The sequence below is a fragment of the Sturnus vulgaris genome, chromosome 2 (assembly GCF_052056855.1).
Source record: "Sturnus vulgaris isolate bStuVul1 chromosome 2, bStuVul1.hap1, whole genome shotgun sequence".
Classification (NCBI taxonomy): Eukaryota; Metazoa; Chordata; class Aves; order Passeriformes; family Sturnidae; genus Sturnus; species Sturnus vulgaris.
Window position 1 is genome coordinate 69,541,523 of NC_142244.1, and position 288,358 is coordinate 69,829,880.

At 40.2% G+C, this 288,358-nt stretch overlaps 1 protein-coding gene and 1 long non-coding RNA gene across 5 annotated transcripts; both read right to left on the minus strand.

The window, feature by feature from the left end:
* Positions 1-790: 790 nt before the first annotated feature.
* On the minus strand, positions 791-235,291 carry KLF12 (KLF transcription factor 12). Of its 4 annotated transcripts, none has more exons than XM_014870953.2 (8): positions 235,206-235,289; positions 170,807-170,869; positions 146,656-146,745; positions 91,242-91,785; positions 76,362-76,497; positions 64,139-64,198; positions 25,333-25,490; positions 791-10,005 (listed from the first exon to the last, which is right to left on the minus strand). In XM_014870953.2, exons 2-8 carry the CDS (start codon positions 170,825-170,827, stop codon positions 9,824-9,826), a joined length of 1,191 nt encoding a protein of 396 aa, XP_014726439.1. In that variant the 5' UTR covers positions 170,828-170,869; positions 235,206-235,289; the 3' UTR covers positions 791-9,823. The 4 variants fall into 4 exon arrangements, with proteins under 4 accessions (XP_014726439.1, XP_014726444.2, XP_014726445.1 ...); XM_014870958.2 differs by lacking the exon at positions 235,206-235,289 and adding an exon at positions 101,335-101,411; XM_088159748.1 differs by lacking the exon at positions 791-10,005 and adding an exon at positions 16,517-17,102 and having other exon boundaries at positions 235,206-235,291.
* Positions 235,292-277,620: 42,329 nt separating this feature from the next.
* On the minus strand, positions 277,621-282,602 carry LOC148224837 (uncharacterized). Its single transcript, XR_015801536.1, has 2 exons — positions 282,037-282,602; positions 277,621-279,052 (listed from the first exon to the last, which is right to left on the minus strand). It is a non-coding gene; the product is annotated as an uncharacterized LOC148224837 (long non-coding RNA).
* Between the last annotated feature and the right edge of the window lie 5,756 nt (positions 282,603-288,358).

Genomic DNA, 288,358 nt, shown 5'->3' on the forward strand with positions numbered 1-288,358 from the left:
TGGAAGATCTGTTATAGCACAGACTTGGTTGAGAAACACAGCTCTTCATAAGGCTCAAAGGTCTCCAAATCACTTTGTTTACTTGTTTCTCTGCCTGTAACCATGTAACACTATGGCTTTTACTAGATAAATGATCATACTGGTTAAAAGTAAGCCGATGGGAATCCAGGGGAAAGGGAAAATTAATTTTAAGGAGAAATTTCACCAATAAAGGTGATGTGCAGCTCCAAGCCTCTGACTTTACATCCAGTTGTCCTAGACTGCTCAAACATAAAGGAAGCTTTTTCATGGAATGGTCAGACACAAGGGAGAAGTCCATAGGCCTCAGTGTCCCTAGGAGCAATCACAAACACTAATTCTCTCCAACCAGGTAAGAACTTGCCATTTCCAGTGTGCCACTGCCCTCCTCCAGCAGCTGTTCCTTCACTTCAGGGGCATGCAGTGAACAAACATTCCTCTGGCTGCACAGGTCCCTTAGAGATGCTGCACAGCAACTGCACCAGCCTCCTCACACACAGGGAAAGGAGAGGGGCAGAAGCAAAGAGTTCCCCTTTTAAAGTACTCGGGGAACTCGGATTATATAATAAGGCAAAATATTTTTATATCATCCTAGGACATTTTTTGTTTATACTGCTGAGAGCTATTTTATTTGTTTCAGCTTTGCCATAGATGCACAAATTCTGTGAAAGGAGAAAGAATGTCTAGTCTCTATTGTGGCTTTTAAAAAAATCAGAAAAGCAAGTAAAATGCATTTCTTAAGCAAACATTCCATTAAAAAAATCACTATATGTTTATAGAAAACAAAGATTTAATTTTAAAAAGTTAATAACTAGGTATTCCAGAAGGTTTGAGTCATTGACAGTAATAATTAGGGGATTTGTTCCATACAAAATGCTTTATTTAACCTTCATGCCTCCATTCAGATAATTGTACAAATGCATACATTTAAAGGTTTAAACTCTATTTCAATTCACAGCTCAATTCATAGGAAAGTTGAATACAGAAAAGCAATGCACCAACAAAATATGTCTGAGACACCATTTAAAACGATAACACTTGTTCATTTAAATCTTTGAGAATAGAGTGGAATAATCATCCTCTGACAGAATTTCATTAGGGGACTCCCTTTACATTATCATAGGGCAAAAATCACCTTTTTACAGTAAGAGGAAAAAAAGCTCTGAGTATATTTACAATACATACACTATACATAAATACAAGAACAACACTTACATAATATTAATAAACTTATAACATAGGCATTGCCTAAACACTACATAGTATATAAATGCAGAGGAAACTATTGGGAAATTAGATCTTCAGAAGTTTACTTTAAGTTTTGAAGAAAAGTAATTTTTGTATTTAAAAGCTTTTGAAAAGAAGGCAAAAGAAAGTCTAAAAAACTAATATGTTTGCCTGCTAGCACTTGTATTTTTATTCCTTTTAAATGTAGGAGCTCTATTGACACTACTATCTCTATGGGGTTACCAATAATGGCCCTCCCTTCTGCATCTTATCTAGGAAAAAGATTGAGGTGCTGTACATACTAATTCCATTGCTGTGAAGCTTCAGTCCCAAATGAATCGCTTGGTAAACTACGGGATGTTTTTGTATTTTTACACAGGAGGATCAAATGAACACTCATTGGTACATACAACAGTAATGACCCGATTAGAAGGAACAATTTGGGGCCAAATACAATCCCATCCTTAGGTTTTCATTCAAATAACACCATGGGGGAATTTGCTTTGTCCATAAGTAACTTGCCAATAATTTTATTTTTCAGTATTGTTGTTTTTTTCCTGAACACAGCTGAAAGAACTTTCTGATTTAATGGTATTTTTGACCCCACATGTTGATAGCAGTGTCCAAATTTCTCTTTCCCTTGATGTGTATGAATGCATGTGCCTGTGTATGGGTTGAAGGTCTTAAGGCTGATGGTGCATGAAACTTAAGCAATTCATTACTATCTCTGTGTATATTCCACAAATGTGCAAATGGGAAATACAACTTTGTAAGGACAGACAGAAGGTCAAGAGAGCATATTGTGTAGGTGTTCAGTGAAGAACTTACATTACCAAGGAAGCCATGTATAGGACAATCAGGAAAGAAACCATGCATTTTAAAGATGGAAATGAGCAGTGAAAAAGTCTGAAACCAGAAATGACAACAATTCTGAATCGTGAAAAATATTAGTTCAGCCATGAAGATTTGGCTCAAGTTGTCTTTCCAAAGCTCTTTTATATCTAGAAATGCAGGGAGAGGGAGAAAAGTGGTATCTGAACCTATTTGTGTATTTCATGGTCCATGCATATGACAATCCATCAAAGCCATTGCCTGTGGTCCCATATCAGACACTGAATAACTGTTTTTTAAATGCTGAGGTCACAGCACAGAGCAAGGTTTAACAATGCGTGAACCACCTCTTCTTTTGTAACTGAGAGCACCTTGGCTCACTGAAACTTTTGACTCTGAATTGGGAAAGATGTTGAAGGTCATTCATATGGACAATGGGATCTCAAGGAAATTTTTTTATTCTTATTTTTGTAATAGATGAAATTCATATGCCCAGTTTTGTTTCTCTGGAGGACTGAAAAACTCTCTATTGAATAATGTAAAAGTTACCACAAGGGTAATTATTTCATAATTCAAAGTCAGTGAGCATGAGCTGCTATAGAATAATGCTGGCAAAGCAAAAAAAACCCCAACAAAACCAAACCCAAATAAAACAAAAAACCCCAAAAAGTAAAACCAAAACAAGACAGACTAAAAAAAGAAAAAAAAAAGGAAAAAAAAAAAAGAACCCTTACTCAGAGTTTGCTTTTCAGAATGAAGGGGGAAAAAAACTGTCTCATTTTGGGATGGTGAAGACAAGGTGCCCTTTCCTACTGAAGAACTAACACATGCAGGGCTGGAATCGGCCAAACCTTCCAACGTGGCAACTTTCTAAAGGTGCCCCCTCATAGTGTTGTTGCTCCAGAACAAAGAACTGAACACTCTTCTCCAAGAAGGGCTCAGGTACTGGGTAAGAAACTAGATTCCTTTGTCCTTCTGACAACACAGTCCCTGATGTTCTCCTGAAATCCCCAGCATGAGTTGCATTCTTCTATGTGCTTAATACCTGGAACTAAGCTCGGGACAACAGAATAAGTATATGTATATTCTGATGGGATTATTTTCACCAGCGGTTAACATTTAAATTTGTTACTGAATGAGCAACCTTGTCAAGTAATTAACTCATGTGCATGAATATCTAATTGTTACATGTGTGTCCACATGCACTCTTTTTTTTTGGGAGGGGGTTGTTTTTGCACCTGCACTTTCATCTGTGTACAAGACTCCAGCGACAACCCACTGATGGCAGCAGAAGTCTAGACGAAATGCAGAATTTTTGAAATACCGCATTTTGTCTAGATAAATGACAGGTAAAAATTCAGAAGATGAAAAGCAATCTTCCTTGGCAGAGGCATCAGGACAACCAATTACATTTTGATTTCCAATAAATTAATTTTTAAAAATAGAAGAAGCATGAGGGCTGGCATTACACTGCTATTTTAAGAATCCATTAGCAGTAGTTAATATTTACAAAAAAACTGAGAAAAAACAAGAGTGCACGAGTCACAGCTGGCCATTTTCTGGTAAGATCAATTAGTCTACTGATGCAAATGTTTAGGCCGCTCAATATAAAAATCTCCACACTTCATTTTAGGAATACTGACTTCTTGTTTTCTATTCAAATAATCTCTAGACTGAGAGTCCCCAATTTTTCACTCATTTGTCCCCAAAAGAAAGAGAAGTGATATATTTTGTCCACTCATGAAGTCAACCAAGATGGTAGTAAATACTATGAGCATTACATGATGAAGAGAAAGGAGACATAAGGTGAACTCTTGTGTTTCCAGAGTTCAATGCAGAGGATTTCTCAAGAGAATCCCTGTTCTACTATATTCCCTAAAAAAAGCTCCATTGGGCTTATTGCTGGTTTTGGATTACTTCACTAGAGAATACCCTGGATATACAGGCATATCCAACATAAATTGGGAAGAAATTCCCTAAAACACTGCTTTGACAATGACCTCCAATCACACCTACTGAGAATCGGTACAGCTACAAGTCATTTGTAAACTAAGATTTATTTTCTTCTTACAAATATATGACAGATGTTATCTGATAAAATAACTAAAACCTCTAACACAGTATCTCAACATGTGAACATACAAATGGCACTTTGTGTTTGTTTCTGTGCTGCATTATTGTTCTCCAAGTAAAATTTCATTTTCACCTTATTGTTAACAGAATCCCATTAAGTTATTGCTGTGTAAAAGTATAGGAACATCCCATCAGTTCTAGTTACAGGCACTTTCAGTTTCTGTTTCACCTTTAAAATAGATTTCAGGCTATCTCACTGAAGTGTATGTGTACTTTAAATGTCAGAACTGTCCTATTACAATGGATATTCTTGACATGTTACTGCACCTAGAAGACTAAACTCCCCTGGAATCAGCAAAAAGCAGCTGCCTATTTCAGCTCTGCAACCTTTAATCAGGATGCACTGTAGTTGGGGAAATACAAGAAGAAATAAAATCATATGAGTGTTTGCCATTCCTGTATCTGCAGTTCATTGTAAAATGTCAGAAGGAAAAAAGAAATCACAAACCGCCAAATCTTTCATATGGTTTTCATTTTGTTTAAGTGTTTTCTTCCTTTATTCAGTCAAAGACATAGAGCATTGACTTATTTGACACTGAAGGACTCAGTATAACTTTGCTATATCACACACCATCTGCAAAACAGCAAAGAAGTGGCCACTCCATTTTGCAGAGAAAACACACTCTGATAAAACAGAACAATTTACTTCTTGTGTTTTGTGTTTAAGCTTTGCAAGGCATTATCCTAACAGTCTTCCCAATGAAAATTGAAGGTAAGGATTGCTTAAAAATATATTTCATTTAAGCTACTTAACACCCCACATAAAACTATCAGTTGGAAAATACTTCTCCATTATCATGAATATTACAGAATATTTTAACCGTTACAAGTATAGTAAAATTCTTTCAAGTTACTTTGATTTGTAAAGATGCAGTATCCTTACAGTTACATTTTTATGCCAAAACTTGATTTATTGTGGAGAATTTAAGCCTTTTCAGTGTTCCAGTGGGCATGACTTCATAAGCATGCATTACACAGCAACTGCTACGCTACAGCAAAACTGTGAAAATACAACAATTTCTTTGTGCAATTCTCCAGTCATGTATCACAGGCAAAGGCATAACACAATAACATGAGCTGGTTTCTTAAGGTAGTATTTTCCATAACAGTGTTTACTTTAAATTCTTATTTTCCTGGGGGTTTTTTTGAGTTTTTTTCCCCTAAATTTTAAGTAAACTTGTTTATTACCTGCACATGGGTAGAGACACTTGGAAATGCTGGGGTTCACATGCATGAGTGTAAGGATGAGCCTGTGGGAATAGCATGGATTTACTGAACGATCTTAAGACTTGACTGCTGTGGAAGATGTAGTTTCATACAGTGACCTTTCCAAACCCAAATTCAAACTAAAAAGTAAGTGAGATATTATTAGTCACACTTACTCTGATTTTGAGATACCCACCTTCAATAAAGGAGAAAGAGATTTTTTTACATTAAACAGCATTTATTATCAGAAGATAAATTTATAAATGGCAACTAGATACATTTTCAATGTGGCTAATGGAAAATGAGACTTATGATCACTGTTATTCTCATTATTAAAGGGGAGAAAGGCTGTCCAGCTATTTGTCCATGCTCTGCACTGCAAGTTTACCAAATGTCAACATCACTGACGTAATTTTCAACACTGTTAATTTTGTTATACATTACTCCAGCAAATAATTATATATACAAGTCAGTCTAAAACTATTTAATTAATTATGTAAGCATGAGAGAGAATAAGGAATACTGCATCTTCATCCCCAAGTAAAAACTGCTGTTGCAATGAGCCAATTTTACAGTGCTGAATATAAGGGGCACTCAAAAAATAGTGACACAATTAAAATTTTTAAAAGTTCTGTATCAAAGCTTTTTCCTAATTACATTTTCCTAAAAAGTTGGCTTCTGAGGTTTCCTGACAAATCCGTTTAGAACTTTTGAAAGTACATGAAATCTGACAATTCACGACATAATTTCCCTTGCAAGCCGTAAGGTGCAATATCATGACATGGTGGACTGAAATCTCTGTCTGGGACACTGTATATTTGTATATTTGTGTATCCTCACTGTTCAACTAAGATGGACCTACTGGATTGTGTCAGGAAGAGATCTGGTATTTCTGCATGCTACACATGATGTAAGCCTTTGCCACAGCCATGAAATGTCAGAGACCTGTGGCGGGGTACCAGGATTTTTGAGGAAGCTACCCTGGAGCAATTGCCCATGGTCTTTGCATGAGCACAGCAACTTGGCAGGTCTGAACCACAGCCAATAAAGGCAAAGACACACTGAGTATCTGGGGGACACCAGCTCCACATTCAAACACCCCCATCCTACCAAATAACTTCTCTTAAAATACTTCTGAAGGGGACAAAAACCAGAAAACAACCCCACAGAGTAACTGGGATCAAAGCCTGCAGGTGCTGGTATGAATGAGAACCTCATCAAGAACCATACTGTGTACTTGAAACCCAGTGGTGGACTACTGCTGGTTGTGCAAGTCACCTACAGGTGACAGCAGCATGAGAAGCCCTTGAGCATGTGCTGGAGGTTGAGGACGTCATTCCTACCTGTGAAATAACAAAATGTAGCACACGCTCCTTTACCTTTTGGCTTCATTCTCCTACCACTGCCACACTCTGTGCCTGTGACCCCTGGCATTAGTGCTGTTTTAACCCTCTATCACTTTGGGGTTCTTTCAATAAAACCAGACCCTCTTTCTGTTGCAGTGTTTCCAACGCATAAAATAACAGGCAACCAGCTGAAAAACCAGGGATTCACACAGACCAACCTCAGCCTTGGGAGATGAGCCTCTCCAGGGTCTGTCACACATATGCTTCTCCACAGGCATTTCAAAGCTGAATGCTAAAATTTAAGGCCTCTCCATTTCTCTTGTTGTTTTTCTGTCTTCATTGACTACAGGGGAAGCCTAAAGAGGAACACTCATCTCTCCCAGTTGCACCCTGCCTTTAAGAGTAACATCACATCCTCCTGTATGCCGACAGAATGCCCAGTAAGAGTTTCTGCTCAAGCAAACATGATTTTCTATGAGAAGAAAAAAAAAATCACAGATCCCCAAAGGAATTCTGTATGCTATTGGTTCTTCAACTGAATTACTGCTATTCAAATAATTAGTTGGCAAAATATGCTTGGGCAGGAAAAAATTTTATCAATGGAGTTCTACCTGACCTGACTTCTTTCCCCAAATGCTAACAATGACAGATGCATTTAAGGGGATGATATTCAAGTACACAAAAAACAGACCTCAGACATAATCCATGAAACACCTCACACACAATACTTTGACAACCAGTTTTTTAAATCCACAGTAGTAATGCTGCTGGTAAAGACACAGTTCTGCTGCCCTGCAATGCCTAAGAAGCCCTGCTCTGTCCCTGATTTGGAGATGGGTTCTAGAATGTCATCGAATTTGGTGGAAGTACATCACTGACATGGCCAATGGGAATGGATAGAGGCATTTTTCCCACAACAGCTGTGAATAATTTGTGTTGAGTTTCTCTGCTGGCCATTCAGCAGTGGGAAGCCTGACCTTTAACAGTAGTAAGTTCTTTCAGAGAGCTGATAAACTACCCATACTGGGGAATTTTAAGGATATTTAAAGACAATCAAACTCCAGGGTCTTGTGAATGCTATTATAAGGTATTATCCCAGTCATATTAATCCTCAATTAACTGTAATTGCTTTTGTATCTGTATGAGTCCTCTGTGTTGTTTTTTCTTAAAGATTACCTTGATTTCAGAATTCCCCCAACATTACTACATTTACTTCAGGAATCTGATATTAACTGAGATAGTCAAACATTTAAAAACAAACAAGTGGCATCACAAATTTAATCTGTGCAGTTCATGGAACAAAATATTCATAATTAAATGCATTGCAAAAGACCTTTATGTTTACATCTTTCATCTCTAAGCTATGAAAATCTCAACACTTGGAAAATATTGCCAAGCCTCCCCTTTGTCAAATTTAGCTGAATAGGCAGATCCTTGTGAGGAAAGAAAACAGAAAAACACTATTCTGTTTGCATGAATAACTGATGACTAAGAGTTTCTCTCTTTCCTACATAATTCAATTAATACAAATTGGTTTGCAATTATAGGGCTGTATGGGAATGATCAAGAATTTTCTTTTATTTAATCTGAAAAGGCTTGGATTGAAAATCCCAGCAGAGGCAGCCACTGGTACCCATACAGAGGGCCATTTATATCCTACTAGACAGCTGGCAAAATCTTGTTATTCCCTAACTCCCAGGGAGAAATATAATGTCTTGCAGAGCACCACTGCAGAAATAATTCTCTGGCCTACTTACAGTTCATCTACTACCTCCTCAACAATCAACTCTTTCCTTTATCTATCCTGCTTTTCAGACACAAGTATGATGTTAAAGGAAAAAGAAGTACTTAATTGTGGCACCTAGCAGGTCAGTGAAACCAGCAAAAAGATTAACTTAAATGCTTAAATTTTTTATGCTGTTTCTGCATACCCCTCACTTCTGTTGGTGTGGAGTAAATTATTGTCTCAAGAGCCATTTTATTCATTATTGCTTTTTTTCTCTGCAAGAGATGCAGCCGTTTCTTCTCTGTTTTGTTTTGATGATACATTCAATTCCATTTCATGAATGGCTATACCACTAACCTTGGTACCAGCAAGTACAAGATCTGACTACTTCCTTGGGTTCAAATAATGGCTGTGGGGAAGAGGATACCTGCATGAAAGAAAACGGCACATTGAGAATAGGGTAGTAGTTTTTAGGTGGGCTCTTTCTACACAAATCAGAAAATGGATCTAAATAAGTCCATGGTAAAATACAGATACTTAATATATTTCAGCAGAGATGCTGCTGCCCTTTGCTTATTTTACAGACTTCAACAACAACAATAATGAAAGAAAAGAAGGGGGAAAAAAAAGATAAAAGAAAAAGGTTAAATGGCTGGTGTCCTCTAGGGCATAATGACAAATTGTGGTATGATATTAAAAATGCCACCATCATTATTGCAAAAGTCTGATCAAGCAACCCTCCAGCTCCAGCAGTGGGACCTCTCCAGCAGAATCTTCTTGCCTACTCACACGCAGCTTGTCTGTAGCACAGCTCCGGTGCAGTGTGGACACCGGCCAGATGGTACTGGAAACAAGGGGAAAAGATGGCATAATACAGATATAGCGGTCTTGCTCTCATCATCATCATCATTGTCATCATCATCATCATCATCATCAGTTTGTGATATCTATCCTCCAATCAGCAGTGATTTTTTTCAGGAACAAAATGTCTGGCAGCTGAGAAAACATACAAGCTATAAACATTTTTTGTCAAAGGATGCAGCATGTAAAATAATGCCCATTCCTGTAGCATCTCGGCTGCTATTTCCCAGGTGATTGTGATGACACTTTCAGGGGGTAGCCATGCTGAGGGGCAGACAGGGTTAACTTCAGATGGCGAGGAGAAGAGTGGCACTTCTTTTCCTGCTTTTTTAAAATTTCTGCTATTATTTCTTGTTACAGACATCAGGGAAAGCCCTGCCTGTTAACACTGTAGAGGGGGATTCAGCCCTGCTGAATTCACTGTGGGTAGTTAAGAGACCCAGCTCTTAAACTCGGCTGGAACAGGTAGCGTTTCTCAAACCAGCATGTGCCTGCGGCGGTGGAGCGCCAAGTGATCCGAGCGGGAGAAGCTGCGGTCACAGTCTGCACACTTGAATGGCTTCACTCCCGTGTGCTTGCGGTAATGCCTCGTCAGTTCATCGGATCGAGCAAACTTCCAGGTGCAGCCTTCCCAGGTACATTTGTAGGGTTTTTCTCCTGGGAGAAACAAAAGAAAGAGGGGAAGGGGGAAAAACAGGTTGTGACTTTCCCCTTGTTGCTATTAATCCCCACAATCCCCTCTGCATGCTTCCCGTGAACACGCACTGCTTAGGAGTTGCTTTAGGCCAAATTACACAATTATGAGGTACTAGGATCTGCTGAATATAAGGAAAAGAGCCTTGAGATTTATCATCCCTGTGGCATTCACATGACTAAGAAAATCAACAGGATTAAGGCAATAATATAGATCCTACCTTGCAGGGGTAATGCGAGGATTAACACCAGGACACAGGGCTGTGTAATTATTCTCATGATTACCATACAGGTTTGCAACCCCTATCTGGTCAGGCTATACTTTCTCCTCATATGACCAGATTACCTGATATTTCTGCAATTTACCATGGGCTGACACAGACTTCTCATTATTCTACTATGTTTATGAAGGTTTCTGATTATTTGTGTAAACAGCACTCCAAGACATTTCTTAGTAGGCTGGTAAAAATCAACTACAATTTCCCAATGAAACATAAAAATTATATCTGCAAAACCTCCTCTTTACTTACTGCACTTACGTTCAGTAAAATTAATTTTGCATAAGATGGTACTAGGAATGGTGTACAATTTTTAAATGTACTTAGCCATGAGACTTGCACAACACTGTTCATAAATACCCATTTACTTTAGTGAGCTCGGACTTGAGCTAATGCAGATTTTTGGAAAATCTAACCATCTTGCTTTATATTTAAGGGTAAGAATGATGTTGTATCATGTCAGAGGAGAAGATTAATACAGCCAAACTGGATTTTGTGCTTGCATAAAGCAATCTATTTAAAATACCACTTTTGCCATGTTTTTAGGCTAGACTTCTTTGTGACTTCTATCACTCACCTTCAGTGTCTATAGAAATGCTCTTGGCAGTTACCTTGATCCCACAGTTCAGCATAAACCAAAACTGAGGAAAGGAAACAGTGTGAGGTCCGTATTTATCTTTCTTTTGTTGCATCTAAAATTTTACTTCCTCTTCTGAAACCAGCTAATCAAAACGTGGACAGCAAAAGAGCATCTCTGCAACAACTGTTTCCTTTGTTAGGCACAACCATTCTTCAGTTATTTATTATCTCTCATGAATCATGAGCAGCTTGCAAGAAACTATTTCAATTATATGAACCACTGATGTAACACTTGCTTTCTCTCGTGGGCAGAACCTCCCTCCTTGCGTCTCTTCAAAAGTCAATAAATGCTTTGCGGAGAGCCCTTGGTTTCAAAAGAAAATCCTCAAGTAAGAGTATCATCACAAAGTTACAACAACTCTGAAAAATCCAGCTGAAATGGCCTCTGTAAGGAAACTCAGTGCTGTACAGACATCAGCACGACATGTCAGTGAGGTTGTCAGCAACATTTGAGCTCCCTGGGTTGGTACCTTCTGTGCACCATCTGGGCTGTGCTGCAGTTTTGATGTCAGACGTGGGTGGGAAACAGTTGCTGTGAGGAGAACCCAGCAATCAGGGCTCTGACCACAACCTGTAGTTGCACCAGCAACAACTCACCCTAGATAATTTTGTACTCCCCAACCAAGCACAGAGCACCAAATAATGCTCATTGTCACCGGGTGACCACAGTGTTGGGTATCTCAAATCCAGCAGTTGCTGGACAGGCAGGCAGAAGCTACATGGCAGATGGTGGAATGCACACTCTTGCCAATGACACAGTGCTACGAAATGTGCTCAAATTCACCACCAAACTGTCTTACATAGATATTCTTGCCACAAGCAGTTGGTGCAGAGCACTGTACAAATATAGCAGTACCCCTATCCAAACTCGGCAGGTTGATTCCAATGCACTCATCACACCAGATCAACATTTTCCAAGTGCAGCCCTTGTCCTTGTCCATCTCTCAACACACTTTTAAACTCTTTTGCTCACCAGATACTACCTTGGTTTGCTTCTTTGGCCACAGACACTTTCAGACAACAGATATTTCTTAGGCTCTGGATTCTTTCTTAAAAGCATCTGAAATTTTAAACATCTTCAGGAATGGAGACTCAACTACTTCACTGGACAACCAGGGTGAGGAATTTTTTCCTAATATCCAGTCTAAACCTACCTTAGTGCAACCTTGGTGTAACTGGAGGCCATTTCCTTTCGTCCTATCGCTTATTATCGGGGAGAAGAGACTGACCTCCACTTTTCAACAACTTCCTTTCAGGTTATTTGTAGAAAGCAAAGAGGTTCCCCCTGGCCCTCTTTTCCTCCAGGCTGAGGAACCTCACTTCTCTCAGCCATTCCTCATAAGACTTTTGCTCCAGACCCTCCAACAGCTCCACTGCCCTTCTCTGGACACACTCCAGCAGCTCAATGCCCTTCTTGTAGTGAGAAGGACAAAATTCAACACAGGATTCAAGGTTGGGCTCATCAGTGCCAAGTGCAAGGGGACAATCATTGCCCTGGTCCTACTGGCCATACTATTTTTGATACAGGCCAGAGGCCATTGGCTTTCTCAGCCACCTGGGCACTCTGCTGGCTCATGTTCAGTTGCTGTTGACCAGCACCCCCAGGTCCTTTTCTGCTGGGCAACTTTCCAGCCTCTCTTCCCCCAGCCTGTGGTGCTGCATGGGGTTTGTTGTGACACAAATGCAGGATCCAGAACTTGGCCTTGTTGGCTCTTAAACAACTGGCCTTGGCCCATAAATCCAGCCTGTCCAGACCCCTCTGCAGAGCCTTCCTACCCTCCAGTAGATCAACACTCCCCAATTTGGCATCATCTGCAAACTTACTAAGGGTGCACTCAATCCCCTTGTCCAGATCAGTAATAATGATATTAAAGATATCCAAGAAATCCTTCCCCTTGGTGCACAGAATTCTAGATCTTCCTTCCCTCAACAGAAAACAGGGTACCCAGCAGAAGGGGATACTTTACATGAGAAGTACCAGAAACAGTTTTTTTAGTTCATCCATTAAAACAGTATCATTTCAGGTAAGAAACGAAATCAGCTGTGGGAAGGATGTGAGTACAGATCACTCAGCTGGAGTTCCCACGTGTTGCTTCCAGCGTCCCTCCTCAGTGAGTCTTGCCTACCCAGCCCTCACGGAGCTATGTGAAATAGACAGGACTGGCAACATTCCTTGCAAGGTATTCACTCCACTGAAGGAGAATCAGTCTTACAAGCTCAACCTAAGAGTACCTCTTGTTGTTTTCAATTAAATATATACGTTCAGTGAAAGAAAGAAAAAACCAGCAGCATTAATATGAAGATATTCACTCACATGCATCTTAAAAAGGCCACTGTAAAGACAACTGTAAAAAGTATCACTATGGTTAATCAACATTTTATGCAAGTCTAATTTTTAGGGAAAGAATAGTACTACTACTTTTCTCTTAAACAGCTATATTACCTGTGCATGCTCGAGGGCTAGAAAAAAAATTTCCTTCATATACTCTTAAACTTATGTTTGGTGTCATCCCAGACATGAAGACTAACCACTGAGTTTGTCAAAACCAGAAGACCCAGGAGTTTAAATGATGGAGAAAGGACCAGCAGAAGCAGAATTGCTACAAGCTGAGCAGCTGGTGTCAGCTATCTCACACCAGCTTTGTCTGACGAGAGCGTGAGCGCTCCTGGTAGAAATCCTCAGTGCGACTAACAGGGATGAGCTGGGCCTAAGCAGGGCAACCCAGAGAGCAGTGCATGAGGAGGTGGACAAAACTGGAAGAACTTAACCACGGTGCATACGTATTTCTGTCTATCTATCTATCTATCTATCTATCTATCTATCTATCTGCATTTCAAGACTGGATTGCAGTGGAGTCGAAGTCAGACACTCAGCCATTCTGACTCAGACACTTCTGTCTCTTCTGTGCGAGCACTTGACTTTAAGTGTTTAAGAAACTCTTGGGCTTAAAGTACGGGCACGTTTTGACTCCTCATGCACTCAGACACTCAAATTCTCCTTCAGCTTTCAGGAGCAAATGCAGGCTGTGTGAGTTTTGCCTGGGGTGGTGGAAACACAGGAATGAAGAAGTCAAAACAGTAGACAGTTTTGGGAAACTGGAAGCAAGAAGAGCTGCAGAAAGAGACTAAAAACATGTGGCAATTAGGAGGAGGAGAAAAGGAAAACCAGAAGAAGATAAAATCCTGTGAGTTCAATATTCTGAATTTGTGAAGTTTTAAAGAGCCTATCAATTTAAAAATAGGTGCCTGAAGCAGTGGACATTTGCTGACCCTCTATTTTTGCAAGTGCCTTTGAGAGCTCTATTGTTTAGTCCTGAAACCTGGTAAAAATATCCCAAAATAGAAAAAATCCGATACTGTTCTGCAGCTTTGCCCTGCAATACATGGATAGTGGACCGCACACCATAACAGCCATTTACATGGATCAAGCAGGACCCTGGAGCATGAAAAAGTATTTCTAGACAGTTCTCTGTAGAAAATGAGTATTTTCTATTATTTGGGGGAGTTAATTACAAAGTTTTGAAGGGATGAGTCAACACTCCAAATTGGAATAGTAATTTTTCAGTCTTCTATTAACACATCTATTTCTGAAGTCCTCCAAAACCATGCCTTTTGTACTTCAGATGCAACAAACCAAATTAGTTTAATTACCATTACCATATTATTTTTCCTAACCTACCATGACTCCTCTTACTTAGGCACTTAAAAACATGGTTACAATTGCTGCTCATTAAATCCTCGAAAACTCTTCAAATATTGAATTAATAATGCTGAATAATGACTACTGTTCAGCCATTTAAAAAATTTTCACCCTTCACACAGCCCAACATCTGTCTTCCCATATCTTTATTCATGTACCCTGACATCTGGAAGACCATTCACCCAGGGAAATAAATCTCTTGAACTTTTACTTTATAACTCGATGACATTCACATATTCCTTATTAGAAAATCTCTGTGTAGGTACAAGCCCAAGATATGCCACATAACAGATGAAGGGAGCAGGGTCTGTTCTGTGCCATGCAGAACTTCCCACGTGGGATGTTTTTCAGCAGTTATCCTCTGCCCATCAACTAGCTGGTATCAACAGTATTTGATGCCAGACCAGATGTTTCAAAGACAGACACCACAAAACCACCACATAAATAGTTATGGGTTATTCTGCCAGCAGGGAAACTGTTCTGGAACTCCAGGAAACAGATCTGGGCTTATATTCATTCCTTAAGTGAGGAACCTTATTTACTGCAACTGCAGATGCTCCATGTACTCCCTGTGCACTTGCAGCTCCTTTCATTTATGTATTATTTAACTTCCATTTATCCAGCAGTTTAGCAGGCTCTTGGCAACCATGAGGTAACACTGTCTACTACCAGGACAGAAAACACCCCAGAGCTCAAGCTGTAAACATTTCTCTTCCTCTGGCATCAACTCCCCTCTCTTTCTGATATTACAGAAAAGTGCCATGTTCCTTCTTATTACATCCTCTTCACACATCCCTATCTATCCATTTTTTTCTGCACATGGAATTGTCACCATGGCTCTTGAATTATTATGTCACTTCTTTGCAGCTCCTTCCCGCAGTGGCACACAGCATTTTGAAACGTTGCTAACACTTTTATTCCAAATAAGAGACAATGAGGAAATAAACATAGGGGACTGTTCAGGGGTAAAGGTTTAGCAATCTAGTCAGATTTTTTCTATGCTTAAAGCTTTCATCACTCTATGAAAGACAAAGTTAGAAAGTACATGGAAACAAAACCTGATGTATATAGGTTTGTGTAGTAATTCCAGACAGGGAGGATGGGGGCATAGAGGACGTGACACCGCTTACTCCATTCATGAAATACAATGGGTTTCAGGGAAATTTGCATTTTAATAGGTGGAACATGCCCAATTCTGCTACATACATCTTTATGCCCCAAGTTTCTACTGTCATTATTTTGGAGAAGTATTTCCCCAAAAAAACCCAGAGTGAGGTCATAGGATTTAGCCCGAAACAAATTGGAAGAAAATAAATAAGCCAGCGAGCATGTCTCTGCCTATGTTTGATATGCTACATTTTCTAGTCAAAGTGAACAGATCTGCAGTTTTGCAGGGTTGAGGACATCTCCTGGTAATTCCTGGTTTGTTTTCTGCTACAGGATGTTATGCAATATATGTAATGTGTAGTATTTATGTCAGCTGTTTTCAGCTCCCATGAAAACACCAGAATTGTTCTGAAGCATACGCGACATTCCTACTGCACCCTTATTGACAGGGCTCTAGGAGAAGAAATCATACACTGAAAACCACAAATGGCTAATTAGATTTTGCATTTCTACTAAAAATAAGAAATTTCAGACAGAAAAGAATCTTTTAACAGCAAAACCACTATCTGATAATGAACATCCTCAGGCACTCCCAGAGGAAGAGGGGAGCTTAGCTTTCAGACATGGGGGAAAGGGAAAAATGACAATTCTTACATTTTGTGTGATATTTTTATTAGTATAATTTTTTAATGAAAAAAATAGAGCACTTATCAAGCACTTTACAACTTTGAAGTACATTATAATGCTTTTTTGAAAATGTAATCTCTCATAAAAGTCTCTCTTCATAGTAGTACTGTGTAACAAATATCAAGTCTATTCTGCAGGTAAGAAAACCAAAACAGTGAGCATTAGCCTTCCCAAAACTGCCAAGAGTGAACAGCAAAGCTATGACTTACACATTAGGAACACCTTACTTTCTGTAATGGAAGAGCTAGATCTTAGCTTAAACTCTTTAAAACTTTGAAATCTTTTCAATCATTTTGATGCAAAAATCTAATCCAATTATTCACTTAATGCATTACTAATTCACTCTCTCTCTCTTTGATGAACGTATGCAATTTGACTTTTATGTTTCAGTATTGTCAAAATATGCAAATAAAAAATAAAATATCTTTCCGGGAAGAGATTAGTTTCGTATCAGTTAAGCAAGTCTGGCAAAACAATTTCTACTAGCAGAACAGGAACATACTGTGCTGCCTGGGACACGTCTTGAAGTTCAGGTTTTTATTTCTTGTTCTCGGGCTGACTTAGGCAAAGCACAGGGACATGGTTTCTTCATGTGGAAACCAGGAACAAAACAATTTCTTCAGTTCAAATATACAGTGACAACCTTCATTCTAGAAGAAGAGACAGAACTTCATTACACTCTGGCAGCCCTTGAACTCATTATTTACAAACTCCACTTGTGATAATTCAGGTGGGAGTCCTTTTCTCACATCAAAACACACAAACACGTTTTCATTTCACTGCACTGATGAGCTTTGGTCCTGTTTGCCATGCTGGCCCTTCTTCTCACTCCCTCTGCAAGACCAGTACTACTTCAGCAACTCTACTACTTTCCTTCTACTACTGTTGTCCCACATGCTACTCTAGGTATAGAGCTGCCCCAGTCTGATACTATTTAAATTCAAATCCCAGCAAAAAAGCCTTTGGGACTAAAATCACAAAATTCAATTAGCTGTAATTTAAGAAGGCAAACCCATTATATCAGTCTCTGGTCTGTTCTGTAACCACATGCACAGAAAAGAAAGAAAGATGGGGAATCCAAGCAATTTCCACATTTTCTCTTTTTGGGGCTTCTGCAGAGACTTTGCTCCAGAACAGAATGGGCTCTACCAAGTACTATGTGATATATGACTGAATTAATGCTCAGGGACAAGGATTAGTTAAGTACATTGCCACAGGCGCTGCTGATGCAGTATGAAAAATTTTAACTCCTGTAAAAAAAGTGAATGTGAAAAATTTGGAAAAGTACAAGGCATCTCCTCCTGTGCACCTGAATCCAGGAGCCAGACCAAATCCCAACAGTTCATGAAAAATATAGTTTTATTCATCCTCCTGAAATTTGTTTCCTGTATGACATGGTGTGTATATGTAAGTTTTTAAGTATATGTCAAGTGCATATATATGTATATACACACACACACACTTAACATATAGATGATGACATGAAGTTTTCTTCACAACTGCCAGTGCAAATATATGGGGCTACTGAATTTCCAGTGCTGTGGGAAAAGACTGAGGTTTTCCTTCTTATAGCAGCCTTCACTCACTATAGTATTTGGGAAAGGTAATGCAAGAGATCCATATTTCCATCAGTAGCCAAGTGTATGGAGGGTGCCAGCAGACCTGCACATTTACTCTCCTCAGCTGGGGTGCTTCAGGCTTGGGCTTCAGTCTGGCCTTCCCCAAATAAAACAACTTTCCTTCACTGTGGTCTACAACTGCAAGGGAAACACCAAACAAGTCACACTTCCCTACCCTTCTGCCTTCAGTGCTGCTACTGTCACTCCTCCTGGCACTGCTCCATTGTGTTCATCAAGAGAAATACTCATATTTCTCAGTATTTATTAAAAAAACCCAAAAAAACCAAAAAACCCCCCCCAAACCAACAACAAAAACCTGCCAAAGAAATAATTAGAAAGAAGAAGAAGAAGAAGAAATAATTAAAAACCCAACAAACAAAAAACGTCCAAAAGGCTCCAAGGGATGAGCTTTGTCAGTTTACAGTTAAACAGTTTTGCACAACTGATTATGTGGTGTTTGCACTGTGCTAGAAGTCAGGCTCAAGCAGAGGATGGGCACTGGTGTGCTGAGCTGTGTATAGAAACAGAGCATTAAAAAACTCACTTCCCATTTAAGTGAGCTGGAAATGGAATTAAACTTTCCAAAAGAAGATATACCAATTTTTATAACAATAAAAATCAGATTAAATATATATAATACTAAAGAAAAATATTAACGGACAAAAATATGCATGGCAAGGGACAAGGGGAAAGCTCATTAATGTGATCAAAATACCACTATTTCATATCCTATGTGAAGAAAACACTGAAGTGCAGAAAATAACTCCTCATCCTACACAGGTTTCATCAGATCTTTTTACTTTCCCATGAAACAAGAACTTTTTGTAGAATTTACCCACATTTCTAACTGCTTATTTTCAAAAAAGTTAAGAGTGAAAACACTAATTTTCAGGATTTACCTCTTGTATGCTTTTATGTGCAAAAAATAAAAGAAAGCAGGAAAGAAGAAAACCTGAATAAGACATTTCAAAACAAGCTTTTATGACTCTTACTTGCAGTTTTGAGCATGCTGCACTCTCCAAGACTGTTTCCGATCGAAGGTTGCCCTGACAAGGACAGGATGGGCACGAGCAACTTCAGACACACTTCCCAAAAGACATGGAGTACCATCAGCAACAAATCATTGTTCCCTCTGCTGGGGACTGAGTGGGCTGCAAGAGTTGGAAACCCTGTACTGTGTATTTATTCCTCCAGGTCTGGGTGCAACATCTGGGAAAGTGTTTTGGAAGCAGTGGGAGTAAAGACATCTTTCTTGCCTTCATGGCACTTCAGGGCTACACATGGTAGACCACAATCATGCCAGAGACCTTAGATGAACTGCAGTTCTTTGGAGGTAGAGCATTAAGTACTAAATGGTTGGCTTAGAGAAAATCTTATTCTGCATAATGAAATTATCATTATTCCCTCGTGCCACACACAGACAAAACACATATGCACCCCATATTTACAAAGTCAAGGGGCACTGTTGAAAATATTTTTCATAACCTTGAGACTGAAAGTAATCACAGATGCAATTAGACTTGCTTTCCCATCAAAGTGCCTGGAATAACCACACGGGCACTCTTCCATATCGGCACAGCATCAGACCTACAATGCAGAGGAATGACTCCCTGTGTGTAAGGTGAATTCAGAGCTTGCAATATGTGCCAAAAATGAAATCATGTAACTTTCCACAGAGCAGCTATTGGAAGAGAACTGGATGTACAAGCTCTTTCTGGTACGGACACCTGCCTGTAACTAGCTGGACTCAGACAACTATCTCACTACACCCAGAGGTTCCCACTTCTGCATCACCTTCCTAGGCTGTGGTGGCTTTGGTGAGCCTGCCCTTACACCCCTGTACATACTGCACCGGGAGACATCTGCTCTTAAATATATTTCTGTTCTGAAGTATGAAGCCAGCCACATCAATGGGAGTATGCTAAGGTTTCACTTATTAAATAATCTGTTTATCTTCTAAAGAGAACCTGCATGGAGAAACAGCAGAAAGGCTAGAAAGGAAAACTTCTGTGAAATATACTCGTTTTCACATTGGAAAGCTCTACTGTTTATTGAAACTGGCAGTAAATTTTAAACACTAAAAGCAAGTATTTCTTAAAAAATAAAAGCATCTCCCAACACAAACAGAACCTCCTATTTTACTTAAAGTAAATTAATTTTTAAATTGGCTATGTTTATTTAAATTCCCAGTTTCTGAAACAGCATATGAACCTGCTGTTGGAAGATTTTCACCTGACAGATTTTCACAGTACAGGAAAGGCTCAGGGACAAGGAGAACATAGGACATGAGAAAGAAAAGCTGGGGGTTTGAAGAGTGAGTCTGGCGGGTAGGTAGCAAAGAGGTGTTAGAGACCAAAAATCTACACAGTTCAAGTAAAAGTCAGACAGATTATTTTTAAAAATGTTGCTTCTTCCCAGTATTTGTCTAAAGAAGGGATTACAAATCTGTAAATATCTCTCTGGAACTTATAGCTAGCAAAAGGCATTAAACAGACCTTAAGAAAACAACAGGTAATGAATGGAGTTTTAAAACCTACAGAACAAAAATAGCTTTTTGGTGCCTCTGACTTTTTAAGTCCACTCTGAAAGCGCTCAAAGGAAAATGTGAACAAAGACTAATGACAGGGGGCCCTTTCATATTAAAATAATATATGGAGCAACAGTGAGTGAGAGGAATGCAATGTTTGAAAAAGCACAGACTAAATAAAACACCCATGTACTCACTAGTCCTCTCTCTTCTAGGGTGGTGTCTCAATCCAGCTACAAAGGAACATCCTGGGGAGGGAACACTGTCATTTTCTCAGGTACAAATCTGTACTTCTGAGATGTTTACTGTCTCCATGTAAAACTGCTGAAGACCCCTTGACACTGACAAATAGGCTTCATTACGTCTGTGGCAAAGGTATTCGGTCTCATCTCTCAGGAATGATATAGGCGTTGATCAAGGACAAAGCACCAAACACTAAAAAATTCATTTGGCCTGGGGGCTATATTCAGCCTGGCTCTGTAAGAGCCTGAGAGAGCAGCCCCTCTACTGCAGCAGCAGCAGCACTGAGAAGGGTGATTCATACCCAGTGCCAACTGGGGCTCATGGACAAAGAGCAGCAGTTGCAGCCCAGTATCTTTTTTGTCCCACAGAAGTGCTCTGGTTACAGACCTTGGCCTCCTCCACTCCTCCGAGGCAGGAGCAAAACCATGCCTGTGGATATATGGTGCTACACCCATGGATTAAATCCATTCCCACTTCATGCCACCTGGAAAGTCCCAGGCTTTTGCAGCTGTTGACCCCAGAAAGCCGCACTGTCACGTTCTTCCAGAAATTTTTAACCAACAACTGAAATAAGGTTGTACAGAAATACAGAATGCACATTACTACTATAGTAAATGAAAATCCTGTGGAGGTGAGAGACAGGGAACAAGTATCTTGTGTTTCAGACACTAAAATTATGTCCTGCATAACCTCACAGCAGGTCTTCTTTCTTTGTTGACTTCTTCAGGATGATTCACACCATGTTTTAAACTCCTTGGGCTTCTCCATGTGGTAAGGGGGTAGCCATGATGAACTAGAACTGGAACCACGAGCAACTTCAGATATTCAGATGTTCATACAGTGGAAAGAACCAGTATTATTCAGTCTGTAGGACTCAGCTGTCCTACTGGAAGTGTTAATGGCAACCTTAGTAATGCCTAAAAGGACTGAAATAGCCACTACAGATCATAAAATAGCATTCTGACGTGTTTCCTTCTCCATCTTCAAAGTAAAAGCAGCAAAGTGAAGAAGGTGAGTCCCACCAGGGCTGCACAGGTGCAAACCCCTTGGAAACAGCAATTACACTCTCCCCATTCCCGAGGCCAACACCAGCACCTGTGCCAAGTGCAACATAGATGAACACAAACTGGGAATGCAACCCATGGCTGCTGGTTTTCTCATTTTTAAAGATTATTCCTTTGTGGAGTCACACATTAGTAATTTTCTTTAAGTTCTCTGAAGCAGAAGCTAACTCAATGCAAATCCAGTGAGCCAATTTCTCACAGTTTCTCCTTGCAGAAAGAGTTGATAAACCTGAGCTGTGAGATTGACTGTGAGCCCCCAAGGCTCTCCATCACACCTGATACCTACTGATAGCTTTATTTGATGATCTGGCAAAACAACAAGAAGCTGATACTAGAAAGAGAAATTTAATACCAGTGGTTGTGATTTATGCAATGTTCTATCTATCAGAGGTTTCCCTTGCAGTTTTCCCAGTCAGAGAGACAATACGTAATTCAAGTCCGCCCCCCAGTGGACTCCGTGCCCACTCCAGCACACCAAGTTTTGAGGACACTGGTGGCAAGTATTGAGGAGCTAGCTGACTGCCAGCATACTTAAAAAACCTAGGAGTTACTCCAAAACAATTAGACTCAACTGTTACCATCTATAATGTTCTGTTTCCGTTCTTCATTAGGATGAAAAGAAGTATACCGGAACCAACAAATCTGTTCATCCTGTCATAATACCACATGTTTTTCCTCCTGTGTCTAAACTACTGTGAATGTTTCAGTGGCTGTACACAGAAAATCATGTAGGTTGGAAAAGATCTTTAAGATCATCAAGTAAACGAAAAAAAAAGTTCTCAAACACGTACTGCTTACGTAAACAATTGTAAGCAAGATCAGCCTGCCTAAAAAAAATAAGGTACAGATTATGCAATGCTGAGTTTCTGTGATCTTTTCTCAGAAAGTTTCCTATTGAAACTTGCTCACTCTTGCGTGCATAGCTGTCATACTTCATTTATACTTATCCAAAACTGCACTAATTACCGTGGGTCATATGTGAATAATTAACTTCTTTTGCCTGAAGCAAAAGTAAAGGCCAAGATAAAAAACACGAGATTAGTACAGGGAGTATGCTCATGGCCAATGCTACATGTAAGTCTGATTATACCAACTTCTTATCAAGAACTCTGAAGGGTCCCGTAAAACATTTAATTTCAACTGCACAATACAGGTTTTCTCACTGGATTCACTGGCTAAATTCAGCATTGACCATTTTTCTAGACTACACTTCTTTCATCATACCTGCTGCAATGTCAATATAAAGCAGTTATCAGCTGACTACTTAATTAAGGTTTTTGATCCAAAGTTGTTTTTCTTTTTCCCTGAAGTAATAAACCAACTTCCAGTATGACTACAAAAAAACAGTTCAGGCAGTTGTATTTTGATGTGGGAATTAATTTCAGCCAACTCACAGCCTGGCAGGTATCCGGGCTTCTTCTGTACTCAGCAGTGAAAGAGAAGCACCTTTGCAAGCCAATCCCTGGGTATACCTGAAGAGGGAACAACATGCCCCAGAGGTGCCAATCCCTCTACTCTGACTACCCAGAGATCCCAGACAGATAGCATAGCCTTGACACTCAGCTGCCAGGGAAACACGGCTAGGGATATGGATCCTACAATTACAGCAGGTAGATAAACTCGTTTTATGATGGTGGAGAGCTACATATAGGATTAAACTGGGATTTACCTACATCCTCTCAAGCCTTCAGTGCCTACTTCTAAGCACCCTAAGTGCACAGCCTGAGATTCAGCAGTGTTGACTATCTAACACTGATTTGGGTGCATTACCTGCAAGCACTGGTCTGCCCCATGAAATCACCGAAGAATTACAGACATCTGACAAATGTACTTCTCAGTGTTTTAAAATGTGACAGAAGAAAAGAGCCTCTTCTGTTTCTGGGCTGACTTGGGTGTGACATTTCTGAGGCTGTCCACATCTAGTTTGGTAACTCACACGATGATTGCTTATACTCCTGGGCTGCTCGCCAGTCTGGCAGAGAAGAGTGACTTCCCTGTGGTGTAAGCAGATAAATGGTATTTTTGTTTCCAACCAAACACTCTAAGACTCTTCTCTGCTAGGCTCTCTTCCTTTAAATCTGTTACAGCCATGCAATGCTCAAAGGGCGATATGGGCAAGAAAAGAAACAATGCGGAAATCCAGGCAGGAAGAAGGAAAGGAACAGAGTAGGGTTAGACTGAGATAGAAGAGATAAAACAAGAAAAAGGTGACAGGGTAAAGGTATATAAGATATTAGAAGAGCAGGGATGAAAGACCACATTTAAGATGGAAAAGAAGAGGGAAAAAGAAAAAATAATTGAGACAAGACATGACAAGTAATGAGAGAGCAGAAGGCCCTTTTTAAAGGGAAGATGTGAGGAAACCAGGAAAATCGGCCTGGAAGCAAATGTAATGGAAATTGCCTGATCACCAGAACATTTCTGTTGCTTAATGAAGGAACTCAAACCTTATAGAAATTTTTTTAGTAGGGCATATTAGGATGGAGCCGTGTTCAGAACTCCTCTCAACAAAAGTCCTACCAACCAAAAGACATATTGGAAAGAGTGATGGAGATGTGGCCTCACCTGAAATGGACAAGTCTTCACTTAATTTTCTAAAATAGTATCTCATACTCTTTAGAGTACAACAGATCACAGAAAGTGCCAGCAGATTCTCAGCAAAGAACAACATTGTCCTATGTGCTGGATAAATACCATCTTTCCTCCACGGAGTTGCAGGAATGCTGAAGTCCATTAAGAGCAGAGAGATCAATAAATTTAATTTAAGCAAATCAGCATCAGAGTAAGGAACAGCACTGAGGCTCAGAACGTTCTGTCCACTGCCTTTCCAGCCATCCAATCAATGCCCTTTCAGACTTGCTCTTGATAACTTCAAATTGCTGCTCCTGAATTTATCCACAATAAAATTACAACTATTACACATCACTACTTCAGCTACCTTTCCATGCCAGTCATACAGACTAGTAACAGCCCATAAAGTTAATGAGGACGCCAGGTATTGATTCTGTGTTAAGTATGGTCACCCCTGAATGGGGCCCAGCTCCTCCAGGCACCTCTCTCACATCTCTGCTGTAGGCATCTGACTGGTTCTCCAACAGTTCAGTGATGACTTCCCTCTCCAGTATGGGCTAGGTGCCTCTGAAAGCCTCCAGAAAGACTGAGGACTTGAGTTTACCCTTGAATTGAACTGAAGGATTTCAGGAGCTCCTGGCATCCAAAGGCTACATCCATAAAAGCAAGTGGTTTCAAAAGAAACATCTGTAGAGTAAAAAAATGCACTCACAGACATCTCTGCTATTGAAAGGCCTGTGAATAACAGTAGAGGTCTTTGGCTCTTAATGTAGGATGACAAGCTCATTATACCCTAAACTGGAGAGAAAGGCACCTGCTTTTCTTAACCATGGCACACAGTGCCAGCAAATCTTACCTGTGTGCGTTCTCCGGTGAGCCTTCAGGTGGGAGCTTTTCGTGTACACTTTGTTGCATCCCTCAAAGTCACACCGATGGATGCGCCGCTTCCTGGAGTCTGGAGACTCAGACCTCCTCTGACGCCTTGTGCTCTCAATACTGAACGGTGAAATTGAACTGAAAAACAGAACAGAAGCCAAAAAATGAAGCAAGAGAGTGGTGTGTATCCCAGTCCCCAAAAAAATCAGCTATAACAGAACTGACTGTGCTAGAAGTGACATAAACAATGAATTAACTATTTCCCTTTCCACATTTTGACACAATTAGTGCTTGAACTAGAGCATATTTTGGAGTATGAAATAACTGAAGTCTTGATTTAGAAGTGCTTATTGCCCAAAAACCCACTATGATCCTTGAAATACTGCTCCAATAATAAAGCAGCCTGACTTTATCTGAGCTCTGTTTCTATTCGATATGTGTCCAGGTACAAGCTCACTGAACTGTTTTCTAAACAAGTTTATATATAGCCTCCATAACTTCTCTTTGACAAGTTTAAATAGATAAAAAGCCTGAAACCTTTTATAAAAAAGTGTTTCCAGTACTCAGATCTGAACTATGGATCCTTGCATTAGGCCAAACACCTGTTGTTTGCTTGAATACAGACTGCTAACAGATCCAGATCACCCTGTAGCAGCGATTTTTCCATTTTCTCATTTAACAACTCTCAATCTATCACATGCAAGCCAATGAAATTTATTTTCTTTCAGACCACTGATAAATGAAGTTTATTTGAACAAGGCTAGAGAACAATCCCCACAGAAACACATAAATGCTTATCAAAGATACTCCATTTACAGCAGTGTCCTAAGGCCTATCAGTTACCCTAATTTTAAGCAATTAAAAATACAGCATTGAAGTAATCTTGCATGAGTTTCTAAGTACAGTGTGTGCTGGACCTAATACTTGAAGAAAGCCTTGCTACAGCAATACATTTGGCTTGGTTAGATAAATTATCATGTCAGAAGGCCAAGACTCAAACCCTCATTGACTGCCAGTAATTATACTACCCAGCCATAAATCATTATTAACTGTTCATCCTATCAACCTCACTATGATTACATTGCACAGCAATCATGGCCACCCACAGCTACACCAGCCTGTTCAGTTAAGTACTAGAACAACTCTGCCTTTCATCAGATTTCTGGGGCTTCCCAGGTTTATTGACCTTTAAGGGAAATGGGCTACAGATTCATTAGCCTGCTCTGTTAGATTCTTAAGATCAATCTGAACGAAAAACATGAACTTTTGGGGAAGCTACAGTACTAAGGCAGGCATTTGAAAGGAGCACTGACATCGATGCATCTGCTGGGAAGCACCTCTATTAAAACAGACCTGCAAGCTCCTGTTAGAGGAGTTCCTGTACAGCTGTAACTGCTATGGCATACATTGAACTTGTACAGTTTTGCAGAACTTGCTGAAGACTATTTATACGGGGTTAGAAGTCTGCATAAAGCATCTCATACCATTAGCATGTGATTTCACTGATGTTCTAATTCTCTGCATACAAATCTCTAAATCTTGAATTAGTGGTAGTCCAAATTACGCATTTTTATTTTTAAGAACTTTCACAGTACAACCCTAATTTGAAGCACTAATGGGGAAAAAAGTACTTTCTTTCTGAACAGTAATTTTTAAATACATATTCGTATTTCACTTGCAGCAAGAGATTCTCCAGATTAATTATTTTTGCCTATAATATGATGCATGTAAACAGATGCACAGAGAGCTCCTAAAATGAAGGAAGAAGTGGACAGAGAGCTGTAGTAACAACATTAGCTGGCAAAAAGTTGTCCCCAAGAGAGTAAGAAACATTAGCACTTTAACTATATGACTGGAATATAAATATGTCTAGCTCTCACAGAAATGGCTTAGGAATTGCATTTAAGCATCTGAATCTCAGAACAAATAGAAGTCTTGGGTTAGATGATTCACTGAGAATGGTTTCACTACTCCAGATGCGGGTTTTTTTAAACATCCCACCAGCTGAAATAAAAGCAAATGTGTAAATAAAATGTTAAAGCTCAATACTGAACATACAAAATCTAGTGCCAAAACCAGGAAACACTGAAAAAAAAAAAAAAAATATCTATCTGTGCATCCTTTTTGCTGCAAGTAACTTATGAGTAACTTATGAGCTGTCTCAGAACCCTATTTTGTAAGAGTGTTCAGATCTGTTCAGATGGTACAGCTCATTTAAATACGAGGAGGATCAAGTTTAAAATGCTGGTGCAATTTCCAGCCCCGAGACAAAATGAACCTTGAGAAGAGTCAGCACCTCATAAAAAGCTATTTGTCACACACGAGAAAGTGATCTCACTGCTGGGAACTGCTCTGTGCTTTCCCAGATATTTATACAGAAGAGGATGGCACAGAGCACTGCCATGAAGGTGGCACACGATCAATGCTGCAGCTTTTTAATTGGATTGCTCCCTCTTTCTACAAAGTGTAGGATCCTACTTTATCCCACAGGAGGGAAAATAACTGAGTAAGCCACAGAAGGTGACAAATATTGTCACCATCCCCTGAGAGCTTCACAGTCATCGCTTGCTCAGCACACCAAGGAGAAAATCTACTGTCAGCTAGACCCAGCAAATGTCACTTCATGCCTTCCCTTTGCAGTCATGCAGCATAAATGACAAACTAACCAGCAGAGGAGACCACATGGCAAGTGAGAGCATATGTCCAAGGTGGTTTTCCTCTGCCACTTCAACTCCTGTGGCACAGGAGGACCCCCCGTGCAGAGATGTTCACTGGTGGAAAAGCAGCCAGAATCCACCTGACACTACCAACTTAATTTTAGCCTTACAAAAGTTGTGTGACCTTAAATGGAGACATCACCAAAGACCCTAAAAATACTACAAAATGCTTTTTTGAGCTTCCTCAGGAGGTTAGTCCCTCTCACAGTAAGGTCCAGATGATTTGCTGATGTTCTTTCCCTTTGCCATGCAAACAGGAAAGGGACATCTTTCTCAAGCAATTTCTATAAAATACCCTCACTGTCCAGACAGACAGAAGTCCTCAAAACCACATTTTGTACCTTTTGAAGGCCACAGGGGCTGTGCCAGGTGTCTCTGATCAGCACAGGGTTCCCAAAACTACTGTTTGATGGCACCATGGTAGACAACAACGTTGAAGTGGATGGGTCAGGGAATTCACAGACATTTATTTTTTCAACTAACTAAATTTTCCTTTTTATTTAAAATACATTTTAAAATTCTATAAAATAAATAAAGAAAAAACACCACAAAAAAAAGACCACAGTGCACCCCCCCCCCCAACCAAAATCCAAACAAACATTATTGTAGCAGTCTCTTTCAAGTTTAAGTTCCCCCTTCAGCGACTGCACCGAGGGAAGACCCGGAAACCTGTCTCCAGCCAAGAGCTATCAGGGTACCCTGAGAAAGAGCTGCCAATTCTTCTGTTAATGGCCATGATCTCAGGCAGCCTTTAAGGCTCAAGGTGGGCTTTTGCAGTAGGACTTTTGTCATACTTAACAGCTCAGCAGGATGTATTAAATTACTGCTGAAACGTGAACTTAGAAAGATAAATTAACAAAGAAGAAAAGTGGGTTCTGACCTGTCAGCTTGATGTTTATTTATTTGCAGCTTGTTATTTCAAAAACCACTGTAATTTCTACATTAGTGTAGAAATTTTTACACCTAATGGGAATCCTGGGAGACTGCTGGCTGCATCCATGAGCAGCTGCAACACTTGTAGTCAGTACGGTTGGTAGGGTGAAATGAATAAAACTAATGCAATCGTTTAGGGTGGTTTATAAAAATTCACCTGTGTTATTTCCAGTTAGAAGTGAAAACTTGCATCTTTACAACTCACACACAGCCAAGTTCTTGCCTCCGTGATACAAAGTCTGCAAAACCTAACACCCGCTGGGTATTCACCACTAGATGGCCATCAAGTTCTGCTGAACGTGATCTGCACTGCATGAGATGTGGATTATAACAACCCTGGTTGCAGGATTATTTTTCCTTTCTATGAATGCCGCCCATGACCTCCTAGGTGTCTTGCCTCTGTTCTGTGCTGACTGTGAATAGCCCTTGGCACAAGCAGTAGCACTGTTAAAAACCACATGTAATGGGTGTCTTTACATTGATCCTGTGTCTTCCGAGCAATATGCTGAGCAGAGCTGCCTGGGGAACACAGTTTATTAAAGCCCTGAACTGTGCTCCGTCTCACGACACACCACAAGTCCCTGCACGCTGGCTGCTCCCCACTCACAGTGTGCTCACCCTGTGGCAAACACACAGGGTTACCTTCGGCCACCCAAGCACGAGCTCCTGGTGCTGCTGGCACCCCTGTGAGCTGGCCAAGGGCTCGCTGACATGGCCAACAAGGAACCACGGACGTGCCGTGAGCCACGTTTTGCTCTTTGCTCTACAAACCCAAACAGTGTCCCAGTGTTGCTTCATCCTTGTGACTGGCAGTTTTACTCTTCCCTGGTTTCTCCGCTAAGAGCTCAGACTCTTTGGCTACACATCCTGCCTGCCTCCAAAGACCTCATGGAAAACATGTTGATCCAGGGCTAACAGGTCACATCAGTTTGTGCCAACATCCCTGTCACCTTACCTAAGTCTCTCCTCTACAGCAATCAGGCTGCCTTACCTTCCTCTCTAGCAGGCCCTGTAGTTAACTGAGAGACTTGAGGCTGCACTCTAATAATAGTCCATGGCTGCTCAAAGCAGATGCTCTCTTCCCCCTGGGGTGAGACTCGGGCTGTATCAGCCATGTCCCTCCACTCTGGCTACTATGGGAAGGAAAGGCAGATGGGGCTCAGGCCCGTGAAGCATCTGCTCAGCCTGGATGAGGGGCTCAGTGGGCCAGACTGGACGAGTTGTGGTCCTCTTGTGCTTCTGACAGCCCCTGGGTGCTGGAGCACAGGATTTGGCTGAGATGGCACATCAGGGCAGTCCCACTCCACAACTGTTTTCTGTTGTGTTGGCACCAGCACTTGCCTGATTCTGCAGCAAGCCAGTGCAGGACCCACAATGATGAAAATAAAATTCTGCCGGAAAAAATCTGAGCTTTTGGTAGCTTGACTCCCAGTAGGAGAGTCTGCCAAGTACCTGACATATGGCAGAGGACAGGAACCTGTGGCCATGGGTTAGGGGAGTGTCATCACTCCTTTTAGAGGCAACCAGCTGTGATTACGACAGCTTCCATGTAAATTTAGAATATGTGTGGAGAAATCAAGAACATGGACATAAGCAATCAACATCAGGAACAACTGGAAAATCCAGCATATGTTCCACAGGAAAGTTGCTTCTTGTAATATTTGAGTATAAAACATACTGAAAAAAAACCCACATACATAGATAGGCCGAAAACAAAAATTTGGAGATATGACCATGTTGAATAACTATGAGCTGACGATGTGCTTTGGCAATACATGATAGAATGAGTCATATCTCACCCTCAGTTCAATTCTAGACATTCAGATATTTAGAGGTTTCACGTTTTTAAAGGGAAAAATATGTCACTATACAATACTCAAATGTTCAAACAGTGTATAAATTCAGCAATGTGAATCTTTACTTTATGAGACATGCAAAGCTTCTGGGTCAGCCTGTAAGTTATAGTAATTAAAAGTGCAGGCAAATTAAACAAAAGCATAAAACTAGAGTACAACATGCCTGCATTTACAGGGTAATGAGCAGTTAAGAAAATCCTTGGATCTCTAGCATTTGTTCAGTGCTCAAAGGGAACCAATGCTGCAGAAAGAAGCATCATGGGTTTTGGCTGCTTAACATTTATAGAAACTAGAGCTGTCAAGTGACTAACTATAGACCTAATTTTTTTAAATCCTAGCATTTGGATTCAGTGTGGGATGGTACCCCCTGAGCACACTGAACAGCATCCTCACACACCCCCACGGCAGCTGTCACTCCTCCTTTGGTTCTCAGAGCAGCTCCCCATCAAGGACCCTCAGAAGCAGGGATGACCACAGGCCCAACACCTTTGCTTGGCTCCTCTGGCACTTTTCGGAATGAACACATCCACAGCAGCACACCACTCATTCATGGAGCTGATGTGACTTAAAACAAAGTATCTTTTATTAGTTAACACCTTAAGTTTCACACGCTAATAGACATGCGGATACTCTGTGCCTTTTTGAAAAGCAGTTTTGAATCATATTTCCCAGACTCCAGCTCTCTACTTTATTTTGCAGCAGCTTTTCACATAATGTAATTTCATTTTCTGGTAGTAATGTAATGTTACCGTTCCACTCAGGATAGTGATAACACTACAGACTTCACCATGAAGAAATATGACATGGATTATTTCTCATTACAGTTTATAAAACTTCTTCTAGTAGTCAGATGCCAAAATCCTACGATATAAAAACATAGTAGGTTTTTTGCTATAAAATGCTTAAATATCAGTGCCATCTCCTGATAAAAATCTTCACTCACTCAAATACTGATTTTTCTTTTTTAAATACAAATTTGTTACTGTCCCTGTTCATAAACAGATGCACATGCGTATGTACACATGTATTTTTTTCCTCTTTGATTCTCGGATTCTAATTAATGTTTCATGAAAGGCAAACAGCTGCCTTAGGAATGTGAGACATTAAAACATATCAAGCAGTACTTAAAGCGACCATAAAAGGAAAATATGTGCTACTCTTTTATTAGCAGTAGCTACTTCAATCACTGTACTTTAAGGTGATGTTATACTGGAAATTATACTTTTTGTCAAGAAAGAAAGGAGGAATTTGGCAGCATACACAAACAGCACACATATTAAATGGGAAAACTACATGGATAAACGAGACAGAGACAAAAGATGGTTTGAATACATTTGGTTCAGAAAGTGCTTGAGCTGGAGCAAAGCTGCACTAGGAGCAGATGGGAGTAGGAGCACAGAAGTTTCTCCTGTTATGCTCTGAACTAGATGCCTGACGCTGGCTGCTGCCAGAAGCAGTGCCCTGGTAGAGAGGATCCTCTGCTCCAGCTCCATATGGCCATTCCCATGCTGTTATATCCCTGACCTGGGCAGTCAGCAAACAAAACATCCTGCACATCTTTAACCTTGACTTTATCCGCAGCATTTACTGCTGAGACCAGATAAAGGTACCTGAACTGCTGAGCTGCCCTACAAGACCTGAGTGTCTCACAGCATTGCTCTGGCTGGGGTGGAAGCACAAATACACATGGAATAAACTTCTGGCAAAAGGGAAGAACTTTGGGGCCTGCTATTAATCACTTCGTTATTAGCTGTGTTAAGTTGAGGCATGAGACATTTGTCTGATCATCCTGATCTATATTCATCCAGGAGCACTTTCCAGCTCTTAGAATTTTGTGTTCTGAGGTGTGTCTCAGCTCCACAGTGGGCTGAGACCCAAATACACACCCTATTCTCCTCTTTCACGCTGCTTCTCTCTTCTGGGTTTCTAAGGAAAGGAAGCTGGGCCAGCAAGCACCTATGACATGCTCCAGCATGCCCCTCAGATCTGGTGACTGGAGGACTGTAAAGCACTTTTGACAGAGAAAACCCATGAATCAAATCTATGATGAACTCTGAAATGTCACAGGAAAAAAACCCCACCAAAACCTTTCCATCTATTTTACCCTTATTAACCGACAAAGGTTTCACTTAGAGAGCTACTGTGCAAAACAGCAAAGGAATTACATGCTAACTACCTTGTACTTAGACATTGCCTACACTACTAAAATGCTTCTTCATGGTTTTGAGGAAGTTCATGGCTGTATGACAACTTGCACCACTACATCCAGCAGTACCCAAACCTGAACAACAGCAACTCCCAGACCAGCCCTACTGAATTACCGAGATGCTCCTCAACAAGAATAAATTTCATGTTTCTCCTAACATGCCAGGGCATACAGAGTTTTTTCTACCTGTAAAGGTTTTAGAAACATTTGAGAAGAAGGTTATCATGTTTTACACACAGACTTAACATTTTCAGTAATATTAAACATAATTCTGTTTTACTGTCCTGCCTTTCCCTTGGTTTGGACAGATGGACTCATATTAAGTGAGACAAGTGTCCTTAGATTTTGTCAGAGATTCTGAGGTGACATATGACAGCAGTTTACATATGTTTAGAAGTATTTTTTCTAACATGTGCATGTTACAGAGGATGCACAACTGCAATATTGACCCTTCCAGCTCATCAGGATGGCTGAACACAGTGCAAAGGCTGCTCCGGATGTTGAAGCTCATGTTAACACCTCTTTTTGTAACATGGTGTATTATCACAGAATAAACACTAACAGAAAAACTCATCTGTGGAGGGAACTATAAATTTTCTGCTCAGCAAGGTTTCTCAGAGGTAGACCAAACTGTTCATAGTATTGTTCTTTTTAAGACTGAAAATGTTCGAAGACAGGAAAAAAAACAAAAAAAAGCATTTATCTGGGCAATGAGTTCCAGTGCTTAAGCATACATTCTAAAGAGAGTTTCTAATGAATACTTGTTTTTCTAAATAGTTCCTACAAAGTGTTTATATTCATAAGTACATGTATCTACACGTTATAATGAAAGACTACTAAGTGACCATGAGCTAACATAAACCTTCACTTTTCTTAGAAAAACCTCCAAAATTAGCTTACTTTGCTTTGGCCTGATGTTTTTCTGAACTGGAGTGAAAATTAATGAGAAAAAGGAAACCTCAAGCAGTGAGGAAACGTATCTTCTCAATGAACTTGCAAGTGGGCTAAAGTGCATTGTATAATCTTCTTGAAATTAGGCATAATTCCTGAAATCCTGTATTCCACACATGTTTGATGCATCCTAGTTCACATTTGGGAGTTGAACCTGCTCCCAAGGTCTAGCAGAGAAAAAGCATCTTATTTCATCCCCTCCTTTCAGAGCTGGCAGAACAGCAGTGATCATTCACAGGGTCTCCAGCATCAGCCTCACTAACTCTCACTCTAGACAGAGCCTGCATCAATGCCATGTCTGTTCTTTCTTTTTGTTTCCTTCTAGACAGAGCAGAAAATTGGGTAACTGAGCACCTACAACTCAGCTTTGAGATCACAGGGCCCTGCTTTCTACCTCTCCTGTTTCTGATTCATACTTTTTCTTCATACTTTTCTGGCAACACATATTGCAAACAAGCCCTGACAATACTGGTAACCTCAGCAGAAAAATATTTAAAAAGAGAAATAAAAATGACTGTTGCAGACATAAGATGAGCTGAAATTTTCATCATGGAAATGAGTATGTACATATATGCATGTCTTTCACCATTGTTCTGGTTATTTGTTCAAAGAGCACAGACTCTCCACTTTCTTGTGCAGGACTCCCTGAATATTCTACCTTGCTCCCCAGATTTCACATTTTTCTATCTCTAATTCTGATTCTTCACAGTGTACAACACAGTAGTGAGTCCCAGTGACTGTACAACAATGATTCTTGACTGCACATCCACCTCCTCTTTTTAGAGTAACAAACGCGGAACAGATCACTAGAGCGGTGATTAAAAATTCTCTATTCTGTATCCTTAGCTGACAAAATTGCCACTAACATCTTGCCAAGTCAGTGATATTAAATGAGGACATTGTTTCCACTGGGACTGAAGCTCATGTGAATGACCTTTACTTTCTTCCTGTTCAGAAGGGTTATTATTGATAAGTTAAATATTTGATTACCCTTGATACCTATGTGTAATGCAATTATGGGTGGTCATCTGTCATACTGTATGTCATCAAGCAGATTTTGTTAACTACTAAATGGTTGACCACACTGAAGTGCACATTTTGGTGTTTATATATATGTAAAGACAGCCTGCCACTCAGAACAGAAAGTCATCTCAGAAGACCAGTTTTTTTATGCCCCACTGCCCTTTACAAGCTCCTATGTGAGAGTATATATTGCCAAGTATTCATCTATAACTGAGATTATGTAACCATCATACCTATTTGATCTGTCTAGGAAAAAACAGACTAAGTAATTTAATTCATTCGGGGGACAAAAAAGTTACTGAGTGCAAGATCATACTTCAGGAACTTGGGTTTCTTTTCCTATCACACTTTCTAATCAATAAATTCTGAGATTTATAATTTCGCTTGTTTTGTGCTTCCAGAGCACCCTCTCCCCTACTGAGAGGAATTTTTAATAAAAGAACAAGAGAAAAAAAAAGTCTTATAAATCTAAACTGTACCCTTCAGGGGCCATACAGATTGTGTTACTAAGCAGTTTTGCTGACGAGGAATCCTGATATATTTATTTTATAGAAGTCAGCTTTTGTGTTCAATGTGCTACCTTGGACCTGGCTTTACAGCCACACGTATCAATGATGTATTCCTTCATTTGGATTACGAGATCCTTGCCACATCTTTATGGCTGTTTTGTGTTTGCAAAACAAAGTACAGTGAGGTTCCAGTACATGAACAGAGTACTAATACACACTGCAGTATTAATGCCTCGAGGAGCTGAAGCAGAGGCTACACAGAGTTAAGGGGAATAAAATAGACATTTATTGAGAGGCCTCCAAAGGCCACACCCTGACAGTACCAGTGCCAGAGTTGTGGCCCCTGCCTGGATGGCTCTAAGGTGGAAGCAAAAGAGGGCTTGGTCACGAGATCTCACATCTTTATAGGTTTTAGTCCATTTGCATGCAGGAGTCAACTGTGCAATTAATAGTCTCAAATCATGAAGTTTCATCCTCCTTGCTTGCTTGCCCGCCCTCTACTTTTCCCGTTGTTTATTCTTAGGGTCTGAAGTCTGAAGAAATTGTCCTTGAGTCCCCATCTGGAATAGGACTGTTTTGTTTTCACCACCCAAGCACATCAGAAAAGCACACCCAAGAAGAACAGAAAAACTTAAGGCATCAATCCACTATGTCTCTTTGCATCTGTGGTTTTCCACACCTATTTATAGCAATAGTCTCACCTGAAGCAATGTTCTGGGCTTCACCAGGCCCAACTTCCAATAGTCCTTTCCCAAGGACTGCCACTTCTTTTCATTAATTTCTCCCCTCTTCCCCCAGACTTAGTTGTAGTTTCTGTATTTGCTAGTATTTGAAAGATTTCAGGTGGCTTCATCTGTACCCTGGGATGGAAAGCATCCATGAAAGCTGCAGAAACCACTGAGACATAGAACCTCTGAAAGAGGGGAACTCATGTCTACCATCTGTGAGCTGGAAGAGTTACTGCATTTTCTTACTAGCCTTGCACAGATTTGTTGCATCATGTGGGCAACATTCCTTTTCTTCTCTCTATTATTAAAATCAACCTGATTTTCACCCAGCAAACAGTCAGGCTGTGGTAAGTAGAGTTTTTCCACTTGTAATTAATTATGCAGCAGAGCACTAATGTACTTTTCACACATACCAAAAAGCCAAATTTCAACAATTCCTTGTTTATCATTACACCAGCTCAGCAGCCACGAAGATACCCAGCTTGGACACAGGCCTCATAAAGTCTGGCAAAGCTCCCATTCTCTTCAGTGGAGTCAAACACAGGATTTCCCAACAGAAGGAGGAAAATAGAGTACTCTTTTCATGAACTGGAGCTCTTAACACTTTCTCATCAAGGCAGAATTGCATTTAGACTCACAATTCTCATGAGCAACGCAAGGTTTGATTAAGATCAAAACTTCTTCTGTAAGCAGGCATATGGCCATAGGGTATATTTAGTACCAGGAAATAGATCTTCAACACACCTGCTTGTCACAGAAATTGTTCCAGTCACACTCAGAGTACAAAGTCTATTTTTTCCTGATAAATACACCGTAACACTTTTCCAAGAGCCTTGATTAGGCTGGTAGCCAAGCAGCTCCACTCCTCTGGGATTCACTGGGTCAAGGTGGCTTCATGGGCTTGCTCTCATGGTCATCCCCTTGAAAAACTAGGTGGTCCTCATTGTGGCTATTGCCTGGTAAGGGAAAACTGCAAATACCTTTAGGATGAGAATAATCTTTTTTAGAAAGGCAAGAACAAAATCCTAATGGTTTTTTGCCATCAAAATAAAGGTCAAGATTTCCCTCTAAGCATGCTCCACCTCTGCTAAAGCAAAAACTGAACTGGGGATTTGAGTGTTTATATTCACTATTACTTCGTATGTGAATTGATGCAGGGATTTAAACTGGGTAAGATTTAAATGAAGTTGCCTCTTCAGGTTTTTGGAAATGTAACATAATGGATACTGCTGGCAAGGAATGTTTTCCCACTGGTAAAAGGGCGTATGTATCCCCTTGGGACGTCAAGTGTTCAATTATTTAAGAGAAATTATTCTGCTATTTCCATCAGATATTTCATGTTCTGTTCAGGAAAGGATAAAAACACACAAAGTTGAACAAGCTTTCAGATTTTTTACCAGGCCTTCCCTATACCTTAGCAAAAGGGAAAAAATTCCATGCTTGCAGGCTTTCTGAAATCAATTTTATTTTGCTTCATCCCACAATAATTAGTTAGGTTACTCATTTGGAAACAATGCCGCCCAGCAAAAGACAGAGAGTTCATAGTCATAAAGTACAGCAGTTAAATGAACATTTTTTAACAGGAGGTTAAATAGCCACCTCTTTTCAGGTTAGCAAATCTTTTCCTTTGATTTGAAATTGTCTCAGGGATGAGGGAACGTTTCCATCTGTGCGAAAAAATCATCCTGTCACCAGCAGAATTTCTTGAAGACACCTCAGTAATGGACATCACATGTCCTTCATCCTCATTATGCCCCTTGTCCTATTCAGTGCTACATAAAATTCCATGGCTTTGTTATCAATACTTGATGTATTTATTATTTACATACCATCGTTATAATTTATTTTCACACTTGGAAGGACCCTCATGTTACAAAGGAAACCTTGCAAAGTAGCAAAGGGCATCTGCTCTCTCGAAGCTATCATATCCCTCCCAACTGCAGCTCCTACAGTGCTGAGAATCAAGGGATGGCAACAATGGGACACTCCATTCACCTCGCTAATTTATGCATGTTGCTCATTAGCACAGGTCAACAGATCTGAGTGGCTGGAAGACAGTGCTCTGAATTTCAAATATCTTAACTGTGCAGTCAGCAGCACTGGTCTAGGACCCAGTGGTCCCTTGTTTGTCACAGTTTTCCTGCATATATTAGCCCAAAGCCAGTTGTGCTGACCCAGGATCCAATTCATTCATCTCTGGAATTCCTATTACTTCCTTGAAAACACTGATTCCCCCAAATCTTCACTAATAGTATGTTTGGCTTAATAACTTAAGTCCACATCAGGATTTAAGCATTTAGTTCTACTTTTTAAATTTCCACTTTGGAGGAAAAAAAAACTAGAAAATTGCCACATCCACTTCTAAATATTTTCTCCTTCCTAATCTGCTAAAATCTCTGCCTGCTTACTATATGAGATTTTACAAACAGTATCAGTCACCAAATAAAGCGTCAGCTAGTGCTGCCAATATAGTAATTAAGAACAACTAGTGTGCTTACACTCAAGCTTTTATGGGAGAAATCGGAGTCTGTTAAAATCTAGCAAAACTCAACTCTGCACATATGTTGTTTTGCTTTGTTTTGTTAAATGGGATGGAACATACCAGAACTTTAAAGATCAAAAAACACCCATAATTTCCTAAAACATTTGGAGCCTTTGCATGCAGTAAAAAGAGATAATTATCAGCATTTTGCTGTCACAATTGTTCATTTGGAAGAGGCACAGGAAAAAAACAACCAAATCCAAATCCAAAACTCCTAGCATAACAGAATGGCATTGCTGTAACTGCAGTAAATAAGAGAAAGCATTAGACAGATGGAGGGAGGCATCAGAGTGGCATTCAGCACAGAATTAGATGAGACAACAATGGCCATCGCAAGCAACTGCCTCAATAAGACAAGGCAGACATCTCACCCTGGCAATGGGATCCCATATCCCATGTGCCCCATGAAGCCACCTCCACCCTGGGCAGGTGTCCCTGCTGACACTGCCTCAGAAGTGAGGGTGCCTGCTCAAGGCACCTTGTGACATGCACTCCTAGGTGAAGAAACACATTTCAAGGGGCAGAAAGAGCAGGGTGCTTTATTTCCATCCTGCTTCTCATTTCTTTGCCCCATTACATATTTTTATCCTCTACAGAAGGGATGGAGCAAGGAGGACTGTTGCTACAGACTGAAGTCGTGTTTGACACACGAGCACAATTTGGACACACAATTTGATGTGCTAAGCATTTTCTTCAGGAATATTGTTTTTGCGAAGCCATTCACTTCAATTACATCCCTAAATCCTCTTTGGAAGCTCCCATTTCCAAGGCCACATTCTCCCCCTTTTGCCTGGGTAGGAAAGTGGATGTCTGTAATGAGTTTCACGTTAGCTGTAACAGCAACCACAAAATCCGTTTGTCATTCACATCTCACACTTGGTCACTCAAATGCAACCACAGGAATTACACATACGTAGGTAGTCCTTAATACTGATAGAACGGATGTTTTAACAGTCATAATACTAATTAAGTGTGACCTAGAAGCATCTTGTGGCATGATAAAGTCCCTCTCCTGCCATGCACTCGCCACACAGCAGGCACAGAATGAAGCTGTAGCACTTCTGCCAATGCATTTACTTCAGGTAGTGTTAAACAGCTGTGCTTCCTGTCCAGTTATTTCTTGCTCTTGTTAGGGTCTTTCCTTCAAAAAAAAAAAAACCTGTCTGAATTTCATTGTTTTATGTTCAGTAAATTATAACCATTTTCAAAACTTTACAAAACATCTTTAACCTTTTCAGTGGCTGATGCCCTCGCAGGTGGGTCTCTTGCATCTTTTCATGCTAGAAGCCTGACAAATATCTTCTGGAAAAAGGAGGCAAGGAGAGGGTATGTAAAATCACAGAATATCAGCCAAACGAGTGGTGCATAGTGGGCTGCTTTCTGTTTCACATCAGGATGGTAAATCCTACTGTCTCATTTCTGTGACAAAAAATTGAGCAATAACAAAAAATTGTCCAGTGCTCATCTGGTTTTGTGACAGGCTGCTTTTATTTCAGCCTCTTGAGTTCAAAGAGCAGAGATGTGGTTTACACAGACGTCCCATGGGTGAGCTTGTATTTCTTAAGGGCTGAAGTCTAACCCTACCCATGTGAAATACTGCATTTAAAAGCCATTTTGAAAGGCAATTCTGCTATGAAGTCTCACATTATTCCAGTGCTCATCTTACTCAACAATACCCTTTGAAAATCTAGACAAATTAAATGCACAGTTTCTCATTAACCGATGTGTTACATTTTAATATAGCGAAGACAAGAACAGGAGGAAAACATGGCTTGGAGCCCCAGAGCACTGCAAATGATTTTTTCTGGGTATTCTTAGTCCTGCTCCATATAATTTTTGTGGGGATAATTGTGGGCATACTACCCCTTCCTCCTCTTCCTCCTGCCACCATAGTATCAAAGTTGTATCATCTCTTTGGGACCTGACTGAATCAGGTAGCTGTATGAATGCACAGGTTTTCCAGGCAAAAGAGTAAATGTTAGCACTAAACACAACCAGAAAATTCTGAAGTATGTAGCAGAAAAGATCAGAAAGTAACCTGTCCTCATTTCTGACTAGGGTGTAAGGGAGAAATGCTACTTACTGTTTGCAGTGGTAGAAGTTTCGTCCTTCAAGTAGGTGCACATTTTAGGTGGTTAGGAGAAATCCCTACTGACACTAATATGGTGATGGTGCCTATGGTGCTACTTCATGCTTTTCTACCATATACACACCACCAGACAAAATGCAAGCCAAATACTGGCATAGGATTTGTAAATGATCTCTTAGGAAAGTACTAGGTTTTCTTTTTCTAAAAAAATTATGAAGAAAAATAATTGAATAAAATAGTTGTGTGACCAGACTGCTTCTGCTCTGCTGGCAAACCTGCCAGAAACTACTGTTTCCCAAATCTATGACAAAAGAGCCATTATAGACCAAATATTCACAGGAACTCAAAGCTGCTACTTCATGTTCTGGCAGAAGTCCCTGAAAAAGGTGGTGCTGAGATTTGTGTGCCATTCAATGCTGTTTTCAAGACATTCACTGATCTGAAGAAGCACCATTTGAATATGTCAAGCACATATCAAAACTCATCTAAATCAACAGTGGGTGAAAATACACCATGTGCTTGACATACAGTAATTGACACGTCATATTTTATTTGACGTTTCAAGGACAGTAGTGCCTATTTAAATGGAAACACAGTAATATAAGTGATTTTTTTAACTTGAGCTAACCAAAATCTAACAGGACATCTTGATGAAGAGCTGTCCATTGAATATCAGAATAAAAAGAAGAATTAAAATAGTAAAATCTCTAATGACTCAAATTATGAAACAGAAAAGTTAACTCACAAGAAGATAACTCTACTAACACATTATTCTCAAGGGAAAACTCTGGCTAACAATCTCCTACTGATTGCCATGGAGCCATCATTTCAGCCACCCCTCTTCACTCCCTCTGCAGCTCTGCCTGGGTTTAGATCTACAACTAAAACTGCCATGACTATCAGCATGACAACTGATACAGAAACAGAGATTAACATGATGGGAGTACAGGGAGCCATGAACACAGCTCTTTTCTCTCAGTCATGCTCTTTTTCCCAGCAAAGACAGGACATTGCAAGGTAGCAGAATTTTGAATCACATATGCTTCACCTGACACCTCATCCTCTCTCCTGAAGGCAGCAGCATAGGGACTGCACCTGTAATAACAAAGGTCCTACAGGACATCTTGACAGAAGAAAGGGGGATGTAATATAAACCTTTCAAGAAGCAGCAGTCACACATGCTACTCTTTACAACAGGGCTAGGAGATTCCCTCAAATTTAACACCCAACACGTTGAGAGTTCATTGTCATACTTTCTTCTTTTCCACTTATAAAGATCACTCACAAAAGATCCTTTTATTATTTTGCTTCTCTTAAATAACCTAAAGGTGCTTTTTTTTCCCCACCATGTGTTGTGATGCAAAAGTAAGGTGCTGACAGTTTTTAAATTGAGGGCTAAATTGACTAAATTAATCTGCTGTCACTGCTTTCACCTAAGACTTTGCTGTACAGTCTTAATTTGTTCTTTCTTGTTCCATCTTCTGTCCATTTCCAAGACATGACGCTGCACTGCCCTGAAGTGCTGTTTAGTCAAGCCGAATGTATTTAACTCTTTTACTCTGCCCTCTCAGCTGTACCCTCCAGCAATCTAAGCACTTTGCTGCTCCTCTCTGTTTTATTCAGATTTGTACATGTACTGAATGCAGCACCCTTCCCTGAACTAATGCCATGTTCTCAGCGAATGCAGGACTGGAGCATTTGCAGGATGAGACCCACATGCTGTATGTGTAATCTAATGATATTACATTGTGTGGGTGCCATGTAGGAAAAGCCACTGTAAATGAGGATGGGTGGCCACCATAAAGAATGAAGCAAGCATGTAGAAACCTAAAATCCAGAAACCTAAAAACCTGCTATGAAGTATTCTTCCCCTCCATATTTTTTCCTTGTTAGCTCTTAATTCAAAGAATGCAATGAATTTATTAATGAATAAATATTCAATCTGTCAGAGAATACAAACAAACAAAGTTACCTATTTTTTAAACCAAGGTCCTGTTCATAAATTCTGAGATGTCTATGCCCAAACAAGAAAGTAAACAGAAATCTTGTGTTAGTGTAGAAATTTATTAAATCAGAAGCAGGAAAAGAGGATTGAGAAGGCAGTAATCATGTTAGGCTAGCAAGCAGAGAATTTTAATCCTCTCAAAACCCTCAAAAAGTTTTTGGTGAATCTTTTTAATTACAACAACTACAAAGAAAAATAGTATGAGTAATGTGTCTTATGTCTAATTCTCCTTTCAGAGCCGTGGAGAATTGAGCAAGGTAGAGAAAGATACAGTGCCAGAGTTTCATTTTAGACTTCAGAATTAAATACAGAGATCAAGTAGTTCAAAGGACATGAAAGAAAAAAACTTCATGTACTCTGTGAATTTAACTTCTTCTTAATAGTTGTGTCTACGCTGCCATAACAAGACAAGAGCATACTGGGGGAAAATGGAAAAAGACAAAACTACTAACAAATGTGAAGTCATTTTCAAGACTCAAAATAGGATAATTCAAAGAACTGAGAACAAAAAGGAAGACTAAAAGTATAAAGCGATTTTTGACAGCCCTCTTTTTAAAAAGTGGCTGAGCAGATTTATCAAAGTATGTGAAATGCTTGATCCTAAGCTGAACTTCCATGAAAACGGAATCATATTCCTTTCTGTTCGGAGGTCAAAGAAATGCTGCCAGCGTCAAAGGAAAGGACAAAGAGCACTCTCTGATTTTAAATTAGGGAGTGCTGCATGTACAGACACAAGTGCCTCTATATATCTAGCTAAAAAGTGGTCCCCGAGCACAGAGTGTGTTTACACATTTAATTGACTAAAACGGAGAGGTCAAAGTCTGAATAGCTGAAAATTAAAAGAGTATTCAATGACACAAGTGAAAAGGAGGCTAATTGAAATATATAGAGAATGGAAATATGTAAATTTACTCAAAATGCTTTTTCTAATTAACAGTTATATCAAGGCTATGGAAGTAGGATGCACCAGAGATGAAAAGACATAATGATCCTGTAATGCCAACAGGTATCTCTTCTGAAAGCATACGCAGAACCAAATGTTAGGGCACAGAATTTCAAGCCTGTACATGCCACGCTAAGCCCAGTCCTGCTCTGCTCTACCTGATGTTTGCCCTCTTTCCCCTGGTCCCATCTACAACCCACCAAGGAGAAGGAGGCCTGCGAGCCATACATTAGGGATGGGCCATTCTCATACATTCAAGTCAGGACAGTCTGCTTGAAATACCTTCTTCTATTCCTACACACATGCAACGGGATCCATCATTTCAGGAACTGAAAGGGATGTGCTGCTTTATGCAATGTCTGTGCTATGAGGCAGCGTGCCCCCCAGACCTCATGAAATCATGAGCTTCTGCTTGCCCCACAGCAGGAGAGCACAGGTACCTGGTCTCATCAACAGTGTTTGCTTGTTCCTGCAAGCTCAGATTGTGGTAGGGTGCTGCCTTGATAGCAGAGACTGGCCTTATGCAAGAGAGGTTCTCTCCCCAGAAGGACCCATCACTGGATCTTCCCTTGGGGCTCTTGGATGACGAGGAGCAGAGGGAGCAGCAAAGGAGACAGAGACAAGTGAAGGTATCAAAGGTGACACAGGAGAAAATGTGTCTGCTGTTGTCCCAGATCGAGGTGCAAGTCTTCAAGTTGTGCAGACTAAGGTAATTAATTCTAAGTGCAATTATGAGGGGGAAAAGTGTAAGACAACTAAACAAGCAGTTCCTCTTTTTGATTTTTGAGTCAAAAGTAACAGCATTACTCCAATCAGCTCCACAGTGGATCTTTTTTGTGCACCTGCACTGTTCCATCACCCCCATTGAGCTGCCTCCTATTGTGCATGCTAACTTCCCAATATGGTGTTACACAAAGGACTGAGAGGCTGGAGCTGGAGAAAAATCTGAGGGGGAGGGCACAAAGGAGATGAGAAAAGCCCTGCAACACCTCAGTGGGAACAGCCTCTCTGTATAAACTCTTTTACACACAGGTTGCCTTTCCATCCAAACTCCCAGGAGACTCTGCAAGCCGTTGTAAAGGATGCCATCAGCTTGGAAAGTACTGAGCAGATTTTTTAAATCAAGCAACAAGCAATAAGACACTTGTTGTGTTAACAAATCCTAATACAGACCACAATTCTCACAGCATTTTTACGTGTACTCTTCTAAATCTGATTTGCTTTCAGTGCAACTACTTACAGGAATACAGCCACAGAAGGGTTTAAAATTCAGGTTAAAATACGTTAAGTTGGCCAGAAAGAGGCCATGCCACCTTAGAAACTTACCTTCTAACCACCTTGCTTACCTGCTACATACATACTTTCAGGTCTATTGTCATGTTACACGGTTTGTGCTTCAAATTAAAATTTAAAGGAAACTCTACAACTCAACTCAGCTATTAGGTGAAGTTTGGAATTCAATATTGTATTATAAAATTAAGCATTTTAAAAGATGAAAAAAGTAAAATTTAGGTATTTTTGCGTATCCTAACAATATCGTACATAGGAATGAGAATTGCATCATGCTGAATACAATGAAGGGAATGTTTTTAGTTATCTCTGCCTAGATTAGCTGAGATTTTTTGTGGACTCCTCTAATCATGTAGTCACTGTATTTGTATTGTAGGAGCTCCTTTTAGCACTATGTTAAGTCTCAATTCTCACATGATGAGAACATTTTAACTGAAATTAATCTATTAGATTACATGTAAACAAAAAAGCACTTACTAAAAATAAAAAATACTTTTACAAATTCCCATTATTACTACCGAAATGAAAAGCAAAGAAAGCAGTTCCATTGCCCTAAGGGTTTTCCTCTACTATTGTTTTCACATACACATTACTTGAATGCTGCTCCTGAAAAGGCAAACAATATCAGGCCTCGACTCTAGATGGCAGCAGCCTCCTTTAGATTTTGTTTTTCTCCTTCCCTAGTGTCCTAGTCTTTGTTCCTTAACCCTCCAAACAATCCTAATCCAAACACTTCCTTCTCTTTCCCCAAAAGAAAGACTTCAGTGCTCCAAGCTGCACAGTTTGGGGAAGTTGACTGGAAGGCATTTTCAGTAAAAGAAATTAGGCCATGCCTGGAGCTAAGCTACAAGGTTCTTCAAAGCATACAGAATAATTGAGGCCTGAAATGGAAAAAAAAGAAGTATTTTTTCCCCCTCCCCCTTTCCTATCAATCACCTGGAGAAATATTGGAAAACACTGCTTTTTTTCAGCTAAAAACAGCCCCTCTGAAAGGAAGGGGAAAAGGTCAGAGAAAAAAGAAAAGAGATATCGAAGAAATGGAACAAAAAGGTGTCATTTCATAATGAATCTGAACTGGGGAAAACGTCTACCTAAACAATATGGCTTTAAAGCACTGAACAATTTTATAAATCTCTCTCTTTGGACACAGTATACTGACACTGTGCTGGTAGAGTATATTAGAGGAGCTGAGGCTACTTTACGTACCAGAAAACTTAATACATAAAGAAAGCTACTGTTCAAGGAAAAACACTTTGTCTGAATGCCTCTCCTTTTCTCCAAATATTTACTTTTAGCTTTGGCACTCAGCCACTAGTATTGGCCAGTATGCTCTTGCCCCATCCTGTTGCTAGTGTGTTTCCCCAACGGGCTTAGCTTGTATGCTGTACCTCCTCCAGCTCCCTTGTTTTTCTCACATGCCCTTTGACATGATCACAACTCCAATATTCACATGAATGAAACTGAAACAGAGGAATACCTTAAACAGAGATTTCCAGAAGTCCATGCATGCATAATTCCTTAACATCTGTAAACTGCTGCAATTAGAGTTGATTCTGTGAGCCCTTGAGCACACAAGACACTTCATTTGGGCAAACAATCCCAGTTCAGCTGGATCAGTCCCCTCTGTGCAGTTTCTCATAAATGTGTTCTAAAAACTGAGCTACTAGACTTTAAGTTTACAGACACTACCAGAATTTTGAGGATTCCCACATAAATGTGTGGCCATGGTTGGAACACACAGGGACATCAGAAAGCACTGAGGGAACAGCCTTTTGGAACAGTTACAGATGGAAGGCACTTACTGTGGTTCTCTAGAGCATCAACACGTTATGTTTGGGCTATTTTCAAAACTCTAACCCTAAGCCTCTCCACCCCAAGCCACAGACACCTCTAACCCTATGGAGAAGCAGGTTAGGGAGCTAACATGTGCCAGAGCCCTCCCTGACGTGATTCACCAGAACTCAGCAGAAGATGGGTACCCACACAAATCAAGTGGCGAATCCCCATGACTAGGGACAGGGAGTGGACTCTGCCCGTTCGATTTATCCATTCATCTGTGCAACCAAGTCACCCCCGCTACTTTTGGGAAAGGAACCAACATCACCAAGTTGTGTCACTGCTAAAGGGTTCAAATGTTAAATCAACACATGAAGACTTCCACTCACATATATTCCAAAACTTGACTTCCTTGTCACATCAGAACTGAAGCATCCCAGACACAGAGCATCTTCTAAAAGACCATGCTCACGCTGTCCCAATGCTTTTTAAGGAGCAAGCCCCAACTACCCAACACCAACAGAAATAGTTCTGTGTTGAGTGACAGTAAAAAAAACCCTGAAACTGGTGGATCTGAATGTTAAATCCTGCAACTGGATCCAAACGGTCAAACTTGTGTCAATGTGGGACCCCATGAAAATGAAAGGCATTCTCTGAAGGTGCAAGGCTTGTTTGCATGAGTGTACTTGCACCAATGGGATCAAAATCTTTGCTTTTGGGTCTAACACAATTCAACTCCGAAATGGCAACTGAACCATGGCCATTTTAAAAACTGCATCTCATGGGCCCAACACAATTTATAAGAGCAGCAGAAATCACCAGTGGTCTCACCCTTAAGACTACAGTAATAAACAATTCAATTTTGTGCTACCAGAGAGAGCAAAAAGAGAGCAAACAAAGCAGGAAACCTTCATCTTCCCTTTACTCTCAATTATTATCAGCTTTATCTATAATTCATTGGTTTTACTATGAGAATCAACATAAAATCTGAACAGAGTTCATATTTATGAATTTATTTTCTCTATACCCAAGTGAGGCAGATGGACAATGTTACTACTGTTTTTCAGAGAAAGGAATGACATATAGAATAATTAACTGCCCAACTTCCTTTTTCTATCTTCTCCTTTCTTTTTTTGTATTCTTTTTTACAAGAGAAATGGAATAGAAATATAGAATGGAATGAAAAATATGGGCGATTGGGGCATCCTTAAAAACCAGAAATCTATGATAACCAGGGTGGCATTTGGCAGGTAAGAAAATCCTTAGTCACAGTCCCACATACCTACTGAATGTAAAGGTGTGTGTGATTCAAGGTAACTCATCCTTCAAACTCCATTTTTCCGGCCTTCACTGGGTGCTCAGTTTAGGATTAGAACTCACATAATGCCATTTAGGATTAGAAATTACATCATAATTTTCAAAGAGGCATTTTTTTCTCCAGGCTATCTTTACATCTCCATTTGTTCTGTTCTCTTTAAAACTAATTCTTTTTTTTACTGTTCTAACTTAGTTAAGTGGTTTGCTTAGACTCCTTTGATGGCCAAAGGAGAAACTGACAATTCTTGGGATAATTCACCTCATTTGTCTTAGACATAAATGTTTTCAAATGGGATGGAGAAGTCCACCTCACTCCAGTAAATGCAGAATGAACTCTACTGATGAAAAGTCATACTAAGAGAAGCACCTAATATTTATTTATCCATGGCAGTATCTTTAGCTGCTATGCTGAAGGCAACAGGTGAAACTGGGAAATTATGGCAACTATTTCACACAGCAGATAAAAAAGGTGGTGATTTGCAAAATATTGTTAAGAACAGAGAAAATGGAATGAAAAAAAAAAGGAGACTTATTCGGTTTAGAAGTCGTCTGATTGCTCAACAAATTGTTAAGTCATTTGCCTACTCATATTTACACATGTGTGCATGAAAATGCAGTCTGAGTGAGGCATGGGAGAAGGTGTCTGGAGGCAACACAGGGCATGCTGATACACCCTTGACTTTAATGTATCAGACTTGTAATGGGAGACTAATTTGGTTCTAAGCACTAGCTTGGCAGAAACAAAATACTTATAGACTATTAATAGAGAAACTTCTCACAGAAGCTGTGACCTTTATGACTTAGCATGGTTTACAGCCCTACCTCTGTTACAATTAAGCAGAGCCTTACTGCAAAGCAACAGATTTCTGCCCCCTTTTTTTTTTGTCTCTCCCAATTATAAGGAAAGGACTGCTAAAGTAGAGATACTGTTTAGTACATATCCTGATGCAAATCCCTTCTGCAGTATGGAGATGTACTGAAACACAGTAGGTTTATGCTGCTCTGAACAATGTTCCCTTTGTCCTGCAAACATCTATCCTCAACAGCCATTCTTAGCTGAAGGCCTAAGGAGATTTGAAGACAATGATCCCTATAAAACTAATTCATAATGAAAAAATATTGCCAGTCACAATGTTATAGTGGAACTGGGGGAAGGGGAAGAAGTTTATTGAAGGGGTTACTTTTCTAACTCCCAAGTCAGACATATGTAAAAGGTTTCTAATGACTTTGAGTATAATTAAACATTTAAAATCAGTATTGCAAATGCCTGATGGAAAACAGTTATGAAACACATCAGAGAGGACAGTCCATTTGCTATTTCAGCCTTTATTTGCCAAACTATGTGTCAACAAAAATACTGGTTGTTAAGGTCACTGAGACTAGAAGAGCCAGGGAAAAAATATATCAGGATCACTTTTAACAGAAGTGGTGGAAGTCTATAACTCAGGGAAGTATGTAATGCAAAATACACATTTTATTTTTTAAACACATTAAATAAACCTTTTTTTAAAAATCGTAAAACATTCATCTGACTCCATCTGCTCACTGCTGTAGCTCACAGCAGCAAACAGCAACAGCAAAAGTATGCATAAAAGCACAGGTGCATGGAATTAAACAACAACAAAAAAGAAGACATAAAATAAAGTAAAAAGACAACAAATTAGTTCCAGAAATACAAGATAAAGAGATATTTGGAAATAATTATATCAACAGGCACTCTAATCCCAGTTCTTCCTGCACTGCAGAAATGAGGAGCTCTATAGGGATATGCCAACAGGTCAAGCAGCTGAACAAGCAATGAACGTAATTTTGCCATACCTAAAAATGAGAGTTGAACGAGAATGAGAGTTGAGTTCTCTTTAGAAGCAAATTGTGAGAGCAGCTAAATGACTGGCATTTCAGCAATTTCATTTTTTGTAACTATTTGTGCCAGAAGAAGTGACATTCTGAATGTTACAAGTGACAGAGGAGTCCATGGTAAGCATGTTTCTTTAATTTATCCTAGTCTTAGTAATACACTCAAACGATGGCAGATTTAGGATTAATTTAGTCTCAAGAAGAGAGTGCAGAGTGGAAAAAGCTCCCCAGGAAAATTATTTCAGTCACCTCTTTGACAGCTGGCCCACAACCATGTTACCCTGTGAATGCCAAATTTGTGAGATAACTGAGGGGAGACAGAATTTTACAAAGCCAAGAATGTAATGATAGGAAGTGATTATTCACTATTTTTTCAAAGAACTGGGGACTTAAATTGAACAGAGGGAAGAACTTTTTTTATTTTTTCACATAACACACACTTAGAGCTCAGTGCCACTGCATATTGCAAGGGCTAAGAATATAGATGAGTTCAAATGAGGACTAGACAAGTTCAGAAAGGGTAGGGCCATGTATGGATATTAAACATTAAGGTGAAGTAATAGCCTCAGAGGCTGAGGGACAGAAACTACTGATTTTTTTTTAAAGCTGTAAGGTAAAAGATGGATAGAGGGAGGGGATGCAGGTATTCCAGGGGAAGAATAGCTCTATTACAACCTTGCTTCTCTGCTCTTTTGGTAAACACTAGCCAGGTTACTGGGTTCACTTGGACCTAAGTGGGAAGGATTTTAGACTTTGGTCAGTTGTTTCTACACACACACTAGTGAAACTTGCCCTTTTGAAACCAGCTTTTGCATGCCAGCTTCAGTGAAGGACTCCTGTATCACAGGAGAAGACTTGCCAGTTCTTATGCCAACAGGACTAGGAAGATCTGCACATTACTTGGAGAGATTACAAACACATGGCAGCTTTAAAATGACAGCTTTAAAAACAGTAGACCAAAGGCAACACGCTCATGAGAAAGGAGAAGGTTCAATTTGCAATACCAGGCTGTCTTGCAGTCCAGCAAGGCAGAGCTCTTTGCTCCACACTGCCCATTGTTTTGTTCATGTCAAACCCAGATGACAGGCTGATGAGCATAGTACCACTTCCTATTCAAGCACATTTCACAGGCCACAAAGGACATGATGCCACGAATCTTCTAAGCATCATCTAATCAGGTGTAGGGAGCATGAAGAAACATCTAAGGGCATGGGAAAGTGGTGAGTGGGCTTCTCACTCTTGCTGAGAGAGGCTAGAGGAAGGGTGAGGAGCCACTGCCAAGGCAAAAGGGGAAGGGACAGTGGCAAAAAAAAAAAAAAAGAGGATATGATGAAGGCTGCTGAGGTTCCTGAAAACATACTGAAAGTAGCAACAGGAAATCTGAAAGGTTGAGGAGTGACAGAGATTTAAACAGCTGGCTCAACAGAACAAGTCTCCTTCATCTCACTGTTGGGACAAGTACCTCTAAAAACCCTCCTCAGAACAGGGCATCTTAGTTACTTTTGTTCATCAGGTCTGGTGGTAGAAGTAACCATAGCATGGAAACTACTTTAATTTTCTCCATTGAAATCACTGTAGCATTTAGTGCTCATACCAAGCTCAGACACAACAGTGTTTAATGCTATTACCATGACACAGTGATAGAGAGGGTGGATAAAAACCTAAAAAAGAACAACAAAAAAAAATCCAAAAATAATTAAAAAAAAAACAAAACCAAAAAAACTCTTCACAAAATTGCCTGACAAGTAATTCTTATGAAATGAAAATAATTTACACAGCAGTTTCACAGAAAAAGGGAATTATGCCATTAATCAGCACTGCTGGATAATTACACTGTACATGAGGCCTTGCTTTTAGGGAAAAAATATAAGCTAATAAAGACAGTCAGACGATCGGTAATGGCAGGGCTTTTGGGAGATACCAGAGACACGAAGCTTAATAATTTAACACTAAGGAGTATAATGACTGTGAAACAGAATTATTTTAAGTTTACATTAATTTTCCACCCAATTACGTATGTAACATTAAATCCAAAAGCTAGAGAATTCCCCTCAGCTGTGAACAACCACAGCAACAATGAGAAAGCCAAGGGGATGTGATCTCGAACATGACTGGACTCTGAATGTATCCTTCCAACTGCTGTGTACATCCTTAATATTCAGAGGTCTGCTCGAGAATTAAAGCCAGTTCACACTTCCCTCCAGTTACTGCCGGTTCAAATAAGGTCTCTCCCTAATACAGTCAACTGCAGTCAATCAATTTTCTTTGTGGTGTCTCTTTGCACCTCTCAAGCACCAGCAGCAGATGGCTCAGCCTGGCTGTCTCACCACAACATTTGTAAGGGAGAAACCAGTGAAAAGTTGAACAGCATTGAATTAACAATGAAAATGAGGACTGGAGTGTAATGAGAATGTTTCATTACCTTTGCGTTGTAAGCAATTTAGCCCTGATTATTATTGACCTCTGGCAATACTGCATCCAAGTAAAATGTGCTATCCTAAAAAGCATGGGTATACTGCAAGGCAGACATTGCTTCTGAGAGAGTGTACTCATAAATAAACCACAGCATTTCCCTTCCTGTGTTAGAGGCTTACCTTACAGCTGAGTTATCAGCATTCAGCAGCCCCCCCCACTTCGTGTCTGTGCAACAAACAACACAACTTGATATAGTACACCTAGAAAATTATTATTATTACTGTTATTATTATTATCATTACTTGTGTGGCACCCAAAAGAGCATTAGGTATTTCAAAAAGCAGTTAATAAGACAAACTATGTGCTACAAAGGGCTAATACTTGGTGAAACAGTAGAACTACACAGGGCGGAAAAACAGGAGGAGGTGGTGTAACAGGAGGAAGTATACAGGTTACAGGAATAACATTAAACAGTTACTAATCTGGGGGACATGAGGTTCTGTGCACACTGCCTCTTCTTATGCCACACTGAGTTCACAGGAATCCCTGTGACAGGACATTTTGTTAGCGTGCTTTCCAAATCCACTGTTTCTTTCCACCAGTGCTGGTTGCTTGCATGCTAATCTTAATCTGTTTGTGTGAAGGTGTTGCAGCCTGAAAGCAGATATATTTAAAAGTTTTGCAGTTCCAAAGTAAATATGCCTGTTCAGGGTTCAGCAGCAGCAGCCACAGATTTTGAAACTTTCACTGATTTTACAGTGATGGCCCAATGGAGTCCATGACTTCGGGACAGGACGCAGTAGGAAAAGACCAACAACCCACACTGAGGGGCTCTGCACGCTCAGGGAACCATGCAGGTCGCTAAGTGTAGCTGAATGTGTAGTCTGTTCCCACTGAAGTGCTGTGATGCTGCGTGAGCCTGCCCCTACCATGCACCTCGGTGTCCCAAGAGCTCTTCCCTCTCTTCTGCCAGAGGGATTACAGCATCCTTCACATGCTGAATGCACTGGGGACAGCTCACGGAGGAGGCAGAATAGAGGAAGGTGAATTAAGTAAAACTACCAGGAAAAACTACAGAGCTCATTACCAAATCCATCTACCAATACTAAAACAATGGCCACACAGCTCCCTGCACTCTGGGCAACCACATTCCATCCAGAACAAAGCATGCTGCTGGCGCCTCCAGAATATTAATAATAGTAAGGTATGTACTGCAGCAGGAGGGAGAACCACAAGGGGTAGTGCTCCACGGGGCTGGCATAAGGAATGGATCTGCTCCAGGCTGCCTGCCAAACGCATTGGAAAATTCGACTTTACAGAGGCTGCTCAAGGATGCTTTTCTCCTGCCTGCAGTATTCGTTGGAGAGCTTTTGCCCAGACCAGGCTGTACTGTAGCCAAATGCAGGTGGGATGTATCCCTGCTCACTCTCCAGCCTCTCCTATTGGTACTGCTGCTTTCTGATGGAACAGTCACTGCTTCTGCTTCCATGACATCCTGCCATGCCCATGGGGCTTTTTAGAGGTCACTAGAGTCACGGGTGAGCATCTTAGAAAGAAATAACTCTCCCTAGTTCTGTAACCCAAGGTAATAGTAACAATGGAGGCTGCCAGAGGGACTATTCATGTTTGCAAATGCAGGGATTACAATGGTCTCCCAAGACACAGAGGAGAGAAGAGAAAAATTCACAAAATGGTGACAGAAACACCTCACTTCCTGCTAAACAGCCTCTTATACCATATACTCTTATTCTGGTAGGGGGTAAAAGCAGTAAACTAGCATGGAGAAAGGAAGGGGCACAAGGGGGAAAAAATATTGACATGCCTGTGTCCATTGCACCATTGGAATAGTGCATCCTTAGCATGGGGGGACATGTCCAAGGGAAGTGTGTATTCATGAACAATATGCTGCCAGTTCAGATCTTGCAGCAGCCTTAGGTTTGCATACATGCAACATATCCCTGAGATTCAATGTATCCCCACTTCCTCCCCATCAGATGGCTGATAAAATGCAGAGCACAACACAAAGAAAAAACACTGCTGTTTTAGTCAAAAGAATTGCAGACAGATAGCTGCTAGAAGCATTACTAAATATGTTGATGTTTCGTAACAGTTTGATCTCATTGCTGTTTGTGTTTCTGGTTTGTGTACAGCAGGAACAGCCAGTCAAGGTGATGCTTTTTGCAGATCTGCTGCAGCACTTCAGTTTCACTGGTGAAACTGATTCAGGCTTCCCAGTTCCCTAATCCCCACAACTTCCCCTTGCTGTGGGAATGTGCTATGGTGCACTCAGAGAGCCCACCTCCTTAAGGAAGCGCACACAGAAAATGTAAACCTTGTCTACATGAAACCTTCAGTTTTCAAACTACTAGCAGTTAGTCCACAGGTTGAAGATGCAATTTGGCTTCTATACATACCGAGCAGAAAGACTTTGAGATACCATCTATTTTTCAAAGGATTAAAGCTAACATGTGTCTATCTCAAAACATCAGCCTGCTTCATAAATACAAACATGCAGTTAGGGTTTTCAGGAACACATTATCTCACATCATGGAATATGTCAAAGGGCTAACCTAAGCCTTGGAGGTATGATTTAAGACTGGTTTTGCTGAGCCACTGTCATCTACTAAATATAACTTTGTTTTTCATAGAAAAAGGAAAAAAAAAAAGTCCTTTAGGAGTTTCCTCTGAAAAAAAGTAGCTCTTTGAGGCCATCCTAAGGGTTCCTGGAATTTTTTCACATACTAAAAATCATCCTTGTGAAGCTTTGCACAGTCATGCCTCCCCATCAGTGCTGCCCAGAGAATGCAGAGCTTGTATGGCTCCTGCTCCAGGTGCCCCCAGTCCTGCAGGTTTGAGGTGACTCTTTCCAATCAGAATTAAATCTCTGCCCAAATAATTTCCATATAACTTTGCAAGCTATTCCTTGTAGAGAAAAGCTTAACTAAATTATCACCTCATTCTAAACTCGTTCCTATACAAATAAGAAGTCCCGTGAGCATAACACTGAAATTTATTGAAATGCTTACTTTCTTGCACTGGTTGATGGAGCGTATATTACTTTACAGAAGCTAATACAATTTTGTCCCTGTTCCTTACATGGGACCAGCCACAGTTTCTCCCCAAGAGGGAGCATATCTCTCTCATATAGGCACTTACACAGCCTTCTTCCAGGATTCTTTATTACCATTTTCCCTACAGCTGAGCTGTTCTGCACAGATTTTCTGCTCAGTATGACAGGGTGGGGAGTGGGGCATTAATTATACAGCAAGATGGAGCAGGGCCAGGCAGCCCCTCTGGTGCACTGTCTCCTCCATGCACAGCCTTCTTCCTGCTGCTCTGCAGCTACAAGGATCACCTGTTGGTCTTGGCACTTTCCCAAGCTGGGGCCTAGCGGAAATGACAGAATCAGCTAGAAATGAGAGCCAGCTCCTATTCCAGCAACTCAAATGAGGGAAATACAAAAACAGATGATGGCAACGTGATCTAGCTGCCACACGTGAGAGCCAAGAGGGGGTAGGGTAGAGGGGATAGATAAAGAAAGGGTGAATCTTGGACAAAAATGCCAAAACAAATGAAAAAAACAGAAAACGTCCAAAACCACTAAAAAGAAGCTTTTTTTCTGCTGTTGTTCTCTTTTTGTATTCATCACAGAAAAAACATTAGGAGAGCTTTTCTCCATCTGAACACCTGCTAGTAGGAAAAACTAGCTACCTTGTTCCTGCTCCTGCTGGAGTTGTCAGTTGTTTCCACCTCCCATATGAGAGATGTCAAAGGGATATTCAGGTACGCAGCAGAAACAGCCTTCCTTTTTCAGGCCAGCTCCTCTCTGTACCACACAGCAACACACAAGCTGTTCCAAGGGCTGTGTAAGGAATTCCCTTCTTCCACAACAGTGCTCAGCAAAACCTTTTACTTGATGTTTGGGTGAGATGCAATGTTGTGTAACAGAAAGATTAAACACTACCCGCCTCTCATTTTGGTCTTCTGGGCAGAAAAAGCAGATATGTAATCCAACAGAAAAGGCAATTGTCACTAACTATTTAAAACAGAGGAATTATGCCTTTCAAATTATATCAATACAAGCTAACTGCATACTGCATTTCCATATCCAACTAGTGTCATATAAGCCCTTGAAATCCATATTTACTCAAAGCAGCAACCATCCTAACACCCAAGATCTCTCATCAAAATTCTCTGAACCCTTGAGTTGAGTGACATCATAAATATTTACTGTCCCCAGTACCTTAACAGGTTTTAAATTAACTTTTCACATTTTTTTTACCCAATAATTTTTAGAAACCGTAACAATAAAAGCAGGAAAAACCTAATTCTTAAAAGGAAGCTTTTTTCCTCTCCAAGAGCAATGGAATGGGTCCCCAGAGCTTCCTTCTTCCTGAGAAAACACTCTATGAATAATCAATGTGGAGTCCAATTCCTCAACAAGCACCAAGCCTTCAAACACACCCAGCATTCAGCAGTCTCTGTGACTCTGGCCTTTAAACTGTAACACTCTGCCTTTCTCTCCCTGGTTTCCCAAGCATTCTTTATTCTGTTCTTTCCAGCAACTAGGTAGGTAAGCAGAAGCAAAATTCGAGCAGTGGGAGCAAGCTGGGGCTAATTTGCACCTTATGAATTATTCAGGCCCTCCTGATTCCTGCACCTGCACTGAGGCAGGAAGCTTGCGAGGAACAGTCATTACTCTTCTCTTGGGTTTGCACAAGCTTGGTTACTGCTCAGATACTTTGTTCTGTAACCAAGGGCTTCAGGTCTTGTATTAAGCAATAGAAATGGGAGGGAAAAAAAATAACTGCATGTTGTCAACCCCCCCTCTCCTGCCTCAAACCCAGGACAATCATTCAACCCTGTTCAGAGACAAATGAATTGTAGGGTGTATCAGACTGATGCTGAATTTATCTTACATATGCTAATCCAGATCAGAGCATCAGGAGAGAAAGAACGAATGGGTGTTGAGTTGGTCTTGTCAGACATTTACTCAGCTGCATTAAATTGCACATTTAAACTTCTCCCTAGCTCAGTAGGGAGTATTTCATGTGCATCAAGGATTTCACATGCTAACCTGATCATTAAGGTATCCTTCTCCCCAGATACACCACAAATAAACTCTCTGCCTGGCATTCTGGCTGACATAAGGGGTGCTAAAAGTTTAATACTATTGGAAAAGCCTATATTGTGCTTGCAACAGGGTGGATTTAACAAGCAAACGGGTATTTTTCACCTCTATCTACTATTATCTTGGTAAACAGAATGTGACACCTAACTGCAATTCCAGATACAACCCATGAATCTAGACAGCCATTAGGAACACTTGCAGAGAGCAGATACAACCCAATTAGCACTATGAACATTTTAATATAATGATATGTTTTTGAGCTAATATGCTAAGGCAAACAGATCTACAAGTATTATGCAAATTCAAAGCAGCAAACACCATCTTTACTGTATCTCATGTCCGCAGCTGCACTGAGTATCATTAGGTCTTGTCCTTTATTAACATTGCTGTTACCAACAAGTTCTCCAGTTAAAAGATCGTCTCATTAATCCCAAGCAGCTAAGCATCATGCTTTGATTGATTCAGTAAAACAGATCTGTGGTAACTGATAATGAAACCTCTTTAATCCCCTCTTCCAAAAAAAACCAAGTCAAACACAAGTATTCAGAAAGGTACAGCCAATCCTTATCAAATCTTTGGTTTTCTTCTTTCTATGCCTAAAGACGTTAATGCATTTTCCTACTGATGCAGGATGTGTGATTGGTCCTGTGCGTCTCTTATCGCATTCCTATCCAACAATAGGTACTCTGGCACTTTTTTAAAGGTATTTTAATCGAGCATGTAAACACGTTTTATTCTTTGATGCTCTTTCATTCAGCATCATTAATCCCCTGCATGAAATCAATAGACTTAAAACATTTAATCACGTCAAAACGCAACATACAAATCCACAAATGACTTCAGTTCATCACACACACTGAACAGCTTGCAAATTGGAAACTATGCCTTCTTTTTGCCTTGGGAATCAGCAAACCCTAAGCTAGTCTTCCATTGAAGTAAACAGATCCTTTCTCCAAGAATCTGCCATTAGGCAATAAAAAAAATAAAAAAGTTGATAAACAAAACATGGGATTTTCGGTTTGTGCTATCATCTTTTTTCACCCCTTGCAGTCTCACTGGCCTTATGAGAAACACTTGTTTTACTGCAATCTCTTGACAGCATGCATGTTTAAAGAAAGTTTAAAAACAATTACAGTAACTGGGTTACAGAATGTACTGATGGTGCAAAAGAAGGGAAAAACATATTTTTGGTTGCTTATTTTCCCTTTTTAACAGCACACATTGTTTCTCCGCTTGAATAGAATGCATAAGGGACAACAGTCATAGGCGCTTAAAAAAAAAAAAAAGGAAAAGAGAATAAGCTCAACCTTATATATGAATATGATTTCCAAAGCCCGTAAGACACAGAAAGTGACAAGAATCTCTTTGATGGGGCAAAAGTTGAAAAAAGGATGAAAATGAAGGATGAGATGAAAAAAAGGAAGAAACAGGTAAACAGGGAAAAGGAATAGTCTAGCTAATGGAATAACAGCTTTAATTCTACTACATTAAAAAGCACTGAAAGCTTGCTGAATTGAAAGAAGAAAATACAGTTTTCATTCGGAAAGGTTGGAAAGTGGTGAAGTGTGAAAATGGGCATGCTGAAACTCTGATTGGGCAGGTAGACACAAAAGCCTGTCTACGTTCATGACCCCATTCCCACCCACTGTTCCATGAAGAGTCCTACACAGCCTCCCCCCAAACCCACGAGGTCCTTCACTGTTAAGCTGGAGCTTCTTTAGGTACCAACCACTATGCACGTATTCACACATACTCATTCTGGCAGCTGCCCATTTTCCACCTACAGGAAAAGTCCTTCCTGAACTTTGCCTGTGCCTTGTGAAGAAGCCCCAAAAGGCAGGCAGAGTTCTGACGGTGGAGGCACTGGCAAGGTGTTGTATAGTAGGCCTGCAGCCAGGTAATTCACCCAGAGAAGGAGCATCACCGCAGGAATAATCTGGCTATAAGGATGCAGGGTTTCCTGCCTAAGTGTCCATGGAAGTGAGGCTACTCTGTGATCAGGAATGCAAGACCCACAAGGCTAAAAGGCTGGACAGAAACGGGGGATCCTAGCTCCACACTAGAAATCAGGACACCAAGCATTTAGAGGTGAACAGGGAAAGGTGTGTTTCAGTATCCACAGCTGTTTCTGGCTTGATGTTGCTTCAGGGAATGGAGCCTACAGCCTCAGTCCTGTCCATGCTCAGGTAAGGATACAGGCTCTTCTTACCCACTCTCCTTCTCCATCCCTTAACTTCTGTGTTCCTGTCTTACAACTGCCCATATTCAGTTGGGAGCTGACACTTCACTGCTCCCCTCATATCTTATCTGATTAGGCTTGTACCAAGGATCCCAATGAGACAAGCTTGTGCTCAGAACCTACACCTCAGGTCTCCCCTCTGTTGACGAGCTAGTTAATAAAGCTTATCTGCAAAAGTGGTAAAATTGTTGTTGTTGTTGCTGCCAGCTTGTTTGACGTAAGACTCATCTCTGCTCCATTACGATCCAGAAAGAGCCACAGAGACCACCTCTGAGGGAAAATTATGCTTTTATTTCCTACTGGCTCTCAACATCCATAATGATCGATCTGATGTAACTGGGCTGTATTCCCAGAGAAGCACGTACATTGCCTAGGACATCAGCAAAGTATACACCTAAACTAGATGGGTAAGGGCTTCTTTTTGGTTGTTCCTGGGACATGCAATTCACTCTAGTGACTATAATGAGGAATTCAAATACTTTTCCTCAGAGGTCAGACCAACCTTCAAAGCTTAACCTTAATATACAGGTAGAAGTTTCATTTCATAGTGAAGTACAAGTGCTACTCACTTAAGTATTAAAAGTTTTCTGAGAGCCTAACAGAGATGTCAGTGCCTCCAGTGTAGCACAACATAGTCCCACTCTAGCTGGGAGAGAGACTGAAAATTTCATAGTAGGTATGACTAATCTGAACTTTACTGTAAGTAGGCAGTGTCAGTGACCTCCTGATTTTGCAGTTTTTCCTATTGAAAGTCATGTTTATGCACTGAGCTGCATGAAGGAAAATATGTAGATTAGGGAATTGCTTCAAATGCTTTTGCTATCCTACATGCATTAATTTTTCATTACCTCATTTATGAAAAAAAAAAAACCAAAAATGAAAACAAACCAAAAAAACCCACAACAAAGTAGCAAAAAAGCCCAGTAAAAAAACTGAGGTAAAACTAGAATGTGAAATGAGGACATTCCAAATCCAGCAAAGAGAACATCAAGCATTTTCGGCTGGCAGTGCTTTTAATTATTACCAGTAACTTCCTATTTACTATCATCATCATTATTCTTTATCCTGTTCTTTAAAAAATAAACCAGATTATCTCTGCAAATATGTGGGGTTTTTTTCTGTTTGACAGATGCTAGATTCACTTTTGGCTGAAAGTAATCAAAGTTTAGACATAAGAAATATATCCTTTAAAGCCTGTACTATTCATTTAGCAATTTGGTCCTAGAGATGAATTGCAAGTACAGACCTGGGCCTTAACATTCTTACTAACTAATGGGAATGCTAACAAGTAAAGCAGTGTACTCTGCACTGCAATGCTTATTTTCATTTTGAACTGGTGACAAATGAGAAGGACTTCTTCGAATTAGTCTTACAAATGTCAGGAATACAATAGAACACTGCAAAGGTTTGTCTCTGAACAGTGGAGAGTCAAAGTGAACTAAGGTGAAAATGGTGTCCAGAAGAGCAATTCAGACCAGGAAAGCCATCCAACTCCAAAGCAGCTTGACCTGAACAAAGCCCCAGAGGCAGTACCACAGCTGCCAGCTAGACAGTAGCCAAGAAGTTAGCAGAGGTGCAAGCCAAGAAGCCAGCCATGAACTCACTTGCCAACGCAGTAAAGCTGTATTCCAGGATTTGGCATCTGGGTCCTCCAGCTGCCAAACATCTCCCATCTGGCTGAGCCAGTGGACGAGGTGTAAAAAGAAGACTGGGGGAGATGATACAAGAATATACAAGAAAGCAGTACCCTTTGTGAGACAGCAAAGATGAAGAGGCACATTGTGCCCCCAAACACGTGAAACTCAGACATTATCACTTTGTTCCCAGTGGATCAGAGGAGGACAAAAAGCTCCACATTTTAGAGGAAATGAACAGTTAGATGTGCATGAACTGAGGCAACCGTCCCAGCCTCTGGTCATCCACAGAGGTCGGCAGATGCAGATTTGTGAAGAATCGGTTTTAAGTAAAACTTACAACTTTTAGTAGATTTGATGCACCCAATAAGAAAAAATGGGAAAAAAAAAACTACAAAAAATGTTTATTCAAGACTATGTGATACACTCTGCTCCTCTGTCATCACAAAGAAATTGAAGTAGCAAAGAATGTTTCTGTATTTTCCCAACTGGAATACCATAATTTTGAGTGTAATTTTATGGAAGGATAACTTTCTTGCAATTTAGTGGGAAAAGGTAAGTTTAGTAGTACAGAGTTGAAAAATACCTTGTCCTGGGTAGGCATGAAATTTAATTCAAATGATATATATCCACTCATATAGCTGCATTTAATTGCAGCAGAATTCAGCTCTGACAAGGAGTTACTACTCACAACTCCAGCAGTGCTGTACCCCAAAAATTGGGATCAGCTGTGAGGAACTCCTAGCACTGTCAGCAGTTTCAAGTGCACCACAAGAATTCATACTTTCATATCATGCACTCATTCTAATGTTAATATCATTGATCTTATTTCCACCTTTCAACTGGCAAGTCCACATAGCCCAAATGAGGTTTGACAGATGTCTGTTAAATTTGGTTCTTTGTTTTAAAAAGACATTAAAACTCTACAGCTCTTTCCCAAATTTCTGTTTTATTACAAGCTATTTGTCCTGCCAAATATTACCTTTCAGTCTCATCTCACTCCAGTCAGAGCACACTAACTTTCAGCAGTTTAGATCTGCTGCAAGAGATGACTTCTGCCATCTTCATCTACATCTAACCATGCATGTTTTTCAGGGGCCATACCACGTAAATTCATGAGGGATTTTTAAAGCAAAATACTGACAACGTTAACAAAGAGCAAAAAATTAACAACCTAAGTTTCCTTCTTGAAAATGCTTCCGGCAGAATAGAAGACAATATGCAAAATATTATGGTTAATTTAAAGCAACCTAAAGAAGCCTGTATTAAAAATTATATCTGAAATATGCATACATTTTAGAAACACAATATTTTGACAGACTAGTAGATTCTTCAGAATAATTTCTGACATTGCACTGATAATACAATCAGATCAAAGAAAACTCTTAAGCATTTTAAAAAATAAATGTATAATTTCAATCTCATAGCCAAGGAAACCTTAAAAGATTTGTATTAGCTCTAATAAAGAAATTGCTCCTGCTGCTACTTTGAAAATGTTTGAATAATAAGATCCTGCAAATTTTTAATATAAATATAGCAGTTGTAGTGTAATTAACTGCAAATTGGAGATAGGAGTAGTCTTGAGGAATGACTTCTGTATTTGACTACTCATTAGCAATTTGAAAGTGTAATTGCTCTTAAACATGCCTTCTTCCTAATTTTATTATGAAGCTTAGCTGTACTTATAAATGTGAAGAATATGAATTATTCTGGAACATATTTGCTTATATTGAATATGTTTTTTCTTCTGTACTCCACAGACAAAGGGCACATAGGTGACTAAGAGCACATAAAGCAGTGAGCTGATGGGTTTACACTTGTCCCATAATAAACACCACTCCAAAGGAATCTTCTGAGGAGTGCACAAAACAAAAGAAGGGAGGAGGACAGGCAAGCAAGAAAGCACACTGAGAGTGGACATTTCACTGCATACTATTTTAAAACCCATTAAAGCAACAGCCATGAATCTCACAAAAACAGGAAAGAACCCTACAAACTTTGGTACATCCTTCTGCCCTGTGACATAATTTTTACCTGGACAAGTGGGGTGAACCTGAGGGCCCTTATGGCCTCAAAACCCTCGCTGAAGCCTCCCAGCCATCCCACTCTCCCCAGCTGGATTGGCATGTAAACCCTGCACCCAGAGCAAGGCATCTACTAGGCACATTACACAGTAAGGTTTTACAATTTTGTCCTCCTTGAAATAAAAGCAAAGAGATGTTTACAAAGAGCTCTTCCTACATTTTGCAGCTCTGCTTCACAGTAACTGGCAATGACTCATTATAACATGAGCTACACTGATGCACATTAATTTCATTACTCAATATCAGTAGACTACTTTGGACACTTTAAACTATATTATTCAACATCAGACAAGGTATTCTCTATTGTCATATTTTAAACATTGGGATTTGTAGAAAAAAAAAATTAAAAATTGCAGCTTTCCCACCACCCTCTGAGCCCCAAGATTAAAAAAAGTAATTGCAAAACTCAACTTCAGATCTTGCCTAGCCCCACATATCCCCCAATTATGACATAATGAGTGAAAGAAACCTGAAAAGCACTGTGACTAGACTTAATCAATAAAACAAAATATTATATAATACACAATAAAATGCTTCATACCTGGAGTTGAAAAAACGAAAAGGGTTAACAGCTGACCTGGCACAGCCCCACATGCTCTCTCTGGAAATTGAACACAGACAATTAGGAATTTTAAGTTACCCCAAATAATAGAAGGGGACTTAGATAAGCTTGAGGAACACTTACTGCAAAGTAAGTAAGGCACAAAGCCTCAGTGTGGAAGGCACTTTAGGATTTTCCCATTCACTCAAACCTCTTGTCAAACTGAATTTGTTATGCAGATGTCCCAGCTAATGATAAGTAAGTCATTAGGACCTCTGCGATCAATTTTCATGGGAGCAAAGTCAAAGTTAAAGGCCCATATGTCACTCAGTGGTAATTCTGGATCATGATGGATCGTATTTTCTTATTAAAAAATGATCAGCAACAAAGATGATGAACAACACAAAAACACAGTGCCACAGCTGTACAAACTCCTATGCGGGTTGAGATTTGGACTATGTGAAATGTTCCTTTTCACTGACAAATTCTGATCCACTGCATGTGCTCAAACAAGAAGCATCATGCAGATGGTTTTTGGAAAAAGTTCCACCAAATTAGGGGAAAAAAAAGAAAAATCTGTAGAAAGCCAAGAATAAGAATAAGCCCCTTTAGTCCTCTCTGTGATTCAGACCTCAAATGTACAGTGAAAGTAGTCTGAGGCCAATGCCCAAGAAACTAGCAAAAATATTAGAATAACAATATGAATCACAAAAAAGCTCTAGCACACTAGTAATTGAATGCATTTGCACTGAAAATGTTTTGGATCTTTTATAATGCTCAATTAAAATGTCTAGGTCAGCATAGGAATCGTTGAAAGTGAAAAGGAAATTTTCAGAACAACTTTGCTTGATTTATATAATTGCATTTTCCACTGGCCCTTGGAAACCTACAAATAATCTATTTTCTCTCAAAATTTGGCACTGCATGCTTTGATCCTGTCGCATTTCCCCACTTCAAGTGTATAGTAAATATTGGCTTTCTTTACTGTTTTTGCCATTTGCTAGATGCGAACTTTCTGATTATGACAGAAACATGCTATGCAGATGACAAAATGATGTAAAGAACGTTTGAAATATAAGTTATTAGCTCTATCATTGCCTAACACTATTTTTTTTCCACGCTCTTTTCCCACTCCCATGTAGTCTTTTCCTTCTCAGAAATATATATCAGGTACTTGTGCTACAGTATCAAAGAGGTACAGATTCTATTTTACAACTGTGTCAGTACCTAGTCAAAGAGCACTGTGACAAAATCTCCCTTGCCCCATCAGACCTCAATTGAAAGCAATATGCACTGGAAAAATCGTTACTGGAAACCATTAACACCAATGGTTCTCTTCTATGTCAATTAATTTGCAATCATCTCTGTGTCTTATTAGAAAATCATTTATTTGCACAGGTGATACAAACAACAATACTTTACCTAGAAGCTGTAACTCTAAATTTTGGACACTCCTTTTCGTGAAGTTCCCTTTTTAACAACTAAGCAGCAGGGCAGACCAAAATACAGTTGTTGAGGTTAAGTATTTGCATGCTGAATTTTTGACAGTGGTATATTTAGCAGACAACTAAAACTCTGTTTAGAACCTACAGTATCCAGGCACTGAAGCAAAAGACACTCAGGTATCATCCAACCAACCTCACTGACACCTAAAACTTATTATGCTCCTCTGTTCGGCATGAAAGCCAAACGGCTGTGGCCTCCCACCCAGCTTCTTCTCCAACCCAGAAACCATGGAGAGGAATACCTAACCTTTGCCTCTGGAACCTGAAGCTTATCTGTGCTATGAAAATGGTTAAAACACATCTCAGACCATGTAATCAGCATAAAAAGGATCTGTGACAGCCACTTCACAATCCAAATAGCAAGTGTAGAACAAAGAAGAGGAAAAGGACCACTCCTGGTGGAGTGGGTATCTACAAATGTAGATATCCAGCTTCCTGAGTTAGGGAGCTCTAACCACTAGGCTTTTGTACCATGCGTGGGTGGCTGCACTGCTGCTGGCTATCACATTTTTACACAGATATGGCCAATGAGAAGAGCACAGCACGCTCTGGGTGTTACCAAAGGCAGACTAGGTAAGCTCAGAATCTGATTTCCACAACGGAAAGTTGGGAATGTGAGCTGCTCCTTTTTTTCCCAAACCACTTTAATGAACTACTACAGTTCACAAGCCCAAGCTCCAAAGACAGTAGAGACAACTCACAGCCAAGTACCCACCCAGGATGTAAGTGGAGACAGCTCTAGGAAGCTGATTGCTTTGCCCCTAGATCTTCAAAGCCTTTAACTCTTCATTGACTATACTGTGGGAGTGTTAATGCCTTGAGCAGGAGCCCTGCAACACTGTGGGAGCCAATCACCTATTTCAGAACTTCACAACACCTTCACCAGACCTCCCACAAAGCAGAAAATCTGCATCTTGTCTCAAGTGCCTGTGCTGTTGTGGCTTATCTTGGCCTTGGGTACCTGCAATACTTCATGTGTGTTGCAAGCATTTGAGGATAGTGCAACCTTTATGTCGTGTGGTATATTGACAAGGATGTACTTGTTACAGAATTGCATGCACTTGTAGTTCCTCTCAAACAAAAGGAAAACCACATTCTATTATTCTGACTATGCTTTAGGAATGGCAAAGGACCTCAGAAATTATGTGGTGATACAGACAGCAAGCAGTTCTGAAGTGGAAAAATTGAGTGCAAAAGGAATTAACCTGTTCAGGTTGGTAATTTTCAGCAAACAATTTATTATACAACATTACCCTATTATTGTGCTTTGGAAACTTTTATGACTGAGATTTTGGTCGTTATTATAGTTCCTCCTGTGAACTTATCTGTCAGTGTTTTGACTCTTTGGCCCTGACAAGCAACTGATTACAGAAAGAGCAGTGCTCATCGGTTCTTAAGAGAAATACCACGGTGACTTATATGTCTGTTTGACAGCACTGTGTGTCCCCGATTTATCATGCATTATACCAGCACTATGCAAAATATTGTACTTTTCATGCAAATAATTGAGGGACATATTTTGACAAGACTGGGAATGCTGACTTTTAATGAGTATGTAAACCAAGTATTTCTTTTACTGCCTGATGTCACCTTCTGGTTATTCCCAGGTTAATTTATTTTTCAGGCTCTGTTGGCAATGCTGGGCTTTTCAGCCAGCAGCAGATCCAGTATATAGGCCTTAGGGTGAGCACTTTCTAGGGCAGCCTCTGGCCTCAGTGCCTGCCAGCCTGCTCCATGCCCCCCTGAGCTAGCAACACAGGCAAGACAAGAGAGCTCTGGCTGTTGCTGCCTCCTCTAATCCACTCTGGTCTCTTCCTTATTTTCTGCCTGCCTCAGCTTCTGTATTTCCTTGTACTACTTTATCCTGTGGAAATTCAGTATATCTCACAAGGATAAACAAAGAAAAATATGACCCAGAACCTCATGCTCGACACATCTTCTGTCACTGCTCTAATGATAGAGGTGCAGAGTTTGACTCTGAAACCTGAGACTGGAATTACTTCAGGATTAGATGCTATAATATCTAATAAGCAGCCACTGTGCTGCTTTACTCCTTGTTCTAGCCTTCAATTCCTTTATTTTGATTAGAGTAATTTCATGTGTGGTGGCTGTAAGGTCCAAGTATTCTTGCTGTGATATATTAAAAATAGTAAAGCTCATACACATGGACAGTGACACCTTCTTGGCATACAGGCTCAACAAAAAATAAATTCTCTTCATATCCATCATCCAAGGACTTCCATTCACTCCTCTTTTATCTCCAGCCTAAAAAGAACTTGCTATGAGAAATGAGGTTGTGGTGAAATCATTACTACTTAAAGAGGACTGAACTAATAGACAGGAAAACCTACCACAATCTTTTCCCATTATGCAGGAGAAAGGAAAATGGCAGGAAAAAAAAAAGTAGGTTAATTTTTTTTTATCCCTCTACTTTTATCTTCATTCAATTATGCCTTGCCAAACAGTGTTCCCCTTTTAACAGTTCCCTCCTTTACATGCAGTTTACATACCCATGACCTACACAACTTTTGTGGTTTTGCATGCATTGACATAAACACTCAGGACAGTATTTTCATAAATCAGTGCAAGCATTGCTATTTAGATTTAATTGTGCTGCACGTATGTCTGTCACGAAATCACAGGAACTGCCTTAAGGAAAAGGAAAGATAAAAACTTATCTAATCTATATAATGAAACAAGAAGTAATTTTGGCTCAAGTGACAGCAGATGACAATGCTCTTTCTTTTTCTTATCAGTTAAGTCAAAGTAGCAGTTCACTAAGGTAGTTTTATTGTGGCTTTTCCTGGCAGTGTTCTCCTGCCCAATCCACACCTATGAGTATTTATTTATAGCTCTACATTTCTTAAGGCACATGTCTCTGCCCCTGCTTTCTGTGCTGATTTAGAAAGAAGAAACATAAAAAGCTGAATAACAAAATCACTGGGGAAAGAGATGCCAAACAGGTGTACAAACTGCTAACTGGGTAGCAGTAATTCATAATGTTATTTATAATTCATTCTTTGGTGTCATGCTCTTCAAGCAATTACAGAATGCCTGCCTCACTATCCATAAAATGCATTTAACATTTCTAACAACTAATGACTCGAGCTTCAGTCTGGAGCAATACATTTTAGTGGATTAAGCACAGGAGTGAGAGGCTGATGTACCTGATCCCAACTCATTCTCTGCTTTGCTGCATGGCCTTGAGCAAGTCACTAACCTGTGGATAATTATAACATTTGAACACACAAGGGACCTGTACAATTTAATTAGTTAATGTTTGCAAAGCACTCCAAAGATAAAAAATGCTATGTGAATGATAATCACATGCTGTTGTTTCATGGCATTTTATTCCAAAGCATGTTTGTGTAAACATCTTAAGAAATGGAAAATTCCAGTAATGGCAAAGTTTGACAACTACCTTAAAATGATCAGCACTTCTTAGACTAAAGTTTAAATTAATTAACAAATTTAACTTATGTTTAAGAAGACATTTATATGTGAATTCAATACAGACACTAAACTGAAGCTGGGAAGCCAAGATCTTAGAGAGTTTTTGTATGATAGATAAAGGAAGTGAAAGAGACGTACAGAAGGTATCAATGAAACAATACTTATTACAAGTTAAATCTTTCACTGCAAGACAATGGTCCCCCAAATAGCCTAAGTGTTGAGTTACTTTTCTTTTTTCGGCATCCAGACTTCTATTAGTTTAAGGACTAATCATTAGACCATAGTTAATGGCAAATACAAAGAGGATTTTGGACTTTAACAGAACCAAGATTCCTTAGTTCTTCAAGCTTGTTATGCAATTAAATTACGTACTTCTCTCAAAAGGAAAATATTACTCCTAGCAATGGTGTGGTAAAAACTCTAGAATGACCTACTCAACAGTCAAGGAAACTTATTCTCACAGAGGAGACAGGAAGATATGATTTTGTGTAGACCAAGGTAAAAGCACTGTTATTTTCAAATTAGCTTTCTTCAGGGAACAATTTGACAATACCCCTATCTCCTGATACACTTCCATTTAAGCCCTTTCAAAGCAAGAAGTGATGCCAATTTCTCTACAGAAGCTGGTTTTGATTTATAGTTGCCATTCACCTTGCCCTTGCTTCTAATGATCATTGGCTGATGAGGAATCTTGTTATCCTGGCAAAACGCTTTGGGACATATAGCAGAAAATTTTCACACCAAGAAATCCTAGTGCATGCACAGGATGGCATCCTTTGATTTTACTGCCCAACTGTCAAGTTATTGAATTTTTCTTTTGTCAAACATCACGTATTTAAAAAAAAGAGAATCTTTTGAGAATAATACAGACTTATTGGATTATTGAAACCCCAGGTTCATACTTAGTGCTTAAAGAGCAATTCCCAAAGGTATATAGGTCTTTCAAGCTCTTGAAGTCCTTAATAAGGGCTTTACCCAATTCATTTTTATATACAAACAGATGTTTCTGAGAATTCAGATTCTGCTAGAAATAACTTTATAAAATGCCATATAAACACACTGTAGAAGTCAGTACTTCTTCAATAAGCTATCTGAACTGCATGTAGGAAGTGCATGTAGGTAGGAGAAAGCACACCTGTAGTAGTTGCCATAGGTCAAATTTAGATGTACTAGTTCAACTTCTTCTCAAGTCACAGACTTCCAGCATGGCCTTAGAAAACAACATGGAGGGAGCTTCCTCATATATAACTTCAGCAATGTAAAGTTTAATCACTCTCCCTAAAACACTTGTCCATGTTTCTTTACAGCTGCTGGGGAAGACAGATACCTTTTGAAAGGCAGACGATCATAACTGATAAGATGACTGCACCTAGAAATATCTCGCCACTAAAGAAATCCAAAATACTTGAGCCTAACTTTTAGATAGCTTGCATTGTGAGAGATGAACTTTGCTGCAAGGTTCTGTCCAGCACTGCCCAGAGGTTGCCAAAGGTAGCTGAGACACAGCACACTCTGCCAGCTCAGCAGTGCCCTTGGGTCAGTAGACAGTGTCCAACCCAGCAACACTTTCCACTGCAGAAACCTATTATTTTCTGCCACAGGATACTTACTTGAGACGATTGACAAAAAATAAAACAAGACTAGAACAGAAACATCCCTGAAATAATGACACAGTGGGGGCACCAACCATAACACAGATGCCTTGCAGGGCTCTATGCCACCACTGTCTTTCACTTAGGTATCTGCACAAATGCCTCTCAATGTTTTTAGCAAGTCAGTTCAGTTTGCAGAACAACTCTGGAGGAGGCCAAGGAGAAGCCTCACCATATTACAGCCCTTGGGGAGGTGAGAGGCCCACAGACAGTTCTGAGTGTGTGGTCCAATTTCCCTCCAATTGAAGCAACTATGCAACCTTCTGCTCTAAAGCAAAAGAATTTTCCATTGCTGCAATGGAAAAATGCATCCCAGACTTGGGTATTCTTCATGAGACAAGTAAAATTGAAATTGATATATTCCCACAATTTCACTTCAAACCAATTAGTGTTCTCCAGTGAAAAAAAATCCTTTACTGAGGAATTCTGGATGAGCACTAGCCAATTCTCCATCTGTAAAATCACCATTCAACTGTGTGTCAGTTTTAAAACAAGCATTTGTTCACGGCGGGCAGATGTACCACAGCAGAGGGAAGCAAAGTTCACACAAGCACTGCTGAAACACCCTTACTTATGTTTCTTGAAGACTTGGGACAAGTATTTTGTCTGCAAGAGGAAGAAAAAAATTGAGGTGGAAGTTTCCTATAATGAATAGCATAACAGTAGTAATGATTGCAACCAAAGCAGAAAAACAAACTATACCAGTGTAGAAAATGAATGGCTGATGGAAACAAAGACACAAACTTCAAAAGAAATAAAAATAAACCACAGAAGTTGATTTACACTGAAGAAGAAGAGGGAGAAAAAAAGAGATCTATAAAAAAAATCAGATTTGAAAAGCATGTGCTAATTTAAGAGAGTACATTGGTATGGTGGCTATGCTGTCTGTCTGTTGTGGAATCTCTTTTTTGCTAGTGCAGTATCCAAAACTAACTCCTACTGTATTGCAGTAATAGATGCCAGAGAATTTTAAAACAAAGTAAGATGATCACATTAGCATCAACGTATCAATCACATAAAGCAGCCAAAGAGAACAGGGGTAGGGTCCTGAATCTCATTTTCATACAAGCACTCCGAGGCACCCAGCTCAGTGCAAAGAGGAATTCATGTTAAAGGTCAGAACAGTCACATACAAATGACAAATCCTATCTCTGTGAATTAACTGCAGCTATAACTACAAGTAGACAGGATTTCCTCTCTGAAATTTCTGTCTCTCCCTTACTCCAGAAAAACAATACACTATCTCAAGCATCATCAGTTTATATGCACAGTTCCTCTTTTCCTTGACATTTGAAAGAAAAAATGCTTCCATCAAAGCAGTTTCCTTCACTTATAACACCTAAGGAGAAAAAAAAAGTTGGGAGAGAAAGAGGAGTTTCTGCATCTTTGGATTTTTACCAACATACTGATCAAAAATTGCTGCTAAAAATCACCCTCTGCCTCTCCTGCTTCTGCCCTCAGCTTCTGCAAATAGATCTTAAATTATGCATATTCAGGGAGGGAGAGCTGCATGCTGTAAAATAATGTATTGTACCACACAAGTGTGCAGGAAATAAGGAGGCGAATTCTCTGTTCAGGGTTAGCATTACTGTGTACCATGGAGATGGCTCCTGAGGCCATCCTGCATCAACTCTGCCTAGGGATGGAAAGGCTGCCAGGCTGAGGGAACAGCATGTTGCCTCTGTGAGGGACCCTAAGAAAGTTTTACTGGTCTTCTAGGGGTTGACTAATGCCTTCTCCTCCCTTGGCTTCATAAAGATTTCTGGAGTGTATCTGAGATTTCGCTCTGAATGTATAATGCTATTCTTCCTGTGTAATAAGCATCAGTGGTGTCAGACATACAGAAGCAAATCTGCTCTTTGTTAGATGTTATATGTCAAAATGAGTTTGTAAAACATGCCACAAAAAGGATGAAATGCTGCTTACAACGCAAAGCCCACTGAAATCTACATAATGCTGCAATATTTATTATCAGCCAGAGCATATTATCTGAGATTAATAAATTATTCTTAGTCTGTATTTTGTAAGGCAGAGCAACTTCCATAAAGCAGCACTGTCACAGGAAGAAATTTCACTAAAGTACCCTGCTTGAAATAAAGACTTTATTTATCTGTAACTTTGCATTATTGATTTGGTTTGTTGAACTGAAGAACTATGAGCTCATTCCAACAGAACTACTGAGAAAGAAGTCTGGAAGCTGAGCCAACATAAAGCTTGAAGCAAGAAGGCAATTTTCCTGAGAAAAAATAGTCATACTTGGTCACTTTACAAATATGCAAGCAAATTACATTCTGTTTGTGTAAATAAGAACTAATGCCAAACATGTTGCTCTTAGTGTTTCATTGTCACAATTTTTATTCCTAAGAATTTTGTTCCTGTAAGACTAGCGTGGACCTGAAGCAAAGCAGCAACATAGGTGGATGCCATCCAGTTTAAGAGGAGGGGAAAAGCAAAGCTTTCAAATAGGCATTCCAAACTGTCCTGTGACCCAGCTAGGTAAGCATCATTTCCAAAACAACATGCTTAAAAATGGCTGTATTGAAACAAGTTTCTCCCCAAAAACTGAGCCAATTTCCCTGTGGTAAAACCTGTCAGACTGAGATGCAAGGGAAGATGCGGGAGCACTCGGTACGATCCTGTCTCTCCCAGCTCCTGGCACAGCAGCTCCCCAGTCAGGCGCTGTGGATTGCCGTGGCTCACCTCGCACCAGGATCTGCAGTGTTGACGTGTGTCCCAGGCAGCTGTCTGCACTGCCCCTGGGCCATGGAGAGCAACGGCAGCTCACAGCCTGGAGCCTCTCTCTGTCCCAAATCAGACAGCTCCAATAGGGCAGAGGGATTGCTGCCTGAACGTGCCAAGCGCTACCTGGCCCGTGTGCAGGGAGTCAGGTAACTGCTGGGATGCAGACAGCCACACAGGCAAGATGAATGCTGAGCCCCACAGGCAGCACACAGGGAAAGGCAGGAGGCGAGGAAAGGCAAAGGGAAACGCAGGAGGCAGGGAAAGGCAAGGCACTGAAGCAATCCATCACAGTCCCATACAGTGTGTGAGGGGCTGTACAGGATCAACCCAAAGCAAATGCCCACCATCAGATACTGAAATCCTCACTGTCTGAACACCCTTACTGCTCTTAGAGAATGGGTGGCAGTAGGCAAATACATATATATATATATATATATATATATAATTCTTATGCAGAATAATTTAGAACATGTCTGAAAAACAAGCAGGAAAAGGTCAGCTGTTGTCTTGCACTTGCTACCAAGTACCTACAAATTGGTATTGTGTTTAACAAAGACAAGACCGTACAACACCAATTGGTACTGAAGTGAAGGATGCTGCCATTGCTTTGGAAGTACTGTGGGGTATTTCCCAGCCACTCTCTGCAAGAAGCTATTTTTTGGGCAACTATTCACCAGAAAGAGCTTACAAGCTCACCTAGAAAAGAACACACTCTGTGGGACAGTTGTCCAGACTTGAGGGCCAGTCTGCCTCCCTCAGGCACTAAGCTCTGACCTACACTTTATTGACTGCTGAAGAAGTCCTTCTATGCTTGTCCCTATGCTACCCAGTTATTCAGCAGAACAGTAGGTGCCTTTCCATGTCCTCAGAGGAAATTCCTGTCTGCTAAGTTTAGATGCTGAAATTGAGCACACAGGATCTCCCTTTGGAAAGCTTCAGAGGCACTTTCCTCTCTGCAACAAGGGTATGGAGAATGAGAGCTTCTTTTTCAGTGGATTCCTTTGCTAAACATCAAATGTTAAGGTACATATTAGATGCCTAAAATCAAAAGAGAGCCTGCCTGTAGGGCACAATATTGCAGACCAAGTAAGAAACAGATTGAGTGCAGTCCGCATGAAGTGCCAACATTCCTTTTCAACTCAGCAGCTGTATGTGTGGTGTCTGTGACTGAGAATGAAGTAAAGATGACAAATTGCAGATCACAGCCAAATTAGATTTTCCTAATGGGGCTTTTGAAATAAACTAACAGATTACTGTTTAAATAAAACCTGTAACAAGAACAAGTTGATGTTATATTATTAAATTTCTTAATTTAATTTTTAAGCTCCAGAGCCAGTCAAGTAATACTCAACATATTTACCTTCACAAACTGTGGAATGCATCATACAAAAGCTAAAAAAGCTTCCCATGGTTTGACCAATTTTCTAAGTGTTCAAGCAATATCCATCACAGAGAACAGTATTTGCCTGCCAGTCATATATAAAAATTATTTCCTAGTGCTCCATACTTCCTTTTATCAGTAATTAGACAGTGCAAAATCATTTAGTGCAAAATCATTACATACTGTTTTATTTTTGTGGCTTACTATGTGTGCTATAAATTGAGAAAAAATACTTAGCACTTCAGGGCCTGGTGTTGTGACTAGAAAATTGAAAATACATATGGGACCTGTCTATCAAGCAATAGCCTCACTGGCAAAGAAACCTTCCCCTCCTTTATCACTGTTAGAAAGGGAGCCTGCTAATCACAGAACCAACACCTTGTCTTGCCTTGCCCACAAACACCTCTCTGCTTAAGGAGAATATCAGTTTGAGATTCAGAGTGACAGTGTTTGGCTGGAAGATGAAGCAGTATATGTCTGGTGAAAATGCAAAAAAACCCAAACCAAACCCAAAAAACCCAAAGGCAGTCCCTCCCCAAATGTGTCTTAGAAATGTCAGCTCTTTTAGCTGTCGACATCCAGGAAAACAAAGCAAAACGTTTTTAGGTACCATATTAAGGCATTAAAAATGTATCTATAATTATTTATACAATAGCAATGTCTAATAGCCTTTATTATAAACATTTTTTATTTAATAATGTCCAGAATTTGAACATCTCAGATAAAGTAACATGTTTTGTGGGTCTAGCACAGGCTTCAGTGCCTGGAGGCTCTAGTTCTATTTCCAGCTCTGCTTCAGACCTACAGGGTGACCTTTATGCATAACCTCATTTTCCTCACCTATAAAATGGGGATATTAATACTTATTTACCTCACAGTTGGTTCCCTTCCAGCTGCTACAGTGACTGAACAAGCTCATGCATCTACAGAATTGCTAATGTTCGTGATAAACTGTTTTGTGTTTTTTTTTTTTTCAAACAAGCAGCGCAGGCACTAAATTAAGAAATTATCTGTCGATCCAGTTAGCAAAAGTACACAGAAAAAAAACAGCAGTGTAAAAACTGTTTGAAGTCCCTCAGTAATTTCCTTCCAATGACACTGTGCTCCAGGAGAAATGTTGCTAGCTGCTATCTGACAGCAACTAGAATCAACTTCCTGATGCTGTTTCAGCCAAGGAAAAAAAATACATGTTTTTTGAGTGGTAATCTAACCTGGTCTCTCTTTGGAGATGATATAAAACCACTGCAAGCTTTCCAAGTATATTAAGGGCAAGAAACAATTTCAATTTGAAACTCAACCTAATAATGAGGGCAGAGAGAAAGAAAGGAAAAGAGCATGAGAGAGACAAGAGATACAGTCATCTCTTCCAAAAAGGAATAAAGCTCCACGGAAAAGGTGCTGGCAGGGAGGACAGCCCTGCAGCACCAGTGCCTCTGTCGGCCTGGGAACACCTCAGCACCACTCATCTTGTCTGGGAATGTGATACTTACTCTTGTACTGCTCTGGCTATGGAGAGCGCTGTAGATCCAGTTTCATTAACGCTATCTAAGGTCACATTTGGCAGGTCGTCATCATCACTGTCACTTTTAATTTGTCTGGGAGATAGGCCTCGGGGGTCCATTTGTGCTGGAAAGAGACATATAATGGATTAATATGAGTGTGCTGAAATTAATCTTGTCCCAGAACAACATCAGGGCGCACAACACATCTGCCTGCTCTGGCTGGAGAGCACTGCTTGTGCTGAGCTTCCCAGATCAGCTCATAGGTGGGTAAAGCCACCCAGTGGTGCCACAGCTGGATGTGAGCACTTCTAGGGGCATGCAGGTCTGTGAATTCAAAGAGGCTACACCAATGCACTCAGCAGTACCAAAATATAACTGCACACACCACACCCAACAAAAACCCAGTTTATCCTCAAGTAACGTATGCTGCTTCAGAAAACGAAGGGAAAGGGTTACATCTGCTTTGTACAACACAGAACACTCGAGTACATTTGAAAGCAAAATTTCAGGAGCAATCTCTGATTCTGAGTGTTCATCTGAGGTGTCAAGATGGAACTCATATCACTCCACTCAATTAAAATTTAGGCATCTAAAACCCCAGTCATGCTGATTTCTGACACAATTCAACACCATTGTCAGCCTCTGAAGGATCCTTCACTCCACACTATGTGTAACCTCACACAGGCAACCAACGTTCAGGTGACCAGCATCAGTGGGGCTAACAAATTTTTTTGAAAAGTCATCCTGTTTCAGGTCCTACAAATACCTGAAGATCAGGAATTGCATTATTGTTTTACCTATCCACAGCTTACAGTAACCATACTGCATGGCAATGGAGTTAAGTGCACAGGTGCTGGCAGGGAGAGCTGCAGGGGCTTGTATGAGGAGCAGCCACAGTCACCCCGTGCTGGACACAGACGGTTCCATTTGCTCCAGCTGACCCACTGCTGGGCACAGCAGACAGTGGGGGTGTCTCAGGGAAAACAGGTATAAGAAAAGGCAAAACAACTGGTCAGGAGAGGGGCAAGGGAAAAAAGTGTGAGAAACACTTTATGCTGAGGGTGGCAGAACTCAGGAACAGGCTGCACAGGGAGATCGTGCAGCCTCCCTCTCTGGCGACATTCAAAATCAACCCTGGCTGTGTTCCTGTGTAACCTGCTCTAGGTGACCCTGGCTTGTCGTGGGTGTTGGACTGGCTGATCTCCAGAAGTCCCTTCCAATACTAACAGTTCTGGGATCACGCGAAACAAGTCTGCAGATACCAACGTGCAAGAGATGGATGAGAGAAGGCTCTCCATAATGGGACAGGTCCCTGGAGAAAACTGTCCTGATGGGAACTACTATCTACAGGGAGCCCACAGTAGAGCAAGGGAACAGTGTGATGAGAAAGAGCAGCAGAGAACAATTATGGACTAACCACAGCCCCCAGTCCCCATCCCCCTGGGACAGGGGAGGGAGAAGAGCTGCGACTCAAGGAGCAGGGTCCTGGTAAAGGGGGCTGGGGAAGGTGGTTCCCACCATCCTAATCTACTTCTAATTAGCAACAAATTACTTTTCCCCATGCTGAGTCCTGTTTGCCTGTAAAGGTAATTGGTAAGTGATCTCCCCACTTTTACCTCAAGCCTTGAGCTCTTGCACCTTATCTTCTCCCCTGTTCTGTGGAGGAGGTGTGAGAGCAGCTGGGTGTGCACCTGGCAGATAGCTACCAGAGTTAGCTTTTCTGCCAAAGAGAAATAGGAAAGGAGAGGAGAACAGAAAGGCAGGTGATCTGCCTTCTGCTGGTTGCTGCCTTTCCAAGGGGAAGAAAGCCCAACTTGGCAGGCTAGAGGGAAGGAACCAAGAGATGGGCATAGAGAGGAAATACGGGGCACAACTGTGACTTGGGATAGCACAGAGAGGAACTGGGGGTTCCTTGTGCCATAGTCATACTTCAGAGGTGATGTGGAGAAAGAGATATTTCTCCTTACTAATGAAATACCACATAGGATCAGAAAGTGCTGAGAGACACCGAAAGCAGTTGGAGAAGAGAGCAAAACCAGAGAGACGTCTGACCTGCAAGGGAGGCATAGGAAGGAGAAAGGCAGGCAGAGATTTGTGTAAAAATGTGTTTATTTTGTCTGCTCTGGTGAAATAGGGGAATTCATGGTTATTTATTTAAAGAGCTAACTGTTGCAGTTTGTTAGCTTGTGCTCTCCTGTATTGCAGTGTCAGACAGGACACTTTCTTCTGGGTCTTGTGACACGATTTTTGACAAAGGTATTCATTCCTACTCAACATTGGCTAACCACAGACTTGGCCAATAGGTATCACTGGCTCCCCTCAGACATCATGAACAGTTCAGTGGGCCCACAGCTAGAGAGCACCTCCAAAAGTTATATCTGCCATTATACCATCTTTCTTATGTTACAGTGTTTACTGACTCTACAAAAGGAACTGAATTACAATGAAAAATGGGAGGCCTGCAGATACTTCAGGAGCTGCGCAGCCATAACAGCAGGATTGATGAATAGCTGGGCTCTTGAAAAGAAAGCACTCCACAAATGAGTGATGAATCCAGGGAAAGTCAGTCTTAAATTTTAATTTATGTCTTAGCTGCAAACCACCTGTGAGTAAAAGAACACTGATTATAAACTAACCTTCAGCTGTGGTTTTTATGCTACAGAATTTCATAAGGAAGATACTATTAAATATGTTCAGTAAGCTGATGAAACAACCCCTTCTGGAACCACAGAGCATTTACAGTTGCACATTACTACTGCTGTTACCTTTCTACAGGCACAGGTTAGGTGCCTCAGTAATGCTGGCTATATTTGGACTGCTTATTATTGTGTCATGTATGGTAAGCACCTTTTGCTTATCAAAGCAAAGGCTGTTGACAGTGAACCATGACCTACATGAGACAAACACAACAACTTAGAAATTGTTCAAAACGTGTTTTAGGTAGAATGAGCACCATTCTGACTGTGCTTCTTAAAATCACAACTTAAACATGATGATGTTCAATGTGTAACCTCAACCTGAGCGCTAGGGATAATCTAGCCTTTTATTTAAAAGCAACTGAACCATCTAGTCAGCTGATTTAGCCCCAGAAAACTATCTGGAAAGAAGAGCTACTTCTGCCTTGCTCCCTAATGCTCCTTCTTAAAAGAATGGGGTTATTACTACGTATTTCATTAATTCTCCTGTTTTTTCATAGAATCGTAGAAAGGCTCAGGTTTGTAAGGACCTTAAAGATCATCTAGCTCCAGCCCCCGTGCCATGGGCAGGGATGCCATCCACTAGACACTAGTTGCTCAGAGCCACATCCAACCTGACCTTGAACCCTTTCAGGGATGAGGCATCCACAACTTCTCTGGGCAAGCTGTTCTAGTGCCTTACTACCCTCCAAGAAAAACTTTCCCCCTTCCCTTAAAGTGAATCTCATTTCAAAAAGTTATGCTTGTATCTGCCCAATATTTAAATATGCTACAGGTGATACAGTCATGAATGCTGGTTATTTACCCACAGAAATAAAAAATTTAAGAAAAAACTATATGTATTAGCTGAGGTTTAATCTGACTTGCACTACAGCAGAGGTTTTAAGTAGCTAGCTCAGAAGCTAAAGCTTACTTGAAATGATGAAAGTTGTTACATAACTTAGTCTGTAATACAGTTCTTATATGTGAATTCTGATCACTTAAGCATGAACACACCTACATAAGAAGAGATGGTATAAATGTGTATGAACAATCACGTACTTTCATTCTTTGTAAGACATGTTGTTTCATTTTTACTGCAGAATGCTTGCTCTTAAGATATTATTGAGCCTCCTATGACATTTGGTATTGATTTTAGATTACTACAGGAATGTGCCAGGATGAAAGCTCTCAATTACCTTCTCATTGTTTCTGCTTGGTGAGTAAGCCCTACTCTGTACATTTCTAGCACAGACATGAGGGTTGTACTTTTTTACCCAATTTACTGTACCCACTGGGTACAGTTTGCCCCATCAGACACCAGTGTTTGAGCGCATCATGAGGTGCTGCCAAAGGTAAGTATGGAGAGGACAAAAGTTGAAGGATGGAAACACATCAGTGGGTAAATTCAAACGCAGGTAGTTCAAGCGCTGTTATATATTTACAGAAAACCTAACTAAAGATTGTAAGTAAATAAAACAACGTTCTAGGGATTATTCCCTTACTTTTTATGTCAGCCCACATATACATTCTTTTTTTATCTCTCTCTTTGTTTGCCACTTCCTTTCAGCTTGTAGATTTGGGTGGCCGAGGCACTCGGGAGCTGAGGTGACTGACCAGGAGGCTGAGCTTTGCTGCTGCCAGCTGTAAACTGCCCTGTTTTCTCATCAGCACGGCTGCAGCTGCTAGGGAAAACAGCCTTTAAAGCTACTCTCCTCCCTGAAATGAGCCATGTGAATAACCAGCTGGCCAAAAGCCTAACAGATATCTCCTCCTCACGACTCTCTGCAGTGTGCAAACTGCAGCACAGGACTGTAACACATAGGAGTTCATGACTCCTACTGATGTCAACAGCTTTGACTTTCTCTTGGACATCTAAGAACAACTGTTCAACTCCTGGCACCATGGTTTTTATAAATACCAGCCTCAGTTCATAAGCACTGAATTAGAAATAATTACTGGCCTAATGAACATCAATCAGGAGAGGATGAAGAGACGTGGGCAAGAGATAGTTTAGCAAATGAGACTAAAAAGGTGGAGGACAAGTGAGTAACAGAATGCAACTGGCAAGCAACGTGGAGGAAAGCTATAAAACATGCCAATGCATTTTAACCTCCCTTCATGCTGTACCTTGCTCTAACAACCAATCTCTTCCTTGAACTCAGGACCATGGTCCAGAAATGATTTGTCTGGGTCACTGAATCGAGTCCTCCCAAACACAGGCAGACACATTAATTAATAAATCAAAACCCCCTAAACTTAACTGGTTTTCTTGCCCTTGCTACACCTCTTGAAAGGTAAGATTTGTCCAACAGAGTATCTGGTGGTTTTGTAAAGTGTGTGAATGAGGTTAAGGAGAGGCAAGCAAAAAGAAACCAGTCAGAGACTGCTGCATTCATGGAACAAAGGTGCTATTGAATGAGTGTACAGGAGCTACAGAAGCAAGCTGTTAGCTCTCCATGCTGAATAGACTGGTGAGCCAGGGGAGTTAAAAACGTCTGCAAGTGCTGAAGGCTGCAAGCAGCCATGTTGCTTCCCATCCTTGTTAGCCTCAAGAAACAAAGATCCTTTTTTTGCTACAGAAAATAGAGTGAATTGCTCACGATGCACACAAATACATGCAATCACTTCTCAATGCCCCTTTGCCAAAACTGTACCAAAAAGGAGTTTCCCTCTGGGCACTATGAGCAAATTCACTTCCTGCACTTGTTTTAAGAGAAGATGTGCAAATGGATCTCACATAAGGCACATAACAGCCAGTAAATACTACACAACTTAAGTCTATCATCATTAATATTCTATCTGCCAGCTGCCAGTTGCCAGTAGGAAAAAACCTGATCTGGATCAGATATAAGCTTGCTTCTATTTCTGTCAAACTGAACAGTTCGAGGCTTTAAAATTTATTCTGGCTGTGGGGTCAGACAATACCCGATCCTGCTTCTGAGGACAAAATTGCCTGTTCTACAATGCTGGAAGAGATTTAAACTTGCATAGGAGCTTTTTAATGAGCACCGCGTGAATTTGTGCTTTCTGGCACACGGCTGCATTGGTTTTGACATGGTCCGGGATTAGCCATGTCACGGAAGCACAATCTCTGGGAAGGATCCAGCTTGTCGGTTGCTAAGGGCAGATGAACCCTTGGAACAAGATCAAGCCTCCACCTTCCCAGGGGAATAACCTCAGCACACAGCCACACCATCAGGGGACTTTTTTTCTTCATCATTCTCTAAACTGGTGCTCCTGGCCCACATTCTGGAAACTCTTGGGAAGGAAGGGATTGTGGACTTAAATCTCTCCAGGATGATAAGAGCCAGCATCCCTCCTCCCACATGTGCTGCAGCTACGATGGTATGTAAATTTTCTCCCCATCTGTCATACTTGAGCTTCAGCCAGGTATGTCCTAACATCTTTGCTTCTTTTCCGTGATTGATCAGGGATACACACCTCAAGTGCTCTGATCTGGTCAGACAAAACCAAGCACTGTGAGAAGCCCTGCATCCGGATGCCTGCAGGTGGCATGAAAAGGGGCATACACCACAACACTGCTGTCACCACTGGCAGCTCTCAGTTACTGCAACCTGATTTACTTTCCCTAGTCAAATTTCCTGTGAATGAAAGGGATGAAAACTCATCCCATCATTAGGCTCATGAGCACCAACCAGAAATAATTTCATGTCTACATCCTATCTTTGATTTAAAGGCAAATATGAGCCCCTTGGGCTAAAGATGAATGAAATATTTAAGAGCAGGAGAAAACTAAGTAACCATTAGGAGTTTTGTCTTAATTTATAGCTAAGCCACATAGTAATTAACTGATGTTGAAACGACTCTTTGTGAGATGATGCTTGCTGGTGTGAAAGCAGAGAGAAAATTTTAGCATCCTGAAATACCTCTGTCTCATGTCAGCTTAAAAACTCGGTTTTCTGCATTTACTTAACTTCTCAGCTACTAACTTTGTAAACTTACCCACGTGTAGGTCTGCCAACATACCACACCACGATAAGAATCGCTGTTACTCTCTTAAAATAATTAAAAATCTCTTCCTGCTCTTTGAAAGCATTTCCAAATTCGGAGTTTGTTTGCTTTTGTTTCACATTTTTAACTCCCCAACCTGCTTTCTCTGAAGGATGCCTTATCAACGGGCTAATCAAAATGATTGTTCATGATGCGATTTCCAACTGGTCCTGCCAATTCACCCATTAGGACCTGCCTGTCAGAAGCAGGGTTACACAGCTCTGCAGTGGGCAGTGACACCAGCACCTGTGCTAGCTGAGACATCAGCCTGGATGGTGGGGAGACCCCTCCTGCCTCGCCAGTTCTCACACACGCCTGGATGATGGGTTCAGTCTTGGAAATACAGCCACATATTTTTATTGTGATGAAAATTTACATAAAGCAGAAACACGGGGTGCCCCAAATAAGCCAGGAAGGGTCACCTTAGCTGTTTCCAATAAGCTCCTCTTCAGTTGATTTCAGTCCCTGTTGGCATACAACAGGTTAAAGATTGTCTCCAGCTGCAAGCAATGTTGCTTTGCACTTACTTCCATTAGGAATGGAAAACCAAATACTACCTCACATGTCAAAATTAACATTTACAAGAATCTCATTAGGACTGCTGTTACACGTCTGTCCCTGTGTCTGCAAAGCATGAAGGATTGAACTAACAAACAGACATTTGCTGTCAAACTCCTAGAAGGATGAAAATGTAAAATACGGCTAAGAAGACTATATGGCACTCACGTTTTAGCACAACGCACAATTAATCTGCCAGCATCAGAAACACTGCTGTTATGAATACTGCAGTACCTAAACCATAACTTTGGACTCTTAATTGTGGCATACAGCATAGTTCAGAATCTGAAACATTGCAAGAAAGTTGCTGGCCAAGAGCAAGTCTTCTGCTCTTTTTTAAAAAGAACCTGTCTCAAATGTCTCTGATAATAAATGCATTTGGGTAGATCAAACACCAAGCAGAGGGAAAAACTCATCTCCATTCTTCTTGGTTACTCTTACAAAACGGGTTTTACAACTGTGGAAGTGTAGCCTCACACCCCAGTTTGATGTCTGAAACAAATGAACATCCCCCTTCTTGGAAATTTTTTTAGAGAACAGGACACCAGCATGGAATTGGTCAGCAGGAGAGCATCAAAAAAGATTGCAACAGACATCACTATGCATTTTTAACGGTGGAAGCAACACTTCCAGATGCAGATGTACAGGAGCTATTTAAAATTATGACCTCAGAGACTGTGTTATACTCAGGTTTATTTAAGGTGTTCTAAGAAACAAAATTGTATCTTTACAGACCTACCAAGTGCATGTGAATGATGCTATTCACGATTTCCTTCTCCTAAGCTGGTTCATACCATATAAAGCACATGTACAGCACTTTTCTTCCTATTTAAAGTTCATTATAAATGCTTTATGCATTGGAAAAATGCTCTGAGTGCACCTATCAGATTTTTTATCAAAACAGCTTGATGCCTGGTAGGGGCAGCAGAATTGGTCGATTTATTTCATAAAACTTTATGTACAAAGCAGCAGTATCCATGAACGTAATGGTCAGAATATAGCGTCTACAAGGGGTAATTTTTATTACAATTTATAGCAAGATTACCCATACTCCACAGTTTTCAGATTTTATTAAGATTTTATGGGACTATATGGCTTGAGCAGTTAACTGCACCTAGTGTAGTTATGGTTCACAGAGAATGGGAACTGGCACTGAATGTGCAGTATAACTAATCTAGCAGAGAATATTAATTGCTATGATTCAATCAAAGGCAATATTTAAAATAATTTCAACAGTCAAATAATTTGCCATAAACCTGTAAAAGAATAGCTATATGGAGAAATACAGAGGTAAGAGGGATTGCATGGATGTAATATATGCACATACTTAAGCATCTCTGTCATTGGGTTGTATACATAAACATACAAATCCATATTTTAAACAAAGGACTTTTCTCTAAGCTGTTTCAATGCCAAGAGACCTCATCTACACAAAAAAAAGAAACTTCTAAGACTATTGAGATTTATATCTCGCTGAGCATCCAGTATACAAATACTCTATCATCAAAAGTAAACAAGGAAAATAATAAGGACAGAATATATTTAAATTAAATAAAATACTGCAAAACTACTACACAATGGTAGCAGACTGCAACTTACACACTGCAACAGGCCGGAGATATTTTAGAAATCAGGAAGCTTTCAAGCAGGTTGGTCCAAGGCACAGTAAAACCCAAGGCAGAGATAAAATAAATGAGAAGTTTTAGGCATGTGTTTCAGCTGGATCCAAATTCATAGGATAAAAGCAAGCAGATCAAAGCTCAGCCCTGGTGAGAATATAGAACTGAAGGGCCAGAGGCATTCTTGGCATGGAAGACAAGGAACTAACAGCTTCCAAAAGGTGCAAGGACTCAGGATACGTCAGAATAGATTTACTCATCCCGCTTATGCTGAGCTTTCGCAAATCAAGTTGGAATACGCATCTACCTCAGTCCCTTCCTCAAATCCCTCCTGGTTGAAAACGAACAATGAACATCAACATGAACAAATCATATTGATGAATCTTAAAAGTGCATTTGCTTCTACAGTGAAAAAACCTAAGTATGTCACTAGTAAATCACTAGAAGTAGTACTTTTCTGGAAATTTAAGTAGAAGACTGTTTAGGGAAGTTCCTATAGTTAACCTAATCCATTTTGTCTTAAATCAACCTCCTTGGTTTCGAAGACCACAGGCTATGTTATATCTTAACTCTCCATTCTGGCAGAAACCACTGTTTACTCTAGCTCTTAAATAATGTGCACCTCTTCAGGAGCACAGGTCCCACCCTGAACACAAACCTCTCCTCTGCCTCGCTTCTCTTCCTGTCCAGCCATTGCCAACCTGTTCCTGCTTTCCCAGAGCCACTAGCATTTCTTCCAGTTGAACCAACAAAACAGGGGGAGAGAGATTCAGCATTCTGGGGGGCATTAGGGAGGAGGTGGCAGGCTGGAATATGCACAGCCACAAAAGATTTTTGTGCATAACAACAAAATAATTGTAGGTATGGAAACTCTCAGCCTCAATGCAATTCCAATCCAGAATAACCATCTACTAAAATGCAAAAAGGATAATCCCTCCACATGAAACCAAAAAGGCAATGCTACTTGTTTTAGTTAGAAGTCTCTTCCATAGCATAATTCATATAAACAGACACTGTAATCTGACCTTTAAACACATGGAACAGTTCTCTTAATTTCTATCTTTGTACTACAAATTGCGTTTACTTTTGCAGAATAAACTTTATAGAAAGCAGAAACAACAGCCTGTACTTAGAAAAAAAACCAACAAGGGCAGTGGATAACATAATCTAATGGTACTACTTGGTTTAAATCACAAAGAATCTGCAGCAAAAGGTACTGCATTTGCTACTTATTAATACATCCATAGTGAGGAATACAGAATGTGCAAACTGTGAAGAGACAAAACCAGTGTATTTTTGCCAGATCTATATACAGATATAACATAAAAATAGTCCAAGCCCATCGCATTACAGAAGACAAAGTTCAGTTGGCAAATTTTAAATTTATAATGCTCTGACTGCTGAATTTTGCAAGTGTTTGTGTCTTCTGAAAACATAAAAACCCATAAGAATGAGAATCCATAAATTTGATTCCAAAACCCCAGAAATATCAAAGTTGCATCAGCCCTTTGTGCACCATTATCAGGAATGAGCTTCTAAAAGGCTCTTCAATGAATACAGTAACTTCTCTGAACTACAGAAAACAATTTTTAAGGATATTGTATTTGGGAAAATCTGCTGCTAGAGGGACATGATTTGCCAATAGTATTCAAGGATATCTGCTGAAAGTAAAGAACAATGATCCAAAACCAAGCATGAGGTTCATGTCATTAAAAACACTGAGGTTCTACAGTTTCACACACACACAAAAAAAAGCTGAAATAAATTTTTCAACATGGAGAAAGCTACTTTTTTTCTCTATGCTTAGTCTCAGGAAGAGTGGAACAGTTTTTCTTCTTGAAAATTTCCTCTTAAAGGAAGGGAAAAAAAGGAGAAAACACAGAAATAGCTTGAGACAGACGTGCAATATGGAAAATGTTATTCTCAATGGTTAACATATAGACAGACTTGGAGCAACAGAAGACAGGGCCTTAAGGGAAACCATTAGGCAGTCTTATCTATAGGTGCTGCTACCTGCTGGGCCACTAATTGAACTTTTAGCAATGCTCACCACTGCTGAACAGGGAGAAAAAAAAAAGCAAGGAAAGACTTTTCCTGGGACTATAATACCTTTTCATGGAATATTTTAATGTGCAATAATGTCTAGTCACCACCACCTAATCCTCACAGAAAAAAACCTCCAAGCACTTTTTAAGGTTGTGACAAGAGCAGTGACCACTGAAGGAAGAGAACTTCGACTGTGCCATGTTGCAGGGGTGGCAGAGGGCACAGCCTGGACTTGTGCCTGCCTCCCTTCCCCTCTGTGCCTGACAGCCCTAATGCATTACTCTGCTTTGTGTGTATGAAATAATGAGGGGAGAAGGTTGTAGAGGGCAACTTGCACAGCCAGGCTGGTGCTGTGGGGGCTGCAGAGACCCCACTGCTCTGGGGGATCTCCCGTGAGTGTGTCTTCCCCAATGGGTGCACGGTCAGCAGGGGAGTCTGCATGCAACTGTGTGTGTTCATAGCTCAGTGTTGTGGTGCCAGCAGCTTGTAGGAATTTACTAAGATTTGTAAATGGTAAGTGTTGCATTACCGACACCGAAAATAGTGTTTGCTAATTACCTTCTAATTAAGCATTGTTAATAACTTCCTAAAAATGCACCAGTCCTGGGTTTGATTTAGGCTAGGTTTTTATCCTGCAAAAGCACATCACTCTGACATAAGGGTGCTTTTGCAACGTGACAGCCCCATGTCCCATTGCCCACCTTGGGGCATAGCACATGGCACAGGACCTGACGGATGCTGCTGGTATATACAAGGGCTACGTGTCTTCAAAACAACAAGAAACCTTGCAAGCAAGATTAAAAAAAATGGGAGTGAGGATGCAGGACAGACAGCAGAAATAAACAGCAAACTGGGAGGCAGAAAAGGAGATCTGAGACTCTTCTGAAGGATGGTGAGACAAAGAACGCCATGACGAATGACACCACAGAGAAGTATGCACAGAGGTGGAGGAGGAGATAACAGCCTTGGTTAGAAATATTAACAGAAAAGGAGGGGAAGATGAAGCAGAGCTGCTGAAAGTGGCACTCAAAGAGCAGTCAGCAAGAAAAAATAGAAAAATAGAAAAATAGAAAAAGAAAGGGAAACAGAAGACAAGGTAGCCATTTCTTGTGCTGGAGGAAAGAGAGAATTCAAGCAGAACATGAAAAAAACTATTTGCTTCAACTGCTTCAAAAAGCAGCCACCAGGAGAGTTTTGTCTAAGAGAGTGAGAGAGAGAGAAAGGAGGACTGGGGAGCATCAGGGGAAGCAGAAAGGCACCTGAGCAAAACACCTGGAGACAGTATTAGAGGGATGGTGACAGCGTGAGAAGGTTTTGCAAGAAAACTAAAATTAAATGGTTCTAGTCAAACCTGGAAGGAAGACGAAAATTCAGCATAAGAAAAATAAAATTTGGAATAACAAGGAAAAAGCTTTTCTCTATGCACTGTTTCTTGTATTTGTTCCCCTCAGCACCTGAAACCTAGAAAAACAGGAGAGTTCTGAACTCAGGTCTGATGTAATTTTCATTAATTTTCGCATTAAAAATATCTCTTTTCAGGAAAGTACCTTAGTCTCAATTGTGTGAAAAGGGCTTAGATAAAGGTTAATGTAAAACATAACTTTAAGTGCTTCCCAACTGGCATTCCTGGATCATCAACATGATTTCTGAATTAGCACCAATACAAGAATAACACTGGCATTATGCTGCTGATGCTTTCTGTGAAACAACTGTTTCAGTGTACATATTTTTCTATTTCTGAAAATTATCAGCATTCATGTAGAAGTTGAAAGCTGTGACTCTAGATGACTCCAAACCTGCATTTGTCTATCAGCTGGTAGAGGCTTAGGAACTAATTAAATTTGACAACAATGTCCTGTTAGGATCGATGTACATTTATTTTTTATTATCAGCACAAGAGCTGATCACTGAAGGGAATTTAGCCTGCACACATATGAAAATCATTTAACTGGTTAATTTGTGCGATATCACTGCATTTAATTATTTATATTGTTTTGCACTAAAGAATGAAAAACACTCCAGCAAAAGCTGATAAAAGATTACTACCTAGAGTGGATTGCTGTCCAATTTACTTCTATTGTATTTATTCAAATTAACCTGAACTTTTAAACCAAAAGAATTAACAACAACAAAATGCGTACAACTCGTGAGAGGAAAATTAATAAATTGAAGAACTGTTAATCCCTTCCTTTTCTTTAACTGTGCATTAATAGATGATGCAGGGGCTAATAGCTAATGACCTCTGCCAAGGCCATATTGTCAGGGCAGGTCAGAATGCATGGAGTTCATGGGCTGAAATCCCTATAGCACATTAAATTCTGGAATTTTGTTGATGAAACTGGGGTAGCAAAGTGCCAGTTTTGCAAGATCACAAGGTGCTTCCTATAGAGGAGACTACTACCACAGCCAACTAGCACCTTTGAAAAGAAAACAAACAGGAAAGTTTCTCGATGAGCTCATGGTTAGGTGCACCTTGAAACTTCAAAATCATAATAAAGACTAAAACTTTCCTTTTTCTATTTGTTTGGGGTTTTTTTCTTAGGCTACATGTCACGAAGTTCTGGTTTTATTCATAATTTCTTTACATAAAGGCACAAAGGGCTAAAATTACATCACTGTACGAAGTGTAATAAAACTTAAACCATCTTTTTGAGGTTTAAAACTACACTCAGACCAAGAGTGAGTTCATTTCCTGTGTCCAAGCCTATTGAGAGGGCACAGTCCCCTTGGGTACGAGGGAACAGTAGGAGAATCACAGACTAATAGACATAACAGGATGCCCCTAAACATCTGAATGCCCCATCACTGCAGTCCTCTGTCTTACTACACACAGTTGCCAGTTTATCAAAAACAGACAAAAGAGTTGAGAAACAAGTTGTTGAGACCTGTTCACTATGCAATAAGGAACACAAGAGATGCTAAATGTCCTGTAGTCTCATAAGCCCCAAAGGTTATCTGTCAATATCCTCCCTTTCTGCCTCAAGGAATACCTCATTTCAGGGGGAAATTACCGTATTTTATTCAGTCACATGCAATGAGCCTTGAAATGAGTATCTCATTCCTCTCCTCATATTCCCATCTCTGTCACTAATGCCCCCTTTATAAAGCTGCGCTTTCCAAGTTTCTGGACACATCTGTTTTTTCCTTTCTTCCTCCAACCATCATCTCACTATCCCTAACAAGTTTTTGCTCCCTCAGTAACTGTTGGGTTCTCACTCTCTCGCTTCCCAGCTTTCCTTTCTGTGTTCTTTGGACACCTCAAGTGTGTATCTGTCCTTCTGACATGTGCCTCTTCCTCCCTTCACGCCTCCATGTGCCTCTCTCGGGTCCTGTGTCTGCAGAACTCATTCCCAACATAAACACTCTGGGTGGCTTCCTTCCCTTCTGCTGTTTAATCTGGAAGAAGAAACCTAATTCAAAGTACTGCACTGCCACTCCTTAAGCTTAATAAAACCTACTTCTCTTCATCTGCTAATGCTCTTTGGTCCACAAGCCTTTCCTCCACACATTCCTAGAACCCAATGATTGCTTTCTCTTTGCTGAGGAACAATCCCTCTGACATTCCTCCCCTTGCTAAATCTGAAACACCTGGTGAGTTTTCCATGTTCATCTCTGATGTTTTATATACTGTCATAAATGTAATACACTGACATTTGTTCCATTCACCTACTTCTCCAGCTTCTGGGGAGGACTTATTTCTCTCAGGACAAAACCTGCCACAAGCTGTCCCAGCATCTAACACCACTGCTGAACTCAGTCTTCATCTAAAATCTTGCTTACTTTAAAGATCGTCTGGGATAAGACTTTTTAAAGGTTCCTCCCAAGGAAGTTGTATATCTTTTCAGCAACAACACAGCAAGTATGGAAACTAACAACTTTGCAATCATTGGCATGTTTTTCTCATACAAGACCAGGTTCAGAGATGGAACAGATGCACAAAACTGGCTCCACCTTACCTTTGACATGGCTTCTCCCATCCTCCAGCAATGGTACTACTATAGTGTTGTTCATATTCCCAGGTGATCTCACAGCTGTATAGACTACAGGTACCGACTGTACCACCACAGGGATACGGTGCACATGACTCATTTTGTTGGACTGCAAGTTCATGGGACTTGAAGGTGGTACTGGATGGATAATGTGCAAAAACTGCTGGCCTCCAACACCAGATGCAGAGGCCACAAGAGGACCTGGAGTTAATACTGATGGTACAGATGCTGCTGAGGAGACTGATGTTATTACTGTGGGGGATGAAGCTGGCCGACTGGAAGAAGAAGAAGTCGAAGTAGAAGAAGGGGAGGAGGCTGATGCTGTCATGGAAACTGGTGACGATGAAGCTGCTGTAGGGGACGACCTGGCTTTGTTTATTGACAAGTCCACTGGTTCAGTCTGTGTTTGGAAATGATCTGTAGATAATGAATCCTCCGTGGGGTCGGCCTTCATGTTGTTTAGTAACAAAGGTACAGCATCCATATCTGGGTAGTTGTGGACGTTTGGAGACTGTTGAGGAAGAACAAAGGGACACAGTTACACGTGTGGTTGAAGATGACTTGCACACCCAGTTGCTAATGCACACCACACAACTTGATCGTGAAATCCACAGGACTCGTTTTCTTTTCTTGGGTCAGCTCATAATTTTAAAGTACGAATCACATTAGAAAGCACAGATGTGTTCTGTTTGAACAGAATATTAAAAAAAAAATTCTACTCCCATTTCTTAGAAAGTGTCATGACTAACAGTACAAAATCACCCTGGTTCATTGCACTATGCAAAGTCACCAATGACCAAAATTTTCGTTTCTTCAGCAGTAGTAACTACTTGTATTGACAGAACATTTTTTTCCAACATCTAATTTTAAACCACAGCACTACTCTCTTGTGTCATCATCACTCAGACATGAAGAAAAAATGGTTACCACCACTCCTCAAACAACTTTCTGCATGCTCAAAGACCACAATTTCCCCCCAGTTGTGTACCTTCTTCTAGACTAGGCAGACGTGGCTGCTGCTTTCTGTCACATCTGCTTTAAAAGGACAAGCCTTAGTACTTGTTTTGTCTTTACAGTGATCTTTGAAGTTTTGTCCACAATACTTTTCAGAAGACTTATGCTACCCTCAGTCCTTCAGTTCTATATTTGACTTCTGCACTCTGAATGGCCATTGATAATGAACTTAAATGTCAGTACAGAGGCACGCATTTATATGATTGTCCTGTCAGAGCGAGGAATGGTTGCAGCAATTCATTATTCTGAACTTGCCCATTAGATAGCCTTCCCCATTGTTATTATTATTATTTCCATACTAATTCAGAACAATTGTCCTGACTTCACAAAATAATTTTATGCTTTAGATTAATTCTTTCAAAGCTGGTCGGCCTCAATTTATTCTAGAGTGGTGGTGCCATCTGCTATTTTTATAGTTTTCCCTTATTTCTGTCATCAAAGAGCTTAATAGAATTTTTGAATAATGCTAGACCAAAGACAGATCCCTAGAGAAGTTCATTTGATATATCTTTCAATTTTGACAGTACACCATTAATAACCAGTCTTTAACAACGTTTTTTCAAGTCATTTTCACCAGGCAGAGCAAGGATGGAAATGCCCATCGATAACCTGGTCATAAGACAAAGCACATCTCTCAGCTCCTTAGCTAAGGAACTCCATGGCACTGCACTGCAGAGCTTCTCTACAGACAGGCATTCACACAGTGCAGTACCAAACCCTAACCTCAACACAGAACACTGCTCCTTCAAACCTCACTTGACCCAAAACAATTACTCCCTATACAGACTTAAGCAGCTCTAAATGCATTAACTTCACCTCTAGATTATAGTATTTACTAAGCATCTAAAAATATTAAGTCAGAAATATTTAAGCTAGAAGTATTTTAATGCATCTACTGTCAATACACTAACAATCAACCAAGCTATGAATTCCCTCTGGGGTTTTTATAATCAACTATATTAAGTATCTTCAAGGAAAGTCCTCCTTGTTTTGAGTCGGAGTCAAGCTTCAACAGAGAATGAAATTCTATTGAAAAAGAAAAATACAAACACTTACATTGAAAACTGCAGTAATAAGGGCCTAACTGGATATTATTCCTGGCATGCTGAAAGATGAGATGTTCTAGTAGATCTCATCTATTTAGCCGATTTAGATGATTCTTGGATCTGACATTTCCCCACATTTGAAAGCAAGAACATCTCTGGAATGTTCTCTTCCTCTATTCATAGACAAATCTATTTAAAATAAAGAGACTACTATCTAAATAATGGATTCACTTGGACCCTGGATCCTGCTATTCTGTTGTAATATAAGTAACAAAAGCAAAATATCCCTTTTCATAAAGACAATGGGAAATTCTGCTAAAAAGAACACATAGTGAAGAACAGGTTACTTTTCAAAGCACATAACCAGCCGTGAGTGACAAGGCTATGTAAAGCCCTTCCTCAAGAAGGCAAACATGCCTGTAATAGCAGGAATCATCACCTGGCAAACTTCCTCTGAAACACCTTATCCTGGCTATTGTCCATAATGAGATCCCCACCATGCCATCATAAAGACAAAGCCATAAACATGCGTGGCACAAGAAGTTAATTTGTCAAATCTTGACAAGTCTCATCTATATGCACTTGGGCAGACAGACTGGTTCTGCTGACTGAACAGACAGGTACCAGAGTAAGGACAAAGTGGAGAGGGACACCCTGCACAGGCTACACCTGAACCCTCATAAGGCCAAAGGTAGCATCTCCTATCTTAAATGTTTGAGAGAAGTGGGATAAATGGCATCAGCTCACACAAGAGAGATGAGGGATCCCCTCATGCACATGGCCACACAAGTGCCATCTAGAAGCAGCATGAATTGCCAGCTCTATCCACAGTGTAGATAAACCCACCATGCAAGAAATCCTACTGCCTTACTTCCAGGTTTTCTCTGGGTGCCAGAGGCAGATATCAGGTTGACCCACTGCAACAAGGGACTGGACACAAGGGATCCACACAGACCTCAAAAGCAGTCTATTGCCAAACTGAGTGCATCTGCCCCCACCTGCCTTTGCAGCAAGCAGCACTAGGTCCCTCACAAGAAGAGTAAAGAACCCCAAAGCCTCCTGTAGCTGATACCACACAAAGTATTTGTTCCGTGGATAGAGCTAATGGTCTTTGAGACAAAGCACAGGTCACGACTTACAGATTTTTCTAGGTTGTTCTAAGAACAGGCCTTTGTTTCACTACAGTAATTACACCTACTCCTTTGGGAATTCAGAAAAAAAGTAACACATAACTTCAGACTATCATGCAAATCACTTTCTCTTTAAGCAGTTCTTCTACATTTACTTATGTTTGCACATTCCTTATATTCCATATATCTTTCCCTTGGTACACTCGTCTTGTCCAGAGCTGCTGGAGGGGCCACACAGACTCTGTGTACTACGGTAACACAGTTGATATTATTATTTTAGTCTTCAGTAGTGAAACTAAGCTCAAAACCATGACAATCCCTTCATTAATTTCTCCAAACAGGATGACAACTGGTATGCCCTTTCATGGCTGCCTTTCCTTGACAAACCTCTAAGACTAAGGATGCCTTTTTCTTTGGTAAATTCAGGATGTGACTGATGTCAGCTGACACTGCAAAAGACAGCAGGATCCTTATCAAAACAGGCTTGTATGTCTCATATTTAAGATAAAAATTGTAAGCAAGTGCTGTACTTTCTTCTGCAGGTGGTAAACAAAGAGATCTACCCTAACAACTCACATTCCCTTACAATGAGCGACAAGTGGTATACAGATGTTCCTCCATGACCTTAGATTTTATCTAAGCTGCCAAAACTCTACTTTATCAGTATGTGAATCAAAACTTTGAACACTAATTTTATCACTATTTTCTGAAAATGGATGGTATAAGTAAACTTTTCCCAATGATAACAGATATTCCAGAATGAGGAACTAAGGGAAGAAGAGCAGCAAGGAAGCCAAAAGGAATGGCTGAATTCTCAAAACACTACTTCTTAGCCCCTCCCACTAATGTTATTAACTAGAAATAACTGTTCATTTCCCTAGACAATGAATGTTGTTGTTAGTTTTATTTAATGGAAGTACATCTTTTCTAACTGAGAAGATAATAAAGCTATGGCTGTGATATTCAGTGTACCTTCAGCCATTCTGTCAGCTCAACTGGAAGAGAAACAAATAGTTCTGTGTTCATTTCTTCTGTCTCTCTAGTTCTGTCTTTCCATTCTCATCTAGTGAACTGGGTTTCTTGTGGTGGTGTGGGCTCAGAGGATTGCTAGTTTGGGCATCTGAAGCAGGCTTTTCCTGTCTGGCTCCCAAAAGCGTCTGTGTTGGTTTTGCAAACTTCATTTTGGTTTAGGAGTCTAAACTGTTGCTGAGAGTTTGGCAGCTTTCAGAACACTTGGTGGCTTAGAAAGGGTTCATCCTAAGGTCCCTGTAATTCAGTGGGCTGCCCTGGATGCCAGCCCAGACCATGGAAATAAAACACGAAGGGGTACATCTCCACGTGGCTTCCCTCGTCTGACTGCTCAGCCCACTGGTACAACGGAGAGGGACAGCTTCAGCCCTGCCACCAGCTGGGACTCGGAAGCCAATCTCAGCAACGCATGTCTCTGAAACTTTGCTATTGCATCCTTATGCTGTTTACCACTCAAATCCAGGCTGAGCCAGAACTGGAAGGCAGGTAAAGATGGCTCTCTGCTAGGAAAGCCTTTTTAATAAAGCTGCAGCCTCTATTAATCAATGCTTTCAGCTCATGCTTTTTGTGCCTTCCCTTTTAAATCTGTACACCAGTATTCTCTGCAGTGCTGTTTCATTAGCTTATCATTAATAAATACCGCCAGGAACATAACACGTGATTTCCCTATTCACAAAGCTTTTTTTTGGCTGAATAAAAAAGCATTCCTTACTCCTTATTCCCAGACCATTATGGAAAAACAACCAGTCTACGTTGCAACCAGCCACAATACCCAGAGTGAATAACAGTGATGCTGTGGCTGATAACATCCCATATGCTGGGCAGCCATCCTTTCCTGCACAGTTCTTCATCTTCTTTCCAGTCCTCTGAATTCCACCTCCTCTTAACTTACTTGTGAGGAAATTTTGCAGCAGCCCCTTTTGACTCTACTCATGGCAACTCCTGTGTGTATCAGCGTTGTCTCTCACCCTAAAGAAGCCATGAAGACCTCAGTTTCCACACAGCTGAGGTTAAAAACAGAGAAAAAGCAAGGATCATTTTGTTGTCAGCAACTTATCCAGACACATTACAGTTCACCAGCTTCACAGGGTACTAACCCAGAGTGAGTCTTTATGCCTTTGTGGACTTCTACTGAGCCCACACAACAGAGTTTACAAACCTCCAACAATCAGCTGTCAGCTTTTGAAGTGTCTTCCTTTCTGGCAGCAATCTCCCAAGGTCAAACATTTTGTAAGAAAGCATACCAAAAAAGCTGTCCTTGATGACGGAAACAGAACAGACTAAATTTAGCGTTTATAAAATAAGCTAGCTTTGAGGACAGGAAGTTAAAAAATAAATTGCTAAGTGTTTAACTCTTCGGTCAAATCACATAAAACCCCTTCTTGATTTTCATCATGCTGTCCCACCTCATTCTGCTCTGGCAGGAGTAATTTTAGACAAGATTGGTTTATTTTGTCAGTGTTAGAGAAGACTAAGATAAGAAAAATCATACTCTATCTGAAAAGCTACCCACAATTTTAACCACATCGTTGCCACTGCAGCACCAAAATGCCAAGGCTCGGCAGTGCAGGCATGCAAGCCTCTCCTGGGCAGGCAGTGCAGAACTTGTGCCCGGCTAGAGCAGCTTTCAGCTCTGGTCATTACACTGGAGGGTGAAACCTTAATAACCATAAATACTGTGCAGAGTTTCTAACACTTCACAGTAAACAAAAACCAATTTTGTCGTTTTAAATGACAAAACCCATGAGCTCTAGAAGGAGTCATTTTGCTTTTGCATGTAGCACACAGATGTGCTTACAACTCTAATCCATGAGATGAGCAGGTGGATTTGGTTTAGAACATGCTGTGCTCATCTTTTGCACACACTTTGCTTTTAAAATTAAAATGGAATATTTTTCGTGTCTTTCTCATGATAGGGTAGAAAGCTCATGCCCCTGAAAATGCAGTTCTGTAGGCGCTGCCCATGAAACATATCTGCCTATGTCAGGTTTTGTCCTGCCCCACCCCAAGTGGGCACTTGCCAAGCACAAAAGGCTGCAGCTAGCTTGGGTAAGTAGCAGCCTGAACACTTCAAAAAGCCCTGTAGGTTATGGCTGAAGTACCCAGCGCATTACTTAAGAGTCTTTTTAGGGCTTATTTTGCTAATCTAGGAGTGAATGCTCTTTAAAGTTACAGGAAGAGATGTTTTTCAAAACCCCTTCCCAGCATGAGAAATTTCCTTCACAGTATTCCCTTCTGCCTGAAAATTCCCACTTTAACCAAAGCAACAAAATACTCTCAGAAAAAGAAGTAATACAACCTCTACTTGAAACACTCTGCTATCCCTCTGAATAGATGACACATCCAAGACTCAACTATGCTCAATTTGAGATGAGGCTATTATTATTAATCTATACATGAAAGATGCACCAGTACAGTGGCGACAAACAGCGACGTAAAGGCAGAAGGACAAACATGTACATAGCTGAAAACTGAAACGGAGCAAAATACTTAAAATTTTGTTTCCACATGCTAAAGCACCAAGTGAACAGGCATTTCTGCCCTTCTGCTCAAGGCTGCTGCTTTAGCTCACAGAACTGCACAGCTTGGATGCACTGGAGAAACACAGGAGGTCATGCTGAAGAAGAGGGCAAAATGCAAGACAACTGGATCCTTCTGCTTCTTTTCTGGAAGCACAAATTAAAATGTGTCTTGCTGTCAGGTTGCAACAAATAGTTGCTCAGGGTCAAGGTGAAATTTGTGTTCCAGGGAGAAAAGAAATCCGCAAGATATATCACTCCCAAAAAAGGTTGAGTCAGATTCTGTCACAACACCTCCCATTGAAGCTTCTATAAAAAGCAGCAACTGGCGCTGAGAAAGACAGAGAGTCCAGGAATTATTAAAATTAAAAAAGGCTCAATGAAAATGCATTTAACCAAATCGGAATCTATTCAACAGGAGAGACTGAGAGATACCCACTTTAAAATACTCATGATTCATTCAATGTGTCATTATCTCTGCATAACACTTGGAAGTTTGATTTCAAAGTGGATGTTACCAACCCTCAAGGCCTAAAAATAGTATTTCTATTCTCTTTGTGAGTCTGAAGAGGCAAAAAAACCCTCCCCTAGTATATCCTATGAGGCACAGGTGGCCTTGTTAGCAGTGTTGCTAAATGTGTCCAATCTATAGAAGATGCCCCAAAATAAAAAGAGAATTAACTAAATAATGGGAGACCAGATGTAAATCAACCATTCATAAATACACAAGCAGAATTCAAGCTCCAAGGCTGCCAACACTATCTTCTAACTTTTTCTGATCAGTCACACTATGATTCTATTCCACAACTGCTTCAACATTAAAAAAGCAGCACGTGCTGCAACCTTTAGTAACAGTTCAAATTACGACTGGGGAAACATGCTTCAAAATGAAAGGAGATCCCTATGCAAACTGCATTAATTTTTAAATATGTTTAACAAAAAGTGCAAATACTTCTAATATGGAATGACTTATTTTTATATAATACATTTGTGAAAACAAGAGTAAGCGCTATCATTAGTTGGCATCCAACTCTCCTGTCCCAAAACTAACAGGTTTACCAAAGGCTTTCCATCACAGCACAGAACGAAAAAACAGTGATAACAGATTTCTACACCAAGCAAACTAATCAGCCCCTGTACTATCTAGTATGCTAAATGTAAAAAAGATACATATCTTGAAAATGAGGACAAATTCTCAGTACCTCAAATTCTACATGGGCCTGCTCTAATATTTTGATAAGCAACAAAACCTACCCCCTTGTTGCCTTAATCATGAGCACATTCAGAACACTAGATGTTCAGCTTAGATGTTTTATTTATATCTGAGCAGTGTTACTAGAATGCTCTGTGTCAAAGGAAGAATACATTAGAAGAAACAAATTTATGCTCATTACTGTGACACAGCTCTTGAACAGAAACAAGTCTAACAAAGGTGCAGTGTTTGGATTATTACGTGCTTAAGCATAAAAAGAATATTGGTAATATATTTGTATTCCTTGAACTAATCTATTTTAGCTGTGAAAATAATTTCTGAACAAATGGCAGATCCATAAACAATTGTTAAAGGAAAGGTAAAATGCTGGGAAAAAATATTATATTACCCCAATTCAAATTTGTGATTTAAAAAAAATGTTAGTTTATGAAATTCTAGACAACAAGAATTCACACAATCACACAGCAGCTCCCCTTTTAACCCTTCCTCCCATGGTTTTTGGGATTATTTGCGATTTTTGATTTCATTTGATTTTCTCTAGCCCAATCTTAAATGAGAATTTTACAATTCTGTTTATCCAAAACTTTGAGTTAATAAATTCGAGTTCTTGATGTTTACATTAAAAAATAATAAGAAAAAATCTACTAGACATATATTGTGATTTTAAAGTTAATTTTCTTTTGTCAATCTAGACTAGTCACTTTGTCTGACATGGAACACATGTCAGGAACCTTCCACAAGTACCTACCAAGCAAGATTGTTGATAGAGCGGTCCATCAAATTATCAGGCTTATTGAAAATAATTTCTATAAAAAGTACTCAGCAGCATTTACATTTCTGGGTGAAAATATTCAAACTATATTGTGGGTTTTTTCAAACTAACATAAAAGCATTCAATAAGACAACTTACACTGAAAAGCAGTGAAAGCCTGAAGAAAAATTTGCAGCCAACAGTTTTTTAAGTTAAAATTTTGATGCAAAGTTTTGATATACATTTTCTTACCCTACACATTACTCTGAAATATTCATAAATACATTAGCGAAAAGGACTATGAGAAATAATTCATGAAACTATAATTTATACCCTTTAACCACCTGCAAGCTGTCACCAAGTTCCAGATAAAACTCAGCCATGGCCAAACCAGCCTTTGAGCTCAGCACTCAAAAACTGGTCTTACACTTCCAAATAATTCCTCCTTGAGCAAGCAATGCCAGATACTGCAAGAGGACTCTGTACACCTGGTAAATAGAGCTGGAAAGGGCACAAAAGACTGGGCAGTACTTCTTTTCAATCATTCCTCAGTCTTGCTCTGAGGTATGAAAGTCTCCATTAACTGCTTCAGCACCTGTTCACCTACTGGGCACGTCCGTGGTGGTGATGGAGGTGCCAAGCCTAAAACTCAGATCCAGTGTGTTATCCATACTCTGCAACTGAGCTTCTCCATGTCTGTCCTCACTTATCTTTTGTTCATCTTAATTTCCACCAGAAGAATTCATTTTCCCCAATGAACCTCCTTCTGTTTGCTATCCTTCAAGCTGAAGTTTAAATTCATTTTGTTCTTCTGACTTCCCATCTGAGGCTGCACTCAATGTCGACATTTCTTCAGTAAAATAAATAGATGGCACAGAGATGGGTACAGTTAGGTCTGACTTTTCAGTGGCTTAAAAAAAAAAAAGTGTTCACTCTGGAGAGAAAACATTTAAATCAAGTTTCACTAAAACTAACACTTTCTGTGGTCTGTTCTTCAAACTTATTGTTGGTGCTAGTAAAACAAACCTGGCTGGTACTGTTCACTGGTAATGAGAGAGCATGGCCTGACTTTGTACATCCAAAACCTCTCAACCTCTAAGTGTGGGTAGCTCTACTCCAAGCTCATTAACCTGGGTGAAACCAGTCTGCCTCATTAACCTCCCTGAAATCCTTGCCTGCTTCCTACTGCTGCCCTTCCTGTGGGAGCAGGCAGCACCGAGGAGGACATGAGCTGACCTCAAGGAAGAAAAAAGAGCCAAATTTATGAAAAGATTAACACTGGCTAGGAAAAAAAATACCTACAGAGGCAGAAAAAATGCAGAGATTGGGTCTGGCACTGTCTGAAAGAGGAAACTTACATAGTAAGTCTTGGCTGCGAAGACTGGGATACTACCAGCAAAAAGACCAGGGCTCCAAGGGGTCATGTCAAATGAGTCTGCAAATTAAAGAAATCAGGCATTTTAAATTCTAAACAAAGCATTAAGTCACCTGATGTCACCTAAGATACAATAGGGAGGCCTACAAGATGAAGATGAGGGTGGGAAGGAGATAATGGTCATCCCTCTGGGTGTGGGGCTGGCTGGAAAGGCTAGATGTCATGGAATGTCCCAGCGTGGAGAAGAGGAGGAGGGTCAAGCTTGGAGTGACCACACAAAAGGGCTTGTGCCCACTAAAACACAATGCCCCACTGTACCTGGGATCTGAACCTGCTGAGGTTCACCATTCTTCTGCTGTCAGCAGACATCCCAGAAACTCGCTGCTGAAGCATCCTGTTCCTCTGTGATATTTGTCCACAAAAAATGAAGACAAGAAATTCATATTGCAGTAATGGCTCACTGAGGATCTGAGCAAAACTAGCACAGACAGCCTTCCTCCCAGCACTGCCCAAAGGCAGACTGCTGCATTGCTTAAGGCTCACCAATATTCTTTTAGCATGGCTTTTGAGAAGGCAGAATTGGAATGGTTATTTCTGACTTTTTACCCTTAAAGAGAACAGCCACATAAACTCTGAATATGTATATTTGGAAAATTAATTCCCAATGTCTCTGGAATGGATTTTGACTCAATTCACTGTCCTGGTATATCACAGTACATATTGTTACAGAAGACCAAGAATAAAAACCAAGCCCTCTCCAAGTACCTACTTTGAGTCTTTGTATAAAGTTTACAGTTAAAGACTAAATAGAACAAGATATGGATTATGAGATGGACAACCCACTGACACCACACATGGACCAGCACACAAACACTCCAGTACAGATCATTTAATACAATACTCTGGAGCTGACCATGAAGATTTCCTTGTTTCAGTTCTTACCCTATGACAATAATAATCACTTACTGATTACTGCAAAATAATTAGTCTTCAGAAATCTCCTTTAGATGTGGCTAACACAGACTACACTTCCACTTTACAGAAGGGGAAATGTAGGGAAGAATCTCAAGAGTTTTTCCCACACTACAATATCAAATTTAGACTTGTAACAGTAAAGCCAAAACATTGCAATAACCAGTATAAAAATTAAATGCATTATAACTATGAAACCCTCTTTATATTATTTTATTATTTCTGACTTTTAAGGGATTAATAAGAATAGCACAAGACAAAGTATCATTATTAGGAGTACTTCTCCTGGTCTAAAATAAAGCCTGCAATGTGTATCTGTAACAACTTCCATTATTTGAAAAGGCTCATATCTGAAATCTGAGACAACTGTACACACTCAATATTTCATTATACTTTTAATCTTAAAACAATAAACATCTTAGCAACTGAACTAAAATGAACTCAAACTGATTATTTTTTAATAGCCAACATTATTACAGTGACATTATTACACATCAGAAGCAACTAGGTATTTACTTGTTTTTCTCAGAACAGAGTTAATACAAAACTGTGATCACCATGTTATTAGTTAGGGATGACATCACTCCAAGTTTGTTCTGAACAACTAATTGCTTTTAAACAGAAGAACCAAAAACTTTCAAAGAAGGTGTTTGTAATAGCTACTTAATAAATTTCATTTCCTAAACTCAGATCAACTTCAGAATACACGACTATACCTAAAATTAAATTCTGTTAGAGACAAAACTACTGGGTTTTGACAACAAGTAATACATATAAAATGCCATATTAGACACCTAAAACTAAGATGTAGGCAAAATAATGCTCTTGAGCCCCCCTCAGAGACATACTTTTAACTTAAAGGAAACTCTTTATATGCTACTCATGGTGACGGGCAACTAGACACAAGCTATTTCTCTTTCTTGTGAAAAGAAAACATGGAAGAAATATAGAAGGAAAAAAGAAAGCTTTTATTTTGGTGCACAACTTATTTTTCAACAGAATAAGTAGTTTTACTTCCAAGTAGAAGTTTCTATTTAAAAATAAAGGAAGAGAGGGAGAAGTAAATATTGGAACGAACCACTGTTAATGATACACATTGACCCATTTAAACTTTAGGCAAAGAACAGATCAGGTATCTTCTGGTCTTTTTGTTATTTCTTTTACTGATTGTAACAAGCTAGTGCATTTGAAATCAATTTGGAAAGTTTTTGGTTGACTTAAATCCTCTTTCCTCTTCCTCACCCCTTTCGTCTGTTAACATAACAACATTCTGTACTAAGTTTTCTCTTGGCTCTTTCACTAAGCAGAATAATTTGCACTCAACTCAGATGTTCAGGTGTAGACACATGGTGGCACCTGAGACCTCCTGGAGCGTCCCTCAGCTCAGGGACAGGCTCTGGCACCCTTGTGAGGAGGAACTGGCAGTGGCTGGGGTAGACCAGAGTACCCCTGAGGGCACAGGTTGACAATGCTGGCAGTTGTGCAATTACCTACCTATGCAAACCCAGCAGAAGATGCACACAAGCACCTCTTGCAAGCACACAGAGGGATAGAAGAAAAAAAAAATCACATTTTGCTTTGTGTTGGTAAAAAAAAAAGGCTCTGTAATTCTTAATTTCCTTTTAAATACAGACATAAATGGACTGCCTACAAGGTGATGTTGTGTAACATCATAACAGTGACATCAGACTAAGCACTGTCACACTTCTCCACGTTAGACCGAACAGGACACAACACCTGCTACTGGTTATGGAGCTGATGTTTTGCCACAACTTTGATACCACAACTCATCTGAGTAGAAATTATTGTTACAGTCAAAGAAGGAAGGTGCTTAACTGCATGTGTCCATCGGCCCCAAGAATGTACTGCTGCATTTTCAGATGCATACACACACACACGGATTCACCCTTCTCAACAGTCAAGGCTCATGGGTAGGATGCAAAGGTACCAAGAATTCTGAAATACTGCAATACTCCTGTGTGAGGAGCACAATTGTTTAAAGTGCAAGAGCTGATCCCTACATGTGTGCTGCCTTGCTGCTCTGATTCAGGAGGCAGATTGCAAACCCAGTGTGCTTATTTACTTTGGGATAGGCGCATGAGGTAACCTAAAAAAAATTGTAAGTTCAATCACTCTCTTTTTCCAGTAACCATGCCCAGCCAAATGGAGATGAGCACACCAAATACATCTCTGAAAAGGCATACTCAAAATTCTGCTTCTTCTGAGACATAGTCACTATTACTCTTGTTGACTCGTGGGTCTTATGCTTAAGCTGTTTTACAACATTAATTAGTACTGACAGCTCTTAATATATTATAAATTAAATAAAGGAATTCACACTTTGATTTAGGGGCTCTTTTACCACTGAATTTAAAAGAGTATCTGTAGCTTCTGTATATGTAATTGCATGTTACAGGCATGAAAATCTAACAGGAGAAAACTATAAGCTGTAAAGTGCAGCTGTTTCATAAATGGCTTGGCATCTCACCACTTCAGAAATTCAGGACTTCTGCTTTCAAGCAACACAGAAGACAAATTCTGACACTGAACAACACCTGGAGAGAGAGAGAGCCATGGTTCCTCTGAGGGGCTGCTTGTGGCAGGGCCACAATGAAACTGTGCTGATTTGCTCAGGGACCTCCTTCAGAATGCCTGTACACTCAACACTTGGCTCTATTTCACCTCTACTCTACCATGCACACTTGCAACACAAATGCAGGGAATTGTAGGAAAGCTTGGGTTGGAAAATGGACCTTGAAAGACCATCCAGTCAACCTGCCTGCTGTGGGCAAGGACATATTTCTCTACATCAGGTTGTTCACAGCCCCATCCAATCTGGCCTTAAACATTTCCAAGGATGGAGAATACACAGCTTTTCTGAGCAACTGATTGAATCTCACCAACCTCATCATAAAACTTATGTCTCTTCCTTTATGTCCAGTGTAAATCTCTGCCCTTTCAGTTTAAAATCATTGTCCCTTGTGCTGTTGCCACAGGCCTTTATTCATTTTTCTTATAAGCCCTGTTTAAATACTGAAAGGCTTCAATATGTTCTCCCTGGAGTTTCTCCTGGTACTTTTCTTCTCCGGAGTGAGCAACTCCTCTCTCAGCCTTTCTTCATAGGAGAGCTGTTCCAGTCTACTGCTCAGTTTTGTATCCCTCCTCTGGACCAGGTCTAAATGTTATTCCACAACACAGAAATAATTGATACAGAGCCAACCACTTCCCCCACCCACCAAATTGGTTTTCTAGAGGCACAGTGATATAAATAAATGAAAATCATGCTCTGATAGTATATGTAATACCTTTTTGCAGTACTCTCCTTGCTGTTTCAACAGCTTGTCTACTCCAGGACTTGCAATCCACTACACAGGAGTAAGGCTGGCAGTTATTGTCCATCTTTACAGATATTTTGGCCATGGCAAAAAGCTCGTCTTCTGTCTACTTCCCAAGCAACAAACTTTACAGTAACTGCTGCACCAGCAAAGAACAGCAGGTCTACCAACTGTGAACAGGCCCATTTTCCCAAGAAAAACTGAAGCAGGTATGGAAAATTCTGATGGCAAGGAAGTTTTCCTACATGTTAGAGTTACATGCTTCAGATTAACTTTGCAAGAAAGAAAGAAAAAAAATAATAATCCTGACAGAAAAAGCCTTATCACACTGAATAAAAACCCTAACTTAGCTAGAAGGAAAGTGGTTTCTCAGGACAGCAGAACATCACACTGCCTGTTCAGCTGGTGCTGGGCTGAGCCACCCAGCACCCTCACCACCTGCCACTAGACCCCAGCAGTGAAGTCCCTCTGGAAAAAGGAAGATTTCGTTGGGAAACTGAGTCTCACACTGACCCTCACTTTGCATTTTATAGGAAAATAATGACACTGAGGAGGGAGTCTGGAGTTCTGATTCTACATTATTTAGATAATCATTGGATGAAATCAGTGAAGTGTATTTTGTATGTAATGTGCGAAGTGGTGTAAGCCTGTTTTCCTCTAGCACAGCTGTCAGCAGCCTCTGGCTTAAGTGCTAAATTGTGGCATGTGGGTAGACTGCGAGTAGCACACAGCAGGAATTAGATGCTAAAATCATCTGTCTTTCACAGACTCAAGATATCATGAATTACCTCTCTGGTAATACACAGCCAGTTAAGAGAAAAATCCTGCTGAGCACAATCCTTGAAAATTTGCCTAGCAAGTAAACTGATCAAAATATTCTCTTTCTCTCGCTGCTGTCCTGTAACTCTCAGAATCTGTAAAGCAGATCAGTTTGAAGAGGATGCATCAGAAGATCCCATCTCAGAACAACAGCCTCACAACTACATCTCATAAACCAGAAAAAGCCTCATAAATAGAGCTCTCCTTGTATGTGTGGGAGAAAGACTTGAATCCCTTCAGGCACTGGTGCAAACTGAACCCAGGTCTTCCACATCATTAGTGGCTAAGTGACCCATGCTTCTTAGTAAAAAAGAGAGAAGGAACATTACCTGCTATTTCTGTACTTTAAAATATGGGGTTTCAGGGCATCTAAAGCAGAGTCTGAGTCACAGCAGTGGAAGTTTTAACATTTCAACCACCAGGTCACATACCCTCAATGGGAGAGAAACACATCACCTCCCTTCCTAGTCCTTATTAGAGGCAAGCAGCACTGAGCTGCACAAACACAAAAACACAATTTTAGACTTTAAGAAATGTAATATATCATTACTAAAAATATTGACATTCCTCCAAATTTTTGTAGTCAAACAGATTTAATTTCAGTTTTGATTTCTGTCACTGAAACCTCCATTGATGGTCCACTTCAGGAAGGGATCAGGATAAACGCCCATTTATTTTGCTGTGTAGTGAATTAGAAGAAAAGATTGACACTTGCCTATGACTAGGTGTCCAAGTGGCTAGCTGACATGGGCATCATTCAACACAACAACAGTGCTGTGAAAAGGTTTTATAATCCCATTACAAGACTTTAATAGAAGGGCTCACAGCTCATATAAATGGAGGTAGTCTCCACAGACAGATGAGGTACTTTATCACATTTCATGGTAACAAGAACTTTTTATATACAAGGGATTACTCCTCAAGTGCACGAAGCATTTCTGAACATTGTTCGACTTCAAACCCCGTGACTTTACAGTTTAGACAGCTCTTTATATTTAAATACTAACTAATTGAGAGCCTGCATAGGATATAATCAATAGCTTTACTATCCTGGAATCTAATTACAAGATTGATCACCATTTTTTGCCCCTTCTCTCCTTTTAAAATGTAAGCTGTCTCATAGAGAATGAAAATAACAGTTTTATTTTACCATCTGTCATAGATAGTGCATTTTATTAAATTCAGAGGAAGTTCATTATCATACTGAAAGGTCTTCATTTGGTCTTTGTACAAAGTCAGCTGTACAAGCTGAAAGACCTTCCTACAGCGACTATACTACATGAAGTAATACAACAAAGCTGATATAGTTGTAGATTAAAGGAAGCTAATTTCATTTTATGATGTATGATGTGTTCAGCATAACATTAGATGCTGAAATCAGCTCAGTTACCAGTCCTGTGGGACACAGGCATTGCTTAGTGACCAGGGCTGCTGCTGAACCAACTAATGACTCCTGTTCTGAGGCAAGCACTTTCCAAATGGCCAAGAAAGCCAGCTTACTAACCAACCCACTCTATTAAAAATACACTCTAACATGGCTGATAGTTAAAACAGTAGAGCCGGCTACCTGCTAAATAAACCTCAAAAAACCTAATGTGTGAATCTCAGGTTATTTATTCATATTGAGGATCCCACAAGAGGAAGAACATTTGTTTAGGCCAGAATTTGTAGACTGTAACCTGCTTCAGGCATCAGTGCTCTTTCAAAATGCCGGTCATGATGTGCCTAAATATGAAAGATTTAGGAATGGCAGTAAGACAAAACAACCAATCTTTTTATAAATATGTAAACCTAAGAAAAGGAGAAGCTGGGCAAGTAAAACTTAATTCATGCTTTGCCTCCATCCTACCTCTCTCCAAAGACTTCTGTATACAGAACAATATTAACACATCTGATCTTGGAAATACTGATTACACACCACAATTATTATATTTCAAATCACATTCTCCTTACATCCTAAAGTAACAGATACTATCATGCAGGGATATGTTTATCACTGTGAGGCTAAACCAGTCACTTCTGGAAAATTAGTTTACTTTATAAGTCTTTCAAGATACCAAAATAAGTCTTAGGATGATAATGCAGCGCTTGCAGTAGCAATTGTGTACAACAAAGGCAACAAATACAGTAACTGGTGGTGCTTGGAAAGGTATCATTAAGTTTGTGTTGAGTTCAATAGGCCTTTCCTGCATGAAAGGTTGTGAATGATGTGAGGCATTTTTTCTAATATTTCCCTTACAGATTAGCTTTGTCCAGTATAGTCAGGCTATACTCAAATGAGCAGTCAAATCCTCCTAGGGAACAGATGTTTCTGGGTCTTGTCTTCAATATTTCAGATCTGTCAGAAAGGTCAAATCCATGGTATATAAATAGTAAGAAGTATGCCACTCATTTTCCTTCCATATACATTTTTGGTAATGACACAGAACACTGTAAAAACTAAGGGAGAGTAGAAAAATTTGAATAGATTAACTCATTTAGTTAATCTACCTCATAACTGGAGGAACTAAGAAAGAAAATTAGGAAAAGCAAGCATTCCTTTTAAAATTCCTGGTCTTGCATTTGCCCTATAGAGGAGTGTTCAATGTACAAACAGGGAAAGAGATCTCAGAGAAAGATGATCTTGAAACCACAGCTAACACTGAACTCTGTTTCTCAAGCAAAAGGATATATGCAAATAAAATTTTTAAAACCCTAGAATAAAATGGCTTAAACCCAGAATATATTATCTGTTTGAATTACCATAACATGGTATTTCTGGTATGTTACTGCTATTGAACTAATCCAGGCAAACCTCCTTCCTTAGCAGGTAAGTAGCTTATGAAAAGTTGAGTCACTTAGTATCAAATATAACTCTACTTATGGTATTCATGGGTCACCATGCCTCTTGGAATCTTGCTGTGAGTTTTAAGAGCTGGATTTTAGTTCACTTTAAGTTAACTTAACCAAATAAACTCAATAAAACACTACAGCTCAAGTCAATAAACCAATAACCTACATTACACAAGATAAAATCCAGAAAATTTACTAATAGCAAAAGCAGTGTGTCAAATTGATTTTATTATTACAATAACACGTGTTAGACCTAAGTATGAATATCTGGGGAGAGTGTACTTTGAATATTTTAAAAAATCCACTAGGACCTGCCATCATAATGGTGTACCACAAACAGGCTTCAGGCAGGTTAATACTCCCTGATCCTGTATTTCAATGTCTACAATGTAATTGTTCACCGGTGAGCTATGGGCAAGTAATCCTTGCCTATAATCTGCAGAGCCAGGAGAGGCCAGAGAGCTCCTGGGCTGAGCAGGGCTGCTGTCTCCCAAAAGCTTCTGGGCTTCCACCTAAAAAAGCTTCCCCTTATTACTAGGTCCAGCTACCAGCTTACATACATGCATTGAAATGGGCTAAAACTAAGGTAAGAAAACACATCCCCTGATGATTTTTCAAATATTCCACCTGTATGGTGAAAAAAGAGATCTCTCACCCTAATTCAAACATTTCAAAGGGTAAGCAAGATTTCATGTTGGGAGCTGCATAATCAGCCCCTTTCTAACTCTTAACTGTAGACTTCAAGCTGCAGGGCAGGTAGGTAATGAAGAAGGGAAGCAAATTATCTCTAGAAAAGGACAATCTCATTGAAAAAACCTGATTTCTTCCATCTACCAATATCCCTTTCATTTTGTCCAGATTAACTTTTGGCCAAAGGTACACATGGGTCAGGACAAAGCTGCAGTAAAAATATTAAAAGCACAGTAGGGAGCACAAATAGCTTAATGTTACTCATTCGAACTAAAACAGAGCTGACAATAGGATGCTTCAGAAAGACTTCTTTTCTTCTTCTTTAAATGAGGCAACATTTATTTATCTATAGGCTTTTAGAAGGGATTAGACCTCAAGGATGTTCAGAATCCTGAATTTTAACTTCAGCTTGGCTTTTCCATGAAGGGTATTAACACCTTTAGGGCAATCAAGAGAACTACAGTTATTAAGCATATTTAATACTAGAAACCAGTGAAGTGTTTCAATTTATTCTCAAGAGAAAACAATGAAGTGACCAGCACAATAAAAATATCTCTATAGTAATGCATTACTTTGATAAAATGGAGTAAAGTTCATTATTTGCAGTCATGAATGGAGACATCTTTGAAAAGGAAAATTTAAAATACAGGGGCAATTAGAAAAAATGAGCAGGGCACATGTGAATTGCTGTCTTTTCTAATTTACAGTGTATCATAAAACTACTGAAAATTAAAATACTGTCTGAGTTTATATTACTAAAGCCACAATGTAACCTGATACAATTTGTGATTTATATACTATTACTATAGATATGAAACAAATGGAAAGATAATACAACAATTGTGTGGTTACTAAATAGCACAGGAGCCTGAGACCAAGTTCAGTTTGGCACTGAAGTCGATGTATTGAATTGGTCCACCTTCTGGAATAATAATTTCTGATGAAGAAGACCACAAACATGAAAACCAAATTTAATTTCCATTAATAGCAACTAAATTTAACTCTTCTCCAACAACAGATAAAAAGCAAAAAGCTTGCTTAAACTACAGCAAGATTACTACCAAAAAAAGGCAAGGACTGCAGACCCGACCTCACATGTCCCAAAAGCTTTGGGGCAGCTACAAGACCACCACTGGCTCCAGCAATGACCAACTTCACCAATGGTTAACTCTTGCCGCCCTCCATCTGCTTACACCACAGTCAGAGAGGTGGCAAATGCTTAACGGGGAGGAAACTGATGACTGAGTATTTGGCAGCTATAATCAGCACAGCACTTATTTTTGGGTGATGAATCACTGCTTTCATCCCAGCCACACAGTGCTGGTACAGCCACTGCACAGAAAACCTCTTTTATGCAAGGAGCTGATGGCAGGACAATAAACACCTCTCCTAGTAGAGTCATGTCAAGAGACTGCTTTGGAGAGATCAGAAGATCTTATGGTCAAAGGCTGCTGTGTGCAATACTGCTCACTTTCATTTTACAGTCACACATCAAGCTCTGGGAATATGGGACTACTTGCCAGGAGATCTCCAAAAGTCTGTTTATAGTCAATAAGAATCACTTCTTCCTTCCTAGTGAAAACAAGACTGAGGATGTCATGAAGGCATGCAAGGTGTCAACAATGGCATCAAGGGAGTAAGCTAGGTCCCCTCCCGTGTGAACTACTTGAAACTGAAATCAAGTCACAAAGTAATGCTTCAAAGTTCTGTCAAAACCTTGAATAAATGTGCAAAAATTGAAAAAAGACTGAACAGCATTTTCATACGCTCAGCTAAAGCACGTCTCCAGAATCACACTCCCCACAAAGCCCTTGGCAGCCTCACCACAGGCTGCCTGGGACCAGGGCCAGGAGGCTTACCCGATGTCATCACGGGCCAGAAATGGCTCTGCAGCTACCTTCCACACCCACACTGGTGGCAGTGAGGTGCAGCATCTTTATTTGGCACTACAGTGCATGTGCTCTTCAGTTGTGCCGTGCATTGTCCAGATTTATTGCCCTCCTCCCCCTTTGCCTCTCAACTCAGAATCTGGCATTCGTTCAAGGACTGACCCAGGCTTTTGGTGCATCCTCCATGGTCTCTTGAACACAAATTTCCACCACAGCAGCGCTCTCAGTCACAGGATAATTACATATAGGTCAGCAACTATTTTCTGTGACATATCAGCTGTATCACAAATGACATCCTAATAAAATTATAACAGATCCACTGACATTTTGCCTCAGTGTTAAGAGATGTGACAAAGTCAATAAACACATCACATGCGCTTCAGGGTAGTGAGTGGGTGAGACCAGTGCTTTTGCTATGGTGGAATCCAGAATCCCTAACAAACGCAGCAGATTTCCTTTTGCCACCCCAAAATAGGCACTTCATAATTTAAACATCTGCCTTGCAATCACCTACCAAATTATTCCAGCCTTTTCATTCTTGCTTTAAACTGACATCAACAAGTGATAACACTTTTATATATGCTTAAGCCTGAGAATGCATCTGTTTGTATTAATGACCAACCCAATCCCTTTACTTTGGGATCTATCAAGAAGAATGGAACAACAATTTTTATTTACATAGAGATACTAATACAAAAACTATAAAATACAAATTAAACTATTTAAATATAATTGTAATACAGATAGATATGTGTGTTTATATTCATACGATATAATTTATCTATCTATCTACACATATAAAGATGTAAGTATAAAGACATGCATTATAAAGGCAAATCTTTTGAGGCCAGGTCTATTCTTTGACTCAAGAGTTTCTATTAGTGACCTGCAGAACAGCTGAAAAATCTCTATGAAACACAGACTTCACTTGAGTATCTAGTTTTCCTCTTTTTTTTTCACGTTTGCAAACCCTTTAGAAAAAAGCAACCAGACAAACATTGATGAGCACCACTTCTTCCTTTTTAGCCAGTTAAGTTTTTATTACTACTCCCCTCAATATTCCAAAAAATATTTTAGTTTGAGAATTTCCAACTCATTTCTGCTTATGACACCACCAAAAGCCTAATATTGTCCTAACACTGTCAAAGATCAAAAGAGAAAAGAGCGAGTTCGAGTAACATCAGCTCTAATCCCATTAGATTTCAAGCTGTGCTCATGAATCTGCTCCTTAGGGGCCAATCACTAAGATGCCTTTTTTCAGCTCTGGCTTCTTGTTTTTTGTATCTTCTTCAGAAATTCAGTAGTCACTCATGACATTCAGCGAGAAATACTTTTGTACTGAATATACAATATATTGTGGTGACTATTTCCCAGAAACAAATCCCTAACACACAATACAAACTTGTTGCTTCCAGCCCGCAACCCTTCAGCATGTAGAACAGACCTAATACCACAAGGCTATTGCTACTCCTCTTTTCCACTGTCATCACTGGTGCACAATTGTAATTGATCGCTTACAAATCACACATAATTCAAAGGATAACACAGAAACATGTCATACATCACTCTGTAAAGCAACGATGTCTACCTAAACACCCCTTCATCAGTTGTCCTGAATCTGCATGTAAGTTCTATCCTGAAATTATTATACACAGCAGTAGTAATTTTTTTTAAACCCACAAAATTCTGCATGATGCTATCAGATGCATCACTACTTTTCAGTAACCAAGAGTGAGGCGTTCTGCACCACAAACTATTCTTTCCATAATATAATATCACTTTCCAAAATAAGAATTTAAACAATCAATATTCTTTTAGTTTATTGTTAGTTCAAGGCAGTTACAATTAAGTTTCAGTACAGCCATGTATTAAGTGCCTGTAACAAGACTCAACAGTACTGCAAATAAATTAACCTATACATCAGGTTTCAGTAACATACATGAAGAACTAAAATAGGTAGAAATTATTTTGTAAGTTTACACATTAGGATAATCTTTTTAACAGGACACGTAGCCCAATATAGGTGATTTCAGGAAGGATTGTCCTTCTGCTATGGAATATTCTATTTCAAAATTTCCACAGAAACAGTAAAACCCATTCAAGCTGCTGTAAGGCTACCACTACTATTACTGTCTGAAACACCTGAGCCCACATCTATAAAACACTCATATTTTTTGGCACAATATTAGAGTGTGGGTGCCTGACATCTTGCATCCTGAGTTATAAGGGCTCTGAAAAAAGAGCAGGCCCAATGCTACAGCTGGAAAAATACAACATCTGTGACTATATACACATATTTAAGAGACAGAATTAAAGAGCTGATCTACATATCTAGATAGGTATGTAAATCCTCGTTGTTTAATGGAAATTGAAAATGTAAGTGCTGTGGTGGGTCTGGAGCATAGTCTGCTTACTATAGGGCAGAGATTTACCTTCAAGCCCTGTTCATCTGTCTTTCTGCTTTCTTCCCTCTCCTACTCTACCACGTACATGGCTGCCACCAGTCTAAACCCAAAGGTGTTCATTTCTCAACCAACCCATCACACAACCACTGCTGCGCCACAGCTGGTTAATCAAACGTGTCCCTTTTGAAACCTGCACAATGGCACCATATCTGCCACTTCAAATTAGTGGCTCCAGATATTCAGGTCCATTTGCAAACCACAGTCTGTCCCAGTCCATTATCACATGACACCTGGTCAGCAAGCAGATTGTAAATTAACATTTCCATCTTTTGCTGTAGCCTTTTAGTCATAGTAATTACAATAAAATCTCTTTAATCAGCAGACTCATAAAATAACCAAGATGGATGTCTTTTATTTGAGGAAGACCTTGTGATACACATTATGTCACCAGCTGCAGGGGGAGAATATCAGGCTTTGCTACGGCAGCAAAGCAGGAAGCTTTCTCACACTCAAGCCAGGAACAGCTATTCGAGTTCCTCAGTAATGCAACGCCTTCTGCTGTGATTAAAATGAAACAAATAACATATTTCTAGTTTCCTCTTTTACTCTCAGTGTACTTGCAATGTTCTTAATAAGACACTCCCATAAAATGCCTGCAGATCACCTAAGCAGAGACAGACGTGCTCTGTAATATCATTTCTTCAATGTTCAAGGCAGCCTTTTCAACAGGGCTTATAATTAAGAATGCTTTTGATGGCGAAATTGGGCCTCTGCTGTTAATCAAAGGACTAAAGACACCCCTCAGCATGCATAATTCCACACCTCTTTGTTTCAAGGAAATCTTGACAGGAAAATAATGGTTCCTTCCATTTCTTTCTTCTCTGTCAGTTAACCACGGAAGGTTATTCTGCTCCAGCCTCCCAACTGCTGCAGCACAGATTACTGAAAGGGGAAAGAGTCAGAGGCACATACTTCCCAAGAAACCCTTTGCATTATTTTTGCACTGGGGGTGAATGGACTGACTTGGATGAAATGGCCTCACCAGAACCTATGGGTATGTCCCAGGGCAAATTCAGCACTCATTTAAAACTGCAGTCAACTGAAACAGTCTGTCCTTCAAACCAACCCTATTTCTCAGATATCCCCAAATATGATCTCAGCTCAGGCACAGCTGAGACTCAGAAGTACTTCGAAGACTTAGAAGACCTGGAAACAAAACACAACATAGCTTTACAAAGCTTCTGTATTGAAATGTGCTCCATCTTCGAGAAATCTTCTCAAGGTTACCAAATGATTGCATTTCCAAGGAAAATTCTTAGGTTTGTAGGACACAGCTGAGTTTCCAACTTGTAAAGCTAGTCAGTACTCAAGGCACAAGAATTTCTGCTAAGAGAGAAATAAATCAATTAAAAGGTGAACAAAAAGTAACAGGAAAAATGTATGCAAGCAGAAGAAATCTAAGAAGTTTTGTTCTGTCTCAATCTTCAAGACAGGTCAAACAGTTCCTGATCCTGCTTTTCAGTGTTTTGACCCTGTCATTGATTTATCCACCAGAGAAAGTAAAGAAACTTAATCTTCAGACAGTTATTGAAATAATTGCAACTAAAGAGATAAAAAGCTCAGAAATAAACCATCCTCAATTCCAAAAGGTTTTTATACTTGCAAATTGCATTCATCATCCTTTTTACAGGGTGCAAGTTTAAAATAACAAATCTAAACACCTAAAAATTACCAAACTCACAAAGACAGGTGTTGTAGGGCAATCTCAAGCATGAGTTAAATACTTCCGTGCTGCTTCCTTAATGCTACTGGCCAAAGAGGCTTGTAAGAAATGTGGACATCCCTTCACCTCAGCTCTACTCCCTCTGTGCTACATCCATGCGCCTCCCCCATACACAGCATTCATTATTCACTGAATTTAGAGGGTTATTAGGAAAGGATCCATTTAAAGAAAACTCTGACATGAATTTTACATCAGTTTGTTCCTTTGGGTATTCCAGTAGTCTTCAAAGAGAATGTGTCAGTAACTAATGCAAGTTCATAAGTTTATTTCCTAGGAGTCAGCCCACATTTGTGATTTTGTCCAACAGAATACCTCCCTCTGCAAAGCCTGAGTTGCACTGGGAGCACTGTCAGCTCTCTAGTGAACCATCAGTCACTTTAATGTAGTCATCTACAAGTCCTCCTGAGAGAAGCATGGTATACATTTTTCTTTCTTCATACGTTTCTACACACATTTCTGATCATCTTGACATGATCTAAATATCTCCTTTCCTAACAGACCCTAATTTTACTGGCATTTTATTTCTTCTACACTACCCAACTCGGTATTAAAAGCCAAGAGAAGAAACTTCAGAAGTAACCGAAATATTTAATGTGTTTTGAGGAATGGAACGAAGTTTCTGGCAAGAACATTACTCCTATCTCCTCGCCAGAACTGGACAGAAGTAGTGGTAACTACAGCCAACTCCTTCTCGTTTGCATTTACAGAGGCACAAGAATTGCATTCACAGGAGATGCCTCAGAAAGACATCTGGGACACAAAGGCCAAAGAAGAAAGCAAACTTGAGGGAAATAATAGATATGGCATAGCCAGTTACAACAGCAGCTAAATCCATTTCTATCAAACATCATCATGTTGCTCTTGGAGCAGATGTGAGGGCACAGAATTACAAGGTATCTTAGAGGGCTGCAGCAAGCCATATTTTTAGCTTTAAATCAGATACCATTATAAAGACTATGTCCCTAAAGGCCATTCCCACACATTAAACATTATCTCTTGCCACCCACAGAGATCACACGGCACAGCCTCCCCTTGCTCTACCCTGCACTCCATACTTAAACCATAATAAAAGTGCAGTCTTCTCACTAGCTCCTCACTGCTGCCCCTGAAACCACCTTCTTGTCCAGAATTACTGATTCATGCTGTTGCACAACGTCTTCCAAAATTTACTTGGACTTTCTTCCCAGACATGCTAGTCGCCAAACACTGGAACAGCAGGAGCAGGAGAGAGATTAAATTTGATACCAGAAGTTCTGCATCAAGTAGAAGCCAATTTTTAAATCAGGAGCTGTTTTCAATCACTACCAACACTGTGTGAGCCAACAGGGTTTTGTTCTGATCTCAAAAAAAGTTTTGAGTCTGAAACTGAAAACTTCACAAAAATTAAAGTGACATTCTTGATGGGGCTTTTTTTGCATGTATAAACAAATGTTCTAACCACAGCCACAGACATGCAGCAAATATTATGAATTTCAGTATGTGAAGTCAGGAAATATACAATGTAAATACTGAAAATTCAACAGCAGATACCTTCAGATATTCCCCGTGCCCTGGTGAGTGGATTCAACCAAATATATGCACCAAGAATCCAGAAACTTGTCTGTAAAGGCAATCTAAACCCAAGACACTTCCATGGACTACATTTGTTTAGGGTCTCTCAACTTTTCCATATCAAAGGTGATGTTAGAAAACGAGGAGAAAGTGGTCCTCTAACACTCCATTCAATCTAGAAAGTTTGAAAAAATACAAGTAAGCAAGCAAAGAAAGAAACCAAACTCACAGACATATTTTTTTCTACTCAGTAGCGAGAAGAGTTTCTGTCTTGGGTTGCAATGCAAGATGTAACCAGAAGTATGGATTCTATCACCACAAACCAAGACAGTTTATTTTTAAAAAGAAAGCAATGTCATGACAGATACCCCAACTCAGACTACTTCTTTAGGGCTTTCCTCCTCCTTCACGCTCCTCCCCCCACTCCCAGCATACCAAGCTTGTAAGTGAAATATACTGGTTCAGTATTTTTCCAGTACCTTCCATTAGGCAACATTTGGGGTTATTTTTACTACTGTTAAGCCAAATTTTTACTGTAGTATAGCTAGAATCCTGCAAACAGATGTATCTTGAGTTTTGACATTTGAACCCCACTCACTGTAAAGTTGACATGCTTGCAAAAACTAGACTGTGAATTCAGACTCACATGGTACAGCAAAGCCCACTGACGTCTTATCTCCCTGCACCTCTAAAATTTGCGTATTTTTCAGAGTACCCTCATTGTTCAGGCACTTTCAACTCTGATCCCTTGCTGGCTAACTATCAATTTCCTTTCAAAGTCCTTTTCACTACTACTTTCCAGCAGTAATAAACACAGTTCTTTCAGGTAACAGCTGCCTTGTAGTTTGACACTATTCAGACATCTATTACAATGACTGCTACAGGAAGGTATCTTAAAAATCAAGCTTGTCTCCAACCAACTTTGAAATTATCTAAGCTTTTAAATGCAACTGTGTGAAGCTCATTTGCTTTGCAACTCTTGAAGTTAAGCAGTTACCTTAACTGACCCAGGGAAGAGTGAAATGCCAACTAGCAGTTCTGTGATTTAGACATGCACAGAGTGTGCAAAACAGCAGCACACAGCACTTGAAAGAAAAACATTGGGATTTCTTTCATTTGTGTTCTGAGTTGCAAGCAGTGACCACATTGCTTTAAGTATCTAAAATACAACAGCAGATCAGAATTGGGTGAAACACGATGCCTGTCATGGTATTTTTGTTTTCAAAGACTACATAAGAACAGACTTGAAAGTATCCACAAACCGAGTGTCCCAGATGCCCCAGTTCAATCCAGCACTGCTCTGACTGTAGCACCACTAGATGTTTCTAACTCCTAAAGAGCTGAAAATGCCAACTTCACACCGATGTTAACAGGCATACCAAATATACCACTGCCCCTTTTTTTATTATAATTATGATTGGGATATACAAACAGGGTATAAAAAACCGCGTACTTCTCCCACACCTGGGATGTACAAGCAAGCAAGCAATATAACATAGTGTCACATTCAAATGCCTTGGCTTTGGCCATGTACAACTTCAAGACAACAAAATCCTTCAGAAAAGCCCTCCTGGCACCCTTCTGTACCTGATGGAAGCTGTCGGGAGTTTAAATCAACACGGATTTAGCCACTCTTCTGCTGAAGAACACTTGAAAAATAAACTGAAATAGTATGTGTTCAAATACAGACACGTTTTTCCACTGATTAGTCTAGAGAATAAAGGAAAGCTTTTCTTTCAGGCTTAGGGAGCCAGAAACAGGACAAGCTCCTACAAGAAGGGGCTCCTGTCCTGTGACAAAATTTTCTACATCCCAAGGCAATACAAAATCCAAACTCCCACTGCAAATACCACTGAGGAAGGACTGTATTAATTGCATTATGTTACTCACCTCATTTACAGATGCCAGAGATTATAGCTGCACCAGTCACTTTATCTATTCTTGCATAAAAGCACAGGGGCTGAGGCAAGTGCCTCCTTCATTCCCCATTTGATTTACAAAGAACAGCTTTACAAATAAGTCTTGGGGGTTTTGTTTTCATTTTTATTAAAAACTAGTAGATGATTAAGCCCTTGCAACATTAAGAAAGTGTATTCAGCATGAGACATGGTTAAAAAGTAAATACGTCAGCTTATCATTCAACTCAGAGACTTACTAGCCTTGAGCAAGTACATCAGGATCTCTGCTTTCACACTTCTAGAACTGTGCAAATATCACTGTCTAATTCAAACAAAATAGACAACCCCCCAGGAATCTTCCTGCAATTAAGGCAAGCAGCAATTAAGCACAAAATAGTTGTAAGGTTCTGAGAAAATATGTGAAACAAAATGCTCTGGTTCACAAGGCTCAAGGAAGAGTCCTGTGTTTGAAAGACCACTGCATTTCTCTTCTCCCCACAGACACTAATCCAGATGTACTTTTTTATTAACTTAATAATCAATAAAATCAAATCAAATCATCTTCAGGAGATGCTAAAATGATGATCAAAAAGAAAAATAAGAGGAAGGGGAAAGTACTTGCTCAACTGTATGTAGCTTCTGTCTTCTATGCCTGAGTTACTTTGTTTTAACTGCTGTAGAAGCAGTCAGAATTTCTTTAATTTCTGGAAAGTTTCAGACATTAATTAGGCACTGGCAAAGCTCTGCTGAGACAGGCTAGCAGTAAGTCAAAGTTTGATATGCTCATCTTAAGGTACACAGAGACATCCCTCTCTTTTTAGCAGATTTTCTGTCGGGGTGGTGTATTCTTGCTCCCATCTCAGCTAAAATCATGTACCACGCAGTAATATGCAAAATGCTTCTCTATCAATATGAACAGAAGAGCACTGTACCATATTATTCATGCAAGATATTATTATTAAAAAATAATTTCACAAATCTCTTTGCTGCATTTCTCCACCCTTCTTACTCGCTGTTTACCTAGCTGCCAAAATCACTACATTTCAAATGCAGATGCAAACCTTACCATGAATATCAACTAACATCTTCTGACTGAGCTACAATTTTAAATGTCAGTTCTAGGCAAACAAATAAGCAAAACTCATGAGGGCATAATTTATTAACACTGTAAAATGGACCACTGCTAAATGTTTTCTTCTAGTAATGACAGAGTTGGCCCCTAATCAGACATGCACACACTACCGGGAGACACAGGATCACCCTAATTCTGGCAGCTGACTCCAGTTTTCACATTTGCTTCAGTTCCTAACTGAAAACCAGGCAACACATTTAAAAAAACAAATTCTAACCTAACAGTGACAGACCACATCCTAAAGCACCTTCAAAGGATACCCCACCCCTCACAACAATGAAAAATCCCTTTGGAGAAGATCACAGCAGCGGAGAAATGTAAGATTGCATATGGTAATAAGGTAGAAACTAATGACTTTTGCTGTCCTAGAGGCTGAATCAGATAAGTTTAGAAAGGTTTGTTGAACTTAATGTTAAAACTTTGAGAACTAGGTTTTACAACCTCAGAAGATGATGTGTTAAGAGTACTTAGCTATCATCAAAGTTACATGGTTTTTCCTGGGAAAATGAAACTTTCTCATACTCTCAGAGAATATGAAATATTTATTTTGCTGCCTATAAACAGCCTTTAAAAAATATGGATTCTGCCCTTTTTTCTCCTTTCTAGACTGAATGTTTATCTATCAAACTTCTTCTACCCAGTTAGTTTATTCTGTGCATTTACTGACTTCATTTCCAAGTCTAAATTATTTGTTATTTTTCTGTACTGATCTTCCTCTTAAATTATTCTGGATCTAACCTCCAGCTTACCAATTTTAAACTGGTCTTCTATAATGCTTGCAGTCCAGTTTGAAGTTTGCAGCCTTGTTGTCTTGGTTCTGGTGAAGACAGGGTTAATTTCTGCAGTAGCGGGGAAGGGGCATGGCCAGCACATGGAAGTTTATTCTACCACCTCATCTCATTGCCAAGGCCAAGGGGAGAAGGGAAGTCTCTTCTAGGGAGAAGGGGTTCCTTCCAGTCGAGTCAACATGGTGGCAGTTCCCAGCTGGACTGTATGGCTGGGAAAATATCAGCTCCAAGCCAGAGGGAGCAGCTGGGTAACTGGTTCTGAGCTGAAGGGAGCAGCTGGGTAACGCTGGTTCCATACTGGAGAGAGTGACTGGGTAACGCTGGTTCCACAGTGGAGGGAGCAGGTGGGTAACACCAGTTCTGTACTGAAGTGGGCAGGTGGGTAACTGATTCCAAGCTGGAGAGTGGCTGGATAATGGTGGTTCTGAGCTAGAAGGAGAGGCTGGATAATGCCACTTCCAAGCTGGAGGAAGTGGTTGTGGTGGTGTGACTGGGGTCAGGTTGAACTTCACAGTGAATATTTTTTGCATGTGAATCACTCTCTCTTTTGTACACTTCTGTTATTGATATTCTTGGTATTACTGTTCATTTTGTTATCTCGCTGCTGTTTCCTGACAACTGTTCTTACCTCAACCGATGATCTTTGCCTTTTGTGCCTCCAACTCCTCTCTCCAGTCCACCTTAGGGAGGAGAGGAAGGGGGAGCAAGCAGCACTCAGTTTTAGGTAGGGCACTAAACTAGACAATGCCACTCCTAAACCCTAACACTTGTATATCCACAAGGAGAGAGATTTCAGAATGATCTTAATGTTTGTAATGAATACCTATGAGAGGGAGTAGAGAAGACGGAACCAGACCTTTCCCAACGGTGTCCAGTAGGACAAGAAGCACAGAAAACTGGAACACAGAAAATTCCATTTAAACATAAGGAAAAAAACTTTTGTACTATCAGGATGATCAAACACTGGAACAAGTTGCCAGGAAACACTGTGGAGCCTCCATCCTTGGAGATATGCACACATGGACTGGACAGAGCCTTGAGCAACCTGTTCTGGGTGGTCCTGCTCCTGAAGTGCATTCCTGTCCCAAGTATCCTGTGATCCTGTGGTTATGTTCAACTGCATCCTACCATCCGTAATTTGATAATCCCATCAGATACATATCCCTGTTGGACAGACTACCACCACCATTTAATCTGTTTGCACTCATCCACATCACATGCTTATGTATGTTTGCAGTCATCCACATAGTAGTAGTTTATATACACTGTAAATCTTCCAGACAGTTTCTGAGATGTCGCATGTAACTCCAATTAGAGCCTTACTGAAGTCAAGAAGAAACACTTGGACTGTTCTTCCACCCCAGCTGAGCTACAGTGTCACCAAGTCATTCTATCTCAAGTAGAAATTTCATGAAGTCCATTTCACAAGTTCACTACATTCCACCCTTACATTATTGTCCTTAGTACTGCAACCAACTAGAAGACTTAAAGTCTATGTGTTTTATTATAAAACTGTCATACAACATAAGCTTACACTTATTCATGAGCACATGCTTTTGAAGAGTTATGTGTCTGACTATCTTTCATGGTGCCAAATTTGAATGGGCTGCAATCATAAGATCTTCCTTCTTTGTATCTTTTAAGAACATACTCTCTATATGCCTTCTTTAGTGATATCACCTGTCCTTTATGGTTTTTACAAGATAATTGTTCTTGGACTCAAAACTGCTTCAATTAGTTGTTTAGATAGAAAAGAATAAACTCCACCTTAAACTTACTACAAACCTGAATGCTTTTAACTCGAAAGTGTTCTTTAACCTGTTCTTTCCTTTTTCTTACCTGTGTTCCTTCCACCTTGCTGTTTGCTTCAACCATACTACTAAGTAGCTGATACAAATCAACCTTCTTTGTAAAGACAGAAGACAGGTAGATTACGAGTCCAACTTCTTCTGTCTTCAATTATTTTCTCAATTTTTCCTCCAGATAACAATATTATCCTTTGTCTCCCTTTACTTACAGAAGCTTTTTGCTATTTACAAAACAGCATTTTGTTGTGCACTACATCCCTTACTATCTGCAGCTCTGCATTTTTTAATTTGTCCAGCATGCTTCTCATGTTCTTTTATCTTTGATGATCATAGTGCCAAAAGGGTTTGTCAGCATTTCAAACTATCATCCTTGTACTGCTGTTCGGATTAGCCAACAGTCTCAAATGAAGTCTCAGCTTACCTGCAGAGAGAAACTGCTAAATGATCTCAGGTTTTTAATATTCTTTTGTAACTGTATTTCAAAGCTCTGCTAAACAAATCAGTCAGAGAGCATCAGCCAAGCAGTACACCCACGTTCACAACCTTTCTTTAGCTAATGATAATTACAGACTGTACTACAGACAGCCTTTAATAAACAGCATCAGGTTTAGAAAGAAGACATCTGTAGGGACCTTTCTGTTGCCATGGAAATATCTGCAGGCCAAGCTGTCTTTAGCTTCACACATTACCTCTGTATTAACCTATTATTATGCTTTTCTTTGAGTATTAGTACAAATTATGGACTAACTCACCCCAACAGGATTATTATAAATGATAATTTTGTCTGACTTTGAGAGATTCCAAAGGAATCACAACTGCTACATAAAAGAGTAAAATCCTGGACTTCCAGAAAACTGAATACTTGCCTGATGTTGCAAGGATTTTATTCCATGGAGTCTTGCATATCTGCAGCTCGTTTCACTCACAAGGATAAGTCAAGTCTCCCAGCAATCACTAATGCACTTTCTGAAGGCCAGAGAGCAAGTCACAGCTAAATTTTTTCACATCATTATAAAAGTCTGGATGAAACTTAAACCATGCCAGCTCAAAATATTAAACAGATTATTACTTTCTGAAACTATTTAATTAACATGGTAACCATCACGAATGCAATAAACCATGATGACAAATGGTGTGGAACACTACAGCAACAGGCACAATAAATGTGTGCAACAGACAGTCTCACGCAGAAGACTGCTCTGAAGGATCCCAAAACATTTTGCAACTATGTACACTTAACACTGCTGAAATGCAGTCATCTCAAAGGGCAGATGCATATCTTGACTTCAGTAAGTAACCTGCAAACAGCATATAGCATAACAGGGGCATCTTTAACACCCACACAGAATAAATAGGATCACAGTTTTTAAGATCTCATCCAAAACACACCCACACAGCCAAGTGCATAGTATTCAATTTACTTATTTCATATAAATGAAGAAAGAAACTGACCTCTGCTAAGGTATGACCCATTGGACTCCAGAAAAGTGAAAGATCCAAGCTCCAAAGTTATTGCTCGCAATTAACAACAGCATTGTGACTGCTTCTCCAAAACTACAGAGGACATAACTGAAAATTCTCCTTACTCTGATAATATCTCACACTGCCAATAACTTTTGTACAGAAGATCAGTCAGAAGTTCTCCCTACTGGCTTCTACTGCAACATTAATTTTTGTCATCAAGTATCTGATGACAGACTTTTGAAGAGAATCATTAAGATGGCTGCCCAAAGAAGCACAGGCAACCTCTTCAGCATGAACTAAACTTGAAACTCATAGAAAAAGAGACTTAAAAAGAATTTCAGGAAATACAAAGCTATTGCTGCTGGTGCTTACATAGTATGAACTGTATCTGTCAGTGGAAAGGTTCCAAGTAGAGTTTCTCAGATAAAGAAAATCATAACAAAAATATTTTCTATTTCTTTTTTCTGTATTTTTCTAATACCTTGTAACCTCAAAATAAAAAAGAAAGTAATTTAATCAGGCTGTCCAGAGTGTGAACAGTAATTTACGTTCTATTTCTGGAGTGCTGACTCACATAAATCTGTGGAAATCTCTCCACAGACCCTAGAAAATCTGTGATTGTTGCCCAGAAGTAACACTGCGTTCAGTCAACAATTAAAATCATCTATATTCAGAATGAAAGGCAACCTTTTCTCTTCTTCTTTACATCTTTGTTTCTTGACCTTATGCCCTCCAGTGAAAAGAACTCATTCTTAGTAAGCAAAGGGATATGCTTTTTATGCAAACTTTAAAATTATAAATACTGGAGAATAGGCCTTCAGGCTGAAGATCTTCCTATAAGAACAAGTGGCCCAGCTACCACCAGGTAAGGACTTAACTCATCACCTTGGTCTTTTTAACCAAGAGTAGCATTTGCACCACATTAGTACAAAATAATACTAAAACCTGATATTACAAGAGGCAGTAACTCCACTGCCCTCCTGCCCCCAACTTGCCTCCTCCCTCATGCTGCCATAGGGACTTGCACACCAGCACTAGGGAACTGGTGGACTGAAAATCACCTTTCTCCCAAAAAAGTAATCATTTAATCAATTAATCATTTTTTTTGTATGTCCATTCCTCAATCTGATGCACCAGGAATACTACTGTTGGTGATAAGGAAGGAGCCACGTGCAGCCAAGATGACAAGGTAGGAGGATACTGTGTGCTGGCAGCAGTACTGGCACGTACCATGGGATGGTGACAATGAAGTGAAGTGCGGGTCCAAGGGCAACACAAAAGGGGCACTGACATCTGCTTGAGCAGCCAGATTCCTGTATCATCAACTCACATTCAGTGGTGCCTTCTCTCAGTAATCCCACTGGGATCAACAGGACCACACACAGACGACTTCATTCTACCATTGTTCCTAAAACGTTTCCCCCATGTTTCATTTACATGATTGCACACTGTCACTTAGGCAAAGCTCTCTGTTCCTTCAGTGCTCATGACAAGCAACCATCAGTGAACAAGACAACAGACTGTACTCATTATTTTATTATCACTGGTGACTGCTCAATGCTCCACTTCCTCTGGAAGATGCACTCAAACACTTCAAGTAATACTAAAGGTTTCTTATTCATTTCATACAGGAAATAATCAATCCAAGTTCAAAGTTTATACTGAATTCCTCATTGCTATATACACCTACCAGCCAGGCCTCAACACCATGGAAAGCCATGATCATGGAATGTAGAGGAATCAATGCCTCCATAAGCTCCACTTCTATTCCCAGCAGGGTACAGGAAACGTGTTGCTTGTCCTGCCAGCCTACCTTTCCAGAAATCCTCCTTCATATGGAAGTGCAACAGGGAAGAGGCTCCATGGATGTGAAAACCACACCCACTAAACTAAATGGATCCTAAGATGGGGCAGCAAAGCCAAAGACAAACTTCATGTGGAAGAAAAGGATAATTAACTTCTTCAGCTTATGAAGTATAAAGACAAATAGCTGAACAAAAGTGGAAACTCAAAAGGTTTAATTTAAGCTGTATTACATCCAAATGATCCCTTAGGAACAGCAGGCGCAGGTAAGCAGGTCAAAAAAGTAGTATAATTGTTTAATTAAAAGACAAACTAAGATCTCTGCAGATCCTAAGTTCAATACAGCTCCAATTAAGAACAATGAGATAGCAATAAACAATCAAGCAGCATTTAAGCTGAACAGCAAATGGTCTCTGGTCATGTCACTGACTTTGCAAACAATGTACTTGCAAAGAACAGTGCATCTATTTAAAGAAATAACCAATAAACCTATTAGCAGTTTCTGGATAAATCCCGTGATTTTGGAAGGATTTTTTTTACATTTCAAAATAAACACAGAAAGGATTGTTTTTTTAAATATACTTTCCATCCACTCAAGCCCAGAATCAATGAAAAAGTGAAGTAACAGTCAAAGCACAATGTGCATAGTTACACTGCCTAGGCAAGAGGGCTTCACGCTCAGCAGCACCGTGCCGAGAAAGAACTTGCTACTTGACATACAGCAGTTGCTTAAGTGAGAAGACTGATGCTAATTGCATCAAGAGATTGGCACTAAAGGTCATGTTACTTAATATGCAGTATTCTTGGTCCTTTAAAGAACTCTTAACATATGGCATTTCTGGTTTTTAAGTCACATTTCAGAGACTTTCCTTATATTCGTTGTATCTGATATCCATCTACAAATACTTCAGAATGAACTTGCAAAACTGAGTGACAAGGTAAAGACACAAAACACATGTGAGAGAACTAACCCTTACCCTGCATATACAAGCATGACCCATAAACTAGACATATAAATGTAGCTGTCCTGCTGGCAATGGGTGATATTACAGCAGCTCTCTTGGGAAACGAAACATTTCCTTCAAGACAATGCCAGGTTATGGTATACAAAATGTAACCCATTCTTTCAAATGCTGCATGGAAGACAGACATGGGTAAAATGGTAATAACCTCCCATCTTTCAAGAATGAACTCCATTCGAGACTTTCCTGTTTTTGGCCAGGGGCTGGGGCATTTTTGGTAACATTTTTTCTTTAAGCCAACCAAAATCTAAAGCATGAAAACTCACTGGAAATCTGCAGTGGGTTGAGCCTGGCTGGATGCCAGGCACCCACCAAAGTAATTTTATCACTCCCCTCTACAACTGGACAGGGCAGAGAAAACACAAGGAAGGGTTCATGGGTTGAGATAAGGACACTCACCAAATACCATCATGGGCAAAACAGACTCAAACTGGGGATATTAAGTGAATTTACTGCTAAAAAAATCAGAGCAGGATAACGAGATGTAAAATAAATATAAAAAACACCTTTTCCCCACCCCTTCCTCAGCTCTACTTTCTCCCCCACAGCAGCACAGGGAGACTGAGAATGTGGGTTACAATCAGTTCATCATGTGTTTTTCCTGCTGCTGCTCAGAGAGAAGAGTCCTTCTCCTCCTCCAGCATGGGGTCCCTTCCAAAAGACACAGTCCTTCACGAACTTCTTCACTGGGTCCATCCCACAGGCAACAGTTCTCCACAGACTGCTCCAACATGAGTTACTCTTCCACAAGCTGCAGTCCTTCAGGCACAGTCTGCTCCAACACTGGTCCCCCAGAGGGTGCCAAGTCCTACCAGGAAACCTGCTCCAGCACGGGCTCCTCTCTCCATGGGTCCACAGGTCCCTGCTAGGATCCTGCTCCAGCATGGGCCTCCAATGCAGTCACAGCTGCCTTCTAGGCATCCACCTGCTCTGATGTTGATCTTCTCCACAGGCTGCAGGTGGATCTCTACATCTCCATGGATCTCCACGGGCTGCAGGGGGGCAGCTGCTTCACTATGGTCTGTACCATGGTCTGCAGGGAAATCTCAGCTCTGGCACCTGGAGCACCTCCTCCCCCTTCATTCTCCACTGACTCTAATGTCTGCAGAGCTGCTCCTCTCACATATTCTCACCCTACTCTTCACTGACTGCAAATATATCTGTGCAATAATTTTTTTCCCCTTCTTAAATCTTAACAGAAGCATTATCACCATTGGCCCTAGCTTGGGCAGGGGCACATCCATCCTGGAGCTATTGACGTGTTTGACACCTTCACCTGCACTGGTTACTGTACCCATTCTATCCAATGGTAAAAAATCAAGGGGCCAGAGGATTTTTGTCTTGCTGGTCCTAGAGATTAAGGATGATTAGCTCAGACATTGCTATTTAACATTTAAATACTTAACTGACTGAAGAAGAACATTGAACTTGATATTTAAAAATGCATGTTAGCATACATTTACAAGGTTGATGTGAGACATGAATGTTCAAGGATATATAAAGCAGATAATATGCTTCAGCTTTGCAAAATGATATCATAGGACTGAAGTCCTATGATAAACATCCAAATAGCAATTGACATGGAAACCATTCTTCACAACATAAAACCTAATGCAACTGGAGGAAAACAGCTGCAAAATAACTGAAACGAAGTAGCCTACATTTGCCATCACATTGCCACAGGTGTCCCAGAAATCAGAAGGATAAATAAATTAAAAGATAGATTAAACAGTTTTACTGGGGAGAGTTCAATTAGTGGCTATTAAACACAATGACTCAAGTATAGCAATGGGCTTAAAATTACTTTGAAATGGTCACTGATCAAAGCTATGCCCAAGGAAGGATCACACAACGTGGACCTTTTCCATCTTCCCTGTTTTCCTCACCTCTTGGGGGATCCTGCTGCTGTGTGTGGCCAAATGGACCTTTGGCATGACTCACCATGGTGGTTATGAGGATTCTAAATAAATCAGCCTGCTATTGTTACCACTTCACTCAACCAGACTGGAACCATAAACTGCTTTAATGCACAGTATGTTTCACCACATGCCCACATAACAAAGGTTAAGTGTCAGCTAAGCTCCTTTGTGGATATTACCACTCAATGTCATGCCGTGTACTCAGTCAGAGATACCATTTGGATACCAATGTAATGAAGAAGTTGTCGAGCATTTAAAAAAGAGCTGCACTTAGATTTGAGAGGAGTAATGAAACACACAGGTTGATGACCGTATTTTAACCATGATTTTTAGACTGAGGAAATGTGACACAGGGGTTAATGTAACATAGTAAAGATGAAGCCAGATATATTGGATGAAAAGTTGGTTTTTCCTATTAGAGATACAAAGTTCATTTGGACATCATCTAGAGCAGCATTCATCTCACTCCCCAAACAGAGCAACAAAACAAATACCTGGGTTTTGCAAAAGGCACAGACTTCTTGTTCTTATCAGGGTGCAATGGAAGCAGTTGTTTTTCATCTATTAATTCCTTTCTGACTTAGAGGCTGGTTAGCCCAGATAAACTCTCCTCCATACATTCTTCCCTGACAACTGAGCTCAGATAAGGTTCTCCATCTAACATCTGACCAGATTAAGACGTTCTGGGCATTCATGACAAGAGTGCTTCCCCTGGCCCAGCAGAATCCACCCTTGTTTTTCTTCCCCTTCCCAAGCTTTCTGAGAATGATGAGAAGTTCTTTGACTTCCTCAAGGTCAGACTTGAAGTGGTGGGTAGCTGTAAAGTACATGATTTACTTGGGAAGAGATGCACTCTGAATCCAAAATTAGACCAAGCCTTTAACTGAAACTCGACCAAAATGAATACATTTATCTGTATCTCAAACGAAGAGGGCTATTTTGAAAGCTTCAATTTAACCACTTTTTGCCTAGAGCAAACTGATAAGTGAATTTTAAGAAACATCTCTAGAAATACACAAAGGGCTATAGATAAACAAAATACTGAGAATAAGAAATGCATAATGAAAACAGTCTTAGGCACATACTAAAGACTCTGGTTGTAACTGCTTCAAAACCTTTATGCTGTATGCAACAGTAACAATGTACAACCAATAATAGTATTATCCACACTGATCACGAAATGTTAAATGCTGTTCTGAACAAGCACCTTCTGCTACTTGCCAGTGACCTTCATTTTTAAGACATTCCACTAGCAATAGACTCTAATAATGTTAAAACATTGAAATTTCGTGTTTGGTGCATCACTTTCAGATTATAAAGCTTGTCTCACAAAAATGGGGAGTTTATTAATTTCAAATTCCTTTCTTGGGATACATATTAAGATTACAGAATCCCATAGTGGGTCAGGTTGGAAGGACCAGTGGGTCATGTGGTCCAACCTTCTCACTCAAGCAGTGTCCAGACGGTTCTTGAGTTACAGCAGCACTCTATTATTACTCCTTAATACCAATCCCCAAGAAATAAACCTATGACTGTAGATGGAACAGCATTATATCATGGGCTGTATCTTGAGCTGTGTAGTCTCTAGGTTCTATGGAATTGCTGATTCATTACACTGAGAAGAGAGGGTATAAACTGTATGGAGCTGCTTCTTCCTCCAGGTCAATAAGGAAAGGAATCAGTCTTTATGTTTCTTCAGTGTAAACATCCAAGTTGACTGCTCAGAGGCTTATCTGTCAGGTTTATAGAAGTAAACAGAGGTCAGGAGAAGAAACCATACCCACTCTTACGGAGTCTCACTAACACAGAGATGAACGTCCCACCTATGGGACACACTGAAGAAGAAAATGTGATGTAGGTCCAGCTTCCCTCCTTGAAATGACTGTATTTTAAACTATGTAAAACAAAAGACCTCACTGCTGAGGATGCCTTTGCTTCGGGAAATGTCTAGGGATAATCAGCAGGTCAACAAAATAACTAATGATACTCTCACATTATTGCTTTTGTTCAGTCATGCCAGGACAATCTTAACTGTTTCATGTGAGATAATGATGCAAGAAATCTTAAGAGATCTCTGCCACTGCATTTTAATTTATTTTTTTCTTTGCATGACATGGTCCCAAGACTTCTAGCATACAGATACATCACCCTCATAAACTCCTTGATCCTTGTGTGGCTGAAAATGTTGATATACTCCATTACCAGCAACAACACAGGTTACACAGAGGTGCCATAAAGGATGAGCCTCAGACACAGATCCATGGTGTCTGAGAACTGCTGCTCTTTTACACGTGCAATCTCTCACGCTCAGAAAAACAGATTCAAAAACAAAACAAAAAAAAACAGTAGAAGATTTCATCAGAGAAAACAGAGTTGTAGGGAAATCTCCGTATCACCCTAACAAGTACAGGCTGTGCTGTCAGGCAGCTCCATTCTTTCACGCCATGTCACTTAGCTGTCTTTTACTGAAGTCAAAATGCCTTCCTTGTTCAGTCACTTAGCACCTGCAAACTGCAAAAGCAAAGCCCAAACAGCATTTCATCCACACGGCATGACTAAGAGCACGAGCTATGAATTAGGGTAGCACATACCCAAGCATGTGTTATCACTCTTCCTCTTCCCTGAACACTCCTGCTTTGAGACTACTTCAGCATTTGCCTGACTCCTAAAAAAGCCAAAATTTTGTTGGGCTTTTTTACCCCTTCTCTCCAAACTACTTTTATGTCAGACTGTCAGGCTGAACTGGCTCACTAAGCAATCCTGGGGTTACTAGCAACAGTTCAGGGATGGCAGTTGAAGAGTTGGGGAAGGAATGAGGTAGGAAGAACAAAGGAATGGGACAACCTCTACAAATGTATGACTTACCATTCACGACAACTGAGTAAGAGTAAGGCTACTACTACAAGGAGCATTAAATCTTGTTAAGGCTGGTAAGCACTCCTTGCACTCTGCCAAAAAAGCAGAGGGCATCATTTAAAACAAAAGCACAGAAAGCAGAGGTTTGCATGTAAACAGTAGAAGGAAAAGGGAATTGAGAGGAGGCAGCAGAGGAGCACAGGCCATCCACACCAGGTGGACAGAACACCTATTTGTTCCAGGCCAAGTTGCACAGGGCTTTGAGGAACCTGATCTAGTGGAAGGTATCCCTGCCCATGCCAGGGGGCATGATTCCATGATACCTGGCCATGCCAGGGAGCAGCAGCAGCCTAACTACAGCAGCTCAGAACTCAGCAGGGGAAAATTTACCCAGAGGTACTCCCTTCTGATATGTCTGGCTTCTTCTGACCCCAGAGATGGCTCATACCACCCTATGTGCACAAACCCTCGTAGTGGAGTACTCATCTAAACACAGATCACAGCATAAGCTGAACACTGCTTTAAGGGCACTGGTAAGCAACTGGTAAAGCAACACAAGTGCCTTGCACTATTAAATCCCCCTGCAATAACTCTAGACAAACAAAAAGAAAAATCAATATTTTAGATAAAGTTTCAATGTCTTTTTTTGTTCCATTTTATAAAATCAGAAGGCTAAAAAGAGCTACAAACAAAACATGAACAACACACGTCCAAGTCCCAGAACACATGGCTTATCAGAGTTTAGAAAGAATTATTTTTTAAAGATGCTAGCTCTCTGCCGAGTTTTCACATTGTGCTAGAAGAAATAGAGAAGACAAGAAGTAAATATGCTAGTCAATGATTTAAGGGAACACCCAAAACAGCTACTAAGGGAGACAGACTGGTGAAACCCACATCTGGCTTTCACAGCTGCTTGAGAAACGATTCACAAAGGGCTTAGGTCAGCCTGCAGCACGGGCTCAGGACTGGTACCCATCACCACACCACAGGCAGACACTTCCCAGATCAGCAGATGGGCACAGCAGGGTCTGGTACAGGACAGCAGGAAGCTCCGACAGACAGATTGCCACCGCAGAATTTCATAGGGGGAATGGTGAAGGTCGATTATCAAAAATGTAACCTTTTGGTTTTGCACAGAGCATGTTTTTCTCTTAAAGTTCCCACTCAGCAGTTATTCATTACCAGTTTCCTCCTGTTAGAAAAATTACTTGGTTGGCATGGCAACATATTTCCACCATGAATTTCTATCCCTCTGTCTACTTTCAGTTCCCGTGGACTGAGAGTTTCACTGATCCCTCTTCACCCTTTCATGCCACTACTGCCTCTACCATACTCCTTCACATGGGCTTTTATTTAAATTGCATCTGGCACGCACGGGCGTGCACAATCATTGTGTTCTCTGGCAATGACATTAAGCAGAGGAGCTGCAGTTCAGTCACACACTCAATGTAAACAGCAACTCCTGAACACACCACGGAAATGGTGAGGGCTTAGCTACTGACCTACATCATTCCTCTTTTAGACGGTAAAAGGTATTTTCCTTTATTTTAAAATGAGTAAGGAAAATTAATTTAATGTTATTATGGATTTTTTAAATAGAAAGTTAGCTTAACAGAAGATGCATTCCAAATACATTTGCTGATGTAATTTGTACTCACCACTAACTGATGAATAACAACAAAAAATTTATCTTTTTAGAGAGTATATGGTTTTAGAAATCATTTGAGTGAAAGTAAGGAACATATTAAAAAATTAGGGTATATAATCAACAATAAACCCTCTCATACACTTCATCTCAGCATTTGATACAAATAAAATTAGTCCATAAAGAATATTTAAAGTTCACTACTTCACAAAAACTTTCCTTATTGTAGATGTACTGCATATTAGCTTAACAGCAGGGTTTAAACAAAACTAAGAACAAGCATCTTTTAGTAATGTATTACCCAACATGTAATAGATTACTCTGCCTTAAAATCCAAGGACATTTAATCCAACTGATTTCTTCCAATTATTTTAAAGACTGTAAAAGACTTCTAGCAATTATGGCAGTAGTTTTTATAGATTTAAGGTTCCTGCATGGTACACCCCGGCCCTGAGTCAGTGCCATGAGTAAGTAACAGAACTCCTTTAGTTCTTAAAAGCCAAGCAGATACTTCTGTTCTCTGCTGAATGCTTAATATTCAGTAACTTTCAAAAACAAGGCCACAGCATGCTTTCTGCTGTGGACCAGGTATTTCATACTCTGCATATGTGATTCAGATTTACTTTATCAGGTTGGATATTAGGACAAACTTTTTCACTGAAACTGGTTAAGCATTGGGACAGGATCCTCAGGGAAGCGGTGGAGTCACAATCCCTGGAATTGTTCAAGAAACAAGTAAACATGCCACCTTAACAAACGGTTTAGTGCACTTATTAGGTCAAAGACCGGACTTGATCATGGAAGTCTTTTCCAACTTTAATGATTCTATGACACCTTGACACTGTTTTGTTTCTTTTGAGCTTGGGGTTTGCAGACAAACTTGCAAACAACAATTCAACAGAAGCTGCAAGTGTCTCTTCATAACCCATTTAAAGCTACCAAATTCCTAGAGCAGGCAGGTATTTTATTGTTTAGCCTTTAAGAAATACTTGTTCTTTCTGACAACAGTAAGATCACAATCTACACAGTAAAATCGTTATGAAACTCAAGGCAATCTCTTTTTAGACTGGAAGTATTTATGGAATTTTAACATAAGAATAAATTAATATTTGAGTATTCAATACTAACAACTTAAGACACTTATTTTATATTAACAGTTGTCTTAAACTGACTCTTTATCCCATCAATACTATGAACGGTATTCATAGTATTCATGGTATTCAGCAGAAAAACTTAAGCATATTTCAAGTCATTCAGTCTAAATCAATTCATGAAAACTAACATGTACAACAACAAAGGAAAGAAACTCAAGCTTCAATAAACCAAACTATAAACTCTTTTCTAAGACCAGACATAAGTAATACTTACTTTTCACTTTAGATTTTTAACTTATTCTGTAAAATTAATACTATTCAGAAGCCAACGAGACTGTTTTGGCTTCTATTCTATTTTACAAGTTTTCTATTATGAAAATCAATAATGTTTTCTGTGCCCTCGTTGCACAGCATGTTTTAACCTGCAGATCACACAGAACTCTGGATGTTGCAGATCTAACACTTTAACCAGTTTACACCTACACCTTAACTTGGATTTGTAAAATAACGTGAATTTAGAGAGGAAAAACTCTTAAAGGTGTTTCCGTTTTTTCCTTTTTTTTTTCCTTCTAGCTTAGATTACATCTCTGCCCTGGCACAATCTCAGATGAGTTAACAGTGGACAGGAGCTTCCAAACTGCTGTTCTGCCATACAAATCATGGCCCAGACCACTACTACTTCCACAGGGGACACTTTTTTTGTTAACAGCTGTCAATAACATTACTACTTTTTACTCAACAACAGAACAGCATATTAAAGCCCTAAGTACTCTATTAAACATAAGGTTTATACTACCATGAAGTTCCACAATACTCAGCAGCTGAAGGAAGAAAAACAGAAGTCTTTTGTTCTCAACACCATAGCTTCTGCCCTCCCCAGACACTTCATCATATGGACTCCCAAGAAATCCACAACTCTATTCTACTATAAGTACTGGAAAAATAAATCAAGAGTCTGTCATAGGAAATACTCTCACTGCCACCACCGTTTATACCACTACATTTTAAGGTCCTACTGCAGTCTCAGGGTGGCAGTAGGCAGGTGCAAGACAGGGTTTTACAGGTCAAAACCTACACCACAGCCTCTGGTTACCAGGAAAATCTCCATGGAGCTCAAAGAGCAGTGAAAACTTGCAGTACTAAACATTACCTTCTGCTCATGTGGTCCCCAGCTGCACACTGACAGGTACAGGCAGGTGTACCAGGGCACTGCTGCTGTATGCTTGCTTTTTGCCTGTGCTTTCTGGAGGTTGGTAACAGCTGCCATTGTTCGCATAAAAGAGCCTCTCATCAGGTTCACTGTGATCATTCCTGCAGTCGCGTAACATTCCATATGGACAAAAACAAAATGACTACTGTTTGTGTGGAAAAAAGAACAGCTGGAGCTGTGGTAATCAATGGGTGTGATGACCTCTCAGCAATGGAGTTTTAGAGGAGATTGAAGAAAGAATGGTACTAACAAACACCTAGTACAGGTTAATCTAGACTCTCATTTAGAAGAGAGCAGAAGTTGTCAAGGAGCTAAGTGGGATCTCATGGGAGATACGTCTAAAAGGTTCAAACAGCACAGGAGAACTGGAAGGTCTTTAAGGAGATCAAAATACAACACTAGTACATGCAACCATTCAGAAAATCAAGAAGCATTAGGAGACCAATTTGGGAGACATTAAACACGAGAAGGAACTCCAGTTCAAAAAGGCAGTATAGGAGGACGAGCAAGAAAAGGATGGACACACAAATATCACACAGGATCACATGGGTGGTACTGGGAAAGCCAAAGCCCAGCTGGAGTTCAGACTTGCAGGGAATATCAAAGGCAACAAGAACTTCTACCACTACATCAGCTATATAAAGAAGAACATGGAAAAAGTGGGCTCATGGCTGCAATGGGGGACAACTCACTGATATCCTTGCAGCAGCACTTTCCTCTACCATGTGTGAAAGGTGCTAGAAACTAGCAAAAAGCTATCACAGAAAGTGGAAAATGTCATGGAGGGGGACCTACAATATTAAAAACATAATCAAGCATATATCTGTAACCCAGACAGGAGAGGGTGATGTTGCTGTTTTTCAAGGATAAACTGATATGACTGCTACAGAATTTCCACTAACTCCCTCACTGCAATGACATAAGCTTCATACACAGCATTGGAGAGGAAGACCAAAGTCAGTGTCTCAGCATCAGTATTAATCTCTAGCGTATATTATGAAAGTAGGAAACAAGCTACAAACATCAGCAGAGCCAAAGGAGGCAGGATGCATCTGACATCTGCATTGTTGGTGCTCCCTCCAGGAACCAGGAGAATGGAAGCAATTTGGAGGAGACAGGGCTGAGGGGGCTGATCTGACATGATCTTTTCCATGAACGAGCCTTGCTTGGGAGGATCACCTGTCCTCCCTCCACTGCATCCTCAGCACCTCTGCTCCTCCTCTTCCTTACTCCCCGCCCACCTCAGTGAGCTGGGTCTTACCACACTTGTCTGCTTGGATTCCATCCTTGGGCAATGGGAAGCATGAGCAGCGACCTGTGTCAGCAGGGGAGGACAAACACCACCTTCGGTTGCTGCTAGCTTCTTCTGCCTGTGGGTCCTATGGTTTTCTGGTATGTTTAAGTGATGCAACCTAGCAATAACAACATCTTTAAAAGGATGTCTGAAAGCAGATGCTCCCCCTAAATAACAGTTTATTAATACTCATCCACACAATGTGAAACAAGGTGGAGGTGGGGAGAGGAGGAGGAGAATGAGGAGATTGTGAAGGAAATATAAAAACAAATCTAAAAAACCCCAAACCAACCAAACAAAAAAAAATTCAAGAAAACATAAACCTCAAAGTAATTTATGTAAGGACTCATCTCCACAGAGAGAAATAAGGAAAAAAGCCAATGATGCTAAAAAATATATACAGCTCTTTCAGTACTTCCCCAGCAGGACACAGAACAAGAGTAAAATATACATTAAAAAGACTATTTATAAGACAACCTCCAACAGAAAGAAAAGCTAACAGAACATCAATGAACAAGAGAAAGGTAAAAGTAATCCTTTCTCATAATGAACAGTAAGGATTCAAAAAAATTTGGTACTTTCATAACATAATGGCATTTGTCTCATGATGCTGAAGTGTTTGCGATATTATAAATTATTGAATTACACTGGCTTATTCTTATTTTTCTGAGGCTAGCCACACATAATAAAAATATAGTAACAATGCACACTTACACAATACTTCTCACTTTCAAGAATCCTTAAAGAAATAAAGTATAGCAATTACCGAACTGAGAGCCAGAGATTTCACTTTACTCAAGTCAAAACAAAGGGAAAGGACAAGAGCCCAGTCACTTCCATCTAATTTCTAATTTGAACATACCAATGTGACCTGGTGAACACAATACAGACTGTCATAATGAACTGTCTACTCTAATGAGCATTAAAACAAACAAAAAAAATCCATTAAACTCATCTGTGAGTAGAACAAAATGAAAGCTAATGCCTAACTTTTCCACTAGATAAATAACTTAAAGATTTTGTGATTAACAATTATTTCACAGAGAAGTTTCAATGGAAAACACTTTCAATCAAGAGCTCTGGACCACAAAAGTTACCATGCATCAGAAGGCCTGCACTACCCATGCATATATATAATCATAGATGGAGGCAAACGAGAAGTAATTCAAGGTAGCTTTATTTTAAGAAAAGCAGGATTACCTAACTCACCTTCCTCAGTTTCTTAATAGGAACAGAGGGGTTATGTACACTTGTAACCTATTGAATTTCACTGCCATTGTAACCTCAATTAAACTTCAGATGCACTATCAGAGGAGTTACCAGACGAGAAGAGTAATGGTTTTTTATACGCCAATAACAGTTTCACACATGAAGTCTAAAATGCTCATTGCTGTATCTCAGAATTCACTGCATTGTGACATGAAACATCACAGACCTGTAACAGTTTTGAGGCAGAGGTGCAATAGGACTTTAGATTACAGTGCTGTATACCAGCTGATATATGGCATGTTCTGAGCTCCCATGACTAGTGTTAATACCCTTCTGGCATGATGCATAAAAGCAAAAATCTGTACCTCACTGGTTCCTCAATTAGGATTGCAAACTCAATCAAAATTACAGCTAAACTGTCAATATTGGATTCCCCAACGAGAAGGAAATGGAACAAACACGAGTGTCATTGGCAACTTGGGTTATCAGGGAGAGTTACATTAATTGTAGATATTTGAATGGTTAAAATCTTTCTTGCCATTTTTTTAAAACCATTTTCAACAACTTCTTTAGTGCAGTAATGGAAATCTTGACCCTTCACATCTTGAAAAAAGAAATCTATTTTCAACTCACAATGTAGATTTAGGAATCCACAGTAACTGACAAATACACAGCTTGTACGTATCATACTTGTTTTTCTTTATGCGCAGTTTCTCAGCTGAATAAATCTTCCAGGAGATTCTCATCATAAGCTCTGGTAGCAGAGCAAGCTGAGAGGGCATACGTCATCAAAAAAGCAAACTGGCTTGAAGGTGAGCTCACAAAATAGTTGACCGAGGATACAAGGCAACCAAACAATAATCTTGCAATGAACTTCAGAAGTACACTTCAATCAAAGCGTCAACTTTTCTTCTTCCAAAGGCAACATTATTTTGCTAACCCATTTAAGCATATAAACCTTATAAATTCATGTATCTAACATATGATATATTCTGTATTTTTGCTATGGAACTGTAACAATATTAAGCTATGTTCTTTTCTGGGTAACATCCCACATGCTCCATGAAACTTTCTCCAGTTTCAGCAGATAAAGTATTATCCTTTTCCTCTACTATATAGCTCTTCACAAAAATCTAAATTTCTTGTAATTGAAATAATCTTATTGCTGCCCTTCAATTATTATAGACATAGGAAATCTCTTTTGGGCATGGCACTGTTAGCTAAACACAAGCTGTTTGGAGCAGAGATCTTCCTCTGCTTCACTCCTTTACACTTGTTGCTGATTCTTAAAAAGCACAATCACTAATATCTGAAGAATACCGTTAAAAGATGTCTAAAGACTGTCTAAACTTCGGAGTAATTAAACCTAGATAGATGCTCTGGGACCACCCTTTATTTGTACAATGCCCCACACAACTAAGTTTTCACCCACAAGCAAAAATCCCCCTGTTCCTACCATACATACAACAAAAAATACCAGACAGAATAAGGAGCACATTCCCTGCTGTTCTCTGTAACAGTCAACTTAGCTGCCTAGGAAAGGAAAGCAATGGCAGACAGTGGTCAGTAAATTAAGTCTCAGAGGATCTGGGATACTTCACTTGGTGTGAATTTCAGACAGCATCATACATTTTACAATCCCACCTGCATTTTTAGTCTGCAGTTTTGGTTAACTTGGCAAAAAGACTGCCTGACAAGTGTGCTGAGCTGGTTAAGCTATCATTTACTGTTAGTCTTAAATCTATTACCTTTCTATTGCATTTTTGGGTCTGATCCCTGAAGAGGAAAAAAAACCCAAAACATAAAAAAACAAACAAGGGAACCACACCTACATCCATGATAAAACCCCTTGACTCTCTACACAGGAGCTGACTTCAAAAGGAATAAGGAACATGAAACACAGAAAAGATTTAGTGTTTGATAACACTGCAGTGCAGAGACATGCCAGAAGTGGGCAGCTGGTGTCCCAGAAGTAGTAAAGATGTCTCAGGATGTAGTTCCAGATACAGGTCACCAGCTCTAATCAAAAGTAGCAACCATGATCTCTTTCCCACTCCCCCCATCTTCATATAATAGAGGATATCGATTACTTCACATGCAAGTATGACTTACAGGACATACACAACCATTCCCTTTCTCTCTTTGAGTAGGTTTTTCTTGGACCAGTGATCAGCTGACCCTACACTCCCCAACGTCATTGAGTCACTGGCAATGGATTGAGCAAGAATGCCAGGATGACAGCAAAGATGTAGGAGTTGGACACCTCTTTTCCTTATGCCAGCTTTCACTCAATATGAAACGGCACCCACAGTACTCATCAGCTTGATTTGACTTAATTACTCCATCTGACATAACCCTTCTGGGATGTGCCTTGCACCCTTCAGGGCTGCAAGCACAACCTTCAGCAGTGCTCAGGAAACACAGTGTATCCCCTTAGGTACATCTCACAAGGCTTTGCATCGTGCTCTGTAGGTTCGGTCCTTACTGGATCTGGAGTCAGATCCTGACCTCTTTCTGAAGATTATTCTACATTTATGGCACTGTGGAGTAACCAATGTATTGTATCAGCTGTGATTCTAGCACCTCATAACTCCCTGAGTGATGCCAATTGCAAGATGAAGAAAACCAACAGAAAGCAAGAAGGGCATTCTTTGCAGAAGAGACTGATGCATGTCAGTCAGATGACTGTCCATTCACAACTTGTTTCCCCAAATCAGTCATGCTAAACATTAAGTAATTCAGAAAACAAATAAGTAATTGAATGAAGCAGAAACTCACAAACGACAATAGCAAATATCAGAAGTGCTCTTTCTTCTACTAATACAAAGAATGTACCCAAGCTGAATGAATCACCGCAAAACAGCTCCCCATATAGTCATGGAGCAAGCTTTGTTACTGAACTCACATCTGAATAGGTATTTTTGGAAATCTTGAAAAATAAAAGATTTCAGTGTTACCCAGGCTGAGGTAAAACATGTTTCTGTATACAACAACAAAAGGATGGATGGCATTCTTCAGATATGAGGCAAGAAGATAATTTGGCTGGCTATGAAAGACACAGAACAATATTGGCTTGTTAAAGGGTTTTGTCATTTTAATAATTTCTTTTCATAACTCAGTCATGGTAAGTGGTTTGAATGGAGACAGATCAAGAAGAATCAGGAGGAGAATTCAGAGTAAGATATATAATTCTTCAGTGATTATTTGAGAGGACAAAATGCAGGCAAAGGAACAGATGAGACTGTAGATCTGGAAACAAAAAGACTGATGAAAATTAGCAGTTCATCATTCTCTGTATTTGAAGATTGGTAGGGGGACGTTAAGTCTCACATTTATATCTCCTTTTAACAGCTTACAGCCTAACTCAGCAAATACTTGAAAAAGTGGAACTGAACACTAAGTTGCACACATTTACCAATTTTTAGAAACTGGGCCACATTCTGCAATGACTAGCAGGTCTTTCAAACTCCACACTGAAAGCGGTCAACACTGCTCATCCTAACTTCTTAACAGTAGCCACGAGCTAATAAATTCTCCACCCAGTCTCCATTACCAATACATTAATCCAGCTTCCATGCATTTTTACAATAGAAGTATTACTTCCAGAATAGTTTTTGGCACAAAGAATGAAGATTTTTTTTTTCCTGCTGAAGTACCCCACCTTCAGCCTCATGGGGAAGGACCACCTTCTTCATGTCCTTTTTTAAAGCTGGTAACTGAGAAAGATTTCACTGCAGCCCAAAAGATCTAAAGTTGTAGGTCACTGGAGGATATTAAATGATAAGCAAATTCATATTTCTAAAGTAATTCTCCCAATTTATTAGCAATGCTAGTTCCCGTTCCACAGTAGGGGAGATAATAATGAAGCCTTGTTAAAGGGCGATGCGATATCTTCTATGTAATGTCTTTTTTTCATTTGTGATAAAGTCATTAAAGCAGCACTGTGTCTTCCTGAAGCCTCAAACAATAGACTGCATTAAATCTCCTGTGCAAAATTAAGGACAGTAGTTCACTGGAAAAATAAGCATGTGTTCTTGCTAATGCTGATGGCCTTAAAATCATTAAACTTCTCTAAACTGGCAACAATAAAACAACGCAGAACAGTTTTAACTTTTTCCAAAGCAAAGAGAAAATCCATTTCCCTTGTAAATACCTCTTTGTTCCAAATCTGACTAGAAACCTCTATCTCATAAGGTGTATCTTCCTTATGGACTGCCTAAATCCTATTCTCCCACAATCATCTAACTTGAACTCAGTGTCTTAAATCTGGGTTGCTAAAGGTTTGTCTTCACTGCACCAACACAGGCTGCAGTTCCAGAGTGCTGCTCACCTCTTCTCCAGTCATAGACCCCAAAGATCTAGTGCAGGGGGCATAGCTGAAATGTCAGCTCCAATTTCCTTTCAGACTAAGCTAGAGACGGGGCTGCTTTGCGCTGGGAGTATTTCACAGTTTCATTCTCCCAGGGCTACCCTAAAAATCTCAGCTGGACTACACTTTCTTTGCTTACCGCTCACTTGCTCTAGATCAGTAACAGTTGTGCAGTGTAAGGACTGAGATATTACTACTTAAGAAAACCTCTTACAAACTTTTCAGCAGTATCAGACCAGGCTTGGACTGAGCACGCAAATATGGCAAAAGATACTGAGGAGTCATGAAACAAAACAAAACATGTAACACAAAAGTTATAGATCTTGAAGCTCATGCACAAATGGTAGAGAAGAACCTTACATTATACTTAGCCTCTTTTGCAACAAGACTGAAGTCTGCAAATTAAAACAAGAAACAAGGGAATATAAAGGACTGGTTGCCTAACTTGGTATCCAAACATAGCAGGAAATGCTAGTATCTGCTCTGTCCTGGTTCTCGTCTACATCATGCACGACTTCTACTACCACCATACATAGTCAAGAGACAACCTGGTGAAGACCAAGTTGCCCAGAGCAGTACAGGGAAGGTGAATTTCTCATGAATTAAATGGACATGGTCACATGGTGCATTTTTTCACCACAACTGTAGGTCACAAAAAGTAAGTGAAAAAGTAACTCAAGGTTAAAAGCTGGTGTTGTTTGTATAAAAACCTCTTTCTCCAATTGTACTTTCATTTTGGTGCTGTAGACGGGAATATTCCTTCAGGGTTTTTTTACTTCTATGTTGTCAAGTTATTGGAATGATCATTGTTCACTTTACCAAGAATGGTAAGCTGGTGATTTTTTATTTCTTTAGTCAATAGGTCAAGGGAAGCACCAGCTGGGTGTGCAACCATTCATAAATGTGTGACCATTCATAAATGGTCAGACAATACCCAAACTCCCCCAGCAATGTCTGCAAAGCCCACCTTGGAGGCCATAAATCACAGGAAGAGTTAAGCAAGGCACATCTACAGAGAAAATACCTTTTTAGATGACATATTCATGTGTCCTACAGAAAAGCACTCAATATTCCTACAAGGAACAGGCACATATCCTTAAAAAATTCTTTAAAATGAAGAAGATGTTTATTTGAAATATGGGCTTAGACTTAAATAGGAGACAACTCAAAGTGGTGCTGTAGCCCTTCTATGACAATAGCACCCTAAAGCCTCATAGCCAAAGCATGACAACTCAGTGTCCTCTGGTCTGATAGAGCAATGCTCACCATCCTGGTCAAGGGCTACTGGTGCTCCAGACCTGTTGGTTTCACTCCTCCACAATTGATACTGCCTTCATGATGCTCCAATCACAGATGAAATCTTTTTTCAGAACCCTTAACCCTTAAACATGTCTCACTTTTGCCCTTGCAAACCTAGAGCCTGCAGCTGATGCCAAGCCAGAACAGCAAAAAACCCAAATGTCTTCCCTGGGTTTTGGAAGTTTGTCTGGTGCTCAGCTCCTAAGTGACGAAGCCTTGGACATTATGCTCAAAATGCCATCTTAGCTCCCAAAGTTTCAAGCAGAAGTCACATCTCCCAGTACACACATATGCTGTGATGGAGGTAGAACTCTAGGGACTTTGAGCACTATAACAACACAGACAGACACCAAAATTTCAAACTCCTACTACTTGGATCACACTTCAGTTCCCACTCCATGCTTCCCAGTTATGATATTCATCTTCCTAAATAGCTCTGCGTGCTGATTTTGGTAATCACATCCTTCAAACACTTGTCCCTGTTATGTATACCAACACCTACAAATTCAAAGCAGTCTCCAAAAGACATGCCAAACATCTGTTTCAACCAGCTCTCTTTAGAGTTTAAGCTGTTTGCTGGAAAACTGCCATCCTAATGGCCAGCTCTTCTGTTAGTGAACTGGAGAATTCATTTTGTATTTATTGATTGTTCCCTAATGAAGAATCATAAAGGTGCCAGAGACTCTTGACCAGACACTACTTAATTAGTACCAAAGTGCATAAAATTCCAAATCAAACAAGCTCTTCATCCAGTGGCTCAGCCAGTAGGGAAAAAATGACATCATTTTCTGCTTATACAGAAGTCCATAAAATTTTATTTAAAAACTCTAAGGAAATTAAAAAATTATATAGATCATTCATTTCCTTCCAGTTCCTAAGACACCAAGTAGGTCTTCCAGAATCAACCCATGCTTTTGCTATAGAAAGTACTCTTCATAAAGGACCCAGCAATTTGTATCATGCACAGAATTTATTTTAAACTGAACAAAGGCAAATGTCAATGGAACCTTTGTCTTCTGAACACTATAGAGAAACATTTCTGTAACATACAAAGACATAATGCAAAGCATCCAGGAGGTATTAAAAATGAATGGATCTGTCTTTCCATCATTGCGGCTCATATAATAATTCAATTTCTACATTCCCACAAACTATGTTGTATTGGAGTAATTTCTGAGGGTACTTGCTCTCAAGAAGGCAGAGGTGAGCAAGAAAGCGATTAAATGCCATCCTTTTTCTTTCTCTCAAACTTAAAGTCTCAAAAACACCCTGAGTAACCGGTATTTTCTTGCAAGTATTTCAAATGAAGTCATCCTGAAAGTTAATTCCCTCTCTTCCATATCATTTAAATTCTCAATTAAATAACCGAGAAAATAGCAGAAAGACAAAAAAGCCAAGTCACAGAATTAGGCAAAAGCCCATGCCTACAAGGCAATAGCACTGCTGTTTCTATTAGGCTGCTTGTTGAAGACATCTGTCCTCAGATGAGTAAAGTGGCTTGGATTCATTGGAATAACATGATATACACAAGGAAACAAAGCTTCATGATAACAAAAAATCCATTAAATACAGATACACTTGCTGTAATCTACAATCATTGATACCACATATGCAAGAAAATACCCTCCCATCTTCCAAACACTATCACTCCAACACCAAGTTCTGCAAAAAAATTCAAAATCCAATTCATGCTCTGTCCTGTATTCAGCAGTTGACATGGTACCAGCTTCAGTCCTGTTATCTTAATGATAAACAAGTACATTTCACCAGAGAGAGTAAGTTTCCACAAACAGAAAATGAAGTAGGATGAGCATATAAATGATGAAACAATCACAGTATGGCAAATACCCCCAGAAGGGGGGTACATACATACATACATACATACATAGACTTCCTAGATATACAAATTTGGCTTCCTTTACTGAAATCTATTCCTTTTCCCTTTTTTTTTAAATTGAACTGCACCTTTTTTTAACAGGTGTAAAATTACACTAACAGCATCTCAGCTATTCTAGATGATTTCAGTAACTCTTCTGCAGAGTTTTGTTCTGTGCTCCCAGCAGATCAGACCAAATGCTCACTAGTACAAGTCCCAAGAAAATATGATCCAGAACAGCAGAAATAAAGAAAAACATAGAAAAGGAAATAGGAGGGACAGCTAACCACAGAGAAGCTGGGGAAGGGTTACCAGAGTGAGGTCACACAAACCTCTGCTTACCCCTTGCTCGGATTCCAGCAGCTCTGTTTTGACTCTGACTGCCGGCATCCCATCAAGCATTAACATTCTGTTCTCAAAGGCGCTGATGTCCTAAGGCAGAAAAGGACAAGGTTAATCAAATTATGAAAAAAACACTTGTTTCAATTCACTAGTTTAAGTTCTATGATATTGTAGAAGTATGTTTCTTTCAGCGGAAATGAAGTTAACGAGGAGGATGTAAGAGTAATTTCAAGGAGTAGCTGCCAAGTTACTTCTGCTAAAACAATAAATCATACTTTCAGTTATCCTTAAAAAAGAACTAAGTCTTTGTAAGCAACAAGCGAAAATCATCTCCAATTGCTATTTTGTAATTTGAAATTAATTACACAGGTACACGTATATTAATTCCTTGCTTTAGAATTGAAAAGGAAAGCAGTGGTGTCAAATAGTTTGAAAGTTTCAGCAGTATGCTTAGGTATAGCTGATTTCAGTCAAAACATTTGTACTTCTGGTAGACAAAGCGGAGAGACGTTACAGTGAAGGCCTGTAACTACACACATTATAAATTAACATACAGTTGTTCAAATATCTTATCCTTGTCCTATAAAGTTATCAGCACTTGTCAATGAAAATCTCCACACGCCTCTGAGACGAGAGGTAAAAAAGCAAGTTAAAAACATGCACTGTCCATGTAGTTATGGGCACTGTATGCTGAGAGCTTCAAGCCGAAGAAGTATTTGCAGAACTGCTTCCCTGAACCAACATTCTTACAGTTACTGGAGCAGTTTATGAGGACATTGAAAACAACCTCTAGTGCCTCAACCTGAATCAATTTTCTACTCCAGCCAAGGCTCAAAGGTGATGTCTGAAAGCATGTGTCTTCAGCTGCCATTTAGTTTGGACAACATGGAGGGAATAAAAAACATTTTATTCTTCAAGCTAGGATGTGACCTTACAGATTTAGACACCTTGATCAGTACAACAGAAATGCAGAGACATCACACTTATTTTTCAAATAACGTAACTGGAGCACACATCACTTACAAGTGACTCATTCATAGTCAGTTATTAATCTACAATCCTGTTTGGAAGGTTCTACACTGGAAACTCACCTCTGCTCTGGTACCTTATAGTCCTCAGTAACTGCATGTGAATGGAAAAAAACATTTTCCCTGTGTTTCACACGCAGCAGATCCATTCAGCACTGCGTGATGCCATTATTCATAAGGAATGCATTCATAGCCCTGTTTCTTATCATGGTTGCTTCGGTGGAATTTTAAGGAAAATGGTCCATCTGAATGGAGCTTCCAAAATACATTCTAAAAACTTAAACTACTTTTAAAATTTTCTTTTTTTCCAATTGATATACCTCATCCCAGGATCTCCACTTTCCAGGATATAAATACTGCAGAAACTGTTTATTTTTGTATACTCCTTTATTGTAATTTGAAGAACATGTTGAAAAGCAGGGAAACTGATATGGCCATGCTCCAACATGGTGCCAAAAGCAGAGCAAATGATCTGCTTAAAATCCCTGTCACCCTCACTTTGAGCCCTGTGTATTTCAGCAGCCAGAGCTGTGGTTACTTACTACAGGACAGGAAGAAACTTGACAGTGAAACAGATAAGCAAGTGCAATCTCTATTTCTTTCATTTAAAAGCAGATCTAGATCATTCATAAAAAGATCTAGAAGCTTAGAGTTATAAAATTTCAGATTGAACAAGTAATTTTCAGCAGGATACCTCTGCATTCAAATATGTGAGAATGAAAACCAGTCAAGCTATTGAGATGTCTCAGTCCATGCTATGCTACTGCTGTGCATCTACTGTACTTTCAAAGCTTGACACAACAGGAAGAGGAAAAAAACCAAGTTCCTCCTATATTTGCTGAGCAAATTATTCTGTGCACCTTGATGTTTATTCAGTGTTTGAAGAATGAGCTAGAAAAAATGCAGGAAGGGTCTCTAATGCCACAAAGAAGCTGGATGAAATCCTACATGGTTTTACATCTTTCTCCCCAACAAGAACAGCACACTGTTTACTTATTAGCAGCAGACCTCAGGTGTCACTGAGACCCCATGAGTTTGGATGTGGTTTGAGGTGGAGAAAGAGCAGGAGCCAGCGTGGCATTCCTGGCTCCCCAATGCTTATTTTGCAAGTTGAGAGGTCCCTCTGCTTTCCTCTGCTTTCTTGATTTATAGGCAGCACAGTTGAATTTTACAGCAAGATCAGGAATACACCATCATCAAACACCCCTTAGGCTGTTTAGCTCATAGACAAAGAAGGATGAATTGATGCTACATCGTGTCCCTGAGGAAGTTTTACCCAGCCTGAGCGAAGGGACAAGGCTGGCTTACACAGGAGGCACAGGCAGAAGGAGGGGGGAAGACAAAGCGCCATGGAGGAAAGGCAGGTTTAATGAACTGTTAGAATCTGATTAGAGGCTAATGTCCCTTTTAGTGCTTTGTACCAATTTACAGCTGATATACTTGAACCATTTTTCCCCACTGGCTGTGATAAACTCATTAGTTTTAAAAATGCAAGCTAAACAGAGCCTTTGAAGTTTAAAACTGATAAATCATGAAAACCTGACTAGTTCATGTACCATTTAACACATTTACATTTAACTAAATTTTCGTAGTGTACACTTCCCCTTTTGTTCTCCAAAAATCTTATTTCTTAAAAGCAGCCTTTCAAGTGCTGGTCTGAAGAGCAAATACTCTGCCTGTGAACAGCTCTGGTTTTTGTATAATTTATAATTCACAGGAGCAATAATCACAGGAGCAAATTATTTCCAAAGTATTTGATCTCTTCTGCATTGATAACTTGAAGTACGTTGTGTTACACATCCTGAGGGGCCACTGCCGAGTACATCCAGTCTGTGTGTGATCACAGGGATGACACATTCAGCCCAAAGTCACCCAGAGAGCTCATCCTTCCAAACGGAGCCCTCCTGCCATAACCAGTGCTTGCACTACAGTAAGTGCAAAGCCACGCAGCAAACCAGGTATAATTGTTGAGGTTTGCATACAGTGGGCTGTCACCCTAAGGCAAAGGGGCCTGAGCTACTCCCACTGGGGGTCAGACAAGCAGATGGAGCATCCACACCAGAGTGAGGCCAGCCTGCTCCAGTGCCTGCATTAACTGATGAGACTCATGAGACACACCGGCAGAGATGGGTGATGTGATGTATTGAGTCAATGCATTATTCAGGCCACTCAATTGTCTTCATTACTGTGGTAGCTAACTTCCAGCTCCCAAAACTGCTCAGGTGAAGGGTACCTTAATTTGTGTGACAATCCTTTCCTTTTATAGTCTCCTACCTCAGTTCTCCTGGTGGACTCCTTTCCCACCTTGGTAAAACGCACAGCAGATGTAGGTCCTAAACTGGGCATACAGTCAAGCCAAACACTGCATGACCTTACCAAAACATCTGTTCTCTTGGATGAGTAACTCATCCTAAAAGAGATAATGCTCTCTTTCTCAGTGTCATCCACTGGAACCTGCCACTAATCACTTTTGGACATTTATTCCCTTGAAATATTAATTAAAAACACAAATCATACCCAGATCCGTATAGGCAACTGCTATTAGAGCAGTTGTTACACAGGACAGATAAGCTTTCAAGCTTACAAGCTCTTCTGAGAAGCTGTGGCAGTCAGTTAATATTCACTCTCCCCACTCCTAAAAGGCCCACACTTTCAGCATAGCACCTCTACAACCATCACTGGCATTTTTTCATGAGGATGGCTTTCCATTGCAACTTTTAATCAAATTATCTTTCGCCACTTCAGAGGAAGAAAAAAAATCCCAAATCTCATTATCTCATCCTGATATAAACCCCCTCAGCACCTGGTAGTGTTTATTTAATTATGAATTACACTATTATGACATTTGCTATCCACGAGAAGTGCTAAGGTTTTGTAGCCAAGTTTTTCATTTGGCAAAGTCATACATTTTGAGAATCACACTGCAAACTTTTAACAATCAGAGAGGATCTGATGCCACAACTGACCTCCTGTTCTGAGACACTACCAAAGACACCCCTAAACCCCCTTCATAATTTCTTCTACGCATAAGATGACAGAAAGCAGATATCCCCCACCCCACGTGGCAGTTGTCTTTCCCATCCTCCCAAGATTTTCACATCTAGCTGCTCAGTACTAAAGCCCTACCCCTCAGGCGCTACCCCAGGCAGCCTCAGGAACAAAGCAGTGAGCTCAGGCTTCTGAGTAGCCAGAACTCAGACCTCACATTTCCTCCATGGATTGACAAACATTTATTTACATTGCTGTGAAAGGAAGTCTCCTCCTCTTGTTTCACACGTGAACACACAAGCGATACAGAGGCAAGGCAGATGATGCTTGCTACTGCTCCCACTAATGAAAGGCTTCATGTCACTGAAGAGCTGCACACTGCTAAGACACAGACACTGATGCTCTGCTTTTTTACATGGTGACCTCAAAGATTCAGTTAACAATTCAGTCTTCAAACCTCTGGTGGACCTGACTATAGCCATCTAGCATATGCTCATCCAAGCCACTGCTGCATTCCTCCTCTCTCTCAACAGCAAAGGGGAAGAAGAGAATATAGGAAAGCTTGGGAGATGAGATAAAGACAAGAAAATCACTTATGGGATAAGATGGATTTGATTTGGGGAAAGTAATTTATTGCCAGTAGAGTTGGATGGTGAGAAACAAAGACTAAAACTAAGCACTTGAACTCCCAGCTTCCTTCTGCACAGGCCCAGCTTAATTCGAAACCTTCCTTTATTTTTCTGTACAAACTTAACTTCTAACATAACACACTTTGATTTTGAGAAATGAAGTATCAGCTGGGGAAAAAGCAGTCTCAAATTCACCATTCAAACTAGAGTAGAAAGTTTCAAGCTTAAGGAGAGTTGAACAGCTAAGAGCCGTGAACAACCTTTAGGAAGTCCTTCTGTCCCAAAGCTATGACAGAAAACTTACCCTGCCTCATCTTCTAGTTCTTTTTACATAAGTTTTCAGTACCTGTAATAATTTCTTAATTCATGATTATATTCTTGGGGTAATTTTTGTTATAACAATGTTCTTGATTGTTGATAAATAGAGTTTTAAGTCTTGCTTTTTTATAAAGACATCTTAGAAACATCACTGAACTAACTATGAAGTAACCTATGTCAGTTATACGCCCTATAAATAAGATTACCTTGTAGATTTTTCTGAACACTTATACCTAAATTCATATTATTCTCTTTGCTTACATTACTACACTGAAGTTATTCATCAGTCAAAGCAAGAGTCAGCATAACACAGTAAGACAAAAAATGTGAAGTGATCCACTCAAAGTAAAGCAGAACCTTTTAATGGTATGGCTAGGTATGTTTTTTAAAATGTGAAATTGGTTTTTTTCTCTTAGTTTCAAGGGATAATAGAAGAATGAAGGATTACCACCTCTTATCAAATAAAACAATCTTCACAGGGAGAGGAAGCCAAGGAAATCTGTCAACTAATTCAGTTTTCTGAAGACCTTTATACACCATACAATGAGATTTGTTATTCACTTAAATGCAGTTCTCTCTAGGATGAAACATACCAGTTAAAGAAAGTACATTCATGTGGCTAGAAGAGAATCACTTAACTGGGAGTTCTGCCAGGGAACTGGGGGTAACAGCCCAGGTCTTGCCATAAGATCTTCATCATATGTAATTACATCTATAGCTGTGTGAAATGTTCATAAAGAAAGCAGAGACTCTGGTAGTTCTGTATTTTACTCCAAACTTTAATTTTCAGTCAAATTCACCAGAAAACTACAGTTTGGCTTTACTGATGCTTCAAGGAAAGCCGAAACAATTTGTGTGAAAAAAGGTTAAGTAAAGCCTTAGACTTCTCACTGTTTTCATATGAAACTGGGTGGGGTTGACTCTAGCCCATTTCAATTCAAAATTAAATTTCTTTGGTGACAAGGCACACAGACATTCAACTGCATGGCATCCAGTGAACAGGGAGGCATCACAGCTCTAAGCTTTCTAGGAAGGCTTCTGAGTGTGCTCTCTTATTACAATTGTGCCTGCCAGGTAGAGCCCAGACCTCAACAGCAGCTGTTACTTGATGCTGTCAGTGCCTGAGGCACATGCAAGGGCTGGCCTTCAGCTCATGCTCCCCAGCTCAGCTAGAACTACCAAACCCTGCCCAGCTGTATCCCACTCATACCAGTACAAAGATGTGCACATGCTACACAAGATTTCAAATTCCTAGTCCATTACCTAGATCTCTTGAAGAAAATAACAGTAATTTTGAAAACAGCAGACTTCCAAAGTTATGAACTACTCAAATCCCTAAGGATGTAGCCATGCTGTAATTTGCAACGTATTTTTAAAGATCTGTCTCCAGGAAAAGACTTCAAGTTGAGACAATATTCAGTGAAGATAACAGATCTCAAATTTTGCTGCTAAAATATTTTTTATTAGTTTGGGTTTAAGTTAGTTTTAGGGAATATAAATAGAACTGAAGACATGTGGTCAGCTTCCAGGTGACAGGATCATCAAGTGCCTTGGCAACTAGAGGTCAATCTGCTATTTCTCAAACTCAGCAGGCAACCCTGTCAGCTTTGATGGCTTAACATCCCTTTACATCAGCTTTGCTGTCCCGCCAGTTTTAGTGCTTCTACAAAGAATTATGGATCCTTCCAATGGTACAGAATTCAGATACAATAGATTACAACCAGCAGTACTTAACACCAAAGCCTCACATTTAACTTTCATGAACATTAATAGCTTCACTGTTTTCCTTCTAATACAACATTCACAGAATATTTGATTTTTGTGACTATCAATGGATTCATTAAGTATCTGTAGATTTTCTTAACCTTACACTTAAAAGTTCCACATAATGAAAAAAGCCCAACCTCTCCACCAAAAAGAGACCTGGAAAAGAGCCATCATTTTGGCACGACACATATTTAAGAAAAGGTACATGTGCAAAAAGCATGTACTACATTTATCCTTACACCATAATAATTTTAAAAGACATCTTTTCAGAACACTTGATGATAAGTAACAGTAAAATAAACTCTTAGTAAGTTCTCCTTTGGTTTTTTAAGTACGGACAAGCAGTAAATACTACTATCAAGCCAAAACTCATTACTTTTTCCCAAACCTCCACCCCCTAAAACCCCAAGTAATTGATTTAAATTGCCACTTCTCCTTGACCGCTATTATAAGACAAGTGTTTTTTAAAAACTCTTGCTCAATTTCCAAAGCAGTGTTCTACTATCTTATGTCAACTGTCCTCAAGACTGGAGAAACCTTAAAGAAGAGTTCAAACATGAATAAGGCTTAAAATTAAAAACAAACCTCACCACCTGGCAAAAAAAATTGTAACAGGAAACATAAAAGAATTTTTCTAGTGTTGCATTGACCAAATTTGCACATATTACTTAAAGGTTACCTTCACTGTTGTCTAAACTGTGACTATTCTGTACTTGCTGAGCAAATGAATATTAAATAGTATTGCCCAGGAGCTTGCCAGCAGACACAGTGACTACAATTTTTCTCTGAATTCTGACTGTATCTGCTCTGGTCAGAAAATCAGCTGCTGAAAGCACAGGGAGCTTGGCTGGCACAGCTCCCCCATCTGCCACTGTGCAAAGTCTGCTTCCATATAGACAGATACAACATGGACTCTGAGTGCTAGAGAATAAAAGTAACATTTAGCATGTAGCAGTAGCCCCAGTTTAGTCCAAAATTCGTGCACAAGATGCTACGTGGCAGGCCAAACATCATTGCTCTGTGCCAAGAAGAGAAGATGCTCTCTACAGGATCTGCTTGGCACCATCATTCCAAGCAGCCCAGAGTGACCATCACCTCAAAGCAACAGCACCTTCAGCTCTACGACTGCAAAGCTCTAGAGGGAGCAGTGAAACAACTGCATAAGCACTTTCATAGGCCTAGGCATCATCACTTGCTCCAGAAATTACACTGGCCCTTGCCATTTGTGTTTCAAAGTAAACAAACACTACCAATAATACTGTCTGTCTCACTGCTGCATGGGATCATACCCAACCCTTCAGCTCAGCAACAAAACTGCTGCTTCTCCAGGTGCCATGTTCACTCCTCTAGAATAAAATATAGAAACAAAATGAAGGTCAGGGCCAATATCTGGCTTTTTATAAACCACAGACTATATCCTCTGAACAAGAGCAACATAAGGTTATGCCGACATTAAATACACCTAATGCCTTCTAGCAGCTGAGCCACAGAAATGTTAGGCAACTGACACTTCTACACATCAGGTAAGTAAGGGTAATTCCTTGTTTCCCACTGATCTGGGAGCTCCAACATAGAGGCAGAACTAAAAGGGAAACAAGGAAAGCCAGCTTTCGTAACAACTAAAATTCAGGAATTTCAGCTAAGACGTACTTTTTATTTCAGATTTACTTTGTTTACATGCAATTTTTAATAGCTCTGGGGTTTTTTACTATTAAGACAGAGCAGTGTATGACATCCGTGAGAGAACAACTCGTTCCCAGAAGTCAGTGGCTCATTTCCAGCTCAGCCTGTCATGCCTGCCCATGACAGGAAGAGCAGCCTTGAGGAGGAGGACACCTTGTGTGCAGTTGCACCTTCCAACACCAGGTATCGTAGGACACACCCACGAAGCACACAGACGGTTCACACAGAACCTGAGAAACCATCTGTCACAGCTCATGTACAAAGTCACAGATACCACAGGCAGTAAGTGGTGAAACCAAGTGTTCTTTCAATGGCCCTGCTCCAGCTGCCAGTTAGAGCTGTGACCACAGTCTCAGCCTCAGAAGCACAGTCAGTTAGCAAAAGCATATCTAAAGCTCATTTGATTCACAGACAGGCCAAAATAACACATGAATAATTAAACAAAACTGAATGATTGCACGCTCAGATAAAAAAGTCAGACTACATGCCAGAAACCAAGCATTACTCCATGACCTTTCCCCGCACCTTACATGCACATGGAGGAACAGCAATTGCTGTACATGCTTCTCATCACGGAGCAAACTCACTGCTTATTCTGACATGTTTAAAGAAAGGGTGTATGCTGTGATGAAACTCCCAAACTACAAATGTTTAACACCCTGCCCCAACCCAATCTCTGTTTTACTTAACAACAGTTTGAGGTTTCCTGCTCCCCGCACGCTTTAGTGGAAACTCCTGAGAAAATATTAATATTAAAGCTGGTGAATAGTAGAAAGCTCAAAAAAAGAGAAAACTCTTGACTTCTAATCACTTAGTGAATGAAATACAAAGCACCTCAATTCATTAAAAAGAATTTGTAAGTATCCACCAAATATTTTTTTAACGGTATAAAATAACATTTTGCTCTCAGACTGGTTGCATCAACTGCTAGATCAAGCCAATACCTAACTATTTATGAGGTACTTTCTTACTCAAGACAGAATGACCAAAATGCTTATGTACAAAACTGCCAAAATAGATTCCACAAGCAATAGATTATAATAGAATTAGGGCCCATTTTAAAAGCAATTCTAATTAAATGTTAAGAATTACTAATTAACGAGTTTTAAATGTTGCCAACATGCATTTCTCGTAGATTCTCAAAGAAATTGTGATTCCTCAAACACATTTAAAAATCAAGTGCTCTGCACAAAATTACTGCCAATTATTAAAATAATGGCAAACTTCAAGACTAAAGAATAGTTTAAGTAACAATAGACAGAGCCATAAAAAACACAGGAAAACATCAGAAAGAGATATACACATATACATACAGCAGTACATCAACAGACACTTTGAACTTCCATTAAAACTTCTTTAAAAGGCAGAGATACCAAATTTGCTATATAAAGCCAATCAAACTCGGCAGTTATATTAAATTAGAGGTTATAAACAAAATATATGAGTTTGTGTCTAGCCAAAAGACAAGTAAATGCATAATTCATTTATACCATATCATTTTACAGCATGAAATATCACGGAAAAACTGAGGGAACAATGAATGTTATCGCCAAGTTGTTTTTTTCTTAGGATTGTCAGATAATTTAGTGGGAAAACATTTCAGAACGTCTCCAGTCCAACCTCGTAGCCAAAGCAGGTGCTAACTGGAAACCATGGGATGTGCACTGGATGCCATAACTCACACAGAGAGAAGCTGGTCTCATAACAAGTCTGCTTGTCTGATGAGCTGGATATTGGTTGAAAAACAATTGGACTTTTCTACAGATTTGTTTACCAAGAGCTATAATCAAGCACAAAAATATAGAAACAACCTCTGGCTATGTAAGTATCTGTGTCCTGGATTCTTTGCAAACTTGGAAGAGGTTCTAGGGCAGTACCATTACTCACACAACTGCCTTGCTACATCCTTTGCCCAAGCATCCATTATTGACTACTGAAAGCCGAAGCAGGTAAGGTAGATGGACATTTGCTCTAACAGAAAACACATTGCTATTTTTATGTCTTTTCTTTATGTATAATAAATGCCAAAAACAAAGGTAAATCAGCTCTAAACCATGGTATTCTGGTCTCAAGAGCTGCACTCCAGAATGAATTGACATTCTTCTGCCAAGTACCTGGTACAGATCACTTCCAAAAGGCACCTTAAGCTAGGCAGGCCACCGTCTGCTCTTCTGCAGGATTTCACTACCTGGCATTCACTGCAGAGGTAAATGAGGTGGTCAGAACATGGTATATACAGCTTAGTATGGACTTGAAATAATAACTTCAGAGCCCTCTCCCCTTGTTCCTCTCAGTGACTATTCAATCACTGAAAATGCAGTGATATGGTCTGCCCACGTGTACTGCTGCTCCTGGCTGGTTTCATCACTGGTAAAAATCACAAACAACAGCACCTGGCAGAGCACAGGACACTGCAACCTATTGCTACGCTCACTGAAACACTGAGAAGTATTACACCAAATATACTATACAACAAAACTATTCATTCCTACCTGCTTTTGCACTGTACCTTGCATCAGAGCTGCCCTTTGCAAAAGCATTTGACAGAATCATGTGTGTCTGCTAAATGTGCACCACTGGGTCTTTAAATCCTCATTAGTGTTCTTGAAGTCAGAGCACCTGATTATACATTGTGCAGCAGGAAGATCTAACACAGTATTGTTATTTGTATCATCCTTTCATCCTGTATCAACCTAGCATCGTGCTCCCTTTAAAAATGTATAGTGACCTTACCCGTGTCAAGGCTTTCAAGAAATAATGGACTGAGATAATTGGTTGCTTGGCATCATACACAGCCTTTAGAGCATGTGTCAAGCCCCAAGTCATACTAATATATTTAACATTTCTCATTAGGACATAAAAAGAAATTGTGCCTGTATAAATCACATATTTATTCCCAACACGTGGCTTAGTTACACTGTGTAAAATGATGAAAATGATTTCCTGTCCACATTAGCTATGTCTCACACAGACTAAAATGCTTTTATTAGATTTACTTTGCACCACAAGAACTAGATGGGTTAAGCTGCTCATATTTTTAAACAACGATCTCTGTATAGACATTGAGTGTTATGCATACTGCATCATTCTGAAGATACCCAGACCTCTAACATTAATAACATGACAAACTACCTCCATCATTATTGTGGATGCTGAAATTCAATAAATATTACTAAAATATTCTCACCGCTAAAATCATAGCCACAGTCGTTTCAAGAGCAGTGTTTATCAGACATTGAATGATGCTGGACACAAATCTGGTGAGTGATTCCCTCAATCTATGTAGCTGATTCACAAGAATGTTTTCTATGCTGAAAGCTCATGCCAAGTCACCACTTCACTTGTAAAGTAAAAAAAACATTTAGCAATTTTTTCATTAAAATACACCCTTTCTTAAAATCACTCCTCATAGGACCCAGATAAAAGAATATGGGTTTCATGATGAAAAGCACCAAAGTTACATCACTGTTAGTGCTGTTTCTGAGAATGTTCATTCCCTGGCTGAGCACCATCAAGACAGAGCTTCTGAAGACATCAATGAATTCATCATTTCAATCATTTTAGAAAAAAAAGCTTGGTAAATTTATCACCTGTTTGGTGCCAAGGAGAATTATCCACTCTTAAATGAAAAATATTAAATGCCACCATTATTTATTTTTAAGTTTAAAATAGTCTCAAAAACATTCAGGGGTGGTGGTTCATGTTTGTATTTTGTCATTTGTTTGGAAGTTTATAGTAGTTTTGTTCTAGTTATTTTTTTGGTTTTGGAGTTTGGTTTGGTTCTGGTTAGGTTTTTTTAAGTAATGACAACTCTCAGTTGCTCACATCCCTGAAAAATAACAGAACTCTAAATTTATTTGCAACATGAAAGAATACTTGCAAAATCAATGGATTGATTACTTCAAAACATTAAATTAAGCATTAACCAGAATATACCACAACTGTGAAGAAAAAAAAGTAGTATCAGCATTCAACTGGGAGGAACTATTAGATTAATTCAAGACATCACGTTAATATTGTTATATCTAATTAACATATTCTGTAGACTCTCACTCAGGCAAAGCAAGCATTTTAAAATGGGTTCCCAAAAAATCCTTCCCATTCTTGCGATACAACTGCTCTAGGGTCAGACGTAAGTTTATACTTGGATTGGATAATTTTTGTTAAAATTTTGCAGATGTATACCAGTAAGTACTTCACATCACTCATCACTCTGAAATGCCTATGAAGAGGTTAGTAGTAACATGCACCCGTGCAGGGCAAAATCATGGCTGACTATCTGGAATGCTCCCCAGGGTTCAAAGCAGTACAAGCCAATACAGGATGGAAATGCCCAGCTTCACTCCCCACCAGGAAGGGGATCTACTGTTCAACAAAGTACAACAAGCATTTCTGAATTCCTACCACAGAAAAAGGTGAAAGGCAGCAGACATTTCACATTACAGCAACAGAACAAGCAGTAAATGCTTACTCTAAGATCTGTACAACTTGCAAACTTTTGCAACTGAAACCTTCAGGATATTTAACAAATGAACAACAGTTTAACAAAACCACCAGGCATGCTAGAGCAGATGGAGACCAGCCCTGTTGAGAAGGGCTTGGGGTGCTGGTGGATGAGAGGCTGGGCATGACCCAGCCATGGGCACTCCCAGCCCAGAAACCAAACGTGTCCTGGGCTGCATCCAAAGCAGCGTGGGCAGCAGGGCAGGGAGGGGATTCTGCCCCTCTGCTCTGTCTGTGAGACCCCACCTGCAGGGCTGCATCAGCTCTGGGGTCCCAGCACAGGAAGGACATGGACCTGCTGGAGTGAGTCCAGGGGAGATGTTTAGAGGGATGGAGCACCTGTCCTATGAGGAAAGGCTGGGAGTATTTGAATTTCTCAGCCTGGACAAGAGAAGGTTTCAGGGAGAACTTAGAGCAGCCTTTCAGTACCTGTAGTGGGCCTACAAGAAAGACGGACAGAGTTTATAAGTGCATGTAGTGAAAGGACAAAGAGGAATAGTGTCAAGCTGAAAGAGGGTAGGGTTAGATTAGATATGAGGAAAAAATTATTTACTGTGAGAGTGGTGAGGCAATGAAAAAGGTTTCCCGGAGAAGCTGTGGATGCCCCATCCCTGATGTGTTCAAGGCCTCCTTGAATGGTGCTCTGAGCAACCTGGTCTAATGCAAAGTGTGATGCCCACAGCAGGGGGGGTGTATCTTTAAGGTTCTGTCCAGCTCAAACCATTTAATATTTCTGTCTCTGTGCAGGCAAATACTAGTAGGTCACTTAGGTCTGGATTAGAAATAAGAGACTTCTCTGATACAAATGCATACACATCCCAAAGAAGGGCAAGCTGTGGAGAAGTAGGGCATGAGGAAGCTGTCCTAACCCAGGGGGGATACCTCTGGACACTAGGACTCTTCAGAATCCTCTCCATGTCCACTGGGTCTGGTACTGCATAGCTACACAGTCCAGATAGAAAGTCTAGAGGCTGAACTTTTCCCCTTGTTTGCCTTCCTCATATCATATTTAGGATTTTACTGCTGTTTGGGGAACAGTTACAAACACTTTAAATCACATTTGCCTGGTGTGATCTTTTATTTATTTACTCTAAAGATCCCCACGTGGGAGATTTCAGAGCCAACAGGGTGGAAGAATTTCAGTGTTTTAAAACACTTTTCTGATGAAAACAACTCCGTTCTTATAAAAGATTCCTCGGTCTCTGATCCCACCAGGCTGGCACTGTGGAAAGACACTAGCAAATATAAGCAGATGGGTTATCACTTTGGTGCCCTTCCTTCCACACTGCAGTAACTGTTACTGATACAGACTTGTGACTTGACAGAAATAACACATTTACTAGAAACACAGGGAAAGAAAAACAAACCAAACTGGCAAAAAGAAAAATCTAACTTTGTACATCAATTGATAAACAATAAATTCTATCCAGTATCCAGAGAAAATCTGGCAGAACTAATCCCAGCCTGCATCTGGGAATTAAGAGTGGAGCACAGCATACCTAGTAGATTGGCTGGGTATTGTCCATCACTGCTGAAATCACTCAAAATATGTTTTTTCATTAACAGAAGTAGAAACTCACATAATACTACATTCAATAAATTATTACTTTTTTCTGATAACCTGGTTTCACATAAGGTAAATAAATACCTTTTTTGTGTGTGTAACACTTTATAATGAGTTACTAGCCCATGCTCTTCTAGAAAAACTAGAAGAAACTAGAAAAACAATTGACATAATATTAATACAAAAGAATTCTTAAGCTGCATACAGCTCACAAAAACCAGAACCTAAAGACATCATTAACTCTTCTGGAAACTTGCTATGCCCAAAAGTAAATCTTTTCCTTCAAGCAAAAGTGCTAAGTAGCCTTGATCGTTAGGAAGTTTTACTACAGATCAAAGAGGAATGGCACATTTATATTCCAAATAACATAGGAGTCTGACTCTTGCTTGAAGCTAAATACACATCTGAAAAGCATACAACAGGACTTGGGTGTTATTACCACCTACACTTAACTATTTTACTTTTACAGTGTTTCTTTGTCCATTTTCCATGCTGAAAAGATATCAGCTGAAGTAGAAAAACAGAAACTTCCATGCCAACCAAAGTGGGTAAATTGATTTGATAAAAAATTAAATCCTGCAACCTTTTAATATTAACGCTTCTTTCCAAAATGCACCCACTTTGAAATGACAAAGGGTCTAAAACTTTTGAAATTATCATTACCACTATAGAACTACACAGCACGTATATTTGGTTTATAAATGCTTTCCATATATTTAAATATATATATTTAAAGTAGTTATAACAATTACCCAACCTGCTATGAGTATTTTATATCAAGCCATGAATTATCATTACATATTACTACATAAAAGACATATTTTCAGAGATATAAGTTGCTTGTCCTTCCTGAAGAGCTTTGAAAATCCTCAATAAGAAAGCATGATGGCTGAATGGATTCAGGTCATTCTAAAGATACGTTTGGTTCCTTGTACATGAACAGCCAGGATATTATGAACTCTCTGGCATTCTTTCTTCATATAAAAGAAAAGATTACCCTTACTTTCTGTAGAGATTATTAAGGCAATTCACTTGTTTTATATCCTGTGATAAACTCCACTGTCATGCTGCCTGGAGCTCCTGTATCTCATCCATTATGTAAATCTCCAAAGAGTAGTTCAGCAAACATCATCTCAGTTCCACTGCACTTAAGACAACCTACACATCTAAGTTAATTTTCATCTTCCTAAAACCAACAGACACTCCTTACTTCTTAATCTGCAAGAGAGATTCTCACTGTAATCTCACTTCAGAAACATATAAGCCCAAGCTTGTGTGATTTTAAATGAAACTCAGAGCGAACTCCAAATGTTTAGGTTTTGAGGGTTGTACCATCCTCTTAGGGGAAAAAAAAAAAAAAAAAAAAAAAAAAGGAAAAATAAAGCCAAGGAGAAAAGAATGCTTTTTACCTTGCTATTTCTCAGACACCTTTTATCATGTGTTTAGGCTTTAGTGGTTGGGGTTTTGGTTTTTTTTTCTAATACAAATACTGAAATACTTGTACATTACTTATAAATTAAGGTGGAAACTCATCATATTTACCTATAATGTCTGAAAGCCTAGGCTTTTCTTTTCACTTGAGCTATGCCCACATGTCCATCACAGCTGACTGCAATCACAGTTGCAGCTGACTACTATCAAACTGAACAACAAAAACCTCCAGTAAATAGCAAAGTTCAAAAAAGGTGACAGCCTCAAAGCAGAGAACTTGCCCTTTCCTGATTCATCACCAGACCTCTGCACAAGAAAGACTCAATGAATCACCACGTGGGAAGCACAAGAGTGAGTTGAGATTTAGATTAATACCTGGAACTTGTTTTCTCTTTTAGACACATGTCCTTGGGTACAGAAAATACCATATGTAGTGGAATCATTATTCAGGTCTGTTAGCAGTGAATATCAGTATTAAACTGTCTTCTCCTTATGTGCTAGCTATGGAATTCTAACACATTCTTCTACATCATCATATGAGAAGTGACAAATTGCCATTGTTTGACATCATGCTCTCCACAGGATGTCAAAAACACTAAAATCCAAATGCATTTATTTCTACCACTAAATTCTTATTGTCAGATATGTAGGAAAAGGAAAACAAGAACATGTAGTATTTCAGTATCTGGTTCAATGTATCTTAATCAGTACCACTGTTCAGATGGAGAAGATTCTTCCCCTCCTAATTACAAAGAAAAGACTAACTCCAAAATGCAATTAGTTGTGATGCTTCATGATATTGAGAATTAATACCTCCACACAAGAGAAGTATCTTTTTTTTCTATGCAAACTTACATGCTTATAAATAAGGACCAGAAAGAGGTCATTATTAAATAAGCTGAAGTAGCAAGTCCTGTATATTGGTTTTTAAATTGTTTTCTTTGATGGATAATGCTTAACAGAAATGAAGATAATTTTGTTTCTTGGAAACTGAAAACCTGAGAGTATGAATTTAAACATTTTTCTCCCCATTAGGCACTTTGGAAACTTGTGTCATACTTCTGAAAATACACACATAAAAATGGTCTTGTCAAACAGCTTTGAAATTAAATGCTTTGTGCTTCTCTCTCTGGAGTAGTATAAATTTAATCATTACTAGAATTAGTGTAATTGTTCACTAAGTGCACTAGGATTAAAAGGTGAAATGAGCGTGGTGACTGCTCTTTCATTCCCAAGAGAACACATGGCAGCAGAGAAGTCAGGCTGCAAGAGCAGGGGTGCTCAGGGGTGTTCTGGAAACCAAAATGAGTCCAAGAGAGTGGAGTCTCATGTACTCATAGTGTCTGTATTGTCACATCTTACAGGCAGAAGAGATGTCCTTCCAGGGAGGATAGAGAAATCCCACGGGAAGAACTGCGCTCCAGAGATGCTTACTGCTCTCTGCTGACTAGAAGAAGACAGGAGCCTTCAGCAAAATGACTGAAACTGAAAAGAACAAATCCAGGCATTTGTGACTTAGTTCTCTGTGGATTATGTCCCATCAGTTAGAAACAGTCCCCAGAAGAGATGTCAAGGCTGAAAAAGGAACCAAACAAAGTAGTTTGAAACAGCAGTTTGGAAACACCAAACCAGGTTTCTTCCAAGTCGCATAGCTTGTGCAGCCTCGGGCAATGCCATGAGGTGAATCAAAGCCTGCTGGGCCAGGACATGCATGGAAGCATTTGCTGATCTAAGCCAAACCAGTCACACTCTTGACTCGCTTCCCAGTATAGACAGAACTAAGGAAAATTTCTCACCTACGTCTTTAGGCTGTTTCCATCATTTTACTTCATATATAGCCTACAAGATAAATTTTGGCGACAAGAAGCCACTGCATCAGTTTCTGCTCCACCTGAGATGCAGGAACTCTGTTTTTAACACGTCTCTGCTTCCCAGTAGGGGAACACCAACACATACCACACATTTTCAACACCAGAAATGGGAACCAAGGGTACCTTTGCCCATATTATAAAGCTATTTGTTATTTTATACTCACAGGCTAGTTTTTGCTAACTGCTCTCAGCTCTTGCTGATCTTTTCAAGATGAAGTTTTTAGGATTTTTTTCAGTCTTGACATAAAAAAAACCTAACAAAGAAAACCCTCAACCCAACAAAAAATCCTCGAACTTTAAAAAACAAAGCAACATTTATAAGAGGACTGTGATCACAGGATGCATTTAAAAGCTCCCTATGACCTTAAATAATCAGATGAAGTTACCACAACCCAAGTCTTATGATCAAGAGCAGTAAGTAATACAAATTATAGATGCCAACATATTTACTAAATAAGATCATAAAGGGTTAACTATTACAAATTTCAGAAGAAGTTGAAAAGGCACTCTACAGAACTGAGTTATGTCAGTAGGTGCTGAAGCAAGCTCTTAAACAGCTTTCACCTACATCCACAATTTACTACCCACAGCCCATTTTCACCACTTATCTCTTTATGGAGAAGTGATCCAGGCAACACCAGCAAGATCTACCTTTGCTTTACAATGACATTTAGTAATTTTAATGACTTGAACTGTGAAAAGAACATTTTAAATATTCCACATTTTTATCACATTTTATCAATTCTAGACAAACTACTCTGCTGTGAACTGCACTACAATGTGGGCTGCCTTACTCCCCCACATATCACCTCACATGAAAATTGCTGCCATCCTCTTTTATGCAATTCTCCATTCTTCCTATTTCAAAAAACTGTTTAATAAAAAGGATTTTAATTCAAAACCCAATGCACCTGAAATATTCCATAGCGGCTCCAAGCAGAGCAGAAGTCTGTGCAGACACTGGATTCAAACTCCACACACCACTACTGAGCCAAAGACCTTTCTCCCAATTATGAACCCAAAGCCTTTTGGGCAACTTTGCTCTGACTATTTGAGAATACATCTTATTTATAACATATGAAGATCTATGTATTGATTTTAGAGCAAAGCTTGAGATTTTGCAGAAGACCAGGCTTTGACAGGGCAAGTCTAACACACCCTAGACCTACTTTCTATGCCTTTCTGAACAGTGAGAGTACAAAAAGACCACAGCTATCTTCAATTAGCAAAATAACACGTCTGAAATGTATTCTATTTTTTTTATGTATAAAACTTAAAAGCCATGGTTAGGATACCCCACGGATGTTTTACCCCCAATCCACACTGGCAGAAATGAAATACAAAAACAAAATCCTCAAAAATCATAAACCAGTTTTATTTAAACAAGGTCAGATCACAAGCCAACGACTAAATATGATTTGTTCACAATCTACATGTATGTGTGTCACCAAAAGAGTTAGGAAATGAATGGAATATAGCCAAGACCCAGGATCCATAAACAAGAAACCATTTAGATTATGAAAGCATCTGTCTGGCAGAAATGAAGAAATGAGCCGTGTAGACACAAATTTTTTACTGTTGTTCGTAAGGAAAGACTAATAAGAACACCAGGGTCTTTTGAGAAATCATTCCACAATTTTGCAAATGCAAGGGGAACAGGAAAGAGCTCATATGCAAACTCACAAAGCTGAAGTGGTTTGTTGCAAGCCATCTTAAATGCCTTTTTCTCCTTGGAAAGTATCAGTGTTGGAAATGACCCCAACAATATTTCAGCCATGAGCATCAGCTCCAAATTCACCTCATCCCACTTGCAGCAGGGCTGAGCCTACAGTAGCAAACTACGGCATCCACCATGTACAGCCTTGCAGCATCCAGTGGGAAAAGACAGGAGCAAGAGACAGCACAGTATGTGGCTGCTGATGTAAGGAACAGGAAAAGAAAGAAAATCACTGCTGCTCCTCCCTTTCCGCAATATAAGATTTGGGGGAAAGCTTTCCTCCCACTCTACAGTTTCAGCGTAACTTTTACATTTTTCAGTGACAGCAAGTAAAAGCAGATCTGTCCTATGAATATGACTGAGCTCCAGACAACTGCCTGCTATCTACTTACATTGTGAAATATTCATTAAAAATCAACCACCAATCGACTGTTAAGGGGTCCATCTTGATAAATGCTAGACAACAGATGAAACCAAAAGAACTTCACAGTCCCCCTGCCTTGCTGAATGGGGTCATCAGTCACTTTTAAGTAGTCATTTGTTACATTGTTTTATCCAACTAATTTATAATCATAATGAATTAAGACAAAACATTAAACTACAGCGTCTGTGCCTGAGAGTAATCTAAACTGAAAAGCACATGACAGAAAGATAGACTGATGGTCAGTGCAAAGTAATTCCCTTGAGATTAATATTGACGATTCTAGTCAGAATTATATTCCAAGAATCAACTGAATGATGCTAGATGAGAATAACCCCTTAAGAGCAGCCACTTTCTTTCTAGAAAAACTGCATTTGTTTGCAATACAGAGGGGACAGCTGACAAGAAAAACCAAACATATCACCACACTGTTACCACTATCCTGACTATGCAAATAAAACCAAAAAACTTCCTTGAAACATTCTCAAATACATTAAAAAAAATGTTGTTTTTTTTTATCATGACCAAACTTTTAAAAGCATGAAAAGCAAAAAGATGAAGTCCAATGAATCCAAACTCCACACAAAACTTAGAGTAGATCCTGAGTCAGATGAAATGACCCAGGGGCTTGCCCAGCATGCAGTAGAGCATGGGGTACAGCCCCAGGCCCTGCCTGGCCAGCAGCTAGCAGCTTCTGCACCCTCCCATGCCACCTGCTCCACGCAGGAGCCAGAGGAGGTAAGGCAAGGGCACATAAGAGGTTGGGAGACTTCTCAAACGGCGTTGGCATTTGACAGTTCAAGAAATACTTCCTTGAGTCCCTTCCTCTAAATAACTGAGCTAAAGTTTGCTCTTGGTTGGTATGGTTTTGTTTTTTTAAAGACATGACACACTGAAAATTAGGAGTCCTCTTTACACCATTAAACTCAGTGCTGTTCATCACTTTTCCAGCATTAAATAACTCAGAACATCATTAAACCTGATCAACCAGACTGCCTGGTGTTATTTCTAGAAGCCGTTCATGAAACTACAGTGTGAGTGGTGTGATTGCACCCATGGCCACTCATTAAGTTCAACCCAAATCTATACAACCTCTTTTTCCCTTTAGTTTTGCTCTCTGACCTTCTTTCAGTCCTCTTCACTTGGTTTTGAAGTCTTGATTTTTACTTTGCCCAGAACCTTTGAGCTATAGTTTTTCTCTGTCAATTACCCATTTGCTTGCCAACTCCTACCCAAGTCTCACCCCCCCACACCCCCATTCAGCCACTGTACACTGAAAAACAAACTTTAAATATCTGATTCAACAGACGAATGAACCTCTGGAGGCAGCTGTCAGTATCACAGGAAATGAAGAAGCATCATAAGCTGCATGCATTCAAAATGCATGCATTTGCTGTCAAATTTATTTCTTTTTTCTGCTAGGTATCCATCTAACCTCATTTTATGAGGCAGAAAGAATTATGTTCATTTTTCCTTCATCAGTTGCATATATGCTTAGATGTCACTTATTTATACAACACCATGTTTACATACATTTTGAGGCAGACGAAGGAAGACCTTAAATATACCAATATTATATATAGATAGTGCAATGCAAGTTGTTTATACTCCCAACAATACACCAACATTTTCCTGGTAGCAGTGAAAAATCTTTCTAAACTAGATGAGTAGAAGAGCAATAAAAACAAAAAGCTAAGGCAGGGTGCTGGCTGAAATCCAATCTCTTCCCTATTGGAGCCAGAACTTTATCAGCAGATCTTAACAGTGACCACAGAGAAGCCTTCTCCACCTCTATTGCTTAAGCTTTCTGGAATCATTTCTTCCCAGAAAAGCAATTTTTAGCCTCAAATTTTGAATTCCTCCATGTAACCACATTTTTTTTTCTTATTCAGTGATATGATTTACTCACGGTACTTTCCTAGTATAAAAGACTACCAGCAGGATTCAGAGCCCTACATTTGCAAAGGCTGCCAAACAGAAAACATGCAAAGAAATAACTCAGTACCCCCTTCCTTATCTGTACATGTTTTGAGCAGTTTCCCCACAGTTACTGTGGGATGTTATCAGAAGGGCATGAGAGAGTGGAACTACGGCTTGACACGAAAGAGGTCACCCTGTTCTCCAGTCCTTCCTTCCTCATTCCACCACTCTTGTGTTAAAACAGAACAGCAAGAGCAGAGAGCAGAACAGCGGTACTGAGCTAACAGAGATACAGCTCTCATGCAATTACAGAAACCTGCAAAAAGGTCACATTCTTTCAAGAGTCTTTTGCTTTTGCTTGATCTGGAAGCCATCCCTCCTCTGCACAGTCTCTGGGCACAACAGCCACTCTCAAGAAATAAATCCTTAACTTTTTCTGCCCTGGTGTCACTTCCCAAACCAAATACCTAAGACATAGCCTGTCCCAGTTACTTCTCAATCCCATACAAAACATTACCACACAGTAGTACTGCTCTGTGCTGTCTCCTGGACAGCAAGAGTAGTCCATTGCAACAAAATTATATCCAGAGATGCCTTACAGATAATTACTTTAGCATCTTTACCCTCTCACACTTTTTGTCAGTGAACTGCCTCCCCGAGTTCATAGATACAGGATTTTATCACTGCATTTCTGAGACATGGAAGTAAGGTTTGGACAGTATCAGTTTTTCACTCTGCTATTCATAGCCAAGAGATCTGAGCAGGGAAGCGTTTGCTCTGCCACAATGCTGGCCCATCCCAAGCTATTAGACATTGGTATGGGCAGCAGCCACTGACTTGTCAGCAATCAAACCGAAGGGAAATTCCTCAACATTTTGTGCTCTTGTTTTAGCAGGCAACAACTGCTGTCTCATGTGGGCATATGGGCCCCTGACCCCATGGAAAAAAACTGTGTACATTACTGCACAGCTACTAATACCACTTTGTCTCTATCAGGGTTTAAATTTGGCTCTAAGAGGCTGGAGGTGTTGTCTGGGACCTGCAGCATACAAAGCAGGATGGATGTTTCTGAAGGTTGTTTTGCTGGTTGTTATTTCAGGAGACAAAATTCAAAGACACAGATGATTGCCTCAAATTTCATGCTGCTTGTGAATTTGGAGGTAGCTGGAATCAGTATGTCCACTACCTGTTGTGAACACTCCAGAAGTTCACCCAAGAATGAATTACACTTCTGTATCCAGGTCAGTAGTTAATAAACTGTAAAACTTCTGAACCACTAAAAGCTTGATAAAACCATTGAGAAAAATAAGACACTGTCTTCTTGAACTACTTTGCTAAGTTAAAAGAACTGTAGGTTTACATTTCTTGTACCGAACTAATACTGTGCTTTTGAAAAAAAAACCAAAACCTGGGGTTTTTGCTGTTTTTTAGATTGTTTCCACCCCTGACAGGGATTCAGGAGTTGAAAGAAGCTCTCAAAGAAACAGGCTTCTCACAATAGCATGCCTCCTTGACTATTAGAGTCTTCAGAATGCTTTATTTAGCCAAGCTGCTGCACAGCATCCCCCTGGGCTGTGCCCTGTACCCCACTATACCACACCCTGCATCTGTCAATACAGCTCATTTGCTCTGGTGTAAATCCACAGGCAGTGCCAGCTGTGTTTAAGCAGTCTTGGTGGGAATTGGTTATCGTAGCATGCCAGAAAAAAATTATCCTTTATAATCACCAATAACTTAAGATTGGCAGAGGTCAAGGCTTAGTGTATTAAAACTGTAACCAGTCATGGAGGTCCTCCAATAGCTTCTTCCTTTTTAACTATCACAGAAAATGCACAGTGTAAAACAACCTTCTCTCTTATCACAAGAAAACAAAGCACCAAGAAAACTTTCAAAGAGATCATCTCCTGTTTGACTTCTTAAACAATGTGCCATCTGAGTGTCACTCCACAACATATCAAGTGTCATAGTCAGTGGCTGTAATGGAAGACAACACCCTTCTAACTCTCCCTTCATCCTTGCATGGAAGAATGATGAATATCACTGTGTGTGAGCCCATTCAAACACCTGGCTTCAAAGGAATTGCCCATTTCCTTAACATACTCCTGGCTTTTCTGCTGAACATTCGGGTATTGGTAGCAAACACTGCACTAAGCCACAGCTATTAAGCTACAGTATTCCCCTGCCTAAAAGACAATACAGCATACAAAGCTCATGCCAGTTATTTAAGCTCTTCTGTTTTGTAACACAGCATAAATTTTTGATAACAGCATTAATACATATAATGCATATGGCTGTAAAAATGTCAACCAACTTTTATGGCTTTCCTCTTCATATGAATATTCAGTCATCCATTTGTCCTAGATCCACTTCAATCCTGAAAAAGAAAATATTAAATAATTTAGTTAGTGTATTTTCTGAGAAGTTCAGTAATTTCTCAAATATGTTGAATATGTAAATACAGAAAAATCTAACCACAGATATCTATTCCATAGTAATACAGAGGTCAGAAGAACAGTAAGTTTATAAGCACCTAAAACAAAAATGGACAAATATGACAAAATAGGATATTGAAGAGAGTCTTATGTTTCCTCTTAACTAATGATTTTAGTCAAAGCTCTGTGTTTATAACTTCTGAGCTGTTATTTCAGCTCACTATATGCTTTAATTAGTCTTCTGAGTCCATTATGTACCAGTACTCTGTGTTCACAGGTAAACCTTCCAGCAGCTACAGAGGGCAAATATTCTTTACCAGTATTTCCTACTGTATTTCCCAGAAATACTATGCACAGTCCCAACAGTAATACATAAAAAACTGTCCAAGACCACTACAAAATTTGAATATGTATTTCTTTCAGGGTTTCCTATAGATATATGATTAGTTTAGTTATGAGGGCCACAAAGACAAACAGAGGGCTGGAGCATCTCTCCTGTGAAGAGGAACTGAGAGTTAGGGCTGTCCAGCCTGGAGAAGAGAAGGCTCTGGGGAGACCTTACAGCTCCTGCCAGCACCTAAAGGGGCTACAAGAGAGCTGGAGAAGGGCTTTTTACATGGGCACATACCATAAGACAAGGTTTCAAACTAAATGAGGAGAAATGTAGATGAGATGTTAGAAATAAATCTTTTACTGTGAAGGTGGCGAGGCATTGGCACAGATTGCCCAGTGAAGCTGTGGATGCTCAGTCCCCAAAAGTGTTCAAGGCCACGTTGGATGAGGTTTTGAGCAACCTGACCTAGGGGGTGGAATCTCTGTCCATGGCAGGGAGGTTGGAACTAGATGAACATTAAGTCCCTTCCTACTCCAAACATCTGATTCCATGTTAATCTATAAAAGAAAAAAGCATGCAGAGATTCTTTGTGAATTCCTTGTTGACTCTTTTTTTCTATGTTTTGTGAGGCTCCTTCAGGATTAAGAAAATAAACAAACCCGGTAGTCCAACTTCTTTAAAAAGCCTTGGGGGAGAAAATCTTCAGATGTCCAAAATTTAAATAATAGACAGGATGTCTTAAACCCCTTGACAGAATATGTGCATGTATCTGGGAGCAAACACTACTTACATATGTCTCTCTTAATAATGGAAATGGTGTGAAGTCAAGAATCTAAATCTGCTGTCAGAGTTATTATAAACAATCTGCTGTTATTTTTCTACCATTCAAAACAAGGTCATCCTTCAAATACCAGCAGAACATCAGATGCCTGATTTTAAACCACATTCCAGTATTTCATTACTGCTGTATATATGACAACATGACAGGTTTCCAGATACTACACAAACTTTTAAGTGAAAAGAAGACAAGAAGCTCCCTTAAGAAAATATAAATAGTCCATTCATATAGTGTGCTACTATCATACTGACTAAACATCATGCATTCAGGTTTTATTTCTAAGAAAATATTAAGTTTGATAGAAGAAAGCAAGTTTCAAATATTTGTATGAATTATAGAAAGCTGCAAAATCACCACAAACACTGCCTTAACTAAATGTAACTAAATACCATAGCCTGTAAGCATGCTAACTGTTGTAGACCATTTGTGCTCTCTCATGCATCTTGTAGACTCTCTTTCCCTTCTGTTAATCTTCTTTGGCATTATTTGCATTACTTCAAAATTTCATGTAGTAGATTCCTTTTTTTCCTTTTAAAACTGCACACTTGAAGAAACACCTTTGAGTTTCTCTCTGCTCTTTCCTCCATGCTCTTGTCCAAAAATGGGAAAATTGGACCACATTTTCCATATCTTGGACTTACATGATGTGGTCATCTAACCTGAACAGGAAATGACTTACTCATTTCCTTTTTTTAAATTAAATGCAATGTATCTAAAAGCTTTTTGGAGTCTCCATGAGAGGAAGACAGAGTTTGACCCGTAATTGTTTCCAGTTCTCCAGGTTTTCTCATCATTACTCCTCTCTACATGCACACAGACACACATATTCCTACAACACAACTTAGCTTCAAGTTACACACCAGCGCTGGAGTCCTATTATGTTACGGTGGCTATGGTGACACAGCAAACACGGGTCTGTGTTTCAGAACTAACAAACCACTATCCAAACCAGCCACAGCTGTAGCTGGTCTTGCCTTATTAAATCATGTCCAAGCTACCAAGAAAAGCTACTTCTTTAGCAATGACAAATAACTGGGTTTGCTTTTTAATTCTCTTCAGGTCTGCACAACTAACAAGCACTAAACTGCCCACATCCTTGCACCATTGGGGTGTTCTCCTCTACGGAAGGGCTTCTATTTTAGGCTGCTTTTGAGGAGATTTTTCCTCTGAAAATTACATTTAACTAGTAACTTTGGAAAATCAGGCAAAACATTTGCAAAGTGCTGAAAAGCTTTGACTTCTTACAAAAGGACTTTGAAATGCATATGAAAAAAGGGACCATCCATTCTGCCACACGTGTCACCATCATGACTTTGATTTTCAGTCCCTTACAGTGAAATGGTACTTTCTACTATCAGGAATATGAAATCCAACATTGAAGTCCAAGTAGAAACATCTTCCATTTGCATCAAGCAGGTTTTATAGCAGAAGAAAATCTACCCAATTAGACACCTGGACAATATTTCCGATTTGAAACCTTTAAGTCCAAAAGGCTCTAAGTAATCACAGAGTAAAGCACAAACCATCATTTTCAAACAAAAGAAAGAAATTTAAATAGCAAGCACAGAATGATGTCCTCTTCTACCCAAAGTAGGAAACACTTCTGTGTCCTCTTCTATCCAAAGCCTATCACCTTAAAATAGTGGTTTCAGACCCCAGGAGTTTATAAAGCTTGTGAATACCATAAAAGATCAGATTCCTTTTTCTAAAGCAAGAAAAAACCAAATAAATTTGGTTGCACCTAGTCCATTTTGAAAACTTGTCTTGATCAGATTAGATGTCCTGGTAGTCTCACCGTGACTAGTATTGGCCACCACCTGGTGGAGGTGAGCAAGACTCCTGGACCACATTAAGGAGCATGAGAAGAGTTTCACAATCATGCTGAGCATATTTCACGAAAAACAGAAGTCCCTAAGAGTGCAGAGGAAGCCATACCTTTACAAACAGAACACTTTTGAACCCACATTAGTTCATATAAAATCACCAATATAAACCCACATTAGTTCATTAAAAAAAAAAGTTTGCATTGGTATAATTTCTACTTATCTTTTACACACTGGTAGATTTAAAGGACACTCACATTGATACAGAAAAAATTACTCATTGTGCTGTTTTTACTCTTTTCTAATTCAGATAGGTATAGGAAAATGTATTTGGAAAACACCAACTTATTTCCAAAGTTAAGTCATTTGCTGAATCAGGATTTATTAACTTTTCTCTCTACAAAACAAACTCCTTATTTGGGCATAAGGGGGCTAGTCACCTTCTTACATCATCTATTTTATTTTTAAAGTATGCATTTTTCTTATTGAAAGCCCTTAGATCTGTATTTTGACTTCTGCAACCCCTTTCAAAAGGCCTGAGTCACACCAAACTTCCCCAAAAACACCATGACTTCTCCCAGACTCACCTAGACTACCCTGGCCATCAGATAAGGCAGGATCACTGAAAGCTCAGTTTCAGCACTATTCAGAGATGAAGGAACACAGGTTATCTTCAAACCAGTGTTAAGGATAGCTACCCTCGTAATAACTGTAGCCACACACTTGTCCTTTTTCCCTAAGTTTCTGACTCTTGCAGGGACATTCATAAACTCCATAAAGTGACATTTTGCACAAGCTACAGATAAAACATACATTAACCACAAGCTACAGAGCTGATCCACAACAGTCCTTAACATTTAAAACTGGTAAGGGATATGGGATGTTGGCATACAGTCCAGTACTGTACTGAGCATATCCCGACACCTTCAAGTGTCTCCCTTTCCTGACTTGGTCTGGTCCCCAGGACCTTTGTAAACTGAGCGCTGTAGATGAAACTAGCCAATACACCTGAGTGCTGTACCACTGCAACTGCAACTAGCCAATATGCTTTACCACAAAGCTGTCTGCAAAAAAAATTATTTTAAATTCCAACATAAGACACTGTCCCACCAGCAGTCACTACAAGCTGCATGACGAGCCACATAGTACAGCCTAAAAACTCACTCAGTTTAGGTTAAGTGTAACTGCAGACCTCACAAGACCGAAGGATCACTTGCTATGCATCCTAACAACTGTGATCATAAGGGTTATTCTGTTTCCAGCTGAAGTTTAATGCGATTGCTGTTCAAACAACATACAGTTACTTACTTTCAGATGCCAGCCCCCATGCCAACATCTTTGTTGCTCTGCTCTAACGTCCTAACAAAATACCTAAAGTTGCTCAAAATATTTCTGAAAATTACCTTAATGCTTCAACTTCTGGTTTTCAGATACTTTTAATAAAAGTAAAGAGAAGCAGGATGTATAGAGTGAGATGCTTGTTGCTAGGTGATACCTAGATCTCTTGAACTCCTAAAGACTGAAATACTTATCCAGACTCCCACAAAGAATGACATCTAGCACTGAGAAGAGACACACACATGTACTAAAGTACATTAGGATTCAAAGTAAGAAGCAGCAACTCTGTCACCTGCTTGGTCCCTAGGGCACCTAACATGAGGAGTCTGGGATGGGGGTGATGCACCTCCTCCTAAATACCTATCCCAATATTTGCTGAACCTTTATGGGACAATGCCTCCAATATATTCATGCCAAACCAGAATGATCTCAATGCCACTGCAATCATGGCAGCACAAGTAAATACAACCTTAGCTACCTGACCATATAGTAATGGTTTTCCTGATGCTTGGGGTACTTTTCCCCCAACCACTATATATGACAAGAGGTTTCCACAGATAGAAGCATATAGTAGGCCAAATGTGCATGAACAATTAATCAAACACACAACCATCATGCCATGTTCCTCCCACTCTTCACTTTAAAAGGTTTATACTAAACATTCAAGAAGTGCTTACACAGTCCTTCAGCAGAGGCTTAGAGGAATAAACATTATTCTTTACAGGGTCTTTTATTTGACATTAATGAATTATTCCGGACTGAACAGCTTCAAGGGTAAATCCCAGACCTGAGTCTTCAAGATGAATTCCAAGAACAATTTGTTCTCCCTAGAACTTAAGCGTCTGGTCTGACAACTATTAAAGTTTCAGGAAGAGACGGTCTTTCAGTAACACTTTAAAAGCCTTGCTACTGCATCAATGTACACAAATGAAATTAGAAAGTGTATGTGCACACTGATAATATCATAAATGTAGAATAGACTTAAACTCCGGAAAAGTAGTGGAGTCCTCAAAAGACTGGATTTAGGTAATAATCAGTGGTCAACCTAGAAGTGTGTAATAAATTGCAGGGAGCAGAGAAAAACACAGTCAAATACTACTCCTTGACTTCTTATTCTTAAAGTAGTCAACTTCAACACACAGAGTTGAATGGCTAGCTCTGAAACCTTGATACTCCCTTCACAATTCTAGCTTAAACAGAATGACATTGTTTTTAATTAGCTCCAAATTAAACAAATAGTGATAAACACACCTATCACTTTGGGCAGCTTCTCTGACATATGGAAATGCTCATGTTACAGTGCAGGACAAGGTCTGTCAGTTCACCACCTTATCCTTGCACACAGTTCAAACTCAGAGTTAAAATTTTATTTACTAGACTGTGCACAATGTCAAAGGACTTGACATTGAGGAGCCTTTTCTTGTTACAAAAATTGTAGCTTAAAAAATACATATATATACACACACATATATATAATGCATATGTATATATTAATATAAAAATATGCACACGGCCAGTCCACAAATTTTTGGTGAATTAAGTTTTTTTTGTAAATAATTTTCTGAAGGAATGTGCAGAAAGTTTCAAGTATATCATTCAAACAACACACATTTTGAAGTCTGGATGAAAAGCCTAACTCCATTTCTGAATTCACAAAGAACTGCAATTAATATAAAAGTCATCTTTTTCCCTTCAGACTTTGTTTTTCCCCTTTTTTCAGCAAACAGTATATATTACTCTCCATATAAGAATTATTCAATATTTGTACTCGTAAGGGCTTATGAGCATCTGAAAGAAGTATTTAAAATAACATTTAAATATTTTGATGTAGTTATTCCTAATTTCAGATTGGGATTATGTATGTTCTGTTTCTACATTTTGTTTGGACTTCAGATGAAACAAATGCAATTAAGTGTACTAAAAATGAAGTCAAACTTCAAATGAAAAGGAAGGCAAACCACAGGAAAACTGCTTATACCTCAAGGAGGATAAGAAGGAAGAGACCTGGTAGTGATTTTTCCATATCTCTGCAGTGGGGGAAGAGAAAAAGACCAACCTGTCCAGCAGGAGAGTTCCATCAAGACTGGATTGACACAATAGATGCTGCACAGGTAAGATCCTAACTTAATAGGTTTCCTACTCTTATTTTGCACTGATTATACAGACTAGCATTACCAGATACTACCACCCATTATCCCACTTCTGGTTAAATGCTTTTACTCAAACTAGGTCTATGCTTAGTCCAGAATTGAGCAAGCTTTACTTGAGGTACAGGCAGCAGTACTTACTCGCTCTTCTCAAAGTTGCAATATAATATTTTATATTCTAACTCATTCAAAAAATAAAACAAGGATTTTCTTTATCTTCTGTTAGGATGCTGCTGAATCCCAGAGACCACCAGAAGAACAATCCTCACACTTGTATGCAATTATAAATGAAATGACCAGACCTTAAGAACCAGTTTACTTAGGGATACACCCTGGGATGTCTTCCCTTTTCACAATGTGCAAGATGCCGTAAAAAAAGTTAGAAAACAGCAGTAACCACCATCCTACCATGGACAAAATATCATGCAGATCACCACAATGTCAAGCACTCTGAGCCAAATTTCACAGCAAAGCCACTTAAAGAATAAGCAAAAACGGAGAAGTTGTGGCCCTTAAAATTCCTTTAAAAGAAGGAATAAAACTGTTCCCACAAGCAACAGAAAAAAGCTAAACAAGCTTCAAGTTTATACATCACCAAACACGCAACTTCTACCTCACTGTGTCAATAAATGCAAGGTAAGTTAGCAAAAACCCAAACTGCTTAAACAAATCTGTTTTAATCCTCCAAAGCAGAGGTGGCACTAGTTATGAGGTGGCCTTGACCTCTCTAGCTACAGCCACAGCATCTAAGAGAGGACAGGCTTCCACAATTTACCCTAAAGGGAAAAAAGAACAAAGAAAACCAAGAAAATGCTATTCCAAGTTGTGATACACACTGAAGAAAGCCAACTACCAGGCTCAAAGTTACGCTTTCAAGAAATAAAGTCATAAGCTGAATGCATACTGCTCTGCATAGTGGATAATGATGTTCAGGTCCTATTCCTGCCTTTGCACAACCCACAACAAATTCCAACACTGCATTTTTGACAACTTGGGCCCCCTTCTTTTGCTTTCCATTAGAACTATATCAATAAAATCCTTTTTCATGAAAACAGCATGGTATCTACAGCATCATATCTATGTGACTGTGTAGTTACATAATCAGGCTCTAAATGAGGGGCACTACATGACACCAGTGATGCTATTAATCAATATAAGGAGCCTATTTGGCTGGCATCCTACAAATGTGGGTGATGAGTGTCTATTTTAATAGGAAAGTACACTCTCTAAAATTGATCAATTGACCACAAGTGTTTCAATTAATAATTTTTAATGTCTTTTCTCCTAGCCTGCCCTTCTTTTAAAAATGCAGACTGGCATTATTACTAATAATCATCTCTCAGCATATTAGAGGTTAAAGGTACAGAAAACGGAGAAATCCCAAAATCTGTCAATACAACATTTCCATCAGGCACTGACCAGCTTGCAGCAGCTTCACTACCAGATTCAGCAGCTACTGATCTTTCAGTAGCAATCTGAAACCCAGAGAAAATCACTGAAGCATACTCATGCTCTTGATGCCTTTGGAAGGAATGAGAAGAACAAAATGTATCTCTGTACTGATCCTAGAGAATTTCCACTGAAAACTCTCCATCCCAGCTTTTCAAGCTTCCCAATACATGGTAAAGCTCAGAAAAAGCCATCATTAACCTTAAGAAATAGTACATCTGTCTGGAGATCCACCCAATACATACCTGTATTATATCCCATCACCCTCCCTAGGCCTTGCCATTTTTCTCCTTTTTCCAACAGCCCTCATATTTTTGACAGGACATACAAATGCCCTGACTAGTTACCTGACCTTGCTTAGACATAAATATATTTGCTTCTCCCCTTTGGAGAAGGAGATGGTTGGGAAATAATTTCACACCGTATTCCAAGGGAATATTAATCTGCAAATCTGAATACGTACTTGAGTCCAAAATCCAGAAGTAGCCTGATTTCCAAAGGTAATTTGTACTTTCCAGTCTCCTACTGAGATGACTGCAGCAGCCTGCAGGACTCACCATCTGCATGGAGCAAGCCAGTGACATTTCGTTCTGCAGACCAACAAAGGCAAACAACCCCCTTAATTGTGGCTTGGCAATTGTTCACATTCACAGCCCAGAAACCATAACCTGAAGAGCCACTTTAGCAGCTCAAGTCCTTGCCAAGTGACAGGTTCATCTCACCTACTGACAGACACCCACACCTGCGCTAGCTGCCCTTCATGGCTCTGCAGCTAAAGGACAGAAAGAGGCAGTGTAAGGGCCTGAGTCACTGTCACTGCAGCCAGTCCAGCAACTGCTTTTGACCAAAAAGCATTTTAGATAAAACAGTACTTAGTTGCAAAGTGAAGGGGACTCTAAGTTTTAAGAGCTTTGGTTTTTTAAACCAGCCTTGGCTTCCTTTGTTTTCCTGATCAAACACTCTAAATTTAAAGACTTAAGGAGACACCATTCCCATGGAGCCAGGAGGACCTGGAAAAGCATACCATTTTTACAAAAGCTTATAGGGAAGAAAGGAAAAGAAAAGTAACTTGAGCTGGTTAAATACTTCTGTCAAGCAGAAATTGATGAAACAAGCCATGCTAAGTTTCCCATACACCAAAGATCATCAGTTGTATAGACACCACCATAAAAATCTATTACAAAAATCAGAAACTGAGAATGCTAAGAAAGTCACACTGCCTGATTTACTAAATGAGAGACAAAAACACTGCAATGAAAAAGTCCTGTATTTCACGGGGAAACACAGAATTGCAAAGACCAAGGTTTTTCCCAAACTTGGCCAGGCTGCTGATCCCATACTCTGTGTCACCCCAGTGAAAACAATCAACCCCCGACTTCATGCTCCCAATATTACCACTACTATAGTGGAAAGTGGACTCATTGTAGTTAATTATCTTTCAGGGAAGAGAATGCAACAAATAAATTAATAAACATAATTAATCACAAGAGACATGAAAACCAGAGGCAATACTACTGAGGAGAAACATTTTCTTTTTCTTCCTCCTAAATACTCCCCATATGTAACAAAAACAATGTGACAATATGGATGCTGTTTTGAATTAAGCTGCCTTCTTACCAAAAAAAACCTATCTTTTCCTAACCACCATGATCCACAACCCCAAGAAAATATCCTGACTCAGAATACCATGAATGGCATGAACAACTAGACTCACCACTTCCCCGAGGATTAAATTCAGCAACTCCTTGACAATCAAAGCTTTTGTTTTTCTATCAGTTCCCTTTGATTACTTTTTAGATTTGCAGGTAACACCTGCCATGATACATGACTTCAAGGGCTTAAAGCAGTTCAACTGGCAACAGGAGACACGTTAGCCGAAGATGCACTGGGGTATAGCCATCCTCAGCTTATTGCCAGGGATACACCTATCTGGTATTTTGCCATTATGAGTAAGCCCTAAATTAGATTAACTATTGAAAAATATTTCTGTAAGTCGACTATATAAGAGACAGCCAACACAGCTTCTGCTATTTTACCAATTTCAAACAGCTGCCCATCATCCACTGTCAGTGTCTTGAAGTTAGCCCTGCCTTTTCTACCAACTACCCACTTTGGTGACACAGTTTCTTCTTTCCATGTTACTCCAACACAGAAACATTGCACTTGTCCATCTCAAGCCTTAAGGATCCTCCCATCTCTCTCAGGTTCATGAACCCTTTAGTCACCCTTGAGACACAGAGTCCTGGCCCAGGAGGGAAGTGCTCCCCTCTCAACCACTGGACATCCCTTTCCACCTCCCCTGCTTCCAGAATAGGCTTCTGGTAGGTGAGTTGGCAGCTTCTGCAGCTCAAATGCAGTTGCCTCCATGCACACCCCAGCATCGGTGCCATAACTGGCACCTCCACAGCCCCACCCTTCAGGGGTGTGAGTCTGGTAACCAAACCACCCTGCCCTCACCCCATGGAGTGAGCAGTCTCGTGTTACACTGCCTGACATTCAGTGGCTTCAAAAGAACTTAAAATTATAATCTGAAACATAGTAACGTAGAATTTGTGAGCCCAACACTCCTCTGTGACTTGTCCCACCTACCCTCAGCACTACTCTTACCATAGCTCTCCCTTCAACCTCTTAGCTGAGCTTCATTCTTGGGCAGACCACTCATCCAGTGGCACTAATCCAACAAGAACCCTCTCAGTTTCACTGAAAGTGACTTTATTCCCACTAGAAAGCCAAATCCTGACTCCATCCTGCTGTTTAATCCATTACTATGAAAGATTTCAAGGCCGGGTTTCTTTTTTAATACAAAAGCTAATTATTTATTCTATATCCTAAGCTGTGCTCCTGATTATTCATTAGGTACAAATACTCCCTGTTCTTCACATTCTGAGTTTTCAATATTCTGAATTCACTGCTAGCTGTAGAGGTGGCTGGTGCTACATACTCCAAGTCACCATGAAACAGAACCTGTCTCACAATGTTCTCCTGCTGGAAAGGTTTTGTTACCTAAGATGAAGCAATTATGAGCCTCACCACAAGAGCAAACTCCAGTTACTAACACCACCACACACAATCAAAGTACTAACTGCTGTCCAGAAGCGAACAGCAAATTTTGCTGCATGTTGGAATGTTAAGACATTCTGAGAAGAGTTTTATTAAAAGCAGAGATAGCTGCAATAGTCTTTGTAATAAACATAAGGAATATTGCAAGCAACTTACACTCCCACAAGTGGCAAATGTCATCATCCTAATGATAACCCCTACTGAGTTGCATCCTGTAGAGTTACCACAATTAAGATTCTGTTAAAATACCCATTACAAATATCTATTTTTAATTAACTGTAATTCAGACTTATATTATGCAGCAGGTTGTGACTTGATGATTTTCATAAGGCAATGAATTAAAGATTAGAAAAACCAAATAAAGGTTAGCCTCTTGGGAGGGGAAAGGAAATCAAACGAATTTCAATATATATGGGAAAAAGTAATATAAGTCAATAAAAATAAAAATCATAAATTTTGGTTACACAGACCAAGTTTTATAGATAATAAAAAAGTAAACCACTGAAAATAAGAATCCCCTAAGTGTGCATTTGCAGTTTCAAAAGAACACAACAAAAATCAGTGTTATAGGCTTGAAGTTCATATGGGAGAAAATATGGAGGTTAAAACAATGTCTGTGCTCTACTAGACCCTTCACAGCTTGGTCTTAAAAAAAAAAGGAAAAAAGTAAATTAAAAAAATGCATGCAGGTATTTCTACAAACCCACACAGGGAATGCACATATAGGGTTAAAACTCAAACTGCTCCCAACAGGGCCATATTTAGCACAGGCAGATTTACTATCCCTCCCTGGCCCATCAGGCCTTGGTACCAAATCAAAGCTTACAGCTGGGGTGGGCTAACAGAGAAAGGCTTCTTACATTTAAGGCCCATTTTCACCAGCTCCACCACTTTTATTCTTAATCCCATTCACGCATTAGTCAGATTATTTTGCTTTTCCAACCTGATACACAGAGAAAGCCCACTTTTCTCATCTCTGTTTCCTTTACCAATTGACCAAGTGACAACAACGTGAGATGAGTCCAGTGATCCTTCCTCCGTTCTGCTTCCACATCCTGCTGCGCACAGCCGGCACACTAAAATACAAGTGTCAAGCAGTCAACAAATCTCGACAAGCCCTTAATCTTAAGGGCATCAAATATAGTTAAGTCATCCTCTTTTATGGAAAAAAATCTCATGGAATGGAGCCAGTAGTTGAAAGGGCTTTGACAAGCGGAGAAGGATTAGAACAAGCCAGCATCATTTCAAAATGAAAAGTAGAGAGGTCTGGCTTCCTAATAAGCAAATTCACCAAAAAGCCACAAGCTTAACTGAAAACATCTTAACCTGCAGTATGTCAGCAAATACAAGTAAGCTCTTACAAACATGTACTGAAAGAAATAATGCCATATTTTCTTTATTGCTGTTTTTCTTATCTGCATTTGAAAAGAGCCCACAAGGAAACACTCTATTGAATGAGTTCAGGAGGAGCATATTATCTAAATACAGAAGCACATTTGTATTAATACCACAGGGATGACATTCACAAACATCCTCCTACTATCCTGTAAATGCCCACAAAACAAGTATCTCTATATTGTATCAGTGATGCAGAAGTTTCACAGAAGCTGCTCTTGAGAAGCTTCCTGAGGACCAGCGTGCCATAAAGGGCAACCACAGTACCTGCTCTCTCTCTTATGAGCTTCTTCATACCCTGCACCCACTGCACTCAGACTAGCACTGTTTCTGGATTCGGGAAAGAGAAGAAAAATAAATTCTCAAGACAGAAGACTTAGTATCTAGTCTTAACATGCCTCCTTTGGAGGGATGGGCAGCAAGAACAAGATGTAGCTGTGTTGAGTTCTACCACTCCAGAACTCAGCTTCCCACTGACGTCATCTCCCATCTCCCAAGCTAGACCAAGACTAAACTAGCCTTTCAGAAAAGTGAGGGGCATTTACACTCTATTAAGCAAACCTTAAGCTTCAAGCAGCTGGTGTACATTAACTTGAGCTGAAGCTGCAACCACTCTGGAGGCAAAATCCCACAAGACCATGGCATTTTCCAAGCTGCTCCCAAACCGAAATAATTGAGCAGGAAGGGGTTGCACAGCTAGAAGAGCATCTGAATTTTTCCTCCACTCCTGCCAGCAGCATGCCAGATCAGGATCTTCATCACCTGGCCCTCTCTTGCTTTCACAATTTCATTTTCTCTGTTGCCACCTAAAGAGCCATCAATGGAAAATTCACACAAATTGTAAAAAATAGGATAGAGGAAACCTCAAAAGATCATCTAGTCTCTCCCTAGCAATTCACACTACTGTGATTACCTCAAAAAAATATTCCATTTTTATTATATCTATTACAGACAAGCTTCAGGAAAATAATCACTGGACTTGAAAATAAAATCTGCATGTAGCACCAAGGTTTCATCCTGATTCATTCTAAAGACAGAATATCTGCTTTACCATTCATACCACTAGGAGACCATAAATAGAACAATACTCAGGGTATGGAGCTGACAGCTTGCCAGAGCTCTGATATTTACTTCAATTGCTCATAAAGACAAACATTTTTCAACACAAAATTAGGATTAAACCACCCCACAACATATGACTAATTAAAAAATATGACTAATGTCTTTTAAGGATGTTTTCCGGATCAAGTATCATAGATGGATGTCTGCAAAAATATTTGAAGATGGAAAGCAATATGAACTTCAATGATAGTTTTAGCTGTCAAGAATAAGACGGAATGTAAGAAAAATAAATTTTCATTCCTCAGTATAATATTCTTTTAAATTGAAAAAAAAAATCCATACATAATAGCAATCATTCCTCCAGCTTCTTTAAAACTGACTTCGTACACAAGTTTTGTGATCTATACCCCCCAAAAACAACAGGAGTGACAAAGGGCAGTTCCTTCATGCAGAAGTCCATGCTCCCCTGGCTAAATTTATTTTCCCAGAGAGGTAAGGCTATTGCTAACCCTAGTCAGATGAAGTTTCGAGATACCACTGAACTCTAATACTGGCACATCTAGGTCATTACGAAGTCTGCAGAACTGATGATCTAATTGGTTTTGATCCCTAGTGAAATATGAATCAGTACTTGGTTCACGTTCTGTTTTTTGGGGGTTTTTTGGTTTATTGGGTTGGATTTTTTTGTTTTTGTTTTGTTTTTTTTGTTTTGTTTTGTTGTTTAATTTCAATGCATCTCAACTCAAGGTACAAAAAGACATATGTAAATCTGCGAGTGTAAATCTACACCCAAGTCTCTATGTCAGCAATGTCAGTAGTGAATGCGCTCAACACTAGTTTCACAATTACAATGAAGATCTTTTTAGTGCAGTAAAAAGACACAAAATGTAGACACTCTTAAGGTGACCACATGCAGAAGCTATATCTACAGATACTTCTAAATACCTCTGATCTCTTGGGATTTAGTTATATCTGATTAGTCACACCCAGAGAGTCACCACAAATAATACCAGGATTTTTTTTCTATTGCATAACAAGACCTTATAAGCTAATTTATTTAATATTACTATAATTTGATCACACAATGTTAAGATAGTTTTGGCTCTTAGGATATTTAGATGGGTAATGGTCAGACAGAATGCTTCACTGCTGTACTGCGGCATAGGGATGCACTGTCTTAAAAGGGTATTAGTAAATCCATTATCATAAGCTTTCACTGATACAACTTCACTGGAGCAATTATGTAACTTTTAATTATCTTCTCTTATATGTTACAGTCACATGAGACAACAATGCTGTTAAAAGCAGTAAGAAATATCAATACACACTTGCAAAAGAGACGGCAAGACTAACAGGAATGGAAAGGAAAGAGTAAGAAGGGGAAAAAAATTACTGGAATACAGCTGAGAAGTGAAGAAGGAAAACAAATATATTTGCTGCAACTCATTCTCCTGCATTTGCGTTTTCTTCACTCCTCAGAAATGGAAACATTGGTGTGTTAATCATAGGGAAGACTATCAAGCTTACTGGCACCATGGAAGAAATCTCCAAACCCTGGAGCATAAAACTGGGGTTCTAAACAAAATTTCTTTTAAAGGATTAAACGGATATGCAAAGTACAGCTAACAGAAAAATACACTTTATATTTATTTTGCTTTGTTAGTTTTTTTCAGGGAAGTAGCAGATGAGTCCAGCAACTGACTGCTCTTTTGTGACTGTGCCCACCTACTGCCTTTAAAACAGGTGTATCTCTAAATTTTTGCTCTCTTGCTCACACTCCAGTGCCCCAGTTTTGTCATTTTTAGCGATTCCTTCCTGTGTGAACAAGCCTGAGCTTAAGTGTTTTCTTTCACACGCCAACAGGAAACCCTGCCTCCAAAGTTGCAAACCGTACAGGGAGAGGTGCAAGGAAGAAGCATGGCCAAGACAAATTTTCACGTAAAACCAGAGAAATCAGATAACAGATAAGCAGTCTAGAAGAGGAAGGGTTAAAATTGCTATCTAGAGCAAAGCAAAAAAAGCCACTATGCTTTATCACGGACACCAGATAAATTGTCTTTCACCTCCAATTACTGGTCTGCACAGCATAGCTAAATCACGTGGCCTCATGATATATTCACCAGCTAGTCAAAGTGCCACTAGCAGCCAATTTCTGGGTGCCAACACTGTACAACAGCTTCATTAAAACTGGTACGACAGGACAAAGTTTCAGCAAGTTTACAGGTAACAAAATTTGGGGAGGCAGAGTACACTCAAGGGCAGTGCCGCCATTCAAAGTGATCTCAGCAAGTTAGAGAAATGTTTTGTCAGGAACATTGTGAAATTCAGCAAAGGCAAATGGCAGGTCCTGCACTTAAGGAGGAATAACCCCAAGCCCCAGTACACGTTGGGGGCCAACAAGACACTTGGCAGAAAAGGAGCTGTGGTCCCAGTGGATGAACAGTTGACCATCAGTCAGATATGGGCAAAGAAGGCCAACAGCCTTATGGCGACATCAGGAAGTTGAGAGAGATGATCCTTCCTCTCTGCTCTGCTGAGACATCTGGTCCAGTGCTGAGCTTCCCAGTACAAGACACACATGAATACAACAGCATCCAGGACAGGTCACCAAGCTGAAACACGTGGTGGACTTGAGGCCAGGCAGTGAGAGCTGGAGCTGCTGAGCCTCAGGAAGGAGAAGAATTTTTGGGGAACTCAGTGATCTCTGCAACTACTTAATACAGTGCAAAGACAACTGAGTCCAACTCCTCTCTGAAGCGGGCAGAAACACAACCCAAGGTCAAGGCCACAATTGCAGCAAGTGGAATTTTGATTAAGGAAATTAGAAAATGAAGGTTTTATGATAAAGGTTATCAAAGACTGCAACAGATTGACTAAAAGGTGACTGAATCTTCATTTTTGGAGATACTCAACACTTGACTACCCAAGGGTTGGAGCAATCTCAATGAACTTGGCCTGCTTTGAGTAGAGACTAAACCAAATGAATGGTCTACAGATACACTCTTCAACCTATGTCATTCTGCCATTCAGAGGGTCTTTTCCTGTGTATATTAGGCTTTTCCAAGCATTAAGACTTCGACAATAGCTTTTGAGAGGACAAAAATATTCCATTCCTATGACACAATTTTTTAAGACCCAGAGTTCAGGGAAGCTTCACCCAAATTTTAGCATTCCTACAGCTGGAATGAAAAAAGCCCCTCCAAATTCTATTTTCCTTATAAGCTGCTCAAAAAGAAATGCAATTTTTCTTCAGAACACCTAATCATAAATAGTGTGTATGTTAAAATATACATTGTCTATTTATATGTATTCGCTAACATACCTTGAAGCCTCCCAATACCCATAGCTCTAAAGAGGTAAAAAAAGGCAGCAGCTTCATATTTAAGCACTATACCACAGAAATAATAATCACATTGTTAATTCTCACTGTTTATTATTTATTTATCTCACTGAATTTATCTCAGTTCAGCTTTCCCATAACACAAATCAGTTCCTGTGTCACGGGGTTCGTATACTCGTGACGCCAACTAGCGTAACAAGAGCTATAGCCACAACTAGTACAGACACCAGAAAAGTAACAGAATGTTTTCAACTGAAAATAGAGACCTGCATTACTTCAGTGGTAAATCATGTGCCACCACTAGTACATACTATTAGACTACATCTAAGGGACTTCAATAGCTCAAATCAACTGTTCTGTCAAAGACTTTGTAAACTTTCAAGATGTGAAAAGCAAAGTAAAAATAATTCCACCAGTTTGGATTGATTTCTTCTATGCACACGTTTATGTAAGCATGTATAATCCATCTGAGACATAAAATATATGCCAAAAGGAAACAAAGTTTCATATTTTTATGTACAAACAAAGAATACAGATCACAGGACAAAACAGAAGGAGCAACAGATTTCTGTAGTCTCCCATCAGCTGTGAACAAAGTACCAGGACACATACATGATACTAATCACCCAAGACTCCACAGATTGCATCAGCAGAATTACATATGGAATCCATAACTATTATTATACTTTGATGCTGAAGTTAGATTCTACACAGCACTGAGAGGACACATTCAGTTATCTTTTAATTTCAAAAGTGGTACAGCCTCAGATGGTATTCCTTCTCCCTTCTAGAAAGATAACAGTGTCCAGATTGTATGTCAGTTCCAAAATACTTAATTCCACATTAAAACTGTGGTTTTCAGCAACATCAGTAATTTTAATTTTTTTTCAGTGGTATAACTGATTCTATAGAGAAACAGCAAGAATAAACACGAATCAGATTGTAGAAAATTCTGCCTGCATTTCAACTGTAAATCATGAAGGTCATGCTTGGTTTTGGGTCGGGGGACAGATCTATCCTTGGGAAATATCTCAAAGAAAGCAAAGTAGCTCTGCCTTGGTCCAGCTCACTATATGCACAGCACCTTTGGGCATCTCTCCAGAGCAGCCACCACCCTCAGCAATGAATGCTCACCAGCACGGCTCTCCATGGACTGCAGCATCAGGTGCCCAAGGGCAAGCAACCATACCTTCCCCTCCCATGTAGCATCACACCAGGGGTAATCAGCATTCAACATTTCTGTATAAGCCAGCAGCAACTGAGAAACTGGCAGCAGTACTCAGTGCAAAACAAAAAAAACCAGAATGAAACAACAAACCCCAGAGCTGACACCAACTATCCAGCTCTCTGTCCCATAACAATCTGTGCATTGCAACAGTAATTTCAAAGAGAAACACCACAATTTTTAAATTATCAAATCATATGCTAACAAAAATATACAGTTCTGGAGACAAAAGAGGGAAGAAAAAAAAACAACAAAAAACCCTATACCACCAAGAAAGAAAAAAAACACAAACCAACCACAAAAGCAAAGAATCCTCTTTCTCAAAATATAGTCACAAGACTCGGCTGTTTTAACTTTTAACCCATACTCTCCAGGGAAGGGATGGAAGGTGGGAGGATAAATACATGTTGCCAAAAACATCCTAACAATCTGTTAATTGACACATTCATTGTCATACTACTATTCATGAAACACAAAGCCAGTTTCACGCTCATGGATTTTGAAGAGGAAAAACACAGGTGATTTAAGTTAATTATTATATTGGTGAGTAATGAAAGTATTAAGGGAAGTACAGCAAACACCTTTTTACATATTAGCTCTCACTGAAAATCAGAGGAAAAAAAGCATTTATAATAATTATTACAACTGTAAAAATAAAAGCCAGGGCAGAGGAAAAAAACCCACATTGGCCTAGTTCAAGTTTTTAGTATCAGAAATTTTTAATTAATCCTTCAAGATAATGTACCAGTAATGCTACAGGCCTAGTGTTTCCTTTATCCACACACAAAAACAGTGCCTTGATTGTGTGAGGTGCCAGATGGAGCACAAGGTAGTCCCCAACTCCAGCAACATTTTTCATGTTGTGCCACCTAGGAAATCTCCTTTGTTCACCCCAGCCACTGCCTCCTCAGCTGTAAAACAGAGCAGCAACTCTACCAGAAGACAGTCACATTTCTTGGTGGGGGGCACAGTTCATCAAAACAGAGGGACACATCTAAAAGCAATGCTGCCACCAGCTCCTTCTTTCCCCCCAGTCTCAGCTGACATCACTGACTCTTGGTCCCCTAGAGGTTTCCCACCTCTGATGCTGAACTGAATGCTTTGGAGAACTAAGGTCACCAAACGGGCAAATCTAGAATTGACTTTTAAAAATAATTAGTTTTCAGCCAGATTAGTGAACTCTGATTGCCCAGAGGCCAAATCACTGCTGGAACCAACACACAAGAAGGGAGTATGAATAGCAGGAGAAGGGCAGATGGAGACCACTGCTTCTGGCACAACAAGGTGTGGGGTTTGCTAGGAGTCTTATCAAAACCATAACTGGTGGACAAATCAGAGAACATGCAAACTGCTGCTACTGCAGAACTGAAAAACTTCCCAGAACTTTTTACTTTCTTCATTAGTGGCATGAATTTTTAAAATCATGTAAGACAAAACTTTATACTGGTGTATCAAGATAGAGATGTCAAAAATTCATCAGCAAGAGCTGGCAGAAGGATGTTCTCTGGCTCTGTAATCACTTCATTTTTTCTGTAATGCTGAAATTGTCTCAGGACTCGTCTACTGTTGACAGAGATATCTATACATTTTCTCATTAAACTTCACTGGGATCAATCCTTAATGTAACTGTACTCCCAAAACAGTAAGTGAAACATAAAAAGAACTCCTCAGAAAAAGGATATTAAGGGTACACAGGAGTATTTTTATTTCTTAACACTCTCTTTACTTTACAGATATACTTCAGAAGCAAACTGAATCAACCCACGAGTGCTATTTATCTGTCAGATACAATGCCAACAGGCACTTTAACAAAGACCAGACAATCAGAGACCAGGTAGAATATGCTGTGATGATTTTCAGGACTTGGCTCCCATACAAGTGAGCATGTTCAAATCTATACATGCATGGCCTCTGAGAGCAGGCAGCACAAAAGTTGTAGTTAAATTACATGTTTCTTTATTGAGGAAAAGAAAATAAAATTACAATGAAACCTCCAAGATTTGCCTGTAGGTCGAGCAAAAGAGAAGCAGTGTTGTGGACCCAACTGCTAAGCCAGTAGAGAGCACACACTCCTACATACATCTAGGAATAGCTTGGAATAGTCTGTACAGGTAACATTTTCTTTAAGAAAGATGATCCCTCCAAGGTAATTCAAAGCTACCAGTATTAGTGAGCAACACCTTACCTCCACTCACATCCAGACTATTAGCTTCCTTTTCTGGACAATACATCATTTCTGTTATACAGAGGACTTCCTCACAGTACATCACAATGGATCTTCTCCAGTCCTGTTAATTTGTTTTCTACAGGCAGCCAGTAATTTATACCGAACGTGACTATTTCTCGAGTTATCCTATGCTAAGTGTCTGCTCAGAACAAGCTTTTACAGCTGAGACTTATCAGTCCCTGAAGACAAGGATTTCCAGACATATTTAACTTGAGAAGGTAAAAGAAATACGGGCTTTCAGCTACCTAAATTATCAAAAACTTTTATGGTAACAATATAAAAAGAAATGGACAGTTCAAGGTAAACCATTATCTACAATTGCTTCCATACATGTACTATCTTTATGACTGCAAGCTGCAACGTTTTTAAAGTCCTTTCACTGATAGTGCTTATCTCAGCCTTCATTTTAAAAGCTTTTTTCTTTCTTTTTTATGACTTCTTGCAATGAAGTATCCTTCAAACTACAGATCAAACTGCTTCATTTTGACTTTTTCCCAATGATTTTTCACTACCAGCTAGCTATTCATAATCCCAACTACCTTCTAGTATCAGAACCACAAGCAAGAAGATCCTATAAACTATGATGCTTAGAAGGTAAGGCTAAAGGAACTTCCTCATTTTTTGGAGTTATCTGGCACCTACAAACAGACCTGAAGATCAGATCCAGTACACAGCAGTGTCCACACATCCCCCACTACAGCTCCAAGCTCACAGGCACCCAGCTCTGGCACACAAAGCCCATGATGGGGATTTTGCACATGGGAAGAGAGAGGCGCTTCACAACAAGATCAAAGACTTCACCCAAACTTTTAAGAGTTGACCAGAATTAGCAAACTGCTAATGCACCAAAAAGATGCTGATCTTAAATCCAAATCCTCTGCAAAAGGTACTAGTTCCATGGTTCCCACAACCAAAGAACAAATATTATTCACTTGCGAAGAGCTGACAATGTTCCATTCTTTTAGGTTAAAATACAGCAGCAGCAACAGGGGGTCAGCATCACTACACACCCATCAGAAGCCACAGAGAGGACTAAGGTGCTCCTCTTGGCTCAGGAGGGTCAAAGCTCAGCTTCTCCCAGCCAGGAACAGGAGATTCACTCTTCCAGAAGGCACCAAGAGGCATGGGACAGCACAACCAGTCATGCAGCAAAGGCAGATCCACCATTCTAGTGCTGTTTCATGCATTTGGATAGTCACTGGAAAAAGTTGCTAAATCCCTCACTGAGGTCCAGCCTCATGCATACCTTGGATGACCATCCTTGGTGGACACCAAGTTGCCTTGCCTTGCTCGGTAATTAGACCAGATTCTTCTCTGAAGCTCCTAGAACAGCCACTGAGGCAGTAATTTCATCAGTACATAAGGATATGCTGATTTTTCAATAGGATTTAGGCACTCACAACTTTTACCCTGAAGGAAGAAGATGAACAGACAAAGCACATCAGCCATGCAACAAAGAACGCAGCTGCACAAGAGCAGAGGAGTGTCCTCCAAGTCTCTCACTAACAGAGGAAACAAAAAGAGAGGGAGATAGCAAGCAGGAGTACTTACCTTTAGGGACAGGAAGAACAGCAGCTGTATAACCTCCACTCTAAAAAGAAAAATGACAGACAAACGAAGGGAAGAGAGCACTAGATGGATAAACATGAGGACAAGAACAGAATATACGAAGTAAAGAAGCATGGATAAAAGGAAGAAGAACAGGCTAAGAGATGGAGAGACAAAATACAAAAGAAATGGTGTACACTTCAATTGCTCTTCCAATATGGAAAATTTTGAAGTACATTAAGAAGCTCCAGAATATTCCTCCAATGAAAAAACGACCTTTCAGTTGCTGCTGTTTCATTAAGTGTAGTGGAGGATTTTTTCCTTGCTTCTGCTTATATAGAAATTGTTAGATCAGAAAATGGAGTGAGTTAACCACTATCCAGAAGTAAAATAAAGTCATTGAGACAAGCTGGACCCATTGATTTTACAAGTTTTTAAATATCAAGAGCATCCTGCATATGATGAACAGGAGACTAAAATGAGCAGGAGACTAGAATGAAAATAGACTGGAAAAGGTGAATGAATCATGAAAAGGAACCACTGATGCCTTAAGTTTTAGCTTTCATATTTTCCAGATTCTGTACTGCATTAGCATATAACTCTGACTTTCATATGAAGTGTTAGCAAGTTCTCCTCACAGTTCAGTTAGACAGAACAATCCTTTCCCAGCCTGAGAACCAAGGACACCATTACAGCTCCAGGCCCAAATAGCATAAACAAGAGTGAATTGAAGAGAGCAGTCTGGGAGATGGGACTTCATGGCCTGGAGCTGTAATTGGACAATTAACACCCAAATATGTAAATAGACCAAAACATAGAAGTGTGAAAATGTGTGATCCATCATCCATCTTGGGTGAAGCCACAGCCAGGCTCTTGTACTGCCCAAGGTATATCCTTTAAAGGCTTTTTTAATACCTACTTCATTCCTTTAACACTATCTAGCCTCTGTTCCAGGTAGCCTCTCAAAGCATCAACATCAGACAAATAAAAGACACTAGTATGAAGATGAGCCAATGCAGAAAAAGGTAAAAAAATGCATTCAAAGAAACGAGAAGACAAAAAAATTCAGAAAAAATGCAGAATATCAAATTTCACAGCTAGAATGTTTGTGCTCCTACAATAGACCTATCTGGCCATATATTTACAAGCATTTATCCTATATCTACAAGCATAATAGAATGGTGACAGGAATGGTGGGAATATTTTCATTATACCAGTATTTCTGGCTATTCTGGGTTTTAATAAACCAGTAGCAAGACAGAAAAGGGAAGTAACATCTACTATATTCATGCTCCAGCTCTGCAGGAGCATGGGAGCTCTCCCTCCAAACAGGTTGCTCCTTTACTTGAAGAACAATTTCTTGAAGTATTTTCACTTGCTGGTTATTACAGCAACCTCCGTGGAAGGGATAAAACCCCACAGCAAGAGAGATCTGTACTATCCTAGAGAAGTTCCTGCTTTTTCCAACCCCTACCTGACAGTAGCCAGTTAAAGCAGAGGATTGCTTTTAAAGAACTGAGCTATTTTTATTCCCTCTGCCATTAACCTCACCTAGAACGGGAACAGCACTCTGGGTCCAGCACACTTCTGTATTTTCTGCTCTCTGGTTAGTAAACATCTTGTTTTCTTCCAACTTCCTTGGCTGTCTTCCCACCAGGTGCATACACATATAATAATTTTAAGAATTCCCTAAAAATGTTAGTCTGAATATTCATGAAGAGTAACAGTTGGACTCAATGATCTTAAAGATCTTTTCCAACGTTTTTTCCCCTCCATTTGTCTCTCATATCTTCATTCAGTTCCAGCCAAAAAAAATTCAGAACGATAACACCACCTTTCCTCAAAACACTTGGCAAGGATTCTTCCTGCAACAACTCTCCCTCATTAGATGCACCAGCTTCACTTCACATCAGAAGTTGCAGGGACAAAAAGCTGCACAGCCTCAAGAAACTACCAAGGAAGGGAGAGCAACACAGGACTGAGCTGTGATTTCCCACCACTCTCCACACAGCAACACAATGTGCCAGAGGGTTCAGGCACATCTGTCACAGCCAGTGGGCACCCCTCATTCAGACCCAGTATTTCCCGTTAGGGAACAATAACACACTCAAATACCCCAAACACTTGAGTATGTAGCAGCTTATGATGGGGTGGGGTTGGGGTATCAGGTTTACGATGCACCTCCTAGAATATGGGAATGTGGTCTCAGACGGCAATTAGTTTCCCATCTGTATGCTTCTTATGGTTTAGTCTCAAAGTCTTTATGTATTAGCTTAAGAGGCATCTTTAAGAGCATCTCAGCCATTCAGACATGCCCCACTGCAAGCCAGAGTCACATTTAGTTGCCTCATTCAATTTGAAAATTCCTACCTTTCACATTACTTTTGGCATCATAGTCTGTCTCTTTCCCCCAGGCATCTAATCAAAGTAATCAGATGGGGACCCAAGGTGTCCTAGACTCTCACTACAGACAATTTACATTGGAAGAGGCATCTCTGGAGGTTGTCACAGTCCACACAAGATCTACAAGGGCTTTTTAGCTCTCCCTTGATCATACCATTGTGCTGGTTACACATTTACCTGAGCACAGGACCTCCACCAGGTGTCAAAATGAAATAAGCCCAGGTCATCTTCCCTTATTGATGCATTTCATATCCATCTACACACAATATACATCCTCATGAATGAGTACATACAAATACATACATATACAAGCACTTACACATTCCTCAGCAAAACTGTTCTTGATATTCTTGCACTCAAGCAGTAAACTGCTTTAGCAAATAAATTAACTGATATAAGCCAGAACAGACTTATTTCTTCCACCCATTTTTACAGAACCTCAAAGCCTTTAGTATGTGAGGGTGCTTCTCCCAAAAGACTTTTACACTGGCATAGCTGGAGTCATACACAGCAGAGAAATAATCCAATTAAGTTAAAAAATACATTCTAGAAAAAGTAGTTACCATAGATTAAATAGAGTGGCAGATGTGTAGTTTTTCAGATCACTCATTAATTTGGCAGTACCTTCCTAATGATCTCTTCTGTTTGCTTTCCTGAGTTGCCAGTGGAGCCAAGACTTAGCAAGCACCTGCTTCCAAGCAGGCAGAGCTTTAGTAAAGAAAGAGTCAGAAGAATCAGTAGACACTTTTGCCTACTACCTCCTGGACAAGGGGATTTGAAAGGTACCATGAGTCTCACAAGGTTACTGATCACAGACATGCATTTGGCAACGTGGAATCTAGCGATTAGGAATCAGCCAAAAAGAATGCTTTGCTTCTGTTTTTCACTTCAAAAACTGGCACTCTGCCCTGCTATTACAGCAGGCTGCACCAAGATGAGACAAAAGGGTCCTCTGCATTCCACCTGGTTCTGTCCACTCATGCTGTATTTACCAGACCTCATGCAGATTATAATGCAAAGTTGAGTTCTGTATTTCTATTTAAAATATTGGTCATGTTTTTGTGGGGCACTCACACACCATCAGGTAGACAGATGGAATCACAGTCTGTTGAAAAGAAACAAACACAGATCAATAACTGCAGTCTGATTTGTGTGCTTTAAATATTGTCAAAACATGCAGGAGGAAAAGGCTGGTGGACTTCACAGCACAGAAATCTCAATGCACTCCAATACTCCATACAGGGAGGTAGCATCCACAAGAGTTAACTACACTGTGAGAAGTGTCTGCAGGCAGATGAATAAATAAATAAATAAGGACAGAGAATTTCACATTCTTTCAAACATTTATATTTAATGATCTCTATACAACATAGTCTACAGTTCTCCCAATAAAAGAGCCATGCAACATGTGAATGAGAACAGGAATGCATAAACTCTGAGATCAAACCCTAACTCCTCTGGCTTTAAATTGAAAGTAACAGTCCTTTCCCTATTGATTTTTTCCCTCCTCTTTCATTTGTGAAAAATTGATTTTTTTCGGCTGTGTTTGCTGAAGTGTCCACACCTGCAGCTCACTGCTTGCTTTAATCTTTGTATTTGTTCATCCATACTTCCAAGTAAGCCATGTCAAATAAGCACCTGAGAGCCCCAGTCCCACACTCACCAGTGGTCTTAACAAGCCTCAGAAATCCTATCCCTCACACATTACGACTGAAAGATAAGAAAAGCTGGTCCTGCCTTCCAGAAGGATGCTCAGAGGACATTCCTGTAGATGGAAACCCTCAGGACAAAGCCCGTGTCACATATTTTTGCAGGACATCTCGGGGCATGACAGACACCAGAAAAAAATGCAACAGAACCTCATGCTGCTCCCCCAGCAGCTCCTGAGAAGACAGAAGAGTAGTAACTTGCCATGTCTGAACATCATCAGAAAACCTGGCACAAAAAAAGGGAAGCTTGGAAGAAGAGAGAATTTTAGGAGACCAAGATGAAAAGACAAAGTACTCATACAATAAAGCCCTCACCACAGCTACTGCCTGTTTCTCTTACTCTCTGATGCACTTAACAAAGGAGCTCAAACCACACTTTGCCAACCTACTCAGCTCCTCTGAAGACAGCTGGACTAGCTGGAAAAATGCCAGACAATGCAAGTCCTTCAAATCCTGTGGCTATACGACTTCAAAATTGTAGCATACATTTAAATTTCTTTTTTAAAAAGGAAAAAAGCTTGACTGAAATTTTCCAATAAGAATGATTTGGAGATTAATCCAAATAATAATTAAAAAACAGAAACAATTCAGGTTAAATCTGTTCTGCTTATGAAACACTTGGATTTTAGCATGAATCCTTCCTACAGAAAAAAGAAGTTCTTAACTCTGAAACCAGGCCAGTCTGTGCAGCATTTGTGATGTATGCACATCTCCACTCTGAACATGTATGGCTTATTTCACTTTTGGCCTGAACTAAGACTTGCAGATGTGAGAGGCATTAATCCACTTGGGCAGTCAATCTCTTCGTGCTACAAAAAACAGCATGAAGCACAAAAAAACAGCAATTTGCATGCAATAGGTGACTGAATTTTTAGGTATTTGAAAGGAAATTTAAGGTAATTCGCCATGCTGCAAGTCTGTGCATTTGAAGTCCTCAAACACATTCCTATTCCAATATTCTCTCAGCATTAACTTTTTGGAGGTTTGACCTAAGTCCCATTATTTTAAACCCTTCATGACTGTTAGTGCCTTTCCCTTGCCTCTTGGTCCAAGGCACAAATAAAACACAAATTTTGGTGCAAGCCAACAATTATACAATTCTACAGCTCATTTATCAGATGGGCAAGAAAGTCCAAATGATGACACATTAAGCAAGATACACAAATTATAAAACACACCTAAAGCTCCAATTATCTACTTACTATAAGGCAACACATCCTGCTTGTAGGAAATACAGGAATACTAAAGAACAAAATTAACTGACTCTACGGTGCCAAAAGGGACAGTGATTCCAAGTGAGGGGACGTGGGAGAATGGTCTTCTATAAGGTTACATCCTAAATGGACAGCATGCTCATGGCATGTTGTACTGTGACCCCCAGAGACATCCTCCAGTACACAGCAAGGCAAGGGGCGAATTGTTTTTGTATAGCTACATCCTATTTGGATGATCTTCTATGCAGCAGCAATTCCCAAGGAAAAAAAAACCAAAGCACAAGTTCTGCCACAGTATTGTTCATTAAAAAACTGAAGTGTCTCACCCTGTGCAGAGACAAATGACTCATCCGTGTGCCCTGAGGAATATCTAGGCCAAATAAAGATGCCAGATAAAGAAACGATCCCTCCACAAACCAAATTCAGAGTAAATAAATGAAGTGAGACCTCTTACCTGTCTAAGAAGGGGAAGAAGCATTTTAAAGTAAATTTGTGTCTGCTCTAAATTTCAGAAAATTTAGAGTGCAAGAAATCTTTCATCAAAACAAATAAGTGAGAACAAGAGTTATATCACAGGACCACAAACTCTGCAGCAAAAGGAGCAATTTTTTACCGATCCTCCAGTAGCTGAGGTTCACTACATGTAGGCTCTAAATGCCAAACCATCCTAATTAGTCTAGTGACCCTAAGTTTCAAATACACTCAAGAGAGACAGAAGAGCTGAATTTGCCCTGCAGATGTGTCCATCTCTGGAGATGCCTTCCAACACAGACCACCTCTGTACCATCACGGTGGCCTGGACTATCAGCTCACCCTGGTTCCCAGGAGAACCATAGTGCACATAACCCAGGTTGCTTCTGGAGGAAGCTAAACCACAAGCCCCTCTCCAGCAGCACAAAAATGTACTTCGAACTCCTACAAGGTAATAAGGGCCTGCAATAACAACTACTCCCCTCTTTTCCATCTGCTGATGCACATCACCTGCTCATGCAGACATGGCCTCCAGCACACAGTTAGGAAAAACAAGTCTAAATCTGGTAATTTCAAGGTTCTGCAACCACTTCAAATCCCTTTTAAAAAGAAGTCATGCTGCATGACATAAGACATACGGTTCTTTAATATAAGTAGATCAGTATTTGTTGGATGTTTTACGGTTCCCTTTACTCTGCTTGGCTCCTGCTGCTTCCTTGAACCACCCTCCCTTATTTTCCAGTTCTTACTCATCACCACCCAGCTCTGAAGTATTTATCACATCCCTCAATAATGGCTGAGAAGAAGAATCACAACTATCCTCTGTTGAATTCTGAAAGCCAAAACATAAGATATATATCATGAGAAAATGGTAAGCTGCTGTCAAAAGAATAATTTTGAATTTTAAAGATTAGAAACCCATCTCTTCTAGATAGTGCCATTTATTGCTAAGATATTTACCTTTAAGTATAAAGCATTAAGTATATATAATTTATATAAATTATTTATTTATATAACAAAGATATCAACTCTGCATGAGATCACCTTCATGCAATGATCTCCAAATTTAGTTAAATTACCAAAGTAATAATTTCCAGAGCATTAACATTTCAAATTACTAAAGCACACAGTAAAGTGCAGAAGAGCTGAGCAGTTCAGCAGCTTTCTATAGGAAGCCTGCCACAGAAGGAAGAATGCATTGCTAGTCTTCCAGCTTCTTGTCTGGAATCAAAAATACAGCTTCAGACTTCATCCAGCTGAAAACCGAGCTGCTTTGAAATCAAAACAAATGCCACTGTCTTGACAAATACTAGGTAAAAACCAAATCCAGGAAATGCTTTGGCATTAAGAAGCCAAATCTTTGTCACAGAAATTTTCAATGATTATCCTGTAAGGGGTTTCACAACTGCACAGATCAATGTACTAAGAGGAAAGCCTCTCCTACAACATACTGGTATTTTTTTTAGTGTAGGAGTAGTTCTAAATAAAAAAAAGTGAGAGTTTCAAAAAGGGTTTCATGCGTTGTTAGTACATTTAAAATGTTTGCCTCAGGCAGGAAAAAAGATCAAGCAGTTATAGAACAATCTCAAGTCTGCTGACCATAAAGAAAGCAAAATGTAAAAAGTCAAGTATATTTAAACAAATAAAATGAATTATTTTGCTCTGTAGCGTCTGAGCATCTTCTGAAAGGATGCAAAGAAACGTAATTAACATGCGTCATCTTAGGCTCAGTCTATCAAATCTCTCCTGGGAAAAACCACATATGCACTGCAGTGTTTGGGAGATTTGGAGGTTTTTTCTTCTTTTTGTCCCTCACATGCATCTGCACATTTGTTTATCCTTAGTCATGAGAACATGGATGATTTGATAATGGCCTCAGGGAAGATGGATGAAGCAGCAAGATCTAGATGAGTCTAAGCATCATTAAGGAAATAGATGGTCTGTAGCAAGAAGCTGAGAAAAGTCAAAAAGGAGAAAAGATAAGCGCTAACTCACTTTATCCAAGATGCCTTGCTGTACAAAAATTAACACACACTATGTGCATCTTCAATTTTCTAAATGACTAGGGAAAAAAAAAGATTATATTGGGGAAGATCAAGTTTTTCAGGGTTTTCTAACTCTCGTAAGGTACAGACCCTGAACATGCTCATTTCATTTCAATCACTTCTCACCATAAAAGCAGTTTCCCTTTTTTTTTTCCTTAATATTTTAAGGCAATTACAACTTGAGTATCTGGAAATGTAGCTCCAAGCTTCTAAATTGCTTTCCATATATTGCACAAGGAATACTCTGCCTCCCTCCTGTGTTCTTGCCATTCCCAAAAGCACCCGAAGTTCCCACTCTTTGAGATCTATAAATGTACAAAACAGCACCTAAGTCTCTTGCTGTAACCCCATCACATTCGAACAGGAAACAGCCCCAAAGAGGAAGACAAAACTGCAATGTACTTGATAACAACCACCAGGCAACACCTGAGAAGGTCACGTAAGCTTCATTTCATCTCTCAGGCACTGTAGGTAATTTCAAAATAACACAACTGTTAACTGGTTACCGCATCACAGACCCAAACACAACGAGGTATTTACAGTCACCAAGCAATATGAAGTTTAATGTCCCTCTCTTCAGAACAGAAGACACTCAAAAAGTAAAGTGAGTAATATGATTAATGACAAGGTGTTAAATTGGACACTCTAATCCTGGAGAGCCCTGGAGTCACACAAGCATTGCCACCCTAACTCTCTTGCAGCCACTTCAGCAGGAAGCTCCAACCACTCATCGTTGGAGTTCCCACACTTACACTGTGCCTGGAAAGCAGAATTTGGTTTGGAAAAGACAAAGATTACAGCTTTCTGCCCAATTCTGAAGCACAGAAGAGGCAAAAACGTAACCATGTCCACAACTGAATTAATTCTACTCAATCACGACTTGCACCATCACCACCAAAACATCTTCAAAGATCTTCCCTTCTTCATCTCCTCCCCTCTAAAAAAGAAACTCACATTTTAGTTAAACATCTATGCTGGGAAACTTTCTTGAATCACTATGATTACTTTCCAGGGCTTCCCGTACTGATATTTCTGTCATCAGACCACCTCCTCTTTGATTTGACAAATGGATTGTACCTTTCTCATTCATGTACAGGTTCTTAAGATATAGCACATTTCTGCCTTTAGACTTCAGGGGAAGCAACAAAACTCACTTTGAACTTCCAAAAATCAAATCTTGGTCTACCAGCCCGTTTTTAACTTCTAGATCTCTGAGGCCCAACACAAGTAGGTCTTCAAGATCTTTCAAAGCTAAGTACCTAGATGGAAAGCTCTGGACAGGTAGGGGGGAGCAGCTAAAACCGTAAGTTTATCATAGAACCTGACAAATTTATCGTAGATGGGAAAACCCCTCCCACTGGCTCATGCTCTCACAGGCAGCTCTCAATTGCTCAGGTCAGCAGCACACAGGAACTGCAAACCCCTTCCTTCCCCCTGGAAGACAGTGTTTAGAGATGTGACAGGGTGCAAGACTCCTCACACCACGTGTCATGCCTGCCCCTCACCACCACCATTCCCCAGACCCACCCGCACTCCCCCATCTCTCAGACAGATCAGTCCTCTGGGCCTGCTGCTTTCTCATCTTCCCTGATCCAAACACCCTCAGGTCTTGGCATTCAGTTACACATCCCTTGACTTGTGCCACAGCAACCAGAAAGTAAACTCAGGCTTCTTTCACCAGATGAAGTGCTCCACCAAAACCATGGCACTGGGAACAGACATGGGCATGGAAGAGAAAGGGTGTCCAACCTCCAGTGTATCCCTGACTCCCTCACAGGGCTCTTTCAGGCTGCTGCAAACCCTATGGTCTCAACTTTGCCAGCTCTGGAGTCTACAGACAAAAATCCAAACCCCAAGAACATTAAAAAATGTAACAAAAGCTGCATTGTCAGCCAGGATTTTCAGAGGAGGCTGGTCTTCCCAGAGCTTATGTATCCAACTGCAGAGGTCCTAAAGTGGTTAGCTTTTATGTTTGCTATTCCTTTCAAAGCTAGTCTTTAAGGCTGGAAGCAAATAGTCAAAAAATCTAAGATTCTTGTGGCTTTCAGAAAGTTTGGGAGTCAATGCAAAACAGCACTCTGAACTTCAGTTTTTCCATGCAGACATTACATGACTAATTTGTTGTAACAGATTTAATGACATCACAGCACCCACATATTTACACTGCTCTGCAATATTGAAGTTTTCCAACACAGCAGCTTCAGATCTATATCACAGGGGAGAAAAGAGGGGAAAAACAAACAAAAACACCAAACCAAAACAAAAAACTCAAACAAAACAAACAAAAAACCCCTCTACACAGCTTAGGTACTTCCTGAGTCTGGTAAATTTACAAACACAAGAAAGCAGCAAGGAACTGTTCACTGAAATTCAAAGGCAAAACGCAAGCCAGCTGCAAAATTCATTCCTTAGCACACATATTACAATGATCCCTGCTCTTCAGAAGACATCCAGGCATGAGTGGTTTGCACTGTGCTCTACAGTAAACAGCGATCTGGGCAAATTCATTAAGTCCAAAGTCCATAGCTCCCACAGAAAATGTCTGTTAATAATAGTCTCGAAGTGGCAAGGACTCCAGTTTGAGTAATTTTTCTCATCACAAGAGCAGAAGGTATCAGAGAGGAAGAGAAAGGGGTTCTTACACATGGTACTCCCTAGAGATTTACTACACAGTAAGTCAAACAAAAAGTCATGCAAACAACCTATATAAGAAAATTTCACATTCTCTACAAAGACATCACAAAACAGGGGACTGGCATCATCACCTCTGCAACCCATCACGACATTTTATCAATAACACTACATTTAACCAAGTTATCAGGAATCTAGACCACCCACAACTGCAGGTTATTTATGAATGCTGGGCAGGAGCAAGGTACCAGGTAAAAAGACTCGAATTTAATTACTCAGTTACAAAATGAGGTACAGACCAGTCAAATTCCATCTCTTTGTTCCGTCCTTCCCAGCTGGAGGGTTCCTCATATGCCCAACCCACATGCCACACTAGTAATTCAAACCCAGCAGTGACCAAACCAAGCTCAGGTTTTGTTTTTACTGACTCCTGAAGAAGCAGGTAACACCAGAGAAGTTCAAAACTAACTACGTTTTGTCAAATTTCCCTCTGATGCAGAACGCCAAGAAGCACTAATTAAGAAAAGAACTATAAGTGTGCAGCAACTTTCCCTACACTCCTCCCACCCCTTCCTTTCTGCACTGATTTCATGCACTGTGCTTATGCAATTCATCACAAATAACCTTGTGGCAGGTTAGCAAAGGGTGGCAGGGGCAGGCTGCCCTTGTCCTGACTCCCTGGGAGGAGCAAGCAAAGCCAGGAGAGATGCCCCAGGCACAGCAGAAGCAGCACAAGGCGCTGAGTTTTGGCAACTAGGTACCCACCCCTACAAGGATCAAGGTATGCCCAGCTCAGAGCTACAAAAGAGGAGGAGTCTCATAGAAGTTGATACTTACATAGAAAAAACAAGAGTCGGGACTGAACCTGGTGCTACAAAGGCTCAGCATCCTTTTAAGCATTCACAGTAACACACCAGAGAAAGATACCCAAGACTTGAAAGAGTAAAGAGATTAATAGGCTGCAGAATGAAAAGCCAACAAAGAAAACAAAACTTCTTTTGAAAGTTGATTTATATCACCTCTCATGTGGAATAATATAGCAGGTTAAAAGCAAAATCCATGTCTCCTTCATGGTAGAGAAATAGATTTGCAGTGGAAAAGCTTGGCCAAAAATTCTCAATTTATCTTTGGCAATTTAAACCATTTCCACATAAATGATGTTGAGAAGGCAAAACTGACTGACACTTTGTTTCACAACACATCAGCCAAAAATCCTGGCTCTTATGCTTCAGTTGTTATCACAGCCACAGACTACGAAGTTCACATCTGATGCTTTATACATAAATATAATCTACCTACACCGCAAAACACAGTGGGATAGAGCCAGTCTTAACTGAGGTGTGTAACTTCCAGGGATTTCCCTTTCCTTAAGACAGAAAAGCACATCTCTTGTATAAAATAAAAACTCCTGCAGAACTTGGAGTTCGTTTAACAGTTTTGATCTAAATTTCAAGTCAGGCTGCAAGTGAGATGTATTTCTGTGGCAGTCAAATGATTAAGACATTATTTCTACAGCTGGGCTAATGCAGCCTATCATTTTCAGACAGCACTTTAAAATAAAAACAAACCCATCTGATTTCTGCAACAGAGCAAAACCACTGATACGAGATGTCTTTTAATGCAATAAAGTGAGCTGAAGACTGTAAGGAGTTCATCTTGCCCAAGTCTACTGAAACAAACCAGAACTATGGTGCCTCTCCTCTTTCCCCACTCCTCCCACACATCAGCATAATCGGCGTTTTGGAATTATTTGATCTTCAATCCTTTTCTGTCTTACAACAACCATGACAGGTGCGGAACCACAAATTTTTATTGTTATTGGGAGACAGAACCCATGTCTTCTTCACACGGTGTCTCCTGCTGGTATCTACTTTTTTTTTTTTTTTAACCTGAGCTTTCAGCAGCCGAGCCTGCTATTCATAGCGAAAGCCACAGCGGAATCTTTCAAGGCCGCTGGCAGTTGTGGTTACTCCGCTTCTTATAAACACAGCGGCTTCCTGCCAAGGCTCCCTTGCTACATCAGGTTGAATCATGGCATCCCTCACCGCCGTGACCCCTGAACGCAGTCATGCCACAACTCTGTCTAGTTCCATTAGCTACACTGCAGTGAGATAGCACTTCTGTGCCTACCTCCAAAACATCCTGCCTCTCCTCTAAGCCAGCCGAGAGGCTGCCAGCACACTCCTTCAGCCTGCCTTCAGTTCATCGCATTTTCATGTTTCAGAATTAACAGTTTTCATTAATTGCCCGCAATATGAACTTCATGGTACACCTTTAAATATGCTGTGGTGGCAAATATGTAATCCTCAAGGCAGGCTCCTATTCATAATTCACTCCTCTAACCCCACAGATACAAGCACAGGAAATAAAGCTCTTAGATTAAGTGGACAATAAAGGACAAAAGCAACTTCTTTTTAACTAGGTGAAAAAAAAGGTGAATTAAAAGAACAACCAGAGCATCTTATCGCTCTTTGGTGATCCTGTAGCAGATACATTTATTGCACAGCAGGACATTAAATGTGTTTTCCTATACTGATAAATTATAAATTATGTGTGTCCTACTTCTCATAGTACCACTTTTCTTATCTCTTCCAGGATTAAGCCAGCTAATAGCAGTCTTAGCATTTTTGACCTTTACTTAATAAAAAAAAAATTACCATTCTGCTGTTTAAATTAAGGATTCTACCTACAGTCCTTAATGGTCACTGTTTCACCTATCCTCAGCAACCCTGTCAGTAACAGCAGCTTGGCACTAAAACAAATGCATGTGAGGCTGAGACCAGCTTCTTTAGATGACAAATGTTGAGGCACCCCTTCAACACTTGTAGCTGAGAAGATTCCATCCCCTTCAGATCACTTCATCTACCAAAGTCTTGACAGGGTTGAAACAGTGATGCTGTCAGCAAGCAAGAAAAGATTTCTGCTGCTCAGGGAGCAAAGGAAGGAAAAATAAACCCCACCCTCTCTCCCTAGCTTGTTGTGTGTCTGCTGCCTTGGTGCACCGTGTCAGTGGATGAAAACAGATGGGCTTGACAACTTCACAGGCTCTCTCAGAGAGGCCAGTTGGCAGAAACAGCAGCCCCGTTCCGGGTAGAAAAGGATAGTTTATTATTTCCTGCTCCCCAAGTCTGAATGTTCACTTTCATTTTGACTACATGGGAAAAAAAAGAAAATATTTCTCTTTTGAACACATAATCTGAAAAATTCACACATCTACCTACTCCTAGTGAGTAGGAAAACTTCACCAGTGTAATCCGGTTCTGCAAAAATTAATCTTCAATTCAAAAATTAAGACAACCTAAAAATTATGACTGCACTGGTAACCTGTCAAACATGAGCAAGTTTATAGCAAAGCAACGAGCTACAGAAATGCTCCTAGTTTTGCTGATCTAATTCTTTGCACCACTTCAGAGCAAAACCATTCCTGTCCAGAAAGCCTGGGGACAACCCCAAAACTGACAAGAAAGCCCAAATTTCACAGTTCTGCTTCAAGTTCTGCTGTAACTTCAGGGCACTCTGGAGAGGCCGACTAGAAAGAGATGGGAAGAGCTACAGGTCACACCAAACAGGACAGTTAAGAAAAGCATGCAAGAACGAAAGCATTCAAAACACCTCCAGTGCAATCAGGAGCGGGAGGAAATGATGTTCAGCCTGCTAAACAGTACAAGATAATCCAGAAGATGATCTAAGTTCAGTACACTTTCTTAAACTTAAATGCGTGTCAGCAAGTTCACCACAAGGACATTTGTAAGCTTTGCTCCAACAAGATCGTAAATGAGTGGGCAATATTTTACAATCAATGCTGTACATTTCAATGCACAAATTGATGCAGAGTGCAAGTGCCTGTGATGCATCACAACTTCACGGCCCTGCCTCCAGACAGAGCCTGAAGAACAATGCTGCCACAGCTGCCTCTACCTCAACCACCAAGCTTGCAGAGCTGTGTTTCAGGAGACTTCAGCATCTCCCTTGTGCACCTCAAGATGCAGAGGAGCAACCTCAAATTGCGTTTACAGGTGAGGTGGCATGGTCAACACGTGTTTTTTGGCCCACGACCACTCCACATCTTTTCAGGATCAGATTACCAAAGATGTGAATTGCCCATGTAAGATATTAACCCGAACCCAGGTATGGTCCTGATGCTCTGGCAGTTGTCATAGGTGTCAATATTACAGGAGGTTTTGTAAAACCATTTGAAGTGAGTATATGTGAGAAATCTGTGCTAACTGTTTCACTACCACCCAGGTCATTTTCCCAATCATCTCTCCACTTCAGATGCTTCAGAAACATTGTTAAAGCTACAAGGTCTTGGAGCCTATTCTCATTCAAAGTCAAAATTACCAAGAAGCTTTTTGAGACTTTAACTCACCATTTATATCCAGAAATAAACTAAAATATGAATGGTTTCAATAGAAAAATTTGCTATGAGAAACCATGAAATGGGAAAGAACTGGACATGGAACTGTTTTTAAGAGCAGCTGTGACATTCAAGCCAGAAAGTCATCATGATGGCAGCAAGGCAGGGTGTCCTGGTCACCTGCCTCATGGCTGCACAGGCCTTCACCTCCTCCCTACTAAAAAGGACCCTTTGCAAGAAGGTGCTCCTAAGGAGACATTTCTCTGTTAACAAAACAACCACTGTTTACCCTAATGCTTTAGGGCTAGCTTGTGAGAGCAGTCTTCTGTACAACTGCTAGCTGACTTCTGTGAACACTGTCACAGATTGTACCTCTGCTGTAAATACTTCTGAGTGTTTTGTACTTCAAAAGAAACTAATCCCAGGTGACAGCCCAACAGCATTGGTAGAGTTTTCAACAGCAATTACTTGGCAGGTTATTGCAGGTGAGAGCTCCTCAGAGTCAGGATGACCAGAGCCCAGAACACAACAGAACTGCTCAGTTGTCTCCAGCCACGCAGCAGGATCACTTGCAAGCCCAAGGTGAAGCAAACTTTTTACAACACCTAGAAAATACTACTAAAAAGACACTGGAAAGTGGCTGGGAACTGCCCACTAAGGAGTAGTTTCACTCCTGTCAGCCCCATAAGCCTCTGAAAGGGGTCATTGGCACAAATTCAACCCCAGCATGACACTGCAACTGGTCCAGTGACTACTCGAGCTGCTGGCCAGGGAAAGCAAGCAACACTTCTTCCCAGGACAGAGAGAGACTGTGCTGGAGATGCACCAACCTTCTAGCAAAGGAGAGGGGTCAACAGCAAGGTTCACAAGCCTCTCGCAGCAGGGAAGAGAGGCAGAAGCAGCAGCCAGGGCGCAGCCCAGCTGCACTGAGTGAGAGCGCAGGAGACGGGAAGAAGTTCCCCAGAGAGGCAGCAAGGCCAGAATGGCCAAGCCCACATACCAAACTGCCCTGTGCTCTGAGGAACACAAAACATGCACATCAGCCTTGAAGGAGCTGGGGGGAGGTGACAGTAGATCTCAAGGGGTGTTATTCTCAAGAGCAGGACACACTGCTCTGTGTGAGAAAGTCCAGAAACATCAGGCTCGGGAGAGGCTGTTGGCTCACCTCCTCCTACAGCTGTGCACTCCAGTCATCCAAAAGCTCTGTGCCAGAGCAGCCCTGCTGCTGGACACTTCTGCTTACATGTGAACTGTGAGTACTGATCCAGCCACTTTACCATGGTAATCTATCTTCTCCTTGCCACCTCAAATAGCCCAGCTGAATACTGGCGACATTGCACAGCGGAATGGATGGGCTAAGGGATCCCTGAACCCTCCCGGGAAAACTTGGGTTACATTTTCCGTCTGATCTTCACTGAATGAATTTGCTCAAGTTCCACCTAGAATACCAAACCCACAGGCGAATCAGCATTAGCTTACTAGGTACTTCAAGGAAGCCTAAACACAAATTATCACTTGATCAGTACTCTAAAAATAGTTGGGGGGAGGGTCCAGCCACGGAGAAAAATAAACTATTTAGAAGAACAATGCTCTGGCAATCACCTCACATTCACTGCCCTAGGGAGAAGAAATCTCCCCTTTATGAGCTGCTCTTGGGAATAAAGGAAATTCATTAACTTGCCAAATAAACTTTTCGGAGGGAAGAGAGGAAGATGACAATTTCATGCTTCTTCCCCAGCCAAGACTGAATACTTACCGGTGAGTGAGGGCAGTGAGAGAATAAACTCGATCTGCTAAGAGATAGATCAGAAGCGGGGAGGAAATTCCGAGGGAAAAAAAGAAGAAAAAAAGCAAGTATTTTGTTTTGATTTTTTAATAGCTCCACTAAATCATGGTACAGAAGGACAAGAATTCAGAGTTAAAGGAAAGAGTGACTAATGAGAAAATTCACACATGCATGTTCACCTCAGTGCCTGACTGATCTGATAACCATCCCTTACACCCCTTATGTAAATCAAGTTTCCAAGAAACTTTACCTTTTACTCAGGCCTTGTTGTGTGGATACATCAAACACCAAAACTATTGCACCCTCTTCGGGTTTTGTTACTCAATATTTTCTGTATCAGCCTCCTCAGCTTTCACCCTCACAGCCTGCAAGGTGACAGAACTACTGGGTACTTGGAAGAAAACAACCTAGAGAAAACATACAAAATACGTAGAATTTTAATTTCTTAGGGGTCAAAGAGAGGGGTGAAGACACAGGTCAAGAACCACTAGTGGAAGGATCTTTCGTACTTACATCTAAGGCTCATTCTTCAAGTCAAAATTAAGTAAACACCTAAGAGGTTAGATATTTCCCTGCCGCATGCCACTTAACATCTCTTCCAATGTTTACTACCACAGAGCATGGTGAGGGACACCAGCCACCACGAGCACACCTTGCAGTCTGCAGAGGAAAAACTGTGGGATTTGGCTCTGACTGATCAAAGCAGAAGGCTGCCAAAAACTCAAGGACGATGAAGGCTGATGACGGTGGAAACTATAAAGAGGAAGGTAAAGGAGAAATATGTACCACTGGACTTCAGTATTTCCACTTCTCTACAGCAGAGGTACTTTTGAGTAGAAGAAGGAGGAACCAGGCTGATGAGCAACACTCAAAGTACTGTGAACTACTGCAGTACTATTAACAAACTGCACTCAATTCATCTCTGGCTTATTTCCATCATGTTTTATCAACTTGTTCAAAGTGAGCATTAAAAACTCTTTAGTACCTTGCTACATTTGTTACTGCTGTACAGACAATTGCCAAGTAAGAATCTATCTGGCACAGCCTGCTCATGCCCCTAACAGTAGAGGTCATGATCTGGAAAGGTTTGACCTTGAACTTATCTGAGTTTCTAACTTCTAACTGAAGTTACACACGTGTGTAAGACAACTCAATGGCAAAGAAAAATTGAGGTGAAAATCAGAGATGTAGAAGAGCCCCACCTAGTCCAGAATCACTTTTACTTCTGAAACTATACAAGAAATATTAGGAATTTATTTGCCCTATTTTTAAATAATGTATTCGAAAAACAAAGTTACCATTAGTGAAAATATAAGTGATCCCTGAAATACATGCTGGCCCTAGTATGGCCAATGCTGCCTCCTCTCTCTAACCATTCCTTCCCACAAAGATGCATGGAAGTACCAAATCCTGTTCTGGGCTCCTTGAGGAAATTCTTTGTAAAGTTTTCTCTAAAAACATTCCACGACCGACTTTCTTTTTCACTTCCAACATACCAGGATTCAATGTAGTGCCCCAGCTGCTGCATGAATCAGAGGTGAAGGAGCAAGCTTTGAAGCCTGGCTGTGCAAAGGACGTCCCACAGGATGCCAGAAGCTCCGGTACACAAAGCACCAACACCACAGAACCACAGGGACCAAACCATTAGAGCACATCACAGAAAATGTCCCGTCTGAGGACCCAGTCCTGGGCAAGTCACTCTTGCCTGAAGATCTTTCTATACATGTAGTAATGCACAAAAAAAAGAAAAAAAAGACAAACACTCAACCTGTGATGGCATTTTCAGCCAGAAATGACATGAAGTAACCTCATTTTTACATTTCTTGTTCAGCTATACATGTTAAGGCATAAGAGTTAAGCACCATGTCAGTAGCAAGCGTCACTTGATAGCTGGCTAAAGCTTTGTTAAGCATAAGGATTTGCATGCTATTATCAACAACTGTCATAAACTTCCCAGACTTCTGCAAAAACCTCCCAGCTGCCATTAAACTGTTAGCACCATCTTTGCCTCCCCTTTGTTTTTTTCATTGAAGTTGCCTGACCACACAGCATCACGTTTCACCTTTCTTACTCTCACAGCTCACACAGCAGTGCTGTGCTGGTAACCCTCTTTTCCACCCCAAACCCTCTTTTCCTGTGCACAGGGCTACAAACCCACAATGCTGCCTGCAACCACTCTCCCCATGCACAGAGCAGGTTAGAGCACCAAAATGAAAGGTGTGCCAAGAACACAGCAGGCCTAGGCAGAGGCGCACTCCACTTCCAGTGGCAGCAAAGCCCTTAACTCTGTGCCTACTGTCTCCTCTAACCAGACTCTGGCAGTCTTAAGTCTTTCTTTCAACCTCTACTGATGGGCGTGGGTTAACAGGTTGCTGGAGAAGGGAGTGGTTTTGAGCACTCATCATGAAGCCCAATTTCAGATTAAGTCTGTATCCAGGAGGACTCAAAGTCTCCAAAAGGAGGCACAGTAAAGACACAGACCAGAAGATACTCAATACACAGTAAGGGACAAAGTTGTCTTCTTCATAAAAAAAATATTTGAGCAAATATGATTGATGAGAATGCATGTATCCTTTGGTCTGAACTGGCCTGAATGTCAACCAGTTAGGTAAAACTGGAGGAAAATGAATGGCAACAAGGACAAGACATGGCAGGATTGCAGGGATGGGAGTAACCAAACCAACCGATCATCCCCAAACATAAAGGGTCGCAAATGGTTTTGAAAGCTAAGGGAAAAGTAATTTTGATGTATCTTGGGTTGAGATTTGATGCAGGGAACTGTTTGCTAAGTAGAGAGGAAAAACAAGAGGAGGTCAAGAAGAGCAAAGAGCCAGTGAGAGCAGTGAACCAACACTGCTATGAACAAGCTCCTTTGCTGCACAAGCACAAGTTGTACTGAGACGACACACTCAGAAAAAAGGGCAAGGCCATTCATATACAACACAGCAACAATCAAATAAAGAAAGTTGAAACACACAGAAAAGACCATCTTTACATACCAAGTGTAATATCTACAGAACACATTTTTATATATATACACAAACACTACATAGTGCATTTTGTAGCCACAAGAAGGATTTGTCCACATTCAAACTTTCAGCATGATTTGGATGTGCAAAGACCTGGGGTGTTTTTCCACTTATTTGTGGCTTTTTTTTGGTGTTAAGTATTACCTCATTGCTCTCCTGTGTATCTGCTTGTGTCCATCTATTCCTTGGTGTCTTACCCCAAAGACTCATAAAAATTCCTTTGCGAAATGCTTATCATAAGTGGATCCTGATCTATGACCTGTCTTGTACAAATAAATAAATTATTTGAAAATGGAACATTTATTACACATTTATAGGAAAAATTCTCTGACAGAACAAGAAAAGCACAGCTCAACTCTGTGATGATGCAGAACTGCTGATTAACATAACTGAATAGCTTTTGTGCTCTCAAAGCAAATGACAATTTACAGTCACTGAGTCTTTGGATAGACCCAAATGAGGAGATCTGCTTCTCTTCAAAGGGACCAACCATTTACTCTATGTTATTCGTCATGGCCTTCTGATCAGGCACTACTGTTAGCAAAATTGAAGTGTGCTTTGAGTACTGATTTAATTACAAAAAATCCATTACTAAAGATCTTGGCAAACAGGTTGATTATAGTATTCATACACCTTCTCAACGACTTCCTGAAGACGAATAATCCATTTGGATGTAACTCTAATATAACTCAGTATGAAGACAGAAAAAATAGTTTTAAAATGTTACTTTTCTGATTTCAGTTTGAGTTCTGATGCACTAAGCACAAATAGGGTTGTGTGTTCATATAGTTGCCATCTAAAGAGAAAGATCAAAATTGTTCTTCCTCCCTTCATTCTAGTAGAAACACTGACAGAAATCCCATACTATCCAAAGCCAGGCTCTCCAAGATTTCAGCTCCTTGTCACTGCTATGCAACAATTCGTAAGAGCTAAAACCTGAATAATGTGTTCATCTGTCTGAAACCATTATCTTGGTAAAATCTGTAAACTTTTCAAGTGACACAAGGTGACGACCATCTCATTCCATTCACAATTTGTACTGGTGAAAATGACAGCAACACTTCTTGAGAAAAGGGTAGTCACTATCTCCTTTGTGTTGATACTAAAACAAATTTTATGCCTGTAACACAAAGGCAAATGATGCAAAGGCAGTAACTTCTTTGGTTGCCTCTCAGTACCTCCCAAATGAGGAAGGGTAATAACTGTCTCCAGTTAATTACTCATGCAAGAACTTTTAAGGAGAGCCATCTATAAAGAATACTTCTCACTAACATCCTATGCTTATTTATAAATACATACCCCCCCTTTTTTCAAAGTCTCAATATGAAGACTAATACGTGATTCTGCTCTGTTTCAAAAGCAGATGCACTTTTTCAGTACCCAACTACAGAAACCTATGGGTAAATTTTCAGGCTAATTTTACTACATCAGTAAATGCGCCGAAACTTTGCACTTGTAGTCTGCACCCAGACTGTCTCAATCCAGTTTAACAACCACCAGTTTTAGTAGCTTTACAACAACACTCACCTCCCTCAAGTATTATCATAAATATTTAAGTAAGAGAAAAATGTAGACTGATACCATTTCCAGATTCACACAGACAACCTGTACCAGGGATTGAACAGGAAAGCCCTTGCCTACACTCTCACATTCCCCAGTCTTTATCTTCCTCTGTACCCAACTGCTAGAGAAGTTAGCCACTGGGAAGTGAATGTGGGGAAGGCTGTTGCCCAATTACCTGGTTAGATTTCAAAGCCCAAACAATTAAGGATAGCACAACAACACCACAAAAAAAAGGGGGAAAGGAAATTATACACACGGAGATTAATTAAGAGGGAACAGCTGGCAACTAGACTGGAGGAATTTTTAAGTGCTATGAAGAATATAAATGCAAGCTTGAATTAATAGTTTCTTCTATGTATTATGCTTGGACAAGATGAACAATGCTGAGTTCCTGTATTTTCCCAATGAATTTAGCTATTTTCTTAGACAGGGAAATGAAAGTAGACAATGCAGCAGTCAGTATTTAATTCCTTTGGTATCACCTGCATGTGAATGGAGGCCTCTATTTATCTGCTGTGCTTTTATTACGAAAAGGAAGCAAACAGCAGCCCAAATTGTCAAATATTAAAAAGAAAAAAAAATTAACCTTTTTTTTTTTTTAAACTTGAAGCTCAAACAAAATGATAAAATATGAAAATCTGCATGAAGGACAGTTAGCTTAAGTACCTATGAAAAGTTAGCAAAGAAGGCCCCAGAGTATCTACAAACTAGATGATTTTTCACTATTGGATATCCAAACACTACAATGAAACTATGAAGGAATACCTCAATCTAGCTGTAGTGACATTCAGGACACAGCAAAGAAACACCCCAAGCAAAAAGCTGCTGGTGATAGAACTGAAAGTGAAACTCCACTGTGCAATGTGCCTGCTGCTTGCACATTAAAAAAACTTGACTTTTCAAAAGCACAGTTGTTTCAAAAAAATCCGTCAGTAGCCATTTTAGATTTTGACATGAAGTGGTTTATTTCCCTGAATAGATACTCTTCTATCTACTGTGTAAACAGTGAAAACTTCACTCTTTAAACTTTCAGTAAATCCAAGGTTAACACACTTTTTTACCCCTATGCCACAGTCTTTGTATATTTGTAGAGCATCTCAGCTCCAGCTGAGATGAACCTGTGGTTCAGAGAGGTGTGCTCTCCAGTCCCCAGAAAGGATGCAGCTTCTGCTAATGAGTGGAAAGTGAGACAGAGTCAGAGGGACATACTGTGCAGGTGCACAACTCTGGGCAAAGAGCTGCTCTTCAAACCAAACAACCTGGATATACCCCTGCAGAGGCACCAGCTCTTCAGCTGGGAATTACAAAGCCCACCAATGCATATTTTCAATATTCCCTGTTCACCAATGCAGGTGGCACCCTAGCACGTTCAGCACAGCACTTCCAGTAGTTTAACACTTCTGAGCAGCACAACTTTATTCCTTCATTCCGTGCTATTTGGTGAGTCAATCTGTGTCTTGCTGCCCCTGCTCTGTTATTCTCCCAAACAGACTATTGGCAAGTGGGAATCCAACCAGTTCTCAGATTCACTAGGAAGATATGAGATGCTGTGGGGTCCACTCTACCTCCCACTGCTCCCTCACCAAAAGCGCTTTGGTCCTCCAGCAGCTCCCCTCTCAATTGCTCACCTTGATCCCCAACTCTTCCCTGCTTTAATTCAATTACTGATTAATTTCAGAAAAACCAAACACCTTTAACTCAGTAAGAAGCAGATTCTCTTCCTCCCTCCTCTCCATTCCCACCTCTACCTCACCCCACCACACAGAAAATACTGATAATTCTCCAATTAAGAGTAGATTCTTAAGTCTTGTCCACAAAATCTCAACATTCATTAGTTTGGGACCACCACCATGACTAAGTGAGATGACTACGTTCACAGTGTATGAACAGTGTATGTGTTGCAATGTGATTTTCTGGACAATATGCTCATTTGTACATTCTACAGTATTTCACAACATCTACAATGTTTCAATTCAAAAATGCTAGCCAAGTAAACACATTTCCCATTTTGCACAGACATGCTTCTGCAGTTTGCTAACTAAAGAGGGTGTCTGGCAGTATCTCAGATTTGGGGTTGGTTTTTTTAAGAGTACATTAAAACAAGGCTGCTTTAACTTACCATTTGACAATTGAATCATTCTCTCTTAAACCTAGTAATTTTTATTCTCCCAGTAACTTTACTATTTACTTATGCCCAGTCCAGTATGTTGTTGTTTGGTGAATGTATTTTCAAGTCATACAGATCTGAGCCCAGAAACACAAGTCCAAAATAATTAGTTCCTTTCAGTTAGTGAGAATTACTCTTTGGGCTTTGCCAATTCTAGCATAACTTCTCTTCCTTGTCCTTTCCTCTTCTCAGAGGAAGCCATCTGCCACTGGCTCAAACCTCACACTCAGCAATGACAGCTTGGTGACAGACACAGAATGGCAGACATGAAACGGCCTTTTCTGATTCAAGGACTTGGCATCTGCAATTTACCTCCACACTAGCTTCTCTCATGTAGATTCACAGAATGGCTCGGATTGGAAGGGTCTTTGAAGATCAATTAGTTCCAAACACCCCTGCCATGGGCAGGGACACTTTTCACTAAACCAGGCTGCTCAAAGCCCCATCCAACCTGGCCTTGAACACTTCAAATGGTGATTTCAGCTTCAACAGTGAAAAACATCTTATCATGGAGCTGAAAACAATAGTCTCCATGTTCCTCTAGCAAAAAATAGCTCTCTTTCTTTTCTTTATAATCGGGTTACAGATAACACAAGTGCTCTGTCCAGAAAGCTTTAACACCTTGTAGCTCTCATGCCTGGTAAGATAACTAGCTGATTGTCAGAGATTCACACAGCTTACAGGCTGAAGGAAGCCAGAATGACATACTTTTTACTTTAATTGGTATTCCTCTTTATCTGTGCTTGATGTCATCTCTCACTTCTTTCATCACCTTACTCAAAAAAGTCAATACAACCTGAGTAAGAGCCATGTATCTGAGGACACTGATGCTGGGTTGGAGTTGCTTTACGGACACCACAAAGATGAGAGGCGCTCAGCGCCTCCAGTATTATACAGCACTGAATATAAATATTTCTATTACAGATTATTATACTAATAAATATTTATTTAGCGACAGCTAAATAAACAGGTAGATTTAGAAACAGTTATGTATGTGCTAAAGCCAGCAAAGATTCTAAAACTAAAATTAGTATCAATATTCTGCCAGAAAAACAGTGAATATATGAAGTTCCATTGATGTTTCTAAAGGAGTGAGTTTTTGCAACTACCAATTTAGTGGTGACGCCCTAGAAAAATCAGTAAAAAGCAAGAGGTCTAAGGCTGTGTTTTTCCCAGCTTCTCCCTTAGAGGCTGCATACCTTATATGGCCACTATCCTAATCACTTAAAGTGTGTGATACTCAGAAGACACTCATCATATTATGAAATAAAAAATCCCAGAATAATGAAAGCAATATCACACTGCCATCTCATACATTTTTATCGTCTACTTTTGTATTCTAAGAATTCTCTGTACATCTTCACTGCAGTTATTCCTTCGCCCTTCAAAGTTTAAGTTAGTGTCTTGTCTCCAGATTGCTCTGGAGGTATTTATCTTATATTCAATCCTGAAATATGAAGTTCAGTTTGTATTGGCACAACGGCTTCACATGAAAACAATCCTAATTTTAGCAGAACTCTTATGCTATAAAACCTTGTTCCCATCTTGACTTACTTTGCACTAATCCATGTAGTTTATTTGGTTACACAAAGACCTAGAGTTCATTTGATATCATTATTTTCCTATGTTTGCCATCCTAAGCCTTCATACTCAATTTTTGAGGCATGGTTACAATCCTCAATGAACAATTCTGTACACCTGTTCTGACTTCAGCCACATACAACCCTACCTTATGCTTTGATTAATCTGTGGACTATAAATATAACCAAACAAAAAAACACCCACCCTAAGACTCAAGCACTGCCCTGTCTTCCTTCTGTAAACACCAAAGAAGACTTTTTTGCAGTTTACTGACCTCCCCTTCAGCTTAAAGCTTCATCACACTGAGTTGCCAACAAGAGTCTCCATTATTTTCTGGGATTTTGCAACATTGCCATCTTCCACTTCTCTGTATTTTTTCTGCATACGAACTTTCTTTCCACACGTCCCTAATTCCCTCCTCCTGTTCATTAATCTTTCTGCCTCCTCACAGTCTCTTCCACTGTAATCCATAGCCATTGCATGGGGTAAGTCAAGAGCAAGTTTCCCTCACCAGCCAGAACCAGCCACTGAAACACAATACAGATGAATCCCTCCTTAGCATCCAGAGAGATAAACAGCTTTGTAGCCTTCAGGATGTCAAGACACTATCTACAGAACTACTGGAGGCAAAGCATTTCACCTTAGTTCAAGTGGCTTGATGAGAAAAAGAGCACTGCTTGGCCCATGCAGGGAGGTCTCTGTGGTGTCCCTAGTTGCTCTCAGTCCTTTGTCTCACAAGACATACATCTTACAGACACAACCATCTTATCTGACACATTGACCTACAGCTTACAGCAGTCCTTGTCTGCCTACACCACCAATGCCTCTGCGTATTGAGGTCCTGATCCTTACAAGCACCTGGGCAGCCACCTACCTGCATCCCACCTCCTACTTCCAGGATAAAACTCCTGCAACCTCAGATGAAGGCTCATCCTGCCTTCATTAGCATAGCTACATAACTACATAAGGCCACGTTAGGACACCCACCATAAACACCTTTATAATCTCCAAGAAAAGCATAGTTCATAAGGAGTAATGATATTTTGTATAAAACGTGAAAGATATCTTGAGGGAAAAGAATCCAATGTCTTGAGACACAAAGCCTTACCCCAGTCAAAAACAGAAGCACAGGACTTGCATGTTCATATTCTTTCAAAGTGTATTACCTTTTCAACCTAATACATCATAGCTTCTTAAAAATTGTGCCTTGTCACCTCCTCATGGCCATGAAGCTACTAGCACTACAACCAGCAGACTAATACATGGCTTTTCTGCAGGAAAACCCAAGATCTCACCTCATCTCTGCTCTGGAGGTGTTCTCCTCTAGATTTAAGAGCATAGGGAATACAAGGCTTTCCCACTCTTAACTTTGGGAATGGCTAGAGGTGCTTTTATGCCTCCAACCACCTGGTTGCTCCTGCACAGCCACAGTGTTTTGGGAGATGAACTGGGAAAATAACACAAATTAAGAATAACTCAGTGAAACTGAAGAAATTTGGGCCATTTCTTGATCCAATCCAGTCTGCTGACAGCAGAAGCTGTCTGAGTGACAGAGGGACACACACCATAGGAGAAGGGTGGTAACTGGAACCACATAAGCCAGTACTGGCACATGAAGTTCAAATTAAACCACAGCCAGCAGCACCTCAGTTAGATTGGCTGAACCAAGACCTGCTCCTCACTAATGAGTGCACAGATGTAATCTTTACTCAGCAGTCAGCACTCACGACAGGTATGCAATACCTGCTGTACGTGTCTTCTCTCATATTGGTGACCCTTTCCATCCCCCCAGCATGAATCAAACACCAATTTCAAGATAAACTAACACTGTGTTCCAGAGATAAAGCAGCTTTCATTTCAAAAAATTTAATGAGGCCAGCAAGACCAAATTATGACCAGCAGTCTTTAAAAATAAGTGTATATGAAAATTCCTATACAATAAAAGTAAGTTATGCAGTAAATGTAATTTACTTTAGTTTATCACATGATCTCTTGCATGAACATAACAAGGAGCAGTCAAACTACCCTCCACTGAGTTTTAAAACATTTACAAGACATGAATGATAATTTACAGTGTCTAAATCTCACCATGAACAAAGTATTCCAGGTTGCCCTCCATCAGTGGTAAGGCACTCATTATCTGACTTTTAAGAGCATACATTTTTTTTATTTTGTCCAGAGTTGAGATATTTAACACAGGCGAAACTGGAGCCAAGGTTCCCAGTTCAGTATCCCTTTTCCAGTAAAACGCAGATTCTTTCCAGTCCTCCAGCATTCAGATTTGGCTATTACACCAAGTAACACAGAATTATTATAAATGTCATTTAGTGGACATGCAGTGACTTTCAACATAGTCAGAACTCTTTAGCGATATTAATTTAAAAGCCTGAACTAATAGTTTAGGATTTCCTCTAAGCTGCAGCTTTCTGAAGTCAATATTTGTAAATCATGTTTCATGTTTCCAAGGAAACCAAACGGGCAATACTTCTTGCAAACAGGCTCCTTCAATACACTTTTCATGGCTACAAGGCTCACAGAAGATATTCTCAGTCTGACAAAGAAGTTACACTTTTCCTTGTATCTTCCTATCTTCCAAAAAAAAAAAAAAAAAAAAAAATCAGCACACAGAAGCAACTAAAGTACTGCACACAGAAAGTATGTACAGAAATCTCTGTGGACCCTGTCCTCTGAAGCACACATTTTATAACCACTGTATTACTCAGCTTTTGTATGTGTTTTTCCCAATGGTAGACACCTAAAGCGTCCTGAGTAAACAGCATTACATCCATTTTGCACATGTAAAAGAGGCACTTCTTAAATTACTTCCAAATTACCAGCCATCACTTACAGTATGTAACTCGCCACCCTCTCTAAAAACATTATTATGCATCTCATAGTAAAGTTCAAATATTAATGAAGATAGAAATATCAAATCTAGGAACAGAGTAGCATGTTGTAACAGAATGCTGCTTACTTGATCTTCTTTCTACTATTTCTATTATTTGACAGATATTTACAATAATTTAAGGCATGACTGCTCACTGCATCCTCCAGACATAAAATAAATGGTGAGGAGCATAAAATATACTCAAATTTTGTAGATGGGATCTTTGGAAGAAGCAAGATTATAAGCTAAGTAGCAACAAAATAATATCTCTACCTGAAGAAGAGAGGAGGAAAATAAGTAAACTCTTAATAAATAAATAACAAATTTATGAATTCTACTTTGATAAATGTGAAGACTTAAAACTTTAAAACAAGATGCCTATGACAGTATTTTTGTGCTCTTGCACACTGAAGGCAGATCAAAGCAACATAAATTCATTTTCCTGTCTGTTAGTAGTTCTGTGAGACTTCTGTTTCAAAAAGCCAGGTAATGTGTTTTTCAATGATATATTTAGAGAGCATTTTGTGTCCAAACATTCTTGCTGAAAAATAAAGATTCTGAAGCTTCACCAAAAGAATACAGCCTAGAAAAATAGATATCACACTCTCTCATCTGCTCACATCTACCTACAAAACACCTACAAAACATAACCAGAGCTCAAGATGCTGCATTTTGCTTACTCAGCGAAACTCAACACAGGTTAAGACACGGATGCTTTTTGGTGGCTCAGGATAACCAATGAAACACCAGCCCTTTGAGAACCTCCTCCAGATGAAATACACATCGAGGTAAACTCATGGACTTCAGCTGTGGCAATTCACTGCATCCAGCTCGAATCCGCAGCTTACAAAGACACATTCAAGAACAGCACACAAAACCAAACCCAAAACCTGGAAGGAGCAGCCAGAAGACTTCTGACATTACAGAGGATTGTTCTAACAACAAAAATGAATCCATTGCTACAGAATCACTCAATGCAACATACCAGGCATCACACTAGGTATGTCAACTTCTTCGGCGAGCAGTGAAAACCAGTTTCTGTCCTGCAGCAAGTCTCAAAGTTGTTGTAAAAAATGTCATTTCACAGCTCATGACTGAGATTACAGTAATGGGCAAGATGTTCAGGGGATAATAACCAGTGCTGCAATAAGAGAAACCCATGTTGCATGGTAAGTATACTCAGCAGCAAGTAGTTTTCAAAAGACCTTAAGTGAACATTGAGCAACAAAGGGCTTTCTTTTGCCACCATTTACTCATGAAACACACACCTTCAGTTTTCTTGGATCATTTATGTCCTCCCCACACCCTTTAATTCAGTAGTTTTTCTCCCCTGCATCCTGCCTTCATCCCAGAGAAGGACAACGTACACAGAGTCCAAGAGCACAACTGGGAAACAGATGGAAAGAACAGAAATACTTTCCCAAGATCTTGGAGGCAGAACAAACACAAGAACACAAAGAACAGGCAGACCACACCCAGATTGCAACGAGAGGAAAGGACCCTCGGGACCCTCCTGCCAGATTGCAAGTGAAGTCATAGTCACCTCAAACCTCAGCTGTCCCAGATACAGAAGAGCAGGACACACAAAGCATCTGACAGTCGGACCTAAATTAAAGAAATGGAGTCACTTTCCATGTAGCAACTTGTAAGGTGCTACAAGTTTTTCCAAAGGTCATACAAGATACCAGCACTGAGCCACCATGTGCAGTTCCAGCTGCCTACGCACCAACCCAGAAACCAAGGGGTTACTGCTTCACCACGCTGTTTTCAGGAACTGCTGCAATAAATCCTCAGCAGAAATTCAGGGCTCCAGGGACCTATAACATGCTATGTCATCTATAACATGAAAATGTAAATTAAGGTATGAGTGGTTTTTACATTTAGAATTGTGCAACAAAAACTAATTTTGCATTTAAAAAAACCCTAAAAACTCAAAAATAAAAATAGATAAAAGGGCTAACAGTCACTGCATGGAGAAAGCAAGAGCAACATTTCCGGTAAAGAACACGAAACAACACTTGAACATTCCACTTGAACAAAAAAGTGAAATCAGTATTAGCCTTTGCAGGGAAAAGATTTAAAGCTAATGACCACAAATGCTTTAGGCTCACATTTCTCCTTTGCCATACAAAGCACTGTATTTAAACGACAAAGTTCAAAAGTTCCGTGTCAAGACATTTGTGAGCTTCATTGAGGAGCCTTGCCCATCATTGTCCGATGGCACAGGGCTATTTCTTAATAAACTGGTGGTTCCTAAAGAACATAAAGATAATAAACAGCAGCAAGCCCAACAGAGGAAAGTGAAAGCATCCCACTGCAAGTCTCAACAGATACTGCACTGAAGAACAGACTGTCAAGGAGGAGGAACTGGAGCAAATGCTGGGACTAACAAATCACCAAAAGTCAACTGGATCTTATACAGGTGGTATCTTTCCTCACAGGCCAATTTGTTTTGCAGCAGCAATGCATGAGGTGAATTGTAAAATTAGCTTTGTAATGTATTTCATTTTCCTTTTTTAAAACACAGATAAGTAAACACCCATTTGGACTTTTCTCAAGAGCATAAAGAGATATTCTTTCATCAGAGAATATCGATCATGCCGAGATATATTTCTAGTGCTCTTTACCTGGTTCGTTTTGCTCTCAGGCAGCTTGAAGTATTAATAAAACCTTTCCTCTGACCACCACTTTCCAGTGCTGCACAAGGCTAGGCTGTACAATGGTCCTTGTTTCCAGCCCTGATCCCTCTCACAGGATCTGCACTAGTTACGTCAATTTGCAAAAAGAAAGCAAAACAGCCAACAAGCTTCCTTCTCCCTCTCTGAGGAAGAAGCAAATTACCTTTCCAATTGTACTACTTTTTGATAGCTCTGTGTCCTACATCATTTTGCCTGGCTCCATCCATGACAAATACAAGAAGAAAGGAAGTTATCACACTGAATAAAACTACACAATGAAAAAACTGGCAAGCAAAAAAATCTTGCTTTGGTCTTCAGTTGCTATTTTGAGAAGTTAGGAGAAAGGCAGAAAAAAAAGGAAAAAGGCACACCTTTAGCTTTAGTAAAATAAGGTTACTTATAATAGTTTTGAAGTCAGAATATGAAGAAATTAAGTTTTATTTAGATAATTGTATCTCTTTGAAAAGACTGAGGAAATAGAGTAGTGTATACCTAAGCATTGAAAAGTTTCTCTAAAAAGATGAAATAATTAAAGTGAAAACGTCTGGTTTGTTTGGGTACCGGCAGGACTTCAAAGATAAGATTAGTGTTAAAGAGCAAAACTTCCCCAAGTTGAGCAGAGCTCAGCAAATTCACCAGGTATTCTTAGTAACTCTTTTAAAACTGGTATGACTAATGAAAAGCAGTTGCAGGGGAAAGGGAGCAGACTACCCAAATAACAGCATTATTAAAATTGAAATCATCCTGAAAAATCATAGGAAAAAACCACAACAAAACAGAGTACGAGACTTAAAGGTCTGAGAAGTGCAGCACAAGGTAAGCACACCAAACACTGAAGCATGGGTGCTTCTGCTCAGTTTTGGCACTTTTGGTATCTTTGGCCAATGAGCATCCTATTTCATACTTTAGGTAATAGACATGCCCAGAAAGGACCTGAGAACTGGGGTGTCAGTGTCACCAGCTTAAATTAAATACTTGAAAAAAATTCTTTTCATATGCAGTTTCACAAAACAAGAGCAGTTGGCCAATCCTACCTTTAGACAATGTTTAGAAGGAGCAGGTTAACCAAGGCTGCTCCAAAACCTGTCTGGTAGAGAAAAGCTTTTTCCTGTAACATTATTATACGTTCCAATGAAAAATTCTGACTCTCATTTAAGTTTTTCACCAGAATAACATTTGAATTTATGAAACCAATTTACATTCCTTCTTTCATCAATGCCCAAGCAGTACTCATTTGCTGTTGAAGTTTTAAAGAAACTACTTACCCTATAAAAAACACAGGCTAAACAAAACTGAAACACAAACTAATCAATAAGCAGGTGCAGAACACAGTATCTTATTTCTCACAGCTTATTCAACCACCACAAATTACTGGATCATTTAGAAGACCATAAGCAAAATAAACTAGGTAAATATGTTTCTCTTACAGTCTTTTAATATAAACAATATGCTGAAGGGTGATAGCTACTAGTACTAAAACTCCCCAGGGTGTTTTTAACAGAAATTGAGAGTTTCTCTTAATAACTAAGTACTATTTTTTCTTTATTCACTATAAAAGTTAATTATAACATTCATACATTTTATTAAGATATTTAAACTAACCTGGCATATCAAAAAGAAATCAAGATATTATTAAAAATTATTTTAATTATATTTTCCACAGTTTACGAGTTCCAATTTCTAAATATAGTTGACAAAGTCAACTGTAAAACTAAACTACCTAGTAAATCAGAAACACATCAGCCATACTGTAACATTAAACGTCTAAAAATTCAAACACAGCAAATGAACATTAACTCCACGAACTTTAAAAATTTAAGGGTATGCAAAGAATGCATTCTCTCAAATAAAAAATTGAGTATACTCTGTGTAAGACTATTTCATCTGCTGTGTATCAGCACACTAAGCATCGCTTACCCAAAAGAAAGCACTGGGAATGGAAAATGAGTAAGAACTGCAGAAACCAAACAAGATTTAAACTGATTGTTTAAATCAAGTTTTCCTGCCCACTACTTTGAAGTCAAAATGATTTAAATCAATTCACTGTCTTTAACAGCCACAAAGTAAAACACTGTTCAATTATGCACATTCTGAAAATGAAGACAGAAAAGGAATTGACAGGAGACTGGTTGACCACTCATTTAAGAGACAGAAGTATAACAAGGTTAAGTGGCTGGAAGCCAAATATATGGATAAATTCAGGGAAGAAATAATGCATAGAGATTAGAGCAATTATAACCACTGGAACAGCTGAGCAAAGATGACAGTTGATTGCCCACGCCATAAAGTTTTTTACATTACAAACATCTACTCACAGAATGTTCCAATTCCATGCATAGTTTGTGCAGGACCAGGTGATACTCGACTGATGGCATTATTTAAATTGAATTAGATGACCACAGTGGTCTCTCCTGATATACAAATCATTGAAACTACAATTTGATCCCATAAGAAATATTACAATATATATAATATTTCTTTGCACTTCACTAAGTCCTGTCTCCAGTGAGTATACTGTATTCAACTTGTACACTTCCTGTGCTATCTGCTTAAATGCCAACCTATCACCAACTAAGACTGAACTCTGAACATCTGTGGCTAAATTCAAACTTGTTTATCCAGGCAGAAATCCTTAAAAGTCTTTGCAACTTATATGTTGGTTTAATGTGGCTTTGTGGCTTCACTTCTTCTATGGCATTTCAGCACTGTCAAGACGTTTTTAGGACACAATTTCTGTACTTGACACAGCTGCCAAACTTCAAGCTTCAAAAGAGCTGCAGTCTAGTAATTCAACTTTTAAACTGAAAACTTTAATGTCTGTCAAATACTGACTGGAATTACTGTTTTAGATCATACCAAATGATTGCCATAGCATGTGTCTCATTTCTGTTCTCTCCTTTAAAAATTATTGTTACAGATTCTTTGAGAGATTAGAATTTTTGCGTTTTCTGAAGTAGTTCTAACACTAACACAAAGAGAATATTTCCGCTGATAATTTTTGTATTTCTAACACATTAGCAATATGAAAAGACTTTTCACACTAACCTCATGTTTCTATTTTTGATATCACAGTAATATGCCAGGAGTCAGCTTGGGTATGGGAGTAACCCTGGCCTGCTTTGGTCTGCTCAAAGACACTACAGCACTCAGAACCAAATGCAGGGGAGCACCTTCACCCCACCTTTCCTTCTCTCTGCCACAGAAAGCTGTGCTTTCAGGAGGGCAGACCTGCTCCAAGGGCTTGCCAGTTAGGCACTGAACTACTGAGAAAATAACCCTTATGCAAAGCAAGTAGCAATTTCAGCAAATACACACACACACACACACATATCTAAATGTAGCCTATAAATGCCTTTAGATGTCTTAAAAACACAACCGTACAAGTAGAAATGTTAAGAAAAAACAGGGGTGGGGAGTAGTTAAAGTGGCTATGGTTTTTGTTAAAGTCACTTTCAAATAATCCAGGATCCAGAAAATGTGGCTGCTTATAAGAATTCAGAAGCTTTTTAATGACGAAGTTATCAACAGAAGGGTTACAGCAAAAGGAAGACAGCAGCATTCCTCACCCAAAGAGAGGCCAGGCAGTGCTGCTGGCAAGAGGCAGAAAGCAGCGCAATAACTAAACACACAGAGATGAGAATTGATGGATGGGAACATGCAGCATAAACTGCACACAGAATACATCACAAGAAGAAACTTCCTTCTTTTACTTTAATTCCTCTTTTTTATTTCCTTTTTGTTTACATTAAGAAAAAAAAAGATGTGTCCATGAAAGCAATACAAGTGGAACTTCAGCAGTATTTGGGGGGGAACGGGATCTGAAGGTACAAATACCTTTCATTTCTGTCAATGGACTTCAGGCTATGGCCTCAAAAGGACTTGGGTAACAACCACTAAGCTCCTCACGCTGTCCCTACTGCAGAAAACCTCAGCCTTCCTGTGTCTACCTGCTCTTACAATATATGGGATAAGTTAAACACAAAAAAACTAAAGCCACAAGAATAGCCCACAGAAACTGCTATTCCTTCCTCACCACCACCAAACCCTTCAGGGCCTCCAGGGCTTCTCCAGGATTTGTGCACTGCAAGTGCTCTCTCACTTACTTTCTAACAAGTACAATGTACTCATTTACGTGTGAACCAAACATCTGAGACTTCCTGTACTGTCAGCCAACAGAGAGGTTTTCTGAAGGTCTTTTGACCGTAAGAATTATTCTGGTGTCGTGATTTAAGCACACACTTCTGGATGAGCTAAGCTCTTCTTTTTTGGAAAAGGACGGTATTTCATTGAAACTCTCCACCAGAACTGACTTAGGCAGGTGTCTGTGACTGCTATGCAGAGAGTTCAGTTCCTTCCATCCCTGCCTTCCCAGATACTTCTTTAGCATTGCAATGCAAAGGAAATGCTGTGTTCCTGAATCCAGCATATGTGAAACCCAAAGGACAGCACATCTCCAGCACGCACAAAATAAATCTGTCTCAGATACTGGATGGGATGTAAAGCAGAGAAAGTGCACTTAATCTCATTATTTTTTCAGTTTATTATGTTTAATTGTTTGATGTTACTATTGTAAACTTTATCCCACTAAAGTCACAATCAAAAATTACAAATCTATCACCTCAAAACAGAAGGTCTCCAAGTATTAAGATATACTCTTTCAACATAGACACTTTAGCCAAATGTTGATTTAGCTGAACATAGATCTCGAAAATGGCAATGCTATCAGAAACAGCAGCTTCCAAATCTGCTTCCTAACTAGACCAACTTTGCATGTTCTCTTTCAAAAGCTCATTTTTTCCTTTCAAAATGGTGTAGGGCACTGTCTACACAAACGATTTCCTTGGCTAGTTAAACAAGCAAAAAATTAAGTTGCTTTGTAACTGTTACCGATTTATAGAAAGTGGAAAGGGATGTTTACCTTTCTTTTTTTAAGAAAAATCTTTTCATTTCCCACTTGCAATTTTCTTGCAACTGAAAGATTCCCTGAAAAAGGAACTGGAAGAGCTCCAACTACTGTCCAATACTTTAAAAGATTTTAAAATGTCATCAATCACAGCTCTTTACATGCTCTTCTAGAGTACTGCCAACCCGTATTTGAAGACTAACTCAAAACTGTTTCATGCCAGCATTAAACACTCAAAATAAAGACAGATACAAAAAAAAACCCCAAACATTTCTATATTATTCTGATTTTAAGTTAAGCCCTACTCAGATTCCTGTCAAATGTTACTACATAATATTCATAGTCATTATATTTCTTTTTTTTCCTAGGAGGAACTGGCAATTGATATCGCTAATCTTAAATATCTCAGTGGCTACCTCAGATGACAACTTATTATTATGTCTGCTATAAAATATCCCCTCAGTTTCTTGCAGACCATCTGAAAATGCTGGTACCTTGAGGGGAAAAAAAGAAAGAAAGAACATCCATGGTATATAACAAGTCCCAGGTATTCTTTGAAACTGATGTAACAAATTCCTAATACTGCATATTCCAGTTAACAAACTTCAATCATTTCAACAGATTGAAGTGACTGATTCTTCAAAGTCTGATTTGAAAGTATCTAAGAACACACCAGCCACTTCTGACAATTTTGGTAGTGAAAAGAAAAAGCAAAAAAAAAAATTCAGTACTTTTTCTGTAAAGAATACTTTTTTTGAAAGATTTTTCCTCCGATGTCCACAGAGAGAAAATGCTGGGTTACTGATCGTTGCCTTTACCCTGTCAATGGCAGCCTGTCAAAACTTGAACTCAGTATATGAGAATCACAGTTCACTCAGGAAGGCTTCCAGAGCTCACTGATAGCATCTCCAGCTCTGGGAATGGACCTGACCTTATTTCCAGCTGGCCTGAGCTCTGTGCACACACCCCCTGCACCCACGCAGCCTGCCAGCATCCCTGTGCTGCCCGTGCTGCTGTCAGCGACCTGCAAGGCTCCACAACAGAGATGCAACACCACCACCAGAAAAACTCTTCTTGGACAAGGCAGAGAAAAGGAAATTATTTAAGCAGCCAGCAGGAGGATCAGCATTAGCACGCAAAACCTTGTGCCATTTGCTGCTCTGACCACTGGACAACACCCCGCATTAATAGGGAATTAGGGTCACTGCTTACCACCTTACAGAGAGTGTAACAAAGTGCTTGTCCCAGGTGACACATGACAAAAACAGGACTAGAACTCGGGTCTCCCGGCATGATACATCATCTGATTAATTATCCCCTTCACAGCGCTGATGTCCAAGGTCATGCATTTGATTGTTCTATGTTTAAACAACGAGAACACACTCGCCCCACAGCCAGGCCAGGAACAAAGCTCGGGATTTTTGAGTCCCATCATTACTCTGCTATGTAGCAAATACCGTGCCAGCCATTAGCAAAGAGCACGCCTCATTCCCGTCCTGAAGGCTGGTTCACAGAGAGGACAAAAGCTCGCTACTGCTAACCAGACATTCCTTAACTCAAGTGGTGCTGGTCTGCACTGCAATTCCAAAGGCTGTCAATGCCAGCACTGCCAGCCACCCACAAAAGGATAAACACCACTGCACATGAGGGCGTTTGTTACAAGAAACAAACAAACAAAAATTTTAAAAACAAATCTATGCACAAATAAACAAACCAGATTTTTTTAAAAAGCACAGACATTACTAGGATCACATTCAGAGGGTCAGAAATGCCAGTGTGTGACAGTCTTGGCCGACTTCATTTAGTATCAATTTTAACAGTATTTATTAATAGCATCTCTCTTGATCCTGACACAGTTTTAGTTCCAATAAACCTTAGCTTTTGCATCCTTGTGATTTTACAGAACTTAAAAAAAAAAAAAAAAATCAGCAATCCAACACCGAGGTAAGTCCTACCCTTGTATCTGTGGCTGAAGGGACTATTCTGCAACAGGAGTTGATGAGTTAGTTGATGTGTACAGATGTTGAGTGCATGAAGAAACAGACAGTATAAAGCATACAGTCTCTGAATATATATCACATGACTTCACATATTCACTTCCAAGTTTTACCATGCATTTGAGAAACGCTTGGATGGTTCATGCCACCATGCCACCCCAAAAATCCAGGAAATTACAGAAATAGCTACAGAACCAAGACATGGCATGATTTAATTAGTCTTCTTTCGATCAAAACACACAATTCTGCAGTAGACATAGATGCAAAAAAAAAAAAAAAGTATGTAATAATTCAATTTTGGTTTTGTCCCAAGTTTAGATAAGGCTTTCTAATTAATATGAAGAGCTATTACACTGAACTCAAGAAAGCCCACACAAGCTCACTTATATACAGCACAGATACACTTTCTGGCAAAGCTACATTCATTTTCCCTCTTCTTTCTATCTCTCGGTATTATTCTAAGAGTTCTCTGCAGTCAAAAGGTAAATAGAACTAATTAAAGAAGAGACTACATTTTTCATATTGTAGAATCACAGAATATTCAAGGACCTGCAAGATCATTTAGTCCAACTCTTAAATGAATGGCCCACACAGGGACAGAACCCATAGCCTTGGCACTATTAGCACTATGGTCTGGCCAACTGAGCTGATCTCCTGTAGTCGTTGCTTGGGAGCAAATAAGAGCACAGATTTCATATAAGCTTCAAACCTATCAGTTACATCAAACTCTGCAGAAGTATGAAAAAATTCACATATATCAACGCACAAAATCTAAGCGAACTTTCTGCACAGAAGAGAGATTCAAAATGCAAACACAGCATGATTGAGGCTGGGGTTTAGATATATATTTACATATATAAATTCACATATACACATATATAAAAACCAAAACTGACTCCACAACTTTGATCAGATTGGTCCAATTTTACCCACTTTTGCAACAGTGCCACAAGGTCTGATCAACACTTCAATCAAGTTTGTCAACATACATCTGTCTAGCTATAATTTAATGCAATCATTTTGACACTGAATCATCAAATATAATTTTTGCTGTTGTTTGGGGGGGTTTTTGCATTTAGTAGCAACTTTGAAAAAAAATTATACAGTTGAAGCAGGAGAGCTGTCTAAAGTTCAGTTGTTGAACACAGGCTAAGATTACATGGAACTTTTTCCAATGATGAACAATGTTGACAGTGTCCTCAGTAGTGCAGTGCAAATGCATTTCTCCTTTTTAGTATAAGCATGACTTTAATTTTTTTTTAATTCTTTTTCACTGCATAGGAAACATAGTCATTTCATCCCTTCACGTTCTGCACTTGCAAGACTCAAAACTTGTCTTACAGATACAGCACAGCCCAATTTGCATGAAAGAAAGGAAAAGCCACAACCTGACTGCTCAAAACATAACATCTCACTTTGAAACAGCATGTTTATTACATGTTTTCCTCTTAGCAGGAAAAGTGAGCATGCTTGTGTTTGCAGCTCCTCCTCTTTCAAAGATGCACAGCTGCAGCTGTAGTAAACAACTACTAGTCAGGAGCTGAGAAGGTCAAAGTCTGGGTACTACATCCGTTTCAGCTTTTCTAAAAACAAAATTTTTATTTTGGGAAATTAATTTTTTGGCTGATTTTGTAGTTATGTCAAGGAAAGGCAAACCACAATCATTCTCCAACAAAAGAAATCACGATACAGTATTTCAAAAGGCACAAGTAAGACACTTCAGTAACTGTTTTCGTATCTCCATCTTTATTAATGAACAAACATCATTCACACTCTCCTATTTTACTTGATGCAAACTAAGACTTGGTCAAAACCAACTTTCTGCTAATGAGACCTGTTCCACAAAGCAAACAACACTTACTGAAGAGCAAGGTTGGCCATGCAGAGAAGTGGTGCTAGCAGCTACACAAGGTTCACATAGGTCATCCAGCAGCCTGAAGCAAGGAGGCTACAGCACTCTATCTCTGGGAATGCTTGCATAAGTGGACATCATGCACCCAGCCATGAGAAAAGGCACACAACTTCCCATTATTTTACAGACTATCCAATCTAAATCTAAACAATGAGATACCCTAGCAGCACTGAAAACTCCACCAAATTACACAGATGTTCTGCAATTCCCTTGAGCAGCAGAGAGCTCCCCAAGCACTCAGAAAAGGCATTGCCCACGTTCCTCAAATACATGGTCTGTATTTCTATTTAACTGTGGTGGTTACCATCACACACCACCTTGGTCTAAGCAAAGAGGAAAACAGCCACTGTCACAGGGTTCTGCAGCCCAAGCCCTTTGCTGACCCCATTCTAACATCTCCCAGGTGAAAAGCTATTTCAGCCCCACATTTCTGCCTCCTCTCATCTGGAGAGAAACTCTGCTCATGCATGTTCAGGTCTGGCTGATCCTGACAGAAACAGCTGGCAGAGGACTCCACGATTAGCCTGTCCTGGAATCTTAAAAGTTTATTTTTAAAAGTTGTTACACAGAGTCTTCTTGGACTGTCGGGGGCCTTTCCAGAAAAGGTTTTTCTAGAAGAAAGCAAAGAAAGGCCTGGAAATATTATCATGAACTATTGCTAGGGGGAAAAGACAGCATTAAAAATATATCATTTCCCATTCCCTCTATTTACACATCTGCTATTGCCTCACTATCAGAAGAAAAAACAAACAGTATCTCCCATGTCCTAAACTCCTTCCCAGCCCATCCAGCATAGGTGCACCCACTCATCAAATTACCTACGGCATACATCTTTGTGAAAAAGCTTTTTTCCCCACAAAAAACGCGCTCGTCAGAGTGCCCCCCTCCTCCCAGTTCCAGGTACCACACACAGTTTAAAAAAAAAATTAAAAAGATGGAAAAAAATACTAAAAGGGGAAAGAAAAAGAAATAAGAAGAGGAAAATGCAAATGCCACCACTGCTGTTCTGGAGGCAGTGGGGGGGTGCGGGCGGGGGTGCTGGCCCGGGGAGGGGCGCGCATGGGTGTCACCAAGGGGGTGATGTCATCCACCAGCCTCCAGCCCGGGCACCTGCCAGCAGCAGCGTAGCACGGCTGCCAAAGCCTCTGGCAGCACGGGGAGGGGAAAAAAAAATAAAAAGACATTAAAAAAAAAAAATCCGCAATGTTTTCTTTCGCTATGCGCGGTTGGTTTGTGACGATAGGTGACATGCCAGCTTGCAGAGAGCGTTTTCAAGTTGATTACGTCCCATTAGAAAGATATTCAAGACACTCCCCCTCCCACAGCACGAATAATATATTAAAAAAAAAAAAGCAGACTTGGTTTATGCAGCCTTACGTCACTAATAAAATGCTCCTATCGCCCCATCTGTGACCTATTCAGCACAGTTACTAATCCCACGCTGCGACCACTTTGCTGTTCCTGTGCATTTCAGAGTTGTAGACCAACCAGAGAGCAGAAAATGGAGCCCATATGCCAGCGCTATATAAAGCAGCCGCGCAAAGTTGCCGCGAATCATCTACCTGCCGTGGCGAGACGAAAAGTGAAAAGCAAAAAAAAAACAAAAACAAAAAAGGGCTGATGGAGGGAGGGATAAGAGTATCATTTACTTCACGATGGAAAATTTTAAAAATAAATTAGTTTACTGTCTTACTCAGGGGAAAGGGGGCTCTGCCAAGAGCTAGCAGGATTTTACAAGCGCTATACAGACCCCGATCAAGTGAACTTCTCTTCAGTGCTTCCTACCGAAAGGGCTCGTACCTCCCCCCTAAGCGCATGAAATATCGGATTTCCCACGCAAGCCCGTTTGCGGGACTTAATGCCACGCCAAGATCCGAAAAAAAAAAAAAAAAAAAAAAAAAGCCCAAAAAACCGCTGTCTGGACCGGAGCATCGCATCCCTGCAAACCACGGGGAGGGGAATACAAAATAACCCGTCTAGGAGCTCCTATCCGCCTCCCCCAACATCCAACCGCCAGCGGTGGTGCAGGATTTTGGGGGAGGCGGACAGGAGCCCACATCTCATCCCAGAGGAAATGTCATCCCAGCAGCGGAAAGCTTTCGGAGGGCTTCACAGGGTGACGCTGATGCCATGGGGTAACCCATCTCCCGCAGCGGCTCTGGGCTCACGCGTTAAATGTAAATACCAGCGGTTTGCTCCCCAAGCTCCCGACTTCTGCAAGAGCGAGCATTTATTCCGTAGAAGCTAATTATTTCTGTAGAAGGTAATACAGCACGACGCTCTTGCTTTTTTATTTTCCCCCCCCATAGCGTTTTATAGTCCAATTTTTCCCCCCATAGAGCGTTACACTCCGATTTTCCCCTCCACAGAGCGCTACACTTCATACTTTTTTGTTATTTGTTTTTTATATATTAATTGCCCAGCCCCGAACGCGCACGGGGGCCGCCCGCCCCCACCCGCACCCCCCCCGGGGACGGCAGCACAAAGGGCTGGGCGCTCCCAGCTCGCTGCTCATCACTCCCTGCTTATCGCTTTTTATTTTTGCCCCCTGCTTTTTTCACCGCCACCCCCACCCCTTTTTCCCCCCTCCTAAAGCCTCAGCGGGAAAGTTGACGGAAAAGTTCGGGCCGGCCCCTAGCACCCTACCCCGGTATCGCTGCCGCCGGGGCACCGGCAGGGATGGAGGCAGGCGGGAGGAGGGGATGGATGGAGCGGGGGAGGGAGCGGGGGAGGGAGGGCACCGCCGTTAACCCCCGGCTCGCCCCGGCGGCGCCGGGGGAAGCGGGGTGGGCGCCCTGCCCCCCTCCTGTTCTTTAAAATTATTTAACTTCAGCACAGGAGCGCTTTCTTGTTTGTTTGTTTTTTAAATAGCGGGCTGGCTGGGACAGCAGCGGCAAAACCCACACACGTTAGCCGTTTATCCTGCTAAGAAAGGGAATCGGCACAGACCTGAGCAGAAGCGGCAGAGCAGGAGAAGAAACTGTTTCCTTCCCTGACACAGGGTCCCCGCTCTGTGTCTGTCTGTCCGCCCGCCCCGCGCTCCCCGGGCAGTGCCCCGCGCACTCGCACCCCGCACCGGCGGAGGCAGCCGGCGGCCGTCCCCGGGAAATGAATGGGGGCAGCCCGGGGAGCCGCGGCGCTCGCTCGCCGCCGACTTACCCGCGTCACATGATGAGCCCGGGCAGGGTGGGCCGGGGGTGGAGGCTCCCGGCGCCGCCTGGCCGCGCCTCGCCTGGGGCCGCCGCGACACCCCGCCGGCCGCTCAGACAAAGGGTCCGGACCGGTGTCCCCCTCCCCAGCTCCCGGCCCCTGCTCCGGCCACGGCGGGCGCCGGTGGCGTCGCTGGCATGCGGCGCGTCCCCGCCCCCACCGGCAGCCGGGCGGAGGGAGGGGAGGGAGGGAGGGGCCGCGCCCCCGCCCCGCGGCCGCCCCGGTGCGCCGCCCGCCCCGCCCCGGGGGGTGGGGACGGGAACGCCCGGCCGCGCCTCCCCCTCCCCGGCCCCAGCCCCGGCCCCGGCCCTGGCCCCGGCCCGGCCGCGGGGAGGGGCAGGGCAGCGGGGCGCCGCGGGGAGGGGCCGGGCGGGGCCGGCAGCGGGGGCGCGGGGGCGCCGAGGGGAGGCCCGGGGCGGGGGAGCGCCTAGGGCGGGGCGGGGTGAGGAGGCGCCGAGGGAGGCTCAGCGGGGTGCGGGGCGTGGGGGAACCCGGGGCCATGGGAGCGCCGAAGGGATACTGAGGGGGCGAGGCGGTGGGGGAGCCCCGGGAGTACAAGAAGGAGGGGAGCCCCGAGGGGTCGGCATGGGGCGGCAGCAGCGCTGAAGGGGTCCCAGGGGGGACACGGGTCACCGAGGGGTGTCCCGGGGGAAAGGACACACTAGGCGATGTGTCCGCCCCAGGGACGCGCCGCTGGAGCGTCCGGCCGGGCCCGGCCCCCGCTGTTACCTGGAGCTGGGCGCTGCAAGCCATTCGCTTCTCTTTTATTTTGTTTTCTTCGTACAGCCAGGCTGCAGCTCGTGAGAAGTAGTCGAGGCGTGGGGTTGTGGTTTTATTTCTTTTTTTTTTTTTTTTTTTTGGTCAGCGCTTGTAAGCCCGAGTCGCGCCCCTGCAAACTCAGAACTTCCTTCATGGGGAAGAATTTTCTCATGTAAGGTCTGCAGATACCAGCTTGTAAAGGTTTAAATAACAACAGAGGAACAGATTCCGTGGTCTTAAAGTTTGGGTTTTTTTAGATAAAGTCTTTGTTACATTAATGTTTTAAAAGAAGAACTTTCAGAACCTTGAGAAACAAAAATATAAACCCTAAGAGTCAGTTAAACCTTAAGAAGCAAATCTCTATTTCTTTTCAAAAGCATTCTTACACGTGTTTACGTGTTTACGCAGTGAAATGGTGTGAACACGTGGTGGAAAGATCCTGCTCCGTGCCTGGGCAGTATTGAAGCTATTAATCTGGCCGGACAGGTTACCTAAGGATTCTCTTGCCTTGGAGAGCCTTTTGTTAATGTGAAGCTGAGGTGGGTGTTTTCTGCCTCCTCCCCTGTGGTTCGTGTTGCATAAAGTAAACACGGTGTGGTCAGAGCACAGGTGAGCTTTGACCAGCGCTGCCTGCTCAGGTGGTTTCTGGGCAATGGTCGGGGGCCATTCAATTTAAGGAAGCTTAAAGGCCTTTTGAATAATCAAGGTGCTGTGCTGGCCCCTGGCAGAAGCAGGTAGAAAACGGCAAGTTCTTTATGAGTCCCACCCTTTATTCTCAAATTCACGGTCAGCTCAACAGTTCCTGAGAGTCCCAGTCATAACAACTATTGGGTAAATAAAAAGCAAAAAGAGGGATGGATCTCGTGTCTAGGAGGTTGGCCTGTCGTGTGAGGGTGTTTGTAAATGCCCATACAGTTTGTGTATTTACACAGAAAGCTAGGCGGAGCACAGGTAAATAATTACTGCTAAACTGCTATTACTTTCAGTTAATACAAACTAATATTTGCTGCTCATCACAATATTTACTGAGGAAGCCAGAAGAACCAGAACCAATGTTTGTTCCCTAAGAGGATTTCATGCCAGCTGCCAGAAATATATCTACTCATCTCTTTCCCTGTAATGGTCCTCTGCCGCCTCTTGGCATAAATGGCTTGGATAATATAACCCTTCACTATTTGTCTCTGCATCTTACCTCTATTTCCACAAGGAGAGAAGGGGGAAAAAAGGCAGAATAATAAATAAGAAATGTTAAAATAGCTATAAACAGAAATATTTTTCTCCACAAGCCATGAAGGGGATTAGGCATGATTTGCTATTGTAATGTTGCCTCTGGTCTAATCGTTTCCTTTGGAGGAAAGTGAGCACAGAGTTAAAATACAGTCTAATGACCCAAGCAACATATTTCCTTATGCCAGTAGTTTAGATTAGAACAAGCTCTAGCTACTCCCGGTAAATTACATATGTGATTCATTAGATTTCACTCAAGTCAAAAGTTAACGTTGTAACACTTGTTTTTAAAGATAAAAGTATGCAATCCCTTAGGAAACGGGCTACTACAGAAGACAGCTGGAAACAATCCCTGGACAGATGTATAGCTTATATTCAGATTTATCAATTAAAAAAAGTTAATATTAACAACAGTCATCCTTCTTATACGACTTGGAACAGGGAGCGCTGAGTGTTCTGCAGAAAAAAACTGGTTTCTACCTACCGAGGTGAAAGGATTAATGAATACTTGGCACATGAAAAATGAATAGTGATAGCAAGAAGAAGATTGCACGTAGACAGTGTGATAAGGTGCATAACAGGAAAACATCACATTACACACATTGCTGTGCCCTAAAAAAAAGACAAAGCTCATTTCCATTGAATTTCAGATAAAATATTTTAAAACATCAATATTCATTTTGTCATACTTAGGAATATTTTATTCATTTATATAAAATATCTAAAGAAATCATCTAGAAGAGGGGTTGGCTGACTGACATTGGGTGATAAAATTTGTTCTTCGTGAGTTTCATTATGTGCTATGTTGACTGTTTACATGGTCTATTGCCTGCTACTAAAAACTGTTACCCATATACATGAATTTGCAGGGCAGTATCTAAAGCAAAAAAAATATGTGGCTACATTTGCAAGAGGAATGTATTACATGATTATATATCAATAGATTGGTACAGAAATAGGGATATTACACATTAGTATTTGATATATAACACAGATTTATAGAGAAATGTAGTTCTCAATCACATACTTTTATGGAAAACCTGTCCTACTAAATCACTATCTTGGCTCACTCCATACACCTGACCCCTCTGTTTCCAGTCTCATCTAGCTTAACAAAGCTGAGCGTACTTCGTCTGTTTGAAAATATTCTGGCTTACATTTTAACACAGAAATACTTTGAAAGCACTTAGTATTTCTTAAGATTTAGAAAGTTCTTTTTTCTTCTTTTTCTTTCCCTTGAAAGAAGCAACTTTGATTATATTTCCTCTGAATCAACAGGACTTTTCAGCATTTTTTCAGAAACACAGTCCTAAATTTTGAAACAGGAACTTTAACAGTGTACTGCCATATATAATTCTAAAATTAGAAAATCATACTTTTGAAGCCAAGAGAACAAATCAGCCCACTGACCATTTTTGGTTGCTTGTTTTTTCTAAAGCCTGACAAGTGTGTTTATGTGTGATTTTAGATTTTTTTCTGTAGTTCTTCTCCAATTCTGCCCTGTTATCTACAGAGCTGTTCTACTGTATCATTTTTATTGAGTCCCACTGCTTACAATGTCAGATGGCTCTTTCCAGTCTTCCTGTAGCTGTTCTTCCCCTAATGGAGTTTCCTAAAACTTACCAAAAATAAGGTACTACAAAATTTCCCCTTAATGTTCCTCAGCCTCTCATCTCCCATTTTTGTCCTCCACTTATACAAAATTTTCTTCGTTGTCTTCTTTGTTTTATAATTTTGTCTTAGATCCTAATCCATGTGCAAATAAATAACACTCTTCAATGCAATTTAGTAACTTCTACCTTTAGGCATGCATTAAGGTTATTTTTTTTTTAATAACCAATCATTTTTCAAAATGGAAAATGGCACCACCAGCAGAGAGTACACTGGAACCTCGGAACAAAAGAAAATGGGAAATCAATAGCATATTTTAACAATGTCTGCCCAAAACACATAAAAATACTTCTGAAATACATCAGTAATGTGTTGGATATTGAGAGATTTTGTAATTTAAATTAACATCAGCTATTAAAAAAATAATTTGTTAATTTTGTTCATTCCACTTCAGTTATATTCAATTTTCTAATTCAAATAAATAACGCAAAAAAAAAAATCAACCTTACTACTCAAAACAAAACCTAAATGCATTTTTATTTGGGATGCATGGTTAGACAAAAGCTTTAACAAAGTACATGGTGCATTTTAGAAGACAGATTGTGTTCATTTGCTGAACTCAGAGAAACCTTTGGGTTGACAGATAATCAATTCAAATACCTACAGTTGAGGGATTGTATTACTAATTCCTTTCACAAGCCTTCCCTTTTGTATACAGGCAAATAAACGTGTTTTCTTTGTCAAGGAGTTGACCACACCAGCAGATACAGCCTTTCAGGTATGGTTGTTGTCTTGCAATCCAGCCTGTGATCATCTGCCAAGTGCTCCCTCCACTCTTTCTCCTTTCAAAGTGGTGTTAAGCTCAACATGAGTATGTGGACCTTGCCCGTTTATCTAACAGCTGTTATCAAGCGTGAGAGTACAGATTCTTTTGGGCCAGGACATCAATTTCTGTTTCTTTGAATCTACTTAGGAAGTGTTTCAACATGCATGGCACTCTGCCATCAAATGCTAAGCTTTGTAGTCAACTTCTAGGTGGCCATTAATCAAAACAGTCAGTCTAAAACGTGGAAGTACAACTATCAAGCATCAGGGTTGTATTGCATGGGCCTTGTTCAAACATCAGCAGTAGTACTCCTTGGGTATGAACGTTGGAGCTTTTGGACACCATATCTGGGGTTTTTTTTCTGTATTTCATAGAAACTAATTGTTTGTTCTTAAACAGGCTATCAGGAAATCTTTCCTTCAGCCCACTGTCATTAAACGCCCCCCTAAAAATACACAACCTAGCTCATTGCATAAATGGCAGTGTTAGTATACACAATGCAGCCTCTAATGATACAATAAAGTATGTAACAGAGAGTAGTTCAGTTACACCACACAAGAGAGGAAAATTATAATCTGATATAATTAATAGGTGTGTGTTTTTCTCCAGGGACAGAGATCAAAATATTCAATTTGCCAGATTTAGACTAGCAATGTTGCCAAGACACAAATTCTAGGAAAGTGGGGCCACAAAGTATTAATGCTTCACTACCTTGATCCAAAAGCTCTGTGCCCTTTTTATAACCTTGGACTGAGATCATGCTTTTTTTTTTTTATTTTAAACTTGCCTTCTTTTACAAAAAGCCCTTAAAGGCTTATGATCTTATTCAAGATCCAGAAAAACAGAAGGAACAGTTCCTTATTTAGTATAATCTGAGACTGGCAAAATTTAATAGGGAGTAAGAAATCATCAAAGGACATGTTCTGGGGAAAGGTTTGATATGTGCATGTCTTTAATGTTACGTTAACATTTTTGAAAAAAAAAAAACAAACAAAAAATGGAGATGAGCACTTTTGGATCTGAATATCATGTCAATGCAACATCCATGAATGGAATGGATTGCTCTAGATTTTCATTTCAAAACTCTCTAGTTTGTAGCTGAATTTATAAACCTAAATATCACCCTAATAAAATTTATTGCGTCATTTTAAGTTCTGTGTTCAATTCCATTATCTCAGCTCCTTGCATTAAACACTATGTTGTTTGGTTGTTTTGGAGACAAAAAAAAAGCAAGAGTCATCCCCTAAACGGTTTTATCAGGAGAGGCACACAGTAGTCTCACATGAGTATTAGAACTACTACATTTCTTATGTTAAGATAGAGACTTAGTATAGGGCAATCTTTCCCAATTTTCTCTGTAGCTCCCACTGTCTTGTGTTCTATGACTCCTGGTAATTTTGCGTTCCACTGCATCTTTGTGAAACTGATGATATCTAATTTGTTCCCTGTGCATGGGTTCCATAGGCTCCAAAAGAAGTCCTGCATGTTAAAGACCTACAGGAGAAGATTCAAAGCCAGAAGAAATGTTTCAGAAATAGCTGGGGGTAGTGCACAGGAATAAGGAGCAGTCTGCCGTCAGGTTAGGAAAGGAGCATGTTCAGCTGGGCATGGATTTTGCATCTAGTAGGCAGCCAAAAATATCTGGGATCTCTTCTTTGCAGGTATTATCATAACAATCTTTCATGCTTTTCCTGAAAAATTTTAGGTATAACAAACATTTTGAAAAACTTATTGTTTTTATCTCAGTTTTAGCAAAGTTCTTTGTTCTCCATGGAGGTGTTAAATAAATTACAACAGAATAAATCTCCCAGTACATAAGCACTTAGATGTTTTTTCTTTACGCTTACATAATTCCTCCTCCCCATCTTACAGATGCTTTCTGGTGTTACTAAAGCATTCATGTTGATAACTTTTGATTTCAAGGCCATGCAACTTGGCTTTTCCAGTACCAGAAACTCTTGGATTCAGGAAGCATTTACCCAGTATCAAGAATGGAAGAAATTAAAAATCAGATTAGAAATGTTTAGAAATTAGAAATGGGACAGAGCTCTGTGGAAAGGGACCTGCAGGTCCTGGTCAGTGGCAAATTGAGCAGGAGTCAGCAGTGCCCTGGAGCCAGCAGGGCCAGCCCTGTCCTGGGGGCATCAGGCACAGCATCACAGCCAGGCAAGGGAGGGGATTGTCCTGCTCTGCTCTGAGCTGGGGCAGCCTCACCTCCAGTGCTGGGGGCAGGTTTAATATAAGCAATATTCAATATAAGCTATTAGAGAGTGTTCAAAGGAAGGAAACAAGAATAGGTCTGGCAGGGGGAGCCATATGAGAAATGGCTGAGGCCATTGGTGTGTTCAGCCTGGAGAAGAGGGGACTGAGAGGAGACCTCATTGCAGTCTACAACTTCCTCCTGAGGGGAAGCAGAGGGACAGGTACTGCTCTTGTGACCGGTGATAGGGCTCCAGAAAATAACATTAGCTAAGTCAAGGGAGGTTTAGGTTGAACATCAGGGAAAAGATTTATCTCTCAGAGGGCAGTTGAGCACCGGAACAGGCTCTCCAGGAAAGTGGTCACAGCACCAAACCTGTCTGAGTTCAGTAAGTGTTTGGACAACACTCTTGGGCACATGATGTGACTCTTGGGGTTTCCTGTGCCGAGCCAGGAGTTGGACTTGATTAATCTGATGGGTCTCTTTCCACTCAGCATATTCTGTTTCTGTGACTGAAAATGAAAAATGGTTCTTTTCAACTCTTCTCTTATGTAATTAGGCTGGCTTGAAATGCCTGGGTTTGCATCTGAGCATCACAGACATATCCATGATCATGGTGATTTCTGGATAGTATGCTTTCTTGATAAGGAATGTTGATGACTCATAAGCATTAAGAGGCTTTATATGGACTCAGTTGTACATATCACATTACAGATGAGTAAATTGAGTAAATTATTTTTTTAAATGAGTTATAGGGGTTTTTAAATGCTGAATTTCACAGATAATTAACCACAGTTGTACCACTGGGCATCAACATAACAGTTGAAAGAATTTAAGCATTGTATTGTAGCAATTTCTTATTTAGTGTCTGGTCTTGTTTCTGTGATTTTTGTTTTTTGAACTAAGAGAATGAATTTGTTTGAGTGACTGCAAAGCTCAGTAAGTACCAGTTATCAATTCTCTTTCTAATGACAACTGATGACATGATTTTTACAAATGGTTGAGCATTTGGCAAATGCTAACCATAGAAATCGAATGAGCTGAAAGAAACTCCAGTCTGCCCTATTGTCACTACTGAGCTGACAGATGGGAAAAAGAGGAGGAGGTTGTGATGCTCTCTCAGAAGCCCAGGGGCACACTGCAAAATGACTGCTGAAGTGTCTTGACAGACCATAAGTGAGAGGAGCAGATTTCTGAAGAGCAGACATCACCTGTGTTTTGCTTTGCTACAAAAGTTACCCTGTCTACCCAGCCTTCCCGAATGGGCTGGTCAAATTCTCTGTGGAGCACTTAGCACCAGAACCCACTTGAACCTCAGCAGTGGAGGTAAAATTGAATTTCCCTGACAGAAGGAGGAGCTGGAGCCAGGCTACCTACTCCAGCAGCTGCTGGAATAGTGAGAGGGCAGGACTGTCCTTACAGCTGCCCCAGGCAGGTGGCCCAAATGCCAGCATCTGCTGCTGCCCTGGACCCTGTCACCTGCCTGGGCCCTATCAGCAAGGCCAGGGAGCTTTGCTATCCTGGCTGTCTGCTGCTGGGAACATCTGCTTGCTCTGCTGGTGCCTAAGCAGCAGGGAAAATTACCCAGTATGCAGAAAAGCCTGTAAACCCCAGAATAAATTTGAGAAATGGGCAGTGGAAGTCTGTTGGGATCATGTCGCTTGGCTTTGCCTTTCCTTACCTTTTTTATTTTTTTTCAGTCTCCACAATTAGTCTAATGCATCTCCTTTGGTTTTGTAAAAAGTGACTCGAGAAGTTAAAAGTACCAAACTTCAGTAGCTTTATCCATATGTGCTGCATGCCTCAGGCTAGACAGCACATATTGGTAGCCAGACTGAGAAGAACATTTACCACATTACCTCTTCAAAACTCACTTTATTTTTCTTGTTGAGCTGGCCCCCATCCAATGTGACACTCCAGCGTGAGCAGTGTAGTGACAGCAACAGCCTCCATGGAAACACACCAGAGCATGAGGCCAGCCGTGGGGTAGACAGAAAAGGCAGCTCTGTCCCTTTCCTTAGTCTGTGTGGTTTTGCTCTGAACAAGCTTTCTTTTCATTTCTAAAGCATTTTTATGAGTGCCTCTCCTGTGCCATTGCATCTTTGCTATGTCTCTTGTAGCAGTGAAAATTTAGGCTGAACCTAGAAAACCTGGGGCTGATTGCAAGGCATCACCATTCCTCAGCTTCGGAAACCTTCACTCCTCTCTTACATGCTGGAGCCAGGAGGGAACCTGGCTTTCCAACTGAGACACAAGTACATGCTGGCTGCTGTGGGTGGAGGTTTGAATGCGCCCTATGGAGTGACTGGCTCTTGTGGACAGTGCCCTGCTGGCAGCCTGGGTGCTGCTGTGCCAAAGATCCTGCTAACTGAATGCCTCTTTTTGGCAAGATGGAGAGAGCAAAGGGAAACAGCATCTCAGAAATTTCCTTGATGTCTCAGAATTTGACATAGCCCCTGTCTCACCCAGGAACAAGTGTATTGGGAAGAGGGTGGGTGGAAGGGAGGTGTTAAGCACGTTGCTTTACCAGTAGAGTACTGGGGAGACTTTGATGATGAGGATACCCTGAGGACAAAGCACCTCATCATCAGGGCTATCACCACACCTTTCTCTCCATCATACTGAAAATTCATTCCCCAGGTAATAGCAGCATGAAAGATTTTCTAATGCCATTATAATATAATTCATTATATAATTTCCCCTTAATATTTCCTTGAGATTGTCCTTTTTATACCCTAGACTATCCTGAAGTAAATCTCTCAGTCTGACCATCCACTGTTTGATGCACACAGCGAACCAGGTAGCTGTTTGGCATTGTTCCAAGTCTTTGAGCATTTCACAGTGTAAATCCAGCAAAATTTGTGCACCTACAGGGTAGCTGCAACTGAGCTAAACTTTCAGACACCTGGCTTTACATCCACAGACAACATGACAATACTAAGTTTCACTGCACATCACTTGTAGCCTCTCAGCTCTGAATTCATACTGTGCAGTGGGAAATACCTATTCTGGATGTGTCATGGGGAGAATCAGGTGCCTGGGATTCACCAAAGCCAGAGTACTGAGCAGAGAGTGTCTTAAACTAAGCAAGAAGAATGACTGAAAACAGTTGTATAGTAAAATTTCCCATCTCAGCAAGTAAGGAACCTACACATGGGTTGCAAGGCAGTAATTTTTGGCAGTCGGGAGTCATGGTGTGGTTCTATTTCGAGCTGAGCACCTCAACCATCTTTCCAAGGAGCTGAATTAGCTCTTTTTAAAATGTAAATGTTACATCAGTACCCTAACCAGATATGACATGTAATACAACATGAGACAAGCACATTTCAGTGTCTAATGCTTTAACACCTGTTATTAATAACAATAATAATAATAATAACAGATTCATCAGACATCTTTGTCATATCAAACACTTCAGTGGACATCACTTGGCTTCCACATGGACTCCAGTACTTCTGACATTGTTTTGGTTGCTCCTCATATCTTTGCTATCCCAAGTGCTTTGGGTAGTTATACATAACACCAGGTCACCTAGACTAAGTCTGGTTGTGAAATCTTTCAGGTATAACAAATCTGGGCACTGTTTCCTTAGTTAAATTTCTTCACAAGACTCTTTGTTTCCTCATTTCTCAGACACACAAGAAAACTAATCGTACATCATAAGGGAACCACTCACCTGGCTTCCTAAGTGATACTTCTCATCTACTGAAATTACTTCTCCAAAATCACCACAGGTTCTAGAACCACGGTTTACACCCTTAATATCAATTTCCAGTGTATGAGCCTAGGTCCTGAGATTATATTAATTTGAACATCTACGTTGAGTTAGTCCTCCTCAGCATGTTTATCAAGTTGTTGATGTGGCCCATGAATGTGTGAACTTCCCAGGATCTTTCACATCACTTTTCAACTTTTCTCTTCCTCATCTATCTGTCCTTCTCACCTACGTCTCATTCCAAGACAGCCTGATCATTCCGGCGTCTTTAGAGTGTAATACATTAAAAAGAAACTTTGTTGACTATCTGTAAAGTACTTTATATTGCTTTATACCACTTACACTACCATAGCAATGCAGCAAAGAATGCCATCTAATTTACATAAAGTCACACAGAGGTTAATTAGTATATGGAGGTTAATTTCAAAAAGAGTGCACTAGGAAAAAAGCAGCAAAAAGCAATTCTTTCCTTAATTGGTTTTGTATGCACACCTCCTTCTATGTTTTACAAATGTACTCAGGAATTTCTGTCTTCATTTTCTGGGAAGATTGCATGTCAGGTAGAAAGGAAGTCTGACACGGTGTCTGTCTGAGTGGTTACTTGCTGACCTTTTGTTGTGGGATATACTATTTGGAAATATTGCTATCACATGCTATCACAATTGCATGGTGAGCACTATAATGCTACGCTTGCATGCATCCTCTACAGTGGAATAAAAATCATCCCCAGTTGTCTCTCTACTAGCATACTTTGATAAAAACATTGCATTAGAAATAATACATATTGATACAAAGCTCACATTAAAAATATGTTCCCAGCTCTGTCCACAAGGAAGGGAGGAAAAGTGTTAACTTGATGAGCCCACATGCTGGAGGAAAAGCACAGCATTTAATGTTAGTAGGGAGGGGCAAAGGTGATCACTTTTCTGTTTGAGAAGAAACATTCTGGGGGCTCTCAGAAACTGCTCCCAGGTGACAAAGCAAGAAGGCAATCTCCGAGCCTTGCTGAATTTATCCCTAAATTTCAACACTCAGATCTGTGTATTGGTTCCATATCCATCTCTAGATCCTGTGACTTCAGTGGAAGTGGTTATGTTTTTCAACAAGAACTTTGATGGACACAGTACAGTTTAATTTGAAGACACAAGATTCTCTCTCAACAATAATAAGATACATTTCTACTATCAAGACTCAAAAATCATGATGGGTTATACTACAGTGTTTTTAATGAGTCATTAGTATTATCATTTGTTGCAACTAAATGTCTGCTTGAGCTCAGATTAGACAACCTAGAACTACTTAACAGTGTTGAGTTTGGCTTTTGAAATACGTTATATTCCTTGTGTTCAGAGAGGCTTTGGAGTTATTCTAATCTCAAAATGTTTCTTTCTCAGGAGTAAGTAGAAGAAATCCCTGTGACAGTTGTTGAACAACATTAGCAGACTATAGAATTCAGTGCTATTTCTGTCTCTCCATCAAGGTGGTTAGACACCTAACAAAGCAATTCTAGTGGTGGAGCCAAGGATCTACTCAAGCTCCTAGTAGAAACTGAGCACCTCCTGCCCCTGGATGCAGTGTCAAACCCATGGGCACACTGCACTGCCTTCCTTGACCATTCCTCCCCTCCTGCTGCAGCATCAGGGTGGTGGCTTCACTGCTCCTTTGAAGGATGAAGTGGGTTTGCAATTCTGTAAATTATTTACAGAATTATTATTATTATTCTGTTATTTCTGGTGAACATGTGTACAGAGGCTGCATGGAAACCAGACCTGATGCAAGCCTTTCCATGATGAGTGGATATATAGTGGTACAGCCTCTCCTAGGTCACACAAAACTGGATGCTACATTTGGCAGGGGTAACAAGGTAGTCAGCACCCTTCCATTTTCCTTAGTCATGAATAAATCCATCCTTAACAAGAAACATCTCTGTGTTCATTCAGAAGATGAAATATAATAAGAATACCAACAATCAACATTGAACTTATTCTATCTACAGATCCATTATTCCTTATTATTCTTGGTGCCTAGGAAAACATTCTTTCTCTTCCTTTAAACAACTCTTGTCCATTGTTGCTGTTTACAATCTCCTTATTGTTGCTGAGGGTTGTCCTATTCCCTCCCTGTCATCATTTAGCAAAGCTAAATGCATTTCATTATTTTAATCTTCCTTGAAAAGTCAATCCCTTAATTAGAATCTATGGCTGTGGAGCTCCACTGGTGTCCGCAGGCTAAACACCACTAAGGCTGTTTTCTTACTAATTGTGTTCACAGGCAGGACATTTGTTACTGTTGTTGATGGCATTAATTTGTTTGGGGGTTTTGTTTTTGTTTGGTTTTTTTGTTTTATTTTGTTTTGTTTTTAAAGACTTTTTATCTAGGTGAGAAGCAAAAGGCAAAATTCGTTAAGTCAGATTTTCAAAGGATCAAAGCCTACAAGGCATAGAAAATGATTCTTTTCTTCGTTGGGATTTTAAACTGAAACATGCAAAAGTCTGGGGTTTGTAGACTGAGCACATCAAAATCTCTCAGTAAAACATGGAGATTTTAAGAACATGCTTTTGAAAGAAGGCTATCAAATGCTGATCTGCTCTCTTCTACCAATTCCTAATGAGCATCAAAAATGTGGACAGAATCCTTCATTCCTAAACTATCAAACCCATTTTGCTAAAGAGGCATTTGGAAATTCAGTGGGAAAAACAGTAATGCAAAAAAGAAAATTGCTTGCCTTGTCCTTTCTCACTTTTGTCTCCAGTTTTGGTCACTTATCACCCTACATGCATGTTTTTAGGAAGGATTTTATTCTTCTAGCATGGAATTGAAGAAGAATCAAAGAACCTTTACAAAGACACTGCAGCAACTTTTTGAAATTAGTTTTGATGAGCTTCTTAGTTTGCAATTTCTTTTCTATGTACTTAGGGACATAGATTACATAGACATTAATTTCTATGTAAATTTTTTTACATATGCCATTGCTCTCCACAGCACCACACATACTAGTTTAGAAAGTAAATGTAACAACTGCTACCTGAGGGATGTGTCTTTCACCCTGCACATAAATATACTGAAGTTTGAATGTTTCTTGTGCTGCGATATGTCCCATTTGATTCAGCTCTATTTAAATCAATTTTTTCATTACACATAAGTTAAAATTGCATTGTTTGGACATACAAAGTGGTGGTATTCCATCGAGATGTGTTCAGAGTGTGTTTCTATCTCCTCTGGCCACAGAGATTATTAGGTTCATCTAGGTTCAGCTATGTAGTGTAGCTTCCTCTACCATGCTCAGGATGAATACTGCTCCATCTATCCACTACCTTAGGCAGTCAATTCTCCTGTGTCCCGCATTGTAATCTGCTATCTACTTCCAATCTAAAAAGTAGCCTTTAAAAGGCATTTCTCCTTTACTTGGGAGATGAATCTTAGCAGTTGGGATTTCCTACGCCTTGCCATGGCCACAACTGACTTTTCACATGGGTCCTAGACTTGATGCGGCCTTACCCCTCATGACAAGTGCCAAAATAGCACCAGATCACACTAATGATTTAGCTGTGTGACTAATAGCATGCTAATGTTTGGACCTCTGCCCTGGTTGCTCACACAGATGTGACTTGAGAAAAACTCTTTGTTGGGCCATACCATCACCATGCCTTTGGGGATGCTCCTGTCACTGTATATGAGCTTCTCAGCATTCAGTAGCACCTGCAGCATCTGTACCTCCCCTAAGGTGCACAGCTGCTGAGGCAAACAGGCTTTCTCTTCCCTGTTCTCCTTCTGCCCATGCAGCCTTTCCTGCACCACCACTTAACTTGAGCAGCAGAGTTTACTCCCACTATCAATTTCTGCAACATTGTGATTTAAGCATTCTTGAGGTTTTTAAGAGCTGCAGCCTAAAAACCTGATAGTTCAAAAACCTTCCCATTTCCAAGGTGAGGTGGTAAACACTGAAGACCCTGAAAGCTGAACTCAGAGCCCAGTAGGTTAAGGCTCCTCTGGGAATTTCAGAACAGGTTGGGCATCTGCTCTGGTCAGTCTGGAGTATGACAGATCTTAGGTGAAAGACATGGGGCATTTCCGACACTGGGCTGCATCTCAGCTGGTTGAAAACTTTTCTTTGAAGGATTTTATAGTGAACCAGGATGTTTCTGGGGAGTAAACATCTAATAAGTTAGACAGTGCTAAAGGGTCGGCAGACTGGATCCCTGGGATTTAGGCATGTGGATTTTGTCCAAGTCCTAGTATAATTTTGAAAGGTGTATGTGTTGCTATTAATGCCTGCTTCTCAAAAAAACATCTGGCAAAAATTTCATGTGCTAACACCTATATACATATAGCCATATATCTACTGACTTTGATTTTCAATGAAACCCACATTTAGACAACTAAATGATGTGTCTGCATCAAAAGGTCCTTGGCATCCAGCTCGCCACTGTGCATTGTACACCACTGCTCTGTCCCAAACCAAGGGTGAAACTCTCTGACATTCAGCCATCCCGCTATTGTAAATGGAGAGATTCATTCCTCCTGTATAAACAGGAGACAAACTAGCTTTCAGGTAGCACAGAAAAACAGCCAGTGAACGCTTTACTGCTTAAAAGAGTAAAAAGCATCTGTACAAGGAAGATCCATCCTTTAAAAACATAAAAAATCCTTACATTTGGCAGAGGGCTAAATATTTTGAAATTATGCAACACAAAACAGTCACTGACACTCCTACTGAAACATGACACTGGTTCCAGGATGTTCAGGCACTCCTGCTGGGATAGATAATCTGCATTTAAATTACAAGATTCAGCCATATGTCTGGCTGGGAAATGAAAAGGGTGGAATGATAGATACTACCTTGTGCTTCTGCTCTTGGAGTCTTTTTCATCCTGCACACACTCTCATGCACTGAGGTCTGTTCCAGGATAAACCCTCTTTCTATTAGATAATATCCAAATGTCTCCAGGGCCTGTTTCAGAATCCAGCAGTCTCTTTTTTTTTTTTTCTTTAGAAACTATATATCAAATCTTTGGTGGGAGCAAGCTTTTGACTAATACTCCCCTCTGGTTATTTAACTTGTAATAACGTATCAATTTAACCCATGCAACTTTTATTTGAGATTTAGGCTATGACATATGGTTGGGGATTCATACTGTTCAATTTAGGAAAAGACAGATCTTCTTCATTTACCACAAGGGTAGTACCACCCCACCTCCCCAGTCTTGTGTGTGTATGTGTGTATGTATGTGCACGAGTTTTAGAATAGGAGTCAGTATTTCTCTAATATACAAGTGATTTTTTTTCCTCAGCTCATGTTGACTATCTTTTCCTATTATCTTTCAGGGAGAAAAACATATTTTTGTGAGACCTTCAAGTTAAACCAGCATCTTCTTTGTAGCTGCTGAATATATTCTGTAATAGCTTGGGTTTTACTTTGTTTACACTCTGAGAAGTTGCTGTTATAATACTTCCAGTAATTTAGTTGCACTTTCTGAACCAAAACAGAATTAATTGGTGAGAAGAAAAAAATCTCAGTTCTAGTATTATGAAGAAGAAAAACTAAAACAGCTTAAGAAAAAAAGATGTTTGAAATATAGGGACTTTTCCCACATTTTCAGTGTCTTACTATTATTGGACTGTTTTTTTTACTTGCCATTGCAAATGGCCTGAATTCAAGAAATAAAGAACAATGCAGGCTTAATGATTTGTTCGTGGTACCAGTGAGTGGTGAAGGCACAATCTGGGTTTAGAAATCTGGTTGCAGAAACACTCCCGTAATTTATAGTAGTCATGCAAACCATGCAGGTAGCCAGGGAGGACATTTCACAGCATCAACCCATTGTCATGCTTGTAAATGTCTCCTGGAGTTTGATGAGGACATTTTTAAGGTATACTTGCAAGGAGCTGAGCTGAAAACTGGTGCTCATCTGAGGGAGAATCTGCTTTTCCGGAAAAGACCATTTTGCAGGTGAGCAACAGAGCAGTCAAAAGAAGCCTTACTGTGGTTTGCTTTCTGTCCATCCAACCTTGCTCTGGTTTGCCCACCCTGCTTTTGAGACCTGAGCTCCTGACTGACCCCAGCCAAACCAGTGTGGCATGAGGAGTGTCAGTGTCACTGGGAATGACAAAGAAACTGCATATGGTCCCAGGCTGCTACCTGGGTTCTGCTATCTCCAGCCAGCAAGGCAGAGCTTTGAACTCAGCTCTCACTGCAGATCTCAGTGCTTTCATCATCACTTTGAAAAAAAAGTGGAAGGACCATTAGTTTAGACCAAGAGTGAACTGATAAGAATGAATGTCCTTGTGAATTGCTCTTAGAATTGTCACTGGTTTCTAGTAAGAGCAAAGAAATACAAGAATTAGCATAATTACACTGAAGGCACTTATTTTCATATACTCTTTGTTGTTGTTTTGTTTCGAGACAGGTTTAATTAGAAGTAAGCACCGGCAGTAATCATAAGGTATATGCTTCCTTTTGGAGCTTTGAATGATCTTACCTTGTAAGGATGATAAATCATCTAAATGAGCATGCATGAAAACTTGTAAAATGTAATTTGGTACAGAATTTTTCCACACATGGCACATATCCTAGGCAAGTGTTTTATAAGAGAGACCTGATAGTTTTATGGAGCTTGATTTGGTGTATAGCATAAATAAACTGAACTTTGCATGTAGGCCATACACAAAATACTATAGATATCCACTTAAAGGAAGACAGCATGACAAACCTCTAGGAGCCACAAAGTCTACCTGGTACTTATTATGCATCTCAAAAACAATTGCCTAATGGATGTGCTGATGCCAAAAGAACCCTTTGGGTCTTTCAGAGAAGAATACATACATCAGCTTCCATGAAATATGTCATCCCCTTCACTCATTTTACTAAGGAAATACCAACAAAACACTGTTTTAAAATAGCTTTAAGGATCTGATATAAATCAACAATAGCCAGGAAATTTAAGAAAGCCAAAGACTGACACTCCCTCTTCAGCACATTACACCCTGTTTTTCCAAAAAAAAAGCTCGAAACCTTGGGTATCCCATCTCACTTTCAGTTCTTGTTATATCAGACCCTATGGAAAAAGTATCAGCAACAACAGAAGCTTCCACCTCAGAGCTTGCATAGCAAGGGTGAAATCACGAGAAGTCACATGTGCTTCACATAAAATATCAGTACCTTTTTCCCCGAGAGGTGACCATTCAGCAGCTGAGACTGAGTCCCTGCTCTCACCCCGAGCTGCTGCTGGTGCAGACGCAGCAGCCTGAGGAAGGGAGAGACACTGCACACATGCCAGAGGAGCTGCTCCCCAAACAAAGCCTGTGTGGAGGACATTTTCCATTCTGACTTTGGTTCAGGGGCTGAGGTGATCCTGGGGCAGTAACACTGCCAGTGCTGCCAAGCCTCCAGAACTGCAGCACAGCCCCCTCTGCTCAGTCACAGCTACCTGGAAGGAGGCTGTAGCCAGCAAGGGCTCAACTCTTCTCCCACGTAACAAACAATGGGACAATAGGAAATGGTCTCAAGTTGCCTGAGGGGAGATTTAGATTGGATATTATGGAAAATTTTGTCACTAAAAGTTGCCCAGAGAAGTGGTTACCTCCATCCCTGGCATCATTTAAAAGATGTGTAGATGTGATCCTCAGGGATATGGTGGACTGGTTGTGGTGGACTTGCCAGTGGTTGGATTCAGGGATCTTAGGGTATTTCCCAACTGAAGTGATCCAATGATTCTTTGAAAATATTTAATTCCAGTGCAGTGTTAGATGATAAAGGAGGATTAATAAAAGCTTTTTTAGACAGGTACTGTTTTTCTTCCAGTCTCCTCTGTTCCAGTGATATATGCAAGTTATTAAGTGCCAATGTCTATTTTGGACCCATGGAAAAGGAAGGAGGCATCCTCTCCAAAGACTTCTGGGCATCTCTAGCCCCAGCAGCCTTGTCCTACAGCAGCTACTCTGGTCCTATAACTTTTGTCCCAGGACCCTCCTCTTGTCATGCCTGGGCCTAGGGGATTCCTCCCAGACAGAGGCAGAGATGTCACCACCTCTGCAGCAGCAGGAATGTCCCAGAACACAGGGTAGTAAGCCAGAACTAAGGTCAAAATAGGCCTGAATGAAATTCCCATCTCCTTTTGCTGCTTTGTAATCCTTGTTACAACCTTGATTCATAGTGAAACAATTTGGTGAAGTGAAAAAACACAAGACTTCCCTGTAAGAAGATTCCTTTTTATTGTCAACTTTCACACAGTCAGAGGATGAAATTCCCTAGGCAATTAGAGCTTCTAACATTACAGGCACAAGGTTTGTTTTGAGAAAAGAATGTCAGCATTTTTAAAGTAATTTTTTCAACCTTTGGGTACATTGGCAAGACATCGATTCAGTGGGTTTTTTACTTGAAGGCATATAGACAGGAAAGCACAGCACCAGGTGGGAGTGCAATATGCCACTTGTCTGTAAATGATAAAGAGCAAAAATGCAAAGGAGCCATAAGCCAGACAAAGCAAAGGAGGAGACAGGCATCCACAGAAGTGGGTGTGTGGCAGTTACCCAAGGACTAGAGATTTCCCTAGTACTAATTTCTAAAGTCACTAATGTGACATTGGTTAGGGATATCTGCATAGCTGTGAGTAGCTGAGGGCTTTTGGTTTGGTATTTGCTTGTTTGGTTGGGTTTTTGTACCAAGTCCTGCTTTCCATAGTGGCAGTGGTATAAAAATAAACTAAAATTGGTTTACAGGGAACTCAATAAACACACTGTAATAATGACCACTCATGCAGCTTGCACCCTTTGTCTATTAAATGTTAGCCTTGAATTTTTGTAATACAACTTAACAAAGATTACAGCATTTAAAAGGAAATGTGATCATTCTATGCTTTTTATCTCAAAGTGCTAAGTAACCCCTCTGACACAGACTTGTTTATTACTGTAAGGTGGGCTGTAATTGTAGCCATCAGTGGCACACGTGAGATAGTTCATATCTAAACAAAAAATTCAGTGTTCCTGAACAATAAATATGAACGGTGTGAAAGGTCCAGCACATAAAATACTTTTTTTCAGTCTGCTTGGTGAATCTGTGTTGAACAGGTAAAACGTGAAACCAAGAAAGTAGCAATCAAACAGGAGAGGAGAATTTAACAAATAGTGCTAGAGACAAGAGCTATCAGCTTCATATCTTTTTCCTGAAGTGAATCTGTGACACGCAGAGTCAACAGCAGAGGTATTTCCCAAATCTGAGCTCCTGCTGACCTTGCAGCTGGACCCTGCCCCGGCACAGCCTCCCAGTGTCCGCAGCACACCTGCAGCCAAGCCCAGATGGTTGCGCATACAGATGTGATAACTTGACCAGTGACCTACATAAAACTCATTTCCTAACCCAGAGGGCAGACAGTTTTAAGAGCACATTACTGCCTCCCCTCCATAGGACAAACTTGCCCCAAAAGGATATCTCTGTGTGGGACAGCTGTGGTTTCAGACCATGGCAGGGGCTGTCATCCAGAGGCAGAGATTGTGCATGGCAGCTCTGTGAGCATAGCAAAGAACTAGAGGGAAAATATGAAAAGAAGATGAATCTGTTCAGCACTAAACATGTTTATTTTAACTTCTCTGCAGCTTCTGAAAAATCACTGAGCAAAACTCCAGGGTATAAATCAAAGTGAGAGAGAGAAAGAAAAACGGCAAGCAAAAGAAAGTCATTACTTTGATTGGCAATGAAGGATTACTCCGGATCCATAACTGTGTTTACCTAGCTCAGCTTAAAGTTCACCATTCTAAACTCCTCTAAAGAGTCTCATCTTAAAAACAAAAACTAAATTAAAAAAAGACTGTGTTCACAGAAAATGACTTTTGTAATAACAAATGGAAGTTTGGGGCTTGCCACCTATGCTTACAAGACTATGTTTTCTTTACTATTAAATGCATATTTTATGTAATTTCAAGCTTTGTCTACTAAGAATTTAAATTACAGAATAAAGCCTAAAATTATGAACATAGATAGCTATCTGATATTATTTTTATCCTTTCAATTTCATGTTCTTCAGCTATACCTTAGCACAGCTCAATTTACAGTCTAAGGCCAGAAAGTTAATAGTACTAGGCACACAGTTACACTAAGTACTGTTCTCACTTGTTCACTATAAGCTCCCTATTTCCTTCTTAAAAGTTGTTTTCAAAAGGATCTGCTTGCATAATTGTGCAGCAACAAGCTCTGGTAGCCTCAATCCCCAAGAATGTTTTCAATGACCTCTTCCTGCCCAGTTTTTCCATGAGAGAGAGAACTGTTGGGAAAGGGGGAGCCAACAGTGTTACCAGAGGGTAAACGAGTAGACAGATGCAGAATAGAGATTAGTGTTTTAGGAAAAAAAAATCCCCCCTCCCTGGTGTTACAATTGCTTTTAAAACACACCCTCTCCTTCTATTAATTTCATGTCCTTTTTGTAGGCACTTCCAGCAACAAAGTAGACCATAATTTTAGAAATGAGAATATTAAAGCAGAGGAATGGGCACACAGTGTGGCTGCCAGTATCAAACCCAGACCATGGGTCAGTCCTAGCAATGAAGAGGCTGGGCAGCTTTGCAGGGGCAGTGTGAGTCAACATGGCCATTTGTGGACAGATAAGCAAGTGCAAACAAAACCAGAGCATCAAAAGGGAAATGTCTGCTTCAGAGGGAAGCCGAGCTCACTAACACACAGATACCTGAACCACGTGTCTAGCAAATCAAGATTTGTTTATTTACAGTATCAGTTTTGGTTATGGAGAGCTCTTCAAAAATCTCAGGGTAAAATAACCTTGAGAAGTTCACATTATTACAAATTAATTATTACCCTCTGACAGACACCATTTATCACCATGAAAACCAGATACATTAATTAGAGCACTTCTGGCATCACAGCAAAACCTGTTTCCTTCATGTTGGATTTTGGTTTAGATTTTGTTCCCAGAGGGACAACAGCAATTGTTAAATGTACCAAAGAGCAGTTTAAAGATTTTCCACTATAATGAATTTAAATTCGGGCTTTTTTTTTGTCCCAGAATCAGGCTCCATAGTAATCTCTATCACCAAAGAATTATCTTTTCTAGTGACAGACTGAATTAATAATCAGAGCTTCATTTTTAACCCTGTCACCTCACTGATACTGAGGACCACAGGGTAGATTATTCAGCAATTAACATTATGTGATGTTGCTGAATACAGCGTATTTCTTGTAGCTTAAGAACATGCCACGCTGTGGCAATGCAGAGTAGGCAGCTTTTAAATTTTGGATTAAATCTTAGTGAAAGTCTCCCATGACTCATTCAACTCCTGCCATTACCTTATGTATTGTGATAATGGTGTAATGCAAGGTAGGGATTTAAAAGGACAAGAACATAAATCTTTGAGATTGATGGCATTTTGCCATTGCCTGTGTGTCAAGAGGACTGAGGGAGCTTGCTGTGTTACAATTTCCCATCCTAGTTGTAGTAGGAGTGCAAAATGAAAGCTTTACATTCAGATCAAAACCCGTGTTTGTCTCCAAGACAAAATTTCCCATGAGATTGAGACCTACCAAATATGGTTCCATAGTGAAGAACTCAGAAATTCTCAATAATATCCCAAGGAAGCCTTACCACTTTGTTAGCCACAACCAGCTGTAAATTCCCCATCACCACTTTGGTTGCATTTTTCTCTGGATGGGAGAAAAGAATCCGGGCAAGTATGATACCGCAGTGCTCCACAGCTTAGCTATTCACCCCAAATGGTCTGCCTCTTTAAATAAAGCACAGGCTGGGACACGCTATCTGCTTCTCAGAAAGCCGAAGGTGGATGCATGCCAGGGATTTGTGCAGCTTCCTGGCTTTGCTGATAAAGAAAGGCCACTGTGAGGTAAACCTCTGCTCTGTCCCTGACACGTTTTCCCAGTGGCTGCCCAGAAACAAGGCACACAAGGAGACAAGGAAAGCACGGATCCCGTGGCACCACAGCTCGTTGTCTGACTGGGAGGGAGCCTCTGAAGAGTCCACACGGGCTTGTGCTTCTACATTTAGAAATGTGAGCTTCGAGCCCGAGCATTTGCATCAGCAGGTGGAAAGTATGAGAGAGCACATCTAATGCTGAAAGTTAATGATAGCATTTGACCATGTTAACCAGTAAGTGACAAGGCAGGGTCACAGGAGTTAATTATTCATGTAAGTGACTGCTAAAAGAAATGTTTAAGAAATGTTGGTAGTTTGCACTGACTGCAATGGAAAGTGACTAATCATTTCGAAGTTTAACCTTGGCAGCTCTAAGCAGACCCTTCTGGGTCTTTTATTTCTGGTTTTGTTTTTTTGATCAATATTGTCTACTTCACAGGCAGAACATTACAGGTTTCACAGCAGAGACCACGCTAGCTGGCTGGAAAGGCACCTGTGCCATGAAGACCGGAGCTCCAGGAGAGAAGAAATCTGGTTCAGAGCTTTGGGAGAAGGGGGGTGCTTCAGCCTCAACTCCCAATCTCCTGAGAGATGTGACACCACCCTCCCCAACTCCCAGTTCTTGTGTATTTAAGTTATAACCTCTTTGGTGCAAACTCTACCTTGTTTGTTCAGTGCCAAGCACAATCAGTCCCTGCCTGTCACTGGTGTCCCTCGGCAATGCCACGATATAAACACTAACAAAGACAGACTGCTCATATCTGCGTACCACAACTGAATCCACCACTTTAAAAATGTCATTATTTTTGTTGCTGCCCAGATAATTTAAAAAATTCTCAGGAAAAAAACAATTACTGCCCTGCCAGAACTGCTAAGCTTCTGTGGGACATAGCTGCATAATTTTAAGAGCCAAACATTCCACTAGACCTCTTTGTTTCAACAATCAAATACCAGAGAGGGAGGTAATACTGACAACATATTGCTCTTCTGTATGCTGAACTGTTTTATAACTTCTGGTCATGATGTATGAGTCAACAACAAAAAAAAAAAGAAAAAAAAATTAAAAAAAAGGCAAGAATAAACTAACATTTTATGACACTATGACATATATACAGCACTTCTCATCCCAAGAGTACTTAAAATACTTCAGGTCTCAGAGGAGTGAAGCTATCTGCAGACTGAGACACAACGTGTTTAACAAACAGTATTTGAGGCTTGAACATGGACAGCAGCAATTTTCCCAGCCTACAGCTTTGGTAAGGATAAAGCAAAAATAAAGGCACATTTAATGCAGGTAGCCCAAATAAGATACTGAAACTAAACGGAAACTAAAAACTTGGAGAACTTAAATATGAAAAATATATTAAGTAAGGATAATAATTAAATCTGAGCTGTAAGATGAGAGGATAACTAAGTGAATATTTTTTTTCCTTAAGAAAAAAAAGCCTTTAAGCTTATAATTTGGTTATTAAGAAACATGACTTATGTGAAAATCAGAACCCTTAGTGCCCATTGGGGTGGGGACTGCACTGGCACACAACATTTGGGGGTACCTCAAAGAGAAGGCTCCAAAATCATCAGGGAAGTTCTGCAAAATGCCTAGTGAAAAAAAAGTTTAATTGTTCAAAAGAAATCTTCTGGATGTGTAGCACGAAATCCCAGAGGTTGTGGGTACTTCCTGTTCTTTCTGCTCCTGTAGGAGGGCTAGAGGTGTTATCTTACTGGGCTATCAAAGAGACAAGGAAGTCCATTTGCAGGATGAGTCAATATCTAGGCATGGTCAACCATTTGTTAAACATTGCTTTCTATCTGTCGCCCAAAATGTCTCTTCAGTGACAGGAAACACTGGGAGAAGGATGGTGGGAGGCAAGGGGCATAAGTGTACAAAGAACCTTTGATGTAACTAATACATAAGAATAAATATAAAAGAACATTAAAAATTTTAAACTTGATGTTGCAAACAATCCAGTGCCAAGTCAGCCTACATTAAGGGTAAACTGGTAAGATAAGCATGTAAATTAAAGATTGCAGAAAGCAGACATTTGGGCTTAAGCCACATTGCTCAAGTCAAGAGCAATTTCCTCTCATGTGGTACTTGGACAGAGGCAGAGGTACATGGTAAAGGCAGTGTGGGTGGTTCATAGTGCTCACTTTGCTTGGCATGGGAAGCTAGGAAGCCACAACAGTTCTTTGCTTGTAAGCTTTCTGTTGCTTTAAGCATGAATGTCTTTTTTGTCCTCTAACAATCCCATTTTTGTTTTTAAAAAGACAGCTTTCAACCTTTTCCTGGACTAGGAATGAAAGTGATCTGAAAGATCAGTACGGTCTTCTTCCAAACCCACTTTGTGATGCTCTCTTTTGATGCTATTGCTGGCATCATGTGAGCCAGGGTGACTTGAAGCAACTTTGCTAATCTGCCTTCATCAGCCTGTATCAAGAGTGATAACCAGTGCTAGTATGATTTTTTTCAGTTTTTCCTGCACCATCCTCATTCCCTAGGGGTATTTTCACTTGGTGGCAACTGTTCTTCAGCTCAATCTTATGTCTCCCAGAGCAGGCAAAAGAGATGAAGAGAGGTCCTGCACTATCCTCTCTCAATACAGGCCTGCTTATTTTTTTGAGTATCTGTACAGCGAAACTTTCAGTTTTCAGTCAGTTTCAGTCATTTTCAGTCAGTTTTGAGTTTTCCTTCCTTCTGTAAACCTACCAGGGTTTGTAGTGTGACAGTGATACTTCAGGTAAGCACTGGGACCTATATGTTCCAGAGCTCCCTTTACAGTCATTGGACATAATTTAGAGGCAACAGTCATATATTCAGTGTATTTATAGGAACCCTGAAATATCTAATCTACTGTTCTGTCTATCTGTCTAGCCTCCAGCTGCCACTGTGGAAGGGTCTTCTGTGGGTCAGCTCTGGGTCACATCTGCCACATCCACATGGATATTTTGGGTATCTTAAGTGATCTCAGACAGTGTGAGATTTCTGTGACAAATAAGTGAAGCATCTGTCTCATATCAACTAGTTCTGTCTGTACCTACTGGTAAGAAGCATGTGTTTCTCTCACCTATCTGAGAATGGGCTGGTGTGCCTCCTGGGGATCTCTGTCTCTGTCCATTGATTTAATAGGAATTTATGTGAGTAGATGAGATGTGATGACTAATTTTTAGGTAGCTAGAGTGAGACAAAATGAATCCCATCCATCCTGGCACATGATTAATGTTGGAACAGTAAGCACCTTGCACTTTGCTCTTAAATGTTGCAATAACTTTGGTCAGATTTAATGTTTTTTTTAAAAAGTGTTACTGTTTTTATTAAATTGATCCTTGTTAATTATAATCCAATAAATTTTAAAAGAAGCTTTAAAGGGTAATGATTTATGTGTCTACATTCAAAAATCAGAAATATCAGAGAGCAAGCCAACAAACTCCTACAGAATTCAGAACATACATTTGAGAAGTGATTTTAAATCCCTATGCCAGTCAAGCAGAGGGAAAAGTATGTACAAGACATACTGCTATATTGTGACAAACCATAAAGAAGCTTTCAGCTATATGGCATCTTGACAGGCTGTTCAAAATCAAGTGTTTAACTTCACTCTTTACCTTGATAATCAGTTTTCCCTCTTTGCTTCACACATATATTATGCCATATTTAGCACACAAAAGGAAAAAAAGGCAGTACCTCCTTTAGAAACAGCCATCACAGTCGTGATGCACCCCATCACTCTTCCCACCTTTTATCATAAGAAAAGCATCCTGTACTTGCTTGTATAGCAAACAGACCTTTCCTAGCAGTAGTCCTGATATTGCAATAGGGACTTATGAGGCTGTAGTCCTATGTCTCAGGAATAACTGTGTTAATCTGCTAAAAAAACTCCAACCAAGCAACAAAACAAAAAACAATCCCAAACTTAATTTTTTTTAAAGTCCTATCTCTTTAAAAATATGGGCCTTACTTACTTACTCCGAGCAGTGTTACATTAGTGACATAACCTTAGTGTTCCACTTATGCTCATAAAACTTTCTAACTGTATTTTAAAAATACTTAGTAACTCAAAAATAGAAGTCAGGGCATTTCCTATCATAAACAACATTTATTTTGCAGTATTTGTTCCACAAATTTAGTTATGCATTGCTCAGTCACACCTAGCATGGTAGTCTTTCTGGTCAATAAATACCTACAAGACCTGCTGATTTTCATGAATTATCTACATAATTTGCTTTTCTTAGCTTGCCCTCAAATCGTTGTATTTCAGAGTAGGCACCCACCTCTGTGCCCAAATTCAGGGAAGTGATCCCTTTACTTAAATTTACACATGTACCCTATGCTGTATTTATCTTTTTTGGGGAAAAAAGTATTAAAATAGACATTACTAGCAACAGGAACTCTGGATGAATGGACTAGCTTAAAGAAAATTCATGTGATTTTGAAAGCACCTAAACTATTCAGAGGTCAGGCACATGCTGGTCTTTACTTGTGTCTTAATAATGAAGCAGTCGACGTGTTACCTGGTAAAAATAACAGCCACTGTACCACATTCAACACAGCACTCTGCATACAGTGACAGTGACATCTGATGATACTTGTGACAGATTATTATGGTCCTCCATTGCAACAGTGCAGCAAAAATTCAAGGCTGCAATAAAAATTAATCTGGCCATGAAACTGGCCTATAGTTACTTTTCCCCCCTTACTACTACAACGCTGATGTATAGAAGCCATCAAACATGACTTTGTGAGGGTATTAGGTGTACATAAAGCTTGTAGAGAGAAACTGATGGTTGCTACAGAAAACTCAGAAACCAGCTACTTAGAGGGTGTCTTTTTACATGTCATGCATCATTACAGATAGTTCCACCAACATGTGACTCAATTGTAGGGTGTTTTGAAAACCTACTACTGGAGTGCTGGTAATAACACTTCACCTTTTTGGCTAAGACTACGGATTCGAAGTCTGGCCTGAGTCAAGGAAATTATTCTAATGTAATAACTTAATTGCTAATTTGAAATAAGTCAGTAGTTTTAGTGAAAACCCTAAGGATGAAAGTCTTTTTTACAAAACCATGGCCATCCCTAAGATTCCTGCGGATCCTCGGAAAAGCTGAAGGAGCTGAATACCCAGAAGAAACTGGCATCAAGCTGGGTAAAAGCCAGGGGCACTGTGTGTGTCTGCTAGTGGCAGGGCAGTGTAAGAAACTTCTCTCTGAGACTTACCAAAGCTATTAACACTACACTCATTCAGTCACATACTAACTTGGAAGTCGAAAGAAGCACTGTCCCCTGCTAAGGAGAGGAATATGACTATAAACATAAAGGACTGTTAACTATGTCCTTGGGTTTTCCTCCCTCGTGTGATCACTTTTGTATTCTCTGTTTCCAGAGCATCTGTATAATCCATATGTGGCAATAATTCCATGCACAAACTTTAGCACACACAGTGCCGTAGAAGTTGAACAAACCTTGTCAATCACTAAACACAGGAAAATCTGCTGGTGGAACAAATTTACTGCATGCTTTAATTGTAGCCAAAGAGGCCTGGCTTCCCCTAGATTTTCATGGTCTGTCATTCAACTACAATTTCTTCCATGCATCTGAAATTTGCTCCAGGTTATATGATGTTTTGTGGTCCATCACAACATGGCATATTACCAATTGATACTATATAATCCATGATAAAAAATATGCCCTTAATGCTCCATGATAAATGGAAAGAATGTGGATATCTTATTTAAAACAGTAGAGGGGAAATGGAATACAGCTCAACTCTGTATTTTAAATTTATCATTTTTGCTAAAGCAGAAGAGGTATATAAATAAAAGGTGCCTGAAACTTAGACTATTCATAAGAGGAACTTAATGACTTCAGCTCTTCTGAGCTGGCTTGTGCATTTTTTTAACTGCTTCCTATTCATATTTATTTCTATAATAAATGTGCCAGTATATTTTTGGATATGCTTTTATGATATTAAAATCAGCCTTCTGGAAAAACAAACTAGAAAACTTTACTCTTTTGAAATCAGTGAAAACAGCTTAAGATTGCAATTGCACCGTTTTTTAAAATTTCTTTTAACATTCCACATCCTGATAGATGCAATGTCAACACAAAGAAAGGTATATGTTCTCTACAAACAGCAAGCATTGCCAAAGAGAAAATTTTCTGCTATATTCTACAAACTAGTTTCAAACTCAGTGGACATGTGGTTTAAAATAGATTCTATAGGCTTTTAAAATGATGTCCATATATTCTCTTACTGTAATTTGAAAATTTCTATCAGCCTTTTCCCAGGGATCTGCTTATGAATATTAGCATTATAGTGTTAATACTTTTTGGTTCAGGCTTGTTTGTAAGTAGTACTGTGACAGTACTGCAGGAGAATAATTAATTATGATTTTAAATGCATCCAAATATTTTGAAAAAGAAATAAATAGATTTGATTACTGCTTATGATCTACTTAATGCATATGTAAGTGCATGTTTAAATACTTTGCATTTGCAACTGGAATTGAGTCTTTTCATCCTACCTGCAGCTGGGCTATGAACTGAGTGCATAAATAACAGGTGTTCTGGTTTCAGTAACTCATTTCTCAGCTTCCTCAGGGCCAGTTAAGCCACTAAATATTTATCAGATGTGCTTACAATATAGGGTCTCGAATCAAAACATGATCAATGTGCAATGCCTCACATTTAGATTAACCATCCTCTTATTTGAATATCTTTCTTCTGGATCAGTGGCCGCTCTGGAATAGCCAGTGTTCATGACTATACTGAACAGGCACAAAAATATCTCCTTTTCTTTCACCAAAACTTGACTTTGCTTTCCTGATGCTACACAATGCATTTTAATGGAAAGGTTTTAAGGAGCTGAAGTGAGATAGGGCCTGGAAAATGTTTTACAGTCTTCTGTGCTTTACAATTCTTCCCTTTCCTTCCCTCCTCTTCTTCCACCATATGAGATGGACTGCATTGCATCACTGCAGTGGCAGATGACCAGCAGTGCTATATTTAGCTGTTTGCAATAAACATACCTTGAATGATGTGAAATATTTCTACCTTGGGAGCAAAGTATGATACATTTTTTCTTCTTTTTTATTCTGCCTGAATGAGCAAGAGACAAGAACTGAAAATCAGCTCTAGGAGTCTTGCATGACTCTGCAAAACATTGCCATTAAACTTATTTTTCCCTGGCAAAGCTGGTATAATCTGTAGCCATTCAAATTCACCTTTACTGACTGAACCTTAATTATTGCATTTTGAGGCATATATTTTTTAGGTATAATAATGCAGTTGAAGAATTTCAAGATCATCATTAACTGGAAGACTGAGAACCAAGTCAATTCAAAGTCAATATGAAACATGGTTACTTCACAGGAGCAAACAGCAACTATAAGAGAGAATTCTTCACTGAATAGATGATTTTGGCCTCTATGCTGTTGAAATTGTTGGCACAGATAGAGAAAAGGCAAAAATATCCCTCCTAAAGTCTGTAGAAATCTATAATATTAGGGGAGTGACCAGAAAATATCATAGAGTTTGGTAAATAGTTTAATAAGTTACGTCGTTTTGGTGTGGTGAGAGGAAAACTCATTCATCTACAAATAATGGGGGAAGAAATAAATCTGAAGAAGCCTGAGAGAAATAAATCAGGTGAACGGACTATTCCATGGTAATGCAATTCTTACACATAATCCACGAATTTATGCTCAAAAAGTATAGGAAAGTTACACAATGCTGTGTGTCATCCTTATGGAACAATACGCCCAGCTCTGGTGTCTGGTGAAATAGGGGAAAAATTACTTAAGTACCTACCTGGACAACAGGAATTCAGTAATAACTGGCTCATTGATCTCACAAATAAAGGTGTGGCATTGTGAGGGCTGAAAAGGCCGTTTTCAGTGATTTCAAAAGGGCAAGGCTTCCTGTTCCACTGAAGCGACAGTGACATGGTCAGTATTAAAAGTGACAGGATTGAAAGTTTATCAGTTCAGGGGTCCTCAATGATCCCTTATGACAACTGATGATTTTCATGCATGAGGTAACTGACTATAGGGAGAAGGACACAGTTCTTCCAGCTGCAAAAGGGAAAACCCTTATGAGCAGGTTTTTGTGCTGGAACCCAGACACTTCTTAGAGAAGCACAGTTAGAGCATCTCAGCTGGGTGCTGAAATAGGTTAATTCGTAGGAATTTCTAAAGTCAGACCATTCAAAAAACAAAAATAAGAGTGAGGCCTTGAAACAAAAAATGCTCAAATACTTTTGTCATGTACACCAGTGGAGAAACAAGCCTGACACGTGAAGGGTCTCTTGGTAGACAGCAGTGTTGGGTGAGATGACAGCCCAGTGGCCACCAGCCAGGTGCGAGGTCAATCCAGAATGACAGTTCAATCCTCAGTTTGGGCAGAGGGACGCCTCCAGCATTTCTCAAGGCAGGGCTGGCTGCCTGAGGCTGGGCTGAAATGGGGTCCCTGGGCCATGGGCAGGGTATGGGGGGAGGCCTCAGGAAAGGGTGGCCAAGGCCAGTGGACAGAAGCCTCATAAGGCTCAGCAATCAGCATTGGTTTAGGTTTATGCCAGAGACTTCCTCAGGAGAGATGTTGTCAGCATGACGGCATTTTCTGTGGATTGCTAGTCTGTATCTCTTACTACCATTTCTGAGAAGGGGTCACTCATCCTTTCACAGCATATTTGAAGAGTGATGTTCTCACACAAGCATGACATTGTCTTCTGAGACCATAATTCCCTGATGCACAGAATCAGTTTATGAAGTGATGGCAGCTCTTGGATTATATCAGTCTTTTTATCCTGCCATTCTCCTTTCTTTATATTGCAAACAGCAGGTTTTAGTAGTTTTCAACATCCTGTCAAGTAAAATATCAGTGGATGACAACCTAAATTTAATCACTGCCCTTCTGTAATTTAATCTAAATACAGATCAGTCAGATTCTGCAGGTTATTTTACAGTGCTTTAGTATTTTGATGCTGTTTTCTAAAAACAGTTTAAATTTGAGATAACAAGCATTGGCAGTTACATGACTCCTCTTCCCACAAAATTCTTGAAGTTATCTTTATTTTTTAATTAATTTTTGTGTCTTGTGTTTGGTTCTCTCTACACTAGTAGATAGTTTGTTATGAATAATTGACTATTTAGATGCAATATTTTCTAGTAAATATATCGGAAGAAAGTGAAAATAGCAAGTTAAGACAAATATTAGTTTCTTCAACCAGCATAAACAAACCTATGCCTAAGTTGCTCTAGGGGTCCAAACATTTCTGTGGTGCCAACCAGAGCTCTTTCATTTGACTTGGCTTGTATTTCTGGCATATGCGACAAACTTATAAATATTTCCTTTTCATTTGTTATGTTTCCAATACCTAAGTTCTCTTTTTGTGACTTTTGAAACAGTTTTTATGCAACATCTTGGACACATTATCTTGGCATATTTAGACAAAATCTCAGCTAGTATTGTGAGGATCATCCTTAAATCAGTAGCATACATCAGTAGCATATTAAGATGTATTTAATGTCTTATACTTTTGTTTTCGATATTGTAATACAACAGTAAAAGTAGTACTTTCCTTAGTATCTCACCACCACCAGTAATCTGAATTGCACCAAGGATCAGATGGTTTGGTATTTTTCCTTTATCAGATGTACAGATGCACAGTCTGCCTTAAGACTTTGATTTGTTGCATTTCTGCTAAACCTTAATCTCAGGGATGTCTGACCTTTTGAATGGGGGCTGGATACCTGTTCCAGAAACCTCTGCAGTTTGTGCTCTCACTCTACTCTCCTGTGTCTTATGGACGTAGCAACAGCTCACAGCAGCATATCTGGTAATGCATAAATGCATTTCAGAAATGTAAAAATTATTTTGGGGGGCAGATTAAGCTGTAATTTGTAGAGCCCTGCTGTTGTGAACATTACAACTGATACATTTTTTCACAGATGTGAATTCAATCTGAAAAAAAGGAAACATGTGTTCTCCTAAGTGTAGAAAGGCCCTTTGTGAAGTGCTTTTGACAATGGCAAGAGTAGTTTATGATTACCTTCCATCTACACCTCATAAATTACAGTCTCACTAGTAGAGGCAAAAACTTGATATACCTAACCACTCATGCCAAAGAGTCCCTCTCCATTTGTTCTCATCAGGATTTTGCATTTGTCAGTCTCTCTGAGGTAGTGACCTCTAGTTTTGACAATACAGTTATGAGAAAAATGAAAATAAAAAAGAAAGTACCTTTTGGCTTGTTAAGGCAGGAAGGTGTTGGCCTCAGCTGTACTTTCATTTCCCTCTAAGTATTGTTGGGTTAGTTTCTGAATGAGATCTGCAATTACCACTGAAATGTATGTATGAAATTTACATTTTTTCTTCTCTTTGCTTTATTCCAAAAGCTCAAACACTTTTCAAAGCCTGCCAGGAGTCTTTTGTCAACTGACTGTTTTCCTCACATCAAAGCTTCATCTATGTGTAACTTAACAACCTCTAGACTATCAGAAAGTTATGTTTTCAGATTAAATAGCTGTTAAAAACAACTCAGATGGTGATGTTCAAAACCAATATTTCCCAACAGGGAGGGGAATGGTCAAAAAGCTACTTTATTTTCCTTTTGCATCAAGTGCTGAAAAATGTTTCCAACTCTTCTGTACAGAAATCTGATGGGAAACATTCTCACTTTAAAGGTTTTGGACCTCTACAGAAGTGAAAGGTTCCACCCTTTTTTCCACTGTGCTTCGTGCTCTGGCCAGGAAGTTGCACCCATGCTACCTGCTGTTTCTCTTGCTCTCCTCCTGTTGAGCAGTAACTCTGTCCTGTTCCAAAGCAGTTTCTATTTTGGGATGAAGGGTGTCCTCCTAGGAATTTGAACAGGGGGGCATAGGAGAGCAGCAAAAGGAAGAAAATATGGTGTTCTCGTCTGTGTTCTGAAACCTACTGAGTCCTTGGAAGACCAGCTCCAGAGCTTTTGCCCCTTTCTTTCCAAGGTCTCTGCACAATTATTATTAAGTCCTCGATCTTCATTTTGTGTTGCTCATTTAACAGTTACCCCTTCACCCCACAGCCCCTCGACTTCTCTTCCCATGTAAAAGAAGGAAAAAAACCTCGAAAAGCACAAGACTCTCTTGGTGAGCTCAAGAGATTGATAATTTTACTTGAGCAAATGTTGCTGCAAGGTTGGAAAGTCTCCTGGTGCCTCCATTACTGTCACCAGTGTGGGACTGGCATGAGGAAACCCGTGCTTGTTCCTCTGCTGTGCTGTCACAGAGGCTGAGAGACAGTCTGGAATCACCAACAAAGGTGGGCTTGAACAAAGTACAGTTCCTGTACTGAAGGAGATTGTGCATGGGCATACATTTCCTCCTGTCAGCTCTGCTCAAGGGTGATGACCTGTTACAAAAAGACCACAGCAAACAGCTGGGAAGAAGTAACATAGCATCTGAGCTGTTCACTAAGCAAAGCGGAATGAAAGCCCTTAAATCAGTCACAACCACTCATAGTTTCATTTTGTGATTTTGTCGGTTTAAAAAACATATTATTTTTTATTTTTCTATGAAGCACTATTTTCCTCGGATTTCTACATACTCTCATTAGCCTCTTCTACTGATGTTAATTGAAAAGAATTAAAGACATTAAATAACTCTAAACCAGCTCTTGTCAGAAATAAAGTTGATTTTTTACTATTTCTTCCAGGCAGTACTTATCAATGGAGAACACTTATTTACATTTTTCTATTTGTCTTAAAATTTCACAGAGCTTTAACTTCAGTGTGAGTTTTTGCAGTGTGAGGTTCATTTCTGCTTATGGGAAATTTTTAGTGCATTTTATTGTTGATACTGTGTGTGATTCAGTGGTTACTCAGCACCAGATACTCTGACTGAGTTTTGATTCATTCAGCATCTAAATTTTAATTCTTCAACATTTGCCACGATCCTCTGTGACCAGGGACCCAACTGGATAAGAACCTTATAAAATATAGTTCCCACATTTTTCACTTCATACTGTTTGCATTCATTGACAGATTTTCTGAAAATTATCACGATGCAAGAGTAAAAGTGAAACTAGGATTACACTCACCACTCTTCTGACTTAGTTTTGACATATTGCAGTACATGGGACTTTTTAAAAATTTCAGGTGGCATGGACTTAAGGTTTTGGGGAATGGAAGTTTAAGTTCTGTTGACAGAAACTGTGGAAAACCAAGGGCTAATGAATTGCTGCAGGGTAGCAACTGAGATGATCCCAGACAGTCACTGATATATTGCTATTGGTTTCTTGTCAAATGTGTTCCCCTCAGTGTAATTATGCACAGAACATGAATACATTAAAGCCATTTCAACTACTACATTTTGCCTCCTCAGCTCTTACAAACAGACCTGCAAAAAACATGCCAACATTTTTTCCTCACTCTCAAAAACCTCAGTATCTTTGCTTGCCACCTTTAAAGAAAATCAATATTTGGCAGCTGTCTTATGGTTTTGCCGTGTTCCTGATTTCCCTCTGTTTTTGGCATTGCCAACACACTCTGCAATATGCTGCAGTGCCCTTAGTAACATTTTGGAACAGTGTTGCTAGAAATGCCAGTTCACAGAGGATTGAATTACCATGCATCATCGACACTGGACAGCTATGACTTTTGTGACTTTCCCAGTTGTTGATATTTCTTTTCAGATGGGTTATACCCATGTGCAAAATGTCCCAGTTCTGTGACATGCTTCCATTTTTTGTTTTGCTTTGTTTTGTTTTGGTTTTTGTTTCTTACATTCTTTGGCTTAAATACTGCTGATGGTGCAAAAAATCTGCATTTGTTGACTGACCAGGAGCATCGTTACAGTTATTATTTTAGTTCAGTTTCATGTTCTATTATTATTAAGTATATATGCCATATACAGGTTGGCTATCTGTGTTCTTTGGCTGAGTATCAATCATTTTCAGAGCCTGAAACTGGATTCTGAGCCTCCAGCTACCCAGATAAAAATAGGAACTGTAATTTGTCACAGGTGTTTGCTGGAGCAATTCCAGCAATGGACATAACACTAAAAATTGCAGAATAACATTAGATGTATATGACATAATAGGAACTCCCTTGACCACTATCTGGGATCTGTTTCTAGAGTATTACAGTTTGTGACCCTGTGCAATCTTGTATGCTAATTTCTAGGCATTACTGTTGTAAATATATGTTCATCCCCACTTGAGAATTTTGAAATTAACTTACAATCAATACTTACTCCTTCCTTCCATTATGGATTTTATAGTAGGAGCTTGAGATCAGGTGACACAGATTTATAGATTTGCAGAATCAGGTAGACCAGGTCTGGGTGACATGCCACTCATCCATCCTGCTCAAGGCAGGACTAATCAGATCAGGTTCCTCAGATTTGTGTCCAGCTGAGTCTGAACGTGTCCAAGGACAGAGTGTTTTCCCCATAGTTCTCTGGGTCTCTTCTAGTACTGAAACAACCTCATAGTAAAAAAACCTCAGATTGTATCTAAATGTTCCCCCTTGTAGCCACTGCCTCCCGTCCAGTTGCTGTGCATTTCAGGAATGGTCTGGCTCTGTCTCCTTTATGTCTTCTGATCAAGTGGTTGCAGACACAACATTTAGTTGGAGATTTCCCCTCAGATCTCTCTTTTCCAACCTAAACAGGTCCATCACCCAGTGCCTTTCTTCATAGGTCATGTGCCTCAGCTCCAGAGCAGCTTGCTGGCCTCCCCAGGACTCAATCCAGTATGTCCAAGTCTTTTATTTATTGGAGACCCCCAAACTGGGCATGCTATTCCAGGCACAGTCACACAAATGACAAACACAGAAGGAGGGGTCAACTCTCTAGATCTGCTGCCTGCAGATCTTGCGAATACAATACCCAGGATGCTGTTGGTTTTTCCAGCCACAAGGTCACATTGCTGGTTCAACTTCTCCTCCAAGACTGCCAGGTCCTTTTCAGAAAAGATGTTTCCCAGTCAGCCAACCCTCAGTCTACATTGTTGCATTAGTTTATTCCATCTCAGGTGCAAGGCTTTGTATTTGCTTTTATTGAACAGTGTGAAATTCCTGTCAGCCCGTTTCTCCAGGCTGTCAAAGTCTCTCTGAATAGCAGCGAGTGCTCCCCCCTGTTAAGTGTCATCTGCACACTCGTGGAGAACACAGTTTGTCCCATCAGCCAGGTCATCAATGACGTGATTAAACACTGCTGTTCCAGTAGGGCTTCCTGAGGGACACCAGTAGCTAATGGCCATCATACAACTGACTGTGTGTCACTAATCACAACCTGCTGAGCCCAATATTACAGCCAATTTTCCACTCACCTTATCATCCATTTTGCTAGCCCATATCTGAGCAGTTTGGTGATAAGAAGACTACAGGAGATTGTGGCAAAGCTTGCTAAAGTCAAAGTATACAACACACATTGCCTTCCTCTTGTGCACAACATTATCATAGAAAAGAAATTAGGTTGGTCAGGCACGGTTTGCCCTTGATAAATCTATGCTGACTGCTTACAGTCACCTTCTTGTCATTCATATATTTAGCAATAGCTTGCAGGAGGATTTGCTCCATAACTGTCTCAGGAATTGAGGTGAGACTAACCAGCCTGGCATTACACAGATGCTCTTCCTGAGTATGGGTGCAAGGTTTGCCTTTTTGTAGTTATTGGGAATCTCCCCTCTTTGAAACTGTCATGACCTTTTAAAAATATTACCAGCATCACAATGGCATTACCCAGCTCCTCCAGCACCCTTGTGTGCATCCCATGTGAGTGTCTAAGTGGGTTAAGTACTTCCTGATTCCATCTTCTCCTACTGTGGGTACTACTTCAGTCTAGCAAACTGCTAGAAGGCTTGGGGAGCTGGAGGGCCAGGGGGCAGACTTGCCAAGGAAAATTGAGGAAAGAACAAATCAAGTACCTGAGGGTTTTCCATATCCCTTGCCATGGGGTTCTCTGCCCCGCTAAACAATACCCACTCTCACTGTTCTACATTCTCATTAGTCTTCTTTCTGCTACTGGTGCACATAAATAAACTTCCCTTACTGCCGTTTTCCTCCCTTGCTACTTTAAACTGGAGTTGCACATTGGCTTTCCTGACTGTATTCCTATGCACTTGAACAGCGTCTGTTCATTCCTCCCAAGTGGTCTGTCCCTGCTTCCACCTGCTGTGTACTTCTTGTGTTTGAGCTCAGGCAGGAGCTTCATGTTCATCCACACTGGCCTTGTGCCATACTTGCTCAACTTTCTGAACATTGTGCGCTGTTCTTGTGTTCTGAGGAGGCTGTCTTTGAAGATCAGCCAGCTCTCCTGGGGCCTTTTGCCCTGTAGCACAGTTTTCCATGAACAGACTCCCTGAACAGACCTAAATCTGCTCTTCTGAAATCAAGAGCTGTAATTCAGCTATTTATTTTACTCACTTCTCTTAGGGTCCTAAACTCCACAGTCTCACAGTTGCTGCACTCAATACTGCCCTTGACCTTTATGTCCAACATCCCCATCTTGGTTCTCTGATCACCTACATCAAGAACAAGTTTTCAATATAGTCCACAAATCCAATGGATTGTTTGTGGCATATTAGCCTTCCAGCAGATACTGTGGTGGTCAAAGTAATCTGTAATCACCTCTGTCTCTAATTCTGAAGTTTTCTTCAGCAGCCCAAAGAAGGACTGATCTGCCTTCTCTTCCTAACCAAGTTATCTGCAGGGATATCTTCTACAACACTGCCTGCGCAGGTCCATCCCCTGATCCTTACTGTTGTAGAGATATAAAGTTCAGCAGGTCTGGGAGCAGATGTCAGAGCTTTTGTGGTACTGGGTGGTAAGTGGCAGGCTATCAGCATGGCATCATGTGCCAGAGCACTTCATTGAGAAGCTGTCAGCATTATCAGCACTTCACCAATGACTGATGCTGGCAGACACCAGCTGAGATGGGGAGCAGAGGCTACAGAGTAAAGTGGAATTTGTACTGGCAGAACTCAGTTCCACATTGCAACACCTACATTTAAGTGGTGGTTATATAAGGAGATCTGATCTCAAGGTATCAACATAGGTTTTATCTGCAGTGTGATGCATCTCATTTCTAGGTAAGGCAGCTGAAATCAGAGCTGTGGAGATGGGCTACATTTCATCAGTGAAAAAAGGGAAAGACCCCTGTAGCTGGAAGACAATAACTAATAAAATGCTCACTATAGAGCTGTAAGCATCAGAGAACCTCCAAGAACCAGCTACAGAGAGGATTGCTGGAGGAAGTCCCCTGAGAGGTGAATACCTCCACAAAGCACAGTTTGTGCTGAGCTGGGGGCAATCCAAGGCCCCCAAGGGTGAGCTGGTTTGGTATAACACACACTGCTATAGACACGTAACTGGAGCCATTCAAGATGATTCAGGAATTTAAGTCTATACGTAGATTATTGTAGAGAGTTTTAAAACCTAAGGAAAAAACCCCATTTTACTAGGAATAATGAATATGGATCTAAGTTTCTTTTTTGAAGCTCAGTGTCATTTAAACCTACAGGTATTATGAGACAATAAATGTATTGCTATGTTGCACTATCTTTTATTGCAGGAGAAACTAATTCTGATGTTTTAAAATTTCTTTTGAAATTATTTACATTCCCCAGAATGTTAAACAATAATATTACATTTCAGATAATATTTTTCTTTCAGTTAAGTGCCATAGGCCTAAATACAACACTTGTTTCCTCTCTTGGAGGTCTGTCAAGATTTTAAGGGTCAGATATAAATTTCTTCATATTTTTTTTTTCTTTCTGCTCCAAATGTGTATGTGTATTTGTTTTTTCTTCAGACACCTCCTTGTTACACAAGTCAGGAAAAAGACTTGGCAAGCTGCTGTTTCTTGTTATCTTTCTCTCTGTTTTAGTCTCTCTTTCTTCTTTGTTTGTAGTTGCTTGTGGAGGCTCTCTTTAACTCTTACAGCCCCTGGTCAAACTCCAATTACCTGCCCAGCTCCTTGAACTTTACTTTTGGTTGCTGTTTGCTTCAGCTAGAAAGACAGCTGCTTTCTCCTGAGATTATTTCACTAACCCCAGGAAATCTGCTCTCATCTTATCAAAGGTGATAAATGCTTCTCACTCTGCCTCTATGCTGCTATCTAGAACAACTATTCCTGGACATTCCTATAAATCTGCTGGTCTTGCTCTCACCTTCTGTCAGCATGGCTGAATTCAGGCTCTTTCCCATCCTTTTCCTTCATTATTCAGAACTTGGCTGCTATTCACTTAGTGAGCACACTCTTTCAGTTTAAGGTTCTGATTGTTCAGATATTTTGGAAGTCGGGATACTGATCCTACAGTTCATAATTTCTCCAGCAAACTTGGGTCATACATGTATGTGCACAGAATGTAGCTCTTTAAAATAAAGAAATGTTTGTATGTAAAAGGAAGTACATTTTTAAGTGTATCGCTATATCTGCTATAATAAGAGAAATGGTTCTCCTGCTTGATTATCACAAAAGCAAGCTAGCACCTTTTCCATTGGAATCCACAGTAATATTATTAATGTTAATTAATATTATTTCTAAAATGCACTTTTGCAAAATTTCGTGATCCAATGTATGAGAGTTACTACAAGCAACTGTAAAATATTAAGCTCTTTCAAAAATGTCCAAATACCAAATACTAACACCAAATAATGGCATTAATGATGCTGGGTAATAGCAGGGTTTTACTGTACAGGTGGTTTACATTGTCAACAAGAACTCACAATAAAAACACAGCATTAAGATCAGGCTGACATTAGGAGTGAGTGCAGATTGTCAAGTAAAATCTGGCAGCTAACTTAAATCACAAAACCAATTGAATCACATTTTTCCTTGCCTGTTTTGTGAGTATTTATATCACAGTATGTTCCTTAATCTGCTGAACCCTGGCTTAATTTCTCATTCTGGGGTTTCAGAAATGCAAGAAGGGGGCATGTCAGAGGGGCATGTCCATGTTAATTCAGGCAAATGTTCCTCCCTCTCAAAAATAACGGGTGTAGGGAAAGACCATTCTGAGCTCTTGACTGCTGTAAAGAGGAGCAATATTAGCTTTGCATTCCTGTCTGGAGGATATATGACTAATATCTAGGAAAAGCCTGGCCAACTTGCACAGCTGTAGGTAAGAGACTCAAGCGATATCTTGCTATAGTTCACAGAAGCTTCAGCTTTCACTTCACCTACATTCCTGTTCTGTGATTTTTTTAAATGTTTCGTGTTGGTTTGTTTTACTCATGGAGCTGTTTATGTAAACGTGTAAGCTCTTATTCAATATTGCTTCATACCGAAAAAACCACAACACAACCAAAAACCCAGCTTGGTTTATCTTCCACTATGAATGTACCACATTTTTCCAATAGCATCTCTCTTAAAAAAAATCACACAGCCTGAAATCACTTCCGATGGTTTTACTCAGAGCTCTGTGCCTCCTTACAGATGAGAAAGTCCCATTTATTTCAATGATGCCACCTCTGGATAAAAATGTACTCAATATAAATTAAATTATCCAAAACATGGGTCGCTGACATAATTTATTGCAGTCTTTCAGTGCATCCTTCTCATAGAAACAATCTCATATAAGGTCAAATTTAGGACTGGATAGAGAAATTTTCAGCGTGTATCGAAAAGCACTTTCAGAACATCTGTAACAAAAGGTATGAGGCTATTAAAGTGGTTCTTTGCTCCAAAGACAGAAAATACATAGTGCACACCCCAGCTCACACAGGCACAAGTGATTAAGCTGGCCAAATTATATTCTCATGTATTCCAGTAAAATCCTAATAATTTCATTCATTTCAGGAGGCTTTCTCTCGTCTTGAATATTGCAAAGGAGAATCTGAGCAGTGTGTATGCATTAGTGATGCAGATTCATTAGTGTCAGAAAATTACTTCAATGTAGTGTCTGAAAATGACTTCCTCACTTGTTAAGCCTGCCTTGCCAGGAGGAAGATATTTACTTTAAACAAAACCCACACTTGGAGCTGAAGATTTCTCATGATCAAATCTGTCAGCTTGAAAGACATCCTTTTCTTAGTTTCCTTCCTCCCACCACATGCCCACTATATGCAAGTCTCACAGATTAGAAAATATTGCTTTGTAACATGGATTCATGACAAGTTTTTTTCATTCAAATTAACCTTTGCAAGCTCCATTACTTTCCTGTCAACTTTCTGGTTACTGTCATAATCAGATTTCTGAAGGTTTAGTTGTATTGGAAAGACACAAAACTGCAATGGGCATTTAATCACTCTAGTCAGAGATCTGGGAGAATGCTGTCATGAATATTGAGTGGGCACATGCTGGTATATGCTACAAAATGGTAATGATGGAGGTCTCTTTCTGTAGCTGTCCAGGTTTGTTGGCTCCTAGGGAGAAGAAGTATGGTCACTCTCTCTCCTCATATCCACTTGTATTACATTAAACATCTACATAGGTATCTCAACAAGCTAGCACTGAACAAATAATTTGGTATCTTCTTTGGAGAGAGGAAGTAAATCTTTTGTTTACTCTCAAGTTCTTCAAATGCAGATTGAGTATGAGCCTGAGGACAGGTAGATGGTCAGCTGCCTCTAAAAAGCCAGGGAAAGCTATTAAGAAAACTGGGATTTGGATTCTGAGAGGGCCTGATTTCATTATGAGGGAAGGGTCCAACTGCCAGCAGTCCAAAAGTCTGACTTACAGGAAAATACACATTTGAATTTTTCTCCACCAGTCAAGTTTTTGCTCTTGAAATGAGGTATGTTAATGATTATTTTATGAATTAAACAAGCAATGGTATTCCAGGAGTTTAGAAAGCTTAATTGTTGGTTGTGTTACTCTTAAAAGAGCTGCAAGGTTAATCTGAAGTGATAAGAATGAGCTTGATGTCTCATTTAAAAATTTAACAGACTGGGTTCCAAGCATTTCTAGAGGTGTGAAAACCTCTGATAATACTGTTGATTGCCATAACATAGCTGAGATATCTCCAACATACAGGTTACTCTTTGCAAAATTTCCAAGGACAACGTTTGTCAAGAAAACAGACAAAAATTTAGTTAGCCTCGCTTGTGCTTTAGCTTCTCTGGTACCTTTTTCTTCAGATAAAGAGAGGGGTATAACTGTGGGTCTGCACAGTCTGATGAAACATTAAAACACCGGAAAACTTTAGCTTGTTTAAAATCACACTGGAAACAGCTATATTTAATGTGTGTAACATATTTATTGTAAATCCAGTGTTTGTTGTGGAAAGATGTCCTTTTCAAAAAATACCAGTTCTGACCATGAAAGCAAAAGGCAATATACAGTTTGTGAGTTTGCTACAGTAAAGGGGATATCTGAAATTGTAAGCAATTTCTTTTCTTTACCATCTTTTATTCCACCAGAAATTATATCAGTGGATATGCTCACCACATCTCCATGAAAATTCCTTTCAGACTTTAACTTTACATCTCTCTGCTTATATTTATTTCAGATAATCACAGCATATTTTAGATACTGTGCTTGAAGATTATTTTGTAAAACTGCTGGTTTTGTCAATCAATCCATAATATTTCTTCTGACTTTCTCAAATGCCAAACACATTTGAACTCCTACATTTTCTTTAAAATACAGGTTTTTAAGCAATGGTAAAAATAATTACTGTCATCTCACACAGCTCAGTAACTGCAGAGAAATAAAGCCTATTTTTTACTTTGCTTAACGTACATTTGCATCAGCCATAAACAGTGTTTTCCTAGGTACTGAAAGTAGACACCAGAGGTTCTGCTGCCCATCCCAGCTGAGACATTCACTTATACTCAAGAGATTCCATGCACAAAGCTTATGCCCGTACCCCAACCCAAGTCTCGGTTTCATATTCAAACTGAATGTGATATGGTTCTTAAAAAGAATAATGAGTGGAGAGTTTAAAGAGCTCCCTCCCTGACAAGAAGATCTTAGCAGAGATTTCTGGGCTATAGGACCACAGTCCCACCAAAGCACAAGGCAGTGCCCACCTGCTGCTCCAGCCCTGAGGCCAGGCAGCATCATGCAGAGAGAGATTTTCAAATGATTGATATCGAGTGGAGCTTCAGTGCCTAATTGATGCTTATAACTTTAGGGAAAAAATCCCCAGCTTTCAGTATCTTTGACAACTGGGCTCAATTTTCTCTTCTCACAACAACAGCAAAAATGCTGCTAGGTGCACCTGAAGGACTATTGTCTGGCAGGAATGATGCATAGGCACCTCATTCCCTCAGTGTGCCCGCAATGATCCAGTTCGATCCATTGAAAATCCAGACTAAAGGCTGTAATGTCCTGCTAATGAATTGTTCTCTACAGAACATTTTCCTATGCCTTGCTGCTTAAAGTGACCACTCCTTTGCTGATCTGCGAAATCTACTCTGTGCTGCTCAGCACCAGCATCGGTTACCTTTGGAAGCTGTGCCTGTAGAAATTATTCTGAGGCTCAATTATTCCCAAGAGAATAAATTCAGGATCTGATCCCACCATGTCCTGCATGCCCTTGGCTCCCAGCTGTGGAGATGCTCGTTGACAGGTAGAATTAGAAGACCTCAAGACCCGCTCCTGGTCTTGCAAAAATCAACTGCAGAACTTCAAATGTCTTGTGCCGGTGTGAAGATCAGAGTCTCTCTGGGAAGAGGTTACAAAAGAGCAAATCTGTGTTATCTTTGCACAAAAGACAGCTCGGTGCCACTGCGTAATGCGAAAACTCACCAGAAATTTTCTTCAGGCTTGCACACAAAATAATTTTACACCGAGAATACTACAGTGATGGCTAATAGTCTATCTCCAAAATACCATGTAAAATACATAAGGCTGAGATCAATGGTGACAAAAAGCACTGAAATGACAGCCTTTCAGTTCAAACAAAGCACAGTATTAAAATTCTGGTGGGTGCGTTTGGAAACAAAAATGGTCAGCTTCTGACTGATGGAGTCACCTCCCTGGCTGAGTGTCAAAATAGGTCAATGGAGCTTTCTTTTCACAATAGCTAGAAGTAAATGGAAACTTTGCTGTGTTCCAGCCTAGATCAGTAGGGAAAGAGACATTCCCCCTGACATGTAGCTTTTATATTGTTACATGATACTCCCTGATATTGAATAACAGCTGGCAGGTTTTCAGCACAAGAAAAGACTCTTGTCCCCGCAGATGGCACCACCCCTTGCATGCTTGCACCTCAAACCTTACAGCCCAGCGATGTATAACACTGCAGCACCTCAAGGTTCAGCTCAGCCAAGCGTGGCAAGGTCAGTCAGCAGAGCAGGAGGAGGGCAGGGAAGGAGGGTGGGGGTGGAGACGGCAGCCTGACCATAACTCTAGCCACAAGGGCTCAGTTTCTAATGGCAACAATCTCAAAAGCTTCTCTGTGCACAGCTTCATAATTAAGTGTTAAATAAAAGTGCTGTGCTGTGAACACTGCATCCTCCCTTACAAATTCTGACTTCATCTTCAGACCTGGTAGACTATTAAATAATTCAGTCTGAAAATTCCTGGCACTTAAGCAGGGACTGTAAAATTAAGACATAGTCCGGATCTCAACACTGTTAAACATAGCGATTTCCTTCACCAAGTATGGCTTGTGATCACTATGTTCCTACTACTAGGAACCGCATTTCCACGTTAATACATTGCTAGGACATTTTCTAAATGCATGTCTAGCTTCATCGTGGAAAGACAAACTTGATCAGAGTAACAGATTACGACCACAGGATGGGTGCACAGAAAGGCGTAAGTGGAACGAAGGTCAAAAAGGAAGTGTAACTTCTTTTTCAAACTTACAGCAGAGTTTTTCCCAAACATGAAATATAATCCTTTTAAAAACAGGCTTTCAGTCGCACAACAAATCTGCAACAAAGCAAGGCTACCAGAAAAAGTGGTATTTGAGTATTTTTAAAGGAAATGCAGAACTCATGCCATACTAGTGAATTGAAAAGTAATGCCTTAAAATATCTAAACGAGCACATGTTATTCATCACAATCCTTTCATGATTACAATTAGCACAAACACATTTGTGATGCTTCCAAACATCGGTGGGAATGTTGATATGTTTACATCTGTGTAACAGAGATTCTTCTATTTTCCATGGAGCAAACTTGTATTTTTCAAACACTGTAGGAACAGGAAAACAGACATCACAAAGAATGGTTGATCAACTATCTGGTTTATAGCTATCACTATTTTTATACTTTTGGAGAGAATTATATATAATCCACGTTAGAGTGAGATTTTAACATTTAATGCCGGATTCCACCACGTTACAGATGCTACAAAACTGTTCTGTACATGCCCTGGACACACATATTTCAATATAGGGTGGATTAGTGTACTTAATGAGGTGTGGTTCAGAGGGTGGTTATGGCAGAGGTTACTTCTACCATTTGAATTCCTCAGGTACAGGTGTACCCTGTACGGTACCTACAGCACTGTATGTGGTTTCTCAGGTAACTGCTCAGTTTTTTCGGCTCTCCCTTTTCCTTTCTTATGTGTGTGCCTCTAGGTGTAGTGCTAATGAAGGGAGGAGGGGAGGAAGAAAAGAGGGTATGTCTTCCACGACCCTATTAAAGCTTCTGCAGAGCTAAAACAATGGTAGTATTTTCTTTCTGGGGAAAGGGACTAACATTAATTAAACAAGGCAGATTTTTCCCATTCAGCGAGAGGCGTTCGTTCAATAGGAGAGTTTTGGCTCCGAGCCACTAGAGGAGGAAAAAAAAAAAAAAAAAAAAAAAAAGAGGTTCTGCATAAAGTAAAGCTAATACCCTTGGATATTTTATTTTTTAATTGTCCTGCCACCCCAGGGCGGCCCTTTTTTCAGGTGGGAGAGGGACGCGGTGCGGAAGACCCGCCCGAGGGCTCGGCAGAGCGGGGCACGGGAAGCTTCAGCTTTCCACGGGACGCGGCGCTGCGGCTCCCTCCCCTCCCTCCTCCCGGCCGGCGGCTGCTGCTGCTGCTGCTGCTTCCCCGCCCTTCCCTCCGGGCCGGTGGCGCGACCCCCGCCTCGCCCCTGCCGGCACAAGCGCGACTTGTGCGGGGCCGGATGGAGCCGCCTTTGTCCGCCCCGCACCCGCCGCGCATAACAACGACCCCGGCCCGCCCGGGGCCCGCCGGCCGCGGCCTCAGCACGGCCCCGCCCCCGGGTTGCCGCGGCAACGGCGGGGCCTGCGGGCGGCAGCGGCGGCCCTTCCCTTCCCTTCCCTTCCCTTCCCTTCCCTTCCCTTCCCTTCCCTTCCCTTCCCTTCCCTTCCCTTCATCGCTGCGCTGAGCGCTCGCGGTGGGGGAGGCTCCGGCGCCCCGAGGCAGCGGGATGCCCCCCCGATGGCAGTCCTGCTCCTGTGCCCCTGCTAGGTTAAAGCGATGGAGCCGCTGCTGCCGCTGCGCTCTGCTGAAAGCTGCTAAGCGCCCCCCTTCACTAATGCAGCTGGAGGGCTGACACGAAAATCACATCTCCAGAGGTTTCCGCAGCGCCTCGCCGCCCTTGCCTGGCTCGCCCGGGTTAGCTGAGGGCTCCGCACGCTGAGTAAAGGACGGGCGGCTGAGCCGCTCTTTCAGCTGAAAACCGGGGGCAGCTGCGCCTGGGTGCTGATGATGCCAGGCTGAGCCCTTGCCGGTGACTCACTGTGCGGGGACATCTGCTCGGGGAACTGCTGCGCTCCCTCCTGTGTCCTGGAGCTGGATTTCCATGCTGACGTTTTTCAGCTCCAGACGGAGTTCTATCTAGAAACAATTTTCTGCTGGGAAGAGTTAAATTGCCGGTTATATACAATTATATAATATTTTCTAGTTTTCGTGTGTTGGGTTTTTTCCCCTTTAAGATTTGTCATCGCAGTCCAAAAATAAAGCAGAAGAGAGCAGAAAAAAAAATCTAGGCTGAACTGCACTATGAGATCATTCGTGGGATAGGTTTTGATTTGGTAAGCTATTTAAGATGAAATTGGAGAGAAAAAAAAGAGGATAGGAGATTAAACAGTACTTTTAAAAAAGCTAAAAGTCAGCAAAAATAAGACTTAAGCTAAATAGCATAAATTAATTTCATTAGGAATTGTGCTAGTGTAAAAGCAATAAGCAGTTCAGTCTAAGAGGGGGCTGTGTACCCTTCAAAAAAATCGTATTATGTATGCTCAGTCATAAATTAAAGTGAAGCCCTGGCACTCGGAAGAGTGGCACTGCTTTCCTGTGCTTTCATTGTATCTCGTGACTTAGTGTATCATGTCACTTGCATTACATAATGCTTAAAGGACCCCAAAATACTAATTCTCTTAACACATTGCTGTTTATATAATACCTGATCCCGAGCATTTAAGAGTGTGATAGCAGCTAATCCTCGCTGATTTCCTGGGTGGATGATTTTTGGGAGCATTTGTATTTTAAAAAAATGCCACTCTCAACTAGCTTTCTGGTTGTACTTAGCAATGTATTGCTATTGTACTTAGCAAGGTTGCTATCATACAAAATGAATGAAAAGTGACAAAAAGCAGAGACTGAAGAAGAGCACTGGGAATTTTCAAAGACTTTCAGTTCAGCACTACCATTTTTCTCTTTTGCTGTATTCTCACTAGCAGTTTAAACACCTACTGCAGGCAAGCCAGGTTGTGCAGGTGGAGGCGGTGTTTAGCAAGGCATGCTGCTTTAGTAAGTCACCTGTAAAACAGGATGATCTGTGATGTTTGGATAAATGCAGTTGTTCTTACTATTTTCTTTGTCAGCTGTATTATCTAAAGTGCAGTTTGGAGTATCCACTTATGAGTTAAGCAGTAAGCGTTCTGTCAGTATTCATGAAGCTGGGCTAGTCTTCCTGTGTGAGTTGTTAAAAGCACCTCTTTTTGTCAAGCAAATCAAGACAAGTCATGCCTACAATTTTTTTTTTCTGTGACACTCTGTAGAAAGGGAATATTAAATTAGGGAGTTACAGAAGTATATATGGGTATGGTGGGGAGGGAGGAGCACTGTCTGGAGAAGAAGTTTCAGAGAAACTCAGAGAAGGTCCAGCTGGGATGCTGATGAGGTCATAAGAGAAACAGAACTGAGAAAGAATCTGGAAGCCTTACCAGAGACCTACTGCTTACCCCAACATTTCAAAATGGGGTTTTAACTTTGAGAAATAAGTACAAAAATGAATTATCTATACTCTGTGGTTCCCGAGGTATTTGAGAATGCCTTTAATGTTTCCACTCTAAAAGAGGGTTAGTTCTTTTCTCTGCACACTGCATTTCAAAGGCAGTCCCCTAGAGTGAGGTTCAGCTTTGGCTTCAAGCACAGAAATTTAGTTATGGGAATGTGAGTGAGGTATCTTAACTTTCCATTGCAGACAGTGGGGGTGGGTTTCATGTTCCTCCACAGGAGCCGTTTGAGCCTTGTGCTTTCATATATCAAAAGGAGGCCTTTGGATACAGCACCACGTGACTTCTGGAGAGACAGCTAGAGGCCAGGCAGGGTTAGCTAAGACAACCCCAATGGCACAAGATGCTTATTTAGGCAACTGAAGCTAAGCCAATATGCTCAAAGGAATTTTTGCCCTAAAGTAGGTACTTTGATTTGGTCAGCTGAGTAAGTTCATATGCTCCACTGGTTGCACTGGCAAGACCTGTGGTGACCACTTGTGGCTTGGACACCTAGCTCACACCAAGGTGTCTATGCTTAGGACCTTAAATGCAGGTTGTTGAGCTCTATCCTCGCAGACTAATTCACTTGACTAAACACTTGTGAGTAGCATTGTGTGAGACAGCTCTACATCACTGTCAGTTATCACATGGGACTCCTAAGTAAGACCCACATTTTTGGAGTGGCAGCCAGTTCATGCACTCAGCCTGTTTGGAACACCTTTCCTCTGAAAACTTGCCTCTGAAAACTCAGTTTGTCAATCATTTTCTGAGAAAACACCCCTCTTTAAGTTTACCTTTTTCCATCTACAAAGATCTGTTATACGCAGCCTCAATCTTTTCTAAAAATTCAAAGCTATCTAAGCCTAAGAATGAGAGAATTAAAAAAAAGACCTTTCTTTTCCAGATTCTTTATTGCTACAGAAAGCAAACTCTTGTTAAATGGATAAAAAGGGCGGGGAAAGGAAGCTGGGTGCCATTTAAGAAACTGAAAAATGTGAGAAGATAAAAAACGTGTTGTTCTGTGAAGTTAAATGTTGATCAAAACCTTTACAAGACAGGGCTGAAAGCACTTAACTTGAGTGTTTTCTTTCAGGAAAGGACTGCAAATGAAGAAGGGTGAAGGAAAATCAGTGACAATAGCACAATAAAACAGCAACAACAGCAAAATAAAAGTATACAAACACTGGGAAGAAGTCTGGGAAAAAATAACAAGCAAACATGCTTTTCTGGAAAGGCAACACAGAGAAAGAAAATCTGGTACATATGGGATGTACCCTCGGAGACTATTCACTATTGATCTTAACATAAATTTGAATAGAAGGGAGGGAGAAGACCCATCCCTAGCAGCTCCTACCACTTCTTTTCTTTATATCCATTCCCTTAGAGAAGCCTTCTCACTGTTAGCTCCAGAATTTCTCTTATTCTTCCACCTTTTCTACCTCTGAAAATGAAAAAGCTTCCTCCACCTTCAGAGGACTTCTTTTATGTGACAGAAAGTCGGGACATCTTTTTATTCTTTTCAATGTTATATGAGAAGCCTGGCAGGCTTCAGAGATTCTTTAAGTTTTAGGACTGTGAGAGAAGCAACTCAACCTTATGCTCTTGTGCCAAGAGAGAATGTGCTTTTCCTGGTGCAATTTTTAAGCCAGCTACTCGAATCCTCCAACCTTTTCACCTTTTCACATCAATATCAGCTTGAACTCTCAGCTGCCATAGATTCTATCACGGGGCTGAAGGCAATAAAAGCATCTACAGCAGGACTTAAGTGGAATTGCATTGCCTGAGCCCAAACTGGTGATCCAAAAGCCAGCTGTTAATCTACTGCCTAGCTTGATTAGGTGCCTTCTTGCAGTGCTGCAAAGTTCTTGAGACACTTAGAGCCAAATGAAAGAGCTCAATACTTTTATTTTGTCCAAAGTAAGGGGAAGGTTGGGAAAGCAGGCTATGCCCCATCTACAAATGCTTGAGGGACTCAGTATGTCAAATATTTTTGGACCGTGGTTAATAGATTAGACCTCACAAAAATGCAATGTCTGCTTTCCCCTGAAACACAACTGAAGAGGAGGCAGGAGTGCTTCCATGCCAAAAACACATACACGCATGCATGCACACCAGATACATCACCAAATGTTCAGGACACTTTCACCCCCAGGAATGGGGAATGTAATGCTCTTCTCAGCCTGAAAAATTTCAGTGGGCATTAATTGTGTTTCATTCATTTAACAGTGTTCTGCTAGAGGAAAGGACCGAAGCCTACAGATTCCATTTTCCTGCTAACTACCATGGCCCCTGAATTACAATGTCATGATGTATCAATGCTCTTCCCTGCTTTGCTGTACAGAAGGATGGAAAATCCATCCATTCTAGTTAGTTATGTGACTGATTATTAGAACCCTTATTTATCAGGTGGGAGATGTGGGTTGCCCTGTTTTGCTGGGAGAAGCTGGAACCCGAACCTTCAAATTCACCATATGTGAACACCATATCTTATGTTAAAAGTGAGTATTAGAACCACTTCTGTTGCATTTCAAAAACAACAACAAAAAACCCCAAACCAATACAAAAAGCCCACCAATCCAAACACATGAGTTCTGCACATGAGTTCATATTTCCTCAAGAAGAAATCAGGATACCATGTCTTTAAAAAACACAGGAACTTTTCTGTAGTCCTGACTAATCTAAGTTCTGCATAGGGATGGATGTAAGGCTCTTGCTGTCAGTATTTTACTCTTTGGCTCTCAGTAGCTACTCACTTAGGGTGCTGGCTGTTTGAGAACATGGTTGAGAAGTTCCTAAGGATTCCTGCCTGGAGAACAGATGCTTAACACAGATTTTGAGGGCAAAAGCATGGACATGTTGCATCTAAGTATAAAGCGACCACACTATTATCTACTCTTTCTTAAACTGTTTTTGTTACAAATGCTTCCCTAAATCTTCCTCTTTCTACACATACTTCTCTCCTTCAAATCAACGGAAGGAGATATTTTTTTGATCAGTCTCAATCCCTTCATAGATGTCCAGTCATCCTTCATTGCCATGTGACTTTGTGATAAACTTTAATCGTCTTACCAGGTGGTCAACTGTTTGGTTACCGGCCCTACTTGGGTGGGCTGGGCATGTCATGTGTATCCATCTGAACAAGAAATTATCAAGGGATAACAATCCTCCACTGTTTGGCCTATATCAGTTCCAACAGGAGGTAAAACATCAGCAGGGGCACAGACCAACCTTATAATGACAACAGAAGAAAAATATTTATCAATGGTCTACCGTTTAGCTAATACTGTTTTGAAATTAGTAATTACCTGCAAAATTTTAATATATTTTCATCTGATTTAATGTTGTTTCCTCTCTCTGAAGAATTTATCTTTATGGTCATGTTCTACTGTACATTCTGAAATGGCAGTTTCACCTTCATTGCTTTAGAAATTTGAATCTGAACTTAGCCAGAGAGATCATCCCTCTGTATTTAAAATCTGAAATCCTATGGGCTTTATATTTTCATTGTGTGCATCTACTGACAAGGAAGAGTTTTAGCTAGAGTTTGAGTTTCCATACTAGAGCATGTGGAGAAGCAAATTACCAGGTAAGAAATTACCATTCTTCAGAATTCTCTCTTTTTAAAATTTTCCTTTTCTTTCCCAGTAAGAAGAACAAAGATAAGTGGCAGCACACGGCTTGTAGCTGCCCTATTATAGCAGCCCTCCTAGAGGCCAGTTCAAAAGTCATAGTTCTGATACTAGCTAATCTGGCAAGGGGATTTCAATGGGTGGATGTGAGAATAACATCTGCCTTTCAAATCTTATACTTGCCAACATAGGCATGTGACGTTTTTTGTTGTTCCAAGAACCTCTCAAGCATGCAGAAGGTAAAAGTCCTATGAATTGGAACCACCTGCTTGAACTAATGTTTTGGCAAGCTCCTGTGTTCCTGGAGCTGGTTCAGACTATTCTGAGCTGTGTGGAATGGGAAAAATCCACAAAAATTACTTACTGCCCCATAAATATTTTTGATACTGTTGTGTTCAGATGGGAAGAGTGTAGGGAACAAGCCTAGTAAGTGTGAAACACATACTATGCCTGTGTGACCACTCCCTTCACAGTCTGTTGTATTCCTGTCTGAGACAAGAGAAACAGAGCTTAGTGATCAAGAGGCAAGCCACTTTCAGACTTGATGCTGCACAAAACACAGAGGATTAATTTGCTCTTTTCCTGAATCCTCTATTGGATGGTCTCAATATTTGTTTTGGAGAACTGAACTGAACAATGTTGAAAGTTTCTGAGGGTCCTGTTATAATTAGATTTGTGTATACAGCCTGTATGTCTCTCACACCATACCACTTTAGTGTGAAGGGCTCCTTTTTAAACCAGAGGCTTGTTATGAACCTCATAAAGTAATCTTGCTGAAGGATTGCTTGCTTATCCTTCAAAAGAAAGGGTAATGTTCTCAAATACTTGTAAATTTGTATTAAAAATGGCAAAACCATGAAAAGAGCACATTTTCTATACATTTTGTTTTCTCAAGCTGGAGGAAAACCATATCTACCACTCACAAAATCAAGGAGTTGTACTTCATCATTTAGATGATGATGGAACCATATAAGTTCTTATAACCATGGATCTAAAATGTGCTGTAAGGCATGTAAAACAAACCAAAGGTCTCCTTGATTTGAGGACACTCCTAGCCCTTTTGAAAGCTGACATGCCATAAATGCTTAATTTATACAAAGTGAAATGTTCTTCAGAGAGAACTAGAAAGTCTAAGCCAGAATGCCTTTGAATAGACCAATTAGGATGTTCCCTGGGAGGTTCAGATGGCTGCTCTGAATCAGGCATGAGA

Excerpts from the sequence above, each read along its gene's own strand:
- KLF12 (XM_014870953.2), bottom strand. The coding sequence starts at position 170,827 with ATGAAGAGGAAAGCCATAAAA. Across the intron at positions 64,199-76,361 it reads ATAGCCAGAGCAGTACAAGA|AGAGAGCATGTGGGGCTGTG; the intron begins GTAAGTATCACA and ends TTCAATTTCCAG. Across the intron at positions 25,491-64,138 it reads TTTCGTTTTTTCAACTCCAG|TTCAATTTCACCGTTCAGTA; the intron begins GTATGAAGCATT and ends TCTGTTTTTCAG.